The sequence below is a fragment of the Phyllobates terribilis genome, unplaced genomic scaffold, assembly GCF_046119375.1.
Source record: "Phyllobates terribilis strain yellow unplaced genomic scaffold, ASM4611937v1 Scaffold_12__6_contigs__length_324123572, whole genome shotgun sequence".
NCBI classification, from domain to species: Eukaryota; Metazoa; Chordata; class Amphibia; order Anura; family Dendrobatidae; genus Phyllobates; species Phyllobates terribilis.
In genome coordinates this window covers 81,114,480-81,402,837 of record NW_027362772.1, presented here as the reverse complement: position 1 = coordinate 81,402,837, position 288,358 = coordinate 81,114,480, and positions in this window count along the sequence as shown.

Below are 288,358 nucleotides of genomic sequence, written 5' to 3'. Positions count from 1 at the left end.
TTTTTTACATTTTCTTATATTTACAGGTTTTGGCAACATCGGGAGGTGAACCTACTGCTCTCAACATTGTCCCTTGCTAGCGCTGATCGCTGATTCCTTAAGCACCTGGGAACAGCATGAACTGTACCGCTAATTCCCAGGCGCCGGTATGTGTCACACCAACGACACACGCACGCCATCTGTGTGCTCGTGTGCGGGACGTTTTTCGGCCCGTGCAGTGTATAAAAAAAACTGACATGTCAGCGTGTTTTGCCCACGGACACACGGTCCGTGGAAACAGTATATACTTTATGTAGGAGGCCGAGTGCATTGTACATCATGTAGGTCCGCACTCTAGGCCTCATATAAAACGTATACCGCACTCTCAGCCTCCTATAGTCTATACTTTATATAGGAGGCCGAGTGCGTTGTACATCTTGTAGGTCCGCACTCTAGGCCTCATATAAAACGTATACCGTACTCTCAGCCTCCTATAGTCTATACTTTATATAGGAGGCCGAGTGCGTTGTACATCATGTAGGCCCGCACTCTAGGCCTCATATAAAACGTATACCGCACTCTCAGCCTCCTATAGTCTATACTTTATATAGGAGGCCGAGTGCATTGTACATCATGTAGGCCCGCACTCTAGGCCTCATATAAAATGCATACCGCACTCTCAGCCTCCTTTATGGCATATACACTGTCTGTATATGTCATATAGGAGGCCAAGAGTATGATCTACATGTCATATAGGAGGCCTAGAGTGCAATGCATAATGTATAAAATAAATTATATTATTGTTGGCCAGTGCTGGGAACACTCACTCATAAAAACCTTATTGAATATTTGGCACGGTACTTTTGACATGAAATTAAAGCAGTGAGAGCTGTAGGCCTGCAGCCTTGTTTCCAATTCCAGTGTGCAAATTGAAGTGGTCAGTGGGGCGCTAGAAACTGGATAAGGCGCTGGAAAAGGATAAAACAAACCTCTTTATTTAAGTATTAATGCCCACAACGCGTTTCTGCAGCGGTCTGCTGCCTTCATCAGGTGGAGTTATTGTTTCCAATTCCAGGCCAGGTTGGAGAGTTGAACTGTAGAGGACGGTCACTGTCCACATATCCAGCCCCGGAACCGGTATAAAAAAGCCCAGAATCAGAGCAGGAGAGAAGGGGGCGGTGCGCCGGTGCTGGTGCCACCACCCGGTCCGGAACAGGTATTACTACAGGGGAGTAGGCCAGAACAGGTAAGGAGTCGGGATGGGACCACATCAGAAGCCCGGGAGCAGGGAGAGCAGAGCGAGACGTCGGGTTCGTTGGCGCCAGCGTATCATAGGAGGACGGCCCCGGAGCTGAGAGAGAGCACTGCAGAGCGTGGCCAGAAGAGAGCGGCGTCAGCGTCAGTGTCACCTGACACCACACCACAGTCTGCCAGCCAGCGGGAAAGCAGAGCGCAGTGCGTGTCACCACCCAGAAAGAGTCCATCCTCAGGGACTACTCACGTGGTAAGTATGCTGCATGCACGTCACTGCAGGCCCGCTGTCACCAATGAATGTTCAGTGCGCGCGACGCTACATTTCCTTCAGCCGCGCTTTTAAAGGGCCCACATTTTTAAAGGGCCCCCGCCACCAATTTTCTCACTCTCATATTGGGGCCCACCGGGAAATTTCCCGATTTCCCGCCAGGCCAGACCGACCCTGGAATTAACTCCATTCTGGAGGTTTCAGTCATGAGCCGTCTAGATTGGATTTGATCCTATGAGGAAAACGCTCCAGCAACTCTATTCTAGTCAGGTCAGCAATGAACTGTACAGAATAGAGGCTACAGGGAGATCATCTAAAAATCCACTCCGATCTAGATGGCTCAATGGTGAATCAGCTAGAATGGAGTTGCTCAAATGAGGTCCTCAAAAAAGCCACTCCGATCCAGTGTGGTAAATTATGAGGACTCTGTCTCTGCGCTCTGTTACGTTTCTCCCCGTGAGGCTCCGCTCACTCTCCGAAAAACTCAATTCCAGTCTCTTCAGCACGAAACTGTACAGTCATGGCCAAAAGTATTGAGAATGACACCAAAATTATATTTTCACATGATCTGCTGGCCTCTGGTTTTTATTAGTGTTTGTCTGATGTTTATATCACATACAGAAATATAATTGCAATCATATTATGAGTACCAATAGGTTATATTGACAGTTAGAATGAGTTAATGCAGCAAGTCAATATTTGCAGTGTTGCCCCTTCTTCTTCAAGACCTCTGTAATTCTCCCTGGCATGCTCTCAATCAACTTTTGGACCAAATCCTGACTGATAGCAGTCCATTCTTGCATAATCAATGCTTGCATTTTGCCAGAATTTGTTGGTTTTTGTTTGTCCACCCGTCTCTTGATGATTGACCACAAGTTCTCAATGGGATTAAGATCTAGGGAGTTTCCAGGCCATGGACCCAAAATCTCTATGTTTTGTTCCATGAGCCATTTAGTTATCACCTTTGCTTTATGTCAAGGTGCTCCATCATGCTAGAAAAGGCATTGTTGGGCGCCAAACTGCTCTTGGACGGTTGGGAGAAGTTGCTCTTGGAGGACATTCTGGTACCATTCTTTATTCATGGCTGTGTTTTTAGGCAAGACAGTGAGTGAGCCAATTCCCTTGGCTGAGAAGCAACCCCACACATGAATGGTTTCAGGATGCTTTACAGTTGGCATGAGACAAGACTGGTGGTAGCGCTCACCTCTTCTTCTCCGAATAAGCTGTTTTCCAGATGTCCCAAACAGTCGAAAAGGGGATCATCAGAGAAAATGACTTTGCCCCAGTCCTCAGCAGTCCACTCCCTGTACCTTTTGCAGAATATCAGTCGGTCCCTAATGTTTTTTTCTAGAGAGAAGTGGCTTCTCTGCTGCCCTCCTTGAAACCAGCCCTTGCTCAAAGAGTCTCCGCCTCACAGTGCGTGCAGAAGCACTCACACCAGCCTGCTGCCATTCCTGAGCAAGCTCGGCACTGCTGGTAGTCCGATCCCGCAGCTGAAACAGTTTTAAGATACGGTCCTGGCGCTTGCTGGTCTTTCTTGGGTGCCCTGGAGCCTTTTTGACAACAATGGAAGCTCTCTCCTTGAAGTTCTTGATGATGCGATAGATTGTTGACTGAGGTGCAATCTTTGTAGCTGCGATACTCTTCCCTGTTAGGCCATTTTTGTGCAGTGCAATGATGGCTGCACGTGTTTCTTTAGGGATAACCATGGTTAACTGAAGAGAAACAATGATACCAAGAACCAGCCTCCTTTTAAAGTGTCCAGTGATGTCATTCTTACTTAATCATGATTGATTGATCGCCAGCCCTGTCCTCATCAACACCCACACCTGTGTTAATGGATCAATCACTAAAACGATGTTAGCTGCTCCTTTTAAGGCAGGACTGCAATGATGTAGAAATGTGTTTTGGGGGTTAAAGTTCATTTTCTGGGCAAATATTGACTTTGCAAGTACAGTAATTGCTGTTAAGCTGATCACTATTTGACATTCAGGAGTATATGCAAATTGCCATTACAAAAAATGAAGCAGTAAACTTTGGAAAAATTACTATTTGTCTCAATCTCAATACTTTTGGCCATGACGGTAGAGAATGGGGTTGCTAAAAGATGTCCACAAAAAATCCACTCCGATCTAGATGGCTCAATGGTGAATCAGCTAGAATAGAGTTACTAAAATGAGGTCCTCAAAAAATCCACTCCAATACAATGTTGTAAATTATGAGGACTCTGTTGCTGCGCTCTGTTATGTTTCTCCCTGCGAAGCTCCACTCACTCTTTGAAAAACTTGATTCCAGTCACCTCAGCACCAAACAGTACAGATTGGAGGCTACAAGGAACATCCTCAAAATACCCACTCCAATCTAGACGGCTCACTAGTGAATCAGCTAGAATGGAGTTGCTCAAATAAGGTCCTCAAAAAATCCACTCCAATACAATGTTGTAAATTATGAGGACTCTGTTGCTGCGCTCTGTTACGTTTTTCCCCACGTAAAACTGAATGATCAGCGCTGTGTGTGATTATTTATATTACAAAAAGCGATAATAAAATACAAGTTCGATTAATTATGAAAAAAATAAAATTTTGCCCTTTGGAAATACGTAATAAATATAACAGTTTGAGCAAGTACTTAAAAAATAAAAACATGAAATCATTAGAATTATAAGGCTGATATATATCTACAATGTGTGTACATTCCAATTCCACTACATTGCAGGCTATGAGGATCCGGGAATCTGCTCCATTCTGGACATTGGAGGTGATTTTTTGAGGAACTTCAGTGTAGAAACTGAACTGTCTAGAATGGAGAAGCTGCAGAGAGATCATCAAAAGATCAACTCCGATCCAGTCACCTGACCAGTGAATCAGCTAGAGTGGAGATGCTGGAATGAGATCCTCAAAATATCCCTCCGATCCAGTCACCTGACAAGTGAATCAGCTAGAGTGGAGCTGCTAAAATGAGGACCACAAAATATCCCCCCGATCCAGTCACTTCACCAGTGAATCAGCTAGAGTGGAGATGCTGGAATGAGGACCACAAAATATCCCCCCGATCCAGTCACTTCAGTAGTGATCCGTCTAGAGTGGAGCTGCTAAAATGAGGACCACAAAATATCCCTCCGATCCAGTCACCTGACCAGTGAATCAGCTAGAGTGGAGATGCTGGAATGAGATCCTCAAAATATCCCTCCGATCCAGTCACCTCACCAGTGAATCAGCTAGAGTGGAGATGCTGGAATGAGATCCTCAAAATATCCCTCCGATCCAGTCACCTGACCAGTGAATCAGCTAGAGTGGAGCTGCTAAAATGAGGACCACAAAATATCCCCCCGATCCAGTCACTTCACCAGTGAATCAGCTAGAGTGGAGATGCTGGAATGAGGACCACAAAATATCCCCCCGATCCAGTCACTTCACCAGTGAATCAGCTAGAGTGGAGATGCTGGAATGAGGACCACAAAATATCCGCTTCGATCCAGTCACTTCAGTAGTGATCCGTCTAGAGTGGAGCTGATAAAATGAGGACCACAAAAAAGCAACTCCAAACTAGACGGCTCAATGGTGAATCAGCTAGAATGGAGTTGATTGTTTGAGGACCACAAATAATCAACTCCAAACTAGATGCAACCCTACTCTGACTGCAATTGTGACACCCCAGGGGTCTGGTTGCCACAGTGATAGAGATATTATGTCTGAGAGCAGGTGGGAGGTCCTTTGGTCAGGGATCCTGTGCATGCCACACCTCCTGCCCAGTCTTGGGAGGGGAAGAACTTCCCCTGTATAAACCCGGGGCTGAGGCAGGGTGAGTCAGACAAGGAGAGTGGAGACAAGAAGCAGCATAGGAAACAGCAGAGTTCCAAGGAGTCAGGGGCTGGCAGCTGCAGCGCTCGCCCTGACTAAGAAGATTCTTTACCGGACCCGGAGTCCGAGGCTGTGGGGACTAACTTCTACCCAGCAGCAGAATCCGTCGGGCAGGGGATTTCAGGTCCTCTGGCCCAGAAGCCCGAAGGCACGGTCACACGCGTGGGACCAGCACCGCCATCGTGGAGCGGAAGCCATTAGAAGGCCCCGAGTCACCGGCCATACGGGTGAGCACCACACGGTACACTCAGGGACGTGGGCTACTTACATCAGCTTCTAGCAAGGTAGCCGGAAGAGTACAGTCAGTTTGTGAGGCCTACAACTACGCCTGGCCAGGGGAGATCCCATCTGCTCAAAGACTGACCAGGCCCCGTTTGCTAGCAAGTACTCCGGGAGGGTCTATCGTTGTTACCAGTAAAGACCCTGAACTACACCGTACCGTCTCTGAGTGGTTCCTGCTACCCCCATCATCCACGTCGGCTGCCCTGAGGCCATACCCCTCCCGTTGGGGGTTATACTATCACGCTGCACAATCCTACCACCGGCCTCAGCGGTCTGCCCTGCAGCAGCAGCTTCCTGGCTGCACTCAACGGGTGGCGTAGTCATCAACTATTTACTACTAATAGACTGCCGTCTAGTTTGACTCCCTGGGCACGGACCGGGTCACCGCCACGAGATTACAACCCTCCACGGATCCGGCTCCGGGTAAGCTCCCGCGTGCGCACCGCAGCGCGACACAGGCCCAGGGGCGCGTCAACTTTGGCGTAGTCGGCAGGATTTCGTGCCCGCAACCACCGGGTACTGCGTGCCTGAAAAGCAAAGACTGTTCAAACTTACCAGTGGTGAAGGTTTCCCGCCATCCGGCGCCATCTTCTACCTTCTTCCCGCCATCCGCGAAGTTTTCCCGCCATCCGGCGCCATCTTCGACCTTCTTCCCGCCATCCGTGGAGTTTTCCCGCCATTGGACGCCATCTTGAGGACGCCGCGCGGGAAGAAGAGGGGCGTGGACTCCGAAAGCGCGCGAGAACTGAAGCCCCGCCTCACGTCCGGACGTTGCGTAAGGTCCTGGAAGGAGCCCAGCAGACGCCGACGTCACAGGAGCGCGACGGAAGGTCCTCAACCCTGACGATCCACTGCGGAGCCGCGGCCTACGGAAGAGGATCATCGCAAGGTAGGCCACGGTCCACTAGGGGGGAGGAAGATGTCGGATACGGAGGAGAGCTTCACTGCCCCAACCCCCGCCAGCGCTACCGCTGCTGCAGTTATGCCCTTCACCATGCCCTATATCCCGGGAGCAGCTTGGCTACCCCAGTATTCAGGGGAGTCACATACCCTGCATGACTTTAGAGAAAAGCTGGATAGCCTCTTCCAGGTGTACCCCCTCACAGAAGAGCAAAAAGTGAGCATCCTGGTGGCCCAACTAACCGGGGCAGCCAAAAGGGAAGTAAAATCCTGGCCACCTGGGAGGAAGACTGTCGCAGGGATACTAACCCGGCTGAAGGACACCTTTGATACCCGCACCTCAGCCGAGATTAAGCTTAGATTCTACGGGTGCAAGCAGCGAGCGCATGAGAGTATAAGGGACTATGCACTAAACCTACAAGAGGCCCTGAGGGCCATAAAGCAGACCGACCCTGATGGGGTGGGAAACGAGGACAGGCTGTTGACTGAACAATTTATAGAGGGTTTATATTGCAATGCCCACCGAACCCAGTTGCGGGCAATGGCCTTACAGGATCCCCATCTGGACTTTGCACAGTTCAAGGACAGAGCCATCCGGGTGCTCCGAGAACCGGCACCAGGTGGCGTTGTGACCCACAGACGCCCCACTACCACTTACTACCAGGAGGCGGCGCCCTTGTCAGCAGGGCCTGTGGGAGCTGATGCGCAGGCTTTGGACAATGACCCGGCTCCAGACCTACACCATCAGGTCCAAGAGCTAGCTAAGAGCGTTGCTGCGCTAACCCGAACTGTGCAGTCTTTACAGGTTTCCACCCCAGGGAAGATCCAGCTGGCATCCGGACCGGAGGACATCCCGTGGCGTCGACCAAGGAGGACCCCACCGGCCAGAGGAAGACCCAGCGACCGATACAGTGAGGATGGACGACCCATCTGCCGCCGCTGCAATCAACCCGGACATATGGCAAGGTACTGTTCTTTAAACGGGCACAACCTGGGGTAGAGGGCCAACCCCCAGGAAAAAGATCACCAGGCCCATCGAACTGGCGCGACAGATATGTGGGAGGACGTCCAGTCTTGCCTGTGGTACTGGATGGCATTCCCATGAGTGCCCTACTGGACACCGGGTCACAGGTCACCACCATCCCGTACGTGCTCTTGAAGCAGTACTGGAATGACTCGGATATTACCCGCTACCCCGACGACGACTTGAGTATCATCGCCAGCAATGGTCAGCCCGTGCCACAGATCGGATTTAAAGAGGTGACCATCAAAATTGGTAGAGTCGAACTGGCCGCACAGGGACTGATCATTGTAGATATCGATAAACATGAGAGTCACCCAAAAATAACTCTAGGAACTAATGTAATTGAAAATTGTCTTGCAGAGGTGATTTTCCTTTTACAGCAGGTTGCCAAGAATGCCAGCTCCGGCGAGCAGCGGGTGCTCCAGAAAGAGATCCGGGCACTGATGCAACGGCAACAAGTGGAACTCTCCGGCGGTGAGATTGGTAGCGTAAGAATGTGTGACCCTTTTCCTATTGCCATGCCCCCAAAAAGTGAAATGATGATTTGGTGCCGGGCAGCTATTGGTCTGAGAGGTAGAGATTACCAGGCAATGGTAGAACCAGTTTACTCAGACAGTAGGCCCACCATTTTGACAGCACGGGGGGTGGTCAATGTACGCCATGGGAGGGTGCCCATTCGCATAATAAATATCGGGGAGAGGGAAGTGTACCTGCCCCGGTATGCCACGCTAGCCAAATTATATACCACTAATCAAAGTTCTATACAATCTGTGGAACCCTTGCCTCCATCTCACCCGGAGGAAGGTAACGGCTCTAAGAAAGACATGGAGGACTGGTGTCAGCAACTACATTTGGGTACTGACTCCACTCCCTCACATCAGAAACAAGGAGTCTATCGGGTGGTTCAAGAGTATGAGAGAGTGTTTAGTAAACACCCGTTAGACTTCGGGCGAGTCAAGGGGGTAGAACATCGCATCCCCACGGGAGATCATCCTCCCATAAAAGAGAGGTATCGACCCGTACCCCCTGCACATTACCAACACGCCAAGGGGATGCTTAGAGATATGAAGGAGGCTGGGGTAATCCGGGATAGTTGTAGCCCCTGGGCAGCCCCATTAGTTTTAGTCAAAAAGAAAGACAACACCATGAGGATGTGTGTAGATTACCGGAAAATCAACCGTATCACACACAAGGATGCGTACCCCTTACCAAGGATAGAGGAGTCATTGGCTGCTTTAAGATCTGCTAACTTCTTCTCTACCTTGGATCTCACTAGCGGGTACTGGCAGGTTCCTGTAGCAGAGGCGGACCGGGAGAAGACCGCATTCACCACCCCGATGGGACTTAGCGAGTTCACCTGCATGCCGTTCGGACTCTGCAACGCACCAGGAACCTTCCAACGCCTAATGGAGTGTTGTCTGGGCCACAGAAACTTCGAGACGGTCCTGTTGTACCTGGACGATGTCATCGTATATTCCAAGACGTATGAGGACCACCTGAAACACCTGGCGGAAGTGTTCGAGGCTCTGGCGAGTTACGGCCTAAAGGTGAAACCCTCCAAGTGTCACCTCCTGAAACCAAAGGTGCAGTACCTGGGACACGTGGTGAGCGCTGACGGAGTGGCTCCCGACCCCGATAAGATCACCGCAATTAAGGGATGGCCAAGCCCCTCCAGCGTAAAAGAAGTGCGGCAGTTCCTCGGGTTGGTAGGCTACTACCGAAGGTTTATTCCCGGTTTCACCAAAAAGGCAGCACCTATGCAGGACCTCCTGATAGGCCAGTCCCGGAAGGCCAAGAACCAGAAGCCGCCCTTCAAATGGGAAGAGCTGGAAGAAGAGTCCTTCCGCCAGCTGAAGATGGCCCTCACGGGGGACGAAATCCTGGCGTACCCGGATTATAGCCAGCCCTTTATCCTCTACACCGACGCCAGTAACATCGGGCTAGGAGCCGTACTGTCCCAGATCCAGCAGGGGAAGGAACGAGTAATCGCCTACGCCAGCCGAAAACTGCGACCCACCGAAAGGAACCCCGAGAATTACAGCTCATTTAAGTTAGAGTTCCTGGCCGTAGTATGGGCAATCACTGAGCGCTTTAAGCATTACCTCGCTTCTTCCCGGTTCACCGTGTACACGGATAACAACCCGCTGACACACCTGGACACGGCAAGACTCGGTGCCCTGGAGCAGAGGTGGATGGCCCGTCTGTCCAACTACGAGTTCACAATTAAATACCGGGCAGGACGCTCCAATACCAACGCGGACGCCCTGTCCAGGATGCCCAACCTGCCGGACGGAGGAGAAGATCCGGAGGGACTGGAAGAAGTTGAACTCCCTGCGTTCCACCGTCATGGGACTATTCAGTATTCCCACCGGGTAAGGAGTAAGCAGGCTGCTACGTTGAACCCCTTACCCCACTACAACTGGGCGGAAACGCAAGACAGCGACCCTGCCGTCCGACTGGTGAAGGAGATGCTGACTCGGCCGGAGGCTCGCCTTGAACCAGACGCTCCGGAGGAAGCCAAACAACTATGGGCAGAGAAGAGTCGACTGTTCCTTTACAAAGGGAAGTTGTGCCGCAGAATGGTTAACTCCCGGACGCATGAATTACTCTGGCAAGTAGTGGTGCCACGAAGAGACGCAGCCATGGTGATGGAGGCATACCACGACGGAGCTGGACACTTTGGGTGGAAAAAGCTGGAGTTCCTGCTGCGCGAGCGGTTCCACTGGGTAGGCATGAGGGGAACCATCGAGAAGTGGTGCAGAGATTGTGGCCCGTGCAACCTGAGAAGGAAGGACCGAGCCAGCCAGAAGACTCCCCTGCAGTCCATCGTCACCCGGCAACCGTTGGAACTGGTAGCCTTGGATCATGTAAAACTGACCCCAAGCAGAAGTGGCTACGTCTACGCGTTAACCATCGTGGATCATTACTCCCGGTTCTTGGTTGTCGTCCCCGTCAAGGACTTAACGGCTCAAACAGCAGCTAGAGCCTTCCAGCAGCACTTCTGCCGTCCACACGGGTACCCGGACCAAGTGCTGACGGACCAGGGACCTGCCTTTGAAGCGTAGGTCTTTCAGGAATTCTGCAATCTGTATGGCTGCCGGAAGATAAGGACGACACCCTACCATCCGCAGACTAATGGACTTTGTGAAAAAATGAACCAGGTGGTAATGGATCTTCTAAAAACGTTGCCCCTGGAAGAACGCAGTCTGTGGCCTGAAAAGTTGCCCGATCTGGTGGACCTATACAACCACATCCCGGTAGGTTCCACCAACTGTACCCCGGCTTACCTAATGAGGGCAAGACCTGGTAAGTTACCTGTTGACCTGGAAATGGGAGTCCTGACCCCCGAGGACACTTCACCAGAAACAGACTGGGACACAGAGAGGCAGCAGCAGTACCGGAGAGTACAGGAGAGCGTGGAGCGAAGTCTCTGTCAGGCTAGGGAAAGACAAGAGAAAACTTACAACCAGTATGCTCCCGCTGTTCCCCTGGTACCCGGAGAGCAGGTCTTGAAGAGGAAGAGACGGCTCCACAAGTTGGACGACCAGTGGGAGAAGGACCCGTACACCGTACTGCCCTCAAGCCACGAGAACCCGAAGGTCTGTACCATCAGTAAAGACGGAGGGGAAACCACAGCCATTGTATCCCGGGACCACCTGAAGAAGTGTCCCGAACAACTGAGGAACCCTGAAGAGGAACAAGAAGACCATCGACCCGTGGAAGAAAGGGAAGATATGGTTAGTACCGTGCTCGGGGACTTTCCTCAGTCTTGGACTCAAGTCAATGGTGCAGTTGTGGTACCCGTACTCACCTTCCTCCAACCATCATCCCAAGAACCTACGGAGCAACGGGTAGAGCTGGAAGAACAGCCGGTCCAGGAGGCAGAAGACTCTACACAAGCAGAACAGGAGAATCAACCCTCTGCTTATAGTGAGCCTGCCGTACCCCTAGTGAGACAAAGAGCCGGTAGACAGCTGCCCAGTTTACCCTTGACAGCTCCTACACCCTGTAGTTCAGGGCCAGACAGTCAGCTCCGTAGGTCCACTCGGGCCACTAGAGGCCAGTTACCCGCACGCTGGAGAATTTAAAGTGTATAAATTGTTTTATTTATGTTTTTCTGTGTCTTGTTGCTTGTGTATAATTTTGTGTTTCTAGTTATTTTTAGGAAACCTTGGTGGATTTACCGGGAATCCTTGTATATAGTTGGAGCGTAACCCAGGATGGACTAGAGACTGTTAAGGACTCGGGGTAGGACAGACCCCTACCTGGTTACGTCTCCCTGTGTTGGTGAAATGGACACCTTTGCTTTTCTTCAAAGACTGCATCCGGTTGCGGACACGCCGTAACCATCTTATGTGTTTTTCTTATAGTATTGTTATTGTTATACTTTGTTATGTTTTTCTAAATGTGTTTAGTCCCGGAGTACTAAATTTCACTAGGGGGGAATGTGACACCCCAGGGGTCTGGTTGCCACAGTGATAGAGATATTATGTCTGAGAGCAGGTGGGAGGTCCTTTGGTCAGGGATCCTGTGCATGCCACACCTCCTGCCCAGTCTTGGGAGGGGAAGAACTTCCCCTGTATAAACCCGGGGCTGAGGCAGGGTGAGTCAGACAAGGAGAGTGGAGACAAGAAGCAGCATAGGAAACAGCAGAGTTCCAAGGAGTCAGGGGCTGGCAGCTGCAGCGCTCGCCCTGACTAAGAAGATTCTTTACCGGACCCGGAGTCCGAGGCTGTGGGGACTAACTTCTACCCAGCAGCAGAATCCGTCGGGCAGGGGATTTCAGGTCCTCTGGCCCAGAAGCCCGAAGGCACGGTCACACGCGTGGGACCAGCACCGCCATCGTGGAGCGGAAGCCATTAGAAGGCCCCGAGTCACCGGCCATACGGGTGAGCACCACACGGTACACTCAGGGACGTGGGCTACTTACATCAGCTTCTAGCAAGGTAGCCGGAAGAGTACAGTCAGTTTGTGAGGCCTACAACTACGCCTGGCCAGGGGAGATCCCATCTGCTCAAAGACTGACCAGGCCCCGTTTGCTAGCAAGTACTCCGGGAGGGTCTATCGTTGTTACCAGTAAAGACCCTGAACTACACCGTACCGTCTCTGAGTGGTTCCTGCTACCCCCATCATCCACGTCGGCTGCCCTGAGGCCATACCCCTCCCGTTGGGGGTTATACTATCACGCTGCACAATCCTACCACCGGCCTCAGCGGTCTGCCCTGCAGCAGCAGCTTCCTGGCTGCACTCAACGGGTGGCGTAGTCATCAACTATTTACTACTAATAGACTGCCGTCTAGTTTGACTCCCTGGGCACGGACCGGGTCACCGCCACGAGATTACAACCCTCCACGGATCCGGCTCCGGGTAAGCTCCCGCGTGCGCACCGCAGCGCGACACAGGCCCAGGGGCGCGTCACAATCACCCAGCTACAGCGTCACCACGCCTCAGCAACAGGCTGTGTCCGCGCATGCGCACACTTCCGGGTCGGACACTCACTTCCGTTTGACCCTTTTCCTTCCCTCCCCTCACTATTTCTGACACACAGTACTTTACAGCACAACGCAGCAATTTACAGATATAAAAAAAATACACTAACACCTATAGGGACCAGACGCGGTGAATGGAGGATTACAATCCTGTTAGTGTGTAATAATATGACTTTCTTCCAGCGGAAGTGACGTGCGTACTCTGCAGCGCCGCGGTGTTAGAGCTCCCCCTTGTGGTTGGCTGGGCTGACGGGCTGTTACTCATTGCTGAATGTCATGGCCGCCTCTACGGGGACAGACTGACCGTCAGTGCGGGAGATCTTCACCTCCATGCAGTACGGCCCGGCTCCTGAGGCCGCCAGTGTCGTGCAGGTGAGGCGTCAGTGCGGGCTGCTCTGTGTTCTGGGGCTCCGGCATCACCTGTAAGAGCCGCAGGCTACAAATTGCAGGTGTGCACAAGACTGATGGGAAAAGTGTCGTGCGATGACGCTTTTTTTTCAGTGCAGTGATTGTGCTCTTCTAATATTGCGACATTTTTAAAAAAAATAAACTAAACTTGCCTGATTGTTTGTCTGCTGTAAGGGCCTGTTCACACAGTGCGTTTTTTTTGGTAAAAAATAAATAAATTTAGTGATAAAAGATTGCATTAAAATTTAGCTTTAAATCTGCATTAAATAAAGGGTAAAATGCAGCAATAATCAGAAAAAAATGTATTTTGGCATAAAAAAACTGCAGCATGTGAACACGGAAAGATTTCTGCAACTTTGCATTTTTTTTTGCAGCAAGGTCGCCTAAAATAAACGAACAACATCGCGGATATTGAACTCCACAACACAAGTTTTGGGAAAACCCGCTAATAAAAAAAAAAAAAAAAAATGCATCCGGATTTATATGCGTTTGCAATCTTCTGACTTTGTCAATTAAGTTTTATTAAAGGCGTATTCACATGTTGCAATTTTTCCATAGGAAAAAAAAAAAATCGCTGCATTTTATAGGACCAGCAAAGTGAATGAGTTTCCTGAAATCGCATTTTTCTTTCCATTTGCGCCTTTTTTAAAGTCTATTTTATATGTCCATTTTTTTTTATTTATTTACTTTATTTATTTATTAATTGATTTATTTATTTCCCATTGTCGGCACAGGTTGGAGGTCTCAGATGTTTTTGCTTAAATGTATCCATCTCCCACCCCAGAGGGATTTTTTTTTAATGTCCATCTGCATTTTTTCGCTGAAATGTTGCAACCTGTGGCTTTTTGCACTAAAAAATAGCGAAAAAAAAAATTAGAGCATTTTTTATTCTGGGCAAAAGTTCTGAACACGTGCTCAAAAGAAAATAGGTGACCATAAGACAAAAAAATAAATAAGTGACTTAAAAATATACAAATGATGAATCTGGGACTTTAGTTTTTTTTTATTTTTTTTGTGATTTTTTTTAAATTTATTTTTATAAATCATAATGTGACAAAAAAAGTATTTTTAATTTATTTGTTGTTCCGTTCTTTTCCCATATTTGGTCCATGCAGACCCTCGGTCCACGAAAAAAGAGAATAGCCCCATAAAATGTGCGTCAGTTGGGATAATGCACAACAAGGTGACAAACACCAATGTGTGAATGCGGCTTAATGGTGTGAGAGAGTCTCCGGCAAATCGTCACCTTCTGTCTATATACAAAGCCCGTTTCCATTACCTGGATATTACCACCAGGTAATATTACATTGCACTCTGTATCAGACCGTACAACCATCTTGCTGGGTTGCAATACCATACACCGCCAACAGACAAGAGTGGCGCTGTTTCTAGAAAGAAAAGAAAAAAACACTTTTTTTTTAAATTTTGATCAAACATTTAAGCATCAGAAGTTAATTAACTTTTAGAAACTTTTTTTTTTTAATGTTTGTGAAAGTTTTCATTAGTCAATAACAAAATAACTTCAGGATCCAAGGGATTTTTTTTCAACAGTAGATGAATCCTTCTCTATATATGTAACTCAAGGCTGTTGGGGAACTATAACACCCATCATGCCATGATGTGGCCATTTCTTGGAGTTGTAGACCTCCGATCCAGATGTTGATTGAGGTCAGATTGGAGGTTGTTGAGGACAGATTGCTGACTGTTTCCCTCATCAGATTCACGTGATGGCTTGGTAAGGTTTTGCTCTGTGTAATCCTCCAGTTCCTCTTCGTTGTTGCACATGACTTGTACACGACTTCCTGGAGGCGTCTTCTTTCCTTGAGAAAGATCAGAAAGGAGCCGTCGTGTTCTCCTGGAATCACCAAACCCAGACTCCTCCATCAGACGTAGATAGAGAAGTGTGATCCGTCACTGCACAGAACACGTCTCCTCCAGAGTCCAGTGGTGATGGCTTTACACCACTCCATCCGACACTCTGCATTGTGCTTGGTGATATACGGCTGCATGAAGCTTCCGGCAGGGGCGCAGTGTTTGTGCTCATATTAATACCAGAGGAGGTCTGGACTCTTATTACAGGACCGCTCTGGTATCAGTGAGCTCTTTTCCTTCCTTAATTCCAAAAACAAAAAATGGCCAATCAAGATCATTGCATTTTGGAAGTCAAAAAAAGAAGGGGAGGGAACTGAGCCCCTTTATTTTTCCAGGACAGGGGTCTTTTGTGGTGAAGGTGTGGACAACAGCAGCTGATGCACCGAGTCTTAAAGCGAGGCAATGCTCCCTGGGGATAAAAAAGGTATACACCAAAAGGCAAAAATACTGCCACTGGTTGGAGACGGGTGCACTGTGAGTGAATGTAGTATAAAGTACAGCTAAAGCCTCCTCAAAAAAGATTGAAGCACCATTTATAGGCGGCTGCTTCAGTATTGCTGGCATGTTTCTCTTCACAATCTAGTGGTGTCTGCAGTACCCCCTAAGATCCAATTTAAAGCCTTGCCCTGTACTGACGAGAATGCCAAAACAGCTGACGGGTTTCTCTTCATTTTGGAAGAGTTCTAGTTTTGTCTTATAGGTACTTTGTATCGCCACTCTTTTCTTAAAGGGTAATTTGTCAGTAGGTTTTGCTATGTAATCTGAGAGCACTATGAGGGTGGAGAGACCCTGATTCCACCGATGTGTCACTTACTAGGCTGTGTTTTGCCTTTTCATTAAAATCAGTGATTTATCAGCAGGAGATTATCACTACAGGACGAGGTGTCTCGTGCCTCCTGGTCCAACCATGCCTCCATCACTGATTGTCGGCGCTGCTGTTCTCTTTGATTGGCAGCAGCAGTTACATGGCACCACACTGTCAATCAGTGGCCATTGACTGGCTGCAGCCTTTGCTATTTTGTTCGATTTTACGGAATATTGATGCGCTGCAGCTGATCAGCAACGGCTCATTGGCTGCAGTGGTCACTTGACACTACTGGTAGCAGCAGCGCTGACAATGCTGAAGCGGTGCGGCTGCGGGAGGCGAGTGTATAATGATTTTACCTTCTATGGGGCCCTGAATTGATCAAGTTTTTCAAAATTTTGAAATCCGTCCACAAATAGTTAACGCTGTTGCTCCTGTATTGTATAGCAGTGCGTGACGGAGGCGACTTGAGAGCGTTCGCCCCCCAGGTCTGCAGGGATTGGCTGGGAGCCGCGGCCTCCCCTGTGTACATGGCTCCCTATACATCACAATGACCGGGAATGGACAAAGGTTCCTTTCTTGTTAGTCAGTGCAGGCTACATTTTAACAGGATCCTCGTGCCTCCAGGAGCCCAGCGTCATCTTGTAACCCTTTGTCTGAAGTTGATCTGCAGCTTCAAAGCTAAAAAAAAAAAAAAATCTTCAGTTCTTTAAGGCAAATATTTTATGAATATGCTTGTTCCAGTGCAGCCACAATGAAGATTTTTTTTGTTAGATTACCCTTAAAGGGAATCTGTCAGCAGGTTTTACTATGTAATCTGAGGACTGCATCATATAGGAGCAGAGACCCTGATTCCGGTGATGTCACTTACTGAGCTGTTTGGTGCAGTTATGATAGAATCCCTGTTTTCTCTGCTGTAGATCTCGGAATGCTGAGCCGTATATAACCCCGCCCACACCCCTGATTGGCTGCTTCCTGTGTACACTGTCAGCAAACTGCCAATCAGTGGTGGAGTTACAAATTAACTGGACTGCTGTGCAAGTGATAAAACAGATTGAATTGAAACTACAGCAAACAGCCTAATAAGTGACACATCGCTGGAACCAGACTCTCTGCCCCTACATCATGCTGCTCTGATTCCCTTTAAATAGTAATTTAAATACAATTTTTTTTTTCATTTATTTTGTCCAGCATGGTTTTTTTTTTTACAGGAATGAGGACAAATTCCCCGATAAAGTGATTTAAAAAGTTTTATAACTTTTCCTACTGAAAAAATAAACTTTTTCTAACTCTGCATATATGCTGACTTTTACAGTGGTCACAATCTTGCTCCCTGGTCCATGTTTTTTCTCCCCGGTATCATTGATAAGTCCCCATGATCTGTACACACTGTGTCTTCCTCCTTGGCCTTGTCCTCTCATTATATGGGGTCACTCCCCCGCAGTCCGGTGGGTCATCACCCCCAAGAACATCAGAATGAAGGAGTTGAAAATCTGTTTGCACTTCATGGTATTTCATCACTGACCTTCACAGTCTGGTGGATTTTCGGTGATTGCAGAGTGTAAGAGACCTAAAGATAAGACCGAGCCGCGCGTGTCCCCCATATCACTGGAGGCTGTAATCCACAATCTATCTGTCCCACATGATGGCTCCACGTATCTAGGAGCTGTAATACTGTCAAGTACATGGTGCGTCACTTGCTCAGCCTGTTCATTTTAAGAGCATTAAGCCTACTTACAGGCACAATTAGTATATACGGCACCTCCCTATAAACAACAACAACCTACAAATTTAATGGAAGCAAACAGCCAGTAGCATAGAAATAATAATCTTTATTACCAAAAAAAGCTAACATATTTTTAAAAAGGGAAAATAACTAGCAAAATTAAAAAAAAAAAAAAAAAAGATCATATCAAACTATACCACTGGAGGGAGCTGATGTTCACTAGTAGTTATAGTTTATAGTGAAAATCAAGAGTAAGCTCCATATGTTAGCAGCGTATGCATAGGCCAGTAGTTCTAAGTAATTCCAAATGGTATTAGCGTCTATACATATAAAGCTAGCAAGTCCACAATAGCATCATTCAAAATAAATGGGAGGATACCCATCCCCCTGGAAGAGGCATCGTGTGAAACGCGCGTTGGGGCCATTATTTTCAAACTCAGGTCATACCTGCTGCTCCCTATTTCACTATAAGCACTTTATATTCTTTGTGACTATATTGGATGTGTAATCCTGTGCACTATACCTTGTCTAATGTGATTGATTTATATGCATTTGCACATAGCACTTGCAATTCTTCACTTTGCTTGTGGTGGCGCTGCAGGAAAAGTGAGCACTTGCCATGGGGTTCACTTGTGGATTACTGATTTTTGAGACGACTTTTACAATAGAAGATTTTAAACCAAACAATCCCTCTCTGGTCATTTCTAAGCGTGGTTTCCATCAAAAGGCGGGCAATAAACGCTTTTTCTCATCATGATCAATGGCCAAAAAATGTCAAAGTCCTCTTGATAACGGGTAACTTTGCTAAATACCCTTGGATTTTTAATTCTATAGTTAATGGCTCATTGTCTAAGATACCGGATACCGCTGCAGTCTATCGTTGGTGACTGATCTCCAAGGCAAAGAGAGCAGCGCTTACAAGCTCTTTCCTCCAGTATGGGGAAGAGCACAGCTGGAATCAGTGGCGTGACAACACCACTGGCCGTAAGTGCCTCTCGAGCGGTGAGTGCGCGCCGCCTCTCGAATGGTGAGTGCGCGCCGCCTCTCGAGCGAGGCCTGATTTCTCATTATCAGTCTTTTTTTTTTTTCCCTGATTTTATGATTTTATTTTTATCTTTTTATACTTATGGTTTTATTTGTTTTTTTCCCTCTCTAGGCCTGGCTTGACAGTCACGAACGAAGCTTTGGTCATTTTATCGGTGGCAAATGGATAAAACCGAATGGAAGGCAGACGTACGCTACTAAGAATCCAGCAACGGGTGAGTGGTCACTTTCGGAATAATGTAATCAAATCTACACGTAACCTGATCGTCCTGAACTGCAAAGTGTAAATGAGGCTTAAGTATATGATAATGGCAATACCGCCTTTGACCACTAGATGCTGCCATTATACATCTATAATCTTCAGCACATGTAATCTTTCAGTGGACATTGGATTTATCAGGTCCTGGGAAAGCTGGGTGACAACTGATATGGTCACCTCAATGGCTTCTCTTCCAAATAGATTTAACCTAGAAACGGCCCATATTGTCATGGCACCTCCAAATAATTGCAAAAACCTATAAAGGAATGGAAACAAATGCCACCCAGAATCAACATACACAGTATTTTATTAATCAAAACCAAGATGTATAAAACATACTTAAAACAAGGGGAAACCAAGCAGGATTAATCACATCCACTGGCAGTACCAAACTGATCCACATGGAGGAGCCAAAGCACTATTTGTGTATAGTTATAGCAGCACAGATTAATTCATTTTCTATTAACAACTCCTATTAAAGTTTGCATGTATAAGCTGCCCTAAGACGTATTTCACGGAGAACAAGTCCAGTAAGAGTGGGGAAAAATTCCTGCAAAGAAATGGTATGCAACCAATGATTCAATAATGAGCATAAATTACAATAATTACATTTTTAGAACTACAAGTAGAAGGATAGAAAAGTGCTTAACATCGTGTGATAATTACACAGTGGAGTACCCAGACTGCACATATATTGAGGACATAGCAATGTACTTAAGCGGAAAACAATCCTGCTAGACACAAATAAGGTCTGAGCAATATATACTGTAAATTCATAAGAATAGGTCGCGAGACCAATAGCTTTAAGAAAAACGTGCTGAATATAGTACAGAAAGGTACTGGGCAGGGTAGAAATTAAAACAGATTAATACATAGCTGCATAGTGCAGAGAGTAAGAGATACTACCTGAAGATGTGGTACAGGCCCTGACGCGCGTTTTGCAATTTAGCTTATTCCAGGGGGTTAAATATAGTGGCAGGGGGAGATGTGGTCTTTTTATAGTTGTGCAAGTTCAGTCGTGGCAGCGGTTTGAATGCGGCGGCATTCCCGCCGGCAAACCAGAAGTAGCGTCACGGCCGGTCAGCGTCACACTCACACATAGGTAACACAGGATCCACCATTCACAGTAGAGGATGTCACAGCTCACCTCCTCCTGTACAATGACTGATAACACCTCTATATACAGTAGATAACACAGGATCCACCATTCACAATAGGTGATGTCACAGCTCACCTTCTCCTCCTCCTCCTGTACAATGATTGCCAGTGTGAAAATTTGCAAGACTTTAATATAGATAATAATACGTAAAAAAAACATAAAAACCTGGCACTTAATTAACAACAGGTCCCATTCCCATGAAGTCGTCTTTTCTCCATTGATTCTTGACCCTGGTAAGTCACGACGTCCATCCCGGGACCGTGTGTCCAGTAATCAGCGACATTGTGAGTGGGGAGGGATTAGGGACGCTGCGGGTTTATTCCAAGGTTAATCTGTGAGCAGCTGTACTGGAGAAGATGTAGGACACTGCATCGAGGAGGGGAAATCCTGGCCTGGCACAGCGCCCCCTATACAACATACTGGGAATTGTGCTCAGTGGGACATGTATTTCCGGTCCACGTACAGAACGTGATCATGTGATATTATTGGTGTATTGCATGGCCAATCTACAACACATGCAGAGTACATTGATGTTCTCCTTCAGCCCCATGTTAAAAGGTTGAGGAGTTACCTTCGTGACTCCAGCCACCTCATCAACCTTACTAAGGACATCCAATGGGAAGAATCATTTGTATTTTTAAGCCTTGATGTTACATCCCTTTACACCAATATTGATTGGGAAATTGGTTTATTATGTGTTGAACATATGATCTCCAAAGACACCGGCCTGTCGTCCTCCCACAAATCATTTATTCTATCTGGGTTATCTTTCATCCTTAATAACAATTATTTCACTTTCCTCCAACACACTTACCATCAGATCAAAGGGACCGCGATGGGGTCAAAGGTCGCAGCTACGTTCGCTAATATTTTCATGGGCATATTTGAACTGGTGTTCATCTATGGGGGTCCATTTTGGGAAGGCATTATATTTTACAAAAGATACATTGACGACTTAATTTTCATTCTTAATAAGGACATCGCAGAACCCTCAGCCCTTGCCAGTTTTCTAAATAACAACTGCTGGGGTATTTCCTTCAATTCCGATACAAATAACACCAGTATTCATTTTCTGGATCTGACCTTATTTATAGAGAACAATAGGATTTGCTCCAAGACTTATTTTAAACAAGTGGATGCGAATAGTTCCATCCACTACAGCAGTGGCCACTACCAGAAATGGCTGCGTAATATTCCTTTTAATCAATTTCAGAGGATCAGAAGGAATTGCACTTCTGAAAATGATTTTTCAGAGCAATCAGGTATGCTGAAACAGAAAGTTCTACAACAGGGCTATCCCAAAAATCTTGTTGGCGAATCATGTGAAAGGGTAAGGGACACCTGTAGCCAGAATTCACTTCTATTAAAATCTAATTCAGATAAAATGTCCTATGAGCGCTGTGTAAAATTCATCACTACATAGAATTTTCAGCATAAATCATTTAGAGATATTCTGCAGAAGAATTGGCATATTCTGTTAAATGATCCGATACTCAAGAAGATTATCCCAGAAAAACCCTCCATTGTGTATAGGAGAGCCCCCACTCTAAGGAACATTTGAGCCCCCCGTAGGATACACACCCTTTCTACTCTAGATTGTAGCAAGATCAATAATAAGAATAAAACCATCACCAGATGTGGCAAAAAGAACGGCATGTGCGGCATGAATATTACTCATGGAGCCGACACTTCTGCATCCACATCAAGCAATGAACGCTTCACAATAAATAGTAATATGTCCTGTGACACTGATTCTGTCATATATCTGATTGAATGCACATGTCCCAAGCAATATGGCGGTAGAACTATGCAACCCTTTCATAAAAGACTAAATTCTCATAGGCATAATGTCGCTACAGGTTTTTTAAAACATGGTTTATCACGACATATGGCAATCCATCACAATAAAGACTTTGGGTGTCTTAAAATCCTGCCCATAGAGCATATTCCATGCACCACTCCCAATAGAATTCAGGGTCTCAATAGGAAAGAGATATACTGGATAGATCAACTAAATACTTGGAAACCTTGGGGTCTCAATGAAATATCAGAGGTTTTTATTTGAAAGCACTGACAAATATAATTGACCTCTACATGGTCAGGAACATGTGTCTTGGCTTGTTCTTGATCCACTGTCCCGATCCAGGGTTTCACTGAGTTCAGTTTCCTTTCTTCTTATGATCATTGCGTTCTGTTCCCAGTAGTCTGCACCATTCCCTAGGACACTTTCAGTGCTCATCATACCACCTAGTGGACATTAATGCGCACGACTATTCTCTAGTACTACACCGATAATACGGACACACTCCTAAAGAAATTATTCATGTTGCCGATACGATCACATATTCTATTATAAGAAGAATTAAAATTATTTTGTTTAGTATGTAGGTATAAGTTAGATATATCGTCTAATATCCGTTTATTACCTCCTATCAGAACAAGATCAATCACAATATACATGAGCACCCGTGGCTTAGAGGGTTGTACCATGATTAAGATCTAAACATGATCCATTTGATTGCAATACACCAGGTTCAATTCCTGCTTCAGGAATTATCTATATATTTTAATTATTTATTATATTTTTTTTGCATTGAACTATATCGGTTTTTAATCAATTTTTAATCATGCTAGCAATATTTTATTCCCGATGCATATATACATTGATGGATACTCAAATTTCTGCCTTTTTATTGATTGTATTTTTCTGCCTTAACGGCCACATTGTTTTGGCGCCAGTTGTTTTCACATTTTTTGTATATATATGTCCACTCCTTGCTATACCGGACACAAGCTATGCACTGATGAAGTGGACAGGACGTCCAGGAAACGCCTCTTATTTTAGCTTCTAAATAAATGGATTCTTAACCAACCACTGGGTATTGCATCACTTCGTGTGACCCGGAGGAGTGGAATCATGGGCATTTTCTTGCATCCACAACTTCTGGTACATTCCCTTTTCGGCATATGATTTTCTATATGTTCTCAGCCTGATATCCCTCCTAACTGATGTCTACTGCTTCCACAGCACGAAGACTTGCTGAGCCTTAGAAAGAAATGATTGCGCTCTTGGACCCAACCCCTGCAGTACTTGTCCATGGGGGCGCCAAATAACATGGAGAAAAAAGTGACAGAAGCTGAGGAGCACACCAGGATTCTTCAAGGAGGAATAGACTGGATCTCTGGAGAGTAAGCAGCATTATTATCACACACATCCTCTCTTCCTTCACGTAGGTCATGAATTTAGGCTATATGGTACGAGTATAAACCAAAGCGGAACTGACTAAGTAAAAAGTAGAGTTGCTGAGAAGCGGCAATAAGTGTAACAATAAATTCTCTTTAAATGGAATCTGTCAACAGGTTTTTATGTAATCCGAGAGCAGCATGACGTAGGGGCAGAAATTCTGATTCCAGCGATATGTCACTTGTTGGTCTGCATGCTGTCATTTTGATACGATCACTGTTGATTGTATTAGAGCAGGTTGACTAGGAAGCACAAGACCCCTAGTCTTGTAGTGATAATCTCCTTCTGATAAAACACTTATTGTATCGAAACAGCTAAAAACAGACTAGTAAGTGACACATCGCTGGAATCAGGGTCTCAGCACCTACATCATATTGCTGACAGATTCCCTTTTAGAAAGCATGTCCATCCACAATATTTTTCCTTTTAGGAAGATATTGAGTTTGCTTGTGACTGGTGGTAATGCTGTAATAGGCACAACGTTTGGATAATTGTAGTGTTACTTTGTACCTTTACTCCAACCAAATTCTACACCCACATTCACCCATTGTTTATTGCAGATGCTGACTGATCTAGAACACGTTTACCCCCAGTGGTTTGGACCAATCGATGTAACGGCACCACAGGGCGATTCCTACATGTTCCCCGTCTACCACTTGCTTCACTGTTTCCGCAGAGATTCCCACAAGATTGACAGCTACTTGAAGATCCTGCGATGTCGCCTGATACACGCCAACTGCTAGGGACGGGAGCATTGTACATTATATGCCAGCATTTATCTCTGGTGCCTCAAAGTGGACATTTTAGATTGGTAAACAAATAAAAAAACAACTAATTGAGAGTTTGTGTTCCAACCTGTTTTTTTTAGAAAATGAGAGCAACATTATTAATATTTCTCACATATTGTCATTTCATATACAGTATAGAGGTAGCAGGTAAGGAATAGAGGATCACGGCAACTGCCAGGAGGACAACTCCGTATATAATATTATGGCATATTGCCAGGATATAATATTGTGATTGGCGATGGTCTGACCACCGATCCTTAGAATGAAGGAATGGGGAACCTATCAGCTTTTTTTTTTCCTGCACAGCTGTGCTTCCAACCACCCACCCATAGTGCAAAAAAAAAAAAACCCCTAAAAAACCACAATGGGTTCAACCGTACTCAAATTGTTAACTTGGAGCAACGATGAGTGTGAAGGATATAATATTTTGATTGGAGATGATCCACACTCTGGTTCCACCACTGATCCTGAGAATGAAGGCATGGGGAACCTATCAGCTTTTTTTTTTCTGCACAGCTGTGCTCCCAACCACCCACCCACAGTGCAAAAAAAAAAACCCTAAAAAAACAATAGGTATAACCGTAATCAAATTGATAATTGGGAGCAACGATTAGTGAGAAGGATATAATATTGTGATTGGCGATGTTCCATCCACTGATTCTGAGAATGAAGGAATGGGGAACCTATCAGCTTTTTTTTCCTGCACAGTTGTGCTCCCACCCATTGCACAAAAATACCCTAAAAAAATATGCACGTATTCAAATTGTTAATTGGGAGCAATGATGAGTGTGAAGGGATATAATATCTTGATTGGTGATGGTCCGACCTCTGGTTCCGCCACCGATCCCAAGAATGAACGAATTGAGAACCTATAAGCTTTTTTTTTTCCTGCACAGCTGTGCTCCCAACCACCCACCCATAGTGCAAAAAAACCCAATAGATCCAACTGTACTCAAATTGTTAAATTGGGAGCGTGAAAAAAAACACCAAGGTTACTTACCGGTAGCCGGTTTTTCCTGAACCCATGACAACACACCTTGAGAGAGGGATCCGCCCCACCAAGGACAGGAAACCGTCTGAAATAAAAGGGCGGTACCTCTCCCTCGCTTCAGTTGGATTACAGAGCATTGAGAGGACCTCCAGAAAAGGTTAGACACATAACCAACACCTACTATATATATATATCACCCAAAATGTAAAGTGCTTCACCAGGGCGTGAGAAAGACAGGGGGGGGGGGGTGACTACGGGTGCTGTCATGGGTTCAGGAAAGATTGGCTACCGGTAAGTAACCTTGGTGTTTTCCCCTCACCCATGCCAGTACACCTTGAGAGAATTTTGGAAAATATGAGCACCCTAGGGAGGGACCACCGCCTGAAGTACCCTTCTCCCAAAGGTAAGGTCAGAGGAGGATAGATCCAACTGATAGTGCTTATAGAAGGTGGATGGTGCAGACCAAGTAGCAGCTTTACATATCTGGTCAATCGAGACATCTGCTCTCTCTGCCCAGGAGGTTGCAACAGCTCCGGTGGAATGAGCTTTAATACCGTCCGGTGCCGGAACACCTGTAGATGTATAAGCTAGACAAATGGCCTCCCTAAGCCACCTAGCAATAGTTCCCTTTGATACCCCGTGACCTTTCCTACTCCCCTGAAAGGCCAGAAACAAGGACTTGTCCTTCCTCCACTGACTAGTCATGTCTATGTACTGTAGTAATGCCCTTCTAACATCTAGATTTTGGAACCTAACCTCCCCAGGGTTTTTAGGGTTACTGCAGAAAGAGGGAAGTACAATCTCCTGATTACAGTGGAATCTGGATACAACTTTTGGAAGGTACGATGGATCTGTACGCAGGACGACCCGGTCATCATGAATTTGGGTGTATGGGGGATCAACAGAAAGGGCCTGCAGGTCACTCACCCTACGGGCCGACGTTAGGGCCACAAAGAGGATGGTTTTGAGGGTGAGGATCTTTGGAGAGATAACCTGCAGGGGTTCAAATGGGTCGCCAGAGAGTGCATTTAAAACCAAATTCAGGTCCCAGGGAGGAAGAGCCCGAACTGGCTTAGCTCTGGAACAGGATTTAATGAATCTAGAGACCCATCTGTTCCCTGCCAGGTTACAATTATAGATCGCCCCTAGGGCGGACACCTGAACTTTAAGTGTTCCCGTAGCCAACCCTAGGTCACGTCCCTTTTGTAAAAACTCTAGGACTTCTCTAACTGGAGGTTTATCCGACAATGGGGAGTCTATAAAATCCAGGAATTTTCAACAGATTCTGGAATAAATTTTAGTTGTTATGGGCTTTCAACTACCCAACAGGGTAGAAACTAGGCCTGGTGAAAACCCCCTATTGCTCAGTAACAACCTCTCAAATTCCAAGCCGCCAGATGGAAACCTTTGGCTTGTGCATGGAATATTGGCCCCTGGATGAGAAGGTCCGGCCTGTCAGGCAGGACCCAGGGATCTGATTATCCTCGCCCCCTCCTCCCGAATTTTCCTCACAACTGCCGGGATCATCACTATCGGTGGAAAGGCGTAGGCCTTCCTGAACTTCCAGGGAATGTGGAGAGCGTCTACAGCATAGGGATTCTCTGTTGGATTTAGTGAACAGAATCTCTCCACCTTCCTGTTCGCCCTGGTGGCGAACAAATATATGTCCGGTGACCCCCATATCTGGATAATCTTTTGGAAGACTATCGGGTTTAGAGGCCACTCTCCTTGTCTTAAAGTGTGGCGACTGAGGAAATCTGCTCTTGAATTTTATACCCCCGGATGAAAAGAGCACTGAGGGATGGGAGATGTTGTTCTGCTAGATGCAGGATCCTGTTTGCCACTACCATAAGGGAGTGAAATCTTGTTCCTCCCTGGTGATTTATATTTGCCACTGTCGTCCGATTGTCGGACCTGATCTGGACATGGCGACCCTGTATGTGGGGAAGGAAGCTTATCAAGGATTTCTCCACGGCCAAAAGCTCTTTTAGGTTTGATGACGCTTCTTTTTCGTGACGTAGTAAGAGCCCCTGAACTGAGAACTCTGCCAGATGACACCCCCAGCAGGAGCCACTTGCATCTGTTGTAATTGTGTGGTCGACTGGTTTGGACCATTGTAAGCCTGCGGTCAGATTCTCCCTGTTTGTCCACCAGGAGAGGGAGTTTACTGTCTCCAAAGACGGAGAGTTTTTTTTCCTATATGTCCGTTGAAGGATTTCTGAGCCGACAGGACCTCCCACTGAAGAAGCCTCATATGACTCTGGGCCCATTTGACTGCCGGGAGACAGGAAGTCATGGAGCCTAGTAGGGACATTGCTTCTCTCAAGGAAATCACGGGAGACCTTATTGCCCTTGAGACCAGGCTGATTATTTTGCAAACCTTGTCTTTCGGGAGGAAACAGGATTGGCGTTGGGAATCTAGGGTCAAATCCAGAAAGATCTGAGTCCTTGAGGGGGATAGCTTTGATTTTTGAATATTTATTAACCACCCCAGGTCCGGACCTCTAAAAGTTGAGAGGAACAGTGGTCCTCCGATTTCCCTATTATCAGAAAGTTGTCCAGATAGGGAACAATCACCACGTTCTTGATTCGGAGAAAAGCTGTCACCTCCGCTATAACCTTTGTAAATACTCTCGGTGCTATCGAGAGTCCAAAAGGTAGGGCAGTGAATTGGAAATGTCTCAATTGACCTTGGATGAACAGGGCTACCCTTAGGTACTTCCGGTAGTCTGGATGGATTGGGACGTGATAGTAGGCATCTTTTAGGTAGATGACTGCCATGAAACAATTGTGGTGTAAGAGTTTCACTGCAGAGTTCACTGATTCCATATTGAAAGTCTGGTTGATTATCAGCTGATTTAGACTTTTGAGGTTGACAATGGTCCTTAAGGACCCATTTGTTTTTTTTTATCACAAACAGGGGGGAATAAAATCCCCTCCCCATTGTGAAACTGGAACTTCGTGAAGGACCTGCTTGTTGACTAAGTCTAATACCTCTGATTCTAGAGCCATCTGCTCCTCCCTGGACTTCCTCCTGGAGGTGATCATGAAGGTTCGGTGAGGGACCTGACAGAAGCGTATCTTTAGGCCGTTCTTTATGATATCCAACACCCAGGGATTTGAAGTGATGGCTTCCCAAGCTGGGATAAAATGGGAAAGCCTTCCCCCGACCTCTAGCCTCGCGTCATTGGGGAGATTTTTTGGAACTGGAGGATGGTCCTCCAAGCATGTAACCAGAGTCCTTTTTAGATCTGGGCTCCCATCTTTTCCTTTATCCCGGAGGGCGACCCTGGTTAAATCTCTTCTTCCGAAAATAGGACCTTTTTGTTTCCCCCGTGAACCCTGGGAAACCTCTCTTTCTGTCGCCAGCCTTCTCCAAAAACTCGTCCAGTTTTTGGCCAAACTAAAGTTTACCATCACAAGGAAGAAAACAAAGCTTATGCTTAGATTGTAGGTCTCCCGGGCAACCCTTGAGCCACAGGGCTCGTCTGGCAGCATTAGACAAATTTGCAGACCTGGCAGCGAGTTTAACTGAATCCACTGAGGAGTCGGCCAAAAAAGCAGATGCTGCTTGTAGCAAAGGCAGATTGGAGAGGATTTTATCTCTGGACATCTTTTTATCCTTTAGCTGGTCTCCTAATTGCTGAAGCCACACCATAAGTGACCTAGCGACACAAGTGCCTGCTACCGCTGGCTTCAGGCCCCCTGCTGCTGCTTCACAAGTGTGACGCAGGAAGGAATCTGCCTTCTTATCCAGAGCATCCTTTAGACTGCCCGAATCTTCCAGGGGTAGGGACGATCTTTAGGATAATCGGGCGACAGACCCGCCAACTTTAGGAATTTTGTCCCAGGACTCAGAGACATTATCCTCGAAGGGGTACCTCCTTTTAGAGGATGAGGACAATACTCCTGATTTCTCCGGCTTCCTCCATTCCAGGTCTATAAGGGTCTGAATTTGGGGATTCACTGGAAAGGAGCGTCTTTTTTTCCTCCAGGCCTGCGAACATATCTTCCAGGGACCTGGCTGCCTTCTCCTCCCTCAACCCCATGGTAGATCTGACCGCTCTGACCAACTTGTCAGTATCCTCAATAGGGAAACAGGGCCTACCACTGTCTGATGAAGAGGAGGATGCCGAGGCAAAGATCCTCTGACTGGGAGGATAAATCATAGTCAGAGGAGATATCTTTATGGGATCTCTTTTTCCACTTTAGTAAGCCTTACAGGGAATCCTGCACCTCTGAACGGATTACGGACCTCAAATTAGAAGCGAAATCCGGGGTGCTCTCCGCTATCGTTTGGTTAATACAGCTTGCACAAAGCTGTTTCTGCCAATCTATGGAAAGGGGGGCCTGGCATAAGGAACAAACCCAGTGGGTTCTTTTTGCCGCTACTCTTCTTCCTAAGGAATGAAGGACATAATAACTTTCCATTACTATTAAGTGACATTCACGAAGATCACTCACCCCTGAAGTCACAAAAGGGTACCGGATTTTGAGGCTGTGGCGGGACATAAGATGAATCCCTTCTGGATGGCCCTGAAGCGTCCGACACCTTACTCCTCCTGCTGCCGCTGCGGTTGCTGGAGCGGCCGTCCGTGTGCGAGGTGTCCGACTGCTTCTTCCGCTGGCGTTGATGCGGTGGAGGGGTCAGCTGCTGCTGCACCTAGCTGTCCTGGTCTGCCATAGCTGCTACACCCGAGCTTGAGTATAAGCAGCGCTTGTCAGGAGGCCCCCACCTTAAATAGGGCACATCCGGACCTCCTCCGGTCCATGTGTCCTCCCCCCTCCTGACACCCACCGGCCGATCTTTGAAAAAAAACGGCCGGCAAGCGTTTACAGGGCGCCGCCATCTTGGTTCCGGGTGCAGCCCCCGACGTCATCGGGCACGCCTCTCCAAGCGTGCACCGCGCCGTGACGTCAGGCGCGTCATACCCGGAAGACACTGCTCCCAGCGTGCGACCACCCAGGAGCCTGCGGCAGGGAGAGGACAGCGCAGCGGTCTGCGGGGAGCCGGAGCCCTCATAACCGCATGCGCCTGCTCGAACACGGCTCCAGGGAACCGCGGACGGCGCTTCTGGGACCCGGAACCCGGTGCACAGGCAGGTGCCCGCACTTCCACACCGGAACGGGCCCAGGTAAGAAGACACCCTTCTTCAGACAGGTTCCCATCAAGGACAGGAAACCAACTGAAGCAAGGGAGAGGTACCGCCCTTTTATTTCAGACGGTTTCCTGTCCTTGGTGGGGCGGATCCCTCTCTCAAGGTGTGTTGTAATGGGTGAGGGGAAAATAATGCATCCACTTCTTTCTAAATTAGGCTGTCAGACCCCCAAGAATGACATCCTAGTAATATGCCATGACTTATACCTCTTTAAATGTATGCAAAGAATAAACCTAGATATCCAGGTATACGTTCTATTGATTGATTTCTATAAGGGCCTATTTACACATGGAAATGTGTATCTGCTACGTACATGAATGATCGGCTGCAGCCCTTCCACTTGGCCAGTCAATGGATCCGCAAACCACAACAAGTAATTCAAGGAGATGGAAAAGTAAAAAAAAAAATTCTAGTAACATTGCATAGCGTACCGGCGATTGCGCTATTTAACTTGTCATCAGTGATTGACGGCATATAAATGGTTAAACAGCAGTGATTCACGCTCCGCTCTGGCCGCTGCTGTTACAGCAAGATGTCGGCTGTGTAGGATGGGGGCTCTGCTCCTGAGCCCACCCGAAACAGCAATCCAATGGACGGTTTCACACACCACATTATCCAGTGGTGTTTAATTTGCTTTTCTATTTAGGAAACAAAACCGTTTTAATAAAGTTTTCCTTCTCTGGTATCTAGGAGCCATTTCAGCTATTTGTAAAGGGAATCTGTCAGCAGGTTTTTCTTGGCTATTCTGAGAGCAGCATGATGGGGTGAGCGCCACACTAGGAGTAGGACCACCGAGCCCAGAGCTATTGCAAGACGTGCAGACAATATATACCAGGTATGAATGAATCCAATGCAACATTATTGTTACTTGGGAATTAACCTACTTGGATATAATACAACCCTTGATATATGTATATACCAAAAGGTCATTATCTTGGGAATGCCTATATTGGCTTTTATTATTTAGGATTATATCCTTTTACTATGTGACCTAGGATATACTATCAGTATGCATTAGCACAATTGGAGCTACTACTATCCAGCCCTGATGTCTCTGCAATTCAAATATTTACATTATACCTCCTCACTATTATATGGTATTACTATATATATGTGTGTGTGCTCTTTTCTTTTGCCGCCATGTACCCAAATTGTTATAATAAAGGTCTTTTTTAACACATTGACCCCTTGTCGGATGTACTATATATTGGTTGTTGTTGAGAGCAGCATGATGTAGAGACAAAGACCCTGATTCTAGGGACGTCTCAGTTCGTTTTAAACTTATCACGCTTACCCACAAAGCGCTCCATGCTTCAGTACCCCCCTACATCTCCTCCCTTGTCTCAGTCTACCACCCTACACGTGCCCTCCGTTCTGCAAATGACTTGAAACTAAAATCCTCCATAATCCGAACTTCCCACTCCCGTCTCCAAGATTTCTCGCGTGCTGCGCCAATTCTCTGGAATGCACTACCCAGGACAGTTCGATTAATTCCCAATACCCACAGTTTCAAGCGAACCCTAAAAACACATTTCTTTAGACTGGCGTATCACCTAAACACACTCTGTCCATCCCAGCTTTCCCCCATATTAAAATCTTCTTCAACTTCGGGTTCAAACCAACCATGCACATAAAAGCCTCTGTCAGGACTGCACACATACTGGCTGGCGACCAGTCCATGTATTATTATTTATCCTATTCAGTATATCAAGGCTGCATTATACAATATATGTACTTTTTACCTTTTGTGTCTCCCCCACTTCCTCATAGACTGTAAGCTCGCGAGCAGGGCCCTCACTCCGTTCGTTATGAGATATGCTTATTCTGTATTGTCTGTATAAGTCCCCCCTAAAATTTGTAAAGTGCTGCGGAATATGTTGGCGCTATAAAAATAAACTATTATTATTATATTTACAGGGCTGCTTGTTGTAGTTTTGATAAAAATCACACTTTTATCAGCAGAAGATTATCACTAGAGGACTAGTAAACCTGCTGCCACGTAGTCCAACCACGCCCCCCACCACTGATTGGCAGCTTTCTGTGTACACTGTATATAAACTGCCAATCAGTGGTGTGGGTGGGGTTATTATACAGAGCTCAGCATTCAGAGATCTGCATGAGAAAAAAAAACTGTAATTTTATCAAAATAACACCAAGCAGCCCAGTAAGTGATACATCGTTGGAATCAGGGCCTCGGATTATGCTGCTCTCAAATGGGGTAGCAAAAACCTGCTGACATATTCCATTTAAAGGGGCAGCTGCTACTAAATCCAGACATGGTGCAAAATTTAAATTCTGCTGCAGATTTACTGCTGTAGATTTTTAATTCCTAAAAATCCATGTAGATTCAGAGGATCTCAACCTTTTCAATGCAAATTATTTTCAAGACTTATTCACAGATATTATGAAATATTACAGTAGAAATAAAAAAAAAAAAGAAAAAAGCACAATACCTAAACCCCCTCCTTGGGAAAAATATACGGCAAGTATAAGAAAGACAAAAATTTATTCTGGAGTCATATTGAAGTCTAAATAGAATTGTAAGCATACAATGTAAACAGCAGCGAATGTAAGTAGGATCCACAGGATCTATATAAGAGGAACGTTTTCCAAAGCTGATCTTCTGAGCCCACCGCTATGCTGGCTGGACCGGCATTGTGATCGTCAGCACCTGGAATATACGTCACGTTTTACTGCAGCTCATAGAACCAATGAGGCTTGTGACTCGCTATACACAAAATATACGACATGTTTGATGAATGGCATAAAGGAAAGCCGATGCATTCAGATGTCTCTGGGCAACTATATGTTGTGATAGGATGCTGCCCCTCACCCTGACAGGAACTTATCTATCTGCTCACTCATCATGACAGGTTTACAGCATGTTGACTCATGGATGTGATCAGTCAGTCAATCGATGACATAGATGCAAATTCTTGATTCCCACAGGTAGGTCAGAGATGTCCGTCTCAAACAGTTTACCTTCACCCATCTAGGATGGATGGCTGCTGACATCGTTGGCCATTATGTCCATAAGCAATTATTATCCTGTAATTGCGATGTACAGTACAAATTTATATTGTGGTACCGTGCTAGCCAGAAAATTTGATGTAAATACATTTATGCCCAAAAATGGCAAAAGTATTCTCGGAGTGATACCTTTATTGGCTAACCAGAAAAAAATATATTACTCTGTCGCCTCATTGGGGGACACAGGACCTTGGGTGTTATGTTGCTGTCCACTAGGAGGCGACACTAGGCTTAATCTGAAAAAGATTAACGGTGGCTCCTCCTCGGCAGTAAACACCCCCTGACGGCGTCAGCCATGTTCAGTTTTTTGCTTAGTGTCGCAAGAAGGCACACCTAAAGATTTTTACTCCATTTTTTTCTGATTTTTTCTTTTTCCATGGAGTTACAAATGAAGATAAGTGGGTCTCTGGAGAGACCCCCGGCATGGCTCCTCCTCTGCCCCCTTCTAGGGGTGCACAGTTGAAGTCGAGACATCTCCTTACCATGTCGCTCCTTCCCCAGCCCCTCGGGTGTTGGTTCGAAGTTGAGACCCCCCCTCCTTCCCCAAATCCTTTTGGTCTTGGGTTGAGGTCGAGGGAGGATTGCAGCCTCCTGACTGTGAAGGCAGCACCCTCCCTGTCACGAAAAACACTTGGTCAGACCTTGCAGCCCTCTGGCGCCCCCTTATCCTGCTGGTCAACCACGGTATTGACCGAGGATAAGCACGGGCGCAGCTGCTCTAATTTATGTCGACTATTGTGGCACGTGATGTGACAGGACGTATATATACCACCAGTTCCTTCCAGGAACGTATATATACCTCCGTCCAGCCACCCTCAAACCACAATATCACAAATACCGGTATACTGCCACCACCGATCGCTTAACAGGTTGATCGGGTACCTGTTAGGTAACGTGAATTAGCGGGTGAGGAACGTGTTTGCTCGACATAGGACAAGAAGAACGAAGCTGGTAAATAATAATGAAATACTCCCGAAAGTGGGCAGTGTTTACAAAAGATATACAAGATATTATAAAAGAGACAATTTACATATATGCATAAAACAGTTATTAAAATACAAGGGGTAAATAATAGCAAAACCTGCGCCACGAGGTGATGGTCTCAGATTGTGTGGGGGGCACGGCTCCCCGGAAACTAGGTGTGATTCCTCCACGCAGCGAAGAGTGCTTGCGTCTGACGTCCCTGGTTAAGAATGAAGTAAAATGTCCGTTCTGGTTTTTAGTAAGGGGCCAAAACACTAGGAGACACCCATGTTGTTTACCTCACACGGTTTTGTGAACCCACCCAGCTGCCTAAGACATAAAAAGCCTTCAGATTTCATATCTTGGTATGGGGGGGTCTCACATCCAAGATGGATACATCATGTTTGCCGTCACCAATATTCATGAAGATGGATATCAAATATCAGAACCCATTTCCTGGGTTTCTGGTGGTTTCCCAGTTATGTAAGATATACCGGCATAATTGGAAAAAGGTGAACATCCCAAAAATGTGGTCCCTGTGTTTGTGACAGTCATGTGCATTATTAAACTCGACATTAAAAGTTTGTACAGTTAGACAATAGGATTTTGGAGGGAATTTCCAGTTTACACCAGTATGCTTGCTCTGGCTGAGGTTTTATGGCGGTAATAAAAATTCCTTGTTTGGGGAAAGCAAGAGTGAATTCTATGTAGGACCATTCTAAATGAGCAGGGGATGGAGATTTAAGACATCTCTCATTTTTAAAACTTGGACAAAAATACATTTTGCCTGACACTCCCCAATCCCCCTCATGGGGGCATTAGGTTTAGACACCGCAGGTAGGATTTGTGCAGACAGCAATATATAGCTCCCAGTAGCTGTCGCTCTGCACCAACGTTCAGGAATCGCAGCTCCACTGCAGACTCCTGATGGACCGGGGGACAGTACTGGCAGAAGGGCACACAGAGACACAGGCTGGCTTCAGCTCTGTCTCTCTGCCGGCACCAGCGCTACAGTGCCTCAGAGGAACCCTTTAAGGGCTCCCTTTTAATATAGTATCCCACCGCCTTTCCTGCCATTAAAAACCGGGGGGGGGGGGTCCGATTCAGATCCGGTACCCCCTCGGACTACCGCGCCGGCCTGCAGCCCTTTTGGGCATACATTCTAAATTTATACCGCCTAGCTGAAGCCGCCGCCCACTCTCCGCGCCCCGCCCCCCGGATGACCAATATGACACTACACAGTGTCATACAGGGGGCGGAGACGAACTGAAAGGGCGCGCTTTCTAGCAATACGGCCGCCTTTCCAGCGCTCCGCCCCCTTTCTTCTCCACACTCCGGCGGCCATTAACCAGCAGAGGGAGAACGGAAGGAAGTTAACGCTTCACATACCGGTCGCCAGCTGGTCTCTGGGGAGCACAGGATCTTGGATTTTACCGGCGCTGTACTACAGCACACTAAGGTGGGATAAAATTACAGCTACAGTCTCGACTCGGCTGTGAAGTCTATAACTTTCTCTGCATTGCTGGCCCCCTCTGCAAAGCCACTCTGCATCGCTGGCCCCATCTGCATCATCCCATACCACACGGTCATCCCCTTCCAGTGTGAGACACCGTACTCACAGCTCATCTAGACCGTCCCCTGACAGGGACAGACAACGCAGATCCCCACAGCCATCCCCGACCAGAGAAGGTCTCCGCTCCGGTTCTCCCAGCAGGAGTCGCCTTAGCGAGATACAGGATTCGGAAGACATCTGTGATTCCGACTCAGACAAGGAAACCGAAGGGTCCCTGATCCCTATTCGCCCGGGCAATACAGTGCTAGTTGATGATTTAATCTCATCTATCCATTGGGTGCTGGACATCTCCGATCCACCCCTGGAGACACCAGGACATAAAATTTCCTTTGAAGGAGTCCTGAAACCGCCTAAGGTGTTCTTTGACCACCCAGAGTTTAATGCGATCCTTAAAAAGCAGTTCTCACTGTTAGAACCTTGCTGTTAGGTTTTTTTTCCTTTGCTGGTCACATGACCTTGTTGGCCTATTTAATCCTGCTCCGCCCTTCTGGCTTTGCTGGACTTCATTGTATATCTACTTTCTAGCTAGCCTGTGCTCTGTATCTAACTCTGTTAGTTTGCTTGGTCTACGGACCTCTATGTTCTATCTATTTTGTTTGTTCGTCTGTCTGCTACTATTTCTGTTAGGAGGTGTCCCATATTCCTCCCAGTCCTTAGTACTTGTAGGGATTCCCTCCCCACATCTATAGGTCTTCGTACAGACTAGATTAGGACTTTAGCAGGTCTGATCGCAGGATCAGGTTCCCTGTTACATCGTAGGGACTCAGCTGAGTCTTATAGTAGGGACAGATCTCCTCTCTTTCCTTAGCTTTGGTAGCAGAACATAACAGTAAGTCCAGCCTGCAAATTCTCTAAGGAAAGATTTTTTTTTGTTCCATCATGGTGTCGGTTCAGGATTTGGCTAAACACCTGCAGGGACTCTCTCTGGAAGTGGCCGAGCTCCGTCAGCACGTGAGTAACTGTCCTGGAGCACATTTCTTGGAGCCTAAGGTATGTTTGCCGGATTTATTTTTTGGTGAACATCGAGAATTTTTTTCATTTAAAAATGCTTGCTTATTGTATTTTCGTTTGAGACCCAAGTCCTCTGGGGATGAATCCCAGCGCGTAGGGTTCATAATGTCACTTTTGCGCAAAGAGCCTCAGGAGTGGGCCTTTTCTTTGCAACCTAGTGATACATGCTTCAGATCAGTGGATAGTTTTTTTTCTGCTTTAGGACTATTATATGATGATCCTGACCGTGTGGCATCAGCTGAGACTGAGTTGAGACGTTTGAGGCAAGGATCTGGTAATGTTGAAAAATATTGTACACATTTTCGTCGTTGGTCCACTCAAACAGGGTGGAACGATTCTGCTCTGAAAAGTCTATTTCTTGCTGGGCTCAGTGAAAGGGTTAAAGACCTGCTAATTGCTTATCCTACACCTGAGGATTTGCAACAGGCTATGCAATTAGCTATACGGGTGGATAGAAGACTGCGTGCTAGGGTTAATGAGAGCAAATCCTCTGCTATGTCAGTTTCTGGTTATGATAATGTGTGTACTAACAGTGGTGAACCGATGGAGATTGGATCGGTGGCACCTCGCTCTCAAGAAAAAGACCGTCGTTTTTCGGAAGGCTTGTGTTACTATTGCGGAAAATCTGGTCATTTGATTAAAGGCTGTGAGCTTCGTATGAAGAAAGAAAAAAAAATGGTCAGTCACGCCCGTATTGCCTGTTTAAATTCCAAGGGTATATTTTTAGCTGCTTCCACGATTGCTCAGGAAAAATTAATGGAATTTCGGGTGTTTGTTGATTGCGGGTCTACACTGAATGTAATTGATGGGGGATTCGTGGAAAAACTCAATTTAAAACCTGAACCTTTATCATCCCCCATTGCTGTGGTTTCTGTGGATGGCTCCCCTTTGAAGAATATTACTCTCAAGGTCAGTGAATTTCCTCTCACTATTAATGGTGTTCACCATGAGAAATTGGATTTGGTAGTGTTGAATAACTTGCCTTCTCCAGTAATATTGGGTTTGCCCTGGTTAAAATTTCACAATCCTGTACTGGATTGGTCTACCAGTGAAATTAAATCCTGGAGCCATAAATGTTATGACAAGTGTTGTAACGGGCGTATTGCAGCTTTGGATAGGGGAGAATTGCCTGTTCCTATTCAGGATTTTTGGAGAGTTTTTTCTGAGAAGGAATCGCAGGTTTTGCCTCCCCATAGAGACTATGATTGTTCTATTGAATTTGTCCCTGGAGCGACTCTTCCTAAAAGTCGTTTGTTTAACCTTACTATTCCTGAGAGGAAGGCTTTGGAGGAATACATACAGACAAGTTTGGCCGCCGGTCACATTAGGCCCTCTAAGTCTCCTGTGGCGGTTGGATTTTTTTTTGTAAAAAAAAAGGACGGCGGTTTACGTCCTTGTCTGGATTTTCGTGAGATTAACAAAATTACGGTACGCAATCCTTACCCACTGCCATTGATTCCTGATCTGTTTAACCAGTTATTGGGGGCCAAGTGGTTCTCTAAAATTGACCTTAAGGGGGCATACAATCTGTTGCGCATGAAGGAGGGTGATGAATGGAAGACTGCTTTTAACACTCCTGTGGGTCATTTTGAGAATCTGGTGATGCCTTTTGGTCTTACTAATGCTCCTGCATTTTTTCAGAATCTGATTAATGACATCCTTAGACCTTTGATCGGTAAAAATGTGGTTGTGTATTTGGATGACATTTTGATTTATTCGCCAGATCTGGAGTCTCATTGGCGGAGCGTGCGTGAGGTATTACAGTTATTAATGGACAATTCGCTTTTTGCTAAGCTGGAGAAATGTGAGTTCGCTGTACAGAGAATTAGTTTTTTGGGCTACATTATCTCCAGCAAAGGTTTTGAGATGGATCCGGTTAAGGTTCAGGCTGTGCAGGAATGGCCTAGGCCTATTGGTTTGAAATCGATACAGAGGTTTTTGGGTTTCGCCAATTACTATAGAAAATTCATAAAAAATTTTTCTAGTATTGTCAAACCTCTGACTGATCTCACCAGGAAAGGTGCTGATGCGGTTCAGTGGTCTTCTGAGGTCATTGAAGCTTTTGTGTATCTCAAGGAGAGGTTCACCTCTGCTCCCATCCTTATGCAGCCTGATGTTACTAGGCCGTTTTTGGTTGAGGTTGATGCTTCCTCTGTGGGGGTTGGCGCAGTATTGTCTCAGGATAACGGGGATGGATTACATCCCTGTGCCTTTTTTTCAAAAAAATTTTCGGAGACTGAATTGAATTACGATATTGGTAATCGGGAATTATTGGCTATTAAACTCGCATTTGAACACTGGCGCCACTTCTTGGAAGGTGCGGAATTTCCCGTTCAGGTTCTTACGGATCATAAAAATCTGATATATCTTGACGCTGCCAAGCTCCTGAATGCCCGTCAGGCTAGGTGGGCACTGTTTTTCTCGCGGTTTAATTTCTCCGTTACTTACATCCCTGGTACTAAGAATGTTAAGGCGGATGCCTTGTCTCGCAGTTTTTCTCCCATAGTCGGTGCTGAGAAAGAGGAAAACATTTTACAAGAAGGTGTTGTGATAGCTGCTTTAGACTCCGTTTTGGAAGATGAGATTCTTAAAGCTCAGGAGAATGCCCCATCTAACACTCCTCATGGGAGGTTGTTTGTGCCTGGGACCTTTAGGAGAGATTTGTTTGTTGAGTGTCACGAATCTCGGTTGGCAGGTCATCCCGGAATCTCTGAGACCAAGAGACTGGTGGGTCGCAGTTTTTGGTGGCCTGGATGGCAGAAGGAAGTCATTAAGTGGGTGCGCCAATGTACTATATGTGCTAGATCTAAGTCCTCACATACTCCTGCTGCGGGGTTGCTTTGTCCTTTGGAGGTCCCCAGTGCTCCTTGGACACATTTGGCTATGGACTTTATAACTGACCTTCCCTCCTCTGAGGGTTTTACTGTCATCTGGGTGGCCGTGGACCGTTTTAGTAAGATGTGTCACTTGGTTCCCTTCGTCAAACTGCCCTGCGCTAAAACTCTCGCTAAGGCCTTTGTCAAGGAAATTGTCAGACTTCATGGCGTTCCTACTGACATTGTTTCTGATAGGGGTCCTCAGTTCGTGGCTCGTTTTTGGCGTGCCTTTTGTGACAGGTTGGGAATTCATTTGTCGTTTTCGTCCGGATATCATCCTGAATCTAATGGCCAGACAGAAAGGAAAAACCAGGATGTTGAGCAGTTCTTGCGTTGTTTTGTGGCAGACAATCAAGAGGGGTGGTCTGAGTTTCTGCCACTTGCCGAATTTGCTCTGAACAATCATACATCTTCTTCTGCTGGTTGTTCGCCTTTTTTTTGTTGTTCTGGGAGACATCCGTCGTTTGGGTCGTTCTCCAAGTTGGGATCTGCCGTGCCTGAGGAGGAGAATTTTTCCGGTGATTTGGAAAGAGTTTGGACGGATGTGCGTGGTAATCTTCAGGAGGCCAACAGAAAATCTAAAGACTACTTTGATAGGAAACGACAGGAGGTTTTGTTCGCTGTTGGTGACATGGTTTGGTTGTCCTCTAGGAATCTGCGGTTGAGGATTCCTTCTAAGAAATTGGGTCCCAAGTTTGTAGGGCCCTTTAAGGTGCTTCAGGTTGTCAACCAATCTGCTGTTAGGTTGGAGGTTCCTGCCTCCTGGAGAATTAATCCGGTCTTTCATGTCTCTCTGTTAAAAAAAGCTGTTGTGTCGGATGGTGACGCCTCTGCCTCTGTTCCTCCGGTGGTGGAGGACGGGGAATATGAAATTTCTCGCATCCTTGACTCTAGACGGTATAGAGGTAGTTTGCAGTATCTTGTGGCCTGGAAAGGTTTCGGACCCGAGGATAACTCTTGGGTGAGGTCAGATGATGTTTCCGCGTCCAGACTTATCAGAGCGTTTCACAGGAGATTTCCTGATAAGCCTGGTCCTAGGGGATCCGGAGGATCCTCTTAGAAGGGGGGGTACTGTTAGAACCTTGCTGTTAGGTTTTTTTTCCTTTGCTGGTCACATGACCTTGTTGGCCTATTTAATCCTGCTCCGCCCTTCTGGCTTTGCTGGACTTCATTGTATATCTACTTTCTAGCTAGCCTGTGCTCTGTATCTAACTCTGTTAGTTTGCTTGGTCTACGGACCTCTATGTTCTATCTATTTTGTTTGTTCGTCTGTCTGCTACTATTTCTGTTAGGAGGTGTCCCATATTCCTCCCAGTCCTTAGTACTTGTAGGGATTCCCTCCCCACATCTATAGGTCTTCGTACAGACTAGATTAGGACTTTAGCAGGTCTGATCGCAGGATCAGGTTCCCTGTTACATCGTAGGGATTCAGCTGAGTCTTATAGTAGGGACAGATCTCCTCTCTTTCCTTAGCTTTGGTAGCAGAACATAACACTCACAACCTGACAAAAAGTTTACTAATCGCAAATATCTGGAGGCGCGGTACCCCTTTCCACAGGAGGTCACCAAAAAGTGGACAGATCCACCTGAAGTGGATCCTCCAGTCTCCAGACTAGCAGCACTTTCTCTGCCAGATAGCTCAACCCTCAGGGACACAGCAGACCGGCAGGTGGAATGCATGGCCCGTTCAATTTTCGAGGCCGCAGGGGCCTCCCTGGCTCTCACGTTCGCCTCAGTTTTTTTGGGCTGCCAAGGCAATCCTGGCCTGGGCCCAAAATTTACAAACTGGCCTACAAAATACCTACCCCTGAACTGTCGGACCAAGCGGCCCAAATAGCAGTCGTGGTAGATTACAAGCTCCATGCAGCTCTGGATTCTGCAATGGGTGCAGCCGGGATAGCTTCATCACAATTCGGTGTATCCTGTGGCTGCAGGAATGGAAAGCAGATGCAGCTTCAAAGAAGTCCCTCACTCACCTCCCGTACCTCAGTGGTCAGCTTTTCGGTGAACAGTTGGACACAATGATATCCAACGCCACCGGGGGTAAAAGTATCTCTCTCCCCCAACTGAAGCCCAAACACACTTACAAAAAGCGCAATCAGGCACGTTACCGATCCTTTCGGAACACTTCCGGCTGATCCGTCTCGCGACCAGCAAAGAATAACAGCCGCGCTCCACGCTGGGACAACTCGAGGTCGACGCAAAAGTCGGACAAAACCTGGCAAACAAAGGCAGGCCAGTCAAAATTTAAGGGAGGAAAGTCTTGCACTTCCTCCTCATCATGACTCACGAACTCTGGAAGACACCCCACCTGTAGGCGGCCGTCTTTTGCTCTTTCACCAGCTCTGGCTGCCTATTACAGAAGACAGGTGGGTCAGGGAACTAGTGTCTTCAGGATACAAGATAGAGTTCACTTCCAACCCGCCAAACAGATTCTTCCTGTCTGTTCCCCCAAAACCGCCAGCCAAGGCTCGTGCCTTCCACCACGCGGTTTCATTACTTCTCCAAGCAGGTGTCTTAGTAACGGTCCCTACGGCCAAGCGCTTCCAAGGGTTCTGCTCAAATCTATTCGTAGTCCCCAAAAAAGGAGGCAGCGTACGGCCCATATTGGATCTAAAACAGCTCAACAAATAAGTACGGGTACGTCACTTTCGCATGGAGTCCCTTCGGTCCATCATTGCGTCCATGGAGACGGGAGAATTTCTCGCCTCCATAGACTTTCAAGACGCATGCCTCCACATACCAATTGCACCGGCTCAACTTAAAAAAGTCATCACCAACCCCGAGTCAATCTATGACCTTTTTGGGAATGTTATCCAACACCCTCAAGGGTCTAGTACTCCTCCCCAAGGACAAAGCACTGCCTCTCCGAATAGGGGTCCGCATCCTACTTCGCAAACCCCCTCAGTCTCTCCGGTTTGCCATGAGAGTCCTTGGTAGGATGGTGGCGGCAATAGAAGCGGTCCCATTTGCCCAGCTTCACCTCAGGCCTCTCCAACTAGCCATCCTCAAGTCATGGGACAGGAATCCTTTTTCCCTCGACAGGGAGTTTCAGTTGACGTCATCAACCAAGAGATCCCTGCACTGGTGGCTCAAACCAACCTCGCTAACAAAGGGGAAATCCTTTCTCACGAGTCAATGGAAGGTTCTGACCACCAATGCGAGCCTGATGGGTTGGGATGCGGTACACCTGCACCACAGAGCACAGGGCAAGTGGTCCCCAACAGAAGCGACCATGCCCATCAACATCTTGGATATTCGTGCCATTCTCCTGGCGTTGAGAGCCTTCCATCATTTACTGGCAGCCACTCACATCAGAGTACAGTCAGACAATGCCACGGCTGTGGCATACGTAAATCACCAAGGGGGGACCCGCAGTGCCCAGGCGATGCGAGAAGTGACACACATTCTCCACTGGGCGGTAGCCTTCTTATAGGCATAATTATGTTATTCATGTTACGTTCCTCCTACTGCTTTTGCACAAAACTGAACATGGCTGATGCCGTCAGGGGGTGTATACTGCAGAGGAGGAGCCACCGTTAATCTTTTTCAGATTAAGCCTAGTGTCGCCTCCTAGTGGACAGCAGCATAACACCCAAGGTCCTGTGTCCCCCAATTAGAGGCTAAGAGAAAGAGATTTGACGATGAGTACACAAAAATCTCCTTACAGAGCACACAGGCTCCTTCTTCAGGCAGGATTACAAATGTTATGAATTCATTTGTAATATTGCCTGAAGAAGGAGCCTCTGTGCTCTGAAAGCTTGCATATATATATTTTTTTTCTGGTTAGCCAGTAAAGGTATCACTCCGAGAATACTTTTGCCATTCTTGGGCATAAAAGTATTCACATAGAATTATCCCCTAATTAAAACAATTTATTTTTGCTAAATAAATGTATACATTTTTTAAAATTTTATTTTATACATTTTCTCAGAGAACCTCTTTAAGAAGGAGATTTCAGAATGGGCTATAAGACATGTCCAACTTTGCTTTATTGTCTCACCTTACTGTCCTTGTTGAACTGAGCTCCACTTTGTTCTTGGATGATATTGTAAGGAATGAAGACGTCTAGATGATACAAATCGAGACGTCCGACTAAGACTATTCTGTCTTCACCCAAGTCCAACACGAGATCTAGCAGAAGACTGTAAAGAGAAGACCAGCGTGGTAACAACGCTTATGTCGCTGAATGCTTCTGTACGGGAAAGAAAGTTGTAACCAACAAGTGCACAAAAATCTAAACTTTTATCTTGATATGTGGCCAACTAGAAGTTACTGTGTAGCTCCAGACGTCTCATACATTAAATCTGACACTTGGAGTAACTGCTCACAGAAAATGCTTCAAATATTTTTTATGATTCACACGGCATTAAAAGGGGTTGTCCACCACTTTAATACTAATGGAATATCCTTAGGATAGATCATCAATATTAAAGTGCCAGACAACCCCTTTAAGTGAGGCATAATGAATGGTACCAGAATTTCAGATAATGTAGCCTTCATTAGGCAGAAGGCCCAGTCGGTTATATGAAGAAATCTGGGGTCCCCAAAAGCAAACCCAGTAATCACCAGATTCCCGTGTGGTGACTACTTAATCTGCTTTTTGGGAAGACCAGAACTGACCCCTATATTTAACCAAGTGGGTCCCCTTAAGCTACATTATCCTGTCTGATGAAGGATACAGCTGAAACATTCTTAATCTTCATTATGCCTCATTTAACGCAATGTGAATCATGGACATGAGAAAAATCAAATTAAAAAATAAATACATTTAAAGCATTTTCTGTGCGATTCCTCCAAATGTCGCATTAATATAGAAAAAATAAAGAGCGGCGTGTTCTACACTATCGCAACAAGCCTCTTTCATCATTTATATCATCATTATAACATCATTTATATGCACCAGCACCATGGAATCAATGGCACTATATAATTAAATAATCTACTATATAATCGTCTTATCCCGTCTGTCTGTCTGTCTGTCCAGGAAATCCCGCGTCGCTCATTGGTCCGGCAGCGGCCAATCAGCGCCGCGGGATTTCTGAAAAAAGATGGCGGCCGCTAGCGGCTCATCTGCGGGACGGAGCGGAGCGGCGATCCAGCCGGGAGATGAGCGCCGCGAGGCGCTCATCTCCCGGCCGGCAACAGCAGAAAGAACCCTACCGCTGGACCCATCTGCGGGACGGAGATGCAGCCAGGAGATGAGCAGCACGAGGCGCTTATCTACCGGCCGGTAGCAGCGGAAGGACCGCCGGCGCCGCTGACCTCCATGCGGAAGGGAGGACCGGGGAGCGGCGCTGGGGGTCGGGATACTTCTGCTGCGAGCGCCCGCTATGTCCCGGGGTCTCGCAACGTAAGTAGCCGCACAGGCAGCGCAGCTCCCCGGTCCTCACCAAGACGATTCGATGATTGGTCGCGGTCTTCGGACCCGACCAATCACTGATCTTAGCGCAAAACTTAAGCACCGCTGTGCTGATTGGACGCGGGCGCTGACCGTGACCAATCACCGATTTGGGCGCCAAATTTAAATATCGGCCGCGATCAATCAGCACAGCGGTGTTTAAATCTGGAGCCAAGATCGGTGATTGGTCGGCGCCGATATTTAAATTTGGCGCCCAAATCGGTGATTGGTCGCGGGCAGCGTCCACGACCAATCAGCACAATAGTGTTTAACTTTGGCGCCAAGATCAGTGATTGGTCGCGGGCCAAGACAGCGACCAATCACCGATTTGTGCAGCAGATTTAAATAGCGGCCGCGACCAATTGGATGTCAGCGCCGCTCCACGGTCCTCCCTTCACACCCTAGCCGCATGGATGTCAGCGGCACTGCCCGGGACATGAGCGGGCGCTCGGAGCAGAAGTGTCCTGACCCGCAGCGCCGCTCCCCGGTCTCCCTTCACACCCTAGCCGCTGATGTCCCCACAGTATCCGCATGGTGTTACAAAGGTCCATTTGTGTTAAAAATCGCTGATTGGTCGCGGGCGCTGCCCGCGACCAATCACCAATTTGGGCGCCAATTTTAAATATCGGCCGCGACCAATCACCGATCTTGGTTCCACATTTAAACCCCGCTCTGCTAATTGTTCACACCTGGTGGACGCGCCAATCAGCAATTTTGGCGCCAAATGTAAACCCCGCTCTGCTGATTGGTAGCGGTCGACGGCCGCGACCAATCAGCAATATTGGCGCCAAATTTAAACACCGCTCTGCTGATTAGTCGCGGTCGCCGGCCGCGACCAATCAGCAGTATTGGCGCCAAATTTAAATCTCGCTCTGCTAATTAGTCGCAACCAGCGGCCGTGACCAATCAGCCATATTGGCGCCAAATTTAAACACCGTTTCGCTGATTGGTTGCAGTGGCCAGCCGCGACCAAGCAGAGAAATTGGCACCAAATTTAAACACCGCTCTGCTGATTGGTCGCGGTTACAGGTCGTGAATAATCAGCATTATTAGTGCCAAATTTAAACACAGCTCTGCTGATTGGTCACGGCAGCGACCAATCACCATTATTGGTGCCAAATTTAAATACCGCTCTGCTGATTGGTCACGTTCGCTGGCCGCGACCAATCAGCATTATTGGCGCCAAATTTAAACCCCGCTCTGCTGATTAGTCGTGACCGCCGGCCGTGACCAATCTGCGATTTAGGCGCCAAATTTTAACACCACTTTGCTGATTGGTCGAGGCCGGCAACAGTGACCAATCAGCGATTTTGGCGCAAAATTTAAACACAGCTCTCCGCATACCTATTCTAGAATACCCGATGCATTAGAATCGGGCCACCATCTAGTATAATATATACATCTTCCCACCAGCTTGTTTTCCCTCTATCTCCTCTCTGGATCTATGAAGCCAGAACTGTCAAAGAAGAGGTGATGGTGGAGATGGAGGGGAAACAAGCAGGGGGGAAGGTTTATATAAATGACTGGTCCCGCTGTGAAGCACCGGGCGTCTGTGCTTGGTTTGAACAGTCGTTCTCTGGTGACAGAGTCATTCTTTCCCATTCCAACAGCTTGCAAACAACCCACCATGGTATGAAAAAAAAATTATATCATCATCATCCAGCAAATGTGTCACAACTGCCAGCAATTGGCTACTGTGGACACATCAAAGCTGTGATGATAAAAGTTGGCAGAGGAGGACTGGTAGCACGAGGTTGGCACAGACTTTTAATAAGGGAAGACTATTGGAAATCACATGAAATGCAAAAAGATCACAATCCTAAACCACATCTGAGGGTCTCACCACTTTAGGTAAAGAGATTTCAGCCACCAGAAAACTTGGGTGTCCTACAGGAGGTTCCGCCACAATCATGTAATCTGGTTTCACGGGTGAACTGATAAAAAAAGGAAGGAAGCAGTATATTAAAGAGTACACTATCAATTTATGATCTGTTGGGGTCAATCTCTAATATAATAAAGTGGCACTGATGCTTGTAATGAGGAACAGCCCCTTTCACAGTCATTCCCTGCACATTGGCATCATGGCCTCCACTGTGCAGCGGAACGACAGCATAGATCCAGAAAAGTGAATGGGCTTAGCTGCAGTTCTCCTGCACATTGAATATCCGGGTAGCTGCCCCACTCCAGCATATTCTTTAAAAAGGGCAGCGGGGTTACTTCCAGGCTGCAGCCCCCTTATTCTTGGAGTCCAAGAAGTTGGATATCCTATATCTTTTGTAAGATGGGATTCTAAAAAAAGTAAATGCATGCATTAAACCTCAAAGTAACCCAAACCTTTCAACTTCTGAGATGAGGGACTTGCTTGGAGTTAGCTGGGAGGGTCTGTAGGAAAAAAATAAAGAACATAAAGGCAAAATAGTTAAAAAAAAAAACAAAAAAACAATGTCCACAATGTTCTTGCACCATAACAAGCCATTCTGTAACTTCCCCCATCTGTTGGGTATAACCCATCACCACGAGGAGTGGTGCTCCCCCATCTGTTGGGTATAACCTATCACCTCAAGGAGTGGCGCTCCCCCATCTGTTGGGTGTAACCCATCAGCACGAGGAGTGGCGCTCCCCCATCTGTTGGGTGTAACCCATCAGCACGAGGAGTGGCGCTCCCCCATCTGTTGGGTGTAACCCATCAGCACGAGGAGTGGCGCTCCCCCATCTGTTGGGTATAACCCATCACCACGAGGAGTGGCGCTCCCCCATCTGTTGGGTATAACCTATCAGCACAAGGAGTGGCGCTCCCCCATCTGTTGGGTGTAACCCATCACCACGAGGAGTGGCGCTGCCCCATCTGTTGGGTATAACCTATCACCAGGAGGAGTGGAGCTCTTCATACTTTGTGTCCCTAGGGGAAATGTGGTATTATAAGACATCCAATCAATTGAATGGCCGACCATGTACTGCATAGATGAGCGAGGAACATCAGAGAAGCCGCCGATGCTCAACAGCAGCCTACTCTGTCGTCTTTTACAGACTGTATGCCATAGACTTGTACCTTAGAGTTGGGACATTGTGTCCATTCCCTGAATCATCGGTTTTGATTTGGTTCTGATATTCTGTTCAAAAATGGATCCCAGGAACTTCTGATTTTTCAGCATTTTCCACTCTGAAGGGAAACTATAGATGATTAACAGGGTCGGACTGGAACTGAAACTCAGCCCTGGCATGTGAGAGCACGCAGGCCCGTCCGACGCGCGTTGAATGTGAAATATTTTCGTGAATGATTTGGGTATATGTCACAATAAAAATTGCTGCAAACTGCACTTTATCATCGATAGACAAAAACTGACATAATGTAAAATATAAACTTCCCTCCAGGAAAATGTTAATTTCTTTCAACTGGAGGGACGGACATATTTGTAATATAGAGCTCCAAGTTCCCAAAAATGCTATGTTTGATAGTACCAGGAAAAGCAGGAATAGTGAATCCTTGCAGATTTGAAGCAGTTTCATGTTTATTGTTTCAGTATTTTTGCAGCGTTTCTAAAGAACGGGAAAAAAAAATCTCAAAAAACGCAATATCAAGGGGATTTTCCTGCCGAGCGACACGTTTTTTGTGCAGAAATGTTCTTCCCTTGACAGTGTCCGATCGGACGATTCGACGACGATTGGTAAAAGCGGAGTTAAGAGCCAGAATACCAGGTAAAAGCCATTTTTGAATGCCTCACAGCGTCAGAAACGTCTGCAGTGGGCCAAAGAACATTGTAAATGGACCACTGAACAATGGAGAAATGTTATATGGAGCGATGAGACACGCCTACCCATGTTTGGCAGCGACGGTGTCTGCTACGTTCGACGACGACCTGGAGAGGACTGGTTGTCAGAGGGTACAGTACCCACCATGAAGCATCCTCTGAGTGTTATGGTAGGGGGCTGCGTGTCCAGAGATGCAGGTGGTAGGCTGCAGGTAATTGAAGGAACAGTTAATGCTGAAAAGGACATCAAGGAAGTCCTTCAGCCTAAACTCATTCTTTCGGCACATGATGTATTTAGTGAAGGGACACCGTTTATTTTTCAGCAAGATGGAGCCCCATGCCATACAGCTAAAAAATGTCTCTCTTGGTTCAAGGACAAAAATGTCCAGCTATTGAATTGGCCAGGAAACAGCCCAGATCTCAATCCTATTGAGAATCTCTGGGCTCGCCTCAAAAGAGAGGTGTCAAAACAGCGGGCTTCACACAAGCAGGAACTCATTGCAGCCATCATCAAATCATGGCTTCATATCATCACACCATCTGATTTACACAAACTGGTAGATAGCATGCCAAGTAGATGCCAGGCAGTCATCAAGGCCAAGGGCTGTCCAACTGAGTAATAACATTTAGTGTTAGATATGAAAATAGGACAAATAAATGGCTTTTCTCCCACAGTCATCTGAGTGACAATAGTGTCCAATTTGTTGACAAATGAACAAATTTCCTGCTAATATTGTGTTTCTATATGAGATTTTATTTCTACTTAAAAACTTTACTGTGAAATCAAAAACATTCATGAAATTTGTATTTGTATTGGCAAAATGCTAAAAATTCGTAAATCTTGGGGGTGTTGACTCAATTTTGGCCACTAGTGTATAGCGTTCCTCAGTATATTTATATGTTGTTCCCCATCACCTTTTTCATCTCTCCTTACAAGTATGCCTTGTATCTTAGCTAAAATATGGTAGTAAGTAGCATATTACCCTTTTATAATGGGTAGTGTAGAATCGCTGCATATTTCAGGGTTATGCGCTCCTGAGGACTCATTAGTGCTGCCCTCCTCAGGCGAAACCTGGTTGTGACCTCGTATAATATGGGGCTAGCCGGTCTCACCTACCAGTTTGGGTCACAAACCCTTTTTCGTTTGCTTTGATGTTTTACTCATTGTTTATTAAGTTTACACCCCAAATCTCTCCTAATCCTGGAGATCAAACCTATGAAAGCAATTTATGAATGATCATAACACCTCTATGAAGGGTAATTATCATCTCCTTCATAAATAGACATTTATATGTATAAATACATATGTGGTCAATGCATAGTACTGGCACATGACTTATCACTTTCCAGGACCTTACAAAGCACCAGGAACATTCATAACAAGCGGAGGTGAGGCGAATCTGGCAACTTAATAGGAAAGGATTCTTTACAGATAGAGCAGTCAGACTGTGGAATGCCAACCACAAGATATAGTAATGGCAGATAGTATAACAGCATTTATAGAAGGGCTGGATACTTTTTTAACAAAACATGACATTGTGGGTTATAAATAATCTAGTAATAGAAAATGTATAACTTTGGAGGTAGACCTAGGACATTAAAGTTCAAACTTTTTCAACCTATGCAACTATGCAAGTATGTAGAATGCACATTAGGAAAATGCTTGAAATGCAATTCCCTATAATATTATTTTACAAGTAATTTCCTCTTAATTTTTGGCTTTGTACAGTGCTAGTTATAAGCCCAATCTGTGGATCTAAAAAGTGCAAAACACTCCTGAAACACTTGTACGCATGTTCTATAATCTGTATTTCTTATGGTGCCTAAGGGAAGCCGTAATGATAAGACTTCTGCTTGGTAACAAGTGCAGTTAGTTGCCTCCATAATGAAAGTGAATTACCAATGATGAAAGGGTTAATACTTGGATCCTGCATCAGTAATAGCCTTTGTAGTAACCATGACAACTATTGTGAGGGCATAAACAAGTGTCATAAAGAAGATTCCATAAAAGAATGCCGCGCTGCCACGATCAGCGCCATTACTGATGATGCGCCTGAGGACCTTGAGCTTGACCACCCCACGTAATGTGCCAACGTTGGTGTAATTTGGAGGTTCTAGCAGGGAAAGGGGTTGTCTTCTTAGACACCCCGGGGGCATGGGAAGGTAACAGAGGGGGGGTCCCCAAAACAGGATCCCCTTCTGTTACTATGTACAAAGAGCTGCTCTTCTTTGGGAGTTCATGGATGGATCCTTGACTTTAATGGGTGATAAATTGGGAGGGGAAGGGGATACTCATCCTATTAGGGGTTATCCATAATGAGCAACCCCTTTAACCAAGTACCCAACTTCTTGAGAGACGGAGCTGGATCTGTAAGGGAGAAGTGGTAGATCCACCTGGGAAATCAGATCAACTAAATTCGTTCCAGCAATAAATGTGGTGACAGATATCGCAGCCAGATCTCTCCCACATCCAGTTTATCACAATTATAGTCTATATTTGTTATGTCGTTCTCTGTAAATATGTACAAATTCTAAAACTCCGTCATATATCGGCACTAACTCTCTAAGTGCAAGGGAAGCGCAGCCCTCCAGCCATGGTTCTCTAGAGGTTTCCTCCACAGGGGGTTTTCCTCTCCTGAGCGCTGGAGGGTGACTCTTCGTGAGTCGAGGGTTGTGCCATTTTCGGTGTCATGTAAATTTAAATAAAGTTGAGAACGTTTGACACCTAATTGCAATGCTTTGTGTATTTATTTTGTATGTGTCTGATTCATTTTGTTTGGGATTTGGGGTCCATCAAACATCACTGAGTCATACGTCTGGACATCTGCCGCCAGCAGTTTTGCCCCAGGGGTTGCCCCTGCTCTGGGGAGTTTGATGGAGCAGAGAAGACAAGAATTACAGCACTCATCCTCAGAATAAGGACTTCTATTACAGTATTACAAGCAGCTTCCTCGCCTCATTCACACAGTGAGTATTTTTGGCACTAATTTACATCAGTATTTGTAAGCTGAAAACCAGAGGGGAACAAACACAGTGAAAAATAGTAACTGAAACACTTTCACCTCTTCTGTTTTGGATCCATTCCTGGCGTCTGCTAACAAATGCTGATGCAAAATATCACAATGGAAGTGCCCTAAATTCTTACTGACTGATTCGACTGTTTGAGTTGCAGTCAAGAAACAGAGGTTGCAAGCGTTAAAAGAGTTTTCTGGTATCAAAAACCCCTGTCCCCCTTGCCATTTTTCTCTATCCTGAACCTGTGCTGCCTGCCCCGATCTCAGACTGTCTGACCTAGTCTTTATCTTAGCTCTCCTGTATTTGGTACCCTGGTACCTCCGGAATGCTGCTGCAGTCCCGGGGACTGCCCTGAAGTGGTACCTGGTGTCTACTGGCAGCCCAGTCTATCCTCACCACCAGAGGTTCTAGTGGAGACCCAGTAGACACCTAGTCACAACCCTCCTGTGGGGCAGTGGGTCTATATCCACCAGCGTTACACCCACATAGCAAATGTGGTACCAATATTCAAGAAGGGGATAACATGTGAGCCTGGAATTTATAGGCCGGTAAGTTTAACTTGTACTGTGGGCAACATCTTTGTGGGTTTTCTAAGAGATACTAACCTGGAGCACCTCAATAAGAATAACCTATACATATGATTATGAGGGATCTGTCCTGCAAACTAATCTGAAAAGATTCTATGGGAGGTAAGTTCTAGGTTGGACCAGGGAAACTTAGTTGGTGTTGTCTATCTGGACTTTTCAAAGGCATTTGATACGGTGCCATACAACAGGTTGGTACATAAACATTTTCAATATATTATATGGTAAACTTGCTCCATGAAGGAACAAGTCCTTGTGTGGTCGATGGAAAAATCAAGGAAAATATCAGTGATGTGGTCGTTACCTCTTGACAGCTCCATTTCGTACTTGTTCTCTTGTCCATCCATGGCCACGGTGATAAAAAATTCCCTGAAAAGCTCATTATTCTAATAAAAAAAAATACAAAGTGAGGAGCTGACACAAAGGAGAGCAGACAGCTCGTATGTCAGAATAAGCAATTGCAGTTACCTTAATTTTCTCAAAGAAGGTGCCATTAATCACTATGTCGTATGCCGTGCAGCCGCCTCCACCTGTAGGACAAAGTGCACCAGGACTTAGATACTTTGCGGTGCCGACTCACCCACTGACCTTAGTAGGGCTGCTATGAATAAGTGGTATAAGTTCTTAAAGGGGAATCCAAGTAGTGGACAATCCCTTTAAGTCCCAAATCTAAACCAAAAAAGTTCAAAAGTCAACAACAAGATGTCAAACTGAAGTGGACCTACCAGAACCTGTGGAGATGGCACCTTCGACCATTGAGGATTAGTAAGTTGTAATACTTGCTATTTTAACCCCTTTAAGGATATCTCTGGACTACCCCTTTAAAAAGAGACGCGCTGTATTAAATAAAAAAAAACAAAAAAACGTACTATTATCAACTTCAACGTGGGGCTCTCCAAGGCTCATGGGGACTCGATAGCCGGAGGGATCATCAGATTCCAGGATGCTGACTAACTCCTGCTCCATCAGGTCCGGGGGCGCTGGGATCTGGTTCGACTTGCAGATGTTAATAAAGATTTCGGTATTTTTGGATGTGCGAGTTTTAATGCAGAAACCTAACACAAAAATAAAAACAAAAAGTGAACAAAAACACAATAAAATCGGCAAAAGCCAAGCAGCATTTACATGTAATCAACTGCATAAGAAAAAACAATGTGACCCCCACATTGGTTGCATCATGTGACCGTTGTAGTCAATAAGACCCCACTGCCCCACTGTGGTATCTGTCACATAATATGCACAAAGTAATCTGGATAATAATCAGAGGACGCCCATCTCACCCGGCTGGGGTCTGATCTGTCTGCTTTCTGGTAAGTTCGGTATTCTGCTCTGTATCTCCTGTTTGGCCTGAAATGAGGCAACAAGTGAGAATCAGTGAGTAACATGAACAGGATGGTTCTGCAAACTGATTTTTCCTGCCCCAAAATAGTACAACTATGAGGGGTCTAAAGCCAACAATACACATTAGGTAAATGTTGGAGACTGCAGCGCCCCCGGCGGCTGACGGAGGAGACATTCACCTGGTGATTGCTGGCCTCTCCAATTCATCTTTCGTACCTTCATCAGCATCTGTTCATACAGCGCTTCCTCCATGCTTGTGTTCATTTCTGCAGACAGCAGCGACTTGTCAGACGCCATTTTTTCGGTCAAAGGCAGAAGCTCAGGGATCTTGTTTTATAAGAGAAAATCTGAAAAATTAAAATATGTATTAATCTTCTCTACAGACAACGACAAGGGGAGAGTGCGGGAGCCTGACAGCCCACGACACGAGGGGGTGCGGGAGCCAGACAGCCCATGGCACGAGGGGGTGCGGGAGCCCGACAGCCCACGACACGACGGGGTGCGGAAGCCTGACAGCCCACGACACGAGGGGGTGCGGGACCCTGACAGCCCATTGCACGAGGGGGTGCGGGAGCCCGACAGCCCACGACACGAGGGGGTGTGGGACCCTAACAGCCGACGACACGAGGGGGTGCGGGAGCCCGACAGCCCATGACACAAGGGGGTGCGGGAGCCTGACAGCCCACGACACGACGGGGTGCGGAAGCCTGACAGCCGACGACACGAGGGGGTGCGGGACCCTGACAGCCCATTGCACGAGGGGGTGCGGGAGCCCGACAGCCCACGACACGAGGGGGTGTGGGACCCTAACAGCCGACGACACGAGGGGGTGCGGGAGCCCGACAGCCCATGACACGAGGGGGTGCGGGAGCCTGACAGCCCATGACACGAGGGGGTGCGGGAGCCTGACAGCCCACGACACGAGGGGGTGCGGGACCCTGACAGCCGACGACACGAGGGGGTGCGGGAGCCTGACAGCCGACGACACGAGGGGGTGCGGGAGCCTGACAGCCGACGACACGAGGGGGTGCGGGAGCCTTGTGACACCCCAGGGGTCTGGTTGCCACAGTAACGTAATGTTATGTCTGAGAGCAGGTGGGAGGTCCTTTGGTCAGGGATCCTGTGCATGCCACACCTCCTGCCCAGTCTTGGGAGGGGAAGGACTTCCCCTATAAAAACCTGGGGCTGAGGCAGGGTGAGTGAGTAGAAGAAGAGAAGAAGTAGAGACAGCATAGGAAGAAACAGCAGTTACAAGGAGTCAGGGGCTGGCAGCTGCAGAGTTCGCCCTGACTAAGAAGACTTTTTACCGGACCCGGAGTCCGAGGCTGTGGGACTAATTCCTACCCAGCAGCAGAATCCGTCAGGCAGGGGATTTCAGGTCCTCTGGCCCAGAAGCCCGAAGGCACGGTCACACGCGTGGGACCAGCACCGCCATCGTGGAGCGGAAGCCATTAGAAGGCCCCGAGTCACCGGCCATACGGGTGAGCACCACACGGTACACTCAGGGACGTGGGCTACTTACATCAGCTCCTAGCAAGGTAGCCAGAAGAGTACAGTCAGTTTGGGAGGCCTACAACTACGCCTGGCCAGGGGAGATCCCATCTGCTCAAGGACTGACCAGGCCCCATCCGCTAGCAAGTACTCCGGGAGGGTCTTTTGTTGTTACCAGTAAAGACCCTGAACTACACCGTACCGTCTCTGAGTGGTTCCTGCTACCCCCATCATCCACGTCGGCTGCCCTGAGGCCATACCCCTCCCGTTGGGGGTTATACTATCACGCTGCACAAACCCACCATCGGCCTCAGCGGTCTGCCCTGCAGCAGCAGCTCCCTGGCTGCACTCAACGGGTGGCGTAGTCATCAACCATTTACCGCTAACAGACTGCCGTCCAGTTTGACTCCCTGGGCACGGACCGGGTCACCGCCACGAGACTACAACCCTCAACAGATCCGGCTCCGGGTAAGCTCACGCAGCGCGACACAGGCCCAGGGGCGCGTCAACTTTGGCGTAGTCGGCAGGATTTCGTGCCCGCAACCACCGGGTACTGCGTGCCTGAAAAAGAGACTTTTCAAACTTACCAGTGGAGAAGATTCCCGCCATCCGGCGCCATCTTCAGCCTTCTTCCCGCCATCGGTGAAGTTTCCCGCCATCCGGCGCCATCTTCGGCCTTCTTCCCGCCTTCCGTGGAGTTTTCCCGCCGTTGGACGCCATCTTGAGGACGCCGCGTGGGAAGAAGAGGGGCGTGGACTCCGAAAGCGCGCGAGAACTGAAGCCCCGCCTCACGTCCGGACGTTGCGTAAGGTCCTGGAAGGAGCCCAGCAGACGCCGACGTCACAGGAGCGCGACGGAAGGTCCTCAACCCTGACGATCCACTGCGGAGCCGTGGCCTACGGAAGAGGATCATCGCAAGGTAGGCCACGGTCCACTAGGGGGGAGGAAGATGTCGGATACGGAGGAGAGCTTCACTACCTCGACCCCCGCCAGCGCTACCGCTGCTGCAGTTATGCCCTTCACCATGCCATATATCCCGGGAGCAGCTTGGCTACCCCAGTACTCAGGGGAGTCACATACCCTGCATGACTTTAGAGAAAAGCTGGATAGCCTCTTCCAGGTGTACCCCCTCACAGAAGAGCAAAAAGCGAGCATCCTGGTGGCCCAACTAACCGGGGCAGCCAAAAGAGAAGTAAAATCTTGGCCACCTGGGAGGAGGACTGTCGCAGAGATACTAACCCGGCTGAAGGACACCTTCGATACCCGCACCTCAGCCGAGATCAAGCTTAGATTCTACGGGTGCAAGCAGCGAGCGCATGAGAGTATAAGGGACTATGCACTAAACCTACAAGAGGCCCTGAGGGCCATAAAGCAGACCGACCCTGATGGGGTGGGAAACGAGGACAGGCTGTTGACTGAACAATTTATAGAGGGTTTATATTGCAATGCCCACCGAACCCAGTTGCGGGCAATGGCCTTACAGGATCCCCATCTGGACTTTGCACAGTTCAAGGATAGAGCTATCCGGGTGCTCCGAGAACCAGCACCGGGTGGCGTTGTGACCCACAGGCGCCCAGCTATCACTTACCACCAGGAGGCGGCGCCCTTGTCGGCAGGGCCTGTGGGAGCTGATGCGCAGGCTTTGGACAATGACCCGGCTCCAGACCTACACCATCAGGTCCAAGAGCTAGTTAAGAGCGTTGCTGCGCTAACCCGAACTGTGCAGTCTTTACAGGTTTCCACCCCAGGGAAGATCCAGCTGGCATGCGGACCGGAGGACATCCCGTGGCGTCGACCAAGGAGGACCCCACCGGCCAGAGGAAGACCCAGTGACCGATACAGCGAGGACGGACGACCCATCTGCCGCCGCTGCAATCAACCCGGACATATGGAAAGGTACTGTTCTTTAAACGGGCACAACCTGGGGTAGAGGGCCAACCCCCAGGAAAAAGATCACCAGGCCCATCGAACTGGCGCGACAGATATGTGGGAGGACGTCCAGTCTTGCCTGTGGTACTGGATGGCATTCCCATGAGTGCCCTACTGGATACCGGGTCACAGGTCACCACCATCCCGTACGTGCTCTTCAAGCAGTACTGGAATGACTCGGATATTACCCGCTACCCTGACGACGACTTGAGTATCATCGCCAGCAATGGCCAGCCCGTGCCACAGATCGGATTTAAAGAGGTGACCCTCAAAATCGGTAGAGTCGAACTGGCCGCACAGGGACTGATCATTGTAGATATTGATAAACATGAGAGTCACCCAAAAATAACTCTAGGAACTAACGTAATTGAAAATTGTCTTGCAGAGGTGATTTTCCTTTTACAGCAGGTTGCCAAGAACGCCAGCTCCGGCGAGCAGCGGGTGCTCCAGAAAGAGATCCGGGCACTGATGCAACGGCAACAAGTGGAACTCTCCGGCGGTGAGATTGGTAGCGTAAGAATGTGTGACCCTTTTCCTATTGCCATGCCCCCAAAAAGTGAAATGATGATTTGGTGCCGGGCAGCTATTGGTCTGAGAGGTAGAGATTACCAGGCAATGGTAGAACCAGTTTACTCAGACAGTAGGCCCACCATTTTGACAGCACGGGGGGTGGTCAATGTACGCCATGGGAGGGTGCCCGTTCGCATAATAAATATCGGGGAGAGGGAAGTGTACCTGCCCCGGTATGCCACGCTAGCCAAATTATATACCACTAATCAAAATTCTATACAATCTGTGGAACCCTTGCCTCCATCTCACCCGGAGGAAGGTAACGGCTCTAAGAAAGACATGGAGGACTGGTGTCAGCAACTACATCTGGGTACTGACTCCACTCCCTCACATCAGAAACAAGGAGTCTATCGGGTGGTTCAAGAGTATGAGAGAGTGTTTAGTAAACACCCGTTAGACTTCGGGCGAGTCAAGGGGGTAGAACACCGCATCCCCACGGGAGATCATCCTCCCATAAAAGAGAGGTATCGACCCGTACCCCCTGCACATTACCAACACTCCAAGGGGATGCTTAGAGACATGAAGGAGGCTGGGGTAATCCGGGATAGCTGTAGCCCCTGGGCAGCCCCACTAGTTTTAGTCAAAAAGAAAGACAACACCATGAGGATGTGTGTAGATTACCGGAAAATCAACCGTATCACACATAAGGATGCGTACCCCTTACCAAGGATAGAGGAGTCATTGGCTGCTTTAAGATCTGCTAACTTCTTCTCTACCTTGGATCTCACTAGCGGGTACTGGCAGGTTCCTGTAGCAGAGGCGGACCGGGAGAGGACCGCATTCACCACCCCGATGGGACTTAGCGAGTTCACCTGCATGCCGTTCGGACTCTGCAACGCCCCAGGAACCTTCCAACGATTAATGGAGTGCTGTCTGGGCCACAGAAACTTCGAGACGGTCCTGTTGTACCTGGACGATGTCATCGTATACTCCAAAACCTATGAGGACCACCTGAAACACCTGGCGGAGGTGTTCGAAGCTCTGGCGAGTTACGGCCTAAAGGTGAAACCCTCCAAGTGTCACCTCCTGAAACCAAAGGTGCAATACCTGGGACACGTGGTGAGCGCTGACGGAGTGGCTCCCGACCCTGATAAGATCACCGCAATTAAGGGATGGCCAAGCCCCTCCAGCGTAAAAGAAGTGCGGCAGTTCCTAGGGTTGGTAGGCTACTACCGAAGGTTTATTCCCGGTTTCACCAAAAAGGCAGCGCCTATGCAGGACCTCCTGATAGGCCAGTCCCGGAAGGCCAAGAACCAGAAGCCGCCCTTCAAATGGGAAGAGCTAGAAGAAGAGTCCTTCCGCCAGCTGAAGATGGCCCTCACGGGGGATGAAATCTTGGCGTACCCGGACTATAGCCAGCCCTTCATCCTCTACACCGACGCCAGTAACATCGGGCTAGGAGCCGTACTGTCCCAGATTCAGCAGGGGAGAGAACGAGTAATCTCCTACGCCAGCCGAAAACTGCGACCCACCGAAAGGAACCCCGAGAATTACAGCTCATTTAAGCTAGAGTTCCTGGCCGTGGTATGGGCAGTCACCGAGCGCTTTAGGCATTACCTCGCTTCTTCCCGGTTCACCGTATACACGGATAACAACCCGTTGACACACCTGGACACGGCAAGACTCGGTGCCCTGGAGCAGAGGTGGATGGCCCGTCTGTCCAACTACGAGTTCACAATCAAATACCGGGCAGGACGCTCCAATACTAACGCGGACGCCCTGTCCAGGATGCCCAACCTGCCGGACGAAGGAGAAGATCCGGAGGGACTGGAAGAAGTTGAACTCCCTGCGTTCCACCGTCATGGGACTATCCAGTATTCCCACCGGGTAAGGGGTAAGCAGGCTGCTACGTTGAACCCCTTACCCCACTACAACTGGGCGGAAACGCAAGACAGCGACCCTGCCGTCCGACTGGTAAAGGAGATGCTGACTCGGCCGGAGGCTCGCCTTGAACCAGACGCTCCGGAGGAAGCCAAACAACTATGGGCGGAGAAGAGTCGACTATTCCTTTACAAGGGGAAGTTGTGCCGCAGAATGGTCAACTCCCGGACGCATGAACTACTCTGGCAAATAGTGGTGCCCCGAAGAGACGCAGCCATGGTGATGGAGGCATACCACGACGGAGCTGGACACTTCGGGTGGAAAAAGCTGGAGTTTCTGCTGCGCGAGCGGTTCCACTGGGTAGGCATGAGGGGAACCATCGAGAAGTGGTGCAGAGACTGTGGCCCGTGCAATCTGAGAAGGAAGGACCGGGCCAGCCAGAAGACTCCCCTGCAGTCCATCGTCACCCGGCAACCGTTGGAACTGGTAGCCTTGGATCATGTAAAACTGACCCCAAGCAGAAGTGGCTACGTCTACGCGTTAACCATCGTGGATCATTACTCCCGGTTCTTGGTTGTCGTCCCCGTCAAGGACTTAACGGCTCAAACAGCAGCTAGAGCCTTCCAGCAGCACTTCTGCCGTCCACACGGGTACCCGGACCAAGTGCTGACGGACCAGGGACCTGCCTTTGAAGCGGAGGTCTTCCAGGAATTCTGCAATCTGTATGGCTGCCGGAAGATAAGGACGACACCCTACCATCCGCAAACTAATGGACTTTGTGAAAAAATGAACCAGGTGGTAATGGATCTTCTAAAAACATTGCCCCTGGAAGAACGCAGTCTGTGGCCTGAGAAGTTGCCCGATCTGGTGGACCTATACAACCACATCCCGGTAGGTTCCACCAACTGTACCCCGGCTTACCTAATGAGGGCAAGACCTGGTAAGTTACCTGTTGACCTGGAAATGGGAGTCCTGACACCCGAGGACACTTCACCAGAAACAGACTGGGACACAGAGAGGCAGCAGCAGTACCGGAGAGTACAGGAGAGCGTGGAGCGAAGTCTCTGTCAGGCTAGGGAAAGACAAGAGAAGACATACAACCAGTATGCTCCCGCTGTTCCCCTGGTACCCGGAGAGCAGGTCTTGAAGAGGAAGAGACGGCTCCACAAGTTGGACGACCAGTGGGAGAAGGACCCGTACACCGTACTGCCCTCAAGCCACGAAAACCCGAAGGTCTGTACCATCAGTAAAGACGGAGGGGAAACCACAGCCATTGTATCCCGGGACCACCTGAAGAAGTGTCCCGAACAACTGAGGAACCCTGAAGAGGAACAAGAAGACCATCGACCCGTAGAGGAAAGGGAAGATATGGTTAGTACCATGCTCGGGGATTTCCCTCGGTCTTGGACTCAAGTCAATGGTGCAGTTGTGGTACCCGTACTCACCTTCCTCCAACCATCATCCCAAGAACCTACAGAGCAACGGGTAGAGCTGGAAGAACAGCCGGTCCAGGAGGCAGAAGACTCCACACAAGCAGAACAGGAGAATCAACCCTCTGCTTATAGTGAGCCTGCCGTACCCCTAGTGAGACAAAGAGCCGGTAGACAGCTGCCCAGTTTACCCTTGACAGCTCCTACACCCTGTAGTTCAGGGCCAGACAGTCAGCTCCGTAGGGCCACTAGAGGCCAGTTACCCGCACGTTGGAGGATCTAAATGTTTAAGCTATTTTGCATGTTTACCTGTCTATAGTTGCTTGTGTGTAATTTTGTGTTTCTAGTTGTTTTTAGGAAACCTTGGTGGATTTACCGGGAATCCTTGTATATAGTTGGAGCGTAACCCAGGATGGACTAAAGACTGTCAAGGACTCGGGGTAGAACAGACCCCTACCTGGTTACGTCTCCCTGTTTCGGTGAAATGGACACCTTTGCTTTTCTTCAAAGACTGCACCCGGTTGCGGATACGCCGTGACCATCTTATTGTGTTTCCTTATTGTATTTTAGTGTTGTTGTTTTCACCTTGTTATGTTTTTCTATAATGTGTTTAGTCCCGGAGTACTAAATTTTACTAGGGGGGAATGTGACACCCCAGGGGTCTGGTTGCCACAGTAACGTAATGTTATGTCTGAGAGCAGGTGGGAGGTCCTTTGGTCAGGGATCCTGTGCATGCCACACCTCCTGCCCAGTCTTGGGAGGGGAAGTGCTTCCCCTATAAAAACCTGGGGCTGAGGCAGGGTGAGTGAGTAGAAGAAGAGAAGAAGTAGAGACAGCATAGGAAGAAACAGCAGTTACAAGGAGTCAGGGGCTGGCAGCTGCAGAGTTCGCCCTGACTAAGAAGACTTTTTACCGGACCCGGAGTCCGAGGCTGTGGGACTAATTCCTACCCAGCAGCAGAATCCGTCAGGCAGGGGATTTCAGGTCCTCTGGCCCAGAAGCCCGAAGGCACGGTCACACGCGTGGGACCAGCACCGCCATCGTGGAGCGGAAGCCATTAGAAGGCCCCGAGTCACCGGCCATACGGGTGAGCACCACACGGTACACTCAGGGACGTGGGCTACTTACATCAGCTCCTAGCAAGGTAGCCAGAAGAGTACAGTCAGTTTGGGAGGCCTACAACTACGCCTGGCCAGGGGAGATCCCATCTGCTCAAGGACTGACCAGGCCCCATCCGCTAGCAAGTACTCCGGGAGGGTCTTTTGTTGTTACCAGTAAAGACCCTGAACTACACCGTACCGTCTCTGAGTGGTTCCTGCTACCCCCATCATCCACGTCGGCTGCCCTGAGGCCATACCCCTCCCGTTGGGGGTTATACTATCACGCTGCACAAACCCACAATCGGCCTCAGCGGTCTGCCCTGCAGCAGCAGCTCCCTGGCTGCACTCAACGGGTGGCGTAGTCATCAACCATTTACCGCTAACAGACTGCCGTCCAGTTTGACTCCCTGGGCACGGACTGGGTCACCGCCACGAGACTACAACCCTCAACAGATCCGGCTCCGGGTAAGCTCACGCAGCGCGACACAGGCCCAGGGGCGCGTCAGCCTGACAGCCGATGACACGAGGGGGTGCGGGAGCCTGACAGCCGGCAACACGAGGGGGTGAGAGACCCTGACAATATTGGGAGTGGGATTCTGCACACCTACATCTAGCTACTTATTGTCCTGAATGTAGTAATCACCTTGGTACAGTCCCATCTTCTTACCTGTAGTACAGACGCCAAACACCACTACTCTGACTGCAATCACCCAGCTACAGCGTCACCACGCCTCAGCAACAGGGGAGCGTCTAGATTGGAGTAGATTTCTTGAGGGGGAGGAGTGATTTCATGGAATCATGATGTCACCGGAGGGGGCGGGGCCTTCTCAGTCCAGTGGATATTAGCCATGCAGCCGCAGCAGTGTGTACGTTGTGCTGGACGGGAGGACTGATGATGAGGAGCTCCTGTAGTTGCTCCTGTAGTTACTCCTGAGTTGTACTGTGGAGAGGACTCCAGGACTCGGCTGAGGTTCCTGTACTGAGCTATGTGCGGAGAGAGCTCCTGGGAAGGGAGGTTTGTTTTTCCATCTGGGACTTTTTGTCTGCCCCCTTCCCAGGAAAGAAGGCTCAGAGTGGGACTGGCCTCCGGGGCTGGGCCCCCGGCTCCCACCTCCCGGTCTAAGCCGGCGGGGGGTGGGAGGAACACCAATCAGGCTATTGCTGCAACATCAGGCCGAGGCAGCAGGGGTTCCAGCATGAAGACCCGGAGGACCCCCGAGGCTACGACCGCGGCAGCTCCTCCCTCTGGAGGTAGGTCGAGTGCCAGCAGAGGTGCTGCAGCGGTGCCCCCTGATTGGGGTACCAAGGTGGCGAGGGAGGCAACCGTCACCTATGCCTCCCGTGTCCATGCGCACCTCTGTGAGTATGAGGACACCGCAAAAAAGCTAAGTTCCCTCTGGGGGGAGTTGAGGGTAGCTCAGGAGAGGTCCGAGAGGGCCTCTGGCACCAAGAAGCCTGAGCTATCCGCCGCGGTCCGGAAAATCAAGCAAGCCATCCAAGAGCTGCAGGACCGCAGGAGCACCATATTGGCAGGCAGTGGACCCTTCATGGAGAAGCTGCGGAATGATGACCAGTTCAGAGCCGTGACCGGTGTGGCTCTGGAGGGGTCGCAGGGCCCCGGCCAGGCAGTGGAGGAGGAGGAAGAGGTATGCGTGGAGGAGGTCGCACCCTACCCACCGCCTGGTGGCCTGGTAAGTGATCTCCAGGCATCGCATAGCGGGATAGCCCCTGAGCAGATGGCTCTCCCGTCTGATTCTAGCCCTTCAGAGGGCAGCGGGAGCGAGGGGGAGGATGAGGAGGATGGGAGTAGCAGCAGTGAGGGGGGCTGCCTTATCATGCAGCAGATCCAGCAGATCGAGTCCCCGGTACGTTTTGGTCAGCTTACGTTCGGGGATGAGATCTGCGAGGATGAGGCACCCGGGAGGGGGACGAAGAGAAATGCAAAAAAAAAAAAGAAAACATCTATTGCACATAAATTTGTGTATGTCCCCCTCTCTGGGGCCCCCCTGTCCCGTTGTGCGGCACCCGCCACCCACCCCGGCTTGGACTCTGTTGTGGGTCCACAGCGAGGGAGCGGGGAGAACATAGGCCATGGCACGCAGAGCGCTGCCTCTGTTTGTGGTAATGGAGGCAGTGGGTCCGAGGTGTTTGATATGGAGCATGGCGCGGAGGGCGGCCCGACGGTGGGTGTCATTGGTGGTGGTGCTCGTGCTGGAGCCCCTGTAAAAAGGGGGTCTGGCCTGGCACCTGGTGCTCCTGCTGGCGTGCAGGAGGCGGCGTGTACATCTGCCGCTGCCTCCTGCGCTGTCGGCGGCGCACCGACAGCCGGGGCCGCGTCTCCGGCGACGTGTGCTGGGGTGTCTGGGTCCCTCACACACGGATCCACTAAAAAATCTGGATCACTTTTAGGGACCCAGAAACCTGGTAAGGTAAAGGGCGCGGGGCCTGCGGCTCCGGCAGAGCCGGCTCATAAGAGTAAGGTGGGGCTTGCTCCTCTGGCAAAATCCGTGGTGAGGTCAGGGCCCCCTGCGCAGGGGCCCGGTAATGGGTCAGCGCGGGGGGCTCCACCGCCGCTGGGTGCCGAGGGGGAGTGGCCTAGCCTGGTGCCGGCCGCCGGAGCTGGGGTGGCCAGGCATTTTGTGGCAAAGGGTGTGACGGTAGGGGGTGCTATGCCCCTGAGAGCTGGTGCCGCTGGTCCAGGGGCCCCTGTGAGTAGACCCGGTTCTCGGTCGGCTTCGGGGGTCCCGGCGCGGCCGGCTTTGGGGGGCGTGGCCTCCCTGTCATCCACGGCACCGGTGGGAGTGGCCTCTGGGGCCCCCACTGTGCTGCCTGGTGCGGGGGGCGTGGCCTCCCTGTCACCCACGGCACCGGTGGGAGTGGCCTCTGGGGCCCCCACCGTGCTGCCTGGTGCGGGGGGCGTGGCCTCGCAGACAAAACCCGCCCAAGCGGGCGTGGCTCCGCCCGGAAAGGGGCGGGGCTTAGCGTTGGCAGCTGATGGGAGCAGTGGTGCCACAGCTGTAACAGACAGCAGAGGTGGTGCCTGCCTGTCGGTGTCCCCTGTGCTCGTGGGCTTATCTGGGGCAGGGGCACCGGCAAAAGTCTCAGCACCTGGCTCCCAAATCCCCCCGGCAGGGAAGGTGCTGCCAGCAGGTGGCAGCAGTGGAAAAACTGCTGGCAAAAAATGCTTGCAAAAAATGAAAAACTGTGACCCCAGTGTGCATGTGAGTGAGAGTGGCCCAAGTGGGGTGACTGTTGACATGGATGGGGATGGCGTGGGTATGAATGTGGCTGTGGTTGAGGATACGAATGTTGGCGTGTCTGTGGCCGGGGCCTCGGGGTCTTCTCGGGGGGCTTCCTCACCTCTGGACCTCAGGGATGGTGACTTGTGATGCCGTTTCCTGGAGGCCCTCAAGAAGGGAGAACGGACGATCCAGGTAGAGGGAAGAGAGGTGGACCTGGCCTTTTCGCTGGATAGACACGGCCTGGCCGCCTTCCAAGATAAAAGGGAGGGGGAGACAGTGTGGTCCCTCCCGACAGCCGGGCAGGGGGTGGCCAGGAGGATTGTAGTCCGTCTTCGGTGGAGGGGCAGTGAAGCGTGCCCGCCAAGAGCGAGGGTCGTGGAGCTCCTCCTGAAGATGGACTTCAGGGCGACTGACATCTTTGCCCTGATCCATCCGTTTGGTACCCCCGTCTTCGACATCAGTTTTGTTCGACCGGAGGGCCTAGAGCTTTTCTGGTCGAATTTTGAACTGGTGAAGGGGGAGCCCGGCTGGCGAGACTTTGCCGTGCAGGCGGTGTCCCGCCAAAATGGCGTAAAGAGGGTGACCGTTCTAACCAATAACGAGTCACTCTCTGGGGTCGATATCTTGACGTAGCTTTCTCGCTATGGGGAGGTCATGGACGTCCCAAAAAAGAACAGGGACGAGTTTGGCATTTGGTCAGGGGGCTGGACCTTCATGATGAGGTTGAAGGTCTCAGGCGGTACTGTCACCCACATCCCTTCCTCAGCATTTCTGGGGAGAGACAGGATCCTGATCTTCTACCAGGGGCAACCGAAGGCCTGCCACAGGTGCGGTGATCCCCGTCACTTCAGCGCGGGCTGCAAGGTGCAGAAATGTGCCTTGTGTGGTGGGGTAGGTCATCTTGCCGCGGCCTGTGGTGACATTAGGTGTCATCTGTGTGGTGACCTAGGTCACCCGTATAGCCGCTGCCCCCGCTCCGTTTCTAACACCATCTCTGGTCAGGCGGGGGAGAGCCGTGGGGGGGTCCCCAGCGGTGCATCCTCTGCTGGAGCTGGAGGTGGGGGCGGGAGAGGAGCTGAGGGGCCAGTGAGGGAAGGCGAGGCCAGTTCATCTGCCCACCAGTGGCAACAGGTGAGGCGCCGTGGGGGTAGGGGGCAGGATAAGCCTCAGACGACTGGGGTGATGTTTGTCCCCACCCCAGAAGCGGCAGCCGGAGCCCCTGAGGCCCTGGGGGAGGAGGCGGTGAACGAGGAGATCAGGAGGATGGAGAGGGAGGAGGTGGCTGCTTCTGAAGATTCCTCCCAGTATGAAAGTCTGGACGAGGAGGTGGTGGAGCAGCCTAAAAAATCAGGTGACGGTAAGACCATTAAGAGTCGGAGGAGGAGGAACAAAAAAGGGGCAAAAACATCTAAAGCCCCCCCCCTGGCCGCTAAGGTGCCTACGGAAGGGCTCACCGGCTCCCCTCTGATCCCCCTCTCCAACCGGTTCCATGCCCTCAATGACTCTGCTGTGTCGGAGGTCGGGGGCGGGGGACCGGCGGTAACATCTGAGGTGCCTTCAGGGAGCGGCGGGGTCCATCCTCCGGGGGCTCACTTTCCTCTGGGGGGGGGACTGCCCTGGGGTCCAGGGGTGAGGAACCCAGTACTGGGAAGGAGGTGGCGGGTACCATGGACACCTCGGTGTCACTGAAGAGGAGGGGAGAGTCTGGCTCCTCCTCTGAAGGTGAGCGGAAAAAATCGGGGGGTACGGTCAAAAAGAAGGCCGTCTAACTCAATCACCCATGATGGCGGAACCTACCCCGTTGACTCTGGCGTCGATTAATGTCGCCAGTATAAAGTCAGATACGGCCAGATTTATGGCCTTTGATTTTTTCAACCGAGTTGAGGCTGACATTTTATTTTTGCAGGAGACCAGACTAACGGACATGGGGGCCATTTACAAAGCAAGGAGGGAGTGGAGATGCGGGCCCTCATACTGATCTCTTGCGGCCGAGCCGTATAGCGGGGTAGCGGTCCTTTTTAAGGCCGCTTCGGTGGAATGCAGACGGGTGATCGAGGTAGAAATGGGGAGGTGCTTGGTCCTTGACGTCTTCATGGGGGGACAGGAGCTCCGGCTCATTAACATCTATGGTCCACAGTCAAGGTGGGACCGTAAATGTCTCTTCCTGAAGATCAAGCCCTATCTTTTTACCAGCCGGCAGGTGGTCTTCGGTGGGGACTTTAATACTATAACTAGATCCCGTGATAGGGGAGGCCCCGGAGACCGAAGGCTGGATTTTGATAGTAATACTCTTAATAGTATAGCAAGCGAAGCTCGCCTGCTGGATGTCCACATCCGGCACACCCCAGGTCACGGAAGTTTCACCTTTCATAGGGGTAGTTGTAGGTCTAGGATAGATAGGTTTCTTTTAAAGGAGGAAGCCGTCTCTTCTGCAGTGTCCGCTGTTGAGGTGGAATTCTCCGATCACTGTTTTATTTTATTTTCCTTGAATGTTACAGAGACTCCCCGGATAGGGAGAGGCCTATGGAAGCTGAATTCGTCCCTGTTGGAAGAAGCGGATGTAAGACAATCCTTTGAGGAATTTCTTCAGAGCCAGTTACCTCTCTTGGGTCTCTGTAGCAGTAAGTCTGAGTGGTGGGAGATCTTCAAAAGAAGGGTTGCGGGGTTCTTCCGTCAGCTCTCGAGCCTCAGAGGCCTGAACAGGTACCGCCTGTATCGGGAGCTGGGGAGGAAACTCGAGCAGCTCGTCTCGACTAGAGGGGACCGTGAGGAAATCTCCAGGGTGAAGGCCTTGCTGAAGGGGTGCCAGTATGATAGGCACACATCCTTAGTTTTTGAGAGGGATTTCGGGAGGTACCGCTCGCCCGACCCCTACAGGAACTGCAGGATGTCAGTGAGTTGCAAGATGGTAACAGGACTGATTGACAGTACGGGTTCCCTGAACAGATCCAAATCAGGGATCCTGGAGGTGGTCAGATCCTTCTACTCGCACCTCTTGGGAAGGAGGAATCCAGATCGGGATGAGATGTCGGCTTTCCTGGCTGAAACCATCCCTGAGCCAGGGGATGACCCCTCTCTTCATGTTTTGGCAGAAGCAATCAGGGAAGAGGAAGTGAGACGGGCCATTGATGGGCTCCGGCCCAAAAAATCGCCCGGTCCGGATGGCTTAACATCCGAGTTTTACAGGACTTTTAGGGACTCTTTGGTCCCCCTCATGACTGAGGTTTTTAATGAATGTCTCTCCTCGGACTTTCTGCCCGGTTCAATGAGGAAGTCCGCCCTGATTATTCTGTCAAAGGGTAAAGACTCGTCCCGTATTGAGAATTGGCGTCCCATAGCACTTCTCAATACGGACCGAAAGGTTCTGGCAAAGGTGCTTTTCAATCGGTTGGTGAAGTTTGCACCCCGGCTCCTTTCAGGGGCCCAGCACTGCTCTGTTCGAGGCCGCAGTACTTTTAGTGCTGTGCTCGGTGTCCGGGAAGCAGTGGAGCAGAGCAGGGCAGGTCACTGGAAGGGGTACTTGCTGTCCTTAGACCAGGCGAAGGCCTTTGACCGGGTTAACCATGAGTACCTCTGGTCCGTCCTTTTGAGGTACGGTCTGCCTGGGAGGTTTGTTGATTGGTTGAGAGTATTATACAATGGGGCAGAGACTTTTCCGCTTGTGAACGGTTCGTTCGGACCCCCTTTTGAGGTGAAGTCTGGTGTCCTCCAGGGCTGTCCTCTGAGCCCACTGTTATACGTGTTCGCGATCGACCCCTTTTTAAGGAGAGTGGAACGCGGACCGTTGGTGGGAGTCGGGATGGACCGGGCGGAGCCAGAGACCACCTTGAGGGTAGTGGCGTACGCCGACGACGTTTCCCTTTTTGTATCCTCGAGAGAGGAGGCAGACTGGGTCATGTCTGAGGTTGAGCGCTACTCTGTGGCATCTGGGTCCTTGATCAACCGGGATAAGTGTGAGAGTCTCTGGCTGGGAGGGGGAGATCCTAGTTTTGATCTCCCGGACACCCTTCCAGGGCCTCAGGCCACAGCAAAAATTTTAGGCATCAGTTTCGGTCCGGGGGACTATCCCCAGCAAAACTGGGAGGGCAGACTTAAGATTGCCGCCCAGAAGGTGGATCAGTGGAAGGGTTGGTCTTTGACCCTGAGGGAAAGGGTTAACCTGGCCAAGGGGTATTTGCTCCCTTTATTAATATACCTGGGCAGCGTCTGCATCTTGCCAGAACCTCTTTGGACACGGGTCTACAGCCTGTTCTTCCAACTATTATGGGGGAATAGGCTAAACCTAATAAAGAGGGAGGTCACGTACCGCACGAGGAGACTAGGAGGGTTGGGTATGGTCAACCCAGTGGTGTTTCTAGTAAACACCTTTCTTAAGGCAAACATCGCCAACCTCTGGTTAGAGAGGGCTCCTCCGTGGGTATTCTCCTGTAGGGGGTGGTTTCGGCCTTTCTTCCAGCAATGGGAGACAGGAGGGCGGGTGAAGGACCTTCGCACGCCTCATGGGCATCTTCCGGCTTATGCTACCCTGGTTGTGAAGGTGATCCGCCGGTGGGGTCTGGGAGTGTGGGAGATCAGGACCTTGTCAAAGAGGTTACTTGACAATAGGGTTCTGTTGACCCACTTCCAGAAGCCCCTGGCCCTCAAGGATTGCCCAAGCCGGGATCTGGAGGTGGGGCTCGGGTTATTAAACTCTAAGCGGATCCCCTTGAAGTTTTGGGACTTGGCTTGGCGCTGCTTCCATGGGAGACTGTATGTGAGGGACAACCTGAAGTACAGGAACTCTGATGACCGGGATTGTCCCCGCGAGGAGTGTGGCGGCATGCTTGAAAGCATGGAGCACTTCCTGCTTCGGTGTCCTTTTAATACAGAGGTCTACAAGAGGGTGGGTGCTTCCATTGGCTGGCCCAGGCTGGCAGGCCTTTCCTATGCGGAGTGGGCCTATGGGGCATTCAGATCCCTTGGTGGCCGAGATCGGGGCACTGTTTTCTTAGTTAGCTTAGTGACTAGGTTTTACACGTGGAACGCACGGTGTTTAGTGTCCACCCAGCAGAAAGTCCTCCCATGGGAAGAGGTGATTAGGAACATCCTGGGTGACCTGGCAAAAGTGCGCTCGCTGGAGTATGAGAGGCTGGGTGCAGGGAGGGCTTCCCTTCTATGGAGGGGGTTCTCATTTAATGTGCCCTAGGGAGAGTTAGGGAATGTGTGTCTGTGATAGGGTTAGTTTAGTCCCTTTCTATATTTTATATTTATTTGTAGGGTCAGATAGATGTGTAGGGTCAGGGAGGGACACGTAGGGACAGTCTTTAGGGACAGGTAGTTAGTATTAGGTTGGTAGTGAGGGACAGGTAGGGACAGGTAGGGAAAGATTGGTAGGGTGGTAGGGACAGATTTTTCTTTTTCTTTATTAGAGAGGGATAGGATTCTGTGTGATAGATTAGGGTGAGAGCCTCTGTAGTCTCCAGTTCCCGGTGGTGGGCTGTTACCCTCACGTGTAGTTTTTTGTTTTATGGTATTGGAACCCGTATATAGGGCTTGCAAGCACCGAACTTGGGTCTGATTTTGGTTCATGGATGTTGTATATGGTAATGTGATTAAGTTTTTTAGGTTTATTGTAGTGTTATAAAGTTGCGTATATTATTTTTTATATGTCTGTGTATTATGATGTGTGTTTGGGGGGGGTTTAGTGTAGGTTGGGTGGGGGGTTTCAGGGGGGAGGGGGGGAGGGGTTTTGGTGGATGGGTTGGTGGTTTGGACATCCTAAAATGGATGGGAAAAAAGGCAAAAGGACCTGGTATCTTTGTGGGCCACAAACTTTAGTGGGACCCTGGTGTGATGAGGCCACAGACTATCGTGGGACCTTGGGTGTTGGGAGTGGGAACAAAAAAAAAAAACTGGGCCAGTTTGTTGTTTTGTTTTGGAGGTTTAGGTATGAATGTGGAGTGAATGTTGGAAGGGGATATTTTTGGAAAAAAAAGGGTTAAGGTCTTCCCTTGCTGGGGGGGACTTTTGGAAATGACGTTTTATGTTCCATGAACATTGCAGGACATTTTTGCCTTTTAATTCATACTGGACATTATAATTTGGACTTGTTTGTGTTTTGCAATTTGTTCTTTGTGCAGTGTGTTTTATGGTTTGTTTTATACTTTTCTAATAAAAAGAGTTCCAGGACTCGGCTGAGGTTCCTGTACTGAGCTGTGTAACAACCTGTGCCCTGGCTATGGCTCTGCTGAGGAGCTCGTGTTCAGCGTTCTGCTGTGAGGACTGATGCTGATCCGGAGTGGACTGAGGTGGGGAGAGCTGACCATGTGAATAAATGTTGTAGAGGCCTCCAGGGGGCAGCGTGGCTGGTGTGAGGGGGGCATGGGCTAGGTAGAGGGGCATCCAGGGGTGCTGCGTGGCTGGTGTGAGGGGGGCATGGGCTGGGTAGAGGGGCATCCAGGGGGGCTGCGTGGCCGGTGTGAGGGTGGCCATGGCAACGAGTCCTGGTTCCCTGTCATGCGTGGTTCACCTTGATGGCCGTGCGTGACGTATCTGGCTCGGGCGGTTCAGCGTGCATGCGCTGATGGTCCAGGAGATGATTAGGGCCTGCGGTCACGTGACTGGAACGGACCAAAAGTATATTTAAAAAGACATGGAATGTCCTATTAAACAATCCCCCCCGAGGAATCCATAGGATATACCACGCGAAACACGCATTGAGGTCCTTGTTTATTCTGGGTGCTGATCTAATGTGGGTAAGAGTGCAATATATTTCTTTAGCTTTCTTTCATAGGGCACTATAGGCCATATGGCACGTGGTACATATCCATAGTGATGAAATGTGCCATAATTTTGTACCAGTGCATAAATGACTTGAATACTAGCACTTCTTGTACTTTATCCCAATAGATATTTAACATCTATTATTATGTTGTATATGTGTCACCCAGTTTGGTTGTCTGTGTGTCGTCCTTTTTAATCATGTATGTCTTTTCTGTATATTGTTTACAATAAAGTTTTTTGATTCTTTGCCATATACTCTGTATTTGGTTCCTTTTTGCTATATAACAGCAGAAACAAGTCCAGGGGCGCCTCCGGCCAGGGAAAATATAGAAATAGTCCTTGGATAAGTTCAATGGATCCAGCAGATGAGGGACACAACACAGTCCCACGTGGCGGCTTCTATCAATCCACACACGCCAGGAGGATCTGGCCGCAGCCTGAGACCCTCCAGCATCGGGAGGCCCCACGCAACTGACTGGGCCAAACATGAGTCTATTGTTTTGTCTACTGGGATCAGCCCCTGGATGGGGGAAGGGTTCACACCCTCTAGATGCAGCAAGAGATGTTGACCTAGGCCTGATAACATTACAGTCCATGAACACAGGGGAGGGACACGCTGTTAGGCTGTGTGCCCACGATGCATTTAAGCACCGGCAAAAACGCTGCAGAAACGCTTAAATGCATGGTAGAAGGCCTGCCATGTTCCCCAATGATAATCCGTGCTGTGCACATGCTGCGTATTTTTCCGGAATGATAATCCGCAGCATGTCCATTAATTTTGCGGACACGCAGCGTAATTGCCGCCATTGACTTGCATTGAAACGCATATCATCTGTGTCCGCACATTTGCACACATGGATAATATGCGTTTCTATGTGCGGATGGCACCCGGGTGTGGAGGACAGGAGACTCTCTTCCGGACCTGGGTACCATAGAACCTGTGAAAAAAAGAATAAAATAAAAAATAAATATTATTCTTGCCTTCTGATGGCTCGCGGTGCCCCTTTCTTCACTTGCCGGCAGCGTGCTGTGGACTGAAGGACCTGCGCTGACGTCAGTCATATGACGGCAGGTCCTTCAGTGTACCGCGCGCTGCCGGCAGCCAGGACGGAGCGAAGCAAGACAGCGGGGGCCATCAGAAGGTAAGTATAGATTTATTTTTTACCATTCTTTCGGTCACACTATAAAAATCCATGCCGGTTGCATGGATTTATATAGTGTGACCAAGTTGTCAAGCACTTTCCAAGTTATGTTAAAATCGCTTGGAAAGCGCTTGTCAACCCGCATGCGGAAATGCAAGTGAAGAACGCTTCACATCCGCATGTGCAATCCGCATGTGCAATCCGCATGCGTTTTTTCTGACAGGGAGATGCGGAAACTGAGCATTTCTGCATCGTGGGCACATAGCCTTACACCCCTTACACTAAAGCAGGTTACATTACATAGAGTACGTGAACACAGGCTGGGGAGGGACACACTGTTACTGTCATATTGGATAAAATATAAGTTGCTGAGGTTAGGACCACCAGGGACCCCAATGTTACTTAGGAAAGACTATGTCCATGTTTGATAAAATAATTTTCACGTATGCTTAGCACAGGTCGGTCCGTCCATTTATGGATTCTGTATAGGACTAATAAAAATAGGCTATCCCAGCACTCGGCTATGTCATTTATGTACATAAATGCATACAAAATATGAACTACTCGAGCTAAATTGCTGCATTGTCACCTTAAAGAACTATGCACCTGATTAATGTCTTGATGAGAGGGCGGAGGTGAAGGACGCAGCTCCTGATTCATTAAGAGACATATTCATCAGAAGCGTCTGATGGCTGGACAGCGCCTCCATGCGCTATGCCACTTACTGGAGGAAGATTTGTAGCGACCACCGCTGCTCATGATGAAGTTGCCAAACAGCAGTCATCACAACCCTGCCTACTTACCGATAAAAATGCCATTAGAAAGGAAAAAGTTGCAACATTTTTACATAGTCTTCAGTTGCATCCAAATTATACGATTGAGCATTTTATAACAGAATTCTGGAGTAAAAACTATGATGAATAGGGTCCTATGGGTTTTGTTCTGTTTAAGCTGAGTTGATGCAGGTCTGTGCTATGACGTCAATTCAAGTTAAACCCTTTTATCTACAGGTGCATCTCACTAAATTAGAATATCATCAAAAAGTTAATTTATTTCAGTTCTTCAATACAAAAAGTGAAAGTCATATTATATAGAGTCATTACACACCTGAACAAGGGATGTATAAGCGGGGCCCAATTGCAAGACTAGACAACCAACAGACGATTAGACCCCTAAAATATAACTTTTATTCGAATATGCTAAAAAGGACTCAGTAGTCACCATAACAACAAACACAAAAACAAGACAAAATGCCAGGGAACAGGGATAAGTCACACATCAGTCAGGAAGGATTACGGGCTCTATCTGTCCCTATTTTGTCCCTAAATTCTCTCCCTTGGGTCTCCTTAAATGCATATCTATGATGAATTGTCGGCTTCTTAATCTGTACGTTCACTTTTCTCTATCTTTTATTCACGATTGTGGTTTTTTAAATATAAAGATAGATATTTACCAGGGATATTAGGGACACCAACGTTGAGCGGGGGCGCCACGGAGCAAAAATTAGGGTGCCAACCTCCGCTGTCAGGAAGAGAGAGAATTTAGGGACAAAATAGGGACAGATAGAGCCCGTAATCCTTCCTGACTGATGTGTGACTTATCCCTGTTCCCTGGCATTTTGTCTTGTTTTTGTGTTTGTTGTTATGGTGACTACTGAGTCCTTTTTAGCATATTCGAATAAAAGTTATATTTTAGGGGTCTAATCTTCTGTTGGTTGTCTAATAGAGTCATTACACACAGAGTGATCTATTTCAAGTGTTTATTTCTGTTAATGTTGATGATTATGGCTTACAGCCAATGAAAACACAAAAGTCATTATCTCAGTAAATTAGAATACTTTATAACAGCTTGAAAAATTATTTTAAAATCTGAAATGTTATCCTACTGAAATGTATGGTCAGTAAATGCCCTCAATAGTTGGTCTGGGATCCTTTTGCATCAATTACTGCATCAATGCGGCAATGTGGCATGGAGGCGATCAGCCTGTGGCACTGCTGAGGTGTTATGGAAGCCCAGATGGCTTTGATAGCAGCCTTCAGCTCGTCTGCATTGTTGGGTCTGGTGTCTCTAGTCTTCCTCTCGACAATACCCCATAGATTCTCTATAATAGATTCTCTATGGGGTTATGGTCAGGTGAGTTTTCTGCCAATCAAGCACAGTGATACTGTTGTGTGTAAACCAGGTACTGGTACTTTTGGCCGTGTGGACAGGGGCCAAGTCCTGCTTGAGAATGACATTTCCATCTCCAAAAAGCTTGTCGGCAGAGGGAAGCATGAAGTGCTGTAAAATGTCCTGGTAGACGGCTGCGCTGACTTTGGTCTTGATAAAACAGAGTGGACCTACACCAGAAGATGTCATGGCTCCTCAAACCATCACTGATTGTGGAAACTTCACACTAGACCTCCAGCAGCTTGGATTGTGGCCTCTCCACTCTTCCTCCAGACTCTGATACCTTGTGGAGTGTGTCAGTGACTGCCTTCTGGACATCTGTCAAGCCAGCAGTTTTTCCCATGATTGTGGAGCCTACTGAAACAGACTAAGGGACCTTGTTAAATGCTTAGGAAGCCTTTGCAGGTGTTTTTTGTTAATTATTCTAATTTACTGAGATAATGACTTTTGTGTTTTCATTGGCTGTAAGCCATAATCATCAACATTAACAGAAATAAACACTTGAAATAGATGACTCTGTCTGTAATGACTCTATATGAGTTTCACTTTTTGTATTGAAGAACTGAAATAAATTAACTTTTTGATGATATTCTAATTTAGTGAGATGCACCTGTATTTTTAGAATTATCACACCAGTACACCTGTTTTCTTATTTGCAAGACTTAAGTAAACCTTGTATGATATCTTTTTCATTTGTGAATGTCCTTATACTTTCAAGCAGAACCTAGCCACCACACAATGCAATAACCCATCGATCACTACAAGCCCTCCATTTTCCATGGATATCCATATTATGGACTGTGTATACGTTTCTTTTGCCTGAACTGCGCACCCCTCGGTGAAGACAGTGAGTTTTTTGGGGGCAGCTTATGGTCGGCTCAGGATATGAACACCCCCTGATCTGCTTGAAAATATAACTGAAATAAAATGTTGAGAAAAAATTTCAAATATCACGTTGACCCTTCAAGTCACTGTCTTGTAAATCTGTATCACTTCTACACAGAATAGGTGATTGGTCTGAAATCACTCGGGGTGTAAAGAGAATCTGTCATCACAGAATAACTAATCAAGCCAATCGCAGCCCCTCAGTATATCATGGCACCCTGTATCTTGATTGGCAGCTGTAGCTTTATAGACTCGAGTGGGGGTCTCAAACATTTGGCCACAGAGGCTGCTTCATGCAGGCCGCAGGCACCATACACCTTGAGGATTGTGGCACGTCAGCACTTTTTCAGTGGAACATATTGCAGGCGCCGTGCACAGACAAGCTCTTTGCTCAGCTATACCAATGCCAACTGTGGGTCAATCACAGGCCAGCAGCTAATGTCTGCAGGGGACCAGGATGGGAACAGTACTAGAAGATGAGGATCAGGATCTTGACATTACTGCAAAGAGACATTACTACAAAAAGGGGACCAGGAAGGGACACGTTACTGTGAGATAGGGAGCCGAATGGTGAGATTGCTACAAAAAGGGGACCAGGTAGGAGGATATTTCTACAAGATGGCCATGATGGGAGACAATAAAACAAGATGAGTACCATGATGGGGGACATAAGCACAAGATAGGAACCATGATGTGGACATTACTACAAGATGTTGGCCAAAACTACTATATGGCGCTAATAGTAAGATTGTATTACAAAAAGGGGCTAAAATGTAAAAGAAAACAAAAAAAATATAGATTGGAGTTGCTGCAGGGTGTTTTATTATTTCTTGGCAGACATTATACAAGATTACAACCACAATTCATGAAGAAACAAATTTTGCATGCCAGTATTTAATAAAATGTGAGAGGTAGAAAGCTTTTTTTTTGTTAAATTAAAAAATTTGTTTGTTTTTTATATTATCACTTTTCATAGTTTAAAAACTTACACAAAGCTCTGATTGTTCATGTTTGATAAAATTTTACTTTTCTTGTTTGTCCACCAGTCCTGGTCAGCACCAGCATTATGAAGAGCGGCTGGACATTATCATAATTTATATCACAAATGTGGCAGAAATGATCACATAAATGTTGTCTAGCTCCGCCCACTCTTCAGAAATGTCGCTGCTGTGGCTGGGACTGGTGGAAATACAGTAAAAGTCAAATTTGAGCAAAACTGAACAATCAGTGCTGTGTGTAATTATGTATGTCACAAAAAGTGACAATGCATACATACATTTATAATTCCTATGCCATGAGATTGGAATCTATGAGGAGCTCCTGGAATTAACTCCATTCTGGAGGTTTCAGTCATGAGGCGTCTAGATTGGATTTGATCTTATGAGGACATCGCTCCAGCAACTCCATTCTACTCAGGTCACCAATGAACTGTACAGAATAGAGGCTACAGGGAGATCATCTAAAAATCCACACCGATCTAGACGGCTCACTAGTGAATCAGATAGAATGGAGTTGCTCAAATGAGGTCCTCAAAAATCCACTCCAATCTATACGGCTCACTAGTGAATCAGCTACAATGGAGTTGCTCAAATGAGGTCCTCAAAAAATCCACTCCGATCTATACGGCTCACTAGTGAATCAGCTAGAATGGAGTTGCTCAAATGAGGTCCTCAACAAATCCACTCCAATACAATGTTGTAAATTATGAGGACTCTGTTGCTGCGCTCTGTTATGTTTCTCCCTGCGAAGCTCCGCTCACTCTTTGAAAAACTCGATTCCAGTCACCTCAGCACCAAACAGTACAGTTTGGAGGCTACAGGGAGATCCTCAAGAAATCCACTCCGATCTATACGGTTCTGTAGCACCCTGAGGACTCGACTGCTACAGGGGTATTGCACCTCAACCCAGAGGTGTGGTATTCCACTCCCGGGTAAGGATGGAGTGTGGGACTGAGCTCAGCTAGCTGCATACACTACATACATCCCATTTCCGAGGGACAGAACTACTGTACTCCCACCAGATACATGTGCAGGTACGACAGCGTCTGTCCCTGGCTGGAGTGGGAGGGGGGTGGAACATCCCAGTAGTGTAGGGGCAGATAGGGGGAGCAGTCTGGGTAAAGATAGGAGCTCATTGGGTGCTGGTCACCTGAGCTCACACATAGAGGGAGTATATAAGGTGGGAACCATCTTAGAACAGGGTCAGACAGTCAGTCTTTGTAGAGGAGTAGAGCAGAGAGGCTCAGCCAGCTCCAAGGCCAAGAGAGAGAGAGGAGAAAAGAAAGACCCAGAGGGGAAAAGAAGAAGGAACCCCAAGAACCTAAAATCAGACCAGAAGGGTGAAGGGTTGGCACAAGGGTACCGGATCCCAAGCTGGCAGAGGCAAAGCACACCTTAGCCAGGACCGGAGGTCGTGGGCAGGATATGCCACGACCCTCACTAAATCCACTGAGAAGGCACACCGAGTATAGGGTCAGGGAACCCAGAGAAAAGGGTTTAACCAACAAGAGACCCGAGGAAGCCGGACATAAGTGGATCCCTGGTGGGAACGGCCGTAGAAAGGAAAGTCAGAAAGGGAGCTCAGGATCACGCTCCAGAATTGCTTGGGGGTTGGCCGAGTCCAGGACCTGGTGGACGCAGCACGGCTCGGGTGGTCACTCAAGGCCAGAGTGACCAAAAGAACAGCAGTAAGTAAAAACCCTGAACTGCACAGCCCGACTCTGAGTCTTCACCTCCACAACCACCATCCTCTACATCTGACCCCCTGAGGCCATACCCCTCCCGTTGGGGGTTATACTACCACAGCTGCACACACACCACCAGCCTCAGCGGACCCTTCTGCAGCGGCGGCCTTTTAACCGCAAATCAACGGGTGGCGTAGTCGACACAAAGAACATCCAACAACATCTGTAAGGACTGCCACACACTGAGTTTGACACCCTGGGCACGGACCGGGTCACCGCCACTCGGAGACTACAACCCCCATCTGATCCGGCTCCGGGTATCCCCAAACAGCACTGGCCCAGGGGGCGCGTCAACTTTGGCGTAGTCGGCAGGATAACGTGCCCGCAACAACCGGGTACTGCGTGCCTGAAGAAAAGTTCACCTTTACCTCAAAAAGAAGTCTCCCGCCGGTTCCGGAGGGTCCCCGCCATCGGACGCCATCACGGATCGTTTCCCGCCGGTTGCCCGCCATCTGCAGCTTTTTCCCGCCATCCACGGAGTTTCCCGCCACTGGGAGACGATTCCCGCCATTTCAGAAGATTTCCCGCCTTGGAAGAGCGGACGCCATTATGGGCGTGCCAGAGGGTGGCAGGAGGCCACCTCCCATCGTGGGCCAGGTCGAAGAATGGCGCCAAAAGCGGAAACCGCCCCCACCAACAGACACTGTGATGCTAGAGATGTCCATCAGCGTGAGGGAACTGCCCCTGGAACTGACAATCACCAAGTTGCCCCGGGACCACCCTCAATGTGGGCGGAGACAGAACAAAAGAGCGAAGATGGGTGCAGCCTGGAGGAGTCTGGAGAGAGCGCACCCGGAGACAAGAAGTCTGGAGAGGAGTATGGAGAAAGCACACCCGGAGATGGAGGGAGAGTCAGGCAGCACCGACCCAGTGGTCAGGAGCCTGCTGCAAGCAACCACCCCACTAGGTCTGGTGGAGATCCTGGCACAGCTCCCCCGAGACCGGGAGTGTGCACAAACCGCGCTGGAGGGCCTCGCACGGAGGATGGCCCAGGTGCAGCGAGACACGCTGGCGGAGTGGAGCCGAGAGATGGCCCAGCAGACCGGAACCCGTCAGCGGAGCACGCCACCCGAGACGAGGAGACAGACCGCCTCTGAGGATGGTGCAGGAGGAGTGAAGGCCGGAGACGGCGCCGAGGAGGGAGCTGAACAGACGGAGGCAGGTAAAGGGGACGTCACTACCCCGACCCGAGAAACCGTGAGCCTGCCCCAGCTCCCCGTCGCAGAGCCCGAAATTCCCCCTGCCGTGCCCGTCGCTGCACCGTCACCGCTCCAGACTAGGCCTCAAGCAGAAGCCGCGGCAGCGACCCCTGTGACGTCACGCGCCTCAACCCTGAGCGCGGCAAAGCAGGAAACACCACCGGCCTGGTCGCAAGGTCTAGTACCCCCGGGCGCCGCAATTCCAACAGCGCCCCCTACCTCCGCGGAGCCACCGGCCTGGTCGCAGGGCCGAGTAACCCCGGGCGCCGCCGTCCTTACGGTGCCCTTTACCTTTAGGGTGCCCCAAGCCTGGTCGCAAGGCCTGGTCAACCCGGGCGCTGCTACCATCACCGCGCCCTCAACATCTCGAGTGCCGCACCTGGGTGAAGATCTATTTGCCCAGCACACGTGCCCGGATGGGCAGCCTTTTATATGGCCACAGGAGTACTATCAACTGGAACTCCAAAAAGCAAGGCCCCTGTGCGAGCCCCTGATTCCGGCTCCGAAGCCCGTCAGGAGAACCCCGCTCCCGCTGGAAGAAGCACAGTTCGAGTGGGACCCCACCGGAGAAGACCTCATGGGGTTCACTCAAGAAACACGGGCAGCCGCAGCGGAGCGTGTGGAGTGCTGCCGCCAGCAGTTGGCAGTCTTCGAACGAGAACGAAGAGAGAGGCGGGTCCGTGAGAAACAGATGCAGGTGCGGAGCGCGGAGCAGAAGAGCCGGACCAGGAGAGACCCCCGTGCAGTTCATGGTCCCCGTACCACCGGGACTGCGATTAAATTTCATATGCAGCACGGTTGGGGTTTCATAAGAGACCATCATACCCCCGGCAACGTCTTTGTCACCCGCAGAGACGTAGAAAGCCATCTGCCGGAGGGACACAGAGGTCGTGACCTATATGTAGGGGATGAGGTCACCTTTACCCGGCACAAGTGTGCCAAAGGACCCTACGCCCTCCATGTACACCGGCTGACGGAGGAGGAGCTGCGGTGTGGGGAGGAGCAAGAGGACCCGGACGGGTCTGAAGAATACAAAGAAGGAGCAGGAGGACGCCGTCATTAAAGTACGGTAAAGAGAGACTGTATATAGTTACCCGTCGGGGTACAGTGAACTGTTGCTGATTTAAAGATGTTCCCCGTTGGGACAAGTGTGAACTGCAACCCGTGTGTCCCTATTCCCACTGACCGAGGACTGAGAGCGGCCATTTCCCCTTGTATATAGTTGCGCTTTATAAGGCGCCCCCTACTGGTTTTATAGGAAAACTGTTTTTCAAGAATAGACTGTTGCACTTTACCCGGTCACAAGTCGCACCGTGGCCGGAGGAACAAGAAAAAAAAAAAAAAAAGTTTATTGCTGCTAATATATATGATGTTTTATATGTTTATGTTTTATGAAAAAATTGTATGTTTGTGGATGTTTTTATTCTCTTACAGCCCGAGGACGTGCTGTGATTTACCAGGGGGGAATGTAGCACCCTGAGGACTCGGCTGCTACAGGGGTATTGCACCTCAACCCAGAGGTGTGGTATTCCACTCCCGGGTAAGGATGGAGTGTGGGACTGAGCTCAGCTAGCTGCATACACTACATACATCCCATTACCGAGGGACAGAACTACTGTACTCCCACCAGATACATGTGCAGGTACGACAGCGTCTGTCCCTGGCTGGAGTGGGAGGGGGGTGGAACATCCCAGTAGTGTAGGGGCAGATAGAGGGAGCAGTCTGGGTAAACATAGGAGCTCATTGGGTGCTGGTCACCTGAGCTCACACATAGAGGGAGTATATAAGGTGGGAACCATCTTAGAACAGGGTCAGACAGTCAGTCTTTGTAGAGGAGTAGAGCAGAGAGGCTCAGCCAGCTCCAAGGCCAAGAGAGAGAGAGGAGAAAAGAAAGACCCAGAGGGGAAAAGAAGAAGGAACCCCAAGAACCTAAAATCAGACCAGAAGGGTGAAGGGTTGGCACAAGGGTACCGGATCCCAAGCTGGCAGAGGCAAAGCACACCTTAGCCAGGAACCGGAGGTCGTGGGCAGGATATGCCACGACCCTCACTAAATCCACTGAGAAGGCACACCGAGTATAGGGTCAGGGAACCCAGAGAAAAGGGTTTAACCAACAAGAGACCCGAGGAAGCCGGACATAAGTGGATCCCTGGTGGGAACGGCCGTAGAAAGGAAAGTCAGAAAGGGAGCTCAGGATCACGCTCCAGAATTGCTTGGGGGTTGGACGAGTCCAGGACCTGGTGGACGCAGCACGGCTCGGGTGGTCACTCAAGGCCAGAGTGACCAAAAGAACAGCAGTAAGTAAAAACCCTGAACTGCACAGCCCGACTCTGAGTCTTCTTACCATCCACACTGCACCTCCACAACCACCATCCTCTACATCTGACCCGCTGAGGCCATACCCCTCCCGTTGGGGGTTATACTACCACAGCTGCACACACACCACCAGCCTCAGCGGACCCTTCTGCAGCGGCGGCCTTTTAACCGCAAATCAACGGGTGGCGTAGTCGACACAAAGAACATCCAACAACATCTGTAAGGACTGCCACACACTGAGTTTGACACCCTGGGCACGGACCGGGTCACCGCCACTCGGAGACTACAACCCCCATCTGATCCGGCTCCGGGTATCCCCAAACAGCACTGGCCCAGGGGGCGCGTCAGCTCACTAGTGAATCAGCTAGAATGGAGTTGCTAAAATGAGGTCCTCAAAAAATCCACTCCAATACAATGTTCTAAATTATGAGGAATCTGTTGCTGCGCTCTGTTATGTTTCTCCCTGCGAAGCTCCGCTCACTCTTTGAAAAACTCGATTCCAGTCACCTCAGCACCAAACAGTACAGTTTGGAGGCTACAGGGAGATCCTCAAAATACCCACTCCGATCTAGATGGTTCACTAGTGAATCAGCTAGAATGGAGTTACTAAAATGAGGTCCTCAAAAAATCCACTCCGATCTAGAAGGCTCACTAGTGAATCAGCTAGAATGGAGTTACTAAAATGAGGTCCACAAAAAATCCACTCCGATCTACACGGCTCACTAGTGAAACAGCTAGAATGGAGTTGCTCAAATGAGGTCCTCAAAAAATCCACTCCGATACAATGTTGTAAATTATGAGGACTGTGTTGCTGCGCTTTGTTATGTTTCTCCCTGCGAAGCTCCGCTCACTCTTTGAAAAACTCAATTCCAGTTGTGTCACCCTGGCCTGGATGCCACAAGTGTAATTAAAGCTGTGTCTGAGAGCAAGGGGGAGGTTCTCTGGTCAGGGGAACATTAGCATGCAATGCCTCCTGTCTCAGGCCAGTAGGGGGAGCAGGCTGCCCCTATAAAAGCGGGTACTGGGGGCAGGGTTTGAGAGAACTTGATGGCCTGTCTCAGCACTGAGACTTGTCCCAGAGCAGAGCAGGGACAGACAGTTGCACTGCACCTAAGAGGAAGTGTGGCAGGAGGAGAGCCACAAGCCAGAGACAAGAGGCGAAGAGAGCCTGTCTTGGCAGATAAAAGACTTACTTTACCAGACTTTGGTGTCTGAGGCTGGGAGGATTCCACATTCTCCAGCAGATAACCAGTTCGCAAGGGACTGTATATTCCTTGGCCTAAGAAGCCTGGAGGCCCTGCCACAACCGAAGGGACCAGTAAAGCCGTACAAGGCTGGGAGCAGAAAGGAACCCACGTCGCAGGCCATACAGGCGAGAATACACGGTAAGCTCGGAAACATGGGCTGTTACCCTATAACGAGGAGATAGCCAGAAGGAGCGCAGAAAGCACAGTAGGCCTACACCCTCACCCTGACCAGGGCCAATTTCCCCGTTGCTCTCAGACATCCAGGTCCCCTCCTAGCCGGGACTGTTTATGGGTCAGTTTACCTGTTTTAGTAAAGACCCTGGACTGCAACTTGTTGTCTGTGTGCTCCTTGCTCCTCCAGCACTATCGGCACCGGGACTCTCACTACCATCACTCCCACCATCCACCACACTGCCCTGGGACCGCACTCTTCCCGTGGGGAGTCACACCATCCCAGCTGCATATATCATCAGCCCCAGCGGTCTGCCCTGCAGCGGCGGTTCCTAATGACCGCAAATCCACGGGTGGCGTAGTCGGACATAATCAATAGCACATAACGGACTACCACTGGCCTGACCACCCTGAGCCACGGAACCGGGTTGCCACTACTACCCCCATCGCTCCCTATTGCCCGGATCCGAGTGCCGCACGGCCCAGGGGGCGAGTCAGCTTTGGCGTAGTCGGCAGGATTTCGTGCCCGCAACCACCGGGTACTGTGTGCCTGAAAAAGACTTTTGTAACTTACCTGTGGCGAAGTTTCCCGCCATCCGGAGCCGATTCCCGCCATCAGACGCCATCTTGGACCGTTTCTCGCCGTTTTCTGCCGTCTTCCCGCCATCCGCAGCTGCTTCCCGCCATCAGACGCCATCTTCAGGACGCCGCGCGGGAAGAAGAGTGGCGTGGACGTCAAAACCGCGCGAGATCCGAAGCTCCGCCCCACGCACCGACGCTGCGCAAGGTCCTGGAAGGGAGAGAGAGCGACGCTGACGTCATCGGAGCGCGACGCCAGGTCCTCGTCCATAGCAGCAGCAGTGGAGCCGCGGCCTACAGAAGAGGATCGTCGGAAGGTAGGCCACGCTTAACTAGGGGGGAGAAAGATGTCGTATACAGAGGTGCCCACTACCACCAACGCAGCTGCAGCAGCGGTGATGCCCTTTTCCCTGCCCTACATCCCTGGAGCGGCCTGGCTGCCCAAATACTCAGGGGAGCCCCATGCCCTAACTGACTTCAAGGAAAGGCTATACAGTTTGTTCCAAGTTTACCCCCTGACAGAGGAACAGAAGGTCAGCATATTAACAGGGCAGTTAACTGGCGCAGCCCAGAGGGAGGTAAAATCATGGCCCACTGAGGAGAAAAGAACTGTGAAGGGTATTCTGGCCCGGCTGCGGGGTACCTTTGACACACGTACCTCCGCTGAAATTAAAATGAGGTTCTATGGGTGTAAGCAGCGGGCACAGGACAGCATCAGAGACTATGCCCTAAATCTGCAGGAAGCCCTGAGGGCTATTCAACAAACTGACCCTGGCAGTGTGCAGGAAACGGATAAGCTGCTAACAGAACAATTCATAGAAGGTCAGCTGTCTAGCGCCCACAGGGCCCAACTGCGCCTCATGTTCTTTCAGAACCCCGACCTGACCTTTGCCCAATTTAAGGACAGGGCCATAAGGGTGCTCCGTGAATCTGCAACCAGTGGCGCTATAAACCCCCGGCGCCCTGCTCTCACCAACCACCAGGAGGCGGCGCCCTCCTCTATGGATCCCGTGGGGGCTGATGCACAGGCCCTGAACCAAGCCCCGTCGAAAGACCTGCACCACCAAGTCCAGGAGCTGACCAGGAGCGTCGCGGCGTTGACCAGGACCGTCCAGGCGTTGCAAGTGGACCCGTCAAGACCCATCGAGCTGGCTTCAAGTCTGGAGGATGTCCCGTGGCGTCGACAGAGGAGGATCCCGTCGTTCCGAGGGAGGCCCACAGACCGCTACGCAGAGGGTGGACAGCCCATTTGCCGTCGATGCAACCAGCCCGGACACATTTCCAGGTACTGTAATTTAAACGGGTCCAACCTGGGGCAGAGGGCCAACCCCCAGGCATAAGATCACCAGGCCCTTACAATTGGCGTAATAAGTACGTTGGGGGGCGCCCGGTTTTACCCGTGGTGCTGGACGGTATCCCCATGAGCGCCTTGCTGGATACTGGGTCACAAGTAACCACTATCCCTTATGTACTTTTTAAGCAGTATTGGACTGATGCTGATATCACACGGTATCCAGACAGTAACTTGAGCATCATCGCCAGTAACGGCTTACCCGTGCCGCAGATGGGGTTCAAGGAGATGACCATTAAAATTGGTAAAGTTGAACTACCGACACAGGGAGTGATTATTGTGGACATTGACTGTCGTGAAAGTCACCCTAAAATAACTGTGGGTACTAACGTGATTGAAAATTGTCTTTCAGAGGTAATTGTAATCTTACAACTGGTGGCGGTGAATGCTAGTTCCAGCCAACAGAGAGTCCTCAACAAGGAGATAAAAGCCCTGATGAGACGGCAGCAGGTAGAACTGTCTGGTGGTGAGATCGGTAGCGTAAGACTGAGTAACCCATTCCCCATTTCCATGCCTCCCAAAAGTGAAATGATGATCTGGTGTCGGACTGCAATCGGGTTGAGAGGTAGAGACTACCAAGCCATGGTAGAACCCGTGTACTCAGACAGCAGGCCCACCATTTTGACAGCCCGGGGGGTGGTTGATGTCCGTCATGGGAGGGTGCCCATCCTCATTCTCAACATTGGGGAGAGGGAGGTACACTTACCCAGGTACGCTACACTCGCCAAGCTGTTTGTGGTCGAACACAAAGCTATCAGGGCCGTGGAACCCTTGCCTCCATCTCCTCAGGCGGAGAGTAATGGCTCCCAGAAACAAAAGGAGGACTGGTGCCAGAAACTCCACGTGGGTGCTGACTCCACTCCCCTGCACCAAGAACAAGGAGTCTACCGGGTGGTACAGGAGTACGAGAGAGTCTTTAGTAAGCACCCGCTAGACTTCGGCAGAGTAAAAGGGATAGAACACCACATCCCCACAGGGAGCCACCCACCAATAAAAGAGAGACACAGACCTGTACCCCCTGCACATTATCAGAACGCAAAGAGCATGCTAAGAGAAATGAAAGAAGCTGGGGTCATTCGAGATAGCTGTAGCCCCTGGGCAGCCCCCTTGGTTCTGGTGAAAAAGAAAGACGGCACCATGAGAATGTGCGTGGACTATAGACAAATCAACCGTATCACCCACAAAGACGCATATCCGCTGCCTAGAATAGAGGAGTCTTTAGCCGCACTAAAATCAGCTAACTTCTTTTCTACTTTGGACCTTACTAGCGGGTACTGGCAGGTTCCTGTGGCAGAGGCTGACAAGGAGAAGACCGCCTTCACCACCCCGATGGGACTGATCGAATTCAACTGCATGCCTTTCGGGCTCTGCAATGCACCAGGGACCTTCCAGCGGCTGATGGAATGCTGTCTAGGGCACCGAAACTTCGAGACGGTTCTCCTTTACCTGGACGACGTGATCGTCTATTCGAAGACCTACGAGGACCACCTAAAGCACCTGGCCGAGGTGTTCGAAGCCCTGGCAGGCTATGGCCTGAAGGTGAAACCATCGAAGTGTCACCTGCTGAAACCGAAGGTCCAGTACCTCGGGCACGTGGTAAGCGCGGAAGGAGTGGCCCCCGACCCTGACAAGGTCACGGCAATCAAGAGCTGGCCAAGCCCCTCGAACATCAAAGACGTGAGACAGTTTCTCGGGTTGGTAGGCTACTACCGAAGGTTCATCCCTGGGTTCACTAAGATGGCAGCTCCTATGCACGACCTCCTGATCGGACAGTCTAAGTCCAGAAGTCAAAAGCCACCCTTCAAGAGGGATAAACCGGAAGAGGAGTCCTTCCGCCAGCTAAAGATGGCCCTCACGGGGGATGAGATCCTGGCCTACCCTGATTACGGCCAGCCTTTCATTCTCCACACAGATGCCAGTAATGTGGGACTGGGAGCCGTACTGTCCCAAAACCAACAGGGCAGAGAAAGGGTGAACGCGTACGCCAGCCGGAAGCTGAGGCCCACCGAGAGGAACCCGGAGAATTACAGCTCCTTCAAGATAGAATTCTTGGTGGTGGTGTGGGCCGTGACGGAACGCTTCAAGCATTACCTGGCCTCCGCAAAGTTCACCGTGTACACGGACAACACCCCGTTGACACACCTGGACAATGCAAGACTGGGTGCCCTGGAACAGCGGTGGATGGCCCGTCTCTCCAACTATGACTTCGTGATCAAGTACCGGGCAGGCAAAACCAATGCCAACGCGGACGCCCTATCAAGGATGCCTCACTTACCTGAAGGTGACGAAGACCCAGAAGAGCTGGAGGAGGTAGAACTCCCCGCGTTTCACCGGTATGGAGCCGCTCAATACTCTCACCGCGTGAAGGAGGAGATCTAACAACCGTGATGATCAATCCCCTACCTCACCACAGCTGGGCCGAGACCCAAGATAGTGACCCTGCAATCCGCCTGGTGAAAGATCTGCTGACCCGGAAAGACGCCCGCTTAGATCCAGATGCCCCAGAGGAAGCCAAGCAGCTATGGAAAGAGAAGAGCAAGCTGTTCCTCTACGAAGGCAAGTTGTGCAGAAGGATTGTCAACCACCGGACGCACGAGCTGACCTGGCAAGTCGTGGTCCCAAGGCGAGATGCAGCTATGGTCCTGGGGGCTTACCATGACAGAGCGGGGCTCTTCGGTTGGAAGAAACTGGAGTTCCTGCTAAGAGGAAGATTCTTTTGGGTCGGCATGAGAGGTGCTGTAGAAAAATGGTGCAGAGACTGTGGCCCTTGTCACCTAAGGAGGAAGGACCGCACCAGCCAGAAGACACCCTTGAGGCCCATCGTCACCACGCAGCCTCTTGAGCTGGTAGCTCTAGACCATGTCAAGTTGGCTCCAAGCCGGTCAGGGTACATCTACGCCCTGACAATCGTGGACCACTATTCCCGTTTTCTCGTGGTGGTCCCGGTAAAAGACTTGACAGCCCAAACAGCGGCCAGAGCCTTCCAGCAATATTTCTGCCATCCACACGGGTATCCGGAACAGGTCCTGACAGACCAGGGTCCTGCGTTCGAGGCTGAAATCTTCCAGGAGTTCTGCAACCTCTATGGCTGTAAGAAGATTCGTACAACGCCTTACCACCCCCAAACCAACGGGATGTGTGAGAAGATGAACAATATAGTCATTGATCTCCTGAAGACGTTGCCCCTGGAGGAACGCAGCCTGTGGCCAGAAAAACTGCCGGACCTGATAGACCTATACAACAATATCCCGGTGAATGCTACAAACTGCACCCCGGCTTACCTGATGCGAGCTAGACCAGGTAAGCTGCCCGTAGACGTGGAGATGGGAGTCCTAATAACTGAGGACACCTCCCCGGATGCGGACTGGGATACGGAAAGGCAACTGCAGTACAAGAAGGTACAGGAGAGTGTGGAGAAGAGCCTGGCCCAGGTGAGAGAGAGGCAAGAAAAACTCTTCAACCAACACGCCCCTGCTGGTCCCCTAGAACCTGGTGAGCAAGTCCTGAAGCGGAAGAGAAGGCTACATAAGTTGGACGACCAGTGGGAAAGGGAACCCTACACCGTACTGCAGTCTGACCACGACAACCCAAAGGTGTGCATAATCACCAAGGACGGAGGAGAAACCACTAGTGTCGTCTCCAGAGACCACCTCAAAAGGTGCCCCGAGCAACTCCGTAGTGCAGAAGAGGATCAGAGTGACCTTGAACCCGCAGAGGTCAAGGAAGAAATGATCAGCACCGTTCTCGGAGAGTTCCCTCAGTCCTGGACTCGCATAAATGATGCCATAGTGGTACCTGTCCTGCATTTCCTGCAACCAGCACAGAAACAACCAACACCAGAGCCGGAAGGTGAAGAGGAGCAAGCGGTTCCAGAGGCAGAAGAGCCTGTACCAGCAGCCCAGGAGAGTCAACCCTCTGCTGACAGTGAGCCTGCCATGCCTGCGGTAAGCCAAAGGACCCGCAGACAGCTGCCTGCCCTACCTGTACACCCAGCTGGTAGCTGTACCCCTAACGCTAGTGGGGAAAGCCAGGTTGGTCCACCACCAGACAGTGGGTTAAGGAGGTCAACCAGGAGCACAAAGGGGCAGATACCCGCTCGCTGGAAAATATAGAGCGCGCTAAGATTGTAAATAACCCTGTTGCCAAATGTTGAATTGTTTGCCAAGTTACATGCATGTCTGGTAATTCTGTGTTTCAGTTTCTTGCAGCTACCGTAAGGACTCACAGGTTATGGACTTTTTATAACCAGGACCTTGTATGGACTGCGTTCGGAGCCTAACCCAGGAATGAACTAAGACTGTAAAGGACTTGGGGTAGGACAGACCCCCACCTGGTTAAGGCTCCCCGTTGTATTGGTGATATGGACACCCGGTCAAAGACCACACTGTGACCTTAAGAACTCAATCTGTGCGTCACTTTCCTGATAATGTTTTATAGTTATGCATATTGTCTTTGTTTACTGTTTAGTCCCGGAGTACTAAATTTTACTAGGGGGGAATGTGTCAGCCTGGCCTGGATGCCACAAGTGTAATTAAAGTTGTGTCTGAAAGCAAGCGGGAGGTTCTCTGGTCAGGGGAACATTAGCATGCAATGCCTCCTGTCTCAGGCCAGTAGGGGGAGCAGGCTGCCCCTATAAAAGCTGGTACTGGGGGCAGGGTTAGAGAGAACTTGATGGCCTGTCTCAGCACTGAGACTTGTCCCAGAGCAGAGCAGGGACAGACAGTTGCACTGCACCTAAGAGGAAGTGTGGCAGGAGGAGAGCCACAAGCCAGAGACAAGAGGCGAAGAGAGCCTGTCTTGGCAGATAAAATACTTACTTTACCAGACTTTGGTGTCTGAGGCTGGGAGGATTCCACATTCTCCAGCAGATAACAAGTTCGCAAGGGACTGTATATTCCTTGGCCTAAGAAGCCTGGAGGCCCTGCCACAACCGAAGGGACCAGTAAAGCCGTACAAGGCTGGGAGCAGAAAGGAACCCACGTCGCAGGCTATACAGGCGAGAATACACGGAAAGCTCGGAAACGTGGGCTGTTACCCAATAACGAGGAGATAGCCAGAAGGAGCGCAGAAAGCACGGTAGGCCTACACCCTCACCCTGACCAGGGCCAATTTCCCCGTTGCTCTCAGACATCCAGGTCCCCTCCTAGCCGGGACTGTTTATGGGTCAGTTTACCTGTTTTAGTAAAGACCCTGGACTGCAACTTGTTGTCTGTGTGCTCCTTGCTCCTCCAGCACTATCGGCACCGGGACTCTCACTACCATCACTCCCACCATCCACCACACTGCCCTGGGGCCACACTCTTCCCGTGGGGAGTCACACCATCCCAGCTGCATATATCATCAGCCCCAGCGGTCTGCCCTGCAGCGGCGGTTCCTAATGACCGCAAATCCACGGGTGGCGTAGTCGGACATAATCAATAGCACATAACGGACTACCACTGGCCTGACCACCCTGAGCCACGGAACCGGGTTGCCACTACTACCCCCATCGTTCCCTATTGCCCGGATCCGAGTGCCCCACGGCCCAGGGGGCGAGTCACAGTCACTTCAGCACCTGTACAGTTTGGAGGCTACAGGGAGATCCTCAACATACCCACTCCGATCTAGACGGCTCACTAGTGAATCAGCTAGAATGGAGTTGCTCAAATGAGGTCCTCAAAAAATCCACTCCAATACAATGTTGTAAATTATGAGGACTGTCGGCTGCACTCTGCTATGTTTTTCCCCGCGAGGCTACACCTTCTCTTTGAAAAACTCAATTCCAGTCACCTCAGCACCTGTACAGTTTGGAGGCTACGGGGAGATCCTCAACATACCCACTCCGATCTAGACGGCTCACTAGTGAATCAGCTAGAATGGAGTTGCTCAAATGAGGTCCTCAAAAAATCCACACCAATACAATGTTGTAAATTATGAGGACTGTGTTGCTGCGCTTTGTTACGTTACTCCCCACGAGGCTCCGCTCACTCTTTGAGAAAATTCGATTCCAGTCACCTCAGCACCTGTACAGTTTGGAGGCTACAGGGAGATCCTCAACATACCCACTCCGATCTAGACGGCTCACTAGTGAATCAGCTAGAATGGAGTTGCTCAAATGAGGTCCTCAAAAAATCCACACCAATACAATGTTGTAAATTATGAGGACTGTGTTGCTGCGCTTTGTTACGTTACTCCCCACGAGGCTCCGCTCACTCTTTGAGAAAACTCGATTCCAGTCACCTCAGCACCAAACTGTACAGAGTGAAGGCTATAGGAAGGTCCTCAAAAAATCTACTCCGATCTAGACGGCTCAGTAGTGAATCAGCTAGAATGGAGTTCCTAAAATGAGGTCCTCAAAAAATCCACTCCGATCTAGACGGCTCACTAGTGAATCAGCTAGAATGGAGTTACTAAAATGAGGTCCTCAAAAAATCTACTCCTATCTAGACGGCTCACTGGTGAATCAGCTAGAATGGAGTTACTAAAATGAGGTCCTCAAAAAATCCACTCCAATACAATGTTGTAAATTATGAGGACTCTGTCGCTGCGCTTTGTTACGTTTTTCCCCACGTAAAACTGAACGATCAGCGCTGTGTGTGATTATTTATATTACAAAAAGCGATAATAAAATGCAAGTTTGATTAATCATGAAAAAAATAAAATTTTGCCCTTTGGAAATACGTAATAAATATAACAGTTTGAGCAAGTACTTAAAAAATAAAAACATGAAATCATTAGAATTATAAGGCTGATCTATATCTACAATGTGTGTACATTCCAATTCCACTACATTGCAGGCTATGAGGATCCGGGAATCTGCTCCATTCTGGACATTGGAGGTGATTTTTTGAGGAACTTCAGTGTAGAAACTGAACTGTCTAGAATGGAGAAGCTGCAGAGAGATCATCAAAAGATCAACTCCGATCCAGTCACCTCACCAGTGAATCAGCTAGAGTGGAGATGCTGGAATGAGGACCACAAAATATCCCCCCGATCCAGTCACCTCACCAGTGAATCAGCTAGAGTGGAGATGCTGGAATGAGATCCTCAAAATATCCACTCCGATCCAGTCACTTCACCAGTGAATCAGCTAGAGTGGAGATGCTGGAATGAGATCCTCAAAATATCCACTCCGATCCAGTCACCTCACCAGTGAATCAGCTAGAGTGGAGATGCTGGAATGAGATCCACAAAATATCCCCCCGATCCAGTCACTTCAGTAGTGATCCGTCTAGAGTGGAGCTGATAAAATGAGCCCTCAAAAAATCAACTCCAAACTAGACGGCTCAATGGTGAATCAGCTAGAATGGAGTTGATTGTTTGAGGACCACAAATAATCAACTCCAAACTAGATGCAACCGTCTCTTTTGCACGCCCCATGTGCTCCAAGCACAACCGGATATCCGTGGTCACCGGAAACACGTGACAGGAAGCACGTGACCGGAGAGTCAGTATGCGTTCCACACGCCGGAACCACCTGGCCGCCATTCTCCCAGTCAGAGCATGTGACCAGCACCGGGATCATGTGATCATGGACACAGTGAAGCCGCCTCGCCGCTGTCACCTAGATTTCAATGCACAGTCAATCCTGGAACTTTACAGCTGAGTGCGTTCCATGACATATCATACAATCTATATGCCTATTGCAAACATTGTCATTCTGATAAGGGCATACTATACTCATAAGGCTTCTCAAATAAATAGTACAAGCGACACTCAAATATATTGGGCATGGGAGTTCACAATAGGCTATAATTGCATAGAGAAGACCCTTAGTGGGCCAATTTCATGTACTAATGCTATACCATGCAGATTTACATACTTGACCTGCAAATGATTCCTCTAGTTGTCAGTAGAGGGCAGCCTAAACATAAAACAATCTAGTGAGCGACAGATGTGGCATCTTCTTTGGTGCATGGGTCGGCGTCAACTAATCAATGAGCATTAACATTTTTTTTACACTGCCACAATGATATTAAGTGAAATTAACACCGAAATTTGAACCTTACTTGCTCGCATATAAATTTTTCACTGCACCCCTTAAATATTTAAGCACGTATATTAAAGGGGGCGGCCATTTACACTTATTAGTGCAGCTTTCCTCACACACTGAGCAGCATTCTGTCCATACAATGGCCGCTGGTGGAGGAGCAGTGACCAGACCTGTCCTCAGCCTCCAATACTAAAACTCCTCACATAGGAGAGCTGCTTGTCTGTTGGAGGAGGCTGATACGATAGGCTGATCTGGTCACATGATCCTCCCCCAGCGGCCATTTTATGGACATAAGTGCTGCTCAGTGTGTGAGGAGAGCACGTGGAGTAATCTAGTCTCCTCTATCAGTAACAGAGAGCAGACAATGTTTTCACCTAGTTTGACAAATTAAAAAAAATAGATTTGCAGCAACTCAGATCTCCTCAAATTGCAAATACTTGAAGAAAATCTAAATTTATTGCTATCAATAATGGTGTCCTCTTTTTCCTTATAATAATACTTATATTCACTGGGCTACGTTATAATAATAATGCCCCCTATACTGACTAATAATAATAATAATGTCTCATGACAGTGGTGCCCTGTGTATCCTTATAATGCCCCCCGGGCCTTCTTATGTAATAATTGTGTCCTGGGAAACCAGAAACATATGCTAATACTTATCACCCCCTCTCTCCCACGCTGAGGGGTGATATTCTCCTCCTCACTACAGTCTAGGTGCAGCAGATGTTGAAGTGAGGTCATTGCATCGCCTGATGTCCCTCATGTGGTGCTGACCTCTTTGAGTTCATAAGACATAAGCAGTCTACGGCTTTTCTGAGCAAGTGGCAGAGCAGGGAGTCCATGGCTCTCTGCTCCACCTTAGTTGTTAATGGTTAATGATATCCACATCCTCAGAAAGTGGATACTGTCAACAAGTGTCCACACCGGCCCATCTGGTATTTGTTGGAACTTCCAGATGGACAGTCAGGCCCTGCGGGGACCCTTGCAGTTTAGCTCAGTTGGTATAATAGAGTCATATCTAGAATATTATTTAAGCTTAACTTTGAAGGGCCCATGTTAGTGACCCTCATACATAGCGTTTTTCTGTGTTTTTTACTGCAACAATAAAAACTTGTCTTGGCAGTAAAAACACTGTGTTCAAAACCCCTGGTTTTCCTCATGTTCCCTGCATTTTTGTCACTTTTTTGTAGCCTTTTTTTGGGTGTGGATTACATATGAGCTTTGTCTACAGTACATTTTTAATAAAGTTAGTTTCATTCACCACAACCGCTGTCAAAACGCTGTAAAAAACTTGCATTTTTTACAGCATTTTTTCCCCCTTTCATTTCTTTGTAAAAAAAAAGCTACAAAAACACTGAGAGAATTGACACGCTGTGGATTTTAAAAACGCTGCATTTGTCAAATTCAGTCAGGAAAAAAAATCAAGCATATGAGTGAAATTTCTAAAATCTCATATCTTTTGCTGATACTGTAAAACGCAGCTTGATCTGAGGTAAAAATGTCAGACGTGTCAGGTGCTCAGGTACTAGAAGTACAGGAGTCTGTACAGAACAATAGGCAGGGCCGGCGTCAGCACCCGGGCAAGTGCCAGGGCCCTGAGCAGGCGAGAGGGCCCACTTGCGGTCGGGCACCACGCCGGGCTATGGGCGAAGGAGAGCGGTGCCAGCGCCCGCCCTTCTCCCCCACTTGCTCAGGGCCCCGGCAGCCGGATACTTACCTCTCCCCATGCCTCCGCAGCTCCGCTGTCTTCCCGCTTTGCGCTCCCTGTGATGTCTCAGGTTAGAGGGCGCGGTGATGTCTTTCCACCGCACCCTCACAGGCAGCGCAGAGCGGGAAGATGCCAGCAATGGAGTCCGGACCTGAGCAGCGGCAGCAGGTGAGGAGGAGTGAGGTGAGGGTGAGTATTTGATTTTTTTTTTTAATGTATGGAGGTGTCGTCACTGAATTTTGGGTCTTCTATCCTTTGGATTACGAGCTCGGAGAGAATGAAGACACAGGACAGGATGTTTGTGTCTAAACATACTCTAAAAACTTTATTACAAAACACAGGGCTAATATACACCCTAAAGGCAGGAAACGGATTTGCCATATATGGTTCGATTATACAGTTTAGCTGAACAAGCGAAAAAAGCTAGTTTCTGTATGCTTTAAAATATTTAATTAGACTTATCTAGTTAGCAAGGTCATTTCATCTTTCTGCAAGAACACATTATTGCTACACTAGAAGAAACATCTGGCCAGGGGAAATCACTTTATCTTCTCAAAAGGACACGCTATTGATACAAGAAGGAACATTCATAGCTGTTGTTTTCACCTAAAATAACTGTCAGACTTATATAGCATAGATGGGGCCTTTAAACTTGAGGGACTCCATCTTCTGCTATAACATTCCATCCTTTTGTTCCTTCATTTATCAATACGAATTTCTATGTTTTCTTTTAGTGCAACGCTGAATACACATTAAAAAAAACTTAAAAACCAAATAAACCGCAAGACACATTAGCAAAACCTGTAAAATAGCTTGTACTATACCAGCCAACCACCCACCAATACCTTTAAACCAATTTGCGGGATTTAGAAAGGAAAATCTGTGTGGAATTATTGGCCAAAGTATCTGAACAGTTCACTCAAAAGTTTATCTCTTCCCATGAGACCGGGACAGCGAGAAAGGGTATGCTAGTGGACGTCACAGGGGCATGTGTACATATCCAACAATTAGCAATGGTCTGGTTTTGCTCCTTTAGTCCATCGATTAGAGCAAGATGGTGTCTAATGAATCTATTGTCGTCTCCATCCATGGTGCCTAACCTAGTCCATGCACCTGTGGTCGCAAGTATGCAGGTAAGTATAAACAATGTCATCATTCTTTGTCCGCTGGTTCTCCTAGTATCTTTTTGCAATGGGACGCGTGGATCCAGGTCTCTTTTCCCTCTAGCTTAACGGCTGTACTTGTGGTCAGCAGAACTTGAAAGGGTCCGTCAAACCGTGGATCTAGGCTTTTCCTCACGTGTCTTTTTATAACCACCCAGTCTCCAGGTTGCAGCGTATGGCTGCTAGAGTCTTGATCTGGATCTGGAAGAGAACTGAAGACATTATCATGTACTTGCTTAATCTTTTTGTGTAAAGCCCTCACATAGGAACTTAGCACATGGTTGTTCATTTCTAATGCTTGCGGATAGAAACACCCTAGGCCGGGTACGTTGCCAAACAATATCTCATATGGAGAGAGTCCAGTCTTTCTATTAGGCGTGTATCTTGCTGAAAACAGAGCAAGTGGTAAACAGTCCGGCCATGGTTTTCCTGTCTCAGCCATGGCTTTCTGAATTTTTAATTTCAATGTCCCATTCAGTCTTTCCACTGTACCACTACTTTGTGGGTGATATGGGGTATGGAATGCTTGTTGAATTCCTAGAGCTGACATGACTTCATTCATTATTTCACCTGTGAAGTGTGTACCTCTGTCACTCTCAATTACCTCTGGTACCCCATACCTGCAGACCACCTCCGCAAGCAGTTTCTTTGCGGTTGCCGTAGCCGTGGCTTTGGCAATCGGGAAAGCCTCTGGCCATCCTGAGAACAAATCAATACAGACCAACACATATTCCCATGATCCTGACTTTGGCAGCTGAATATAATCAATTTGCAGTCTCTGGAATGGATAAAGGGGCCGGGGGGTGTGTTTGGGTGGTGTTTTAACTACTCTACCCTGATTATGTGTAGCACATATCATGCACCCTTGTACCAGGTTTTCAATACAGGTGGAGAATCCTGGTGCCACCCAATGTTTCTGCATCACACTCATCACACCCGTTTTAGATTGGTGTGTCGGCCCATGTAGTATCTGGGCAGCTGCTGGGTACAGTGCCCTTGGAAGGCATCGTCGTGTCCCTTTCCCCCATACCCCATTTGCTTCATTCAGGCATGCACCTTCCTTTAACCACTTATCAACCTCCTCCTTTTGAGCCTGCGCCTGCATTTGGGATAAGATGTCCTCCGACACAAAGGGGTTTTTAGGGGCACTTAACTGACGTACTGTTGACCCTTGTTGCGGCTTACAGGCTGCTGTTTTTGCCGCTGCATCTGCCATCGCGTTTCCTCTGCTTACCTAGTCGGTGCGTCTGGTATGTGCTCTTACCTTTATGACAGCTACTTGTTTAGGTAGTTGTAGCGCATCAATTAATTAACTGCTGGACCGCATCAGCATTCTTAATGGGGTGTCCTGCTGCCGTCAGGAAACCTCTTGACTTCCATATTGGACCAAAATCATGCGATATACCGAATGCGTACCTAGAATCTGTGTAAATGTTAACAATACTACCTTCCGCTAGTTTACAGGCCTCGGTTAGGGCCCTAAGTTCAGCTTCTTGAGCCGACTGGTGTGGGAGCATTGGTTCTGCCTTGATTACTGCATTGAGGGAGACAACTGCATATCCAGTATGGAAGGTACCTGAATCGTCCTGATGACGGGATCCATCTACAAAAAATTCAAAATCTGCATTTTGTAATTCATGTTCAAATACAGTAGGTAAACCTGCCGTTTCTTGTGCCATCATTTGTACACAGTCATGAGGAACTTCCTCTCTTGGATCTTCCTTAAAAAGCACAGTACCTGACTCCTCCTTTAGATCCGAGAGAGGTAACAAAGTTGCTGGATTCAGGGTAGTACACCTCTGTAAAGAAACATTGGGAGGCATTAACAGTGCACATTGTAACCTGAGATGACGTGCTGCTGAGAGGTGAGCGGGTTGCACTTGATTCAATATAGTGTAGACATCATGAGGTGTTAGAACGGTGAGCGGGTGGTCAAGAACAATGTCTGCGGATTTATGGAGTAATAGTCCAACAGCATGCAGAGCACGTACGCAGGATGGTGCACCTCTGGCTACCGCATCCAATCTGACACTAAAATAGGCAACAGGTCTCTGATTATCACCGTGTGTTTGAGTTAAAACTCCTGCTGCATGTCCAGCTTGTTCATGAAGGTACAGAGTAAATGGGAGCTCATAATTAGGTGTACCCAAAGCTGGAGCAGCCAAAATACGGTTCTTGAGAGAATAAAAACAGTCTATTGCCTCTGATGTTAGTACAAAAGGTGTTGGGGTAAGACAGTCATAGAGGGGCTGCATTAAAACAGAGGCGGCATGAATCCACTGTCTGCAATAGGAAACAAGTCCAAGAAAAGTTCTGAGGGCTGCAACATTAATGGGGACGGTGAATGCCTGTACTGCTAGTTTACGTGCATTTGTTAAATGACGAGCTCCTGGTGTAATGCAATGTCCCAAAAAGGTGACTGAAGATTTACAAAACTGAAGCTTATCTTTCGATGCCTTGCAGCCAGCGTGATAGAGAAACAACATAAGCGATATAGTTGCACTATGACATTGTTTCCTGGAGGGGGCACAAATGAGCAGGTCATCGACATATTGCAAAACAACGATATGTGGTTCAGACCATCCCTCCAGTATTTCCTGCAGACTTGCAGTGTACATTGTGGGTGAATTCTGGGCACCCTGTGGCAACACTGTCCATGTATATTGACTGCCCTGGAATGTGAAAGCAAACAGGTACTGGCAGTCAGGATGTAATGGTACACTGAAAAATGCATTTGCCAAATCGACCACTGAAAAACAAAGAGAGTTAGAAGGTATCTGTGACAGAAGAGTATGCGGGTTGGGCACAACTGGTGTTAGAAGTTCTGTGGCTTTGTTAACCAACCGGAGGTCATGGACCATTCTATATGCGGCTGGTTGTCCTGGCACACTCTTTTTCTTTACTGGGAACAGGGGAGTGTTGCAAGGGGACTGGGTTTTGACTAGGACTCCTCTCTGTAGTAATTTTTGGACCTGCTGGGCTATGGCATTCTCCTGAGCCGAGCTAAGGGGATACTGCCTCTGTTGAGGCAAGATGGCTCCTGGTTTTAATTTCACCATTACTGGTTGAACTCTTAACCTACCAACATCTGTTTTGTCTGAGGCCCAAAAATCATGTGGTACAGCCTGCTCCAATATCGGGGGAAACTCATTTGTCTCTTCTATGCTGGCAATATCTAGTGACATAATTTTGCAAAGGGTACTTGGTTTTAAACCTGGGGTCATGGTGACAGTGCCATCGGGATGATACTCAATATGTGCTTGTAATTGGGAAAACACATCATTTCCCAAAAGGTTACATTGGCCTCGGGGCGATACCATGAGCTTGCTATGTACAGTGGCTCCTTGAATTTGCAGGGGAATTCTTTTAGTGACAGGAAGCAGGACAGACGGGGAATTGAAGGGGGTGGCAATGACATGATGTGAAAAATCAGTGTCAATGTATGTGACGCGCCCCCTGGGCCTGTGTTGTGCAGGGAATACCCGGAGCCGGATCGCTGGGGGTTGTAGTCTCCGTGGCGGTGACCCGGTCCGTGCCCAGGGTGGTCAATTCAGTGGCAGTCTTAGTGTAATAACAAGTGTCCGACTACGCCACCCGTGGATTGCGGTCAATGGAGACCGCCGCTGCAAGGCAGACCGCTGAGGCCGGTGTTATGTGTGCAGCTAAGAATGGGATGACTCCCCACGGGAGGAGTACAGCCTCAGGGCAGTTAGCGTGGATGATGGGAGTGATGGTGGAGATAGTCCCAGTACCAATAGTGCCGGAGGAGCAAGAAGTCACAGACAACGTGTTGCAATCCAATGTCCTTTACTCACAGTTTGTTTTCTCCAGGTCACTCTCGCGAAGCAGTGACCACCCAAGCCGTGCTGCGTCCACCAGGCAAGGGACTCGGTCAACTCCCAGGTCTTTCTGGAGTATGTCTCAAAGCTCCCTTCCGTCCTTTCTCTGGCTCGTGCCCCACCAGTGACCAAGCTTATGTCCAGCTCCCGCGGGCCTTCTCTTGGGAGGGCTACGTGCCCACGTCCCTGACCCTATATGGTATGCCTTCCTAGCAAGGTGTAACGAGGGGTCGCACCAAGGGCTGGTCACGACCTCCGGTTCTTGGCTGAAGATGATTCGCTTCCACCAATTTGGGATCCGGTACCCTGTTCTGCCAACCCGTCACCCGCAATATCCTGGGTCCTTAGGGTTCTCTCTTCCTTCTCGTTCCTGAGCCTTTCTGTTTCACTTGTTACTTCTGTTCTGGTCTTGTTCCCTTTTCTTTTCCACTGTTCCTTCTCCTCTCTCTCTCTCTGGCCCCGGCCTCTGTGCTAGGCCTGCCCAGGGAGCAGAGCCCATGCAGCAGCCCTGCTCCCTGCCTTCTCCACTTCTCCTCACAGACTGAACTTCTTCTTCTTTCTCTTTCAGTGCTGGCTGGGCCTCACAGGCTAGGCCCGCCTCCGGAGCAGAGCTCCACAGAGGCCCTGCTCTGTCACTTCCTCTCTCAGACTGAACACTGTTCTAAGATAGTGCCCACCTTATATACCTCCCTCTGACCATGAGCCCAGGTGACTAGCAACCAATGGGCTCCTTCCTATGCTCCGGACCCAACCCCTATCTGCCCCTATAGCACTGGGTATTCCACCCCCCTCCCCACTCCAGCCAGGGACAGATGCTGTCGTGCCTGCACTTCTGTCTAGTGGGAGCACCGTTGAGCTGTCCCTCGGAAATGGGGTGTGTGTGCTGTATGCAGCCTACTGAGCCTTGATCCATACTCCATCCTTACCCGGGAGTGGGATATCACACCTCTGGATGAGGTGCAATACCTCTGTAGTGACCAAGTCCTTGGGGCGCTACATATGGCCAATCACCTTGCGTAATTACTGAATTGTCGGCCCCCGTATCTATTTGGAAATCGATTTCATGTCCCCCTGGTAGGTTCACCTGCACTATACAACTGGGAGTTGGGGGTAAGGAGATGAGGGGGTTCATGTGCAAGCTACCCTCATCCTATGGGGGCGTTGTTTGGTCGGCTGGAGGACCCGTACTCTGAGCATTTGGATACGGGTTGGTCCTACAGTTCTTTCTAAAATGTCCTGGCTTTTTACATCCGTAACACAGTTTCTGTCCTCCTCCTTCAGTCCGTCCTCTGCCTCTGTTGTTTCTGGGGGTCGTCTCTACTATATGTATTCTGGCAGCTCTTTTTGCCTGCGCTATGTCATGCTGTGCCCCCTGAGCTATTCTAGCTAAATCTTCTGCCTTCACTGATCTCCAGTCCGGTCTACTTGCTTTTACCTTCTCTGCAATCTCTTTCTTTAGTCCATTCATGAAAGCACTTGCTAATACCCTCTCACTAGTCTTATTCCCGGGGTTGAACCCCATTTCTGACCAGGTTTTCTTTAGTGCATAGAAATAATCCTTAGGATCTTCCTCCTTTCCCTGCACTCTATCTTCTAGTGTAACTTGCTTTTCTGCTTGCCTGTCTTGACATGCTTTTACCAACGCTGCTGCGAATAGGACTCCAGCTGCTGCATCATTAGATTCTGCATCTACGGGTCCGGTCCTATTGGCATACTGTTTTTTTTGTCTCATCTATCAACCTATCATAGCGGGCTTCATCTGCCAATTTTCCCTTAAGTACCCCCTGCAGATCTATTCTAGTGGCATGATACGTATCCTGTATGGTGGTGATCATTCTAGCAAAACCCATAGGGGACTGGGACGGATCTGGCAGCTGGGAGATCAGTGCCAACTGCTCTGAAGGGCTCCATGGTCTATACATTAACATTGTACGAGCTTCCTGACCTGGAACCACTGCATCCCCCCCTGCTGCTGCTGCTGCTGCTGGTGCTCCTGGCACAACTACCGTCCTCATTGGGAATAGACTAGCTGGGTGGGGTCTCGGTCCTCCACATGCCACACAGATGTCTACTGTCAAGGGATTCTGCTGTCCACATCTGGGGCAAACCCAACATTTAGGTTCCTGGGAATTCTGGTACTGGGGTGGGGGTGACGTCGGGAGCGGACAGGGAGGAAAATCTGTCATTCCAGTTTTTGTCAGTCTGTAACGTCCGTCTCCTAATTCTTCAATCTCTCCTTCAAAATAAGCGCATGCATTCATCCATACATCTACTGTCCCTAACAGACCCTTATCTTTCAGCCATCCATGATAGGAGTTAAAGAAGGATTTCCATTTCTCTCCATTCATCTCTCCATTCTCATTCATTCCCGCTTTACACAATATTTTGTCAATTCCAATCAGTGCCTGTTTCCCTTCTCTGCGTACCACTAAGTCTTTGGCTATAATGCCTTCCTTGGCATTTTGGTTCCCCATTTTTTCGGTTCTCCTCACCTAGAAGAGACTCCTCAGTCACTTAGACAATGGTCACTTAGACAATGGGCCACAAAGGTTTCTGAACCATTCCACTACTAGCCTCTCTAGGACTTATACGCCAACCAGAAAAACAGACCAAAAACATCAATCCCGGGACACATCCACAACACAATCATCGGATCCATACTTTCATTCTTAAATTCTCCAAAGGATAGAAGGCAGGACTGTCAATTTATCTGAGGGATTCTACTGGTTCAAAGGGACCTGAGCCAGACAACAATCTGTTGAATTACCTGGGGAGCCGACCGCTCGGGGGTGAGGGAGTCTCTTCTATGCAGTGATATAATTAGGTAGAATATAACAGTTATTCTTACCTCAGCACTGTATATATCACCAACAGAGAGCTTCACTCGTCCCACGTCTCGGACCGGTCGAGCACCCTTGGGTAGATTAACTCAAGGTCCCTGTTCGAGGCGCCAGCTGTCGTCACTGAATTTTGGGTCTTCTATCCTTTGGATTACGAGCTCGGAGAGAATGAAGAAACAGGACAGGATGTTTGTGTCTAAACATACTCTAAAAACTTTATTACAAAACACAGGGCTAATATACACCCTAAAGGCAGGAAACGGATTTGCCACATATGGTTCGATTATACAGTTTAGCTGAACAAGCGAAAAAAGCTAGTTTCTGTATGCTTTAAAATATTTAATTAGACTTATCTAGTTAGCAAGGTCATTTCATCTTTCTGCAAGAACACATTATTGCTACACTAGAAGAAACATCTGGCCAGGGAGAATCACTTTATCTTCTCCCAAGGACACGCTATTGATACAAGAAGGAACATTCATAGCTGTTGTTTTCACCTAAAATAACTGTCAGACTTATATAGCATAGATGGGGCCTTTAAACTTGAGGGACTCCAGCTTCTGCTATAACAGAAGCATGGGGCATTATATGGGGGGGGGTGACATCCTGCATGGGGCATTATATGGGGGGGTGACATCCTGCATGGGGCATTATATGGGGGGGTGACATCCTGCATGGGGCATTATATGGGGGTGACATCCTGCATGGGGCATTATAAAGAGGGGGGGTGACATCCTGCATGTGGCATTATATAGGGGGGAGACTTCCTGCATGGGGCATTATAAAGAGGGGGGGGGACATCCTGCATGGGGCATTATATAAGGGGGGAGACATCCTGCATGGGGTATTATAAAGAGGGGGGGAGACATCCTGCATGGGGCATTATATAGGGGGGGGAGACATCCTGCATGGGGCATTATAAAGAGGGGGGATAACATCCTGCATGGGGCATTATATGGTGGGGAAGAGGGATATCCTGCATGGGGCATTATATGGGGGGAAAGGGACATCCTGCATGGAGCATTATATGGGTGGGAAAGGGACATCCTGCATGGGGCATTATATGGGGGCCAGTATCCTGTATAGAGCGTTATAAGGGGGCCAGTATCCTGTATAGAGCGTTATAAGGGGACCAGTATCCTGTACGGACCGTTATATGGGGGCCAATATCCTGTATGGAGCGTTATATGGGGGCTAGTATTCTGTATGGATCGTTATGTGAGGGCCAGTATTCCGTATGGAGCGTTATATGGGGGCCAGTATTCCGTATGCAGCTTTATATGGGGGCCAGTATTCTGTATGGAGCATTTTATGGGGGCCAGTATCCTGTGTGGAGCAATTCGCCGTTTTTTGAGCTTTTGTAGAATTTACAATAGATATATCTCATGTACTGTAAGAAGTGAAATCTTTGCATTGTATTATATATATATATATATATATATATATATATATATATATATATATATGAATCGTGGTATGTGTTAAGGGGGCCCACTGAGACTCTTTTGCCCAGGGCCCAGAAAAACCTGGAGCTGGCCATGACAATAGGGATAGGTTTTCTGAGATCCCAGATCATAGAAACGTAATAAAATATTTTAGTTTTTCTGTAGAGCATAGACCCGGACGTCAGCTGGCCAATACAGGTGCCCTGTCCAGGGTCCTAGTTTTGGTTTAATGATTTAAGAGCTAAGAATATTCCGGTGCTGAGGTAGAAATGACGCGCCCCTGGGCCTGTGTCGCGCAGCGTTGCGCACGCGGGAGCTTACCCGGAGCCGGATCTGTTGAGGGTTGTAGTCTCGTGGCGGTGATCCGGTCCGTGCCCAGGGAGTCAGACTAAGTGGCGCTGTATTAGCGGTAGATGTTGAACGACTACGCCACCCGTTGAGTACAGCTAAGGAGCTGCTGCTGCAGGGCAGACCGCTGAGGCCGGTGGTAGGATTGTGCAGCGTGATAGTATAACCCCCAACGGGAGGGGTATGGCCTCAGGGCAGCCGACGTGGATGATGGGGGTAGCAGGAACCACTCGGAGACGGTACGGTGTAGTTCAGGGTCTTTACTGGTGACAAAGATAGACCCTCCCGGAGTACTGGCTAGCGATTGGGGCCTGGTCAGTCCTTGAGCAGATGGGATCTCCCCTGGCCAGGCGGAGTTGTAGGCCTCCCAAACTAACGATACTCTTCTGGCTACCTTGCTAGAGGCGGGTATAAGTAGCCCACGTCCCTGAGTGTACCGTGTGGTGCTCACCCGTATGGCCAGTGACTCGGGGCCTTCTAGTAGCTTCCGCTCCACGACGGCGGTGCTGGTCCCACACGTGTGACCGTGCCTTCGGGTTTCTGGGCCAGAGGACCTGCAATCCCCTGCCGGTCGGTTTCTGCTGCTGGATAGGAGTTAGTCCCCACAGCCTCGGACTCCGGGTCCGGTGATAACTTCTCAGTCAGGGCGAGCTCTGCAGCTGCCAGCCCCTGACTCCTTGTAGCACTGCTCCCACAGAGCTCCTGATGTTCTTTTCCTATATCTGCTTCTCTGTCTCTACTTCTTCTCTACTCACTAACCCTGCCTCAGCCCCAGGTTTATATAGGGGAAGTTGTTCCCCTCCCAGGACTGGGCAGGAGGTGCGGCATGCATAGGATTCCTGACCAAGAGACCTCCCACCTGCTCTCAGACATAACATTGCTGTTACTGTGGAAACCAGACCCCTGGGGTGCCACATTCCCCCCTAGTGAAATTTAGTACTCCGGGACTAAACATATTTTAGAAAAACATAACCAATACAAACAGAAACGGTACAATAAAAAAAAACATATTAGAATGGTCACGGCGTGTCCGCAACCGGGTGCAGTTTTTGAAGAAAAGCAAGGTGTCCATTTCACCAAAACAGGGAGACGTAACCAGGTAGGGGTCTGTCCTGCCCCGAGTCCTTAACAGTCTTTAGTCCATCCCTAGGTTACGCTCCAACCATGTATAAAGGATTCCCGGTAAATCCACCAAGGACTCCTATAAATAACTAGAAACACATAATTATACACAAGTAACAGACAGGTGACCACAAATAAAACAATTTAAACACTTCAAATCCTCCAACGTGCGGGTAACTGGCCTCTAGTGGCCCTAGTGGACCTACGGAGCTGACTGTCTAGCCCTGAACTACAGGGTGTAGGAGCTGTCAAGGGTAAACTGGGCAGCTGTCCACGGGCCCTTTGGCTCACTAGAGGTATGGCAGGTTCACTATAAGCAGAGGGTTGATCCTCCTGGTCTGCCTGTGTGGGGTCTTCTGCCTCCTGGACCGGCTGTTCTTCCAGCTCTACCTGTTGCTCCGTAGGTGCTTGGGATGCTGGTTGGAGGAAGGTGAGAACAGGTACCACAACTGCGCCATTGACTTGAGTCCAAGACCGAGGGAAGTCTCCGAACACAGTACTAACCATGTCTTCCCTTTCCTCTACGGGTCGAGGGTCTTCTTGTTCCTCTTCAGGGTTCCGTAGCTGTTCGGGACACTTCTTCAGGTGATCCCGGGATACAATGGTTATGGTTTCCCCTCCGTCTTTACTGATGGTACAGACCTTTGGGTTGTCGTGGCTTGAGGGCAGTACGATGTACGGGTCCTTCTCCCACTGGTCGTCCAACTTGTGGAGCCACCTTTTCCTCTTCAAGACCTGCTCTCCGGGTACCAGGGGAACAGCGGGAGCATACTGGTTGTAAGTTTTCTCTTGTCTTTTCCTAGCTTGACAGAGACTTCGCTCCACGCTCTCCTGTACTTTCCGGTACTGCTGCTGCCTCTCTGTGTCCCAGTCAGCTTCTGGTGAAGTGTCCTCGGGTGTCAGGACTCCCATCTCCAGGTCAACAGGTAGCTTACCAGGTCTTGCCCTCATCAGGTAAGCCGGGGTACAGTTGGTGGAACCTACCGGGATGTGGTTGTATAGGTCCACTAGGTCGGGCAGCCTCTCGGGCCACAGACTGCGTTCTTCCAGGGGCAATGTTTTCAGAAGATCTATCACCACCTGGTTCATTTTCTCACAAAGTCCATTAGTTTGCGGATGATAGGGTGTCGTCCTTATCTTCCGGCAGCCATACAGAGTGCAGAATTCTTGGAAGACCTCCGCTTCAAAGGCAGGTCCCTGGTCTGTCAAAACTTGGTCCGGGTACCCGTGTGGACGGCAGAAATGCTGCTGGAAGGCTCTAGCTGCTGTTCGAGCTGTTAAGTCCTTGACGGGGATGACAACCAAGAACCGGGAGTAGTGATCCACGATGGTTAGTGCGTAGACATAGCCACTTCTGCTTGGGGTCAGTTTTACATGATCCAAGGCTACCAGTTCCAACGGCTGCCGGGTGACGATGGACTGCAGGGGAGTCTTCTGGCTGGCACGGTCCTTCCTTCTTAGGTTGCACGGGCCACAGTCTCTGCACCACCTCTCGATGGTTCCCCTCATGCCTACCCAGTGGAACTGCCCGCGCAGCAGCAGGAACTCCAGCTTCTTCCATCCGAAGTGTCCAGCCCCGTCATGGTATGCCTCCATCACCATGGCTGCGTCTCTTCGTGGCACCACTACTTGCCAAATTAGTTCATGCGTCCGGGAGTTAACCATTCGGCGGCACAACTTCCCCTTATAAAGGAACAGTCGACTCTTCTCAGCCCACAGTTGCTTGGCTTCCTCCGGAGCGTCTGGTTCAAGGCGAGCCTCTGGCCGAGTCAGCATCTCCTTCACCAGTCGGACGGCAGGGTCACTGTCTTGCGTTTCCGCCCAGTTGTAGTGAGGCAAGGGATTAAACGTAGCAGCTTGCTTACTCCTTACCCGGTGGGAATACTGGATAGTCCCATGACGGTGGAACGCGGGGAGTTCGACTTCTTCCAGTCCCTCTGGATCTTCTCCTACGTCCGGTAGGTTTGGCATCCTGGACAGGGCGTCCGCGTTGGTATTGGAGCGTCCTGCCCGGTATTTGATTGTGAACTCGTAGTTGGACAGACGGGCCATCCATCTCTGCTCTAGGGCACCGAGTCTTGCTGTGTCCAGGTGTGTCAACGGGTTGTTATCCGTGTACACGGTGAACCGGGGGGAAGCGAGGTAGTGCTTAAAGCGTTCGGTGACTGCCCACACCACTGCCAGGAACTCTAGCTTAAATGAGCTGTAATTCTCAGGGTTTCTCTCGGTGGGTCGCAGTTTTCGGCTGGCGTAAGCGATTACTCGTTCTTTCCCCTGCTGGATCTGGGACAGCACGGCTCCTAGCCCGATGTTACTTGCGTCGGTGTAGAGGATAAAGGGCTGGCTGTAATCAGGGTACGCCAGGATTTCATCCCCCGTGAGGGCCATCTTCAGCTGGCGGAAGGACTCTTCTTCTAACTTCTCCCATCTGAAGGGTGGCTTCTGGTTCTTGGCCTTCCGGGACTGGCCTATCAGGAGGTCCTGCATAGGAGCTGCCTTTTTGGTGAAACCGGGGATGAATCTGCGGTAATAGCCTACCAACCCGAGGAACTGCCGCACTTCCTTTACACTGGAGGGACTTGGCCATTCCTTAATTGCGGTGATCTTATCAGGGTCGGGAGCCACTCCATCAGCGCTCACCACGTGTCCCAGGTACTGCACCTTTGGTTTCAGGAGGTGACACTTGGAGGGTTTCACCTTTAGGCCGTAGCTTGCCAGAGCTTCGAACACTTCCGCCAGGTGTTTCAGGTGGTCCTCATACGTCTTGGAATATACGATGACATCGTCCAGGTACAACAGGACCGTCTCGAAGTTTCTGTGGCCCAGACAGCACTCCATTAATCGTTGGAAGGTTCCTGGTGCGTTGCAGAGTCCGAACGGCATGCAGGTAAACTCGCTAAGTCCCATCGGGGTGGTGAATGCGGTCTTCTCCCGGTCCGCCTCTGCTACAGGAACCTGCCAGTACCCACTAGTGAGATCCAAGGTAGAGAAGAAGTTAGCAGATCTTAAAGCAGCCAAAGACTCCTCTATCCTTGGTAAGGGGTACGCATCCTTGTGTGTGATACGGTTGATTTTCCGGTAATCTACACACATCCTCATGGTGTTGTCTTTCTTTTTGACTAAGACTAGTGGAGCTGCCCAGGGGCTACAGCTATCCCTGATCACCCCAGCCTCCTTCATGTCTCTAAGCATCCCCTTGGCGTGTTGGTAGTGTGCAGGGGGTACGGGTCGATACCTCTCTTTTATGGGAGGATGGTCTCCCGTGGGGATGTGGTGTTCTACCCCCTTGACTCGCCCGAAGTCTAACGGGTGTTTACTAAACACTCTCTCGTACTCTTGAACCACCCGATAGACTCCCTGTTTCTGGTGTGAGGGAGTGGAGTCAGTACCCAAATGTAGTTGCTGACACCAGTCCTCCATTGTTTTCTTAGTGCCGTTACCTTCCTCCGGGGAAGATGGAGGCAAGGGTTCTACGGACTGTATGGAATCTTGATTGATGGTATACAATTTGGCTAGCGTGGCATACCGGGGCAGGTACACTTCCCTCTTCCCGATATTTATTAAGCGAACGGGCACCCTCCCATGGCGTACATTGACCACCCCCCGTGCTGTCAAAATGGTGGGCCTACTGTCTGAGTAAACTGGTTCTACCATTGCCTGGTAATCTCTACCTCTCAGACCAATAGCTGCCCGGCACCAAATCATCATTTCACTTTTCGGGGGCATGGCAATAGGGAAAGGGTCACACATTCGCACGCTACCAATCTCACCACCGGAGAGTTCTAGCTGTTGCCGTCGCATCAGTGCCCGGATCTCTTTCTGGAGCACTCGCTGCTGGCCGGAGCTGGCGTTCTTGGCAACCTGCTGTAAAAGGAAAATCACCTCTGCAAGACAATTTTCAATTACATTAGTTCCTAGAGTTATCTTTGGGTGACTCTCGTGTTTGTCAATGTCTACAATGATCAGTCCCTGTGCTGCCAGTTCGACTCTACCGATTTTAATGGTCACCTCTTTAAATCCAATCTGTGGCACGGGCTGACCATTGCTGGCGATGATACTCAAGTCGTCGTCAAGGTAGCGGGTGATATCCGAGTCATTCCAGTACTGCTTGAAGAGCACGTACGGGATGGTGGTGACCTGTGACCCGGTGTCCAGTAGGGCACTCATAGGAATGCCATCCAGTACCACGGGTAAGACTGGACGTCCTCCCACATATTTGTCGCGCCAGTTCGATGGGCCTGGTGATCTTTTTCCTGGGGGTTGGCCCTCTACCCCAGGTTGTGCCAGTTTAAAGGACAGTACCTTGCCATATGTCCGGGTTGATTGCAGCGGCGGCAGATGGGTCGTCCGTCCTCGTTGTATCGGTCGCTGGGTCTTCCTCTGGCCGGTGGGGTCCTCCTTGGTCGACGCCACGGGATGTCCTCCGGTCCGGATGCCAGCTGGATCTTCCCTGGAGTGGAAACCTGTAAAGACTGCACAGTTCGGGTTAGCGCAGCAACGCTTTTAGCTAGCTCTTGGACCTGATGGTGCAGGTCTGGAGCCGGGTCATTGTTCAAAGCCTGCGCATCAGCTCCCACAGGCCCTGCCGACAAGGGCGCCGCCTCCTGGTGGTAAGTGGTAGTGGGGCGTCTGGGGGTCACAACGCCACCTGGTGCCGGTTCTCGAAGCACCCGGATGGCTCTGTCCTTGAACTGTGCAAATCCCAGATGAGGGTCCTGTAAGGCCATTGCCCGCAACTGGGTTCGGTGGGCATTGCAATATAAACCCTCTATAAATTGTTCAGTCAACAGCCTGTCCTCGTCTCCCACGCCGTCAGGGTCGGTCTGCTTAATGGCTCTCAGGGCCTCTTGTAGGTTCAGGGCATAGTCCCTTATACTCTCATGTGTCCGCTGTTTGCACCCGTAGAATCTAAGCTTGATCTCGGCTGAGGTGCGGGTATCAAAGGTGTCCCTCAGCCGGGTTAGTATCCCTGCGACAGTCCTCCCCCCAGGTGGCCAGGACTTTACCTCCCTTTGGGCTGCCCCGGTTAATTGGGCCACCAGGATGCTCACTTTTTGCTCCTCTGTGAGGGGGTACACCTGGAAGAGGCTATCCAGCTTTTCTCTAAAGTCATGCAGGGTATGTGACTCCCCTGAGTACCGGGGTAGCCAGGCTGCCCCCGGGATATAGGGCATGGTGAAAGGCATGACCGCAACAGCGGTGGCGCTGGCGGGGGTTGAAGCGGTGAAGCTCTCCTCCGTATCCGACATCCTTCTCCCCCCTAGTGGACCGTGGCCTACCTTGCGATGATCCTCTTCCGTAGGCCGCGGCTCCGCAGTGGATCGTCAGGGTTGAGGACCTTCCGTCGCGCTCCTGTGACGTCGGCGTCTGCTGGGCTCCTTCCAGGACCTTACGCAACGTCCGGACGTGAGGCGGGGCCTCAGTTCTCGCGCGCTTTCGGAGTCCACGCCCCTCTTCTTCCCGCGCGGCGTCCTCAAGATGGCGTCCAATGGCGGGAAAACTCCATGTATGGCGGGAAGAAGGCTGAAGATGGCGCCGGATGGCGGGAAAACTCCACCGATGGCGGGAAGGAAGCGGAAGATGGCGCCGGATGGCGGGAATCTTCACCACAGGTAAGTTTGAACAGTCTTTTTCAGGCACGCAGTACCCGGTGGTTGCGGGCACGAAATCCTGCCGACTACGCCAAAAGTTGACGCGCCCCTGGGCCTGTGTCGCGCAGCGTTGCGCACGCGGGAGCTTACCCGGAGCCGGATCTGTTGAGGGTTGTAGTCTCGTGGCGGTGATCCGGTCCGTGCCCAGGGAGTCAGACTAAGTGGCGCTGTATTAGCGGTAGATGTTGGACGACTACGCCACCCGTTGAGTACAGCTAAGGAGCTGCTGCTGCAGGGCAGACCGCTGAGGCCGGTGGTAGGATTGTGCAGCGTGATAGTATAACCCCCAACGGGAGGGGTATGGCCTCAGGGCAGCCGACGTGGATGATGGGGGTAGCAGGAACCACTCGGAGACGGTACGGTGTAGTTCAGGGTCTTTACTGGTGACAAAGATAGACCCTCCCGGAGTACTGGCTAGCGATTGGGGCCTGGTCAGTCCTTGAGCAGATGGGATCTCCCCTGGCCAGGCGGAGTTGTAGGCCTCCCAAACTAACGATACTCTTCTGGCTACCTTGCTAGAGGCGGGTATAAGTAGCCCACGTCCCTGAGTGTACCGTGTGGTGCTCACCCGTATGGCCGGTGACTCGGGGCCTTCTAGTAGCTTCCGCTCCACGACGGTGGTGCTGGTCCCACGCGTGTGACCGTGCCTTCGGGTTTCTGGGCCAGAGGACCTGCAATCCCCTGCCGGTCGGTTTCTGCTGCTGGATAGGAGTTAGTCCCCACAGCCTCGGACTCCGGGTCCGGTGATAACTTCTCAGTCAGGGCGAGCTCTGCAGCTGCCAGCCCCTGACTCCTTGTAGCACTGCTCCCACAGAGCTCCTGATGTTCTTTTCCTATATCTGCTTCTCTGTCTCTACTTCTTCTCTACTCACTAACCCTGCCTCAGCCCCAGGTTTATATAGGGGAAGTTGTTCCCCTCCCAGGACTGGGCAGGAGGTGCGGCATGCATAGGATTCCTGACCAAGAGACCTCCCACCTGCTCTCAGACATAACATTGCTGTTACTGTGGAAACCAGACCCCTGGGGTGCCACAGAAACAGATGGGAGGATATGTAACATGAGCGGAGGAAACGTGTGGTGTGTGCATGTCACCTTCGATCCGCTCATGAGAACAGTGTATTTTCTGGCTAATCACCTGCAATGTTCAGGTCTGGTATAATAGGGCTGAGAGTCCACAAGAAGAGGCTCTCTCTGCTCCTGGGAAAACTGCTGTGAGTAAAGCAATTGTTTGGGTTAAGAGCTGTGAACGAGGCCGAGCTCTGGTGAGTCAGGACTTTGTAAAATTGGTTGTAACCAGTAGTACCAAACCTGCCTCGTATGAATTGTGCCTTGGAATACCTGAAGCACATGTCTGGTCCAGGGGACGGTGATCGCTTGAACTTATTCTCTAATCCTGTCACAATATATAAATAGTTACATATATATAGATTTTTATATTTACTTATATAAATAAAATATGCAAGTGTGTATGTGTGTGTATATAATATACATATATATATATATATATATATATATATATATATATATATATATATATATATAGTGCAGACCAAAAGTTTGGACACACCTTCTCATTTAAAGATTTTTAAATCTAGACAACCTCTTGAAGCTCATCAAGAGAATGCCAAGAGTGTGCAAAGCTGTCATCAAAGCAAAAGGTGGCTACTTTGAAGAACCTAGAATATAAGACATATTTTCAGTTGTTTGACACTTTTTTGTTAAGTATATAATTCCACATGTGTTATTTCATAGTTTTGATGCCTTCAGTGTGAATGTACAGTTTTCAAAGTCATGAAAATACAGAAAAATCTTTAAATGAGAAGGTGCGTCCAAACTTTTGGTCTGTACTGTATATATATATATATATATAAGACAGCACTATTTAATCATTACTCACTAGCAGGTGCCAGGCCTCCAAGCAGTCTGTCCAAACTGTTGCATATCAATGGAAAGTATATCAAAAGGCAGCACTCCAAAAATTCGTTAGAAAAAATGGACTTTAATGAGCCCAAGAAGCAACGTTTCGGTTCATAGAACCTTTTTCAAGCAGAGTTCAAATGCATATGGTGCAATATATATAGTTACAAACAGTGATTCCATAATTACAATTAATTTATACAAAACCATGATTTCACAAAGAAAGTGCAAAAGTGCATATCTCAAAATAATATTAAAATTACATACATAGTGATACATTTTAAACAGATACATTATTATCATCAATATCATGATCCATAACTCTCATAAAGTGACAAGTGCTTTGATTGATAATTATTAGTGCCAGGTGTACATTGTAAATAATACATATGAGGGTGCGACTCACCCCGCAGCAATCATGCATAACCACACATCCTACTTCCTCCACGCTGTTCTCGGCGTCTCAGAATCCAATCTGCGCATGTCTCCCATGGGACCCACATTGTTTTGTCACATGACCGGGGCAAACCTAGTCCGCCCATATCGTGACATCACCGGGCAAGCGCTTTACACTTCTAACACTACGGTCGCTATCTTTTTATTTGGCAAACTCCACCAGAAGATTATTTTCAAATATGAACAAAATGTGCACTCAAATAATTAATCCTATCCTCTATTAACTGCAAGAATGCGCCCACTTTTCATTATCAGGGACACCATCCTATTCATAATTTCTCAATTTATTTATATTATAATAACAGTATCCATACGGTAATTCCTATGTCCATAAATGAACGGAGAGATAATATATTAATACATAACCCAAACACCCTTCCATGGAATTCCCTATCCCTAGGTTCATCCATGGAGTGAAATTAAGAGGTCAGAGGAGGAACCTTCCTCAGGTCCCCACCCCTTTCCCAATCTCAGGCGATAATTGGGAATACATTATAGTTCAATTCTCTCCATAAACAGGAATACCATTTCATAATGTAGAAATATATTTTTATAACTTCATTAGGTGGAAACTTGAATATTTTCAACTACTATATATATAAAGAAAACATTTTTTTAAGAAAAAATCCATTCCCAGAGGAAGTCTCCCTTTCTTTATACGCATGTTGCAGCAGGTCGCGTCGACTCCACAAAATATCATAGTGAGAGTGATTGATCTGCAAGAAACCAAAAATATCCATATATAAATATATTAAAATATAAAAATCCAATTATATTTAAAATACCCCAAATTTCATACACTGCTGATGTCTGAACATACTCCTCAGGTGATACCTGCTGTAATAAATTCAGCATTCAGTCCATTTGGCTTCAACGTATTCAAGTTATGGATCCACTCAAGTTCCTTTCTTTTTAATAATCGTATTCTATCTCCACCCCGTCTTTGTAAAGGGACCGCATCTATAATTCTAAATCTTAATTGTATCACAGTATGTCCCGCCTCCACAAAATGCTTTGATACAGGTAAGTCCATCCTCTTTTTTCTAATGGAATGTCTATGATTATTCATGCGAGTTTTAAAATCGCACATAGTTTCTCCTATATACCAAAGTGAGCAGGGGCACTCTAACAGATATATTATATAGTCAGAATCACATGTAAAAAAAATTTTATGTTGTATACTTTTTGAGTTTTTGGATGAAGAAACCGATCACCTTTTAACATAAACGGGCAGTTGACACATGAAAGACATGGATAACAACCCTTTCTACCTCTACCCTTAATGAATGTCTGAGTCACAGTTTTAGAGGGGCCAATATCTGAATGTACTAGTACATCTTTAATATTTTTATTTCTTCTATAAGAAAAAAGAGGGGGATTTTTAAATTCTGGCACATCCGGGAAACATCTATTTAACATTTTCCAATGACTCCTGTCTATATTTGCCACCTGTTCACTCTCTTCACCATATGTCGATACCATAGGTATTCTATCATCCTTATTATTTTTGGTCATTTTATTCAGAATAATATCCCTATTTAATCCACTGACTTTTTTTTCCTGTTTATTTAACAGTCTCTGAGGGTAACCTCTTGACCTAAGTTTTTTCGTAAGATTCTGTGCACTCTTATACAGGCCCTCCTCACTACTCTTTATTCTTTTAATTCTTAAATATTGGCTAAAAGGTAATGATTCTATCATGCGTTTTGGGTGGTGACTGTTATACCTCAGGAAATCATTTCGATCCGTCGGTTTAATGAAGAGGGAGGTCAATAATTTTCCATTTTCCTGTGTGATAAAAACATCCAAAAACTGAATAGATTTACATGAACTCACCAATGTAAATTTGACAGTCCTATCGACCTGATTCAAATATCCATAAAAATCCTCCAGTTCCCCTTGTGTACCTGTCCAGAGGAGGAAGACGTCATCTATGTATCGCCACCACGCCATGACATGTCTAAAGTGGTGGGACACATAGACAAAGTTCTCCTCCAATGTAGCCATAACAATATTTGCAGAAGCAGGGGCCATATTGGCCCCCATCGCGGTTCCACATTTCTGGAGGAAATATTCATCACCAAATAGGAAATAATTATGATATAATATGGACTCTAATAATTCAATAATAAATTTCCTATTATTTTCACTAAGATCCGTATAAAACAGTCTCCGTTCAATCGCCTCCACCCCCCTACCATTATCAATGGAGGTGTATAGAGATACCACATCAAATGAGGCCAAAATGACCTCACTTTTTAATTCAACTTCCTGTATTTTTAATAAAAAATCCATGGTATCTCTCACAAAGGATTTAGTATTTTTCGCCAATGGATTTAATATTCTATCAAGATAAATTCCAATTTTACTCGTTAATGAATTTACCCCGGAGACTATGGGTCGTCCCGGGGGATGATTAAGATTTTTATGTATTTTAGGAAGTACATATATCACAGGGGTGGTAGGATTCTCCACATACTGTATAAATAATCATAAAGATCTTTATCAATTATATTATTTTCCAAATCCCCATCCAAAATAACTTTCAAATAATTTAAAAATAGAAATTTTGGATCCTTTTCCAACTTGACATAAACTTCACTGTCACTCAACTGTCTTCTAATTTCTTCAATATACATGACCCTGTCCATGACGACGACAGCCCCACCTTTATCGGCAGGTTTTATAATGATGTCGCTGTCATGGACATGGTCCTGCAAAGCCCGTATCTCCTCTGTACTCAAATTTGGAGATTTCAGTCTTTTATTTGAGTTCCCTCTCAATGCTTTCACATCCCTCTGTACCGCTTCCATAAATGCATTAATTACCGGAGGATTCACAGGTGGCGTAAAGGTACCCCTTTTGGCCACCTGAACCTGTTGTAGACTAAGTTCACTAGTTATACATTTAGGGACAATCACACTACCAGAAAACCAATTTCTCAATTTGACATTTCTAAAAAAATCTCTGGAGATCTAGCTCCAGCTGAAACCAGTCCACATGTTTGCTCATACTAAATGACAAACCCTTATTCAAGACAGTCATCTGTGATATGGTCAAATTTTTTTTAGAGATATTTACCACGAGTTCATTTCTTTTTTCCGTGTCATCACTTGTCTCTGCTGCCGTGGTTTGATTTTGTCCTGTTTTTTTCTGTTGTCTTCGGTGCCGTTTGCCCCCTCTTCTTTTCCGTTGGATCCTCTCTGTTGCTCCTGATCTAGGTCTAAAGGAGAAATTATCACACAATTGTAAATGTCCTTTTATATCATGCTTGTTAGGCCTTTTATCAGTCCTTAAATAACCTCTTTTACTCCATGATGAATTAGATCCACCCTTCTGCCAGTTATAAATGTGACCAGTTTGATAATCCTCCATATCTCGATTCCATTTACGACGTTTTACATCCTCAAATTCCATGCGCAAACCCTGCACCTTAGTCATTATTAAATCCTTGAAGGAATCCCATTCCTCAATTTTGAGCAATGATTTCAATTTTTCCTCAGTATTCACAATGTAAGTTGTCATTTTCAATATTTCCTGTTGTAAAAAGTCAATATTCAACAAAATTATATCCAAGGCATATCTATTGGAGATTTGACAAAAACGGGAGCAAAAAGTCACATTATTTCCAAAAAGATTTGGTCTTATATTTGAACGTAAACCCCGTGGTATTTTCCGAGCTTTATAATACTGTCCCAAAGTAACCAAATGCAGTTGTAGAATAATCATCCTTTTAGAATCACTTTCATATTTACGTTTAAGATCCACTAGGGAAGGTGTACTTAAAAAAGTCCCATCATCCTTCAGCGCACCTAGGATCCGTTCTTCTTCCTCAGCAGTATATGAAAAAACATCAGGCTCTATACCGTCCATTACTTTAGATCAAAAGAATACATTTTTAAAGGAAAAAGAAAAAATTAAGAGAAAATGTGCATGTCTTCCTGGACATATACAGTACAGACCAAAAGTTTGGACACACCTTCTCATTTAAAGATTTTTCTGTATTTTCATGACTTTGAAAATTGTACATTCACACTGAAGGCATCAAAACGATGAATTAACACATGTGGAATTATATACTTAACAAAAAAGTGTGAAACAACTGAAAATATGTCTTATATTCTAGGTTCTTCAAAGTAGCCACCTTTTGCTTTGATGACTGCTTTGCACACTCTTGGCATGTAAGAGGATACTGGCCTTCAGGGCAAAGTGGCAAAGAAAAAGCCATATCTGAGACTGACTAATAAAAGGAAAAGATTAATATGGGCAAAAGAACACAGACATTGGACAGAGGAAGATTGGAAAAAAGTTTTATGGACAGACGCATCAAAGTTTGAGGTGTTTGGATCACACAAAAGAACATTTGTGAGATGCAGAACAACTGAAAAGATTCTGGAAGATTGCCTGATGCCATCTGTCAAGCCTAGTGGAGGTAATGTGTTTGTCTGGGGCTGCTTTGGTGCTGGTAAAGTGGGAGATTTGTACAAGGTAAATGGGATTTTGAATAAGGAAGGCTATCACTCCATTTTGCAAAGCCATGACATACCCTGTGGACAGCGCTTGATTGGAGCCAATTTCTTCCTATAACAGCACACCTCCAAATTATGCATGACCTATTTAGGGAAGAAGCAGGCAGCTGGTCTTCTATCTGTAATGGAGTGGCCAGCGCAGTCACCAGATCTCAACCCCATTGAGGTGTTGTGAGAGCAGCTTAACCGTATGGTGCGCAAAAAGTGCCCATCAAGCCAATCCAACTTGTGGGAGGGGCTTCAGGAAGCATGGGGGGAAATTTCTCAAGATTACCTCAGCAAATTAACAGCTAGAATGCCAGGTCTGCAATGCTGTAATTGCTGCAAAGGGAGCATTCTTTGACAAAAGCAAAGTTTGAAGGAGAAAATTATTCTTTCAAATAAAAATTATTATTTCTAACCTTGTCAATGTCTGGACAATATTTTCTATTCATTTTGCAACTCATTTGATAAATAAACGTATGAGTTATTATAGAAAACACAAAATTTTGGGGGTGACCCCCAAACTTTTGAGCGGTAGTGTAATATATATATATATATATGACGCACCCCCTGGGCCTGTGTTGTGCAGGGGAACCCGGAACCGGGCCTGTTGTAGAATGCTGGGGGTTGTAGTCTCCGTGTGGCGGTGACCCGGTCCGTGCCCAGGGTGGTCAAACCAGTGGCAGTCTATTTGCATTGTAATAAGTGTCCGACTACGCCACCCGTGGATTGCGGTCAGTGGGGACCGCCGCTGCGCTGCAGACCGCTGAGGCTGATGTTGTTTGCGCAGCCGAGTATGGGATGACTCCCCACGGGAGAAGTATTGCCTCAGGGCAGCTAATGTGGAAGATGATGGGAGTGATGGTCTGAGGGTCCCAGTGCTAATGGTGCAGGAGCGGCAAGGAATCACAGAGACGGGAGGTGCAGTTTAGGGTCTTTACTGATGGTACAAGGCAGACCCTCCCGGGAGTACTGGCTAGTATAAGGGGCCTGGTCAGTCTGCGAGCAAGCAGGAGTTCCCCTGGCCAGGTGGAGTTGTAGGCCTCCCCGTTTATCTGCACTCTTCCTGGCTACCTTGCTGTCAGCGGTTACAAGTAGCCCACGTCCCTGAGTATACCGTGTGGTGCTCACCCGTATGGCTGGTGACTTGGGGCCTTCTGTTAGCCTCCGCTCCTGGATGGCGGCGCTGGTCCCTTCTTTGTGACTGAGCCTCCGGGCTTCTATGGCCAGAGGACCTGGAATCCCCTGCCGGCTGGTTTCTGCTGCTGGGTGTATATCAGTCCCCACAGCCTCGGACTCCTGTGTCCGGTTTTAGTGTCTTCGTCCAGGGCGAGCTCTGCTCAGCTCCAGCCCCTGGACTTCAGCTACTGCTCCTCCAGAGCTCCTGATCTCACTTTCCCTCTCCAGACTCTGACTCTGTCTGCAGCTTCACTCTGACTACTCTAATCCCGCCCCAGACCCAGTTTAAAAGGGCAGATTCCTCCCCTCCCAGGTCTAGGCGGACCGTGTTGCATGTTTAGGGATCCTGACCAGAGAAACCTCCCACTTGCTCTCAGACATAATATCTCTATTACTGTGGCAACCAGACCCCTGGGGTGTCACATTCCCCCCTAGTAAATTTTAGTACTCCGGGACTAAACACATTTTTAAAGAAACATAAATACAAGGTATAACAATAATAAGACAACATATTTACAAGAAGCTTTAGTCTGTAGAGGTCACGGCGTTTCCGTGACCGGGTGTCCATATCACCAAAGGTGAAATTTATGAAACAAAGGGGCTGTCCATTTCACCCAACAAGGCGAAGTCTTGGCACAGAATAGGGGACCTGTCCAAAGCAAACCCCTTGCGTTGTCCTTGGGCGTGGCTGCAAGGGTATACTAACTACTTTGGGCCGCAAGGAGGCCACGCCAGACAGGTTTTCTCTTCTGCGACCGTTTTCGCAAGAGGCACCAACGTGCAACTATCTACAAAACTGTTCCGGTTATCCAGTGTCCATAACCTGTTAGTCCAAATAAATCTGCAGGGTAACTGAGAAACATAATTAGTAACAGGCAACAAACATAAACCATAAACATTTTTCAATAAACAGTCAACTTTACAGTGCATTGGTTTAGATTCTCCAGCGAGCGGGCATCTGACCTCTAGTGACTCTAGTGGACCTACGGAGCTCACTAACTGGTTCTGCACTACAGGGTGTAGGAGGTGTTATGGGCAAGCTGGGCAGCTTTCTGCGCACTCTTTGGCTCACTAGGGACACAGCAGGCTCACTACTAGCAGAGGGTTGATCCTCCTGTACTGCTGGTGTGGACTCTTCTGCCCCTTGGGCCGGCTGCTCTTCCAGCTCCACCGGTTCCTCTGTAGGCACTTGCGGGGCTGGCTGGAGAAAGGTGAGGACGGGTACTACGACAGCGCCGTTTACTTGTGTCCAAGACCGGGGGAAGTCTCCGAGTACTGTACTGATCATTTCTTCCCTTTCCTCTGCGGGTTGAGGGTTTTCTTGATCTTCTTCAGGGCTTTGCAGCTGCTCGGGACACTTCTTCAGGTGGTCTCTGGAGACAATGGCTGTGGTTTCTCCTCCATCCTTACTGATTACGCAGATTTTTGGGTTCTCATGGCTTGATGGCAGTACGGTGTACGGGTCCTTCTCCCACTGGTCGTCCAACTTGTGGAGCCGCCTCTTCCTCTTCAAGACCTGCTCTCCAGGTACCAGGGGAACAGCGGGAGCATACTGGTTATAAGCCTTCTCTTGCCTTTCTCTAGCTTGAGACAGACTTCGCTCGACGCTCTCCTGTACTTTCCGATACTGCTGCTGCCGTTCTGTATCCCAGTCTGCCTCTGGCGAGGTGTCCTCAGGCGTCAGGACTCCCATATCCAGGTCGATAGGCAGCTTACCAGGTCTTGCTCTCATTAAGTAAGCCGGGGTACAGTTGGTGGAACCTACAGGGATGTGGTTATACAGGTCCACCAGATCGGGCAGTTTCTCAGGCCACAGACTGCGTTCTTCCAGGGGCAATGTTTTTAGCAGATCTATCACCACCTGGTTCATCTTCTCGCAGAGTCCATTGGTTTGAGGGTGATAGGGCGTTGTTCTTATCTTCTTGCAGCCATACAGGTTGCAGAACTCCTGGAAGACCTCCGCTTCGAAGGCTGGTCCTTGGTCTGTCAACACTTGGTCCGGGTACCCGTGTGGACGGCAGAAGTGCTGCTGGAAGGCTCTAGCTGCTGTTTGAGCCGTTAAGTCCTTGACCGGGACTACCATCAGGAACCGGGAGTAATGATCTACGATTGTGAGGGCGTAGACATACCCAGATCTGCTTGGAGCCAGTTTCACATGGTCCAGGGCTACCAGTTCCAGTGGCTGTCTGGTGATGATGGGCTGCAAGGGAGTCTTCTGGCTAGCACGGTCCTTTCTTCTCAGGTGGCACGGGCCACAGTCTCTGCACCACCTCTCGATGGCTCCTCTCATGCCTACCCAGTCGAACCGTTCACGCAACAAGAACTCCAGCTTCTTCCATCCGAAATGCCCTGCTCCGTTGTGGTATGCCTCCAGAACCATAGCCGCGTCTCGTCTTGGGACCACTACCTGCCAGGTCAACTCATGCGTTCGAGAGTTAACCATTCTCCGGCACAGCTTCTCCCTGTAGAGGAACAGCTTACTTTTCTCCTTCCACAGTTGCTTGGTCTCCTCCGGAGCATCTGGGTCAAGACGGGCATCGGCCTGGGTCAGCATTTCCTTCACCAAATGGACTGCGGGATCACTGTCTTGCGTCTCCGCCCAGTTGTAGTGGGGCAAGGGATTGAACGTCACGGAGCGCCTGTCCTTCACACGGTGGGAATACATTGTAATCCCATGACGGTGGAACGCAGGGAGCTCAACTTCTTCCAGATCTTCTGGATCTTCCCCTACGTCCGGTAAGTTCGGCATTCTAGACAGGGCATCCGCGTTGGCATTTGATCGTCCTGCCCGGTATTTGATGGTGAATTCAAAGTTGGACAGGCGGGCCATCCATCTCTGTTCCAGGGCACCGAGCCTTGCAGTGTCCAGGTGTGTCAACGGGTTGTTATCCGTGTACACGGTGAATTTGGAGGAGGCAAGGTAATGCTTGAAGCGTTCGGTCACTGCCCACACTACTGCCAGGAACTCCAGCTTGAATGAGCTATAATTCTCAGGGTTCCGCTCCGTGGGCCGAAGCTTTCGGCTGGCATAAGCGATTACCCGTTCTTTCCCTTGCTGGATCTGGGACAGTACGGCTCCTAGCCCGATGTTGCTTGCGTCCGTGTGGAGGATAAAGGGCTGGCTGTAGTCTGGATATGCCAGGATTTCATCCCCCGTGAGGGCCATCTTCAGCTGGCAAAAGGACTCCTCTTCCAGCTTTTCCCACCTGAAGGGCGGCTTCTGGTTTTTGGCTTTCCGAGATTGACCTATCAGGAGGTCCTGCATAGGGGCTGCCATTTTGGTGAAACCGGGAATGAATCTTCGGTAGTAGCCTACCAACCCGAGGAACTGCCGCACTTCCTTTATGCTGGAGGGTCTTGGCCAGTCCTTAATTACGGTGATCTTATCAGGGTCGGGAGCCACTCCGTCAGCACTCACCACGTGCCCCAGGTACTGCACCTTTGGTTTCAGGAGGTGACACTTGGAGGGTTTCACCTTTAGGCCGTAGTTTGCCAGAGCTTCAAACACTTCTGCCAGGTGTTTCAGGTGGTCCTCGTAGGTCTTGGAATAGACGATGACATCGTCCAGGTATAACAGGACCGTCTCGAAGTTCCGGTGTCCTAGACAGCATTCCATCAACCGTTGGAAGGTTCCTGGTGCGTTGCAGAGCCCGAACGGCATACAGTTAAATTCACTGAGACCCATCGGGGTGGTGAATGCGGTCTTCTCCCGGTCCGCCTCTGCTACAGGAACCTGCCAGTACCCGCTAGTGAGATCCAAAGTAGAGAAGAAGTTAGCAGATTTTAATGCAGCTAAGGACTCTTCTATCCTTGGTAACGGGTACGCATCTTTGTGTGTGATACGGTTGACCTTCCTGTACTCTACACACATTCTCAAGGTGTTGTCTTTCTTTTTCACTAAGACTAGTGGAGCTGCCCAGGGGCTACAGCTGTCCCTGATTACCCCAGCCTCCTTCATGTCTCTAAGCATCCCCTTGGCGTGTTGGTAGTGTGCCGGGGGTACGGGTTGGTATCTCTCCTTTATGGGAGGATGGTCTCCCGTGGGGATGTGGTGTTCTACCCCCTTTACTCGCCCGAAGTCTAGCGGGTGTTTACTAAACACTCTCTCGTACTCTCGAACCACCCAATAGACTCCCTGTTTCTGGTGTGAGGGAGTGGAGTCAGTACCCAAATGCAGTTGCTGACACCAGTCCTCCATTGGTTTCTTAGAGCCGTTACCTTCCTCTGGTTGAGATGGAGGCAAGGGTTCCACGGCCTGTACAGAATTCTGGTTTATGGTGAACAATTTGGCTAGCGTGGCATACCGGGGCAGGTGTACTTCTCTCTCCCCGATATTTATGATGCGAACGGGCACCCTCCCATGGCGTACATCGACCACCCCCCGTGCTGTCAAAATGGTGGGCCTACTGTCTGAGTAGACGGGTTCTACCATTGCTTGGTAGTCTCTACCTCTTAGACCAATAGCTGCCCGGCACCAAATCATCATCTCACTTTTTGGGGGCATGGCAATAGGGAACGGGTCACACATTCTCACGCTACCTATCTCACCACCAGATAGTTCCACCTGTTGCCGCTTCATCAGTGCCCGGATCTCTTTTTGGAGCACACGCTGCTGGCCGGAACTGGCGTTCTTGGCAACCTGCTGTAAAATGAGAATCACCTCTGCAAGACAATTTTCAATCACATTAGTTCCCAAGGTTATTCTAGGGTGACTCTCATGACGGTCTATGTCCACTATAATCAGTCCTTGTGCCGCCAGTTCGACTTTACCGATCTTAATGGTCACCTCTTTGAATCCCACCTGCGGCACGGGCTGACCATTGCTGGCGATGATACTCAGGTCGTCATCTGGGTAGCGGGTTATGTCCGAGTCATTCCAGTACTGTTTAAAGAGCACGTACGGGATGGTGGTCACCTGTGACCCAGTGTCTAGTAGGGCACTCATAGGAATGCCATCCAGTACAACAGGCAAGATTGGACGTCCCCCTACGTATTTATCACGCCAGTTTGATGGGCCTGATGGTCTTATGCCTGGGGGTTGGCCCTCTACCCCAGGTTGTGCCCGTTTAAATGACAGTACCTTGCCACATGTCCGGGTTGATTGCAGCGGCGGCAGATGGGTCGTCCTTCCTCGTTGTATCTGTCGCTGGGTCTTCCTCTGGCCGGTGGGGTCCTCCTCAGTCGGCGCCACGTTACGTCCTCCGGTCCGGATGCCAGCTGGATCTTTCCTGGAGAAGAGACCTGTAAAGACTGCACAGTTCTGGTTAGCGCGGCAACGCTTTTAGTCAGCTCTTGGACCTGATGGTGCAGGTCAGTAGCCGGGTCACTGTTTAAAGCCTGCGCATCAGCTCCCACAGGCCCTGCAGACAAGGGCGCCGTCTCCTGGTGGTAAGTGATAGCAGGGCGCCTGTGGGTCACAGCGCCACCTGGTGCCGGTTCTCGGAGCACCCGGATGGCTCTGTCCTTGAACTGTGCAAAGTCCAGGTCAGGGTCCTGTAAGGCCATTGCCCGCAACTGGGTTCGGTGGGCATTGCACAGTAGACCCTCAATAAATTGTTCAGTCAACAGCTTATCTTCATTTCCCACGCTGTCAGGGTCTGCCTGCTTAATGGCTCTCAGGGCCTCTTGTAGGTTTAGAGCATAGTCTCTTATACTCTCATGTGCCCGTTGTTTGCACCCATAAAATCTTAGTTTTATTTCGGCTGAGGTGCGGGTGTCAAATGTGTCTTTCAGCCGGGCTAGTATTTCTCTGACAGTCCTCTTCCTCCCAGGTGGCCAGGACTTTACCTCCCTTTGGGCTGCCCCGATTAATTGGGCCACCAGGATGCTCACTTTTTGCTCTTCTGTGAGGGGGTACACCTGGAAGAGGCTATCCAGTCTTTCTCTAAAGTCATTTAGAGTATGTGACTCCCCTGAGTACTGGGGTAGCCAGGTTGCCCCCGGGATATAGGGCATGGTGAATGGCATGACTGCTGCAGCGGTTGCGCTGGCGGTGGCTGTGGCAGTGGAGCTCCCCTCGGTGTCCGGCATCCTCCTCCCCCCTAGTGGACCGTGGCCTACCTTGCAATGCTCTTCTTCCGTAGGCCGCGGCTCCGCAGTCGATCGTCGGGGTTGAGGACCTGGCGTCGCGCTCCGATGACGTCAGCGTCGCTCTTCCTCCCTTCCAGGACCTTGCGCAGCGTCAGAGCGTGGGGCGGAGCTTCGGATCTCGCGCGCTTTCGGCGTCCACGCCCCTCTTCTTCCCGTGCGGCGTCCCGAAGATGGCGTCCGAAGGCGGGAAGCAGCTGCGGATGGCGGGAAGAAGGCAGAAGACGGCGGGAAACAGTCCAAGATGGCGTCCGATGGCGGGAATCGGCTCCGGATGGCGGGAAACGACTCCGGACGGCGGGAAACTTCACCACAGGTAAGTATAAAAGTCTCTTTTTCAGGCACGCAGTACCCGGTGGTTGCGGGCACGAAATCCTGCCGACTACGCCAAAGTTGACGCACCCCCTGGGCCTGTGTTGTGCAGGGGAACCCGGAACCGGGCCTGTTGTAGAATGCTGGGGGTTGTAGTCTCCGTGTGGCGGTGACCCGGTCCGTGCCCAGGGTGGTCAAACCAGTGGCAGTCTTTTTGTATTGTAATAAGTGTCCGACTACGCCACCCGTGGATTGCGGTCATTGGGGACCGCCGCTGCGCTGCAGACCGCTGAGGCTGATGTTGTTTGCGCAGCCGAGTATGGGATGACTCCCCACGGGAGAAGTATTGCCTCAGGGCAGCTAATGTGGAAGATGATGGGAGTGATGGTCTGAGGGTCCCAGTGCTAATGGTGCAGGAGCGGCAAGGAATCACAGAGACGGGAGGTGCAGTTTAGGGTCTTTACTGATGGTACAAGGCAGACCCTCCCGGGAGTACTGGCTAGTATAAGGGGCCTGGTCAGTCTGCGAGCAAGCAGGAGTTCCCCTGGCCAGGTGGAGTTGTAGGCCTCCCCGTTTATCTGCACTCTTCCTGGCTACCTTGCTGTCAGCGGTTACAAGTAGCCCACGTCCCTGAGTATACCGTGTGGTGCTCACCCGTATGGCTGGTGACTTGGGGCCTTCTGTTAGCCTCCGCTCCTGGATGGCGGCGCTGGTCCCTTCTTTGTGACTGAGCCTCCGGGCTTCTATGGCCAGAGGACCTGGAATCCCCTGCCGGCTGGTTTCTGCTGCTGGGTGTATATCAGTCCCCACAGCCTCGGACTCCTGTGTCCGGTTTTAGTGTCTTCGTCCAGGGCGAGCTCTGCTCAGCTCCAGCCCCTGGACTTCAGCTACTGCTCCTCCAGAGCTCCTGATCTCACTTTCCCTCTCCAGACTCTGACTCTGTCTGCAGCTTCACTCTGACTACTCTAATCCCGCCCCAGACCCAGTTTAAAAGGGCAGATTCCTCCCCTCCCAGGTCTGGGCGGACCGTGTTGCATGTTTAGGGATCCTGACCAGAGAAACCTCCCACTTGCTCTCAGACATAATATCTCTATTACTGTGGCAACCAGACCCCTGGGGTGTCACATATATATATAAATATATATATATATATATATATATATATACACACATGTATGTATATGTGTGTGTATATATATTGTAAGGCAGCACTACTTATTATCCTGGGGGATACTCGCTTTGCTGCGTCAATCACTGCACACCAGCAACTACTTTGCCGTGTTTCACAATCCACAGTTTATTACACTTCATAAACCGTATTTCACATACATAATGTCCACGAGCCCAAGTGGCACACCGGCCCACTTGGCTCTAATTACAGCCTTCCGCAAGGTAATAAAACAATGTCCATGAAAATGTCCATAACATAAAGAGTATTACCTTTATCGGCTTTCAGCTGCTTTTAGTCCATTTCACCACTGTGACTCTAAGGCTTGACCACACGTGGTCTCCAGACCTCCACCCGTCCAAGACCACTGGCATCTCTCACACACAGATCCAGGCTCTGTCCTCCAGGACGCTTGTGTGGCACTCCGAGGCTTACTGGCATCCCACACACACACACAGGGATCCAGGCTTCACCTCCACAGGAGTCCACCAGGCCTCACCAGGCCTCACACGAGCGGTGCTTGTGTGGCACTCCGAGGCTTACTGGCATCCCACACACACACACAGGGATCCAGGCTTCACCTCCACCGGAGTCCACCAGGCCTCACCAGGCCTCACACGAGCGGTGTTCCCCACACACAGGGAACAGCCTCGTGCCGCTCACACGGTGCCCACACAGGAGCTCCCAACACCCAGGAACTCCTACACACCGGAACACACCTGTCACAAATCACACAGGGTTTATATATACTGCAGCACACACACAGATAGGACCTTAACTGATGTCAGAGTCATGTGTCCACACCCTCTGTGTGCATAAGGACCTGTGTGATGTCACAGTCATGTGACCAGTCCGTTAAAGAGGAAGGTACATGGTCATTCAAAAACACACCAAACCATTAAAGGGATGTCTGCTACATCACTATATATATATGTATGTGTGTGTATATATATGTGTATGTATGTATATGTATGTGTGTATATATATGTGTGTGTGTATATATATGTGTGTGTATATATATATATATGTATGTATGTGTGTATGTGTATATATATATATATATATATATATATATATACATATGTGTGTGTGTGTGTGTTTGTACATACATACATACGTGGTCAAAATTGTTGGTACTCCTCGTTTAATGAAAGGAAAAACCCACAATGGTCACAGAAATAATTTGAATCTGACAAAAGTAATAATAAATTAAAAATCTATGAAAATGAACAAATGGAAGTCAGACATTGCTTTTCAACCCTGCTTCCACAGAAGTTTTTAAAAAATGTAACTCATGATATAGGCCTGGACAAAAATGATGGTACCCCTGAAAATAATGTGACAACAGATACATGTTAAATCAAGTTGTGTCCACTAATTAGCATCACAAGTGTCTACAATCTTGTAATCAGTCAGTGGGCCTGTATATAGGGCTACAGATACTCACTGTGCTGTTTGGTGACATGGTGTGTACCACACTCAACATGGACCAGAGGAAGCAAAGGAAAGAGTTGTCTCAGGAGATTAGAAAGAAAATTATAGACAAGCAAGTTAAGGGTAAAGGTTATAAGACCATCTCCAAGTAGCTTGATGTTCCTGTGACTACAGTTGCACATATTATTTAGAAATTTAAGATCCATGGGACTGTAGCCAACCTCCCTGGACGTGGCAGCAGGAGGAAAATTGATGACAAATCAAAGAGACGGATAATTCGAATGGTAACAAAAGAGCCCAGGATAACTTCTAAAGAGATTAAAGGTGAGCTTCATGCTCAAGGAACATCAGTGTCAGATCGCACCATCCGTTGTTGTTTGATCCAAAGTGGACTTCATGGGAGACGACCAAGGAGAACACCATTGTTGAAAAAAATTTCATAAAAAAGCCAAACTGGAATTTGCCAAACTACATGTTGACAAGCCACAAAGCTTCTGGGAGAATGTCCTATGGACAGATGAGACAAACATTGAAGTTTTTGGCAAGGCACATCAGCACTATGTTCACAGATGGAAAAGTGAAGCATATCAAGAAAAGAACACTGTCCCTACTGTGAAACATGGAGGAGCTCTGTTATGTTCTCGGGCTGCTTTGCTGCATCTGGCACAGGGTGTCTTGAATCTGTGCAGGGTAAAATGTAATCTCAAGACTATCAAGGGATTCTAGAGAGAAATGTGCTACCCATTGTCAGAAAGCTTGGTCTCAGTCATGGGTCTTGCAACAGGATAATGACCCAAAACACACAGCTTATAACACCCAAGAACGGCTAAGAGGAAAACTTTCAACTATTCTGAAGTGGCCTTCTATGAGCCCTGACCTAAATCCTATTGAGCATCTTTGGAAAGAGCTGAAACCTGCCATCAGGAAAAGGCAACCTTCAAACACGATACAACATAAATAAAACTGTTACACTCGTGCCTGGACTGACTGGCGTGAGCGTGATTAGTGATCCCACTGTACCATGAACCGAGGAGTGCCTGGAGGGGCATAACTAAGTATCTACCCGATCCGACCAAGGTCGCACGGAGGCTAACGACTTCGTGAACCAAGGAGGAACCGAGCAGAGGGACCAGGTGCTACTCCAGGTTAGACCCCGGTCACAGCTGTTGACCCACACCGGGGAATGCAGGAATGGGCAGGTTAGGCTGGCACACAGACAGGTGGGTATTGGCAGGCATGGCTGGAGTGCAGACAAGAGGATACTGGCAAGCACGGCTGGTATGCAGACAGGAGGGCACTGGCAAGGCACGGCTGGTATGCAGACAGGGGGGTACTGGCAAACACGGCTGGAGTGCAGACAGGGAGGCACTAGCAGGTTGGAGCGCAGGCTGGATAGGGTCCAGTACAAACTGGGATTCAGGAACAGAACCGCAGATGCGGTAGACAAGCAGAGCAGAGAGGAACCGCTGGAGCGGTAGGCAAGGCAGAGCAGAGAGATACCGCCGGAGCGGTGAGCAAGGCAGAGCAGGGCGAAACGGCCGGAGCGGTGGGCAAGGCAGAGCAGGAGGAACCGCCAGAGCGGTGAGCAAGGCAGAGCAGGGCGAAACCGCCGGAGCGGTGGACAAGGCAGAGCAGAGAGGAACCGCCGGAGCGGTGAGCAAGGCAGAGCAGAGAGGAATAATGAATGCACTTGGGCACACAAATCATCAAGATCTGCTGACGGCAACTCCTTTTGCAATGCTCGACCAATGAAGTGCTTGATGGGAGTCAAATCCGGAGATGCTTCTGGCCATGGTATCATGTTTAAGTCAAGCATGCTGCTCACAGTAGCACCTGCAACATGTAGCTTAACATTTCCATGTTGAAAAATAGTTACTGAGGCACGTTTAAGAAATGTCCATATCACTGGTTCCACGACCAAATCAATGTAACACTGAGCAGTTAGTATACCTGGAATGAAGACTAGAGGGGTCCTGCTACCATATATTATTACACAGCACACCATAATCCCGGGAGTACAATCGGTGTGACATTCTTTCTCGAATGCCAGTATTCTAATCTAGTCCAATTCCTCATATATGCCTACACACAGTATGATACCACTTTCATGGCCCCACAGTGGCTATCACACTCAATATGATGCCCCCACGGTCCTATTACACACAGCATGATGTACAGTATGATTCCCCCTGACAATACATTTCCCCACACAGTACATTGAAAGAAGACATCCATTGTGTTCTACCTATAACCTAACATGTTGATACAAAGGAAGGCAAAAGACCCATGAGGCAGATGCTAATTGCCCCCTATTAACGAAAAAATCCTTCCCAACTCCACTAATGGCAATTAGACTAGTTCCCTGGATGAACGTCCTATCACAGAATCTAGTTCCCATAACCTGTAATATATTTTTCAACAAAAGCATCCGGGCCATACTTGAACTTGTCTAGTAAATCAACAATTACAATATGATGTTCTCGAAAGTCTGAATATTAAAAATGGTGAACATTGGACATAATTTCAAAAAACATCACAGTAAAAGATAATGCCTTACCAACACCAGGTCAGATTAGCAATGCACTGCAGGATGCAGCAAGCCTCCATGATAAAGGCGGGGGCAGCACATGTGCAAAATACTGATGCAGACAGCCACTCACTAACCTACCAATTCATGGAGGGGGTGGCTGTGTAGTATTATACATGCACACCGATGGAGTCTGCATAGGGCGCCAGTCACACAGATATGTGTGATACACAGTGTCTGGCTTGCAGCCTATTGATGTCTTGCTTGCAGCGTATTGATGACGCCCATAGTATTAGATCAGGCGGGTTGCCCAGAACTATATACATGCACCCCCACAGGACAGATGCCCCAATTCACCCAGCCAACACTAAAGAGGCCTGGCTGCATCCTGCAAAAAGATGTGCAAAAAAGATGAAAAATAGTATATAAGATAAGTACACCACATGAGGTATTGGACGATATTTTGGCCAAAATACGCAAGCTCACAACTCCATCGGTGTGCATGTATAATACTACACAGCCACCCCCTCCAAGAATTGGTAGGTTAGTGAGTGGCTGTCGGCATTAGTATTTTGCACATGTGCTGCCCCCGCCTTTATCATGGAGGCTTGCTGCATCCTGCGGTGCACTGGTAATCTGACCTGGTGTTGGTAAGGCATTATCTTTTACTGTGATGTTTATGTTCCCGAAAGTCCCGTAATTTCACTATTCTTAGAGTAAAGAATCGCCATCTATGATGACTGAGAAACCATCTTTCTTCTAGTAGGAGAGGGTGCCTCCTTGTCATCGTTGAAGGTCTATATGTAAAAAGTTCCTTAATAAGATCTCTATACTGTTTCTTCTTATATTTGTACATTGTAATAAGATCGCCCTTAAACCTTCATTATTCCAAACTGAATAACCCTAACTTTGATAACCTGTCTTGGAATTGCAGTGCACCAATTCCCTTAATAACCTTGGTTGCATTTGTCTGCATACGTCCTAGTTCAACTATATCCGTCTTATACACCAAAGACCAAAATTATACACAGTATTCTAAATGTGGCTGAATTAGTGACTTGTATACAGACAAAACTATGTTCTTATCATAAGCATCTATGCCTCTTTTAATGCTTCCATGGTTCTATTTGCCTTGGCAGCAGCGGCCTAGCACTGGTTATTAAAGTTGAGTTTGCTGTCCACCCATACACCCAAGTCTTTTCCAGTGATGGTTTTCCCAGTGTTTAGTACATAATTGTACATTGTAATTTGTCCCAAGCAAGAACATTTATCTACATTAAACTTCAATTGCCATTTTTCAGCCCAAACCTCAAGCTTACATAAATCCCTCTGTAATATTACATTATCCTCCTATGTACTGATAACCTTGCAGAGTTTACGATCATCTGAAAATATTGAAATTTTACTCTGTATACCCCCCAAAAGGTCATTAATAATTGTATTAAATAGAAGTCCCAATACTGACTCCTGGGGTACACCACTTTTAAATGTGACCCAGTTAGTGTGTTTCATTAATAACCATCATCTGTTTCTTATCACTGAGCTTTTTTTTGCTTCTTTCGAAATCATCTATACGGTTCCAGACATATGGACCTTTTTAAGTGCTAATGTTTATGGTATTTACCAAAGAAGCAGTCACCCAATGACACTCTTCCTTCAGAGAATCTTCTGGGCCATGGAAACTGGCATGACTTTGGGGTTACTTGTAGTTTTGAATGATTCATTTTACTATTCAATGTACTAAAAATGGGGAAAAAAATCCATTTGTGGTGAAATTGGACCAAATACTGATAGTGGGACGGTAGCCTAAATCTCGGTCTCCTTTGAAGCTCAGCATATAGATGAGCTCCAGAGGAGCACCAAGACAGCGGGCACAGGGCCCTCACTGTCCTAGTGACCCATCAGCCCCCGAGATCATGTCACAGGGCACAGATGGGAGCTGGTAAATGGAAGCAGTGGCACTGGTTACATTTACGTGCTGCTGTCAGAGATTGACAGCAGCATTTAAATGATTAACTTGTCGTAATTAATTGCTGTACTTTTATGTTAGAGGAGCAGGAAAGAAGGAAAAGCCGAGCTGTGGAGTTAGTATCAGAAGAACGTACCAACTCCAACTGCAGGTAGAAAAAAATGTAAATACTTATATAGTGTTAATATTGTATATTATAAATTATTTTCATGCATAAATTGCTGAATATTTACTATTATTTGTTGCAGTATATTTGGTATTAGTAATTATTATAGTTGGAAATTTGACTTACTGACACCACAGCCCTAGTTAAAAGGGTTTTCCACAAGTGAATATATTTATATATATACTAGATGGTGTCCCAATTCTAACGCATCGGGTATTCTAGAATATGTATGCGGCCGACTGGGCGCAATCAGCAGAGTGGTGTTTAAATTTGGCGCCAATCTCGCTGATTGGTCGCGGTCGGCTGGCGGCCGCGACCAATCAGCAGAGCGTTGTTTAAATTTGGCGCCAGAGCATTGTTTAAATTTGGCGCCAATCTCGCTGATTGGTCGTGGCTGGTGTCCGCGACCAATTAGCAGAGCGTTGTATAAATTTGACGCCAATCTCGCTGATTGGTCGTGGCTGGCATCCGCGACCAGTCAGCAGAGCATTGTTTAAATTTGGCGCCAAAATCGCTGATTGGTCGCGGGCAGCGTCCGCGACCAATCAGCACAGCAGTGTTTAAATTTGGCGCCAAAATCGCTGATTGGTCGCGGGCAGCGTCTGTGACCAATCAGCACAGCAGTGTTTAAATGTTGCGCCAAGATCGGTGATTGGTCGTGGCCGCTATTTAAATGTGGCGTCCAAATCGGTGATTGGTCGCGGGCAGCGGCCGCGACCAATCAGCACAGCGGTGTTTAACTTTTGCGCCAAGATCACTGATTGGTCGCGGCCAGAGACCGCGACCAATCAGCGAATCGTATAGGTGAGGACCGGGGAGCAGAATCGTATTGGTGAGGACCGGGGAGCGCCGCTGCCTGTGTGGCTACTTCCGCTGCGAGAAGCCGGGAGATGAGCGGCTTCTCGCAGCAGAAGTATCCCGACCCGCAGCGCCGCTCCCCGGTCCTCCCTTGACACCCTAGCCGCATGGAGGTCAACGCCACTGCCTGTGCGGCTACTTCCGCTGCGAGAAGCCGGGAGATGAGCGGCTGCTCGCCGGTCGGGGTTCTTCTGCTGCTAGCGGCCGGGAGATGAGAGCCTCGCGCCAGTCATCTCCCGGCTGCATCGCCGCTGAGCTCCGTCCCGCAGATGAGCCTCTAACGGCCGCCATCTTTTTTCTGAAATCCCGTGTCGCTGATTGGCCGCTGCTGGACCAATCAGTGACGCGGGATTTCCCCGACAGACAGACAGACAGACAGACGGGATAAGACGATTATATATATAGATATACGCGGTGTGCAGAATTATTAGGCAAATTGTATTTTAGAGGATTATTTTTATTGTTGATCAACAACTATGTTCTCAATCAACCCACAAGACTCATAAATATCCAAGCTTAATATTTTTGGAAGTTGGAGTGGTATTTTTAAGATTTGGCTATCTTAGGAGGATATTTGTTTGTGCAGGTAACTATTACTGTGCAGAATTATTAGACAATTTCATAAAAACCAAATATAATCCCATCTCACTTGTTTATTTTCACCAGGTAAACCAATATCAGTGCACAAAATATAGAAATAAACATTTCTGACATGCAAAGACAAAAACCCAAAAAATTAGTGATCAGTATAGCCACCTTTCTTTATGATGACACTCAACAGCCTTCCATCCATAGTTTCTGTCAGTTGCTTGATCTGTTTTCGATCAACATTGCGTGCAGCAGCCACCACAGCCTCCCAGACCCTGTTCCGAGAGGTGTACTGTTTTCCCTCCCTGTAGATCTCACATTTTATGATGGACCACAGGTTCTCTATGGGGTTCAGATCAGGTGATCAAGGGGCCCATGTCATTATTTTTTCTTCTTTTAGACCTTTACTGGCCAGCCACGCTGTGGAGTAGTTGGATGCATGTGATGGAGAGTTGTCCTGCATGAAAATCATGTTTTTCTTGAACGATACCAACTTCTTCCTGTACCACTTCTTGAAGAAGTTGTCTTCCAGAAACTGGCAGTAGGTCTGGGAGTTGAGCTTCACTTCATCCTCAACCCGAAAAGGTCCCACAAGTTCATCTTTGATGATACCAGCCCATACCAGTACCCCACTTCCACCTTGCTGGCATCTGAGTCGGAGTGGAGCTCTCTGCCGTTTACTGATCCAGCCTCTGGCCCATCCATCTGGCCCATCAAGAGTCACTCTCATTTCATCAGTCCATAAAACCTTTGAAAAATCAGTCTTAAGATATTTCTTGGCCCATTCTTGACGTTTTATCTTATGCTTCTTGTTCAAAGGTGGTCGTTTTTCAGCCTTCCTTACCTTGGCCATGTCCCTGAGTATCGCACACCTTGTGCTTTTTGATACTCCAGTAGCATTGCAGCTCTGAAATATGGCAAAACTGGTGGTGAATGGCATCTTGGCAGCTTCACGCTTGATTTTCCTCAATTCATGGGCAGTTATTTTGCGCCTTTTTTGGCCAACACGCTTCTTGCGACCCTGTTGACTATTTGCCATGAAACGCTTGATTGTTCGGTGATCACGCTTCAAAAGTTTGGAAATTTCAAGACTGCTGCATCCCTCTGCAAGACATCTCACAATTTTGGACTTTTCAGAGCCCGTCAAATCTCTCTTCTGACCCATTTTGCCAAAGGAAAGGAAGTTGCCTAATAATTAAGCACACCTTATATAGGGTGTTGATGTCATTAGCCAACACCCCTCCTCATTACAGAGATGCACATCACCAGATTTACTTAATTGGTAGTTGGCTCTCAAGCCTATGCAGCTTGGAGTAGGACAACATGTATAAAAAGTATCATGTGATCAAAATACTCATTTGCCTAATAATTCTGCACACAGTGTGTATATATATATCACACTATAATACAGTATGTCTTTTTTAGTTGAACAATTGGGATGTGGCTGCTGGGACCCCCAGGATGCCCAGTACTGAATCCAACTGGTTCTTATACATAAACCTTAAGTAGAGCCACATGAAGGTAAAAGGATCAGAGTGCCTGAAAAATGTATGGATCAGAAGGTGTTTTTCCCTGGATTGACTGTCATTCGTAGATGTAACAGAATCACTGGTCTTCTCTTCCACTTTTGGCTGAGGATTAGAGGATTAACATGAAACATGGAAACGATATTCTCTCATCAGACATATATGATGTTTAGTACTGATATGCCATAAATGTCAGTAGTATTACATTAAATGCAAAGGGACATTAATCAATTTGAAATTATTCTTTTTAGTTTTTTTTTTATTAAGAATTACATGGAAGAATGAAGAGATGTTCTTGGAGGGCCTTCTTCTGCAGATGTTACTTGCTGGTCAGAAGGCCACAGGTAGATGGTACAAGTCCTTCCACACAGGTGCATCTTTAATGGTGGACATGCTGTACTAGGCACTAGACATGAAGGGTTTTTCACATTGAGATGTTTGTGTTGCTCCGATGACAGGGAGCAAATATGCAGCTTTGTCTGATGGAGCGAGCAACCCTGGATAATCCACGCCGGCAAGATGATATCAGCCGGCGGAAGGTGGAACCTGTGAGAGGAGACAAAGAGACATAACTAATGTAAGTAATGGGACTACATATTAGAGCAGGGATGTCACACTCAAATACACAGAGGGCCAAAATGAAAAACTTGGACCCCACATAATCCTACATACAGAATAATGGCCCCACATAGTCCTCCGTACAGTATAATGGGCCCCACATTGTCCTCCATACAGAATAATGGCCCCAAATAGTGGTGGTGGTTCTGTTGTCGTGGGTCAAATATAACCACCCTGCGGGCCAGGTTTGGTCCACGGGCCAGAGTTTGACATGTATGTATTAGAGGATACTACTGTAGTGTCACTGTGACAGGATGATAGAGGAGTCGTATCCATACAGATGTACGGGGTCATTGTCAGTAATCCTACAGATAATATCTGCTCCACATGACTCCTTCTCACTGACTGACATCATGCAACATGGAGCTTATTGTTACACTTACCTCTTCTACTTCTTCTCTCTTCTACCTTCTCTGTTTTTTGTCGATCTTTCGATGCAGATTTTCTTTTCCCCTGAACTGGTGATTCTGATAAAAAAAACAAGAAAAAGATGTATATTATAAACTCCTAAAAGATTAGCTTTGTATCTTTATATAGAATTCTGTTATTCTTGTACCCTGTAGTCCCGGTAATTGATTATTGCACCATAATAGAGAGAATATGTCATATATACATAAAACCACCTGAGGGTCTGAGAATTAGATTGCCTTGTGAACTGATTAATATGAAACCTGTAGGTTTTCCGATATGTGGTGTCTAGCCAGGGAACTATGTCCCCTTATTAACATGATAACACTGCGGCATCCTGCAAGTAATATCTTAAAATAAGTTAGCTAAAACCTCAGTGCATTCTTAAGGTGATAAGGATCAGTATAGGCCTAGATGGAGCCATGGGTGCAGTATTCAGAATCAGTTTGGCAGAAGACTGAATGGCTTCTTATGCATTAAAAATTATAACCTATGAGGCTATGTGCCCACGTAGCAGATTTGATGCAGAGCGTTTTTGCCTCTCTCTGGCAGAAAAAAACGTATGCAGATTTACATGCAGATTTACATGCGTTTTTTCTGCCAGAGAGAAGCGTTTTTTCAGCATTTTTACATGCGCTTTCGCATGCGTTTTTTCAAGAAGTTTTCCAAACGATTTTGAGCATCACTTGGAAAAGTGCTTGACAAGTTGGTCACACTATTTAAATCCATGCAACCGGCATGGATTTATATAGTGTGACCGAGTAATAGTTAAAAAAAAGAATAAGAATGGTAAAAAATGAAAAAAAAAAGATTATACTCACCTTCCGGTGTCTTCCCGGTGTCATCTCTGCTGCGTCCGGTCTCTTGCAATGCTCGCGGTGCTGTGAAGGACCTGCGGTGACGTCATTGAGTCATGTGATGGGTCACATGACTCAGTGACGTCATGACAGGTCCTTCACAACAGCGCGAGCATTGCAAGAGACCGGACGGCGTGGACAAAACACTGGGAGGACATCGGAAGGTGATTATAAGCTTTATTTTTTATTTTAAATTCTTTTCTTTACAGATTCTATGGTACCCAGGTCTGGATGAGAGTCTCCTCTCCTCCAGACTTGGGTACCATCCGCACATTAGAAAGCGCCAATTACGCAAGTACAGATGCAGTCTTGCGGAATTAGCGCGTTCTAATGCAAGTCAATGGCGGCGATTACGCTGCGCGTCCGCAAAATTAATGGACATGCTGCGTATTTTTGAGCGCAGCATAAACGCTGCGGAAAAATACGCAGCATGGGCATTGAAAGTGCGGAATTGCATTGGAGACCATGGGGGAAGGTTTACCAAGCGTTTCCCAAGTGTTTACGCTGTAGAAATTCCGCAGCGTAAACGCTTGAAAAACGCATCGTGGGCACACAGCCTAAGAGTGAGGATTTTTATAAAATGAAATGTTGGGCTGTTTTCACATTACACTTTTTGACACAGGCTGCAATAGAATGACCTATAGAGCTATACATACCTGACAATATGGATGACTGTCTGCCTTCAGCAGTGAAACACTGCTTGTCATCATCAGACTTAGAGGGGGAAGAATCTTTCTGCGTCTGGTTGTCATCAGATTTAGAGGGGGAAGAATCTTTCTGCCTCTGCTTATCATCATCAGATTTAGAGGGGGGAGAATCTTTCTGCATCTGGTTGTCATCAGATTTAGAGGGGGGAGAATCTTTCTGCGTCTGGTTGTCATCAGATTTAGAGGGGGGAGAATCTTTCTGCGTCTGGTTGTCATCAGATTTAGAGGGGGGAGAATCTTTCTGCGTCTGGTTGTCATCAGACTTAGAGGGGGGAGAATCTTTCTGCGTCTGGTTGTCATCAGATTTAGAGGGGGGAGAATCTTTCTGCGTCTGGTTGTCATCAGACTTAGAGGGGGGAGAATCTCTCTGTGTCTGGTTGTCATCCTCAGATTTAGAAGGGGGAGAATCTTTCTGCGTCTGGTTGTCATCAGACTTAGAGGGGGGAGAATCTCTCTGTGTCTGGTTGTCATCAGATTTAGAAGGGGGAGAATCTTTCTGCGTCTGGTTGTCTTCAGACTTAGAGGGGGGAGAATCTTTCTGCGTCTGGTTGTCATCAGACTTAGAGGGGGGAGAATCTTTCTGCGTCTGGTTGTCATCAGATTTAGAGGGGGGAGAATCTTTCTGCGTCTGGTTGTCATCAGACTTAGAGGGGGGAGAATCTCTCTGTGTCTGGTTGTCATCCTCAGATTTAGAAGGGGGAGAATCTTTCTGCGTCTGGTTGTCATCAGACTTAGAGGGGGGAGAATCTCTCTGCGTCTGGTTGTCATCAGATTTAGAGGGGGGAGAATCTTTCTGCGTCTGGTTGTCATCAGATTTAGAGGGGGGAGAATCTTTCTGCGTCTGGTTGTCATCAGACTTAGAGGGGGGAGAATCTTTCTGCGTCTGGTTGTCATCAGATTTAGAGGGGGGAGAATCTTTCTGCGTCTGGTTGTCATCAGACTTAGAGGGGGGAGAATCTCTCTGTGTCTGGTTGTCATCCTCAGATTTAGAAGGGGGAGAATCTTTCTGCGTCTGGTTGTCATCAGACTTAGAGGGGGGAGAATCTCTCTGTGTCTGGTTGTCATCAGATTTAGAAGGGGGAGAATCTTTCTGCGTCTGGTTGTCTTCAGACTTAGAGGGGGGAGAATCTTTCTGTCTGTTTGGTAGAAGAAAAACATATAAATTACAAGTGAAAACAATAGATACGGATACAACACCTGTCTGCAAAGCCCATTAGGACATCTGAATAACATGAAGGGGATGCTGTGCTCAAGACCCTCTTCTACCAGCAAGAATGGAGAATCACTAGCAATATTTATTTTCCTGTAATGAACTGGAAATTAAAGCTGGTCATAGTTATCAACTTTCATCACCAGCGTTATCACAAGTCAGAAACATGGTGATCAGCAATCATGTGGTCATCGATACTGGATTTAGTATCGACTTACACTCGTCTTGAATTTGGTGTTGTGAACACATATCAGAATGGACCCCATAAAAATAATTTGCTCACATGTCTGACTGTTTTGCACTTTCTGGTGAATACCCTGGAGGTGACTTGGGTTCTTCATTGTTCATCATCTTGGTATGGATGGAACAGAGCTAATACAAAGAGGAAAAAAAAATATTTTAATATTTTACAATTTTATTTTAATTACAGGTTGTATGGATCTTATTGGTCACATACTTACTTTAGAAAGCCTATGCGAAGATGATAGAAAGTTTTGGCTTTCCGGCCAGTCATTATCTTCACTTGTGTCCCCCTCATCTGAATCAATATGTTGATGTCTGCTACATCGAGCTGAAAAGTACAAGAGTTAATCGAGATTATTAGCATAATACTTTGTCCTGAACAGTCACCATTTGATCATGAATCAAGGTGGGGACTGATTCTCACTTAAAATGAAATACAAGACACACAGCAGCTTTCTGCAGATGATGTCTCATTCTACTTACTGTCAAAGTAGATGGTATCCTCTTCTGACTCAAGATCAGGAATGAACAGCGACTTCTGACTTAGAAGGTTGTCAAAATCTAAGTTACGCAGGAATGGATGAAATTTGATCTCATTTGCTCCTCCTTGAAAAGGAAAACAATGAATAGTGATATAGTTATTGTCAAAGAGACAAGTTTCTTAGGCCTCCTACACATATCCGTGTTTGCACTACATGTGGCATCCATTTTTCTTTCACGTATGCCACCCGTACCCATTATCATCTATGCTGCTGTTTTTTTGTGGCAGCACAGATGACAAGTGCCAATACAAGTCTATGGGACCCTGAAAAACACGTACATCACACAGATGGCATCCGTGTGCCATTTGTGTGCCTTCCTTACGCTGTATCTGTTTAACATTACAAAGTATAAGAGATACTTTATCATTTCTTTTTCTTTGCCGTACCGGAAAAACACTGATGGCACACTGATGGCACACTGATTCAAAACACTGATGACACTAGTACTGTTTTTTTCCGGTACTGGTTTCAGTACTGATTTTATACGGACGTGTGAAGGGGGCGTTAATCTGAACGGTTGACGTAACAGAGCCGAAGTGAAGTAGATGTACTGAAAGTCTTAGCATGAAGAATGGGGAATGGCCAAGCTGGTAGAGAACAAAACCTCAGTGCTGATCCTCATTATTCATTTTCTGTTCACAGAGGTGTAATAAGTCATTAATAATAGTATTATATACATTACCTGTCCCAAGTCTTTGTGCTGGATCTTTTCTGAGCAGCTCAATGATGATATCCCGAGCTGTGGCTGGAAAAGCCGAATTAGTAAGTTTCCAATATATGTCATCTGTTATGTAAAAAGCAAATATTACAGAAAATGAAACATCTTAATTTATTTTATCAAAACAAAAATCTTTTATATTAACAAAAGTAACTAAATCACACAACTAATCTATTCAAATAACAATGACATTACACAGCAATCAGATTATTTTACTTACCCCTGACAATATGGCTGTAAATGTCATATTTGGAAGGCCCATAAAATGGTACACGTCCTACAAGAAATGTATATAGGATGATCCCAATTGACCACCAGTCAGCTGGCCTTCCATAGCCTTCCTTTAAGATAACTTCTGGGGCTATGTAATGAGGGGAGCCAGCAATCTGGAAAAAACAGAGGAATGAGATAATGATCAGAGAACATAATTGTGACAAATAACATCAGTGGAAACGTTTTCTAGATGAGAAAGTATAAGAGAAGGAGAAATGGAGGAGATGAGTAAAGAACAAGTTCCTGCCTACCTCCTTATCATGGAACTCTCTGGTGATGTCCTCAATTGGAGCCTTGTAGATCTCTGATGTTGGTCTCATGAGGCAGAGTTTGGAAAGCCCAAAATCTGTAACTTGAATATGACCAGTTGACGTTATCAGGAGGCTGTGAAAAAAAGAGGATGTCAGCCCCAAGTTGCAAATAGATTGTATAATAAACGATATCTTTTTACCCCTTTCTTATACTACAAGTGTCACTTACTTTTCAGGCTTCAGGTCTCTGTGCATTACACCATAGCTGTGCAGATATTCCACAGCTAGAACCGTTTCTGCAATGTACAGACGAGCCAAGGGGACAGGTAAACACCCATAGTTCTTCATAAAACTGCCACAGTCTCCTCCTACAGCAGAAAGCAAATATGACAGGAGAGGGTTTGTTACAATGTAAATGACACATGAGGAGTGTGAAGGAGAAATGAGCGGAGACATTGGGGCAGGACGTCATACACAGAGATATACTGTATAATAATGCAAAAAACCCTCCATTGGAGCATACCCGAATAGTAACTAGGACTGCACTAAATGTCTATGAAGCAAAACCACAAAGGTGCAAGAGCTGCACAAATAAGTGCAATGAAGCAACATCCCATATAAAAGCATGAATCTTTATTAGTCACGTGGAATAAATATTTAAAAATAACAAGGTAACTCATACAAAAAAGAGACACTATTCTGGCCAAAAAAGTATGAGCTATATATACTATGTATCTTGCAATAAATAAATATATAATTAGTTAAAGGTGTTAGCAGTCTCATTTGTGGTTTTGCTTTATATACTGTATAAGGCCGGTTTCACACGTCCGGATATTTCTGGTACCGGAAAAACCTGTGTCGGAGATGTCCGTGTGCCGCATCAGGAGCACACGTACCGGCGTTTGGGAATCAGTGTACAGTTAGCGTTATTCCCAAAAGCCGGGTACTGAACGCTGCGCTCATCATTTTCCCCTGCCGGCACTGCGATCAGCACCAGCAGGAGTTAATAATGAGAGTTGTAGTCTGCTCCCGGTGTCTCCACCTGTAAAAATAAGAATAAAATAAAAAAAAACCCTTATACTCACCTACCTGTCCTAAGTATCTCCTGCTGTAATCCATGCGACTACTCAGCAGAGGAGCTGGGGAGAATGACTCCTGCAGCGAGCGACGCCAGACCTCAGCTGAGCTCAGTGAGTGACAGGACACCGCTCGCTGAGCTCAGCGCAGATTCGGGGCCGCTCGCTGCAGGAGTCATTCTCCCCGGCTCCTCTGCTGAGCGGTCTCATGGATTACAGTGGGGGACATTTAGGACAGGTGAGGGTATAGATTTTTTTTTTATTCTTATTTTTACAGGTAGAAATACACTGGGAGAAGACAACCCTCATCATTAACCCCTGCTGGTTCTGATCGCAGCGCCGGCAGGGGACAATGATGAGGGCAGCGTTTAGCACCCGGCGCTAACTTTATCGCTAATTCCCAGGCGCCGACACATGTCACACGGATGGCATCCGTGTGCGGTATGTGTTTACACTGAACCATTGACTTGAATGGGTCTGTGTGATCCGTCCTGCTGGCCAAAAACAGACATGTCTACGTGTGGATCACATGGACACACGGTCCGTGGAAACACTGACATGTGCGCACATGTGTCAGTGTCTCCAGTACGTGTGGTAAACTGTCACCTCACGTACCAGAAATACTGAAGCGTGAAAGAGGCCTAATGTAGAGCGTATAAAGCAGAGTGACCAAATATAAAAAGACAGAGCCGTGCCTCATCTGCAAGCCTCTTATTCATTACTCTGTGAAATGCTCATCTATACAAACTGTTAGAATTGAGTCAAATCCTCCTTTTATCCTCAGTGGATATTTTTGCCATTCTCAGTGAGGACATTCACCAGAGACTTTCACAGAGATAATGATTTTCCTGGCATCTTGGTGACAGATAACTTATAGTAAATGCAGTATGGACATGTAACCGTCCATGTGGTCACATTCAGATTATGGAGAAGATGCTAGAGATAAGCAGATTGAGGCTGGATATAGGCACAATGGATATGACTTACCTGCTGCATACTCCATGACCATACACAGATGATGAGGAGTTGGAAAGGAGCACAACATGGAGGCCACAAATGGACAATCAGCAAATGTTAGGATGTCCCTCTCTAGAAAGGCACGTTCAAGTCTTCTTGGAATATTCACGTTCTCCTTGTCCAGCTTCTTCATAGCGAATAGCTGGCTTGTGTATTTGTGTCGCACTAAGTGGACGGCTCTGGAGAGAAGGAAAATCCATGATTTATAATGAATTCTTACTAACATTTTGTCTATAAACCTCATCACATGATTGTCTGGTTACTACTAGATGTCACTAGAAATCCATGTAGAAATCCATCAAGTTACACAACATAAATGATGACCTATGCGAGGTCCTCATCTATGTCACGTCCTAACTGACCTAAATAATGACATATAGATGTGGCCAGTAGACATGAGCTAACACATTTGAGTGGAATTAAATTCTACTCAGATTTTGCAAAATTCTGCATTCACCAAAATGGCGTTTTGTTTTTTTGTTTGTTTTGTTTTTTGTAATTTGCTTACTCATGGATTTAGCAAAATGTCAAGCGTTGGCCACCATTTTCAAAATCTTGAAAGGCCATAAAAAAGTTTAAAAATAAACAAATTTTATACTCACTTCTACGGCCCCTCCGCCTCAACCGTCCGTTCCTTGCCGCATCCTCAAATCTCTGCTGCTAATGCTGAAATCCAAATGCCTCTCATACTGGGACGGGACTTCCAACATTGATGAGATCTGGGAGGATTATGCACAAGCGCAAGAACAGTCACGGTGTCACAATGTTGTGACTTTTTATGCTCTTGCATAGAACTCTCTCAGACCTTCTCAAAGCCTGAAGTCCTTGCATAGCGTGAGCGGTGGCAAACTGAAGAGGCAGTGAGGACCGGACGGGTGACGGTGAGAAGTGGAGGGGCTAGAGAATTGAGCAGTAAGGGGAGTATAAGTATGTTTCTTATGCTTATTATGTTCTGGGGCCTGGTGAGGCCCCAGAGCATAATAAGGGACATTAATTTCTCCTTGAATCGTATTTTCACAAGTCCACGTGAACAAGCAAATTAGAATTTTGCCTGATTCGCTCATCTCTTGTGGACAGTATGGACTCAGAGCATTTCTCTGTTGTACGGGCTGGGCACAGAGACAGAAGCATTGTCATAAGGAACACTAGGAAATGTATATTATGCAAACATAAAGCTCACCCATAAGCTCCACTGCTGATCAGTTTGATTGGTTTAAAGTCGGTCTTACTAGGACTTGTCTCCAAGTTCAATGATCCGGTCAAGGCCTAGAAATAATAAGAAATGACATTAAGACATAGAATCTGCAGGAAAATAAAAGCTCCAGATGCAGGAACTTCTCCTCTATATTATGTCCACGCTGATTACATTGCAGCAGATGTAGAGGACATGATGCAAGCCGGACCCTCCACAGACAGTATTATATTTTAAGGGGATATTCCCCATGCATAGATATCACTGTACTGCAGGGTATGATAAGGGGCATCATACAGAAGAGGCAGAATAACAATGCCATCATTACTCACAATAGATCTGATCTACATAAAAGCAAAGATATCCCATTGTCATCTGGGGTATAATATTATATGTGTAATTCATACCCCGTTATCTGATGATAAACAGACGTCTCCTCTGATACTTACACTGGCAGATTCGTGGATCTCTGGTGTCTCACATATTCCACCATCAGTACTGGCCGTCGACACAGTTATTTCTAAAATAATGATAAAATAATGAAAAGATGTCATTTATCAGTCTATATCAGTACTTAATATATAACACATCCATATAATGAAGGACATGACAAGATCTCTGTAAATGATATAAAAACTAGATATCTGGTATTCTGCACATACTAAATATACAGTATTTATGGCACATCCAGAGATAGATACACTGGGCGATTGTTCAGGATCTGATTACCGTATTTTTCAAGTTATAAGACACACTTTTTTCTGTAAAATGGGGGTGCGTCTTATCCCAACGTAGCTTACTGAGGGGGGGGGGGGGTTGCGGTGAAGCGAGGCCCCAGGACGCAGGGTCACTGCTGCAGGAAGCTGGCGGCGGCAGGAGTGGGGCGATGCTGTGGGCCCCAGGCTGGGAGGAGGGGGTGTTCGGCGGTGCAAGGATGCAGCGGCCCCTGGGCTTTCAGAAAATGTCGCCGGAGACTCCGCACTTCCATGATTTTCAGTGTGGTGGACTTCGGAAAAATGGATTCTGGAGATGGCGCATGCAGATTGAGATCTTGTCTCCCGAGATCTCAATCTGTGCATGCGCCACCTCCGGTGGAGATTTTCCCAAGGTCCACCAGATTGAAAACCATGGAAGTGCAGGGACTTCAGTGCAGCATCGCCCCACTCCTGCTGCTGCCATCTTTCCGCCGCCTTTCCCCTAGAAAAGTTACCACAAAATTGGATTATAAGTTGCTCCACCATTTTATTAAAAAAATGTTTTTCCTATTTTCCGCTCCAAAATTTCACCTGCTTCTTATGGTCCGGTGCATCTTATAGTCTTCAAAATATGGTATTTTTGAACAATTACATGATTGGGGATCTATGACCCTCATTTTGGAGCCGAGAAGACCACACAGGCGTGAAGTAGAATTACATGATCCCTCTCCATTACAGGGAATGAAGAGTAAATCTACATATTCTCTGCCATTCTCTATAATATCTGGATATTTGAATGTAAAATATTAGATGATCGGCTTACCTTCAATCAGATCAGTTTTTAGCTCTAACTGACTAATATTAGGGTCAGGCATGTTCACGGTTTGCCCCTCTTCGGAGTCACCTTCGGATGTTTCCTGATGGTTATAATATGTACAATTAGTATAACATTTCACAAATACTAAATTATCATATACAATAGATAGGAAGGACTAAACATTGGATTTACTGGTAATTTCAGTATTGGACGGACTATACACAGCCACTCCCTCCAGTAAATCAACAATAATATATAAGGTACTTGTATATACAACTGATCTCTGTTATCAGAATTGCAGCATTTACAAGAAGGAAGATTGTGATGATCGAGCAAAACAGAGGCAGAAATACAAACTCCCACCGCTGAGTACAGACTGCCATCACAGATGATGGAGCCGCAGGGACAGGCGGTCATGAAATATCCTGTGCCTGCCTGGAGGGGACAAGGACATGTGATATAGAAGATGATGGCTCCTTACCAGGTGCTCCAGTGAGCGGGCCGGACTCTCCAGTATATTCAGGACATTTTGGGCCAGTTGTTTAAAAAAGGCCAATTTTCCACTTTGGGCTTTTTCTTCAGCCTATAAAGATGGAAATAAATACAAAAGGAAAATCATGAGAGAAAGTGCAGAATGGAGGAGGCCATTTATGTCACCATTTTACTCCTGTCTATCTGCAGCTACAATTACTACACATTTGGTACATTTTATATATTATATTGGTGTCGATCTAAAGAACAATTTTCTGTAAATAAACTTGTATTCCATTATTATTATTTGATTTGTATTATTATTATTATTATTTTTTATACAGCATAAAAACACTTGTATAATTAGTGGTGGTGAATTATGATGTCATAATAGCAGTGATGTCGTGATGGAATCTTGTGATGGAATCTTAACGGGGCATCTCACCGTGAAAGGAAATTTCCTAGCAATAGTTAAGGTGGCAAAACCATAGTTTGTGCATCAGTACCAGATGCTTGAATGTAAGAAAGAACTGTGGGTACTTTACATTTCTAATCAGTGAGGCTAGTTCTATGGTCTGAGATAAATTATTAATATTTGTTATACACAATAAAAATCATAATTACATATTTATAAGAAATCCGGATTAAGGTGCTAAATGAAGTGTCTTTACTAAGGGACAAGGACTGGACTAGGAATGAAATCTAGCCCTGACATTTGAATCATACAGGCTCATGCTGCACTTTTACACCCTCTTCCCAAAATGGGGATCTCTATTACAAATATGACCCTGCCTGACACTGAAGAAAGTCTAAATTTTATTACTACCAATAATACCACTATACAGTAAGGGAGACCAACTAGACATAATAATAATAATTTGTGCAGATTGTCTGCTATTTACCTGTTGTACTAATGTCCTGATGTTCTGCTGTAAATGCTGAAGATATTCTGAGGTAATACGACCTTGGTAGTATTTGGTCAAGCAGTCCCGTACAAGCTCCATAACCAGCCGGTAAGTGAAGCTGAGGACGCCATCGGGTAGTGGTAGCACACAGTTAGGGGTATAGGTGGTAAGAATCCCATGGAGTAGTGCCAACTCCTGAAGTCTGTCTGGAGAAATTCCAGACATTTCAATGAAATGCGCAATCAGTATATCACTAGATAAGTAGCTAAACACTGACAACAATGACACCGGGGTATCAAAGTGACACTGAAGTGTAAACGCTTGTATAAGTAGTGGTTGTGAATTATGATGTCATAATAGCAGTGATGTCATGATGGAATCTTGTGATGGAATCTTACAGGTGCATCTCACCTTATAAGGAAGTTGCCTAGCAACAGCTAAGATGCCATCTACATAGACTGAGCATCAGCATCAGATGCTTGAATGTAAGAAAGAGCTATGGGTACTTCACTTTTACTTTGATAGGCAGGTGAGTATAAGGATTTTTTAATTTTATTCTTATTTTTACACTAGGACACAGCGGGAGCAGACTACTACTCTCATCATTGTCCCTTGGTTGTGCTGATCACAGCGCCAGCAGGTTACAATGATGAGGGCAGCATTCAGCACCCGGTGATTGGGAACAGCGGTAACTGTACTGCTGATTCCCAGGTGGCGGAATGTGCGCTCCTGATGCGGCACACGGTTGCCACACAGGTGCACATGGACACGTATATCTCCCGTACCGGTTTTTCCGATACTGGAAATATCAGGACATGTGAAACCGGCCTAACTCTGGACTCTGTAAACAGAAAAAACTGATGGCACTTCTAATACGAGAAATAGGTGTGAACAGGTGCTTACTAGGAGAAGCTACCTCCATATACAATTAACAAATAAAGTAGCAAACTGCAATGCTAAGTATGTAAGCATGAAATATGGAATATAAATAGCATTACTGCTATAGAAAATAGAAATAAATGAGAAATCTTAGCGCATAAATTGGCCAATTCATGTGTACCTGTCCCTTAGAGAGGTATTCACATTGGTAGGGTCCTGGCACTGAGAAACGCCTTACCGCGGCTGCCAGATACACATGAATTGGCCAATTTATGTGCTAAGATTTCTCATTTATTTCTATTTTCTACAGCAGTAATGCTATTCATATTCCATATTTCATGTTTACATACTTAGCCTTGCAGTGTGCTACTTTATTTGTTAATTACTCTGGACTCTGTGTGGCCTCTGTTCAGCGGTGATCTTTTTATCAGAGGCTCGCAAAACTGTGGCCGACGGCACTTTTATTCACGCCTAATAAAAAGACGGACACCGTGGGATCACAGGCCAGACGGTGCCTCCATCTGCCTCATTACAGGGAATCTTCCGCCGGAGGCTCCGTCTGGATCACGTATTTCAGAGATTTACATGGAAACCCCGGTGTAAGCGCTGAGCGTAGAGCACAGGATAAATGTGGGCAGAGACATATTGCGAACTCTGGGAGGCTGAATGAACAAACCAACAGCAGGTGAAGAATTGGTTTTATTTATTTATTTACACCGTTCCTCGTGCGGTTTAAGTGATTAGATGACTTTATTCTTCGGGTCGGTGCGATTACAGTGATACCAGATTCATATCGGGTTTTTACATTTGGCAGCTGTCACACACTAAACTTTTTTTTTTGTAAAGACTAGTTTTTGCATCGCCATATTTTGAGAGCTATAACTTTTCCATATTTCGGTCGACAGAGTTATGTGATAGCTTGTATTTTGCGGGACAAGTTGATGTTTTTATTGGTACCATTTTCGGGCATGTGACATTTTTTGATCGCTTTCTATTCTGATTTTTGGGAGGCAGAATAAACAAAAACCAACAATTCAGTAATTGTTTTTTTAGTTTTTTTTATGCAGCTCTGCGTGTGGTAAAATTAATAAGGCAGCTTTATTCCTCGGGTCAGTCCATTTACAGCCATACTGCATTTATATCTTTTTTTATGTTTTGGCGCTTTTACACAATAAAAACTATTTCATAGAAAAAATCGCTTTATTCTAAGAGCTATAACTTTTTTATTTTTTGGCTGATGGAGCTGTATGGTGGCTTGCTTTTTGCGGGACAAGATGATGTTTTCAGTGGTATAATTTTTATTTATATTCGTCTCTTTGATCGCGTTTTATTCCACTTTTTGTTCGTTGGTATGATGATAAAGCACCGTTTTTTGATTCTTTTTTTTTTACTGTGTTCACTAAAGGGGTTAACTAGTGGGACAGTTTTATAGATCAGGTCGTTCCGGATGCGGCGATACTAAATATGTGTACTCTTATTGTTTTTCTTCATAATAATATTTTATTTTTTTATTATTTTTTTATTTTTAAAAAAATATTTTTACAACTTTTTTTTCACTTTTTTTACTTTGTCCCACTATGGGACTTTCACTTTCAGCAGGCTGATCGCAGTTTTAAGGTATAGCAGTGCAGGATCACTGCTATACCTTGTAAACTGTCAGTGCTGCAGACACAAGCTAGTTTGATCATGCACTGCGCATGGTCAAACTAACTTGCTGGTGCCTGGTGACACAGGTGTCGTCATGATGACATCGTGTCACCATGGCAACGATCGGGACCCCGTGAGGACAGCGCAGGGTCTCCGATCCAAGAGCAGAGGTGCTTCTGTCCCTCCACTCACTTGCTAAATGCTGCGATCGCAGCATTTAGGGGGTTAAAGTGCCGGGTGTCAGCTGTCAAAATCAGCTGACAACCGGTGGCGATTGATCCCGCACAGCCTGTGTCGTAATAATACGTACCTGGTCCATAAGGCCCAGGGCACAGGGACGTATTATTATGCACAATGTCAGAAAGGGGTTAAAGCTTCTGACGCGCCCCTGGGCCTGCTGTGTCGTGCGGCATCGCGCGCACGGGGGCTTACCCGGGCTTACCCGGAGCCGGATCAGATGGGGGTAGTAGTCTCGTGGCGGTGACCCGGTCCGTGCCCAGGGAGTCAAACTGAGCGGCAGTATTTAGCAGTAGATGTTATATTGCTCGACTACGCCACCCGTTGAATGCAGTCATGAGACCGCCGCTGCAGGGCAGACCGCTGAGGCCGGTGGTACGGTTGTGCAGCGGGGATGGTATAACCCCCAACGGGAGGGGTATGGCCTCAGGGCAGCGGATGTGGATGATGAAACACTCAGAGACGGTGCGGTGTAGTTCAGGGTCTTTACTGGTGGCAAAGGTAGACCCTCCCGGAGTACTGGCTAGCGATCGGGGCCTGGTCAGTCCGTGAGCAGATGGAATCTTCCCTGGCCAGGCGGAGTTGTAGGCCTCCCCAACTAATCGTACTCTTCTGGCTACCTTGCTAGAGGCTGGTAAAAGTAGTCCACGTCCCTGAGTGTACCGTGTGGTGCTCACCCGTATGGCCGGTGACTCATAGAATCATAGAATCATAGAATGGTAGAGTTGGAAGGGACCTCCTGGGTCATCTGGTCCAACTCCCTGCTCAAAGCAGGATTCACTAAATCATCTCAGACAGATGTCTGTCCAGCCTCTGTTTGAAGACGTCCATTGAAGGGGAACTCACCACCCACTCATTAATCACCCTAACTGTCAAAAAGTTTTTTCTAATATCTAATCTGTGTCTCCTCCCATTTAGTTTCATCCCATTGCTTCTAGTCTTTCCTTGTGCAAATGAGAATAAAGATGATCCTTCTACAATGTGACAGCCCTTGACATATTTGTAGACAGCTATTAAGTCTCCTCTCAGTCTTCTTTTTTGCAAGCTAAACATTCCCAAATCCTGCAACCGTTCCTCATAGGACATGGTTTGCAGACCAGTCACCATTCTGGTCGCTCTTCTCTGAACTTGCTCCAGTTTGTCTATGTCTTTTTTAAAATGTGGTGCCCAAAACTGTACACAGTATTCCAGATGAGGTCTGACCAAAGAGGAGTAAAGACCGATAATGACTTCACGTGATCTAGACTGTATGCATCTGTTAATACATCCCAGAATTGTATTTGCCTTTTTTGCTGCTGCATCACACTGTTGACTCATGTTCAGTCTATGATCTATTAGTATACCTAAGTCTTTTTCACATGTACTGTTGCTTAGCTCTATTCCTCCCATTCTGTATATGCTTTTTTCATTTTTATTGCCCAGATGTAGTACTTTGCATTTTTCCCTGTTAAAAACCATTCTATTGGTTGCTGCCCACTGCTCCAGTTTATTTAGGTCTTTTTGAATCCTCTCTCTCTCTTCTCTAGTATTAGCTATCCCTCCTAGCTTTGTGTCATCAGCAAATTTAATCAGTTTACCCTCAATTCCTTCATCTAAATCATTGATAAAGATGTTGAACAATACAGGTCCCAGGACGGAGCCCTGTGGTACCCCACTTGAGACATTCATCCAGCTGGATGTGAAGCCATTTACAACCACCCTTTGAGTCCGATCACTAAGCCAGTTATGAATCCACCTAACAGTTGCCTGGTCCATTGCATACTTGGTCATTTTTTCAATAAGGATGGTGTGAGATACTTTGTCAAATGCTTTGCTGAAGTCAAGATATACTATATCTACAGCATTTCCCTGATCCACCCGGGGCCTTCTGGTAGCTTCTGCTCCACGACGGCGGTGCTGGTCCCTTGCGTGTGACCATGCCTTCGGGTTTCTTGGCCAGAGGACCTGAAATCCCCTGCCGGGCGGTTTCTGCTGCTGGGTAAGGATTAGTCCCCACAGCCTCGGACTCCGGGTCCGGTAAGAACTCTTCAATCAGGGCGAGCTCTACAGCTTCCAGCCCCTGATCTCTTTTAGCACAGCTCCCACAGAGCTCCTGATCTTTCTTGCTCCTAAAGCTGCTCCACTACAGACCAGACTGTGTCTCTGTCTGTGTTCTCTCACTCTCTTCTAACCCTGCCTCAGCCCCAGCTTTATATAGGGGAAGTTCTTCCCCTCCCAGGACTGGGCAGGAGGTGTGGCATGCATAGGATGTCTGACCAGGAAACCTCCCACCTGCTCACACACGTAATATTGCTATTACTGTGGAAACCAGACCCCTGGGGTGCCACATTCCCCCCTAGTAAAATTTAGTACTCCGGGACTAAACATATTTTTGTAAAACATAACAAGTAAAAACAGAAACAGTACAATAAAGAAGAACACATTAGGATGGTCACGGCATGTCCGCAACCGGGTGCAGTCTTTGAAGAAAACAAAGGTGTCCATTTCACCAAGAGACCGGGAGCCGTAACCAGGTAGGGGTCTGTCCTGCCCCGAGTCCTTAACAGTCTTTGTCCTTTCCTGGGTTACGCTCCAAACATATGTACAAAGGATTCCGGATAATCCCTAAATGACACCTATAAAATAACTAAAAATACACAATTATTTACAGGTAACAGAAAACAGGTAAATACAAATAAACAGTCTAAACACTTAGATCCTCCAACGTACGGGCAACTGGCCTCTAGTGGCTCTAGTGGACCTACGGAGCTGACTGACTGGTCCTGAGCTACGGGGTGTAGGAGCTGTCAAAGGTAAACTGGGCAGCTGTCTACCGGCTCTTTGGCTCACTAGGGGCACGGCAGGCTCACTATAAGCAGAGGGTTGATCCTCCTGGTCTGCTTGTGTGGGGTCTTCTGCCTCCTGGACCGGCTGCTCTTCCAGCTCTACCTGTTTCTCTGTAGGTACTTGAGATGCTGGTTGGAGGAAGGTGAGGACGGGTACCACAACAGCGCCATTGACTTGAATCCAAGACCGAGGGAAGTCTCCGAGCACAGTACTGACCATATCTTCCCTTTCCTCTGCGGGTCGAGGGTCTTCTTGTTCTTCTTCAGGGCTTCGTAGCTGTTCGGGACACTTCTTCAGGTGATCTCGGGAGACAATGGCTGTGGTTTCTCCTCCGTCCTTACTGATTATGCAGACTTTCGGGTTCTCATGGCTTGAGGGCAGTACGGTGTACGGGTCCTTCTCCCACTGGTCGTCCAACTTGTGGAGGCGTCTCTTTCTCTTCAAGACCTGCTCTCCAGGTACCAGGGGAACAGCGGGAGCATACTGGTTGTAAGTCTTCTCCTGTCTTTCTCTAGCTTGACAGAGACTTCGCTCCACGCTCTCCTGTACTTTCCGGTACTGCTGCTGCCTTTCTGTGTCCCAGTCTGCTTCTGGTGAAGTGTCCTCGGGTGTCAGGACTCCCATCTCCAGATCAACAGGAAGCTTACCAGGTCTTGCTCTCATTAGGTAAGCCGGGGTACAGTTGGTAGAACCTACCAGGATGTGGTTGTATAGGTCCACCAGATGAGGCAGTTTCTCAGGCCACAGACTGCGTTCTTCCAGGGGCAATGTTTTCAGAAGATCTATCATCACCTGGTTCATTTTCTCGCAGAGCCCATTGGTTTGCGGATGATAGGGTGTTGTTCTTATCTTCCGGCAGCCATACAGAGTACAGAACTCCTGGAAGACTTCCGCTTCAAAGGCTGGTCCTTGGTCCGTCAGCACCTGCTCTGGGTATCCGTGTGGACGGCAGAAGTGCTGCTGGAAAGCTCTAGCTGCTGTTTGAGCCGTTAAGTCCTTGACCGGGACCACCACCAGGAACCGGGAGTAATGATCTACGATTGTGAGGGCGTAGACATACCCAGATCTGCTTGGAGCCAGTTTCACATGGTCCAGGGCTACCAGTTCCAGTGGCTGTCGGGTGATGATGGGCTGCAAGGGAGTCTTCTGGCTGGCACGGTCCTTCCTTCTTAGGTGGCACGGGCCACAGTCTCTGCACCACCTCTCGATGATTCCTCTCATGCCTACCCAGTGGAACCGCGCACGCAGCAGGAACTCCAGCTTCTTCCATCCGAAGTGCCCAGCTCCGTTGTGGTATGCCTCCAGCACCATAGCCGCGTCTCTTCTTGGCACCACTACTTGCCAGATCAGTTCATGCGTCCGGGAGTTAACCATTCTGCGGCACAACTTCCCCTTGTAAAGGAACAGTCGACTCTTCTCAATCCACAGTTGCTTGGCCTCCTCCGGAGCGTCTGGGTCAAGGCGGGCATCTGGCTGAGTCAGCATCTCCTTCACCAGTCGGACGGCGGGGTCACTGTCTTGCGTTTCCGCCCAGTTGTAATGAGGTAAGGGGTTGAACGTAGCGGATTGCTTACTCCTTACACGGTGGGAATACTGGATAGTCCCATGCCGGTGGAACGCGGGAAGTTCAACTTCTTCCAGTTCCTCTGGATCTTCCCCCACGTCCGGTAGGTTTGGCATTCTGGACAAGGCATCCGCGTTGGTATTGGAGCATCCTGCCCGGTATTTGATTGTGAACTCAAAGTTGGACAGGCGGGCCATCCATCTCTGCTCCAGGGCACCGAGTCTTGCCGTATCCAGGTGTGTCAACGGGTTGTTATCCGTGTACACGGTGAACCGGGAAGAGGCGAGGTAGTGCTTAAAGCGTTCGGTGACTGCCCACACCACTGCCAGGAATTCTAGCTTGAATGAGCTGTAATTCTCAGGGTTTCTTTCGGTGGGTCGCAGTTTTCGGCTGGCGTAAGCAATTACCCGTTCTTTCCCCTGCTGGATGTGGGACAGTACGGCTCCTAGCCCGATGTTACTTGCGTCGTTGTAGAGGATAAAGGGCTGGCTGTAATCAGGGTACGCCAGGATTTCATCCCCCTTGAGGGCCATCTTCAGCTGGCGGAAGGACTCTTCTTCCAACTTCTCCCATCTGAAGGGCGGCTTCTGGTTCTTGGCCTTCCTGGACTGGCCTATCAGGAGGTCCTGCATAGGAGCTGCATTTTTGGTGAAACCCGGAATGAACCTTCGGTAGTAGCCTACCAACCCGAGGAACTGCCGCACTTCCTTTACGCTGGAGGGGCTTGGCCATTCCTTAATTGTGGTGATCTTATCAGGGTCGGGAGCCACTCCGTCAGCACTCGCCACGTGTCCCAGGTACTGCACCTTTGGTTTCAGGAGGTGACACTTGGAGGGTTTCACCTTCAGGCCGTAGTTTGCCAGGGCTTCGAACACTTCTGCCAGGTGTTTCAGGTGGTCCTCGTAGGTCTTGGAGTAGACGATGACATCGTCCAGGTATAACAGGACCGTCTCAAAGTTTCGGTGTCCCAGACAGCATTCCATCAACCGTTGGAAGGTTCCTGGTGCGTTGCAGAGTCCAAACTGCATGCAGGTAAACTCGCTAAGTCCCATCGGGGTGGTGAATGCGGTCTTCTGCCGGTCCGCCTCTGCTACAGGAACCTGACAGGACCCGCTAGTGAGATCCAAAGTAGAGAAGAAGTTAGCAGATCTTAAAGCAGCCAAAGACTCCTCTATCCTTGGTAAGGGGTACGCATCTTTGTGTGTGATACGGTTGATTTTCCGGTAATCTACACACATTCTCATGGTGTTGTCTTTCTTTTTAACCAAAACCAGTGGAGCTGCCCAGGGGCTACAGCTATCCCTAATTACCCCAGCCTCCTTCATGTCTCTAAGCATCCCCTTGGCGTATTGGTAGTGTGCAGGGGGTACGGGTCGGTATCTCTCCTTTATGGGAGGATGGTCTCCCGTGGGGATATGGTGTTCTACCCCCTTTACTCGCCCGAAGTCTAACGGGTGTTTACTAAACACTCTCTCGTACTCTTGAACCACCCGATAGACTCCCTGTTTCTGGTGTGAGGGAGTGGAGTCAGTACCCAAATGTAGTTGCTGACACCAGTCCTCTATTGTTTTCTTAGAGCCGTTACCTTCCTCTGGTTGAGATGGAGGCAAGGGTTCCACGGTCTGTACAGAATTCTGGTTTATGGTGAACAATTTAGCTAGCGTGGCATACCGGGGCAGGTGTACTTCTCTCTTCCCGATGTTTATTATGCGAACGGGCACCCTCCCATGGCGTACATCAACCACCCCCCGTGCTGTCAAAATGGTGGGCCTACTGTCTGAGTAGACGGGTTCTACCATTGCTTGGTAGTCTCTACCTCTTAGACCAATAGCTGCCCGGCACCAAATCATCATTTCACTTTTTGGGGGCATGGCAATAGGGAAAGGGTCACACATTCTCACGCTTCCAATCTCACCACCGGAGAGTTCCACCTGTTGCCGCCGCATCAGTGCCCGGATCTCTTTTTGGAGCACTCGCTGCTGGCCGGAGCTGGCGTTCTTGGCAACCTGCTGTAAAATGAAAATCACCTCTGCAAGACAATTTTCAATCACATTAGTTCCTAGCGTTATCTTTGGGTGACTCTCGCGCTTGTCAATGTCTACAATGATCAGTCCCTGTGCTGCCAGTTCGACTCTACCGATTTTAATGGTCATCTCTTTGAATCCGATCTGTGGCACGGGTTGACCATTGCTGGCGATGATACTCAAGTCGTCGTCAGGGTAGCGGGTTATATCCGAGTCATTCCAGTACTGCTTGAAGAGCACGTACGGGATGGTGGTGACCTGTGACCCGGTGTCAAGTAGGGCACTCATAGGAATGCCATCCAGTACCACAGGCAAGACTGGACGTCCTCCCACATATTTGTCACGCCAGTTCGATGGGCCTGGTGATCTTATTCCTAGGGGTTGGCCCTCTACCCGAGGTTGTGCCAGTTTAAAGGACAGTACCTTGCCATATGTCCGGGTTGATTGCAGCGGCGGCAGATGGGCTGTCCGTCCTCGTTGTATCGGTCGCTGGGTCTTCCTCTGGCCGGTGGGGTCCTCCTTGGTCGACGCCACGGGATGTCCTCCGGTCCGGATGCCAGCTGGATCTTCCCTGGAGCAGCAACCTGTAAAGACTGCACAGTTCGGGTTAGCGCAGCTACGCTTTTAGCTAGCTCTTGGACCTGATGGTGCAGGTCTGGAGCCGGGTCATTGTTCAAAGCCTGCGCATCAGCCCCCACAGGCCCTGCCGACAAGGGCGCCGCCTCCTGGTGGTAAGCGGTAGTAGGGCGCCTGTGGGTCACAACACCACCCGGTGCCGGTTCTCGGAGCACCCGAATGGCTCTGTCCTTGAACTGTGCAAAGTCCAGATGAGGATCCTGTAAGGCCATTGCCCGCAACTGGGTTCGGTGGGCATTGCAATATAGTCCCTCTATAAATTGTTCGGTCAACAGCCTGTCCTCGTTTCCCACGCCGTCAGGGTCGGTCTGCTTAATGGCTCTCAGGGCCTCTTGTAGGTTTAGTGCATAGTCCCTTATATTCTCATGTGCTCGCTGTTTGCACCCGTAGAATCTAAGCTTAATCTCAGCTGAGGTGCGGGTATCAAAGGTGTCCTTCAGCCGGGTTAATATCCCTGCGACAGTCCTCCTCCCAGGCGGCCAGGACTTTACCTCCCTTTGGGCTGCCCCGGTTAGTTGGGCCACCAGGATGCTCACTTTTTGCTCTTCTGTGAGGGGGTACACCTGGAAGAGGCTATCCAGCTTTTCTCTAAAGTCATTCAGGGTATGTGACTCCCCTGAGTACTGGGGTAGCCAGGCTGCCCCCGGGATATAGGGCATAGTGAAAGGCATGACCGCAGCAGCGGTGGCGCTGGCGGTGGCTGCGGCAGTGAAGCTCTCCTCCGTATCCGACATCTTCCTCCCCCCTAGTGGACCGTGGCCTACCTTGCGATGATCCTCTTCCGTAGGCCGCGGCTCCGCAGTGGATCGTCAGGGTCGAGGACCTTCCGTCGCACTCCTATGACGTCGGCGTCTGCTGGGCTCCTTCCAGGACCTTACGCAACGTCCGGACGTGAGGCGGGGCTTCAGTTCTCGCGGGCTTTTCGGAGTCCATGCCCCTCTTCTTCCTGCGCGGCGTCTTCAAGATGGCGTCCAACGGCGGGAAAACTCCACGGATGGCGGGAAGAAGGCAGAAGATGGCGTAAAACGGCGGGAAAACTCCACGGATGGCGGGAAGGAGGTGGAAGATGGCGTCGGATGGCGGGAATCTTCACCACAGGTAAGTTTAAAAGTCTCTTTTTCAGGCGCGCAGTACCCGGTGGTTGCGGGCACGGAATCCTGCCGACTACGCCAAAAGTTGACGCGCCCCTGGGCCTGCTGTGTCGTGCGGCATCGCGCGCACGGGGGCTTACCCGGAGCCGGATCAGATGGGGGTAGTAGTCTCGTGGCGGTGACCCGGTCCGTGCCCAGGGAGTCAAACTGAGCGGCAGTATTTAGCAGTAGATGTTATATTGCTCGACTACGCCACCCGTTGAATGCGGTCATGAGACCGCCGCTGCAGGGCAGACCGCTGAGGCCGGTGGTACGGTTGTGCAGCGGGGATGGTATAACCCCCAACGGGAGGGGTATGGCCTCAGGGCAGCGGACGTGGATGATGAAACACTCAGAGACGGTGCGGTGTAGTTCAGGGTCTTTACTGGTGGCAAAGGTAGACCCTCCCGGAGTACTGGCTAGCGATCGGGGCCTGGTCAGTCCGTGAGCAGATGGAATCTTCCCTGGCCAGGCGGAGTTGTAGGCCTCCCCAACTAATCGTACTCTTCTGGCTACCTTGCTAGAGGCGGGTAAAAGTAGCCCACGTCCCTGAGTGTACCGTGTGGTGCTCACCCGTATGGCCGGTGACTCGGGGCCTTCTGGTAGCTTCCGCTCCACGACGGCGGTGCTGGTCCCTTGCGTGTGACCGTGCCTTCGGGTTTCTTGGCCAGAGGACCTGAAATCCCCTGCCGGGCGGTTTCTGCTGCTGGGTAAGGATTAGTCCCCACAGCCTCGGACTCCGGGTCCGGTAAGAACTCTTCAATCAGGGCGAGCTCTACAGCTTCCAGCCCCTGATCTCTTTTAGCACAGCTCCCACACAGCTCCTGATCTTTCTTTCTCCTAAAGCTGCTCCACTACAGACCAGACTGTGTCTCTGTCTGTGTTCTCTCACTCTCTTCTAACCCTGCCTCAGCCCCAGCTTTATATAGGGGAAGTTCTTCCCCTCCCAGGACTGGGCAGGAGGTGTGGCATGCATAGGATGTCTGACCAGGAAACCTCCCACCTGCTCACAGACGTAATATTGCTATTACTGTGGAAACCAGACCCCTGGGGTGCCACACTTCCGGCGCAACTTCAGACACCGCTCAATATACAGTGATCGGCAGCTGTAACAACGCCCCGGCACTGACTGACAGCTCAGCAGTACATCAGTACAGATCCGGCTGTCAGTCTTTACAGGGAGCGGTTACAGGGGCCGCTTAGCCGGCTGTCAGTCAGTGCCAGGGTGCGGTTATAGCCGCCGCTCACTATGTACTGAACAATGACTGAAGCCACGCCGGCCGCGCCTCTATGACTGAAAGCTGGAGGCTGCCGTGGGGAATAAAGTGCATTTCCTCCCGGTAGCCGGCCTTTCAGTAAGACGCCCGGCAGCTTTATAAACCTGCAGATTAACCCCATATCTGCAGGTTAATAGCGTTTAGGGACATGACAGGTTCCCTTTAAAGTACAGAGTGAAAACCACCGGTGGCAGAGCTTCACCAAGGACAACTCACCGGCGTCTAAATGATGTGCACATACCCTTAGGCTACGTTCTCACAATGAGTTTTGGGTGAGTTTTTTATGCTGTATATTTTCGAAAAAAATTCAAGTAACCTATTTTACTTAATGGGGCAGAAAATCTGCTATATCTAAAACTCACTAGAAGCTCATTGTGGGGACGTAGTCTTATACCTCGAAAATCAGAGGGTCCGAGTCATCATTTTGCTTGTTTTTTTAACAATTGATAGCATGTGAACCCCTCTTAGTAATCCTGCAAAACCTTTACTAAAATCTGTGCTGTGCCGTCATAGGGCCCAATACAACATTGTATTTTTTCAAGTCCCTTTTCTCTTTTGTATCATTTGATTTTTTTGTGCCAAATTCCTGAAAGTGGCGCACCTGGTTCATGGATTTTGCCCAAAATCAAAACTGTATTTTTTTTGTCTTTAAACCTTTTTGTGTCTTTGTATCGCAAAAAAGTGGCATGCTAAAATGTTGCAAAGTTTGTGCAAAAAAACCTCCCGGACTACAGAACACAAAATCACTTGAAATATATTTGAGTAAAAATGTGACAACTTTTTAAAAAGTCACAATTAGATAATTAGCCGGAAACCCCATAATGATCAATGAAAAAAAAGGGAACGCTGCAGACTTCAAAAAGGCGCAAATTAAAAGAAGAACAAGGCGCAAATGAAAAACACTAAAAACTAGAAAAAAAAGGTGCAAATACACTAATGAATTGTCCCATAGCTTTATAACAGTGCCATAATATGCAGCTTGTGTTGGAACACCCCCCATTATAAAGGGGAACGTGACATCTAGTAGTCAGGTGGTATTACATTTCCAGGAACAGCACAATATGGAGGTCACAGAAGATACATGAACTGTTCCTTCATGGAGGATATTTTATAAAATGAACACGCGGTATCTATACGCTATGGGGGAGTCACTTACATGAGGGTCCGCATGGTCCATAGCAATCTTGTGGAGGTCCAGCAGAGCCTTATTTACGCCCTTTTCAATTTTCAAGGCATTCTCCATAGCATTGGTGCCATTCCCCCATTCATCGGCCTCAGATTTGTGGAGCAAAAATGGACAAAACATTTCATTAATGGCGGATAAATAACGACTTCTATCTACGGATATCTACGCACAACCTGAAGTGACATTCCCTCCAGGTTTCATAATTTCACCTGATTTGTACCTTACAGTCCAAGTGTTTTCATCATCTAGGTAGATCCAGGTATGGGAGTAAGTTAGTAGCAGCGAGGGCTTCATGCTTCTTGGAGGACCAATACCGGCTTGGGATATTTTTATGGACGTTATTCCATAATGTCTACAAGTCTCAAAAACTCTATTTCTTCAGAGCAGATGTCCGTCCTGACAGACTATTGACCAACATCTGCTAATTGGCTGCAGAGGACATAACAAGTCATAGCAATGTCCGGAAAAAGCGGTGCTGAAGTCCTAAATGTAATAAGCTGGGGATGTGCAGTAGTGGACAACCCCTTTAATGAACTTGATTACTTAAAGGGGATGTCCACTAATCAGACAACCCCTTCTAAATCCCTATGTTTCTCCCCAGTAAAATAACACTTATATTCACCTTCGGTGTTGGTGTTGTACCAGCTGTCTCGGCACTGGCTCTCCCGGGGCTCATGTCACATAACAATGGCACTGGCATACCGCTAATAACGGCAGACCCCGCAGCTGCTTTGCAACTGTGAGACAGGTGGCGATGTCAGCACAGGCATCGGGCCCCCCGCATCCAGCATCACACTTTCAACTGTATCCACATTCTGGATGCAGATACAATTGAAAGGAATGATGGAGGAGGGAACCGTCTGCTCCCTCCTCCATCATTCTCCTCTGTGCTTCTGATGTCTCAGCTCAGTGGACGTGATAACGTCCCAAAATCGCGTCCACTGTGCCGAGCTGAGCATAGTTTCAAACCACATGCTGCAAAGACCAGAACAGCAGGGGAATGGGGAGAGGTGAGTATTTTTTTTTTAATTAATAAGTAGTTTGTGAGGGCCATCATATTATTTGGAGGGCAAACTGGAAGGCCATGATACTATTTGTAGGGCTACTTGGAGGCCATCATATTATTTGAAGGGTTATTTGGGGGGCATCATCATATTTGGGGTGCTAAAATACTAATTTTAGGGCTGTCTTGGGGACCATCATACTATTTGGAGAACTATGTGGGGGCCATCATTCTACTATTTGGAGGATTATGTGGGGAGCATCATACTATTTGTAGTGCTCTGTGGGGGCCATTATACTACTATTTGAATGGCTATGTGTCAGGCTATCATACTATTTGGAGGGCTATGTGGGGACCGTTCTATTATTTGAAGAGCTGTATGGGGACTATTATACTATTTGGAGGCCTATGTGGGGTCCATTATATTATTTGGAGGGCTGGGTGGGGACTATTATATTGTTTAGAGGCTTATGTGAGGACTATTATTTTATTTGGAGCGTTGTGTTTGGGCCATTATACTATTTGGAGGGCTGTGTGGTGAGGGGCATTATACTGTATAAGTGGCTGATGGGGGTCATTATACTGCTTGGGTGGATAGTGGGGGCCATTACACTGTATGAGGACCATTATACAGTGTGGAGGGCTGTGCGGGGTCCATTATACTGTGTGGGGGGTTATGCGGGGGCCATCATACTGTGTAGAGGTCACTGGGGTTTATCATACTTTGCGGGGGTACTGTAGAGTCATCATACTGTATGTGTGGAGGGTACAGTGGAGAAATTCACTGTGGGGGTATCTTACTGTGTTTGGGGGCACATTTTTGGCCATTAAAGGAGTATCTTAGTACGTGGGAACACTAGGGGGCTTCAATTGGGGCAAAATTACTATGGAAGGGTTGCAAACTTGTGAGGTATGCTCTTCTGTGACCCCGCTGAATATTAATGTTTTTTTGTGGGGGCTTAATTATTACTTCTGCTATGGGACCCCATGATTTCCATGTATGCTCAGGGAAGGTGATAAATCATAAATTAGCTGAATGGAGCTCAAAAGAATAAAAACAAGAGTAGTTACTTCTCCAGTCAGATCAAACTCACTGATGATATCCCAGTTAACTCATTCTGCAGCCAGCAATAGAAATCTTGCTTTAATCTGTTCATATAATCTTATATTTGTGATTCTGCTATTACTATGATGTGGCGTTCTCATCGCAGGCGTTGATACCATGTAAAGGCCTCATACAGGGTCGGACTGGGGTGCTTAGGGCCCACCAAGAGAATTGACTCTAGGGGTCCACACTACAGCATCCATAAACGGTTGTATTACTCGTTCATTTTTCGGCCTCTCCCACTAAAACGTGTGCCTTTTAGCAAACTATACAGTGTGTAAAAGAGAACTGTATTGTGTAGTGCACTATATCAAAGTGTTTCTTGTTAACCAACTTATTTATTGTAGTTAACAGAATCTGTAATTTACAATCAGTAGCGGTTTTTCTTACACATGGCCATTCCTTGTCCTAGGTAAACCACCCAGTCCCTCAGCCAACTTAAACAATTTTCAAAGTGAAGAAAAAGTCATAATCACACAGCCTCACTGCGCATGCGCTTTAACGCGCTATGTTCCCAGAGCATGCACAGTGAATCTGGTAATCACAGAGCCTCACTGCGCAGGCGGCCGGACATCTACAAGTGCGCCTGCGTCCCACAATATCAGCGCTGGTCAGGAACAGGATTCAAATACATGGACGGCGCCAGCAGTGAGTGAATGCTGCGCTCGCCCTTGACTGAATATGACAAGCACGCACCTATGATTGAAAAGGCAGGTAGGATATAAGTAGGGCTGGCGTCAGCACCCGGCGCACCCGGGCAAGTGCCGGGGCCCTGAGCAGGCAGGGGGGCCCACTGGCGGTCGCGCACCCCGTTGGGCTATGGGCGGAGGAGAGCGGTGTCAGCGCCCGCCCTTCTCCCCCGCTTGCTCAGGGCCCCGGCAGCCGGATACTTACCTCTCCCCGTGCCTCTGCAGATCCGCCGTCTTCCTGCTCTGCACTCTCTGTGACGTCTCAGGTCAGAGGGTGCGGTGAAGTCTTTCCACCGCGCCCTCCCCCTGAGCTGTCACAGGGAGCACAGAGCGGAAAGACGCCGCCAACGCTGGAGTCCCGACCCGAGCAGCTGCAGCAGGTGAGGAGGGAGGTGAGTATTTGATTTTTTTTTTAATGTATGGAGGCATGGGGCATAATATGGGGGGGGGGGTGACATCCTGCATGGGGCATAACATGGGGGGGTGACATCCTGCATGGGGCATTATAAAGAGAGGGGGGTTGACATCCTGCATGGGGCATTATAAAGAGAGGGGGGGTGACATCCTGCATGGGGCATTATAAAGAGAGGGGGGGTGACATCCTGCATGGGGCATTATAGAGAGAGGGGGTGACAGCCTGCATGGGGCATTATAGAGAGAGGGGGTGACATCCTGCATGGGGCATTATAAAGAGAGGGGGGTGACATCTTGCATGGGGCATTATAAAGAGAGGGGGTGACATCCTGCATGGGGCATTATAAAGAGAGGGGGGCTGACATCCTGCATGGGGCATTATAAAGAGAGGGGGGTGACATCCTGCATAGGACATTGTAAAGAGAGGGGGTGACATCCTGCATGGGGCATTATAAAGAGAGGGGGTGACATCCTGCATGGGGCATTATAAAGAGAGGGGGTGACATCCTGCATGGGGCATTATAAAGAGAGGGGGTGACATCCTGCATGGGGCATTATAAACAGAGGGGAGTGACATCCTGCATGGGGCATTATGAAGAGAGGGGGTGACATCCTGAATGGGGCATTATAAAGAGGGGGGGTGACATCCTGATTGGGGATTATAAAGAGGGGGGGTGACATCCTGTTTGGGGCATTATAGAGAGAGGGGGTGACATCTTGCATGGGGCATTATAAAGAGGAGGGGTGACAGCCTGCATGGGGCAATATAAGGGGGGAACAGCCTGCATGGGGCATTATAAGGGGGGGGGACAGCCTGCTTAGTGCATTATGTGGGGGGAACAGCCTGCATGGAGCATTATACGGTGGGGGGACAGCCTCTATGGGGCATTATGTGGGGGGTAACAGCTTGCATGGAGCATTATAAGGGGGGAGACAGCCTGTATGGGGCATTATGTGGGGGGTAACAGCCTGCATGGAGCATTATATGGAGGCCAGTATCCTGTATGGAGCGTTATAAGGGGACCAGTATCCTGTATGGAGCGTTATATGGGGGCCAGTATCCTGTATGGAGCTTTATAAGAGGACCAGTATCCTGTATGGAGCGTTATATGGGGGCCAGTATTCTGTATGGAGCCTTATATGGGGGGCAGTATTCCGTATGGAGCCTAATATGGGGGCCAGTATTCCGTATGGAGCGTTATATGGGGGCCAGTATTCCGTATGGAGCCTTATATGGGGGCCAGTATTCCGTATGGGGCCTTACATGGGGGCCAGTATTCCGTATGGGGCCTTATATGGGGGCCAGTATTCCGTATGGGGCCTTATATGGGGGCCAGTATTCCTTCATGGGGTCTTATATGGGGGCCAGTATTCCTTTATGGGGCCTTATATGGGGGCAAGTATTCCGTATGGGGCCTTATATGGGGGCCAGTATTTCGTATGGGGGCCAGTATTCCGTATGGGGCCTTATATGGGGGCCAGTATTCCATATGGGGCCTTATATGGGGGCCAGTATTCCGTATGGGGCCTTATATGGGGGCCAGTATTCCTTTATGGAGCCTTATATGGGGGCCAGTATTCCGTATGCGGCCTTATATGGGGGCCAGTATTCTGTATGGAGATATGTGGTGCCCATTATACTGTACGAGGACTATGTGGGGTCATTATTCTGTATGGAGCAATATATAATGGGGCCCATAAAACTGTATGGAGAACTTAGTGGTGCCCATAATACTGTATGGAGGACTATATTGTCCGGTCTGCACTGTGTGCTGCGAGGATTCTCCGGCTTCTGAGCTATTGTAGAATTTACAGTAGATATCACTCATGTAATGTAAGAAGTGAAATCTTTGCATTGTACTATATATATAGATTTCTCTGCGGTATCTGTGCATCATGAATCGTGGTATGTGTTAGAGGGGCCCACTGAGACTCGCCCGGGGCCCAGAAAAACCTGGAGCCGGCCCTAGATATAAGTATATTAAACGTTATAAATTCATTATAGCTGCAGCGATTTTCATGAAAACAGCTTGCTAGTGATGCACATTGCGTCACTACCAACGCTATGGGGGCAGTGTAGAGGGCAGCTAGGACGTGACAGGTTCTCTTTAACCCCTTAAGCCCCGCGGGTGGTTTGCACGTTAATGACCGGGCCAATTTTTACAATTCTGACCGCTGTCACTTTATGAGGTAATTACTCTGGAACGCTTCAACGGATCCCCCTGATTCTGAGACTGTTTTTTCGTGACATATTGTACTTCATGACTGTGGAAAAATTTCTTCGATATCACTTGCGTTTATTTGTGAAAAAAATGGAAATTTGGCGAAAATTTTGAAAATTTTGCGATTTTCAAAATTTGAATTTTTAAGCCCTGAAATCAGAGCGATATGTCACACAAAAGAGTTAATAAATAACATTTCCCACATGTCTACTTTACATCAGCACAATTTTGGAACCAAAATTTTTTTTTGTTAGGGAGCTATAAGGGTTAAAAGTTGACCAGCGATTTCTCATTTTTCCAACAAAATGTATAAAACCATTTTTTTAGGGACCACATCACATTTGAAGTCACTTTGAGAGGTCTTTATGACAGAAAATACCCAAAAGTGACACCATTCTAAAAACTGCACCCCTCAAGGTGCTCAAAACCACATTCAAGAACTTTATTAACCCTTCAGATGCTTCACAGGAATTTTTTGAATGTGAAAGAAAAAAATGAACATTTAACTTTTTTCACAAAAATGTTACTTTAGACCCAATTTTTTTTATTTTCACAGGGCTAACAAGAAAAAATGGACCCCAAAATTTGTGTGCTTGTGTGGCACTCCGAGGCTTACTGGCATCCCCCACACTCTCACAGGGATCCAGGCTTCACCTCCACCGGAGTCCACCAGGCCTCACCAGGCTTCCCACGAGCGGTGTTCCCCACACACAGGGAACAGCCTCGTGCCGCTCACACGGTGCCCACACAGGAGCTCCCAACACCCAGGAACTCCTACACACCGGAACACACCTGTCACAAATCACACAGGGTTTATATATACTGCAGCACACACACAGATAGGACCTTAACTGATGTCAGAGTCATGTGTCCACACCCTCTGTGTGCATAAGGACCTGTGTGATGTCACAGTCATGTGACCAGTCCGTTAAAGAGGAAGGTACATGGTCATTCAAAAACACACCAAACCATTAAAGGGATGTCTGCTACATCACTATATATATATGTATGTGTGTGTATATATATGTGTATGTATGTATATGTATGTGTGTATATATATGTGTGTGTGTATATATATGTGTGTGTATATATATATATATGTATGTATGTGTGTATGTATATATATATATATATATATATATATATATATATATATATATACATATGTGTGTGTGTGTGTGTTTGTACATACATACATACGTGGTCAAAATTGTTGGTACTCCTCGTTTAATGAAAGGAAAAACCCACAATGGTCACAGAAATAATTTGAATCTGACAAAAGTAATAATAAATTAAAAATCTATGAAAATGAACAAATGGAAGTCAGACATTGCTTTTCAACCCTGCTTCCACAGAAGTTTTTAAAAAATGTAACTCATGATATAGGCCTGGACAAAAATGATGGTACCCCTGAAAATAATGTGACAACAGATACATGTTAAATCAAGTTGTGTCCACTAATTAGCATCACAAGTGTCTACAATCTTGTAATCAGTCAGTGGGCCTGTATATAGGGCTACAGATACTCACTGTGCTGTTTGGTGACATGGTGTGTACCACACTCAACATGGACCAGAGGAAGCAAAGGAAAGAGTTGTCTCAGGAGATTAGAAAGAAAATTATAGACAAGCAAGTTAAGGGTAAAGGTTATAAGACCATCTCCAAGTAGCTTGATGTTCCTGTGACTACAGTTGCACATATTATTTAGAAATTTAAGATCCATGGGACTGTAGCCAACCTCCCTGGACGTGGCAGCAGGAGGAAAATTGATGACAAATCAAAGAGACGGATAATTCGAATGGTAACAAAAGAGCCCAGGATAACTTCTAAAGAGATTAAAGGTGAGCTTCATGCTCAAGGAACATCAGTGTCAGATCGCACCATCCGTTGTTGTTTGATCCAATGTGGACTTCATGGGAGACGACCAAGGAGAACACCATTGTTGAAAAAAATTTCATAAAAAAGCCAAACTGGAATTTGCCAAACTACATGTTGACAAGCCACAAAGCTTCTGGGAGAATGTCCTATGGACAGATGAGACAAACATTGAAGTTTTTGGCAAGGCACATCAGCACTATGTTCACAGATGGAAAAGTGAAGCATATCAAGAAAAGAACACTGTCCCTACTGTGAAACATGGAGGAGCTCTGTTATGTTCTCGGGCTGCTTTGCTGCATCTGGCACAGGGTGTCTTGAATCTGTGCAGGGTAAAATGTAATCTCAAGACTATCAAGGGATTCTAGAGAGAAATGTGCTACCCATTGTCAGAAAGCTTGGTCTCAGTCATGGGTCTTGCAACAGGATAATGACCCAAAACACACAGCTTATAACACCCAAGAACGGCTAAGAGGAAAACTTTCAACTATTCTGAAGTGGCCTTCTATGAGCCCTGACCTAAATCCTATTGAGCATCTTTGGAAAGAGCTGAAACCTGCCATCAGGAAAAGGCAACCTTCAAACACGATACAACATAAATAAAACTGTTACACTCGTGCCTGGACTGACTGGCGTGAGCGTGATTAGTGATCCCACTGTACCATGAACCGAGGAGTGCCTGGAGGGGCATAACTAAGTATCTACCCGATCCGACCAAGGTCGCACGGAGGCTAACGACTCCGTGAACCAAGGAGGAACCGAGCAGAGGGACCAGGTGCTACTCCAGGTTAGACCCCGGTCACAGCTGTTGACCCACACCGGGGAATGCAGGAACGGGCAGGTTAGGCTGGCACACAGACAGTTGGGTATTGGCAGACACGGCTGGAGTGCAGACAAGAGGATACTGGCAAGCACGGCTGGTATGCAGACAGGAGGGCACTGGCAAGGCACGGCTGGTATGCAGACAGGGGGGTACTGGCAAACACGGCTGGAGTGCAGACAGGGAGGCACTAGCAGGTTGGAGCGCAGGCTGGATAGGGTCCAGTACAAACTGGGATTCAGGAACAGAACCGCAGATGCGGTAGACAAGCAGAGCAGAGAGGAACCGCTGGAACGGTAGGCAAGGCAGAGCAGAGAGATACCGCCAGAGCGGTGAGCAAGGCAGAGCAGGGCGAAACCGCCGGAGCGGTGGGCAAGGCAGAGCAGGAGGAACCGCCAGAGCGGTGAGCAAGGCAGAGCAGGGCGAAACCGCCGGAGCGGTGGACAAGGCAGAGCAGAGAGGAACCGCCGGAGCGGTGAGCAAGGCAGAGCAGAGAGGAATAATGAATGCACTTGGGCACACAAATCATCAAGATCTGCTGACGGCAACTCCTTTTGCAATGCTCGACCAATGAATTGCTTGATGGGAGTCAAATCCGGAGATGCTTCTGGCCATGGTATCATGTTTAAGTCAAGCATGCTGCTCACAGTAGCACCTGCAACATGTAGCTTAACATTTCCATGTTGAAAAATAGTTACTGAGGCACGTTTAAGAAATGTCCATATCACTGGTTCCACGACCAAATCAATGTAACACTGAGCAGTTAGTATACCTGGAATGAAGACTAGAGGGGTCCTGCTACCATATATTATTACACAGCACACCATAATCCCGGGAGTACAATCGGTGTGACATTCTTTCTCGAATGCCAGTATTCTAATCTAGTCCAATTCCTCATATATGCCTACACACAGTATGATACCACTTTCATGGCCCCACAGTGGCTATCACACTCAATATGATGCCCCCACGGTCCTATTACACACAGCATGATGTACAGTATGATTCCCCCTGACAATACATTTCCCCACACAGTACATTGAAAGAAGACATCCATTGTGTTCTACCTATAACCTAACATGTTGATACAAAGGAAGGCAAAAGACCCATGAGGCAGATGCTAATTGCCCCCTATTAACGAAAAAATCCTTCCCAACTCCACTAATGGCAATTAGACTAGTTCCCTGGATGAACGTCCTATCACAGAATCTAGTTCCCATAACCTGTAATATATTTTTCAACAAAAGCATCCGGGCCATACTTGAACTTGTTTAGTAAATCAACAATTACAATATGATGTTCCCGAAAGTCTGAATATTAAAAATGGTGAACATTGGACATAATTTCAAAAAACATCACAGTAAAAGATAATGCCTTACCAACACCAGGTCAGATTACCAATGCACTGCAGGATGCAGCAAGCCTCCATGATAAAGGCGGGGGCAGCACATGTGCAAAATACTGATGCAGACAGCCACTCACTAACCTACCAATTCATGGAGGGGGTGGCTGTGTAGTATTATACATGCACACCGATGGAGTCTGCATAAGGCGCCAGTCACACAGATATGTGTGATACACAGTGTCTGGCTTGCAGCCTATTGATGTCTTGCTTGCAGCGTATTGATGACGCCCATAGTATTAGATCAGGCGGGTTGCCCAGAACTATATACATGCACCCCCACAGGACAGACGCCTGTAAAAAGTTCCTTAATAAGATCTCTATACTGTTTCTTCTTATATTTGTACATTGTAATAAGATCGCCCTTAAACCTTCATTATTCCAAACTGAATAACCCTAACTTTGATAACCTGTCTTGGAATTGCAGTGCACCAATTCCCTTAATAACCTTGGTTGCATTTGTCTGCATACGTCCTAGTTCAACTATATCCGTCTTATACACCAAAGACCAAAATTATACACAGTATTCTAAATGTGGCTGAATTAGTGACTTGTATACAGACAAAACTATGTTCTTATCATAAGCATCTATGCCTCTTTTAATGCTTCCATGGTTCTATTTGCCTTGGCAGCAGCGGCCTAGCACTGGTTATTAAAGTTGAGTTTGCTGTCCACCCATACACCCAAGTCTTTTCCAGTGATGGTTTTCCCAGTGTTTAGTACATAATTGTACATTGTAATTTGTCCCAAGCAAGAACATTTATCTACATTAAACTTCAATTGCCATTTTTCAGCCCAAACCTCAAGCTTACATAAATCCCTCTGTAATATTACATTATCCTCCTATGTACTGATAACCTTGCAGAGTTTACGATCATCTGAAAATATTGAAATTTTACTCTGTATACCCCCCAAAAGGTCATTAATAATTGTATTAAATAGAAGTCCCAATACTGACTCCTGGGGTACACCACTTTTAAATGTGACCCAGTTAGTGTGTTTCATTAATAACCATCATCTGTTTCTTATCACTGAGCTTTTTTTTGCTTCTTTCGAAATCATCTATACGGTTCCAGACATATGGACCTTTTTAAGTGCTAATGTTTATGGTATTTACCAAAGAAGCAGTCACCCAATGACACTCTTCCTTCAGAGAATCTTCTGGGCCATGGAAACTGGCATGACTTTGGGGTTACTTGTAGTTTTGAATGATTCATTTTACTATTCAATGTACTAAAAATGGGGAAAAAAATCCATTTGTGGTGAAATTGGACCAAATACTGATAGTGGGACGGTAGCCTAAATCTCGGTCTCCTTTGAAGCTCAGCATATAGATGAGCTCCAGAGGAGCACCAAGACAGCGGGCACAGGGCCCTCACTGTCCTAGTGACCCATCAGCCCCCGAGATCATGTCACAGGGCACAGATGGGAGCTGGTAAATGGAAGCAGTGGCACTGGTTACATTTACGTGCTGCTGTCAGAGATTGACAGCAGCATTTAAATGATTAACTTGTCGTAATTAATTGCTGTACTTTTATGTTAGAGGAGCAGGAAAGAAGGAAAAGCCGAGCTGTGGAGTTAGTATCAGAAGAACGTACCAACTCCAACTGCAGGTAGAAAAAAATGTAAATACTTATATAGTGCTAATATTGTATATTATAAATTATTTTCATGCATAAATTGCTGAATATTTACTATTATTTTTTGCAGTATATTTGGTATTAGTAATTATTATAGTTGGAAATTTGACTTACTGACACCACAGCCCTAGTTAAAAGGGTTTTCCACAAGTGAATATATTTATATATATACTAGATGGTGTCCCAATTCTAACACATCGGGTATTCTAGAATATGTATGCGGCCGACTGGGCGCAATCAGCAGAGTGGTGTTTAAATTTGGCGCCAATCTCGCTGATTGGTCGCGGTCGGCTGGCGGCCGCGACCAATCAGCAGAGCGTTGTTTAAATTTGGCGCCAGAGCATTGTTTAAATTTGGCGCCAATCTCGCTGATTGGTCGTGGCTGGTGTCCGCGACCAATTAGCAGAGCGTTGTATAAATTTGGCGCCAATCTCGCTGATTGGTCGTGGCTGGCATCCGCGACCAGTCAGCAGAGCATTGTTTAAATTTGGCGCCAAAATCGCTGATTGGTCGCGGGCAGCGTCCGCGACCAATCAGCACAGCAGTGTTTAAATTTGGCGCCAAAATCGCTGATTGGTCGCGGGCAGCGTCTGTGACCAATCAGCACAGCAGTGTTTAAATGTTGTGCCAAGATCGGTGATTGGTCGTGGCCGCTATTTAAATGTGGCGTCCAAATCGGTGATTGGTCGCGGGCAGCGGCCACGACCAATCAGCACAGCGGTGTTTAACTTTTGCGCCAAGATCACTGATTGGTCGCGGCCAGAGACCGCGACCAATCAGCGAATCGTATAGGTGAGGACCGGGGAGCAGAATCGTATTGGTGAGGACCGGGGAGCGCCGCTGCCTGTGTGGCTACTTCCGCTGCGAGAAGCCGGGAGATGAGCGGCTTCTCGCAGCAGAAGTATCCCGACCCGCAGCGCCGCTCCCCGGTCCTCCCTTGACACCCTAGCCGCATGGAGGTCAACGCCACTGCCTGTGCGGCTACTTCCGCTGCGAGAAGCCGGGAGATGAGCGGCTGCTCGCCGGTCGGGGTTCTTCTGCTGCTAGCGGCCGGGAGATGAGAGCCTCGCGCCAGTCATCTCCCGGCTGCATCGCCGCTGAGCTCCGTCCCGCAGATGAGCCTCTAACGGCCGCCATCTTTTTTCTGAAATCCCGCGTCGCTGATTGGCCGCTGCTGGACCAATCAGTGACGCGGGATTTCCCCGACAGACAGACAGACAGACAGACGGGATAAGACGATTATATATATAGATATACGCGGTGTGCAGAATTATTAGGCAAATTGTATTTTAGAGGATTATTTTTATTGTTGATCAACAACTATGTTTTCAATCAACCCACAAGACTCATAAATATCCAAGCTTAATATTTTTGGAAGTTGGAGTGTTTTTTTTAAGATTTGGCTATCTTAGGAGGATATTTGTTTGTGCAGGTAACTATTACTGTGCAGAATTATTAGACAATTTAATAAAAACCAAATATAATCCCATCTCACTTGTTTATTTTCACCAGGTAAACCAATATCAGTGCACAAAATATAGAAATAAACATTTCTGACATGCAAAGACAAAAACCCAAAAAATTAGTGATCAGTATAGCCACCTTTCTTTATGATGACACTCAACAGCCTTCCATCCATAGATTCTGTCAGTTGCTTGATCTGTTTTCGATCAACATTGCGTGCAGCAGCCACCACAGCCTCCCAGACCCTGTTCCGAGAGGTGTACTGTTTTCCCTCCCTGTAGATCTCACATTTTATGATGGACCACAGGTTCTCTATGGGGTTCAGATCAGGTGATCAAGGGGCCCATGTCATTATTTTTTCTTCTTTTAGACCTTTACTGGCCAGCCACGCTGTGGAGTAGTTGGATGCATGTGATGGAGAGTTGTCCTGCATGAAAATCATGTTTTTCTTGAACGATACCAACTTCTTCCTGTACCACTTCTTGAAGAAGTTGTCTTCCAGAAACTGGCAGTAGGTCTGGGAGTTGAGCTTCACTTCATCCTCAACCCGAAAAGGTCCCACAAGTTCATCTTTGATGATACCAGCCCATACCAGTACCCCACTTCCACCTTGCTGGCATCTGAGTCGGAGTGGAGCTCTCTGCCGTTTACTGATCCAGCCTCTGGCCCATCCATCTGGCCCATCAAGAGTCACTCTCATTTCATCAGTCCATAAAACCTTTGAAAAATCAGTCTTAAGATATTTCTTGGCCCATTCTTGACGTTTTATCTTATGCCTCTTGTTCAAAGGTGGTCGTTTTTCAGCCTTCCTTACCTTGGCCATGTCCCTGAGTATCGCACACCTTGTGCTTTTTGATACTCCAGTAGCATTGCAGCTCTGAAATATGGCAAAACTGGTGGCGAATGGCATCTTGGCAGCTTCACGCTTGATTTTCCTCAATTCATGGGCAGTTATTTTGCGCCTTTTTTGGCCAACACGCTTCTTGCGACCCTGTTGACTATTTGCCATGAAACGCTTGATTGTTCGGTGATCACGCTTCAAAAGTTTGGAAATTTCAAGACTGCTGCATCCCTCTGCAAGACATCTCACAATTTTGGACTTTTCAGAGCCCGTCAAATCTCTCTTCTGACCCATTTTGCCAAAGGAAAGGAAGTTGCCTAATAATTAAGCACACCTTATATAGGGTGTTGATGTCATTAGCCAACACCCCTCCTCATTACAGAGATGCACATCACCAGATTTACTTAATTGGTAGTTGGCTCTCAAGCCTATGCAGCTTGGAGTAGGACAACATGTATAAAAAGTATCATGTGATCAAAATACTCATTTGCCTAATAATTCTGCACACAGTGTGTATATATATATCACACTATAATACAGTATGTCTTTTTTAGTTGAACAATTGGGATGTGGCTGCTGGGACCCCCAGGATGCCCAGTACTGAATCCAACTGGTTCTTATACATAAACCTTAAGTAGAGCCACATGAAGGTAAAAGGATCAGAGTGCCTGAAAAATGTATGGATCAGAAGGTGTTTTTCCCTGGATTGACTGTCATTCGTAGATGTAACAGAATCACTGGTCTTCTCTTCCACTTTTGGCTGAGGATTAACATGAAACATGGAAACGATATTCTCTCATCAGACATATATGATGTTTAGTACTGATATGCCATAAATGTCAGTAGTATTACATTAAATGCAAAGGGACATTAATCAATTTGAAATGATTCTTTTTGGTTTTTTTTTTATTAAGAATTACATGGAAGAATGAAGAGATGTTCTTGGAGGGCCTTCTTCTGCAGATGTTACTTGCTGGTCAGAAGGCCACAGGTAGATGGTACAAGTCCTTCCACACAGGTGCATCTTTAATGGTGGACATGCTGTACTAGGCACTAGACATGAAGGGTTTTTCACATTGAGATGTTTGTGTTGCTCCGATGACAGGGAGCAAATATGCAGCTTTGTCTGATGGAGCGAGCAACCCTGGATAATCCACGCCGGCAAGATGATATCAGCCGGCGGAAGGTGGAACCTGTGAGAGGAGACAAAGAGACATAACTAATGTAAGTAATGGGACTACATATTAGAGCAGGGATGTCACACTCAAACACACAGAGGGCCAAAATGAAAAACTTGGACCCCACATAATCCTACATACAGAATAATGGCCCCACATAGTCCTCCGTACAGTATAATGGGCCCCACATTGTCCTCCATACAGAATAATGGCCCCAAATAGTGGTGGTGGTTCTGTTGTCGTGGGTCAAATATAACCACCCTGCGGGCCAGGTTTGGTCCACGGGCCAGAGTTTGACATGTATGTATTAGAGGATACTACTGTAGTGTCACTGTGACAGGATGATAGAGGAGTCGTATCCATACAGATGTACGGGGTCATTGTCAGTAATCCTACAGATAATATCTGCTCCACATGACTCCTTCTCACTGACTGACATCATGCAACATGGAGCTTATTGTTACACTTACCTCTTCTACTTCTTCTCTCTTCTACCTTCTCTGTTTTTTGTCGATCTTTCGATGCAGATTTTCTTTTCCCCTGAACTGGTGATTCTGATAAAAAAAACAAGAAAAAGATGTATATTATAAACTCCTAAAAGATTAGCTTTGTATCTTTATATAGAATTCTGTTATTCTTGTACCCTGTAGTCCCGGTAATTGATTATTGCACCATAATAGAGAGAATATGTCATATATACATAAAACCACCTGAGGGTCTGAGAATTAGATTGCCTTGTGAACTGATTAATATGAAACCTGTAGGTTTTCCGATATGTGGTGTCTAGCCAGGGAACTATGTCCCCTTATTAACATGATAACACTGCGGCATCCTGCAAGTAATATCTTAAAATAAGTTAGCTAAAACCTCAGTGCATTCTTAAGGTGATAAGGATCAGTATAGGCCTAGATGGAGCCATGGGTGCAGTATTCAGAATCAGTTTGGCAGAAGACTGAATGGCTTCTTATGCATTAAAAATTATAACCTATGAGGCTATGTGCCCACGTAGCAGATTTGATGCAGAGCGTTTTTGCCTCTCTCTGGCAGAAAAAAACGTATGCAGATTTACATGCAGATTTACATGCGTTTTTTCTGCCAGAGAGAAGCGTTTTTTCAGCATTTTTACATGCGCTTTCGCATGCGTTTTTTCAAGAAGTTTTCCAAACGATTTTGAGCATCACTTGGAAAAGTGCTTGACAAGTTGGTCACACTATTTAAATCCATGCAACCGGCATGGATTTATATAGTGTGACCGAGTAATAGTTAAAAAAAAGAATAAGAATGGTAAAAAATGAAAAAAAAAAGATTATACTCACCTTCCGGTGTCTTCCCGGTGTCATCTCTGCTGCGTCCGGTCTCTTGCAATGCTCGCGGTGCTGTGAAGGACCTGCGGTGACGTCATTGAGTCATGTGATGGGTCACATGACTCAGTGACGTCATGACAGGTCCTTCACAACAGCGCGAGCATTGCAAGAGACCGGACGGCGTGGACAAAACACTGGGAGGACATCGGAAGGTGATTATAAGCTTTATTTTTTATTTTAAATTCTTTTCTTTACAGATTCTATGGTACCCAGGTCTGGATGAGAGTCTCCTCTCCTCCAGACTTGGGTACCATCCGCACATTAGAAAGCGCCAATTACGCAAGTACAGATGCAGTCTTGCGGAATTAGCGCGTTCTAATGCAAGTCAATGGCGGCGATTACGCTGCGCGTCCGCAAAATTAATGGACATGCTGCGTATTTTTGAGCGCAGCATAAACGCTGCGGAAAAATACGCAGCATGGGCATTGAAAGTGCGGAATTGCATTGGAGACCATGGGGGAAGGTTTACCAAGCGTTTCCCAAGTGTTTACGCTGTAGAAATTCCGCAGCGTAAACGCTTGAAAAACGCATCGTGGGCACACAGCCTAAGAGTGAGGATTTTTATAAAATGAAATGTTGGGCTGTTTTCACATTACACTTTTTGACACAGGCTGCAATAGAATGACCTATAGAGCTATACATACCTGACAATATGGATGACTGTCTGCCTTCAGCAGTGAAACACTGCTTGTCATCATCAGACTTAGAGGGGGAAGAATCTTTCTGCGTCTGGTTGTCATCAGATTTAGAGGGGGAAGAATCTTTCTGCCTCTGCTTATCATCATCAGATTTAGAGGGGGGAGAATCTTTCTGCATCTGGTTGTCATCAGATTTAGAGGGGGGAGAATCTTTCTGCGTCTGGTTGTCATCAGATTTAGAGGGGGGAGAATCTTTCTGCGTCTGGTTGTCATCAGATTTAGAGGGGGGAGAATCTTTCTGCGTCTGGTTGTCATCAGACTTAGAGGGGGGAGAATCTTTCTGCGTCTGGTTGTCATCAGATTTAGAGGGGGGAGAATCTTTCTGCGTCTGGTTGTCATCAGACTTAGAGGGGGGAGAATCTCTCTGTGTCTGGTTGTCATCCTCAGATTTAGAAGGGGGAGAATCTTTCTGCGTCTGGTTGTCATCAGACTTAGAGGGGGGAGAATCTCTCTGTGTCTGGTTGTCATCAGATTTAGAAGGGGGAGAATCTTTCTGCGTCTGGTTGTCTTCAGACTTAGAGGGGGGAGAATCTTTCTGTCTGTTTGGTAGAAGAAAAACATATAAATTACAAGTGAAAACAATAGATACGGATACAACACCTGTCTGCAAAGCCCATTAGGACATCTGAATAACATGAAGGGGATGCTGTGCTCAAGACCCTCTTCTACCAGCAAGAATGGAGAATCACTAGCAATATTTATTTTCCTGTAATGAACTGGAAATTAAAGCTGGTCATAGTTATCAACTTTCATCACCAGCGTTATCACAAGTCAGAAACATGGTGATCAGCAATCATGTGGTCATCGATACTGGATTTAGTATCGACTTACACTCGTCTTGAATTTGGTGTTGTGAACACATATCAGAATGGACCCCATAAAAATAATTTGCTCACATGTCTGACTGTTTTGCACTTTCTGGTGAATACCCTGGAGGTGACTTGGGTTCTTCATTGTTCATCATCTTGGTATGGATGGAACAGAGCTAATACAAAGAGGAAAAAAAAATATTTTAATATTTTACAATTTTATTTTAATTACAGGTTGTATGGATCTTATTGGTCACATACTTACTTTAGAAAGCCTATGCGAAGATGATAGAAAGTTTTGGCTTTCCGGCCAGTCATTATCTTCACTTGTGTCCCCCTCATCTGAATCAATATGTTGATGTCTGCTACATCGAGCTGAAAAGTACAAGAGTTAATCGAGATTATTAGCATAATACTTTGTCCTGAACAGTCACCATTTGATCATGAATCAAGGTGGGGACTGATTCTCACTTAAAATGAAATACAAGACACACAGCAGCTTTCTGCAGATGATGTCTCATTCTACTTACTGTCAAAGTAGATGGTATCCTCTTCTGACTCAAGATCAGGAATGAACAGCGACTTCTGACTTAGAAGGTTGTCAAAATCTAAGTTACGCAGGAATGGATGAAATTTGATCTCATTTGCTCCTCCTTGAAAAGGAAAACAATGAATAGTGATATAGTTATTGTCAAAGAGACAAGTTTCTTAGGCCTCCTACACATATCCGTGTTTGCACTACATGTGGCATCCATTTTTCTTTCACGTATGCCACCCGTACCCATTATCATCTATGCTGCTGTTTTTTTGTGGCAGCACAGATGACAAGTGCCAATACAAGTCTATGGGACCCTGAAAAACACGTACATCACACAGATGGCATCCGTGTGCCATTTGTGTGCCTTCCTTACGCTGTATCTGTTTAACATTACAAAGTATAAGAGATACTTTATCATTTCTTTTTCTTTGCCGTACCGGAAAAACACTGATGGCACACTGATGGCACACTGATTCAAAACACTGATGACACTAGTACTGTTTTTTTCCGGTACTGGTTTCAGTACTGATTTTATACGGACGTGTGAAGGGGGCGTTAATCTGAACGGTTGACGTAACAGAGCCGAAGTGAAGTAGATGTACTGAAAGTCTTAGCATGAAGAATGGGGAATGGCCAAGCTGGTAGAGAACAAAACCTCAGTGCTGATCCTCATTATTCATTTTCTGTTCACAGAGGTGTAATAAGTCATTAATAATAGTATTATATACATTACCTGTCCCAAGTCTTTGTGCTGGATCTTTTCTGAGCAGCTCAATGATGATATCCCGAGCTGTGGCTGGAAAAGCCGAATTAGTAAGTTTCCAATATATGTCATCTGTTATGTAAAAAGCAAATATTACAGAAAATGAAACATCTTAATTTATTTTATCAAAACAAAAATCTTTTATATTAACAAAAGTAACTAAATCACACAACTAATCTATTCAAATAACAATGACATTACACAGCAATCAGATTATTTTACTTACCCCTGACAATATGGCTGTAAATGTCATATTTGGAAGGCCCATAAAATGGTACACGTCCTACAAGAAATGTATATAGGATGATCCCAATTGACCACCAGTCAGCTGGCCTTCCATAGCCTTCCTTTAAGATAACTTCTGGGGCTATGTAATGAGGGGAGCCAGCAATCTGGAAAAAACAGAGGAATGAGATAATGATCAGAGAACATAATTGTGACAAATAACATCAGTGGAAACGTTTTCTAGATGAGAAAGTATAAGAGAAGGAGAAATGGAGGAGATGAGTAAAGAACAAGTTCCTGCCTACCTCCTTATCATGGAACTCTCTGGTGATGTCCTCAATTGGAGCCTTGTAGATCTCTGATGTTGGTCTCATGAGGCAGAGTTTGGAAAGCCCAAAATCTGTAACTTGAATATGACCAGTTGACGTTATCAGGAGGCTGTGAAAAAAAGAGGATGTCAGCCCCAAGTTGCAAATAGTTTGTATAATAAACGATATCTTTTTTCCCCTTTCTTATACTACAAGTGTCACTTACTTTTCAGGCTTCAGGTCTCTGTGCATTACACCATAGCTGTGCAGATATTCCACAGCTAGAACCGTTTCTGCAATGTACAGACGAGCCAAGGGGACAGGTAAACACCCATAGTTCTTCATAAAACTGCCACAGTCTCCTCCTACAGCAGAAAGCAAATATGACAGGAGAGGGTTTGTTACAATGTAAATGACACATGAGGAGTGTGAATGAGAAATGAGCGGAGACATTGGGGCAGGATGTCATACACAGAGATATACTGTATAATAATGCAAAAAACCCTCCATTGGAGCATACCCGAATAGTAACTAGGACTGCACTAAATGTCTATGAAGCAAAACCACAAAGGTGCAAGAGCTGCACAAATAAGTGCAATGAAGCAACATCCCATATAAAAGCATGAATCTTTATTAGTCACGTGGAATAAATATTTAAAAATAACAAGGTAACTCATACAAAAAAGAGACACTATTCTGGCCAAAAAAGTATGAGCTATATATACTATGTATCTTGCAATAAATAAATATATAATTAGTTAAAGGTGTTAGCAGTCTCATTTGTGGTTTTGCTTTATATACTGTATAAGGCCGGTTTCACACGTCCGGATATTTCTGGTACCGGAAAAACCTGTGTCGGAGATGTCCGTGTGCCGCATCAGGAGCACACGTACCGGCGTTTGGGAATCAGTGTACAGTTAGCGTTATTCCCAAAAGCCGGGTACTGAACGCTGCGCTCATCATTTTCCCCTGCCGGCACTGCGATCAGCACCAGCAGGAGTTAATAATGAGAGTTGTAGTCTGCTCCCGGTGTCTCCACCTGTAAAAATAAGAATAAAATAAAAAAAACCCCTTATACTCACCTACCTGTCCTAAGTATCTCCTGCTGTAATCCATGCGACTACTCAGCAGAGGAGCTGGGGAGAATGACTCCTGCAGCGAGCGACGCCAGACCTCAGCTGAGCTCAGTGAGTGACAGGACACCGCTCGCTGAGCTCAGCGCAGATTCGGGGCCGCTCGCTGCAGGAGTCATTCTCCCCGGCTCCTCTGCTGAGCGGTCTCATGGATTACAGTGGGGGACATTTAGGACAGGTGAGGGTATAGATTTTTTTTTTATTCTTATTTTTACAGGTAGAAATACACTGGGAGAAGACAACCCTCATCATTAACCCCTGCTGGTTCTGATCGCAGCGCCGGCAGGGGACAATGATGAGGGCAGCGTTTAGCACCCGGCGCTAACTTTATCGCTAATTCCCAGGCGCCGACACATGTCACACGGATGGCATCCGTGTGCGGTATGTGTTTACACTGAACCATTGACTTGAATGGGTCTGTGTGATCCGTCCTGCTGGCCAAAAACAGACATGTCTACGTGTGGATCACATGGACACACGGTCCGTGGAAACACTGACATGTGCGCACATGTGTCAGTGTCTCCAGTACGTGTGGTAAACTGTCACCTCACGTACCAGAAATACTGAAGCGTGAAAGAGGCCTAATGTAGAGCGTATAAAGCAGAGTGACCCAATATAAAAAGACAGAGCCGTGCCTCATCTGCAAGCCTCTTATTCATTACTCTGTGAAATGCTCATCTATACAAACTGTTAGAATTGAGTCAAATCCTCCTTTTATCCTCAGTGGATATTTTTGCCATTCTCAGTGAGGACATTCACCAGAGACTTTCACAGAGATAATGATTTTCCTGGCATCTTGGTGACAGATAACTTATAGTAAATGCAGTATGGACATGTAACCGTCCATGTGGTCACATTCAGATTATGGAGAAGATGCTAGAGATAAGCAGATTGAGGCTGGATATAGGCACAATGGATATGACTTACCTGCTGCATACTCCATGACCATACACAGATGATGAGGAGTTGGAAAGGAGCACAACATGGAGGCCACAAATGGACAATCAGCAAATGTTAGGATGTCCCTCTCTAGAAAGGCACGTTCAAGTCTTCTTGGAATATTCACGTTCTCCTTGTCCAGCTTCTTCATAGCGAATAGCTGGCTTGTGTATTTGTGTCGCACTAAGTGGACGGCTCTGGAGAGAAGGAAAATCCATGATTTATAATGAATTCTTACTAACATTTTGTCTATAAACCTCATCACATGATTGTCTGGTTACTACTAGATGTCACTAGAAATCCATGTAGAAATCCATCAAGTTACACAACATAAATGATGACCTATGCGAGGTCCTCATCTATGTCACGTCCTAACTGACCTAAATAATGACATATAGATGTGGCCAGTAGACATGAGCTAACACATTTGAGTGGAATTAAATTCTACTCAGATTTTGCAAAATTCTGCATTCACCAAAATGGCGTTTTGTTTTTTTGTTTGTTTTGTTTTTTGTAATTTGCTTACTCATGGATTTAGCAAAATGTCAAGCGTTGGCCACCATTTTCAAAATCTTGAAAGGCCATAAAAAAGTTTAAAAATAAACAAATTTTTATACTCACTTCTACGGCCCCTCCGCCTCAACCGTCCGTTCCTTGCCGCATCCTCAAATCTCTGCTGCTAATGCTGAAATCCAAATGCCTCTCATACTGGGACGGGACTTCCAACATTGATGAGATCTGGGAGGATTATGCACAAGCGCAAGAACAGTCACGGTGTCACAATGTTGTGACTTTTTATGCTCTTGCATAGAACTCTCTCAGACCTTCTCAAAGCCTGAAGTCCTTGCATAGCGTGAGCGGTGGCAAACTGAAGAGGCAGTGAGGACCGGACGGGTGACGGTGAGAAGTGGAGGGGCTAGAGAATTGAGCAGTAAGGGGAGTATAAGTATGTTTCTTATGCTTATTATGTTCTGGGGCCTGGTGAGGCCCCAGAGCATAATAAGGGACATTAATTTCTCCTTGAATCGTATTTTCACAAGTCCACGTGAACAAGCAAATTAGAATTTTGCCTGATTCGCTCATCTCTTGTGGACAGTATGGACTCAGAGCATTTCTCTGTTGTACGGGCTGGGCACAGAGACAGAAGCATTGTCATAAGGAACACTAGGAAATGTATATTATGCAAACATAAAGCTCACCCATAAGCTCCACTGCTGATCAGTTTGATTGGTTTAAAGTCGGTCTTACTAGGACTTGTCTCCAAGTTCAATGATCCGGTCAAGGCCTAGAAATAATAAGAAATGACATTAAGACATAGAATCTGCAGGAAAATAAAAGCTCCAGATGCAGGAACTTCTCCTCTATATTATGTCCACGCTGATTACATTGCAGCAGATGTAGAGGACATGATGCAAGCCGGACCCTCCACAGACAGTATTATATTTTAAGGGGATATTCCCCATGCATAGATATCACTGTACTGCAGGGTATGATAAGGGGCATCACACAGAAGAGGCAGAATAACAATGCCATCATTACTCACAATAGATCTGATCTACATAAAAGCAAAGATATCCCATTGTCATCTGGGGTATAATATTATATGTGTAATTCATACCCCGTTATCTGATGATAAACAGACGTCTCCTCTGATACTTACACTGGCAGATTCGTGGATCTCTGGTGTCTCACATATTCCACCATCAGTACTGGCCGTCGACACAGTTATTTCTAAAATAATGATAAAATAATGAAAAGATGTCATGTATCAGTCTATATCAGTACTTAATATATAACACATCCATATAATGAAGGACATGACAAGATCTCTGTAAATGATATAAAAACTAGATATCTGGTATTCTGCACATACTAAATATACAGTATTTATGGCACATCCAGAGATAGATACACTGGGCGATTGTTCAGGATCTGATTACCGTATTTTTCAAGTTATAAGACACACTTTTTTCTGTAAAATGGGGGTGCGTCTTATCCCAACGTAGCTTACTGAGGGGGGGGGGGGGGTTGCGGTGAAGCGAGGCCCCAGGACGCAGGGTCACTGCTGCAGGAAGCTGGCGGCGGCAGGAGTGGGGCGATGCTGTGGGCCCCAGGCTGGGAGGAGGGGGTGTTCGGCGGTGCAAGGATGCAGCGGCCCCTGGGCTTTCAGAAAATGTCGCCGGAGACTCCGCACTTCCATGATTTTCAGTGTGGTGGACTTCGGAAAAATGGATTCTGGAGATGGCGCATGCAGATTGAGATCTTGTCTCCCGAGATCTCAATCTGTGCATGCGCCACCTCCGGTGGAGATTTTCCCAAGGTCCACCAGATTGAAAACCATGGAAGTGCAGGGACTTCAGTGCAGCATCGCCCCACTCCTGCTGCTGCCATCTTTCCGCCGCCTTTCCCCTAGAAAAGTTACCACAAAATTGGATTATAAGTTGCTCCACCATTTTATTAAAAAAATGTTTTTCCTATTTTCCGCTCCAAAATTTCACCTGCTTCTTATGGTCCGGTGCATCTTATAGTCTTCAAAATATGGTATTTTTGAACAATTACATGATTGGGGATCTATGACCCTCATTTTGGAGCCGAGAAGACCACACAGGCGTGAAGTAGAATTACATGATCCCTCTCCATTACAGGGAATGAAGAGTAAATCTACATATTCTCTGCCATTCTCTATAATATCTGGATATTTGAATGTAAAATATTAGATGATCGGCTTACCTTCAATCAGATCAGTTTTTAGCTCTAACTGACTAATATTAGGGTCAGGCATGTTCACGGTTTGCCCCTCTTCGGAGTCACCTTCGGATGTTTCCTGATGGTTATAATATGTACAATTAGTATAACATTTCACAAATACTAAATTATCATATACAATAGATAGGAAGGACTAAACATTGGATTTACTGGTAATTTCAGTATTGGACGGACTATACACAGCTACTCCCTCCAGTAAATCAACAATAATATATAAGGTACTTGTATATACAACTGATCTCTGTTATCAGAATTGCAGCATTTACAAGAAGGAAGATTGTGATGATCGAGCAAAACAGAGGCAGAAATACAAACTCCCACCGCTGAGTACAGACTGCCATCACAGATGATGGAGCCGCAGGGACAGGCGGTCATGAAATATCCTGTGCCTGCCTGGAGGGGACAAGGACATGTGATATAGAAGATGATGGCTCCTTACCAGGTGCTCCAGTGAGCGGGCCGGACTCTCCAGTATATTCAGGACATTTTGGGCCAGTTGTTTAAAAAAGGCCAATTTTCCACTTTGGGCTTTTTCTTCAGCCTATAAAGATGGAAATAAATACAAAAGGAAAATCATGAGAGAAAGTGCAGAATGGAGGAGGCCATTTATGTCACCATTTTACTCCTGTCTATCTGCAGCTACAATTACTACACATTTGGTACATTTTATATATTATATTGGTGTCGATCTAAAGAACAATTTTCTGTAAATAAACTTGTATTCCATTATTATTATTTGATTTGTATTATTATTATTATTATTTTTTATACAGCATAAAAACACTTGTATAATTAGTGGTGGTGAATTATGATGTCATAATAGCAGTGATGTCGTGATGGAATCTTGTGATGGAATCTTAACGGGGCATCTCACCGTGAAAGGAAGTTTCCTAGCAATAGTTAAGGTGGCAAAACCATAGTTTGTGCATCAGTACCAGATGCTTGAATGTAAGAAAGAACTGTGGGTACTTTACATTTCTAATCAGTGAGGCTAGTTCTATGGTCTGAGATAAATTATTAATATTTGTTATACACAATAAAAATCATAATTACATATTTATAAGAAATCCGGATTAAGGTGCTAAATGAAGTGTCTTTACTAAGGGACAAGGACTGGACTAGGAATGAAATCTAGCCCTGACATTTGAATCATACAGGCTCATGCTGCACTTTTACACCCTCTTCCCAAAATGGGGATCTCTATTACAAATATGACCCTGCCTGACACTGAAGAAAGTCTAAATTTTATTACTACCAATAATACCACTATACAGTAAGGGAGACCAACTAGACATAATAATAATAATTTGTGCAGATTGTCTGCTATTTACCTGTTGTACTAATGTCCTGATGTTCTGCTGTAAATGCTGAAGATATTCTGAGGTAATACGACCTTGGTAGTATTTGGTCAAGCAGTCCCATACAAGCTCCATAACCAGCCGGTAAGTGAAGCTGAGGACGCCATCGGGTAGTGGTAGCACACAGTTAGGGGTATAGGTGGTAAGAATCCCCTGGAGTAGTGCCAACTCCTGAAGTCTGTCTGGAGAAATTCCAGACATTTCAATGAAATGCGCAATCAGTATATCACTAGATAAGTAGCTAAACACTGACAACAATGACACCGGGGTATCAAAGTGACACTGAAGTGTAAACGCTTGTATAAGTAGTGGTTGTGAATTATGATGTCATAGTAGCAGTGATGTCATGATGGAATCTTGTGATGGAATCTTACAGGTGCATCTCACCTTATAAGGAAGTTGCCTAGCAACAGCTAAGATGCCATCTACATAGACTGAGCATCAGCATCAGATGCTTGAATGTAAGAAAGAGCTATGGGTACTTCACTTTTACTTTGATAGGCAGGTGAGTATAAGGATTTTTTAATTTTATTCTTATTTTTACACTAGGACACAGCGGGAGCAGACTACTACTCTCATCATTGTCCCTTGGTTGTGCTGATCACAGCGCCAGCAGGTTACAATGATGAGGGCAGCATTCAGCACCCGGTGATTGGGAACAGCGGTAACTGTACTGCTGATTCCCAGGTGGCGGAATGTGCGCTCCTGATGCGGCACACGGTTGCCACACAGGTGCACATGGACACGTATATCTCCCGTACCGGTTTTTCCGATACTGGAAATATCAGGACATGTGAAACCGGCCTAACTCTGGACTCTGTAAACAGAAAAAACTGATGGCACTTCTAATACGAGAAATAGGTGTGAACAGGTGCTTACTAGGAGAAGCTACCTCCATATACAATTAACAAATAAAGTAGCAAACTGCAATGCTAAGTATGTAAGCATGAAATATGGAATATAAATAGCATTACTGCTATAGAAAATAGAAATAAATGAGAAATCTTAGCGCATAAATTGGCCAATTCATGTGTACCTGTCCCTTAGAGAGGTATTCACATTGGTAGGGTCCTGGCACTGAGAAACGCCTTACCGCGGCTGCCAGATACACATGAATTGGCCAATTTATGTGCTAAGATTTCTCATTTATTTCTATTTTCTACAGCAGTAATGCTATTCATATTCCATATTTCATGTTTACATACTTAGCCTTGCAGTGTGCTACTTTATTTGTTAATTACTCTGGACTCTGTGTGGCCTCTGTTCAGCGGTGTTCTTTTTATCAGAGGCTCGCAAAACTGTGGCCGACGGCACTTTTATTCACGCCTAATAAAAAAACGGACACCGTGGGATCACAGGCCAGACGGTGCCTCCATCTGCCTCATTACAGGGAATCTTCCGCCGGAGGCTCCGTCTGGATCACGTATTTCAGAGATTTACATGGAAACCCCGGTGTAAGCGCTGAGCGTAGAGCACAGGATAAATGTGGGCAGAGCCATATTGCGAACTCTGGGAGGCTGAATGAACAAACCAACAGCAGGTGAAGAATTGGTTTTATTTATTTATTTACACCGTTCCTCGTGCGGTTTAAGTGATTAGATTACTTTATTCTTCGGGTCGGTGCGATTACAGTGATACCAGATTCATGTCGGGTTTTTACATTTGGCAGCTGTCACACACTAAACTTTTTTTTTTGCAAAGACTAGATTTTTCATCGCCATATTTTGAGAGCTATAATTTTTCCATATTTCGGTCGACAGAGTTATGTGATAGCTTGTATTTTGCGGGACAAGTTGATGTTTTTATTGGTACCATTTTCGGGCATGTGACATTTTTTGATCGCTTTCTATTCTGATTTTTGGGAGGCAGAATAAACAAAAACCAACAATTCAGTAATTGTTTTTTTAGTTTTTTTTATGCAGCTCTGCGTGTGGTAAAATTAATAAGGCAGCTTTATTCCTCGGGTCAGTACATTTACAGCCATACTGCATTTATATCTTTTTTTATGTTTTGGCGCTTTTACACAATAAAAACTATTTCATAGAAAAAATCGCTTTATTCTAAGAGCTATAACTTTTTTATTTTTTGGCTGATGGAGCTGTATGGTGGCTTGCTTTTTGTGGGACAAGATGATGTTTTCAGTGGTATAATTTTTATTTATATTCGTCTCTTTGATCGCGTTTTATTCCACTTTTTGTTCGTTGGTATGATGATAAAGCACCGTTTTTTGATTCTTTTTTTTTTACTGTGTTCACTAAAGGGGTTAACTAGTGGGACAGTTTTATAGATCAGGTCGTTCCGGATGCGGCGATACTAAATATGTGTACTCTTATTGTTTTTCTTCATAATAATATTTTATTTTTTTATTATTTTTTTATTTTTAAAAAAATATTTTTACAACTTTTTTTTCACTTTTTTTACTTGGTCCCACTATGGGACTTTCACTTTCAGCAGGCTGATCGCAGTTCTAAGGTATAGCAGTGCAGGATCACTGCTATACCTTGTAAACTGTCAGTGCTGCAGACACAAGCTAGTTTGATCATGCACTGCGCATGGTCAAACTAACTTGCTGGTGCCTGGTGACACAGGTGTCGTCATGATGACATCGTGTCACCATGGCAACGATCGGGACCCCGTGAGGACAGCGCAGGGTCTCCGATCCAAGAGCAGAGGTCCTTCTGTCCCTCCACTCACTTGCTAAATGCTGCGATCGCAGCATTTAGGGGGTTAAAGTGCCGGGTGTCAGCTGTCAAAATCAGCTGACAACCGGTGGCGATTGATCCCGCACAGCCTGTGTCGTAATAATACGTACCTGGTCCATAAGGCCCAGGGCACAGGGACGTATTATTATGCACAATGTCAGAAAGGGGTTAAAGCTTCTGACGCGCCCCTGGGCCTGCTGTGTCGTGCGGCATCGCGCGCACGGGGGCTTACCCGGAGCCGGATCAGATGGGGGTAGTAGTCTCGTGGCGGTGACCCGGTCCGTGCCCAGGGAGTCAAACTGAGCGGCAGTATTTAGCAGTAGATGTTATATTGCTCGACTACGCCACCCGTTGAATGCAGTCATGAGACCGCCGCTGCAGGGCAGACCGCTGAGGCCGGTGGTACGGTTGTGCAGCGGGGATGGTATAACCCCCAACGGGAGGGGTATGGCCTCAGGGCAGCGGATGTGGATGATGAAACACTCAGAGACGATGCGGTGTAGTTCAGGGTCTTTACTGGTGGCAAAGGTAGACCCTCCCGGAGTACTGGCTAGCGATCGGGGCCTGGTCAGTCCGTGAGCAGATGGAATTTTCCCTGGCCAGGCGGAGTTGTAGGCCTCCCCAACTAATCGTACTCTTCTGGCTACCTTGCTAGAGGCTGGTAAAAGTAGCCCACGTCCCTGAGTGTACCGTGTGGTGCTCACTCGTATGGCCGGTGACTCATAGAATCATAGAATCATAGAATGGTAGAGTTGGAAGGGACCTCCTGGGTCATCTGGTCCAACCCCCTGCTCAAAGCAGGATTCACTAAATCATCTCAGACAGATGTCTGTCCAGCCTCTGTTTGAAGACGTCCATTGAAGGGGAACTCACCACCTCTCGTGGCAGCCTGTTCCACTCATTAATCACCCTAACTGTCAAAAAGTTTTTTCTAATATCTAATCTGTGTCTCCTCCCATTTAGTTTCATCCCATTGCTTCTAGTCTTTCCTTGTGCAAATGAGAATAAAGATGATCCTTCTACAATGTGACAGCCCTTGACATATTTGTAGACAGCTATTAAGTCTCCTCTCAGTCTTCTTTTTTGCAAGCTAAACATTCCCAAATCCTGCAACCGTTCCTCATAGGACATGGTTTGCAGACCAGTCACCATTCTGGTCGCTCTTCTCTGAACTTGCTCCAGTTTGTCTATGTCTTTTTTAAAATGTGGTGCCCAAAACTGTACACAGTATTCCAGATGAGGTCTGACCAAAGAGGAGTAAAGACCGATAATGACTTCACGTGATCTAGACTGTATGCATCTGTTAATACATCCCAGAATTGTATTTGCCTTTTTTGCTGCTGCATCACACTGTTGACTCATGTTCAGTCTATGATCTATTAGTATACCTAAGTCTTTTTCACATGTACTGTTGCTTAGCTCTATTCCTCCCATTCTGTATATGCTTTTTTCATTTTTATTGCCCAGATGTAGTACTTTGCATTTTTCCCTGTTAAAAACCATTCTATTGGTTGCTGCCCACTGCTCCAGTTTATTTAGGTCTTTTTGAATCCTCTCTCTCTCTTCTCTAGTATTAGCTATCCCTCCTAGCTTTGTGTCATCAGCAAATTTAATCAGTTTACCCTCAATTCCTTCATCTAAATCATTGATAAAGATGTTGAACAATACAGGTCCCAGGACGGAGCCCTGTGGTACCCCACTTGAGACATTCATCCAGCTGGATGTGAAGCCATTTACAACCACCCTTTGAGTCCGATCACTAAGCCAGTTATGAATCCACCTAACAGTTGCCTGGTCCATTGCATACTTGGTCATTTTTTCAATAAGGATGGTGTGAGATACTTTGTCAAATGCTTTGCTGAAGTCAAGATATACTATATCTACAGCATTTCCCTGATCCACCCGGGGCCTTCTGGTAGCTTCTGCTCCACGACGGCGGTGCTGGTCCCTTGCGTGTGACCGTGCCTTCGGGTTTCTTGGCCAGAGGACCTGAAATCCCCTGCCGGGCGGTTTCTGCTGCTGGGTAAGGATTAGTCCCCACAGCCTCGGACTCCGGGTCCGGTAAGAACTCTTCAATCAGGGCGAGCTCTACAGCTTCCAGCCCCTGATCTCTTTTAGCACAGCTCCCACAGAGCTCCTGATCTTTCTTGCTCCTAAAGCTGCTCCACTACAGACCAGACTGTGTCTCTGTCTGTGTTCTCTCACTCTCTTCTAACCCTGCCTCAGCCCCAGCTTTATATAGGGGAAGTTCTTCCTCTCCCAGGACTGGGCAGGAGGTGTGGCATGCATAGGATGTCTGACCAGGAAACCTCCCACCTGCTCACAGACGTAATATTGCTATTACTGTGGAAACCAGACCCCTGGGGTGCCACATTCCCCCCTAGTAAAATTTAGTACTCCGGGACTAAACATATTTTTGTAAAACATAACAAGTAAAAACAGAAACAGTACAATAAAGAAGAACACATTAGGATGGTCACGGCATGTCCGCAACCGGGTGCAGTCTTTGAAGAAAACAAAGTTGTCCATTTCACCAAGAGACCGGGAGCCGTAACCAGGTAGGGGTCTGTCCTGCCCCGAGTCCTTAACAGTCTTTGTCCTTTCCTGGGTTACGCTCCAAACATATGTACAAAGGATTCCGGATAATCCCTAAATGACACCTATAAAATAACTAAAAATACACAATTATTTACAGGTAACAGAAAACAGGTAAATACAAATAAACAGTCTAAACACTTAGATCCTCCAGCGTACGGGCAACTGGCCTCTAGTGGCTCTAGTGGACCTACGGAGCTGACTGACTGGTCCTGAGCTACGGGGTGTAGGAGCTGTCAAAGGTAAACTGGGCAGCTGTCTACGGGCTCTTTGGCTCACTAGGGGCACGGCAGGCTCACTATAAGCAGAGGGTTGATCCTCCTGGTCTGCTTGTGTGGGGTCTTCTGCCTCCTGGACCGGCTGCTCTTCCAGCTCTACCTGTTTCTCTGTAGGTACTTGAGATGCTGGTTGGAGGAAGGTGAGGACGGGTACCACAACAGCGCCATTGACTTGAGTCCAAGACCGAGGGAAGTCTCCGAGCACAGTACTGACCATATCTTCCCTTTCCTCTGCGGGTCGAGGGTCTTCTTGTTCTTCTTCAGGGCTTCGTAGCTGTTCGGGACACTTCTTCAGGTGATCTCGGGAGACAATGGCTGTGGTTTCTCCTCCGTCCTTACTGATTATGCAGACTTTCGGGTTCTCATGGCTTGAGGGCAGTACGGTGTACTGGTCCTTCTCCCACTGGTCGTCCAACTTGTGGAGGCGTCTCTTCCTCTTCAAGACCTGCTCTCCAGGTAAGAGGGGAACAGCGGGAGCATACTGGTTGTAAGTCTTCTCCTGTCTTTCTCTAGCTTGACAGAGACTTCGCTCCACGCTCTCCTGTACTTTCTGGTACTGCTGTTGCCTTTCTGTGTCCCAGTCTGCTTCTGGTGAAGTGTCCTCGGGTGTCAGGACTCCCATCTCCAGATCAACAGGAAGCTTACCAGGTCTTGCTCTCATTAGGTAAGCCGGGGTACAGTTGGTAGAACCTACCAGGATGTGGTTGTATAGGTCCACCAGATCAGGCAGTTTCTCAGGCCACAGACTGCGTTCTTCCAGGGGCAATGTTTTCAGAAGATCTATCACCACCTGGTTCATTTTCTCGCAGAGCCCATTGGTTTGCGGATGATAGGGTGTTGTTCTTATCTTCCGGCAGCCATACAGAGTACAGAACTCCTGGAAGACTTCCGCTTCAAAGGCTGGTCCTTGGTCCGTCAGCACCTGCTCTGGGTATCCGTGTGGATGGCAGAAGTGCTGCTGGAAAGCTCTAGCTGCTGTTTGAGCCGTTAAGTCCTTGACCGGGACCACCACCAGGAACCGGGAGTAATGATCTACGATTGTGAGGGCGTAGACATACCCAGATCTGCTTGGAGCCAGTTTCACATGGTCCAGGGCTACCAGTTCCAGTGGCTGTCGGGTGATGATGGGCTGCAAGGGAGTCTTCTGGCTGGCACGGTCCTTCCTTCTTAGGTGGCACGGGCCACAGTCTCTGCACCACCTCTCGATGATTCCTCTCATGCCTACCCAGTGGAACCGCGCACGCAGCAGGAACTCCAGCTTCTTCCATCCGAAGTGCCCAGCTCCGTTGTGGTATGCCTCCAGCACCATAGCCGCGTCTCTTCTTGGCACCACTACTTGCCAGATCAGTTCATGCGTCCGGGAGTTAACCATTCTGCGGCACAACTTCCCCTTGTAAAGGAACAGTCGACTCTTCTCAATCCACAGTTGCTTGGCCTCCTCCGGAGCGTCTGGGTCAAGGCGGGCATCTGGCTGAGTCAGCATCTCCTTCACCAGTCGGACGGCGGGGTCACTGTCTTGCGTTTCCGCCCAGTTGTAATGAGGTAAGGGGTTGAACGTAGCGGATTGCTTACTCCTTACACGGTGGGAATACTGGATAGTCCCATGCCGGTGGAACACGGGAAGTTCAACTTCTTCCAGTTCCTCTGGATCTTCCCCCACGTCCGGTAGGTTTGGCATTCTGGACAAGGCATCCGCGTTGGTATTGGAGCGTCCTGCCCGGTATTTGATTGTGAACTCAAAGTTGGACAGGCGGGCCATCCATCTCTGCTCCAGGGCACCGAGTCTTGCCGTATCCAGGTGTGTCAACGGGTTGTTATCCGTGTACACGGTGAACCGGGAAGAGGCGAGGTAGTGCTTAAAGCGTTCGGTGACTGCCCACACCACTGCCAGGAATTCTAGCTTGAATGAGCTGTAATTCTCAGGGTTTCTTTCGGTGGGTCGCAGTTTTCGGCTGGCGTAAGCAATTACCCGTTCTTTCCCCTGCTGGATCTGGGACAGTACGGCTCCTAGCCCGATGTTACTTGCGTCGGTGTAGAGGATAAAGGGCTGGCTGTAATCAGGGTACGCCAGGATTTCATCCCCCTTGAGGGCCATCTTCAGCTGGCGGAAGGACTCTTCTTCCAACTTCTCCCATCTGAAGGGCGGCTTCTGGTTCTTGGCCTTCCTGGACTGGCCTATCAGGAGGTCCTGCATAGGAGCTGCCTTTTTGGTGAAACCCGGAATGAACCTTCGGTAGTAGCCTACCAACCCGAGGAACTGCCGCACTTCCTTTACGCTGGAGGGGCTTGGCCATTCCTTAATTGTGGTGATCTTATCAGGGTCGGGAGCCACTCCGTCAGCACTCACCACGTGTCCCAGGTACTGCACCTTTGGTTTCAGGAGGTGACACTTGGAGGGTTTCACCTTCAGGCCGTAGTTTGCCAGGGCTTCGAACACTTCTGCCAGGTGTTTCAGGTGGTCCTCGTAGGTCTTGGAGTAGACGATGACATCGTCCAGGTATAACAGGACCGTCTCAAAGTTTCGGTGTCCCAGACAGCATTCCATCAACCGTTGGAAGGTTCCTGGTGCGTTGCAGAGTCCAAACTGCATGCAGGTAAACTCGCTAAGTCCCATCGGGGTGGTGAATGCGGTCTTCTGCCGGTCCGCCTCTGCTACAGGAACCTGACAGGACCCGCGAGTGAGATCCAAAGTAGAGAAGAAGTTAGCAGATCTTAAAGCAGCCAAAGACTCCTCTATCCTTGGTAAGGGGTACGCATCTTTGTGTGTGATACGGTTGATTTTCCGGTAATCTACACACATTCTCATGGTGTTGTCTTTCTTTTTAACCAAAACCAGTGGAGCTGCCCAGGGGCTACAGCTATCCCTAATTACCCCAGCCTCCTTCATGTCTCTAAGCATCCCCTTGGCGTATTGGTAGTGTGCAGGGGGTACGGGTCGGTATCTCTCCTTTATGGGAGGATGGTCTCCCGTGGGGATATGGTGTTCTACCCCCTTTACTCGCCCGAAGTCTAACGGGTGTTTACTAAACACTCTCTCGTACTCTTGAACCACCCGATAGACTCCCTGTTTCTGGTGTGAGGGAGTAGAGTCAGTACCCAAATGTAGTTGCTGACACCAGTCCTCTATTGTTTTCTTAGAGCCGTTACCTTCCTCTGGTTGAGATGGAGGCAAGGGTTCCACGGCCTGTACAGAATTCTGGTTTATGGTGAACAATTTAGCTAGCGTGGCATACCGGGGCAGGTGTACTTCTCTCTTCCCGATGTTTATTATGCGAACGGGCACCCTCCCATGGCGTACATCAACCACCCCCCGTGCTGTCAAAATGGTGGGCCTACTGTCTGAGTAGACGGGTTCTACCATTGCTTGGTAGTCTCTACCTCTTAGACCAATAGCTGCCCGGCACCAAATCATCATTTCACTTTTTGGGGGCATGGCAATAGGGAAAGGGTCACACATTCTCACGCTTCCAATCTCACCACCGGAGAGTTCCACCTGTTGCCGCCGCATCAGTGCCCGGATCTCTTTTTGGAGCACTCGCTGCTGGCCGGAGCTGGCGTTCTTGGCAACCTGCTGTAAAATGAAAATCACCTCTGCAAGACAATTTTCAATCACATTAGTTCCTAGCGTTATCTTTGGGTGACTCTCGCGCTTGTCAATGTCTACAATGATCAGTCCCTGTGCTGCCAGTTCGACTCTACCGATTTTAATGGTCATCTCTTTGAATCCGATCTGTGGCACGGGTTGACCATTGCTGGCGATGATACTCAAGTCGTCGTCAGGGTAGCGGGTTATATCCGAGTCATTCCAGTACTGCTTGAAGAGCACGTACGGGATGGTGGTGACCTGTGACCCGGTGTCAAGTAGGGCACTCATAGGAATGCCATCCAGTACCACAGGCAAGACTGGACGTCCTCCCACATATTTGTCACGCCAGTTCGATGGGCCTGGTGATCTTATTCCTAGGGGTTGGCCCTCTACCCGAGGTTGTGCCAGTTTAAAGGACAGTACCTTGCCATATGTCCGGGTTGATTGCAGCGGCGGCAGATGGGCTGTCCGTCCTCGTTGTATCGGTTGCTGGGTCTTCCTCTGGCCGGTGGGGTCCTCCTTGGTCGACGCCACGGGATGTCCTCCGGTCCGGATGCCAGCTGGATCTTCCCTGGAGCAGCAACCTGTAAAGACTGCACAGTTCGGGTTAGCGCAGCTACGCTTTTAGCTAGCTCTTGGACCTGATGGTGCAGGTCTGGAGCCGGGTCATTGTTCAAAGCCTGCGCATCAGCCCCCACAGGCCCTGCCGACAAGGGCGCCGCCTCCTGGTGGTAAGCGGTAGTAGGGCGCCTGTGGGTCACAACGCCACCCGGTGCCGGTTCTCGGAGCACCCGAATGGCTCTGTCCTTGAACTGTGCAAAGTCCAGATGAGGATCCTGTAAGGCCATTGCCCGCAACTTGGTTCGGTGGGCATTGCAATATAGTCCCTCTATAAATTGTTCGGTCAACAGCCTGTCCTCGTTTCCCACGCCGTCAGGGTCGGTCTGCTTAATGGCTCTCAGGGCCTCTTGTAGGTTTAGTGCATAGTCCCTTATATTCTCATGTGCTCGCTGTTTGCACCCGTAGAATCTAAGCTTAATCTCAGCTGAGGTGTGGGTATCAAAGGTGTCCTTCAGCCGGGTTAATATCCCTGCGACAGTCCTCCTCCCAGGCGGCCAGGACTTTACCTCCCTTTGGGCTGCCCCGGTTAGTTGGGCCACCAGGATGCTCACTTTTTGCTCTTCTGTGAGGGGGTACACCTGGAAGAGGCTATCCAGCTTTTCTCTAAAGTCATTCAGGGTATGTGACTCCCCTGAGTACTGGGGTAGCCAGGCTGCCCCCGGGATATAGGGCATAGTGAAAGGCATGACCGCAGCAGCGGTGGCGCTGGCGGTGGCTGCGGCAGTGAAGCTCTCCTCCGTATCCGACATCTTCCTCCCCCCTAGTGGACCGTGGCCTACCTTGCGATGATCCTCTTCCGTAGGCCGCGGCTCCGCAGTGGATCGTCAGGGTCGAGGACCTTCCGTCGCACTCCTATGACGTCGGCGTCTGCTGGGCTCCTTCCAGGACCTTACGCAACGTCCGGACGTGAGGCGGGGCTTCAGTTCTCGCGGGCTTTTCGGAGTCCACGCCCCTCTTCTTCCTGCGCGGCGTCTTCAAGATGGCGTCCAACGGCGGGAAAACTCCACGGATGGCGGGAAGAAGGCAGAAGATGGCGTCCAACGGCGGGAAAACTCCACGGATGGCGGGAAGGAGGTGGAAGATGGCGTCGGATGGCGGGAATCTTCACCACAGGTAAGTTTAAAAGTCTCTTTTTCAGGCGCGCAGTACCCGGTGGTTGCGGGCACGGAATCCTGCCGACTACGCCAAAAGTTGACGCGCCCCTGGGCCTGCTGTGTCGTGCGGCATCGCGCGCACGGGGGCTTACCCGGAGCCGGATCAGATGGGGGTAGTAGTCTCGTGGCGGTGACCCGGTCCGTGCCCAGGGAGTCAAACTGAGCGGCAGTATTTAGCAGTAGATGTTATATTGCTCGACTACGCCACCCGTTGAATGCGGTCATGAGACCGCCGCTGCAGGGCAGACCGCTGAGGCCGGTGGTACGGTTGTGCAGCGGGGATGGTATAACCCCCAACGGGAGGGGTATGGCCTCAGGGAAGCGGACGTGGATGATGAAACACTCAGAGACGGTGCGGTGTAGTTCAGGGTCTTTACTGGTGGCAAAGGTAGACCCTCCCGGAGTACTGGCTAGCGATCGGGGCCTGGTCAGTCCGTGAGCAGATGGAATCTTCCCTGGCCAGGCGGAGTTGTAGGCCTCCCCAACTAATCGTACTCTTCTGGCTACCTTGCTAGAGGCGGGTAAAAGTAGCCCACGTCCCTGAGTGTACCGTGTGGTGCTCACCCGTATGGCCGGTGACTCGGGGCCTTCTGGTAGCTTCCGCTCCACGACGGCGGTGCTGGTCCCTTGCGTGTGACCGTGCCTTCGGGTTTCTTGGCCAGAGGACCTGAAATCCCCTGCCGGGCGGTTTCTGCTGCTGGGTAAGGATTAGTCCCCACAGCCTCGGACTCCGGGTCCGGTAAGAACTCTTCAATCAGGGCGAGCTCTACAGCTTCCAGCCCCTGATCTCTTTTAGCACAGCTCCCACACAGCTCCTGATCTTTCTTGCTCCTAAAGCTGCTCCACTACAGACCAGACTGTGTCTCTGTCTGTGTTCTCTCACTCTCTTCTAACCCTGCCTCAGCCCCAGCTTTATATAGGGGAAGTTCTTCCCCTCCCAGGACTGGGCAGGAGGTGTGGCATGCATAGGATGTCTGACCAGGAAACCTCCCACCTGCTCACAGACGTAATATTGCTATTACTGTGGAAACCAGACCCCTGGGGTGCCACACTTCCGGCGCAACTTCAGACACCGCTCAATATACAGTGATCGGCAGCTGTAACAACGCCCCGGCACTGACTGACAGCTCAGCAGTACATCAGTACAGATCCGGCTGTCAGTCTTTACAGGGAGCGGTTACAGGGGCCGCTTAGCCGGCTGTCAGTCAGTGCCAGGGTGCGGTTATAGCCGCCGCTCACTATGTACTGAACAATGACTGAAGCCACGCCGGCCGCGCCTCTATGACTGAAAGCTGGAGGCTGCCGTGGGGAATAAAGTGCATTTCCTCCCGGTAGCCGGCCTTTCAGTAAGACGCCCGGCAGCTTTATAAACCTGCAGATTAACCCCATATCTGCAGGTTAATAGCGTTTAGGGACATGACAGGTTCCCTTTAAAGTATAGAGTGAAAACCACCGGTGGCAGAGCTTCACCAAGGACAACTCACCGGCGTCTAAATGATGTGCACATACCCTTAGGCTACGTTCTCACAATGAGTTTTGGGTGAGTTTTTTATGCTGTATATTTTCGAAAAAAATTCAAGTAACCTATTTTACTTAATGGGGCAGAAAATCTGCTATATCTAAAACTCACTAGAAGCTCATTGTGGGGACGTAGCCTTATACCTCGAAAATCAGAGGGTCCGAGTCATCATTTTGCTTGTTTTTTTAACAATTGATAGCATGTGAACCCCTCTTAGTAATCCTGCAAAACCTTTACTAAAATCTGTGCTGTGCCGTCATAGGGCCCAATACAACATTGTATTTTTTCAAGTCCCTTTTCTCTTTTGTATCATTTGATTTTTTTGTGCCAAATTCCTGAAAGTGGCGCACCTGGTTCATGGATTTTGCCCAAAATCAAAACTGTATTTTTTTTGTCTTTAAACCTTTTTGTGTCTTTGTATCGCAAAAAAGTGGCATGCTAAAATGTTGCAAAGTTTGTGCAAAAAAACCTCCCGGACTACAGAACACAAAATCACTTGAAATATATTTGAGTAAAAATGTGACAACTTTTTAAAAAGTCACAATTAGATAATTAGCCGGAAACCCCATAATGATCAATGAAAAAAAAGGGAACGCTGCAGACTTCAAAAAGGCGCAAATTAAAAGAAGAACAAGGCGCAAATGAAAAACACTAAAAACTAGAAAAAAAAGGTGCAAATACACTAATGAATTGTCCCATAGCTTTATAACAGTGCCATAATATGCAGCTTGTGTTGGAACACCCCCCATTATAAAGGGGAACGTGACATCTAGTAGTCAGGTGGTATTACATTTCCAGGAACAGCACAATATGGAGGTCACAGAAGATACATGAACTGTTCCTTCATGGAGGATATTTTATAAAATGAACACGCGGTATCTATACGCTATGGGGGAGTCACTTACATGAGGGTCCGCATGGTCCATAGCAATCTTGTGGAGGTCCAGCAGAGCCTTATTTACGCCCTTTTCAATTTTCAAGGCATTCTCCATAGCATTGGTGCCATTCCCCCATTCATCGGCCTCAGATTTGTGGAGCAAAAATGGACAAAACATTTCATTAATGGCGGATAAATAACGACTTCTATCTACGGATATCTACGCACAACCTGAAGTGACATTCCCTCCAGGTTTCATAATTTCACCTGATTTGTACCTTACAGTCCAAGTGTTTTCATCATCTAGGTAGATCCAGGTATGGGAGTAAGTTAGTAGCAGCGAGGGCTTCATGCTTCTTGGAGGACCAATACCGGCTTGGGATATTTTTATGGACGTTATTCCATAATGTCTACAAGTCTCAAAAACTCTATTTCTTCAGAGCAGATGTCCGTCCTGACAGACTATTGACCAACATCTGCTAATTGGCTGCAGAGGACATAACAAGTCATAGCAATGTCCGGAAAAAGCGGTGCTGAAGTCCTAAATGTAATAAGCTGGGGATGTGCAGTAGTGGACAACCCCTTTAATGAACTTGATTACTTAAAGGGGATGTCCACTAATCAGACAACCCCTTCTAAATCCCTATGTTTCTCCCCAGTAAAATAACACTTATATTCACCTTCGGTGTTGGTGTTGTACCAGCTGTCTCGGCACTGGCTCTCCCGGGGCTCATGTCACATAACAATGGCACTGGCATACCGCTAATAACGGCAGACCCCGCAGCTGCTTTGCAACTGTGAGACAGGTGGCGATGTCAGCACAGGCATCGGGCCCCCCGCATCCAGCATCACACTTTCAACTGTATCCACATTCTGGATGCAGATACAATTGAAAGGAATGATGGAGGAGGGAGCCGTCTGCTCCCTCCTCCATCATTCTCCTCTGTGCTTCTGATGTCTCAGCTCAGTGGACGTGATAACGTCCCAAAATCGCGTCCACTGTGCCGAGCTGAGCATAGTTTCAAACCACATGCTGCAAAGACCAGAACAGCAGGGGAATGGGGAGAGGTGAGTATTTTTTTTTTAATTAATAAGTAGTTTGTGAGGGCCATCATATTATTTGGAGGGCAAACTGGAAGGCCATGATACTATTTGTAGGGCTACTTGGAGGCCATCATATTATTTGAAGGGTTATTTGGGGGGCATCATCATATTTGGGGTGCTAAAATACTAATTTTAGGGCTGTCTTGGGGACCATCATACTATTTGGAGAACTATGTGGGGGCCATCATTCTACTATTTGGAGGATTATGTGGGGAGCATCATACTATTTGTAGTGCTCTGTGGGGGCCATTATACTACTATTTGAATGGCTATGTGTCAGGCTATCATACTATTTGGAGGGCTATGTGGGGACCGTTCTATTATTTGAAGAGCTGTATGGGGACTATTATACTATTTGGAGGCCTATGTGGGGTCCATTATATTATTTGGAGGGCTGGGTGGGGACTATTATATTGTTTAGAGGCTTATGTGAGGACTATTATTTTATTTGGAGCGTTGTGTTTGGGCCATTATACTATTTGGAGGGCTGTGTGGTGAGGGGCATTATACTGTATAAGTGGCTGATGGGGGTCATTATACTGCTTGGGTGGATAGTGGGGGCCATTACACTGTATGAGGACCATTATACAGTGTGGAGGGCTGTGCGGGGTCCATTATACTGTGTGGAGGGTTATGCGGGGGCCATCATACTGTGTAGAGGTCACTGGGGTTTATCATACTTTGCGGGGGTACTGTAGAGTCATCATACTGTATGTGTGGAGGGTACAGTGGAGAAATTCACTGTGGGGGTATCTTACTGTGTTTGGGGGCACATTTTTGGCCATTAAAGGAGTATCTTAGTACGTGGGAACACTAGGGGGCTTCAATTGGGGCAAAATTACTATGGAAGGGTTGCAAACTTGTGAGGTATGCTCTTCTGTGACCCCGCTGAATATTAATGTTTTTTTGTGGGGGCTTAATTATTACTTCTGCTATGGGACCCCATGATTTCCATGTATGCTCAGGGAAGGTGATAAATCATAAATTAGCTGAATGGAGCTCAAAAGAATAAAAACAAGAGTAGTTACTTCTCCAGTCAGATCAAACTCACTGATGATATCCCAGTTAACTCATTCTGCAGCCAGCAATAGAAATCTTGCTTTAATCTGTTCATATAATCTTATATTTGTGATTCTGCTATTACTATGATGTGGCGTTCTCATCGCAGGCGTTGATACCATGTAAAGGCCTCATACAGGGTCAGACTGGGGTGCCTAGGGCCCACCAGGAGAATTGACTCTAGGGGTCCACACTACAGCATCCATAAACGGTTGTATTACTCGTTCATTTTTCGGCCTTTCCCACTAAAACGTGTACCTTTTAGCAAACTATACAGTGTGTAAAAGAGAACTGTATTGTGTAGTGCACTATATCAAAGTGTTTCTTGTTAACCAACTTATTTATTGTAGTTAACAGAATCTGTAATTTACAATCAGTAGCGGTTTTTCTTACACATGGCCATTCCTTGTCCTAGGTAAACCACCCAGTCCCTCAGCCAACTTAAACAATTTTCAAAGTGAAGAAAAAGTCATAATCACACAGCCTCACTGCGCATGCGCTTTAACGCGCTATGTTCCCAGAGCATGCGCAGTGAATCTGGTAATCACAGAGCCTCACTGCGCAGGCGGCCGGACATCTACAAGTGCGCCTGCGTCCCACAATATCAGCGCTGGTCAGGAACAGGATTCAAATACATGGACGGCGCCAGCAGTGAGTGAATGCTGCGCTCGCCCTTGACTGAATATGACAAGCACGCCCCTATGATTGAAAAGGCAGGTAGGATATAAGTAGGGCCGGCGTCAGCACCCGGCGCACCCGGGCAAGTGCTGGGGCCCTGAGCAGGCAGGGGGGCCCACTGGCGGTCGCGCACCCCGTTGGGCTATGGGCGGAGGAGAGCGGTGTCAGCGCCCGCCCTTCTCCCCCGCTTGCTCAGGGCCCCGGCAGCCGGATACTTACCTCTCCCCGTGCCTCTGCAGATCCGCCGTCTTCCTGCTCTGCACTCTCTGTGACGTCTCAGGTCAGAGGGTGCGGTGAAGTCTTTCCACCGCGCCCTCCCCCTGAGCTGTCACAGGGAGCACAGAGCGGAAAGACGCCGCCAACGCTGGAGTCCCGACCCGAGCAGCTGCAGCAGGTGAGGAGGGAGGTGAGTATTTGATTTTTTTTTTAATGTATGGAGGCATGGGGCATAATATGGGGGGGGGGGTGACATCCTGCATGGGGCATAATATGGGGGGGTGACATCCTGCATGGGGCATTATAAAGAGAGGGGGGGTGACATCCTGCATGGGGCATTATAAAGAGAGGGGGGGTGACATCCTGCATGGGGCATTATAAAGAGAGGGGGGGTGACATCCTGCATGGGGCATTATAGAGAGAGGGGGTGACAGCCTGCATGGGGCATTATAGAGAGAGGGGGTGACATCCTGCATGGGGCATTATAAAGAGAGGGGGGTGACATCTTGCATGGGGCATTATAAAGAGAGGGGGTGACATCCTGCATGGGGCATTATAAAGAGAGGGGGGCTGACATCCTGCATGGGGCATTATAAAGAGAGGGGTTGACATCCTGCATAGGACATTGTAAAGAGAGGGGGTGACATCCTGCATGGGGCATTATAAAGAGAGGGGGTGACATCCTGCATGGGGCATTATAAAGAGAGGGGGTGACATCCTGCATGGGGCATTATAAAGAGAGGGGGTGACATCCTGCATGGGGCATTATAAACAGAGGGGAGTGACATCCTGCATGGGGCATTATGAAGAGAGGGGGTGACATCCTGAATGGGGCATTATAAAGAGGGGGGGTGACATCCTGATTGGGCATTATAAAGAGGGGGGGTGACATCCTGTTTGGGGCATTATAGAGAGAGGGGGTGACATCTTGCATGGGGCATTATAAAGAGGAGGGGTGACAGCCTGCATGGGGCAATATAAGGGGGGAACAGCCTGCATGGGGCATTATAAGGGGGGGGGACAGCCTGCTTAGTGCATTATGTGGGGGGAACAGCCTGCATGGAGCATTATACGGTGGGGGGACAGCCTGTATGGGGCATTATGTGGGGGGTAACAGCTTGCATGGAGCATTATAAGGGGGGAGACAGCCTGTATGGGGCATTATGTGGGGGGTAACAGCCTGCATGGAGCATTATATGGAGGCCAGTATCCTGTATGGAGCGTTATAAGGGGACCAGTATCCTGTATGGAGCGTTATATGGGGGCCAGTATCCTGTATGGAGCTTTATAAGAGGACCAGTATCCTGTATAGAGCGTTATATGGGGGCCAGTATTCTGTATGGAGCCTTATATGGGGGGCATTATTCCGTATGGAGCCTTATATGGGGGCCAGTATTCCGTATGGAGCGTTATATGGGGGCCAGTATTCCGTATGGAGCCTTATATGGGGGCCAGTATTCCGTATGGGGCCTTACATGGGGGCCAGTATTTCGTATGGGGCCTTATATGGGGGCCAGTATTCCGTATGGGGCCTTATATGGGGGCCAGTATTCCTTCATGGGGTCTTATATGGGGGCCAGTATTCCTTTATGGGGCCTTATATGGGGGCAAGTATTCCGTATGGGGCCTTATATGGGGGCCAGTATTTCGTATGGGGGCCAGTATTCCGTATGGGGCCTTATATGGGGGCCAGTATTCCATATGGGGCCTTATATGGGGGCCAGTATTCCGTATGGGGCCTTATATGGGGGCCAGTATTCCTTTATGGAGCCTTATATGGGGGCCAGTATTCCGTATGCGGCCTTATATGGGGGCCAGTATTCTGTATGGAGATATGTGGTGCCCATTATACTGTACGAGGACTATGTGGGGTCATTATTCTGTATGGAGCAATATATAATGGGGCCCATAAAACTGTATGGAGGACTTAGTGGTGCCCATAATACTGTATGGAGGACTATATTGTCCGGTCTGCACTGTGTGCTGCGAGGATTCTCCGGCTTCTGAGCTATTGTAGAATTTACAGTAGATATCACTCATGTAATGTAAGAAGTGAAATCTTTGCATTGTACTATATATATAGATTTCTCTGCGGTATCTGTGCATCATGAATCGTGGTATGTGTTAGAGGGGCCCACTGAGACTCGCCCGGGGCCCAGAAAAACCTGGAGCCGGCCCTAGATATAAGTATATTAAACGTTATAAATTCATTATAGCTGCAGTGATTTTCATGAAAACAGCTTGCTAGTGATGCACATTGCATCACTACCAACGCTATGGGGGCAGTGTAGAGGGCAGCTAGGACGTGACAGGTTCTCTTTAACCCCTTAAGCCCCGCGGGTGGTTTGCACGTTAATGACCGGGCCAATTTTTACAATTCTGACCGCTGTCACTTTATGAGGTAATTACTCTGGAACGCTTCAACGGATCCCCCTGATTCTGAGACTGTTTTTTCGTGACATATTGTACTTCATGATTGTGGAAAAATTTCTTTGATATCACTTGCGTTTATTTGTGAAAAAAATGGAAATTTGGCGAAAATTTTGAAAATTTTGCGATTTTCAAAATTTGAATTTTTAAGCCCTGAAATCACAGCGATATGTCACACAAAAGAGTTAATAAATAACATTTCCCACATGTCTACTTTACATCAGCACAATTTTGGAACCAAAATTTTTTTTTGTTAGGGAGCTATAAGGGTTAAAAGTTGACCAGCGATTTCTTATTTTTCCAACAAAATGTATAAAACCATTTTTTTAGGGACCACATCACATTTGAAGTCACTTTGAGAGGTCTTTATGACAGAAAATACCCAAAAGTGACACCATTCTAAAAACTGCACCCCTCAAGGTGCTCAAAACCACATTCAAGAACTTTATTAACCCTTCAGATGCTTCACAGGAATTTTTTGAATGTGGAAGAAAAAAATGAACATTTAACTTTTTTCACAAAAATGTTACTTTAGACCCAATTTTTTTTATTTTCACAGGGCTAACAAGAAAAAATGGACCCCAAAATTTGTGTGCTTGTGTGGCACTCCGAGGCTTACTGGCATCCCCCACACTCTCACAGGGATCCAGGCTTCACCTCCACCGGAGTCCACCAGGCCTCACCAGGCTTCCCACGAGCGGTGTTCCCCACACACAGGGAACAGCCTCGTGCCGCTCACACGGTGCCCACACAGGAGCTCCCAACACCCAGGAACTCCTACACACCGGAACACACCTGTCACAAATCACACAGGGTTTATATATACTGCAGCACACACACAGATAGGACCTTAACTGATGTCAGAGTCATGTGTCCACACCCTCTGTGTGCATAAGGACCTGTGTGATGTCACAGTCATGTGACCAGTCCGTTAAAGAGGAAGGTACATGGTCATTCAAAAACACACCAAACCATTAAAGGGATGTCTGCTACATCACTATATATATATGTATGTGTGTGTATATATATGTGTATGTATGTATATGTATGTGTGTATATATATGTGTGTGTGTATATATATGTGTGTGTATATATATATATGTATGTATGTGTGTATGTATATATATATATATATATATATATACATATGTGTGTGTGTGTGTGTGTGTTTGTACATACATACATACGTGGTCAAAATTGTTGGTACTCCTCGTTTAATGAAAGGAAAAACCCACAATGGTCACAGAAATAATTTAAATTTGACAAAAGTAATAATAAATTAAAAATCTATGAAAATGAACAAATGGAAGTCAGACATTGCTTTTCAACCCTGCTTCCACAGAAGTTTTTAAAAAATGTAACTCATGATATAGGCCTGGACAAAAATGATGGTACCCCTGAAAATAATGTGACAACAGATACATGTTAAATCAAGTTGTGTCCACTAATTAGCATCACAAGTGTCTACAATCTTGTAATCAGTCAGTGGGCCTGTATATAGGGCTACAGATACTCACTGTGCTGTTTGGTGACATGGTGTGTACCACACTCAACATGGACCAGAGGAAGCAAAGGAAAGAGTTGTCTCAGGAGATTAGAAAGAAAATTATAGACAAGCAAGTTAAGGGTAAAGGTTATAAGACCATCTCCAAGTAGCTTGATGTTCCTGTGACTACAGTTGCACATATTATTTAGAAATTTAAGATCCATGGGACTGTAGCCAACCTCCCTGGACGTGGCAGCAGGAGGAAAATTGATGACAAATCAAAGAGACGGATAATTCGAATGGTAACAAAAGAGCCCAGGATAACTTCTAAAGAGATTAAAGGTGAGCTTCATGCTCAAGGAACATCAGTGTCAGATCGCACCATCCGTTGTTGTTTGATCCAAAGTGGACTTCATGGGAGACGACCAAGGAGAACACCATTGTTGAAAAAAATTTCATAAAAAAGCCAAACTGGAATTTGCCAAACTACATGTTGACAAGCCACAAAGCTTCTGGGAGAATGTCCTATGGACAGATGAGACAAACATTGAAGTTTTTGGCAAGGCACATCAGCACTATGTTCACAGACGGAAAAGTGAAGCATATCAAGAAAAGAACACTGTCCCTACTGTGAAACATGGAGGAGCTCTGTTATGTTCTCGGGCTGCTTTGCTGCATCTGGCACAGGGTGTCTTGAATCTGTGCAGGGTAAAATGTAATCTCAAGACTATCAAGGGATTCTAGAGAGAAATGTGCTACCCATTGTCAGAAAGCTTGGTCTCAGTCATGGGTCTTGCAACAGGATAATGACCCAAAACACACAGCTTATAACACCCAAGAACGGCTAAGAGGAAAACTTTCAACTATTCTGAAGTGGCCTTCTATGAGCCCTGACCTAAATCCTATTGAGCATCTTTGGAAAGAGCTGAAACCTGCCATCAGGAAAAGGCAACCTTCAAACACGATACAACATAAATAAAACTGTTACACTCGTGCCTGGACTGACTGGCGTGAGCGTGATTAGTGATCCCACTGTACCATGAACCGAGGAGTGCCTGGAGGGGCATAACTAAGTATCTACCCGATCCGACCAAGGTCGCACGGAGGCTAACGACTCCGTGAACCAAGGAGGAACCGAGCAGGGGGACCAGGTGCTACTCCAGGTTAGACCCCTGTCACAGCTGTTGACCCACACCGGGGAATGCAGGAACGGGCAGGTTAGGCTGGCACACAGACAGTTGGGTATTGGCAGGCACGGCTGGAGTGCAGACAAGAGGATACTGGCAAGCACGGCTGGTATGCAGACAGGAGGGCACTGGCAAGGCACGGCTGGTATGCAGACAGGGGGGTACTGGCAAACACGGCTGGAGTGCAGACAGGGAGGCACTAGCAGGTTGGAGCGCAGGCTGGATAGGGTCCAGTACAAACTGGGATTCAGGAACAGAACCGCAGATGCGGTAGACAAGCAGAGCAGAGAGGAACCGCTGGAACGGTAGGCAAGGCAGAGCAGAGAGATACCGCCAGAGCGGTGAGCAAGGCAGAGCAGGGCGAAACCGCCGGAGCGGTGGGCAAGGCAGAGCAGGAGGAACCGCCAGAGCGGTGAGCAAGGCAGAGCAGGGCGAAACCGCCGGAGCGGTGGACAAGGCAGAGCAGAGAGGAACCGCCGGAGCGGTGAGCAAGGCAGAGCAGAGAGGAATAATGAATGCACTTGGGCACACAAATCATCAAGATCTGCTGACGGCAACTCCTTTTGCAATGCTCGACCAATGAAGTGCTTGATGGGAGTCAAATCCGGAGATGCTTCTGGCCATGGTATCATGTTTAAGTCAAGCATGCTGCTCACAGTAGCACCTGCAACATGTAGCTTAACATTTCCATGTTGAAAAATAGTTACTGAGGCACGTTTAAGAAATGTCCATATCACTGGTTCCACGACCAAATCAATGTAACACTGAGCAGTTAGTATACCTGGAATGAAGACTAGAGGGGTCCTGCTACCATATATTATTACACAGCACACCATAATCCCGGGAGTACAATCGGTGTGACATTCTTTCTCGAATGCCAGTATTCTAATCTAGTCCAATTCCTCATATATGCCTACACACAGTATGATACCACTTTCATGGCCCCACAGTGGCTATCACACTCAATATGATGCCCCCACGGTCCTATTACACACAGCATGATGTACAGTATGATTCCCCCTGACAATACATTTCCCCACACAGTACATTGAAAGAAGACATCCATTGTGTTCTACCTATAACCTAACATGTTGATACAAAGGAAGGCAAAAGACCCATGAGGCAGATGCTAATTGCCCCCTATTAACGAAAAAATCCTTCCCAACTCCACTAATGGCAATTAGACTAGTTCCCTGGATGAACGTCCTATCACAGAATCTAGTTCCCATAACCTGTAATATATTTTTCAACAAAAGCATCCGGGCCATACTTGAACTTGTTTAGTAAATCAACAATTACAATATGATGTTCCCGAAAGTCTGAATATTAAAAATGGTGAACATTGGACATAATTTCAAAAAACATCACAGTAAAAGATAATGCCTTACCAACACCAGGTCAGATTACCAATGCACTGCAGGATGCAGCAAGCCTCCATGATAAAGGCGGGGGCAGCACATGTGCAAAATACTGATGCAGACAGCCACTCACTAACCTACCAATTCATGGAGGGGGTGGCTGTGTAGTATTATACATGCACACCGATGGAGTCTGCATAGGGCGCCAGTCACACAGATATGTGTGATACACAGTGTCTGGCTTGCAGCCTATTGATGTCTTGCTTGCAGCGTATTGATGACGCCCATAGTATTAGATCAGGCGGGTTGCCCAGAACTATATACATGCACCCCCACAGGACAGACGCCCCAATTCACCCAGCCAACACTAAAGAGGCCTGGCTGCATCCTGCAAAAAGATGTGCAAAAAAGATGAAAAATAGTATATAAGATAAGTACACCACATGAGGTATTGGACGATATTTTGGCCAAAATACGCAAGCTCACAACTCCATCGGTGTGCATGCATAATACTACACAGCCACCCCCTCCAAGAATTGGTAGGTTAGTGAGTGGCTGTCGGCATTAGTATTTTGCACATGTGCTGCCCCCGCCTTTATCATGGAGGCTTGCTGCATCCTGCGGTGCACTGGTAATCTGACCTGGTGTTGGTAAGGCATTATCTTTTACTGTGATGTTTATGTTCCCGAAAGTCCCGTAATTTCACTATTCTTAGAGTAAAGAATCGCCATCTATGATGACTGAGAAACCATCTTTCTTCTAGTAGGAGAGGGTGCCTCCTTGTCATCGTTGAAGGTCTATATGTAAAAAGTTCCTTAATAAGATCTCTATACTGTTTCTTCTTATATTTGTACATTGTAATAAGATCGCCCTTAAACCTTCATTATTCCAAACTGAATAACCCTAACTTTGATAACCTGTCTTGGAATTGCAGTGCACCAATTCCCTTAATAACCTTGGTTGCATTTGTCTGCATACGTCCTAGTTCAACTATGTCCGTCTTATACACCAAAGACCAAAATTATACACAGTATTCTAAATGTGGCTGAATTAGTGACTTGTATACAGACAAAACTATGTTCTTATCATAAGCATCTATGCCTCTTTTAATGCTTCCATGGTTCTATTTGCCTTGGCAGCAGCGGCCTAGCACTGGTTATTAAAGTTGAGTTTGCTGTCCACCCATACACCCAAGTCTTTTCCAGTGATGGTTTTCCCAGTGTTTAGTACATAATTGTACATTGTAATTTGTCCCAAGCAAGAACATTTATCTACATTAAACTTCAATTGCCATTTTTCAGCCCAAACCTCAAGCTTACATAAATCCCTCTGTAATATTACATTATCCTCCTATGTACTGATAACCTTGCAGAGTTTACGATCATCTGAAAATATTGAAATTTTACTCTGTATACCCCCCAAAAGGTCATTAATAATTGTATTAAATAGAAGTCCCAATACTGACTCCTGGGGTACACCACTTTTAAATGTGACCCAGTTAGTGTGTTCCATTAATAACCATCATCTGTTTCTTATCACTGAGCTTTTTTTTGTTTCTTTCGAAATCATCTATACGGTTCCAGACATATGGACCTTTTTAAGTGCTAATGTTTATGGTATTTACCAAAGAAGCAGTCACCCAATGACACTCTTCCTTCAGAGAATCTTCTGGGCCATGGAAACTGGCATGACTTTGGGGTTACTTGTAGTTTTGAATGATTCATTTTACTATTCAATGTACTAAAAATGGGGAAAAAAATCCATTTGTGGTGAAATTGGACCAAATACTGATAGTGGGACGGAAGCCTAAATCTCGGTCTCCTTTGAAGCTCAGCATATAGATGAGCTCCAGAGGAGCACCAAGACAGCGGGCACAGGGCCCTCACTGTCCTAGTGACCCATCAGCCCCCGAGATCATGTCACAGGGCACAGATGGGAGCTGGTAAATGGAAGCAGTGGCACTGGTTACATTTACGTGCTGCTGTCAGAGATTGACAGCAGCATTTAAATGATTAACTTGTCGTAATTAATTGCTGTACTTTTATGTTAGAGGAGCAGGAAAGAAGGAAAAGCCGAGCTGTGGAGTTAGTATCAGAAGAACGTACCAACTCCAACTGCAGGTAGAAAAAAATGTAAATACTTATATAGTGTTAATATTGTATATTATAAATTATTTTCATGCATAAATTGCTGAATATTTACTATTATTTGTTGCAGTATATTTGGTATTAGTAATTATTATAGTTGGAAATTTGACTTACTGACACCACAGCCCTAGTTAAAAGGGTTTTCCACAAGTGAATATATTTATATATATACTAGATGGTGTCCCAATTCTAACGCATCGGGTATTCTAGAATATGTATGCGGCCGACTGGGCGCAATCAGCAGAGTGGTGTTTAAATTTGGCGCCAATCTCGCTGATTGGTCGCGGTCGGCTGGCGGCCGCGACCAATCAGCAGAGCGTTGTTTAAATTTGGCGCCAATCTCGCTGATTGGTCGTGGCTGGTGTCCGCGACCAATTAGCAGAGCGTTGTATAAATTTGGCGCCAATCTCACTGATTGGTCGTGGCTGGCATCCGCGACCAGTCAGCAGAGCATTGTTTAAATTTGGCGCCAAAATCGCTGATTGGTCGCGGGCAGCGTCCGCGACCAATCAGCACAGCAGTGTTTAAATTTGGCGCCAAAATCGCTGATTGGTCGCGGGCAGCGTCTGTGACCAATCAGCACAGCAGTGTTTAAATGTTGCGCCAAGATCGGTGATTGGTCGTGGCCGCTATTTAAATGTGGCATCCAAATCGGTGATTGGTCGCGGGCAGCGGCCGCGACCAATCAGCACAGCGGTGTTTAACTTTTGCGCCAAGATCACTGATTGGTCGCGGCCAGAGACCGCGACCAATCAGCGAATCGTATAGGTGAGGACCGGGGAGCAGAATCGTATTGGTGAGGACCGGGGAGCGCCGCTGCCTGTGTGGCTACTTCCGCTGCGAGAAGCCGGGAGATGAGCGGCTTCTCGCAGCAGAAGTATCCCGACCCGCAGCGCCGCTCCCCGGTCCTCCCTTGACACCCTAGCCGCATGGAGGTCAACGCCACTGCCTGTGCGGCTACTTCCGCTGCGAGAAGCCGGGAGATGAGCGGCTGCTCGCCGGTCGGGGTTCTTCTGCTGCTAGCGGCCGTGAGATGAGAGCCTCGCGCCAGTCATCTCCCGGCTGCATCGCCGCTGAGCTCCGTCCCGCAGATGAGCCTCTAACGGCCGCCATCTTTTTTCTGAAATCCCGCGTCGCTGATTGGCCGCTGCTGGACCAATCAGTGACGCGGGATTTCCCCGACAGACAGACAGACAGACAGACGGGATAAGACGATTATATATATAGATATACGCGGTGTGCAGAATTATTAGGCAAATTGTATTTTAGAGGATTATTTTTATTGTTGATCAACAACTATGTTCTCAATCAACCCACAAGACTCATAAATATCCAAGCTTAATATTTTTGGAAGTTGGAGTGGTTTTTTTAAGATTTGGCTATCTTAGGAGGATATTTGTTTGTGCAGGTAACTATTACTGTGCAGAATTATTAGACAATTTAATAAAAACCAAATATAATCCCATCTCACTTGTTTATTTTCACCAGGTAAACCAATATCAGTGCACAAAATATAGAAATAAACATTTCTGACATGCAAAGACAAAAACCCAAAAAATTAGTGATCAGTATAGCCACCTTTCTTTATGATGACACTCAACAGCCTTCCATCCATAGATTCTGTCAGTTGCTTGATCTGTTTTCGATCAACATTGCGTGCAGCAGCCACCACAGCCTCCCAGACCCTGTTCCGAGAGGTGTACTGTTTTCCCTCCCTGTAGATCTCACATTTTATGATGGACCACAGGTTCTCTATGGGGTTCAGATCAGGTGATCAAGGGGCCCATGTCATTATTTTTTCTTCTTTTAGACCTTTACTGGCCAGCCACGCTGTGGAGTAGTTGGATGCATGTGATGGAGAGTTGTCCTGCATGAAAATCATGTTTTTCTTGAACGATACCAACTTCTTCCTGTACCACTTCTTGAAGAAGTTGTCTTCCAGAAACTGGCAGTAGGTCTGGGAGTTGAGCTTCACTTCATCCTCAACCCGAAAAGGTCCCACAAGTTCATCTTTGATGATACCAGCCCATACCAGTACCCCACTTCCACCTTGCTGGCATCTGAGTCGGAGTGGAGCTCTCTGCCGTTTACTGATCCAGCCTCTGGCCCATCCATCTGGCCCATCAAGAGTCACTCTCATTTCATCAGTCCATAAAACCTTTGAAAAATCAGTCTTAAGATATTTCTTGGCCCATTCTTGACGTTTTATCTTATGCTTCTTGTTCAAAGGTGGTCGTTTTTCAGCCTTCCTTACCTTGGCCATGTCCCTGAGTATCGCACACCTTGTGCTTTTTGATACTCCAGTAGCATTGCAGCTCTGAAATATGGCAAAACTGGTGGTGAATGGCATCTTGGCAGCTTCACGCTTGATTTTCCTCAATTCATGGGCAGTTATTTTGCGCCTTTTTTGGCCAACACGCTTCTTGCGACCCTGTTGACTATTTGCCATGAAACGCTTGATTGTTCGGTGATCACGCTTCAAAAGTTTGGAAATTTCAAGACTGCTGCATCCCTCTGCAAGACATCTCACAATTTTGGACTTTTCAGAGCCCGTCAAATCTCTCTTCTGACCCATTTTGCCAAAGGAAAGGAAGTTGCCTAATAATTAAGCACACCTTATATAGGGTGTTGATGTCATTAGCCAACACCCCTCCTCATTACAGAGATGCACATCACCAGATTTACTTAATTGGTAGTTGGCTCTCAAGCCTATGCAGCTTGGAGTAGGACAACATGTATAAAAAGTATCATGTGATCAAAATACTCATTTGCCTAATAATTCTGCACACAGTGTGTATATATATATATATATATATATATCACACTATAATACAGTATGTCTTTTTTAGTTGAACAATTGGGATGTGGCTGCTGGGACCCCCAGGATGCCCAGTACTGAATCCAACTGGTTCTTATACATAAACCTTAAGTAGAGCCACATGAAGGTAAAAGGATCAGAGTGCCTGAAAAATGTATGGATCAGAAGGTGTTTTTCCCTGGATTGACTGTCATTCGTAGATGTAACAGAATCACTGGTCTTCTCTTCCACTTTTGGCTGAGGATTAGAGGATTAACATGAAACATGGAAACGATATTCTCTCATCAGACATATATGATGTTTAGTACTGATATGCCATAAATGTCAGTAGTATTACATTAAATGCAAAGGGACATTAATCAATTTGAAATGATTCTTTTTAGTTTTTTTTTTTATTAAGAATTACATGGAAGAATGAAGAGATGTTCTTGGAGGGCCTTCTTCTGCAGATGTTACTTGCTGGTCAGAAGGCCACAGGTAGATGGTACAAGTCCTTCCACACAGGTGCATCTTTAATGGTGGACATGCTGTACTAGGCACTAGACATGAAGGGTTTTTCACATTGAGATGTTTGTGTTGCTCCGATGACAGGGAGCAAATATGCAGCTTTGTCTGATGGAGCGAGCAACCCTGGATAATCCACGCCGGCAAGATGATATCAGCCGGCGGAAGGTGGAACCTGTGAGAGGAGACAAAGAGACATAACTAATGTAAGTAATGGGACTACATATTAGAGCAGGGATGTCACACTCAAACACACAGAGGGCCAAAATGAAAAACTTGGACCCCACATAATCCTACATACAGAATAATGGCCCCACATAGTCCTCCGTACAGTATAATGGGCCCCACATTGTCCTCCATACAGAATAATGGCCCCAAATAGTGGTGGTGGTTCTGTTGTCGTGGGTCAAATATAACCACCCTGCGGGCCAGGTTTGGTCCACGGGCCAGAGTTTGACATGTATGTATTAGAGGATACTACTGTAGTGTCACTGTGACAGGATGATAGAGGAGTCGTATCCATACAGATGTACGGGGTCATTGTCAGTAATCCTACAGATAATATCTGCTCCACATGACTCCTTCTCACTGACTGACATCATGCAACATGGAGCTTATTGTTACACTTACCTCTTCTACTTCTTCTCTCTTCTACCTTCTCTGTTTTTTGTCGATCTTTCGATGCAGATTTTCTTTTCCCCTGAACTGGTGATTCTGATAAAAAAAACAAGAAAAAGATGTATATTATAAACTCCTAAAAGATTAGCTTTGTATCTTTATATAGAATTCTGTTATTCTTGTACCCTGTAGTCCCGGTAATTGATTATTGCACCATAATAGAGAGAATATGTCATATATACATAAAACCACCTGAGGGTCTGAGAATTAGATTGCCTTGTGAACTGATTAATATGAAACCTGTAGGTTTTCCGATATGTGGTGTCTAGCCAGGGAACTATGTCCCCTTATTAACATGATAACACTGCGGCATCCTGCAAGTAATATCTTAAAATAAGTTAGCTAAAACCTCAGTGCATTCTTAAGGTGATAAGGATCAGTATAGGCCTAGATGGAGCCATGGGTGCAGTATTCAGAATCAGTTTGGCAGAAGACTGAATGGCTTCTTATGCATTAAAAATTATAACCTATGAGGCTATGTGCCCACGTAGCAGATTTGATGCAGAGCGTTTTTGCCTCTCTCTGGCAGAAAAAAACGTATGCAGATTTACATGCAGATTTACATGCGTTTTTTCTGCCAGAGAGAAGCGTTTTTTCAGCATTTTTACATGCGCTTTCGCATGCGTTTTTTCAAGAAGTTTTCCAAACGATTTTGAGCATCACTTGGAAAAGTGCTTGACAAGTTGGTCACACTATTTAAATCCATGCAACCGGCATGGATTTATATAGTGTGACCGAGTAATAGTTAAAAAAAAGAATAAGAATGGTAAAAAATGAAAAATAAAAGATTATACTCACCTTCCGGTGTCTTCCCGGTGTCATCTCTGCTGCGTCCGGTCTCTTGCAATGCTCGCGGTGCTGTGAAGGACCTGCGGTGACGTCATTGAGTCATGTGATGGGTCACATGACTCAGTGACGTCATGACAGGTCCTTCACAACAGCGCGAGCATTGCAAGAGACCGGACGGCGTGGACAAAACACTGGGAGGACATCGGAAGGTGATTATAAGCTTTATTTTTTATTTTAAATTCTTTTCTTTACAGATTCTATGGTACCCAGGTCTGGATGAGAGTCTCCTCTCCTCCAGACTTGGGTACCATCCGCACATTAGAAAGCGCCAATTACGCAAGTACAGATGCAGTCTTGCGGAATTAGCGCGTTCTAATGCAAGTCAATGGCGGCGATTACGCTGCGCGTCCGCAAAATTAATGGACATGCTGCGTATTTTTGAGCGCAGCATAAACGCTGCGGAAAAATACGCAGCATGGGCATTGAAAGTGCAGAATTGCATTGGAGACCATGGGGGAAGGTTTACCAAGCGTTTCCCAAGTGTTTACGCTGTAGAAATTCCGCAGCGTAAACGCTTGAAAAACGCATCGTGGGCACACAGCCTAAGAGTGAGGATTTTTATAAAATGAAATGTTGGGCTGTTTTCACATTACACTTTTTGACACAGGCTGCAATAGAATGACCTATAGAGCTATACATACCTGACAATATGGATGACTGTCTGCCTTCAGCAGTGAAACACTGCTTGTCATCATCAGACTTAGAGGGGGAAGAATCTTTCTGCGTCTGGTTGTCATCAGATTTAGAGGGGGAAGAATCTTTCTGCCTCTGCTTATCATCATCAGATTTAGAGGGGGGAGAATCTTTCTGCATCTGGTTGTCATCACATTTAGAGGGGGGAGAATCTTTCTGCCTCTGCTTATCATCATCAGATTTAGAGGGGGGAGAATCTTTCTGCGTCTGGTTGTCATCAGATTTAGAGGGGGGAGAATCTTTCTGCGTCTGGTTGTCATCAGATTTAGAGGGGGGAGAATCTTTCTGCGTCTGGTTGTCATCAGACTTAGAGGGGGGAGAATCTTTCTGCGTCTGGTTGTCATCAGATTTAGAGGGGGGAGAATCTTTCTGCGTCTGGTTGTCATCAGACTTAGAGGGGGGAGAATCTCTCTGTGTCTGGTTGTCATCCTCAGATTTAGAAGGGGGAGAATCTTTCTGCGTCTGGTTGTCATCAGACTTAGAGGGGGGAGAATCTCTCTGTGTCTGGTTGTCATCAGATTTAGAAGGGGGAGAATCTTTCTGCGTCTGGTTGTCATCAGACTTAGAGGGGGGAGAATCTCTCTGTGTCTGGTTGTCATCAGATTTAGAAGGGGGAGAATCTTTCTGCGTCTGGTTGTCTTCAGACTTAGAGGGGGGAGAATCTTTCTGTCTGTTTGGTAGAAGAAAAACATATAAATTACAAGTGAAAACAATAGATACGGATACAACACCTGTCTGCAAAGCCCATTAGGACATCTGAATAACATGAAGGGGATGCTGTGCTCAAGACCCTCTTCTACCAGCAAGAATGGAGAATCACTAGCAATATTTATTTTCCTGTAATGAACTGGAAATTAAAGCTGGTCATAGTTATCAACTTTCATCACCAGCGTTATCACAAGTCAGAAACATGGTGATCAGCAATCATGTGGTCATCGATACTGGATTTAGTATCGACTTACACTCGTCTTGAATTTGGTGTTGTGAACACATATCAGAATGGACCCCATAAAAATAATTTGCTCACATGTCTGACTGTTTTGCACTTTCTGGTGAATACCCTGGAGGTGACTTGGGTTCTTCATTGTTCATCATCTTGGTATGGATGGAACAGAGCTAATACAAAGAGGAAAAAAAAATATTTTAATATTTTACAATTTTATTTTAATTACAGGTTGTATGGATCTTATTGGTCACATACTTACTTTAGAAAGCCTATGCGAAGATGATAGAAAGTTTTGGCTTTCCGGCCAGTCATTATCTTCACTTGTGTCCCCCTCATCTGAATCAATATGTTGATGTCTGCTACATCGAGCTGAAAAGTACAAGAGTTAATCGAGATTATTAGCATAATACTTTGTCCTGAACAGTCACCATTTGATCATGAATCAAGGTGGGGACTGATTCTCACTTAAAATGAAATACAAGACACACAGCAGCTTTCTGCAGATGATGTCTCATTCTACTTACTGTCAAAGTAGATGGTATCCTCTTCTGACTCAAGATCAGGAATGAACAGCGACTTCTGACTTAGAAGGTTGTCAAAATCTAAGTTACGCAGGAATGGATGAAATTTGATCTCATTTGCTCCTCCTTGAAAAGGAAAACAATGAATAGTGATATAGTTATTGTCAAAGAGACAAGTTTCTTAGGCCTCCTACACATATCCGTGTTTGCACTACATGTGGCATCCATTTTTCTTTCACGTATGCCACCCGTACCCATTATCATCTATGCTGCTGTTTTTTTGTGGCAGCACAGATGACAAGTGCCAATACAAGTCTATGGGACCCTGAAAAACACGTACATCACACAGATGGCATCCGTGTGCCATTTGTGTGCCTTCCTTACGCTGTATCTGTTTAACATTACAAAGTATAAGAGATACTTTATCATTTCTTTTTCTTTGCCGTACCGGAAAAACACTGATGGCACACTGATGGCACACTGATTCAAAACACTGATGACACTAGTACTGTTTTTTTCCGGTACTGGTTTCAGTACTGATTTTATACGGACGTGTGAAGGGGGCGTTAATCTGAACGGTTGACGTAACAGAGCCGAAGTGAAGTAGATGTACTGAAAGTCTTAGCATGAAGAATGGGGAATGGCCAAGCTGGTAGAGAACAAAACCTCAGTGCTGATCCTCATTATTCATTTTCTGTTCACAGAGGTGTAATAAGTCATTAATAATAGTATTATATACATTACCTGTCCCAAGTCTTTGTGCTGGATCTTTTCTGAGCAGCTCAATGATGATATCCCGAGCTGTGGCTGGAAAAGCCGAATTAGTAAGTTTCCAATATATGTCATCTGTTATGTAAAAAGCAAATATTACAGAAAATGAAACATCTTAATTTATTTTATCAAAACAAAAATCTTTTATATTAACAAAAGTAACTAAATCACACAACTAATCTATTCAAATAACAATGACATTACACAGCAATCAGATTATTTTACTTACCCCTGACAATATGGCTGTAAATGTCATATTTGGAAGGCCCATAAAATGGTACACGTCCTACAAGAAATGTATATAGGATGATCCCAATTGACCACCAGTCAGCTGGCCTTCCATAGCCTTCCTTTAAGATAACTTCTGGGGCTATGTAATGAGGGGAGCCAGCAATCTGGAAAAAACAGAGGAATGAGATAATGATCAGAGAACATAATTGTGACAAATAACATCAGTGGAAACGTTTTCTAGATGAGAAAGTATAAGAGAAGGAGAAATGGAGGAGATGAGTAAAGAACAAGTTCCTGCCTACCTCCTTATCATGGAACTCTCTGGTGATGTCCTCAATTGGAGCCTTGTAGATCTCTGATGTTGGTCTCATGAGGCAGAGTTTGGAAAGCCCAAAATCTGTAACTTGAATATGACCAGTTGACGTTATCAGGAGGCTGTGAAAAAAAGAGGATGTCAGCCCCAAGTTGCAAATAGATTGTATAATAAACGATATCTTTTTTCCCCTTTCTTATACTACAAGTGTCACTTACTTTTCAGGCTTCAGGTCTCTGTGCATTACACCATAGCTGTGCAGATATTCCACAGCTAGAACCGTTTCTGCAATGTACAGACGAGCCAAGGGGACAGGTAAACACCCATAGTTCTTCATAAAACTGCCACAGTCTCCTCCTACAGCAGAAAGCAAATATGACAGGAGAGGGTTTGTTACAATGTAAATGACACATGAGGAGTGTGAATGAGAAATGAGCGGAGACATTGGGGCAGGACGTCATACACAGAGATATACTGTATAATAATGCAAAAAACCCTCCATTGGAGCATACCCGAATAGTAACTAGGACTGCACTAAATGTCTATGAAGCAAAACCACAAAGGTGCAAGAGCTGCACAAATAAGTGCAATGAAGCAACATCCCATATAAAAGCATGAATCTTTATTAGTCACGTGGAATAAATATTTAAAAATAACAAGGTAACTCATACAAAAAAGAGACACTATTCTGGCCAAAAAAGTATGAGCTATATATACTATGTATCTTGCAATAAATAAATATATAATTAGTTAAAGGTGTTAGCAGTCTCATTTGTGGTTTTGCTTTATATACTGTATAAGGCCGGTTTCACACGTCCGGATATTTCTGGTACCGGAAAAACCTGTGTCGGAGATGTCCGTGTGCCGCATCAGGAGCACACGTACCGGCGTTTGGGAATCAGTGTACAGTTAGCGTTATTCCCAAAAGCCGGGTACTGAACGCTGCGCTCATCATTTTCCCCTGCCGGCACTGCGATCAGCACCAGCAGGAGTTAATAATGAGAGTTGTAGTCTGCTCCCGGTGTCTCCACCTGTAAAAATAAGAATAAAATAAAAAAAAACCCTTATACTCACCTACCTGTCCTAAGTATCTCCTGCTGTAATCCATGCGACTACTCAGCAGAGGAGCTGGGGAGAATGACTCCTGCAGCGAGCGACGCCAGACCTCAGCTGAGCTCAGTGAGTGACAGGACACCGCTCGCTGAGCTCAGCGCAGATTCGGGGCCGCTCGCTGCAGGAGTCATTCTCCCCGGCTCCTCTGCTGAGCGGTCTCATGGATTACAGTGGGGGACATTTAGGACAGGTGAGGGTATAGATTTTTTTTTTATTCTTATTTTTACAGGTAGAAATACACTGGGAGAAGACAACCCTCATCATTAACCCCTGCTGGTTCTGATCGCAGCGCCGGCAGGGGACAATGATGAGGGCAGCGTTTAGCACCCGGCGCTAACTTTATCGCTAATTCCCAGGCGCCGACACATGTCACACGGATGTGCGGTATGTGTTTACACTGAACCATTGACTTGAATGGGTCTGTGTGATCCGTCCTGCTGGCCAAAAACAGACATGTCTACGTGTGGATCACATGGACACACGGTCCGTGGAAACACTGACATGTGCGCACATGTGTCAGTGTCTCCAGTACGTGTGGTAAACTGTCACCTCACGTACCAGAAATACTGAAGCGTGAAAGAGGCCTAATGTAGAGCGTATAAAGCAGAGTGACCCAATATAAAAAGACAGAGCCGTGCCTCATCTGCAAGCCTCTTATTCATTACTCTGTGAAATGCTCATCTATACAAACTGTTAGAATTGAGTCAAATCCTCCTTTTATCCTCAGTGGATATTTTTGCCATTCTCAGTGAGGACATTCACCAGAGACTTTCACAGAGATAATGATTTTCCTGGCATCTTGGTGACAGATAACTTATAGTAAATGCAGTATGGACATGTAACCGTCCATGTGGTCACATTCAGATTATGGAGAAGATGCTAGAGATAAGCAGATTGAGGCTGGATATAGGCACAATGGATATGACTTACCTGCTGCATACTCCATGACCATACACAGATGATGAGGAGTTGGAAAGGAGCACAACATGGAGGCCACAAATGGACAATCAGCAAATGTTAGGATGTCCCTCTCTAGAAAGGCACGTTCAAGTCTTCTTGGAATATTCACGTTCTCCTTGTCCAGCTTCTTCATAGCGAATAGCTGGCTTGTGTATTTGTGTCGCACTAAGTGGACGGCTCTGGAGAGAAGGAAAATCCATGATTTATAATGAATTCTTACTAACATTTTGTCTATAAACCTCATCACATGATTGTCTGGTTACTACTAGATGTCACTAGAAATCCATGTAGAAATCCATCAAGTTACACAACATAAATGATGACCTATGCGAGGTCCTCATCTATGTCACGTCCTAACTGACCTAAATAATGACATATAGATGTGGCCAGTAGACATGAGCTAACACATTTGAGTGGAATTAAATTCTACTCAGATTTTGCAAAATTCTGCATTCACCAAAATGGCGTTTTGTTTTTTTGTTTGTTTTGTTTTTTGTAATTTGATTACTCATGGATTTAGCAAAATGTCAAGCGTTGGCCACCATTTTCAAAATCTTGAAAGGCCATAAAAAAGTTTAAAAATAAACAAATTTTTATACTCACTTCTACGGCCCCTCCGCCTCAACCGTCCGTTCCTTGCCGCATCCTCAAATCTCTGCTGCTAATGCTGAAATCCAAATGCCTCTCATACTGGGACGGGACTTCCAACATTGATGAGATCTGGGAGGATTATGCACAAGCGCAAGAACAGTCACGGTGTCACAATGTTGTGACTTTTTATGCTCTTGCATAGAACTCTCTCAGACCTTCTCAAAGCCTGAAGTCCTTGCATAGCGTGAGCGGTGGCAAACTGAAGAGGCAGTGAGGACCGGACGGGTGACGGTGAGAAGTGGAGGGGCTAGAGAATTGAGCAGTAAGGGGAGTATAAGTATGTTTCTTATGCTTATTATGTTCTGGGGCCTGGTGAGGCCCCAGAGCATAATAAGGGACATTAATTTCTCCTTGAATCGTATTTTCACAAGTCCACGTGAACAAGCAAATTAGAATTTTGCCTGATTCGCTCATCTCTTGTGGACAGTATGGACTCAGAGCATTTCTCTGTTGTACGGGCTGGGCACAGAGACAGAAGCATTGTCATAAGGAACACTAGGAAATGTATATTATGCAAACATAAAGCTCACCCATAAGCTCCACTGCTGATCAGTTTGATTGGTTTAAAGTCGGTCTTACTAGGACTTGTCTCCAAGTTCAATGATCCGGTCAAGGCCTAGAAATAATAAGAAATGACATTAAGACATAGAATCTGCAGGAAAATAAAAGCTCCAGATGCAGGAACTTCTCCTCTATATTATGTCCACGCTGATTACATTGCAGCAGATGTAGAGGACATGATGCAAGCCGGACCCTCCACAGACAGTATTATATTTTAAGGGGATATTCCCCATGCATAGATATCACTGTACTGCAGGGTATGATAAGGGGCATCACACAGAAGAGGCAGAATAACAATGCCATCATTACTCACAATAGATCTGATCTACATAAAAGCAAAGATATCCCATTGTCATCTGGGGTATAATATTATATGTGTAATTCATACCCCGTTATCTGATGATAAACAGACGTCTCCTCTGATACTTACACTGGCAGATTCGTGGATCTCTGGTGTCTCACATATTCCACCATCAGTACTGGCCGTCGACACAGTTATTTCTAAAATAATGATAAAATAATGAAAAGATGTCATGTATCAGTCTATATCAGTACTTAATATATAACACATCCATATAATGAAGGACATGACAAGATCTCTGTAAATGATATAAAAACTAGATATCTGGTATTCTGCACATACTAAATATACAGTATTTATGGCACATCCAGAGATAGATACACTGGGCGATTGTTCAGGATCTGATTACCGTATTTTTCAAGTTATAAGACACACTTTTTTCTGTAAAATGGGGGTGCGTCTTATCCCAACGTAGCTTACTGAGGGGGGGGGGGGTTGCGGTGAAGCGAGGCCCCAGGACGCAGGGTCACTGCTGCAGGAAGCTGGCGGCGGCAGGAGTGGGGCGATGCTGTGGGCCCCAGGCTGGGAGGAGGGGGTGTTCGGCGGTGCAAGGATGCAGCGGCCCCTGGGCTTTCAGAAAATGTCGCCGGAGACTCCGCACTTCCATGATTTTCAGTGTGGTGGACTTCGGAAAAATGGATTCTGGAGATGGCGCATGCAGATTGAGATCTTGTCTCCCGAGATCTCAATCTGTGCATGCGCCACCTCCGGTGGAGATTTTCCCAAGGTCCACCAGATTGAAAACCATGGAAGTGCAGGGACTTCAGTGCAGCATCGCCCCACTCCTGCTGCTGCCATCTTTCCGCCGCCTTTCCCCTAGAAAAGTTACCACAAAATTGGATTATAAGTTGCTCCACCATTTTATTAAAAAAATGTTTTTCCTATTTTCCGCTCCAAAATTTCACCTGCTTCTTATGGTCCGGTGCATCTTATAGTCTTCAAAATATGGTATTTTTGAACAATTACATGATTGGGGATCTATGACCCTCATTTTGGAGCCGAGAAGACCACACAGGCGTGAAGTAGAATTACATGATCCCTCTCCATTACAGGGAATGAAGAGTAAATCTACATATTCTCTGCCATTCTCTATAATATCTGGATATTTGAATGTAAAATATTAGATGATCGGCTTACCTTCAATCAGATCAGTTTTTAGCTCTAACTGACTAATATTAGGGTCAGGCATGTTCACGGTTTGCCCCTCTTCGGAGTCACCTTCGGATGTTTCCTGATGGTTATAATATGTACAATTAGTATAACATTTCACAAATACTAAATTATCATATACAATAGATAGGAAGGACTAAACATTGGATTTACTGGTAATTTCAGTATTGGACGGACTATACACAGCCACTCCCTCCAGTAAATCAACGATAATATATAAGGTACTTGTATATACAACTGATCTCTGTTATCAGAATTGCAGCATTTACAAGAAGGAAGATTGTGATGATCGAGCAAAACAGAGGCAGAAATACAAACTCCCACCGCTGAGTACAGACTGCCATCACAGATGATGGAGCCGCAGGGACAGGCGGTCATGAAATATCCTGTGCCTGCCTGGAGGGGACAAGGACATGTGATATAGAAGATGATGGCTCCTTACCAGGTGCTCCAGTGAGCGGGCCGGACTCTCCAGTATATTCAGGACATTTTGGGCCAGTTGTTTAAAAAAGGCCAATTTTCCACTTTGGGCTTTTTCTTCAGCCTATAAAGATGGAAATAAATACAAAAGGAAAATCATGAGAGAAAGTGCAGAATGGAGGAGGCCATTTATGTCACCATTTTACTCCTGTCTATCTGCAGCTACAATTACTACACATTTGGTACATTTTATATATTATATTGGTGTCGATCTAAAGAACAATTTTCTGTAAATAAACTTGTATTCCATTATTATTATTTGATTTGTATTATTATTATTATTATTTTTTATACAGCATAAAAACACTTGTATAATTAGTGGTGGTGAATTATGATGTCATAATAGCAGTGATGTCGTGATGGAATCTTGTGATGGAATCTTAACGGGGCATCTCACCGTGAAAGGAAGTTTCCTAGCAATAGTTAAGGTGGCAAAACCATAGTTTGTGCATCAGTACCAGATGCTTGAATGTAAGAAAGAACTGTGGGTACTTTACATTTCTAATCAGTGAGGCTAGTTCTATGGTCTGAGATAAATTATTAATATTTGTTATACACAATAAAAATCATAATTACATATTTATAAGAAATCCGGATTAAGGTGCTAAATGAAGTGTCTTTACTAAGGGACAAGGACTGGACTAGGAATGAAATCTAGCCCTGACATTTGAATCATACAGGCTCATGCTGCACTTTTACACCCTCTTCCCAAAATGGGGATCTCTATTACAAATATGACCCTGCCTGACACTGAAGAAAGTCTAAATTTTATTACTACCAATAATACCACTATACAGTAAGGGAGACCAACTAGACATAATAATAATAATTTGTGCAGATTGTCTGCTATTTACCTGTTGTACTAATGTCCTGATGTTCTGCTGTAAATGCTGAAGATATTCTGAGGTAATACGACCTTGGTAGTATTTGGTCAAGCAGTCCCGTACAAGCTCCATAACCAGCCGGTAAGTGAAGCTGAGGACGCCATCGGGTAGTGGTAGCACACAGTTAGGGGTATAGGTGGTAAGAATCCCCTGGAGTAGTGCCAACTCCTGAAGTCTGTCTGGAGAAATTCCAGACATTTCAATGAAATGCGCAATCAGTATATCACTAGATAAGTAGCTAAACACTGACAACAATGACACCGGGGTATCAAAGTGACACTGAAGTGTAAACGCTTGTATAAGTAGTGGTTGTGAATTATGATGTCATAGTAGCAGTGATGTCATGATGGAATCTTGTGATGGAATCTTACAGGTGCATCTCACCTTATAAGGAAGTTGCCTAGCAACAGCTAAGATGTCATCTACATAGACTGAGCATCAGCATCAGATGCTTGAATGTAAGAAAGAGCTATGGGTACTTCACTTTTACTTTGATAGGCAGGTGAGTATAAGGATTTTTTAATTTTATTCTTATTTTTACACTAGGACACAGCGGGAGCAGACTACTACTCTCATCATTGTCCCTTGGTTGTGCTGATCACAGCGCCAGCAGGTTACAATGATGAGGGCAGCATTCAGCACCCGGTGATTGGGAACAGTGGTAACTGTACTGCTGATTCCCAGGTGGCGGAATGTGCGCTCCTGATGCGGCACACGGTTGCCACACAGGTGCACATGGACACGTATATCTCCCGTACCGGTTTTTCCGATACTGGAAATATCAGGACATGTGAAACCGGCCTAACTCTGGACTCTGTAAACAGAAAAAACTGATGGCACTTCTAATACGAGAAATAGGTGTGAACAGGTGCTTACTAGGAGAAGCTACCTCCATATACAATTAACAAATAAAGTAGCAAACTGCAATGCTAAGTATGTAAGCATGAAATATGGAATATAAATAGCATTACTGCTATAGAAAATAGAAATAAATGAGAAATCTTAGCGCATAAATTGGCCAATTCATGTGTACCTGTCCCTTAGAGAGGTATTCACATTGGTAGGGTCCTGGCACTGAGAAACGCCTTACCGCGGCTGCCAGATACACATGAATTGGCCAATTTATGTGCTAAGATTTCTCATTTATTTCTATTTTCTACAGCAGTAATGCTATTCATATTCCATATTTCATGTTTACATACTTAGCCTTGCAGTGTGCTACTTTATTTGTTAATTACTCTGGACTCTGTGTGGCCTCTGTTCAGCGGTGTTCTTTTTATCAGAGGCTCGCAAAACTGTGGCCGACGGCACTTTTATTCACGCCTAATAAAAAGACGGACACCGTGGGATCACAGGCCAGACGGTGCCTCCATCTGCCTCATTACAGGGAATCTTCCGCCGGAGGCTCCGTCTGGATCACGTATTTCAGAGATTTACATGGAAACCCCGGTGTAAGCGCTGAGCGTAGAGCACAGGATAAATGTGGGCAGAGCCATAATGCGAACTCTGGGAGGCTGAATGAACAAACCAACAGCAGGTGAAGAATTGGTTTTATTTATTTATTTACACCGTTCCTCGTGCGGTTTAAGTGATTAGATGACTTTATTCTTCGGGTCGGTGCGATTACAGTGATACCAGATTCATATTGGGTTTTTACATTTGGCAGCTGTCACACACTAAACTTTTTTTTTTGCAAAGACTAGTTTTTGCATCGCCATATTTTCAGAGCTATAATTTTTCCATATTTCGGTCGACAGAGTTATGTGATAGCTTGTATTTTGCGGGACAAGTTGATGTTTTTATTGGTACCATTTTCGGGCATGTGACATTTTTTGATCGCTTTCTATTCTGATTTTTGGGAGGCAGAATAAACAAAAACCAACAATTCAGTAATTGTTTTTTTAGTTTTTTTTATGCAGCTCTGCGTGTGGTAAAATTAATAAGGCAGCTTTATTCCTCGGGTCAGTACATTTACAGCCATACTGCATTTATATCTTTTTTTATGTTTTGGCGCTTTTACACAATAAAAACTATTTCATAGAAAAAATCGCTTTATTCTAAGAGCTATAACTTTTTTATTTTTTGGCTGATGGAGCTGTATGGTGGCTTGCTTTTTGCGGGACAAGATGATGTTTTCAGTGGTATAATTTTTATTTATATTCGTCTCTTTGATCGCGTTTTATTCCACTTTTTGTTCGTTGGTATGATGATAAAGCACCGTTTTTTGATTCTTTTTTTTTTACTGTGTTCACTAAAGGGGTTAACTAGTGGGACAGTTTTATAGATCAGGTCGTTCCGGATGCGGCGATACTAAATATGTGTACTCTTATTGTTTTTCTTCATAATAATATTTTATTTTTTTATTATTTTTTTATTTTTAAAAAAATATTTTTACAACTTTTTTTTCACTTTTTTTACTTTGTCCCACTATGGGACTTTCACTTTCAGCAGGCTGATCGCAGTTCTAAGGTATAGCAGTGCAGGATCACTGCTATACCTTGTAAACTGTCAGTGCTGCAGACACAAGCTAGTTTGATCATGCACTGCGCATGGTCAAACTAACTTGCTGGTGCCTGGTGACACAGGTGTCGTCATGATGACATCGTGTCACCATGGCAACGATCGGGACCCCGTGAGGACAGCGCAGGGTCTCCGATCCAAGAGCAGAGGTGCTTCTGTCCCTCCACTCACTTGCTAAATGCTGCGATCGCAGCATTTAGGGGGTTAAAGTGCCAGGTGTCAGCTGTTAAAATCAGCTGACAACCGGTGGCGATTGATCCCGCACAGCCTGTGTCGTAATAATACGTACCTGGTCCATAAGGCCCAGGGCACAGGGACGTATTATTATGCACAATGTCAGAAAGGGGTTAAAGCTTCTGACGCGCCCCTGGGCCTGCTGTGTCGTGCGGCATCGCGCGCACGGGGGCTTACCCGGAGCCGGATCAGATGGGGGTAGTAGTCTCGTGGCGGTGACCCGGTCCGTGCCCAGGGAGTCAAACTGAGCGGCAGTATTTAGCAGTAGATGTTATATTGCTCGACTACGCCACCCGTTGAATGCAGTCATGAGACCGCCGCTGCAGGGCAGACCGCTGAGGCCGGTGGTACGGTTGTGCAGCGGGGATGGTATAACCCCCAACGGGAGGGGTATGGCCTCAGGGCAGCGGATGTGGATGATGAAACACTCAGAGACGGTGCGGTGTAGTTCAGGGTCTTTACTGGTGGCAAAGGTAGACCCTCCCGGAGTACTGGCTAGCGATCGGGGCCTGGTCAGTCCGTGAGCAGATGGAATCTTCCCTGGCCAGGCGGAGTTGTAGGCCTCCCCAACTAATCGTACTCTTCTGGCTACCTTGCTAGAGGCTGGTAAAAGTAGCCCACGTCCCTGAGTGTACCGTGTGGTGCTCACCCGTATGGCCGGTGACTCATAGAATCATAGAATGGTAGAGTTGGAAGGGACCTCCTGGGTCATCTGGTCCAACCCCCTGCTCAAAGCAGGATTCACTAAATCATCTCAGACAGATGTCTGTCCAGCCTCTGTTTGAAGACGTCCATTGAAGGGGAACTCACCACCTCTCGTGGCAGCCTGTTCCACTCATTAATCACCCTAACTGTCAAAAAGTTTTTTCTAATATCTAATCTGTGTCTCCTCCCATTTAGTTTCATCCCATTGCTTCTAGTCTTTCCTTGTGCAAATGAGAATAAAGATGATCCTTCTACAATGTGACAGCCCTTGACATATTTGTAGACAGCTATTAAGTCTCCTCTCAGTCTTCTTTTTTGCAAGCTAAACATTCCCAAATCCTGCAACCGTTCCTCATAGGACATGGTTTGCAGACCAGTCACCATTCTGGTCGCTCTTCTCTGAACTTGCTCCAGTTTGTCTATGTCTTTTTTAAAATGTGGTGCCCAAAACTGTACACAGTATTCCAGATGAGGTCTGACCAAAGAGGAGTAAAGACCGATAATGACTTCACGTGATCTAGACTGTATGCATCTGTTAATACATCCCAGAATTGTATTTGCCTTTTTTGCTGCTGCATCACACTGTTGACTCATGTTCAGTCTATGATCTATTAGTATACCTAAGTCTTTTTCACATGTACTGTTGCTTAGCTCTATTCCTCCCATTCTGTATATGCTTTTTTCATTTTTATTGCCCAGATGTAGTACTTTGCATTTTTCCCTGTTAAAAACCATTCTATTGGTTGCTGCCCACTGCTCCAGTTTATTTAGGTCTTTTTGAATCCTCTCTCTCTCTTCTCTAGTATTAGCTATCCCTCCTAGCTTTGTGTCATCAGCAAATTTAATCAGTTTACCCTCAATTCCTTCATCTAAATCATTGATAAAGATGTTGAACAATACAGGTCCCAGGACGGAGCCCTGTGGTACCCCACTTGAGACATTCATCCAGCTGGATGTGAAGCCATTTACAACCACCCTTTGAGTCCGATCACTAAGCCAGTTATGAATCCACCTAACAGTTGCCTGGTCCATTGCATACTTGGTCATTTTTTCAATAAGGATGGTGTGAGATACTTTGTCAAATGCTTTGCTGAAGTCAAGATATACTATATCTACAGCATTTCCCTGATCCACCCGGGGCCTTCTGGTAGCTTCTGCTCCACGACGGCGGTGCTGGTCCCTTGCGTGTGACCGTGCCTTCGGGTTTCTTGGCCAGAGGACCTGAAATCCCCTGCCGGGCGGTTTCTGCTGCTGGGTAAGGATTAGTCCCCACAGCCTCGGACTCCGGGTCCGGTAAGAACTCTTCAATCAGGGCGAGCTCTACAGCTTCCAGCCCCTGATCTCTTTTAGCACAGCTCCCACAGAGCTCCTGATCTTTCTTGCTCCTAAAGCTGCTCCACTACAGACCAGACTGTGTCTCTGTCTGTGTTCTCTCACTCTCTTCTAACCCTGCCTCAGCCCCAGCTTTATATAGGGGAAGTTCTTCCCCTCCCAGGACTGGGCAGGAGGTGAGGCATGCATAGGATGTCTGACCAGGAAACCTCCCACCTGCTCACAGACGTAATATTGCTATTACTGTGGAAACCAGACCCCTGGGGTGCCACATTCCCCCCTAGTAAAATTTAGTACTCCGGGACTAAACATATTTTTGTAAAACATAACAAGTAAAAACAGAAACAGTACAATAAAGAAGAACACATTAGGATGGTCACGGCATGTCCGCAACCGGGTGCAGTCTTTGAAGAAAACAAAGGTGTCCATTTCTGCCCCGAGTCCTTAACAGTCTTTGTCCTTTCCTGGGTTACGCTCCAAACATATGTACAAAGGATTCCGGATAATCCCTAAATGACACCTATAAAATAACTAAAAATACACAATTATTTACAGGTAACAGAAAACAGGTAAATACAAATAAACAGTCTAAACACTTAGATCCTCCAACGTACGGGCAACTGGCCTCTAGTGGCTCTAGTGGACCTACGGAGCTGACTGACTGGTCCTGAGCTACGGGGTGTAGGAGCTGTCAAAGGTAAACTGGGCAGCTGTCTACGGGCTCTTTGGCTCACTAGGGGCACGGCAGGCTCACTATAAGCAGAGGGTTGATCCTCCTGGTCTGCTTGTGTGGGGTCTTCTGCCTCCTGGACCGGCTGCTCTTCCAGCTCTACCTGTTTCTCTGTAGGTACTTGAGATGCTGGTTGGAGGAAGGTGAGGACGGGTACCACAACAGCGCCATTGACTTGAGTCCAAGACCGAGGGAAGTCTCCGAGCACAGTACTGACCATATCTTCCCTTTCCTCTGCGGGTCGAGGGTCTTCTTGTTCTTCTTCAGGGCTTCGTAGCTGTTCGGGACACTTCTTCAGGTGATCTCGGGAGACAATGGCTGTGGTTTCTCCTCCGTCCTTACTGATTATGCAGACTTTCGGGTTCTCATGGCTTGAGGGCAGTACGGTGTACGGGTCCTTCTCCCACTGGTCGTCCAACTTGTGGAGGCGTCTCTTCCTCTTCAAGACCTGCTCTCCAGGTACCAGGGGAACAGCGGGAGCATACTGGTTGTAAGTCTTCTCCTGTCTTTCTCTAGCTTGACAGAGACTTCGCTCCACGCTCTCCTGTACTTTCCGGTACTGCTGCTGCCTTTCTGTGTCCCAGTCTGCTTCTGGTGAAGTGTCCTCGGGTGTCAGGACTCCCATCTCCAGATCAACAGGAAGCTTACCAGGTCTTGCTCTCATTAGGTAAGCCGGGGTACAGTTGGTAGAACCTACCAGGATGTGGTTGTATAGGTCCACCAGATCAGGCAGTTTCTCAGGCCACAGACTGCGTTCTTCCAGGGGCAATGCTTTCAGAAGATCTATCACCACCTGGTTCATTTTCTCGCAGAGCCCATTGGTTTGCGGATGATAGGGTGTTGTTCTTATCTTCCGGCAGCCATACAGAGTACAGAACTCCTGGAAGACTTCCGCTTCAAAGGCTGGTCCTTGGTCCGTCAGCACCTGCTCTGGGTATCCGTGTGGACGGCAGAAGTGCTGCTGGAAAGCTCTAGCTGCTGTTTGAGCCGTTAAGTCCTTGACCGGGACCACCACCAGGAACCGGGAGGAATGATCTACGATTGTGAGGGCGTAGACATACCCAGATCTGCTTGGAGCCAGTTTCACATGGTCCAGGGCTACCAGTTCCAGTGGCTGTCGGGTGATGATGGGCTGCAAGGGAGTCTTCTGGCTGGCACGGTCCTTCCTTCTTAGGTGGCACGGGCCACAGTCTCTGCACCACCTCTCGATGATTCCTCTCATGCCTACCCAGTGGAACCGCGCACGCAGCAGGAACTCCAGCTTCTTCCATCCGAAGTGCCCAGCTCCGTTGTGGTATGCCTCCAGCACCATAGCCACGTCTCTTCTTGGCACCACTACTTGCCAGATCAGTTCATGCGTCCGGGAGTTAACCATTCTGCGGCACAACTTCCCCTTGTAAAGGAACAGTCGACTCTTCTCAATCCACAGTTGCTTGGCCTCCTCCGGAGCGTCTGGGTCAAGGCGGGCATCTGGCTGAGTCAGCATCTCCTTCACCAGTCGGACGGCGGGGTCACTGTCTTGCGTTTCCGCCCAGTTGTAATGAGGTAAGGGGTTGAACGTAGCGGATTGCTTACTCCTTACACGGTGGGAATACTGGATAGTCCCATGCCGGCGGAACGCGGGAAGTTCAACTTCTTCCAGTTCCTCTGGATCTTCCCCCACGTCCGGTAGGTTTGGCATTCTGGACAAGGCATCCGCGTTGGTATTGGAGCGTCCTGCCCGGTATTTGATTGTGAACTCAAAGTTGGACAGGCGGGCCATCCATCTCTGCTCCAGGGCACCGAGTCTTGCCGTATCCAGGTGTGTCAACGGGTTGTTATCCGTGTACACGGTGAACCGGGAAGAGGCGAGGTAGTGCTTAAAGCGTTCGGTGACTGCCCACACCACTGCCAGGAATTCTAGCTTGAATGAGCTGTAATTCTCAGGGTTTCTTTCGGTGGGTCGCAGTTTTCGGCTGGCGTAAGCAATTACCCGTTCTTTCCCCTGCTGGATCTGGGACAGTACGGCTCCTAGCCCGATGTTACTTGCGTCGGTGTAGAGGATAAAGGGCTGGCTGTAATCAGGGTACGCCAGGATTTCATCCCCCTTGAGGGCCATCTTCAGCTGGCGGAAGGACTCTTCTTCCAACTTCTCCCATCTGAAGGGCGGCTTCTGGTTCTTGGCCTTCCTGGACTGGCCTATCAGGAGGTCCTGCATAGGAGCTGCCTTTTTGGTGAAACCCGGAATGAACCTTCGGTAGTAGCCTACCAACCCGAGGAACTGCCGCACTTCCTTTACGCTGGAGGGGCTTGGCCATTCCTTAATTGTGGTGATCTTATCAGGGTCGGGAGCCACTCCGTCAGCACTCACCACGTGTCCCAGGTACTGCACCTTTGGTTTCAGGAGGTGACACTTGGAGGGTTTCACCTTCAGGCCGTAGTTTGCCAGGGCTTCGAACACTTCTGCCAGGTGTTTCAGGTGGTCCTCGTAGGTCTTGGAGTAGACGATGACATCGTCCAGGTATAACAGGACCGTCTCAAAGTTTCGGTGTCCCAGACAGCATTCCATCAACCGTTGGAAGGTTCCTGGTGCGTTGCAGAGTCCAAACTGCATGCAGGTAAACTCGCTAAGTCCCATCGGGGTGGTGAATGCGGTCTTCTGCCGGTCCGCCTCTGCTACAGGAACCTGACAGGACCCGCTAGTGAGATCCAAAGTAGAGAAGAAGTTAGCAGATCTTAAAGCAGCCAAAGACTCCTCTATCCTTGGTAAGGGGTACGCATCTTTGTGTGTGATACGGTTGATTTTCCGGTAATCTACACACATTCTCATGGTGTTGTCTTTCTTTTTAACCAAAACCAGTGGAGCTGCCCAGGGGCTACAGCTATCCCTAATTACCCCAGCCTCCTTCATGTCTCTAAGCATCCCCTTGGCGTGTTGGTAGTGTGCAGGGGGTACGGGTCGGTATCTCTCCTTTATGGGAGGATGGTCTCCCGTGGGGATATGGTGTTCTACCCCCTTTACTCGCCCGAAGTCTAACGGGTGTTTACTAAACACTCTCTCGTACTCTTGAACCACCCGATAGACTCCCTGTTTCTGGTGTGAGGGAGTGGAGTCAGTACCCAAATGTAGTTGCTGACACCAGTCCTCTATTGTTTTCTTAGAGTCGTTACCTTCCTCTGGTTGAGATGGAGGCAAGGGTTCCACGGCCTGTACAGAATTCTGGTTTATGGTGAACAATTTAGCTAGCGTGGCATACCGGGGCAGGTGTACTTCTCTCTTCCCGATGTTTATTATGCGAACGGGCACCCTCCCATGGCGTACATCAACCACCCCCCGTGCTGTCAAAATGGTGGGCCTACTGTCTGAGTAGACGGGTTCTACCATTGCTTGGTAGTCTCTACCTCTTAGACCAATAGCTGCCCGGCACCAAATCATCATTTCACTTTTTGGGGGCATGGCAATAGGGAAAGGGTCACACATTCTCACACTTCCAATCTCACCACCGGAGAGTTCCACCTGTTGCCGCCGCATCAGTGCCCGGATCTCTTTTTGGAGCACTCGCTGCTGGCCGGAGCTGGCGTTCTTGGCAACCTGCTGTAAAATGAAAATCACCTCTGCAAGACAATTTTCAATCACATTAGTTCCTAGCGTTATCTTTGGGTGACTCTCGCGCTTGTCAATGTCTACAATGATCAGTCCCTGTGCTGCCAGTTCGACTCTACCGATTTTAATGGTCATCTCTTTGAATCCGATCTGTGGCACGGGTTGACCATTGCTGGCGATGATACTCAAGTCGTCGTCAGGGTAGCGGGTTATATCCGAGTCATTCCAGTACTGCTTGAAGAGCACGTACGGGATGGTGGTGACCTGTGACCCGGTGTCAAGTAGGGCACTCATAGGAATGCCATCCAGTACCACAGGCAAGACTGGACGTCCTCCCACATATTTGTCACGCCAGTTCGATGGGCCTGGTGATCTTATTCCTAGGGGTTGGCCCTCTACCCGAGGTTGTGCCAGTTTAAAGGACAGTACCTTGCCATATGTCCGGGTTGATTGCAGCGGCGGCAGATGGGCTGTCCGTCCTCGTTGTATCGGTCGCTGGGTCTTCCTCTGGCCGGTGGGGTCCTCCTTGGTCGACGCCACGGGATGTCCTCCGGTCCGGATGCCAGCTGGATCTTCCCTGGAGCAGCAACCTGTAAAGACTGCACAGTTCGGGTTAGCGCAGCTACGCTTTTAGCTAGCTCTTGGACCTGATGGTGCAGGTCTGGAGCCGGGTCATTGTTCAAAGCCTGCGCATCAGCCCCCACAGGCCCTGCCGACAAGGGCGCCGCCTCCTGGTGGTAAGCGGTAGTAGGGCGCCTGTGGGTCACAACGCCACCCGGTGCCGGTTCTCGGAGCACCCGAATGGCTCTGTCCTTGAACTGTGCAAAGTCCAGATGAGGATCCTGTAAGGCCATTGCCCGCAACTGGGTTCGGTGGGCATTGCAATATAGTCCCTCTATAAATTGTTCGGTCAACAGCCTGTCCTCGTTTCCCACGCCGTCAGGGTCGGTCTGCTTAATGGCTCTCAGGGCCTCTTGTAGGTTTAGTGCATAGTCCCTTATATTCTCATGTGCTCGCTGTTTGCACCCGTAGAATCTAAGCTTAATCTCAGCTGAGGTGCGGGTATCAAAGGTGTCCTTCAGCCGGGTTAATATCCCTGCGACAGTCCTCCTCCCAGGCGGCCAGGACTTTACCTCCCTTTGGGCTGCCCCGGTTAGTTGGGCCACCAGGATGCTCACTTTTTGCTCTTCTGTGAGGGGGTACACCTGGAAGAGGCTATCCAGCTTTTCTCTAAAGTCATTCAGGGTATGTGACTCCCCTGAGTACTGGGGTAGCCAGGCTGCCCCCGGGATATAGGGCATAGTGAAAGGCATGACCGCAGCAGCGGTGGCGCTGGCGGTGGCTGCGGCAGTGAAGCTCTCCTCCGTATCCGACATCTTCCTCCCCCCTAGTGGACCGTGGCCTACCTTGCGATGATCCTCTTCCGTAGGCCGCGGCTCCGCAGTGGATCGTCAGGGTCGAGGACCTTCCGTCGCACTCCTATGACGTCGGCGTCTGCTGGGCTCCTTCCAGGACCTTACGCAACGTCCGGACGTGAGGCGGGGCTTCAGTTCTCGCGGGCTTTTCGGAGTCCACGCCCCTCTTCTTCCTGCGCGGCGTCTTCAAGATGGCGTCCAACGGCGGGAAAACTCCACGGATGGCGGGAAGAAGGCAGAAGATGGCGTCCAACGGCGGGAAAACTCCACGGATGGCGGGAAGGAGGTGGAAGATGGCGTCGGATGGCGGGAATCTTCACCACAGGTAAGTTTAAAAGTCTCTTTTTCAGGCGCGCAGTACCCGGTGGTTGCGGGCACGGAATCCTGCCGACTACGCCAAAAGTTGACGCGCCCCTGGGCCTGCTGTGTCGTGCGGCATCGCGCGCACGGGGGCTTACCCGGAGCCGGATCAGATGGGGGTAGTAGTCTCGTGGCGGTGACCCGGTCCGTGCCCAGGGAGTCAAACTGAGCGGCAGTATTTAGCAGTAGATGTTATATTGCTCGACTACGCCACCCGTTGAATGCGGTCATGAGACCGCCGCTGCAGGGCAGACCTCTGAGGCCGGTGGTACGGTTGTGCAGCGGGGATGGTATAACCCCCAACGGGAGGGGTATGGCCTCAGGGCAGCGGACGTGGATGATGAAACACTCAGAGACGGTGCGGTGTAGTTCAGGGTCTTTACTGGTGGCAAAGGTAGACCCTCCCGGAGTACTGGCTAGCGATCGGGGCCTGGTCAGTCCGTGAGCAGATGGAATCTTCCCTGGCCAGGCGGAGTTGTAGGCCTCCCCAACTAATCGTACTCTTCTGGCTACCTTGCTAGAGGCGGGTAAAAGTAGCCCACGTCCCTGAGTGTACCGTGTGGTGCTCACCCGTATGGCCGGTGACTCGGGGCCTTCTGGTAGCTTCCGCTCCACGACGGCGGTGCTGGTCCCTTGCGTGTGACCGTGCCTTCGGGTTTCTTGGCCAGAGGACCTGAAATCCCCTGCCGGGCGGTTTCTGCTGCTGGGTAAGGATTAGTCCCCACAGCCTCAGACTCCGGGTCCGGTAAGAACTCTTCAATCAGGGCGAGCTCTACAGCTTCCAGCCCCTGATCTCTTTTAGCACAGCTCCCACACAGCTCCTGATCTTTCTTGCTCCTAAAGCTGCTCCACTACAGACCAGACTGTGTCTCTGTCTGTGTTCTCTCACTCTCTTCTAACCCTGCCTCAGCCCCAGCTTTATATAGGGGAAGTTCTTCCCCTCCCAGGACTGGGCAGGAGGTGTGGCATGCATAGGATGTCTGACCAGGAAACCTCCCACCTGCTCACAGACGTAATATTGCTATTACTGTGGAAACCAGACCCCTGGGGTGCCACACTTCCGGCGCAACTTCAGATACCGCTCAATATACAGTGATCGGCAGCTGTAACAACGCCCCGGCACTGACTGACAGCTGAGCAGTACATCAGTACAGATCCGGCTGTCAGTCTTTACAGGGAGCGGTTACAGGGGCCGCTTAGCCAGCTGTCAGTCAGTGCCAGGGTGCGGTTATAGCCGCCGCTCACTATGTACTGAACAATGACTGAAGCCACGCCGGCCGCGCCTCTATGACTGAAAGCTGGAGGCTGCCGTGGGGAATAAAGTGCATTTCCTCCCGGTAGCCGGCCTTTCAGTAAGACGCCCGGCAGCTTTATAAACCTGCAGATTAACCCCATATCTGCAGGTTAATAGCGTTTAGGGACATGACAGGTTCCCTTTAAAGTATAGAGTGAAAACCACCGGTGGCAGAGCTTCACCAAGGACAACTCACCGGCGTCTAAATGATGTGCACATACCCTTAGGCTACGTTCTCACAATGAGTTTTGGGTGAGTTTTTTATGCTGTATATTTTCGAAAAAAATTCAAGTAACCTATTTTACTTAATGGGGCAGAAAATCTGCTATATCTAAAACTCACTAGAAGCTCATTGTGGGGACGTAGTCTTATACCTCGAAAATCAGAGGGTCCGAGTCATCATTTTGCTTGTTTTTTACCTTTTACCTTTACTAAAATCTGTGCTGTGCCGTCATAGGGCCCAATACAACATTGTATTTTTTCAAGTCCCTTTTCTCTTTTGTATCATTTGATTTTTTTGTGCCAAATTCCTGAAAGTGGCGCACCTGGTTCATGGATTTTGCCCAAAATCAAAACTGTATTTTTTTTGTCTTTAAACCTTTTTGTGTCTTTGTATCACAAAAAAGTGGCATGCTAAAATGTTGCAAAGTTTGTGCAAAAAAACCTCCCGGACTACAGAACACAAAATCACTTGAAATATATTTGAGTAAAAATGTGACAACTTTTTAAAAAGTCACAATTAGATAATTAGCCGGAAACCCCATAATGATCAATGAAAAAAAAGGGAACGCTGCAGACTTCAAAAAGGCGCAAATTAAAAGAAGAACAAGGCGCAAATGAAAAACACTAAAAACTAGAAAAAAAAGGTGCAAATACACTAATGAATTGTCCCATAGCTTTATAACAGTGCCATAATATGCAGCTTGTGTTGGAACACCCCCCATTATAAAGGGGAACGTGACATCTAGTAGTCAGGTGGTATTACATTTCCAGGAACAGCACAATATGGAGGTCACAGAAGATACATGAACTGTTCCTTCATGGAGGATATTTTATAAAATGAACACGCGGTATCTATACGCTATGGGGGAGTCACTTACATGAGGGTCCGCATGGTCCATAGCAATCTTGTGGAGGTCCAGCAGAGCCTTATTTACGCCCTTTTCAATTTTCAAGGCATTCTCCATAGCATTGGTGCCATTCCCCCATTCATCGGCCTCAGATTTGTGGAGCAAAAATGGACAAAACATTTCATTAATGGCGGATAAATAACGACTTCTATCTACGGATATCTACGCACAACCTGAAGTGACATTCCCTCCAGGTTTCATAATTTCACCTGATTTGTACCTTACAGTCCAAGTGTTTTCATCATCTAGGTAGATCCAGGTATGGGAGTAAGTTAGTAGCAGCGAGGGCTTCATGCTTCTTGGAGGACCATTACCGGCTTGGGATATTTTTATGGACGTTATTCCATAATGTCTACAAGTCTCAAAAACTCTATTTCTTCAGAGCAGATGTCCGTCCTGACAGACTATTGACCAACATCTGCTAATTGGCTGCAGAGGACATAACAAGTCATAGCAATGTCCGGAAAAAGCGGTGCTGAAGTCCTAAATGTAATAAGCTGGGGATGTGCAGTAGTGGACAACCCCTTTAATGAACTTGATTACTTAAAGGGGATGTCCACTAATCAGACAACCCCTTCTAAATCCCTATGTTTCTCCCCAGTAAAATAACACTTATATTCACCTTCGGTGTTGGTGTTGTACCAGCTGTCTCGGCACTGGCTCTCCCGGGGCTCATGTCACATAACAATGGCACTGGCATACCGCTAATAATGGCAGACCCCGCAGCTGCTTTGCAACTGTGAGACAGGTGGCGATGTCAGCACAGGCATCGGGCCCCCCGCATCCAGCATCACACTTTCAACTGTATCCACATTCTGGATGCAGATACAATTGAAAGGAATGATGGAGGAGGGAACCGTCTGCTCCCTCCTCCATCATTCTCCTCTGTGCTTCTGATGTCTCAGCTCAGTGGACGTGATAACGTCCCAAAATCGCGTCCACTGTGCCGAGCTGAGCATAGTTTCAAACCACATGCTGCAAAGACCAGAACAGCAGGGGAATGGGGAGAGGTGAGTATTTTTTTTTTAATTAATAAGTAGTTTGTGAGGGCCATCATATTATTTGGAGGGCAAACTGGAAGGCCATGATACTATTTGTAGGGCTACTTGGAGGCCATCATATTATTTGAACGGTTATTTGGGGGGCATCATCATATTTGGGGTGCTAAAATACTAATTTTAGGGCTGTCTTGGGGACCATCATACTATTTGGAGAACTATGTGGGGGCCATCATTCTACTATTTGGAGGATTATGTGGGGAGCATCATACTATTTGTAGTGCTCTGTGGGGGCCATTATACTACTATTTGAATGGCTATGTGTCAGGCTATCATACTATTTGGAGGGCTATGTGGGGACCGTTCTATTATTTGAAGAGCTGTATGGGGACTATTATACTATTTGGAGGCCTATGTGGGGTCCATTATATTATTTGGAGGGCTGGGTGGGGACTATTATATTGTTTAGAGGCTTATGTGAGGACTATTATTTTATTTGGAGCGTTGTGTTTGGGCCATTATACTATTTGGAGGGCTGTGTGGTGAGGGGCATTATACTGTATAAGTGGCTGATGGGGGTCATTATACTGCTTGGGTGGATAGTGGGGGCCATTACACTGTATGAGGACCATTATACAGTGTGGAGGGCTGTGCGGGGTCCATTATACTGTGTGGAGGGTTATGCGGGGGCCATCATACTGTGTAGAGGTCACTGGGGTTTATCATACTTTGCGGGGGTACTGTAGAGTCATCATACTGTATGTGTGGAGGGTACAGTGGAGAAATTCACTGTGGGGGTATCTTACTGTGTTTGGGGGCACATTTTTGGCCATTAAAGGAGTATCTTAGTACGTGGGAACACTAGGGGGCTTCAATTGGGGCAAAATTACTATGGAAGGGTTGCAAACTTGTGAGGTATGCTCTTCTGTGACCCCGCTGAATATTAATGTTTTTTTGTGGGGGCTTAATTATTACTTCTGCTATGGGACCCCATGATTTCCATGTATGCTCAGGGAAGGTGATAAATCATAAATTAGCTGAATGGAGCTCAAAAGAATAAAAACAAGAGTAGTTACTTCTCCAGTCAGATCAAACTCACTGATGATATCCCAGTTAACTCATTCTGCAGCCAGCAATAGAAATCTTGCTTTAATCTGTTCATATAATCTTATATTTGTGATTCTGCTATTACTATGATGTAGCGTTCTCATCGCAGGCGTTGATACCATGTAAAGGCCTCATACAGGGTCGGACTGGGGTGCCTAGGGCCCACCAGGAGAATTGACTCTAGGGGTCCACACTACAGCATCCATAAACGGTTGTATTACTCGTTCATTTTTCGGCCTCTCCCACTAAAACGTGTGCCTTTTAGCAAACTATACAGTGTGTAAAAGAGAACTGTATTGTGTAGTGCACTATATCAAAGTGTTTCTTGTTAACCAACTTATTTATTGTAGTTAACAGAATCTGTAATTTACAATCAGTAGCGTTTTTTCTTACACATGGCCATTCCTTGTCCTAGGTAAACCACCCAGTCCCTCAGCCAACTTAAACAATTTTCAAAGTGAAGAAAAAGTCATAATCACACAGCCTCACTGCGCATGCGCTTTAACGCGCTATGTTCCCAGAGCATGCGCAGTGAATCTGGTAATCACAGAGCCTCACTGCGCAGGCGGCCGGACATCTACAAGTGCGCCTGCGTCCCACAATATCAGCGCTGGTCAGGAACAGGATTCAAATACATGGACGGCGCCAGCAGTGAGTGAATGCTGCGCTCGCCCTTGACTGAATATGACAAGCACGCCCCTATGATTGAAAAGGCAGGTAGGATATAAGTAGGGCCGGCGTCAGCACCCGGCGCACCCGGGCAAGTGCCGGGGCCCTGAGCAGGCAGGGGGGCCCACTGGCGGTCGCGCACCCCGTTGGGCTATGGGCGGAGGAGAGCGGTGTCAGCGCCCGCCCTTCTCCCCCGCTTGCTCAGGGCCCCGGCAGCCGGATACTTACCTCTCCCCGTGCCTCTGCAGATCCGCCGTCTTCCTGCTCTGCACTCTCTGTGACGTCTCAGGTCAGAGGGTGCGGTGAAGTCTTTCTGACGCGCCCCCTGGGCCATATTCTTTAGGGGAATACCCGGAGCCGGATCAGATGGGGGTTGTAGTCTCCGAGTGGCTGTGACCCGGTCCGTGCCCAGGGTGTCAAGCTCAGTTGTATGTGGCAGTCCTACAGATGTTATTAAGTTCGTTGTGTCGACTACGCCACCCGTTGTGTTGCGGTCACTGTGGCCGCCGCTGCAGCAGGGTCCGCTGAGGCCGATGGTGTTGGTGCAGCTTGATAGGATAACCCCCAACGGGAGGGGTATAGCCTCAGTGGGACAGGTGCAGAGGATGGGGGTTGTGGTGGTGCAGTGCAGACGGCAATTAAAGACAGAGTCGGGTTGTGCAGTTTAGGGTATTTACTTACTGCTGATTTTCCTGGTCACTCCAGCTCCAAGTGACCACCCGAGCCGTGCTGCGTCCACCAGGTCCTGGATCCAGCCAACCCCCAAACAAGTCCGGAGCGTGGCCCTGAGCTCTCCTTCTGTCCTTTCCTCTGGCCGTCCCCACCAGTGATCCACCTAGGTCCAGCTCCCTCGGGCCTTCTGTTGGGACACCCTTGGCCTTGGGTTCCCTGACCCTCCACGTGGTATGCCTTCGGGGTGGATGTGGTGGGTGGCCGTGGCAGATGCTGCCCACGGCCTCCGGTCTCTGGCTAGGGTGTGTTTTCTGCCCCCACCAGTTTGGGTTCCGGTACCCTGTGCCGACTCCTCACCCTGCGCTTTAATTTGGGTTCTTGGGTCCTCTCTGTTTTCCCCTCTGGGTACTCCTTCTCTGCTCCTCTCTCACTCTGCAGGCTCAGGTCTGCTCTGCTCTTCCTCTCTGCTTGCTGATTTGCTCTGCAACAGACTTGTTCTCTACAACTCACTGTCCCTGATCTTAGTTGGTGCCCTCCTTATATATCCCTCTATGTGTGAGCTCAGGTGACCAGCACCCAATGAGCTCCTATCTTTACCCAGGCTGCTCCCCCTATCTGCCCCTACACTACATGGGATGTACCACCCCCTCTCCCACTCCAGCCAAGGACAGACTCGGTCGTACCTGCACATTTCTAAGTGGGAGTACCGTTGGTCTGCCCTCCGGAAATAGGATGTGTGTAGTGCATGCAGCCTACCGAGCTCAGTTCCACTCTCCATCCTTGCCCGGGAGTGGAATATCACACCTCTGGGTTGAGGTGCAATACTCCTGTAGCAGCCGAATCCTCAGGGTGCTACATTTCCACCGCGCCCTCCCCCTGAGCTGTCACAGGGAGCACAGAGCGGAAAGACGCCGCCAACGCTGGAGTCCCGACCCGAGCAGCTGCAGCAGGTGAGGAGGGAGGTGAGTATTTGATTTTTTTTTTAATGTATGGAGGCATGGGGCATAATATGGGGGGGGGGTGACATCCTGCATGGGGCATAATATGGGGGGGTGACATCCTGCATGGGGCATTATAAAGAGAGGGGGGGTGACATCCTGCATGGGGCATTATAAAGAGAGGGGGGGTGACATCCTGCATGGGGCATTATAAAGAGAGGGGGGGTGACATCCTGCATGGGGCATTATAGAGAGAGGGGGTGACAGCCTGTGACGCGCCCCTGGGCCTGTGTCGCGCTGCGCTGCGCACGCGGGAGCTTACCCGGAGCCGGATCTGTGGAGGGTTGTAGTCTCGTGGCGGTGACCCGGTCCGTGCCCAGGGAGTCAAACTAGACGGCAGTCTATTAGTAGTAAATGGTTGATGACTACGCCACCCGTTGAGTGCAGCCAGGGGGCTGCTGCTGCAGGGCAGACCGCTGAGGCCGATGGTGGGATTGTGCAGCGTGATAGTATAACCCCCAACGGGAGGGGTATGGCCTCAGGGCAGCCGACGTGGATGATGGGGGTAGCAGGAACCACTCAGAGACGGTACGGTGTAGTTCAGGGTCTTTACTGGTAACAACAAAAGACCCTCCCGGAGTACTTGCTAGCGAACGGGGCCTGGTCAGTCCTTGAGCAGATGGGATCTCCCCTGGCCAGGCGTAGTTGTAGGCCTCCCAAACTGACTGTACTCTTCTGGCTACCTTGCTAGGAGCTGATGTAAGTAGCCCACGTCCCTGAGTGTACCGTGTGGTGCTCACCCGTATGGCCGGTGACTCGGGGCCTTCTAATGGCTTCCGCTCCACGATGGCGGTGCTGGTCCCACGCGTGTGACCGTGCCTTCGGGCTTCTGGGCCAGAGGACCTGAAATCCCCTGCCTGACGGATTCTGCTGCTGGGTAGGAATTAGTCCCCACAGCCTCGGACTCCGGGTCCGGTAAAAAGTCTTCTTAGTCAGGGCGAACTCTGCAGCTGCCAGCCCCTGACTCCTTGTAACTGCTGTTTCTTCCTATGCTGTCTCTACTTCTTCTCTTCTTCTACTCACTCACCCTGCCTCAGCCCCAGGTTTTTATAGGGGAAGTTCTTCCCCTCCCAAGACTGGGCAGGAGGTGTGGCATGCACAGGATCCCTGACCAAAGGACCTCCCACCTGCTCTCAGACATAACATTACGTTACTGTGGCAACCAGACCCCCTGGGGTGTCACATTCCCCCCTAGTAAAATTTAGTACTCCGGGACTAAACACATTATAGAAAAACATAACAAGGTAAAAACAATAACAATAAAATACAATAAGAAAACACAATAAGATGGTCACGGCATGTCCGCAACCGGGTGCAGTCCTTGAAGAAAAGCAAAAGTGTCCATTTCACCGAAACAGGGAGACGTAACCAGGTAGGGGTCTGTTCTACCCCGAGTCCTTGACAGTCTTTAGTCCATCCTGGGTTACGCTCCAACTATGTACAAGGATTCCCGGTAAATCCACCAAGGATTCCTAAAAACAACTAGAAACACAAAATTACACACAAGCAACTATAGACAGGTAAACATATAAAATAGCTTAAACATTTAGATCCTCCAACGTGCGGGTAACTGGCCTCTAGTGGCCCTAGTGGACCTACGGAGCTGACTGTCTGGCCCTGAACTACAGGGTGTAGGAGCTGTCAAGGGTAAACTGGGCAGCTGTCTACCGGCTCTTTGTCTCACTAGGGGTACGGCAGGCTCACTATAAGCAGAGGGTTGATTCTCCTGTTCTGCTTGTGTGGAGTCTTCTGCCTCCTGGACCGGCTGTTCTTCCAGCTCTACCCGTTGCTCCGTAGGTTCTTGGGATGATGGTTGGAGGAAGGTGAGTACGGGTACCACAACTGCACCATTGACTTGCGTCCAAGACCGAGGGAAGTCCCCGAGCACGGTACTAACCATATCTTCCCTTTCTTCCACGGGTCGAAGGTCTTCTTGTTCCTCTTCAGGGTTCCTCAGTTGTTCGGGACACTTCTTCAGGTGGTCCCGGGATACAATGGCTGTGGTTTCCCCTCCGTCTTTACTGATGGTACAGACCTTCGGGTTCTCGTGGCTTGAGGGCAGTACGGTGTACGAGTCCTTCTCCCACTGGTCGTCCAACTTGTGGAGCCGTCTCTTCCTCTTCAAGACCTGCTCTCCGGGTACCAGGGGAACAGCGGGAGCATACTGGTTGTATGTCTTCTCTTGTCTTTCCCTAGCCTGACAGAGACTTCGCTCCACGCTCTCCTGTACTCTCCGGTACTGCTGCTGCCTCTCTGTGTCCCAGTCTGTTTCTGGTGAAGTGTCCTCGGGTGTCAGGACTCCCATTTCCAGGTCAACAGGTAACTTACCAGGTCTTGCCCTCATTAGGTAAGCCGGGGTACAGTTGGTGGAACCTACCGGGATGTGGTTGTATAGGTCCACCAGATCGGGCAACTTCTCAGGCCACAGACTGCGTTCTTCCAGGGGCAATGTTTTTAGAAGATCCATTACCACCTGGTTCATTTTTTCACAAAGTCCATTAGTTTGCGGATGGTAGGGTGTCGTCCTTATCTTCCGGCAGCCATACAGATTGCAGAATTCCTGGAAGACCTCCGCTTCAAAGGCAGGTCCCTGGTCCGTCAACACTTGGTCCGGGTACCCGTGTGGACGGCAGAAGTGCTGCTGGAAGGCTCTAGCTGCTGTTTGAGCCGTTAAGTCTTTGACGGGGACGACAACCAAGAACCGAGAGTAATGATCCACGATGGTTAACGCGTAGACGTAGCCACTTCTGCTTGGGGTCAGTTTTACATGATCCAAGGCTACCAGTTCCAACGGTTGCCGGGTGACGATGGACTGCAGGGGAGTCTTCTGGCTGGCCCGGTCCTTCCTTCTCAGATTGCACGGGCCACAGTCTCTGCACCACTTCTCGATGGTTCCCCTCATGCCTACCCAGTGGAACCGCTCGCGCAGCAGGAACTCCAGCTTTTTCCACCCGAAGTGTCCAGCTCCGTCGTGGTATGCCTCCATCACCATGGCTGCGTCTCTTCGTGGCACCACTACTTGCCAGAGTAGTTCATGCATCCGGGAGTTGACCATTCTGCGGCACAACTTCCCCTTGTAAAGGAATAGTCGACTCTTCTCCGCCCATAGTTGTTTGGCTTCCTCCGGAGCGTCTGGTTCAAGGCGAGCCTCCGGCCGAGTCAGCATCTCCTTCACCAGTCGGACGGCAGGGTCGCTGTCTTGCGTTTCCGCCCAGTTGTAGTGGGGTAAGGGGTTCAACGTAGCAGCCTGCTTACTCCTTACCCGGTGGGAATATTGGATAGTCCCATGACGGTGGAACGCAGGGAGTTCAACTTCTTCCAGTCCCTCCGGATCTTCTCCTTCGTCCGGCAGGTTGGGCATCCTGGACAGGGCGTCCGCGTTAGTATTGGAGCGTCCTGCCCGGTATTTGATTGTGAACTCGTAGTTGGACAGACGGGCCATCCACCTCTGCTCCAGGGCACCGAGTCTTGCCGTGTCCAGGTGTGTCAACGGGTTGTTATCCGTGTATACGGTGAACCGGGAAGAAGCAAGGTAATGCTTAAAGCGCTCGGTGACTGCCCATACCACGGCCAGGAACTCTAGCTTAAATGAGCTGTAATTCTCGGGGTTCCTTTCGGTGGGTCGCAGTTTTCGGCTGGCATAGGCGATTACTCGTTCTTTCCCCTGCTGAATCTGGGACAGTACGGCTCCTAGCCCGATGTTACTGGCGTCGGTGTAGAGGATGAAGGGCTGGCTATAGTCCGGGTACGCCAAGATTTCATCCCCCGTGAGGGCCATCTTCAGCTGGCGGAAGGACTCTTCTTCTAGCTCTTCCCATTTGAAGGGCGGCTTCTGGTTCTTGGCCTTCCGGGACTGGCCTATCAGGAGGTCCTGCATAGGCGCTGCCTTTTTGGTGAAACCGGGAATAAACCTTCGGTATTAGCCTACCAACCCTAGGAACTGCCGCACTTCTTTTACGCTGGAGGGGCTTGGCCATCCCTTAATTGCGGTGATCTTATCGGGGTCGGGAGCCACTCCGTCAGCGCTCACCACGTGTCCCAGGTATTGCACCTTTGGTTTCAGGAGGTGACACTTGGAGGGTTTCACCTTTAGGCCGTAACTCGCCAGAGCTTCGAACACCTCCGCCAGGTGTTTCAGGTGGTCCTCATAAGTTTTGGAGTATACGATGACATCGTCAAGGTACAACAGGACCGTCTCGAAGTTTCTGTGGCCCAGACAGCACTCCATTAATCGTTGGAAGGTTCCTGGGGCGTTGCAGAGTCCGAACGGCATGCAGGTGAACTCGCTAAGTCCCATCGGGGTGGTGAATGCGGTCTTCTCCCGGTCCGCCTCTGCTACAGGAACCTGCCAGTACCCGCTAGTGAGATCCAAGGTAGAGAAGAAGTTAGCAGATCTTAAAGCAGCCAATGACTCCTCTATCCTTGGCAAGGGGTACGCATCCTTGTGTGTGATACGGTTGATTTTCCGGTAATCTACACACATCCTCATGGTGTTGTCTTTCTTTTTGACTAAAACTAGTGGGGCTGCCCAGGGGCTACAGCTATCCCGGATTACCCCAGCCTCCTTCATGTCTCTAAGCATCCCCTTGGCGTGTTGGTAATGTGCAGGGGGTACGGGTCGATACCTCTCTTTTATGGGAGGATGATCTCCCGTGGGGATGCGGTGTTCTACCCCCTTGACTCGCCCGAAGTCTAACGGGTGTTTACTAAACACTCTCTCATACTCTTGAACCACCCGATAGACTCCTTGTTTCTGGTGTGAGGGAGTGGAGTCAGTACCCAGATGTAGTTGCTGACACCAGTCCTCCATGTCTTTCTTAGAGCCGTTACCTTCCTCCGGGTGAGATGGAGGCAAGGGTTCCACAGATTGTATAGAATTTTGATTAGTGGTATATAATTTGGCTAGCGTGGCATACCGGGGCAGGTACACTTCCCTCTCCCCGATATTTATTATGCGAACGGGCACCCTCCCATGGCGTACATTGACCACCCCCCGTGCTGTCAAAATGGTGGGCCTACTGTCTGAGTAAACTGGTTCTACCATTGCCTGGTAATCTCTACCTCTCAGACCAATAGCTGCCCGGCACCAAATCATCATTTCACTTTTTGGGGGCATGGCAATAGGAAAAGGGTCACACATTCTTACGCTACCAATCTCACCGCCGGAGAGTTCCACTTGTTGCCGCTGCATCAGTGCCCGGATCTCTTTCTGGAGCACCCGCTGCTCGCCGGAGCTGGCATTCTTGGCAACCTGCTGTAAAAGGAAAATCACCTCTGCAAGACAATTTTCAATTACATTAGTTCCTAGAGTTATTTTTGGGTGACTCTCATGTTTATCAATATCTACAATGATCAGTCCCTGTGCGGCCAGTTCGACTCTACCAATTTTGATGGTCACCTCTTTAAATCCGATCTGTGGCACGGGCTGACCATTGCTGGCGATGATACTCAGGTCGTCGTCAGGGTAGCGGGTAATATCCGAGTCATTCCAGTACTGCTTGAAGAGCACGTACGGGATGGTGGTGACCTGTGACCCGGTATCCAGTAGGGCACTCATGGGAATGCCATCCAGTACCACAGGCAAGACTGGACGTCCTCCCACATATCTGTCGCGCCAGTTCGATGGCTAGTGGAGGTCCTAGCACAGCTCCCCCGAGACCGGGAGTGTGCGCAGACCGCGCTGGAGGGCCTCGCAAGGAGGATGGCCCGGGTGCAGCGAGAGACGTTGGCGGAGTGGAGCCGAGAGATGGCCCAGCAGACCGAGACCCGTCAGCGGAGCACGCCACCCAAGATGAGGAGACAGACCGCCTCTGAGGATGGCGCGGGAGGACTGAAGGCCGGAGACGGCGCCGAAAAGGGAGCCGAACGGACGGAGGCAGGTAAAGGGGACGTCTCTACCCCAAACCGGGACACCGCTTACCTGCCCCAGCTCCCCGTCGCAGAGCCCGAAGTACCCCCTGCCGTGCCCGTAACCGCAACGTCACCGCCGCAGACTAGGCCCCAACCGGAAGCCGCGACCCCTGTGACGTCACACGCCTCGACCCCGAGCGTGGCCAAGCAGGAAGTACCACCAGCCTGGTCGCAAGGCCTAGTACCCCCGGGCGCGGCATTACCAACAGCGCCCTCTACCTCCGCGGAGCCACCGGCCTGGTCGCAGGGCCAAGTAGCCCAGGGCGCCGCCGTCCTTACGGTGCCCTTCACTTTTCAGGTGCCCCAGGCCTGGCCGCAAGGCCTGGGCAACCCGGGCGCCACCACCACCACGCCCGTAAGACCAAGAGTGCCGCATCTGGGAGAAGACCTGTTCGCCCAACACACGTGCCCGGATGGGCAGCCCTTCATCTGGCCCCGGGAGTACTATGAATTAGAGCTCCAAAAGAGGGCAGGGCCCATGTGTGAGCCCCTGATCCCGGCTCCGAAACCCGTGAAAAGGACCTCGCCCCCGCTGGAGGAGGCACAGTTTGAGTGGGACCCCACCGGAGAAGATCTCATGGGGTTCACTCAGGAGACCCGGGCAGCTGCAGCGGAGCGTGCAGAGTGCTGCCGGCAGCAGCTCGAAGTCTTCGAGAGGGAGCGGAGAGAGAGGCGGGTCCGGGAACAACAAGCCCAAATAAGGAGCGCGGAGCAGAAGAGCCGGACCAGGAGAGACCCCCGTGCAGCGCATAGTCCCCGCACCACCGGGACTGTGATCAAGTTCAATCTGCAGCATGGGTGGGGTTTCATCAGGGATCACCGCACCCCAGGCGACGTCTTCGTGACAAGAAGAGACGTTGAGTCCCACCTACCGGAGGGACACAGAGGCCGTGACCTTTATCTAGGGGACGAGGTCACCTTCACCCGGCACAAGTGTGCCAAAGGACCCTACGCCCTCCATGTGCATCGCCTGACGGAGGAGGAGCTGCGGTGTGAGGAGGAAGAGCAAGAGGACCCGGACGGGTCTGAAGCTAAAGCCAACTACAAAGAAAGAGCAGGAGGACGCCGTCGTTGAGTACGGTAGTGAAGAAGCTGTATATAGTTACCCGTCGGGGTACCAAAAACTGTTGCTGCTATTATAGTCCCCGTTCGGACCAGCGAATTGAACTGTTAACCCGTGTGTCCCCTATCCATTACCAGGCTGAGGACTGTGAACAGCCATCCCTAATCCCTAACATCTGGCCGAGGACTGGGAGCGGCCACTATCCCTTTGTATATAGTTGCGCTTCCTAGAGCGCCCCCTACTGGTTTTACCGGAAAACCACTTTCAAGAAAGGACTGTCGCACTTTGCCCGGTCATCAGTTGCACAGTGACCGGAGGAGCTAGAAGACGACGAGAATGTTATCTATCTGAAGAAGTTTTATTGATATATATATATTGTTATATGATAATGTTTTATATGTTTTTATTATGTTTATGCAAAGAAAAAAATTGTATGTTTGTGGTGTTTTGTCTTACAGCCCGAGGACGTGCTGTGGTTTACCAGGGGGGAATGTAGCACCCTGAGGATTCGGCTGCTACAGGAGTATTGCACCTCAGCCAGAGGTGTGATATTCCACTCCCGAGTAAGGATGGAGTGTGGAACTGAGCTCGGAGCGCTGCATGCACTACACACATCCCATTTCCGAGGGGCAGGCCGACGGTACTCCCACTTAGAAATGTGCAGGTACGACCGTGTCTGTCCCTGGCTGGAGTGGGAGGGGGGTGGAACATCCCTGTAGTGTAGGGGCAGATAGGGGGAGCAGTCTGGGTAGAGATAGGAGCTCATTGGGTGCTGGTCACCTGAGCTCACACATAGAGGGTTATATAAGGTGGGAACCATCTTAGATCAGGGTCAGTCTGTCAGAGTCAGAGAGTCAGAAGGAGAGGTCCAGATGAGCCTGCAGAGAGAGAGAGGAGAAAAGAAAGAAAGACCCAGAGGGGGAAAAAGAAAGGACTCTGAGATCCCAAATCCAAACATCGGGTGAAGAGTTGGCAACAGGGTACCGGATCCCAAACTGGTGGGGGCTACAGCACACCTCAGCCAGAGACCGGAGGCCGTGGGCAGCATCTGCCACGGCCACCCACCACATCCACCCCGAAGGCAGACCACGAGTAGGGTCAGGGAACCCAGGGCCAAGGGTCTCCCAACAGAAGGCCCGAGGGAGCTGGACCTAGGTGGATCCCTGGTGGGGACGGCCAGAGGACAGGACAGAAAGGAGGGCTCAGGGCCACGCTCCGGACTTGCTTGGGGGTTGGCCGAATCCAGGACCTGGTGGACGCAGCACGGCTCGGGTGGTCACTTGAGGCCGGAGTGACCGGAACATCTGCAGTAAGTAAACACCCTGAACTGCACAACCCGACTCTGTCTCTGATTATCATCTACACTGCACCACCACAACCCCCATCCTCTGCACCTGACCCCCTGAGGCTATTCCCCTCCCGTTGGGGGTTATACTATCAAAGCTGCACCAACACCATCAGCCTCAGCGGACCCTGCTGCAGCGGCGGCCGTAGTGACCGCAATACAACGGGTGGCGTAGTCGACATAAAGAACTTTATAACATCTGTAGGACTGCCACACACACTGAGCTTGACGCCCTGGGCACGGACCGGGTCACATCCCTCCCATCTGATCCGGCTCCGGGTATTCTCCCTAAGAATATGGCCCAGGGGGCGCGTCAGTTCACACCCTCTAGATGCAACAAGAGATGTTGACCTAGGCCTGATAACATTACAGTCCATGAACACAGGGGAGGGACACGCTGTTAGGCTGTGTGCCCACGATGCGTTTAAGCACCGGCAAAAACGCTGCAGAAACGCTTAAATGCATGGTAGAAGGCCTGCCATTTTCCCCAATGATAATCCGTGCTGTGCACATGCTGCGTGTTTTTCCGGAATGATAATCCGCAGCATGTCCATTAATTTTGCGGACACGCAGCGTAATTGCCGCCATTGACTTGCATTGAAACGCATATCATCTGTGTCCGCACATTTGCACACATGGATAATATGCGTTTCTATGTGCGGATGGCACCCGGGTGTGGAGGACAGGAGACTCTCTTCCGGACCTGGGTACCATAGAACCTGTGAAAAAAAGAATAAAATAAAAAATAAATATTATTCTTGCCTTCTGATGGCTCGCGGTGTCCCTTTCTTCACTTGCCGGCAGCGTGCTGTGGACTGAAGGACCTGCGCTGACGTCAGTCATATGACGGCAGGTCCTTCAGTGTACCGCGCGCTGTCGGCAGCCAGGACGGAGCGAAGCAAGACAGCGGGGGCCATCAGAAGGTAAGTATAGATTTATTTTTTACCATTCTTTCGGTCACACTATAAAAATCCATGCCGGTTGCATGGATTTATATAGTGTGACCAAGTTGTCAAGCACTTTCCAAGTGATGTTAAAATCGCTTGGAAAGCGCTTGTCAACCCGCATGCGGAAATGCAAGTGAAGAACGCTTCACATCCGCATGTGCAATCCGCATGTGCAATCCGCATGCGTTTTTTCTGCCAGGGAGATGCGGAAACTGAGCATTTCTGCATCGTGGGCACATAGCCTTACACCCCTTACACTAAAGCAGGTTACATTACATAGAGTACATGAACACAGGCTGGGGAGGGACACACTGTTACTGTCATATTGGATAAAATATAAGTTGCTGAGGTTAGGACCACCAGGGACCCCAATGTTACTTAGGAAAGACTATGTCCATGTTTGATAAAATAATTTTCACGTATGCTTAGCACAGGTCGGTCCGTCCATTTATGGATTCTGTATAGGACTAATAAAAATAGGCCATCCCAGCACTCGGCTATGTCATTTATGTACATAAATGCATACAAAATATTAACTACTCGAGCTAAATTGCTGCATTGTCACCTTAAAGAACTATGCACCTGATTAATGTCTTGATGAGAGGGCGGAGGTGAAGGACGCAGCTCCTGATTCATTAAGAGACATATTCATCAGAAGCGTCTGATGGCTGGACAGCGCCTCCATGCGCTATGCCACTTACTGGAGGAGGATTTGTAGCGACCACCGCTGCTCATGATGAAGTTGCCAAACAGCAGTCATCACAACCCTGCCCACTTACCGATAAAAATGCCATTAGAAAGGAAAAAGTTGCAACATTTTTACATAGTCTTCAGTTGCATCCAAATTATACGATTGAGCATTTTATAACAGAATTCTGGAGTAAAAACTATGATGAATAGGGTCCTATGGGTTTTGTTCTGTTTAAGCTGAGTTGATGCAGGTCTGTGCTATGACGTCAATTCAAGTTAAACCCTTTTATCTACAGGTGCATCTCACTAAATTAGAATATCATCAAAAAGTTAATTTATTTCAGTTCTTCAATACAAAAAGTGAAAGTCATATTATATAGAGTCATTACACACCTGAACAAGGGATGTATAAGCGGGGCCCAATTGCAAGACTAGACAAGCAACAGAAGATTAGACCCCTAAAATATAACTTTTATTCGAATATGCTAAAAAGGACTCAGTAGTCACCATAACAACAAACACAAAAACAAGACAAAATGCCAGGGAACAGGGATAAGTCACACATCAGTCAGGAAGGATTACGGGCTCTATCTGTCCCTATTTTGTCCCTAAATTCTCTCCCTTGGGTCTCCTTAAATGCATATCTATGATGAATTGTCGGCTTCTTAATCTGTACGTTCACTTTTCTCTATCTTTTATTCACGATTGTGGTTTTTTAAATATAAAGATAGATATTTACCAGGGATATTAGGGACACCAACGTTGAGCGGGGGCGCCACGGAGCAAAAATTAGGGTGCCAACCTCCGCTGTCAGGAAGGGAGAGAATTTAGGGACAAAATAGGGACAGATAGAGCCCGTAATCCTTCCTGACTGATGTGTGACTTATCCCTGTTCCCTGGCATTTTGTCTTGTTTTTGTGTTTGTTGTTATGGTGACTACTGAGTCCTTTTTAGCATATTCGAATAAAAGTTATATTTTAGGGGTCTAATCTTCTGTTGGTTGTCTAATAGAGTCATTACACACAGAGTGATCTATTTCAAGTGTTTATTTCTGTTAATGTTGATGATTATGGCTTACAGCCAATGAAAACACAAAAGTCATTATCTCAGTAAATTAGAATACTTTATAACAGCTTGAAAAATTATTTTAAAATCTGAAATGTTATCCTACTGAAATGTATGGTCAGTAAATGCCCTCAATAATTGGTCTGGGATCCTTTTGCATCAATTACTGCATCAATGCGGCAATGTGGCATGGAGGCGATCAGCCTGTGGCACTGCTGAGGTGTTATGGAAGCCCAGATGGCTTTGATAGCAGCCTTCAGCTCGTCTGCATTGTTGGGTCTGGTGTCTCTCGTCTTCCTCTCGACAATACCCCATAGATTCTCTATAATAGATTCTCTATGGGGTTATGGTCAGGTGAGTTTTCTGCCAATCAAGCACAGTGATACTGTTGTGTGTAAACCAGGTACTGGTACTTTTGGCCGTGTGGACAGGGGCCAAGTCCTGCTTGAGAATGACATTTCCATCTCCAAAAAGCTTGTCGGCAGAGGGAAGCATGAAGTGCTGTAAAATGTCCTGGTAGACGGCTGCGCTGACTTTGGTCTTGATAAAACAGAGTGGACCTACACCAGCAGATGTCATGGCTCCTCAAACCATCACTGATTGTGGAAACTTCACACTAGACCTCCAGCAGCTTGGATTGTGGCCTCTCCACTCTTCCTCCAGACTCTGATACCTTGTGGAGTGTGTCACTGACTGCCTTCTGGACATCTGTCAAGCCAGCAGTTTTCCCCATGATTGTGGAGCCTACTGAAACAGACTAAGGGACCTTGTTAAATGCTTAGGAAGCCTTTGCAGGTGTTTTTTGTTAATTATTCTAATTTACTGAGATAATGACTTTTGTGTTTTCATTGGCTGTAAGCCATAATCATCAACATTAACAGAAATAAACACTTGAAATAGATGACTCTGTCTGTAATGACTCTATATGAGTTTCACTTTTTGTATTGAAGAACTGAAATAAATTAACTTTTTGATGATATTCTAATTTAGTGAGATGCACCTGTATTTTTAGAATTATCACACCAGTACACCTGTTTTCTCTTTTGCAAGACTTAAGTAAACCTTGTATGATATCTTTTTCATTTGTGAATGTCCTTATACTTTCAAGCAGAACCTAGCCACCCCACAATGCAATAACCCATCGATCAGTACAAGCCCTCCATTTTCCATGGATATCCATATTATGGACTGTGTATACGTTTCTTTTGCCTGAACTGCGCACCCCTCGGTGAAGACAGTGAGTTTTTTGGGGGCAGCTTATGGTCGGCTCAGGATATGAACACCCCCTGATCTGCTTGAAAATATAACTGAAATAAAATGTTGAGAAAAAATTTCAAATATCACGTTGACCCTTCAAGTCACTGTCTTGTAAATCTGTATCACTTCTACACAGAATAGGTGATTGGTCTGAAATCACTCGGGGTGTAAAGAGAATCTGTCATCACAGAATAACTAATCAAACCAATCGCAGCCCCTCAGTATATCATGGCACCCTGTATCTTGATTGGCAGCTGTAGCTTTATAGACTCGAGTGGGGGTCTCAAACATTTGGCCACAGAGGCTGCTTCATGCAGGCCGCAGGCACCATACACCTTGAGGATTGTGGCACGTCAGCACTTTTTCAGTGGAACATATTGCAGGCGCCGTGCACAGACAAGCTCTTTGCTCAGCTATACCAATGCCAACTGTGGGTCAATCACAGGCCAGCAGCTAATGTCTGCAGGGGACCAGGATGGGAACAGTACTAGAAGATGAGGATCAGGATCTTGACATTACTGCAAAGAGACATTACTACAAAAAGGGGACCAGGAAGGGACACGTTACTGTGAGATAGGGAGCCGAATGGTGAGATTGCTACAAAAAGGGGACCAGGTAAGAGGATATTTCTACAAGATGGCCATGATGGGAGACAATAAAACAAGATGAGTACCATGACGGGGGACATAAGCACAAGATAGGAACCATGATGGGGACAACCCCACTAGGCCTGGTGGAGATCCTGGCACAGCTCCCCCGAGACCGGGAGTGTGCACAGACCGCGCTGGAGGGCCTCGCACGGAGGATGGCCCAGGTGCAGCGAGACACGCTGGCGGAGTGGAGCAAAGAGATGGCCCAGCAGACCGGAACCCGTCAGCGGAGCACGCCACCCGAGACGAGGAGACAGACCGCCTCTGAGGATGGAGCAGGAGGAGTGAAGGCCGGAGACGGCGCCGAGGAGGGAGCTGAACAGACGGAGGCAGGTAAAGGGGACGTCACTACCCCAAGCGGAGAAACCGTGAGCCTGCCCCAGCTCCCCGTCGCAGAGCCCGAAATTCCCCCTGCCGTGCCCGTCGCTGCACCGTCACCGCTCCAGACTAGGCCCCAAGCAGAAGCCGCGGCCGCGACCCCTGTGACTTCACGCGCCTCAACTCTGAGCGCGGCCAAGCAGGAAACACCACCGGCCTGGTCGCAGGGCCGAGCGCCCCCGGGCGCTGCAGTGCCAACAGCGCCCTCTACCTCCACCGTGCCACCGGCCTGGTCGCAGGGCCAAGTAACCCCGGGCGCCGCCGTCCTAACGGTGCCCTTTACCTTTAGGGTGCCCCAAGCCTGGTCGCAAGGCCTGGTCAACCCGGGCGCCGCTACCATCACCGCGCCCTCAACATCTCGAGTGCCGCACCTGGGTGAAGATCTATTTGCCCAGCACACGTGCCCGGATGGGCAGCCTTTTATATGGCCACAGGAGTACTACCAACTGGAACTCCAAAAAGCAAGGCCCCTGTGCGAGCCCCTGATTCCGGCTCCGAAGCCCGTCAGGAGAACCCCGCTCCCGCTGGAAGAAGTGTAGCACCCTGAGGATTCGGCTGCTACAGGAGTATTGCACCTCAGCCAGAGGTGTGATATTCCACTCCCGGGTAAGGATGGAGTGTGGAACTGAGCTCAGATAGCTGCATGCACTACATACATCCCATTTCCGAGGGACAGACCTATGGTACTCCCACTAGGAAAATGTGCAGGTACAACCGTGTCTGTCCCTGGCTGGAGTGGGAGGGGGGTGGAACATCCCAGTAGTGTAGGGGCAGATAGTGGGAGCAGTCTGGGTAGTGCTAGGAGCTCATTGGGTGCTGGTCACCTGAGCTCACACATAGAGGGAGTATATAAGGTGGGAACCATCTTAGAACAGGGTCAGACGTCAGTCAGTCAGTCAGCCAAGAATACATCCAGCTGGAGCTGCAAAAAGCAAGGGCCATGTGCGAACCCCTGATCCCGGCTCCAAAGCCCGTAAAGAGGATCTCGCCCCCGCTGGAAGAGACCCAGTTTGAGTGGGACCCCACCGGAGAAGATCTCATGGGGTTCACTCAGGAGACTCGGGCAGCCGCAGCGGAGCGTGCAGAGTGCTGCCGCCAGCAGCTCGAGGTCTTCGAGAGGGAGCGGAGAGAGAGGCGGGTCCGGGAACAGCAAGCCCAAATAAGGAGCGCGGAGCAGAAGAGCCGGACCAGGAGAGACCCCCGTGCAGCGCATGGTCCCCGTACCATCGGGACTGTGATAAAGTTCAACCTGCAGCATGGGTGGGGTTTCATCAGGGATCACCACACCCCCGGCGACGTCTTCGTGACCAGAAGAGACGTTGAGTCCCACCTACCGGAGGGACACAGAGGTCGTGACCTGTATATAGGGGACGAGGTCACCTTCACCCGGCACAAGTGTGCCAAAGGACCCTACGCCCTCCATGTGCATCTCCTGACGGAGGAGGAGCTGCGGTGTGAGGAGGAGCAAGAGGACCCGGACGGGTCTGAACCTGAAACGAATCAACCAACAAGAAAGAGCAGGAGGAAGCCGTAATTGAAGTACGGTATTGTGAGACTGTAAAATAGTTACCCGTCGGGGTACCAAAAACTGTTGCTGCTATTATAGTCCCCGTTGGGACCAGCGAATTGAACTGTTACCCGTGTGTCCCCTATCCATTACCTGGCCGAGGACTGAGAGCGGCCACTTTCCCTTGTATATAGTTGCGCTTCCTAAAGCGCCCCCTACTGGTTTTATAGGAAAGCCGTATTTATTCTTCAAGAGACAATTGCACTTTTCCCGGTCACAAGTTGCACCGTGACCGGAGGAACCAGAAGCAAGAAGAGTTTGCCAGAATGTTGTTTATGAAAAGTTTAATATGAAAAGTTTTAATGCTGCTAATATATGACGTTTTATATGTTTTATTATGTTGATGTTTATGAAAAAAAAAAAATTGTATGTTTTGGTGTTTTGTTTCCTTACAGCCCGAGGACGTGCTGTGGTTTACCAGGGGGGAATGTAGCACCCTGAGGATTCGGCTGCTACAGGAGTATTGCACCTCAGCCAGAGGTGTGATATTCCACTCCCGGGTAAGGATGGAGTGTGGAACTGAGCTCAGATAGCTGCATGCACTACATACATCCCATTTCCGAGGGACAGACCTATGGTACTCCCACTAGGAAAATGTGCAGGTACAACCGTGTCTGTCCCTGGCTGGAGTGGGAGGGGGGTGGAACATCCCAGTAGTGTAGGGGCAGATAGGGGGAGCAGTCTGGGTAGTGCTAGGAGCTCATTGGGTGCTGGTCACCTGAGCTCACACATAGAGGGAGTATATAAGGTGGGAACCATCTTAGAACAGGGTCAGACGTCAGTCAGTCAGTCAGCCAGTCAGTCTGTTTTAGTGAAGACTTTGCAGAGCAGTGGAGGAAAGCAGAGGAGCAGAGCAGCCCCAGGCCCAGAGAGAGAGAGGAGAAAGAAAGACCCAGAGGGGAAGAAAGAAGGAACTCTAAGAGCCCAAATTAAATCAAAGGGTGAAGAGTTGGCACAAGGGTACCGGATCCCAAACTGGTGGAGGGCACTTATCCTCAGCCAGAGACCGGAGGCCGTGGGCAGAATCTGCCACGGCCACCCACTATATCCACCCGGAAGGCAGACCACGCATAGGGTCAGGGAACCCAGAGACAAGGGTTTACCAACAAGAGGCCCGAGGGAGCCGGACTTAGGTGGATCCCTGGTGGGGAAGGCCAGAGACGAGGACAGGACAGAAAGGGAGCTCAGAACCACGCTCCAGAACTACTTGGGGGTTGGCCGAGTCCAGGACCTGGTGGACGCAGCACGGCTCAGGTGGTCACTCAAGGCCGGAGTGACCAGTACAAGAACAGCAGTAAGTAAAAACCCTGAACTGCAGAACCCGACTCTGACTCTCATTACCATCCTCACTGCACCTCCACAACCACCATCCTCTGCACCTGACCCCCTGAGGCCATACCCCTCCCGTTGGGGGTTATACTACCGAAGCTGCACAAACACCATCAGCCTCAGCGGACCCTGCTGCAGCGGCGGCCGTAGTGACCGCAATTCAACGGGTGGCGTAGTCGACATAAAGAACATCCAGTAACATCATAGGACTGCCACACACTGAGCTTGACACCCTGGGCACGGACCGGGTCACAGCCGCTCGGAGACTACAACCCCCATCTGATCCGGCTCCGGGTATTCCCCTAAAGAATATGGCTCAGGGGGCGCGTCAGAAGCACAGTTCGAGTGGGACCCCACCGGAGAAGACCTCATGGGGTTCACCCAAGAAACACGGGCAGCCGCAGCGGAGCGTGTGGAGTGCTGCCGCCAGCAGTTGGCAGTCTTCGAGCGAGAACGGAGAGAGAGGCGGGTCCGTGAGCAGCAGATGCAGATACGGAGCGCGGAGCAGAAGAGCCGGAACAGGAGAGACCCCCGTGCAGCTCATGGTCCCCGTACCACCGGGACTGTGATTAAATTTCAATTGCAGCACGGTTGGGGCTTCATAAGAGACCATCATACCCCCGGCGACGTCTTTGTCACCCGCAGAGACGTAGAAAGCCATCTGCCGGAGGGACACAGAGGTCGTGACCTATATGTAGGGGATGAGGTCACCTTTACCCGGCACAAGTGTGCCAAAGGACCCTACGCTCTCCATGTACACCGGCTGACGGAGGAGGAGCTGCGCTGTGAGGAGGAGCAAGAGGACCCGGACGGGTCTGAAGCTTACCAGCAAGAAGGAGCAGGAGGAAGCCGTCATTAAAGTACGGTAAAGAGAGACTGTATATAGTTACCCGTCGGGGTACCAGAACTGTTGCTGCTTTAAATATGTTCCCCGTTGGGACAAGTGTGAACTTTAACCCGTGTGTCCCTATTCCCACTGACCGAGGACTGAGAGCGGCCACACCTCCATTGTATATAGTTGCGCTTTCTAAGGCGCCCCCTACTGGTTTTATAGGAAAGCTGAGTTTTTCAAGAAGAGACTGTGCACTTTACTCGGTCACAAGTCGCACCGTGGCCGGAGGAACAAGAAAAAAGTTTTATGATATATGATGTTTTATATGTTGATGTGTTATGAAAAAAAAAAAAAAAATTGTATGTTTTTGGATGTTTTATTCTCTTACAGCCCGAGGACGTGCTGTGATTTACCAGGGGGGAATGTAGCACCCTGAGGACTCGGCTGCTACAGGGGTATTACACCTCAAGCCAGAGGTGTGGTATTCCACTCCCGGGTAAGGATGGAGTGTGGAACTGAGCTCAGTAGGCTGCATGCACTACATACATCCCATTTCCGGGGGACAGATCGATGGTACTCCCACTAGATATATGTGCAGGTACGACAGTGTCTGTCCCTGGCTGGAGTGGGAGGGGGGTGGAACATCCCAGTAGTGTAGGGGCAGATAGGGGGAGCAGTCTGGGTAAAGATAGGAGCTCATTGGGTGCTGGTCACCTGAGCTCACACATAGAGGGAGTATATAAGGAGGGAACCATCTTAGAACAGGGTCAGACAGTGAGACAGTCAGTCTTGTGTAGAGCAGAGGAGAAGAGCAGAGAAGCTCAGCCAGCTCCAAGGCCAAGAGAGAGAGAGAGGAGAAAAGAAGGACCCAGAGGGGAAAGAAGAAGGAACCCCAAGAACCTAAAATCAGACCAGAAGGGTGAAGGGTTGGCAACTCGGGTACCGGATCCCAAGCTGGCAGAGGCAAAGCACACCTTAGCCAGGAACCGGAGGTCGTGGGCAGGATCTGCCACGACCCTCACTAAATCCACTGAGAAGGCACACCGAGTATAGGGTCAGGGAACCCAGAGAAAAGGTTTAACCAACAAGAGACCCGAGGGAGCCGGACATAAGTGGATCCCTGGTGGGAACGGCCGTAGAAAGGAAAGTCAGAAAGGGAGCTCAGGATCACGCTCCAGAATTGCTTGGGAGTTGGCCGAGTCCAGGACCTGGTGGACGCAGCACGGCTCGGGTGGTCACTCATGGCCAGAGTGACCAAAAGAACAGCAGTAAGTAAAAACCCTGAACTGCACAGCCCGACTCTGAGTCTTCTTACCATCCACACTGCACCTCCACAACTACCATCCTCTACATCTGACCCCCTGAGGCTATACCCCTCCCGTTGGGGGTTATACTACCACAGCTGCACACATACCACCAGCCTCAGCAGACCCTTCTGCAGCGGCGGCCGTAGTGACCGCAAATCAACGGGTGACGTAGTCGACACAAAGAACATCCAACAACATCTGCAAGGACTGCCACACACTGAGTTTGACACCCTGGGCACGGACCGGGTCACCGCCACTCGGAGACTACAACCCCCATCTGATCCGGCTCCGGGTATCCACAAACAGCACTGGCCCAGGGGGCGCGTCAATTATACAAGATTACAACCACAATTCATGAAGAAACAAATTTTGCATGCCAGTATTTAATAAAATGTGAGAGGTAGAAAGCTTTTTTTTTGTTAAATTAAAAAATTTGTTTGTTTTTTATATTATCACTTTTCATAGTTTAAAAACTTACACAAAGCTCTGATTGTTCATGTTTGATAAAATTTTACTTTTCTTGTTTGTCCACCAGTCCTGGTCAGCACCAGCATTATGAAGAGCGGCTGGACATTATCATAATTTATATCACAAATGTGGCAGAAATGATCACATAAATGTTGTCTAGCTCCGCCCACTCTTCAGAAATGTCGCTGCTGTGGCTGGGACTGGTGGAAATACAGTAAAAGTCAAATTTGGGCAAAACTGAACAATCAGTGCTGTTTGTAATTATGTATGTCACAAAAAGTGACAATACATACATACATTTATAATTCCTATGCCATGAGATTGGAATCTATGAGGAGCTCCTGGAATTAACTCCATTCTGGAGGTTTCAGTCATAAGCCGTCTAGATTGGATTTGATCCTATGAGGACATCGCTCCAGCAACTCCATTCTACTCAGGTCACCAATGAACTGTACAGAATAGAGGCTACAGGGAGATCATCTAAAAATCCACACCGATCTAGACGGCTCACTAGTGAATCAGATAGAATGGAGTTGCTCAAATGAGGTCCTCAAAAAATCCACTCCAATCTATACGGCTCACTAGTGAATCAGCTACAATGGAGTTGCTCAAATGAGGTCCTCAAAAAATCCACTCCGATCTATACGGCTCACTAGTGAATCAGCTAGAATGGAGTTGCTCAAATGAGGTCCTCAACAAATCCACTCCAATACAATGTTGTAAATTATGAGGACTCTGTTGCTGCGCTCTGTTATGTTTCTCCCTGCGAAGCTCCGCTCACTCTTTGAAAAACTCGATTCCAGTCACCTCAGCACCAAACAGTACAGTTTGGAGGCTACAGTGAGATCCTCAAGAAATCCACTCCGATCTATACGGCTCACTAGTGAATCAGCTAGAATGGAGTTGCTAAAATGAGGTCCTCAAAAAATCCACTCCAATACAATGTTCTAAATTATGAGGACTCTGTTGCTGCGCTCTGTTATGTTTCTCCCTGCGAAGCTCCGCTCACTCTTTGAAAAACTCGATTCCAGTCACCTCAGCACCAAACAGTACAGTTTGGAGGCTACAGGGAGATCCTCAAAATACCCACTCCGATCTAGATGGTTCACTAGTGAATCAGCTAGAATGGAGTTACTAAAATGAGGTCCTCAAAAAATCCACTCCGATCTAGACGGCTCACTAGTGAATCAGCTAGAATGGAGTTACTAAAATGAGGTCCACAAAAAATCCACTCCGATCTACACGGCTCACTAGTGAAACAGCTAGAATGGAGTTGCTCAAATGAGGTCCTCAAAAAATCCACTCCAATACAATGTTGTAAATTATGAGGACTGTGTTGCTGCGCTCTGTTATGTTTCTCCCTGCGAAGCTCCGCTCACTCTTTGAAAAACTCAATTCCAGTTGTGTCACCCTGGCCTGGATGCCACAAGTGTAATTAAAGCTGTGTCTGAGAGCAAGGGGGAGGTTCTCTGGTCAGGGGAACATTAGCATGCAATGCCTCCTGTCTCAGGCCAGTAGGGGGAGCAGGCTGCCCCTATAAAAGCTGGTACTGGGGGCAGGGTTTGAGAGAACTTGATGGCCTGTCTCAGCACTGAGACTTGTCCCAGAGCAGAGCAGGGACAGACAGTTGCACTGCACCTAAGAGGAAGTGTGGCAGGAGGAGAGCCACAAGCCAGAGACAAGAGGCGAAGAGAGCCTGTCTTGGCAGATAAAAGACTTACTTTACCAGACTTTGGTGTCTGAGGCTGGGAGGATTCCACATTCTCCAGCAGATAACCAGTTCGCAAGGGACTGTATATTCCTTGGCCTAAGAAGCCTGGAGGCCCTGCCACAACCGAAGGGACCAGTAAAGCCGTACAAGGCTGGGAGCAGAAAGGAACCCACGTCGCAGGCCATACAGGCGAGAATACACGGAAAGCTCGGAAACGTGGGCTGTTACCCTATAACGAGGAGATAGCCAGAAGGAGCGCAGAAGCACGGTAGGCCTACACCCTCACCCTGACCAGGGCTAATTTCCCCGTTGCTCTCAGACATCCAGGTCCCCTCCTAGCCGGGACTGTTTATGGGTCAGTTTACCTGTTTTAGTAAAGACCCTGGACTGCAACTTGTTGTCTGTGTGCTCCTTGCTCCTCCAGCACTATCGGCACCGGGACTCTCACTACCATCACTCCCACCATCCACCACACTGCCCTGGGGCCGCACTCTTCCCGTGGGGAGTCACACCATCCCAGCTGCATATATCATCAGCCCCAGCGGTCTGCCCTGCAGCGGCAGTTCCTAATGACCGCAAATCCACGGGTGGCGTAGTCGGACATAATCAATAGCACATAACGGACTACCACTGGCCTGACCACCCTGAGCCACGGAACCGGGTTGCCACTACTACCCCCATCGTTCCCTATTGCCCGGATCTGAGTGCCCCACGGCCCAGGGGGCGAGTCACAGTCACTTCAGCACCTGTACAGTTTGGAGGCTACAGGGAGATCCTCAACATACCCACTCCGATCTAGACGGCTCACTAGTGAATCAGCTAGAATGGAGTTGCTCAAATGAGGTCCTCAAAAAATCCACTCCAATACAATGTTGTAAATTATGAGGACTGTCGGCTGCACTCTGCTATGTTTTTCCCCGCGAGGCTACAGGGGGCGAGTCAGCTTTGGCGTAGTCGGCAGGATTTCGTGCCCGCAACCACCGGGTACTGTGTGCCTGAAAAAGACTTTTGTAACTTACCTGTGGCGAAGTTTCCCGCCATCCGGAGCCGATTCCCGCCATCAGACGCCATCTTGGACCGTTTCTCGCCGTTTTCTGCCGTCTTCCCGCCATCCGCAGCTGCTTCCCGCCATCAGACGCCATCTTCAGGACGCCGCGCGGGAAGAAGAGGGGCGTGGACGTCAAAACCGCGTGAGATCCGAAGCTCCGCCCCACGCACCGACGCTGCGCAAGGTCCTGGAAGGGAGAGAGAGCGACGCTGACGTCATCGGAGCGCGACGCCAGGTACTCGTCCATAGCAGCAGCAGAAGAGGTTCGTCGGAAGGTAGGCCACGCTTAACTAGGGGGGGAGAAAGATGTCGTATACAGAGGCGCCCACTACCACCAACGCAGCTGCAGCAGCGGTGATGCCCTTTTCCCTGCCCTACATCCCTGGAGCGGCCTGGCTGCCCAAATACTCAGGGGAGCCCCATGCCCTAACTGACTTCAAGGAAAGGCTATACAGTTTGTTCCTAGTTTACCCCCTGACAGAGGAACAGAAGGTCAGCATATTAACAGGGCAGTTAACTGGCGAAGCCCAGAGGGAGGTAAAATCATGGCCCACTAAGGAGAAAAGAACTGTGAAGGGTATTCTGGCCCGGCTGCGGGGTACCTTTGACACACGTACCTCCGCTGAAATTAAAATGAGGTTCTATGGGTGTAAGCAGCGGGCACAGGACAGCATCAGAGACTATGCCCTAAATCTGCAGGAAGCCCTGAGGGCTATTCAACAAACTGACCCTGGCAGTGTGCAGGAAACGGATAAGCTGCTAACAGAACAATTCATAGAAGGTCTGCTGTCTAGCGCCCACAGGGCCCAACTGCGCCTCATGTTCTTTCAGAACCCCGACCTGACCTTTGCCCAATTTAAGGACAGGGCCATAAGGGTGCTCCGTGAATCTGCAACCAGTGGCGCTATAAACCCCCGGCGCCCTGCTCTCACCAACCACCAGGAGGCGGCGCCCTCCTCTATGGATCCCGTGGGGGCTGATGCACAGGCCCTGAACCAAGCCCCGTCGAAAGACCTGCACCACCAAGTCCAGGAGCTGACCAGGAGCGTCGCGGCGTTGACCAGGACCGTCCAGGCGTTGCAAGTGGACCCGTCAAGACCCATCGAGCTGGCTTCAAGTCCGGAGGATGTCCCGTGGCGTCGACAGAGGAGGATCCCGTCGTTCCGAGGGAGGCCCACAGACCGCTACGCAGAGGGTGGACAGCCCATTTGCCGTCGATGCAACCAGCCCGGACACATTTCCAGGTACTGTAATTTAAACGGGTCCAACCTGGGGCAGAGGGCCAACCCCCAGGCATAAGATCACCAGGCCCTTACAATTGGCGTAATAAGGACGTTGGGGGGCGCCCGGTTTTACCCGTGGTGCTGGACGGTATCCCCATGAGCGCCTTGCTGGATACTGGGTCACAAGTAACCACTATCCCTTATGTACTTTTTAAACAGCATTGGACTGATGCTGATATCACACGGTATCCAGACAGTAACTTGAGCATCATCGCCAGTAATGGCTTACCCGTGCCGCAGATGGGGTTCAAGGAGATGACCATTAAAATTGGTAAAGTTGAACTACCGACACAGGGAGTGATTATTGTGGACATTGACCGTCGTGAAAGTCACCCTAAAATAACTGTGGGTACTAACGTGATTGAAAATTGTCTTTCAGAGGTAATTGTAATCTTACAACTGGTGGCGGTGAATGCTAGTTCCAGCCAACAGAGAGTCCTCAACAAGGAGATAAAAGCCCTGATGAGACGGCAGCAGGTAGAACTGTCTGGTGGTGAGATCGGTAGCGTAAGACTGAGTGACCCATTCCCCATTTCCATGCCTCCCAAAAGTGAAATGATGATCTGGTGTCGGACTGCAATCGGGTTGAGAGGTAGAGACTACCAAGCCATGGTAGAACCCGTGTACTCAGACAGCAGGCCCACCATTTTGACAGCCCGGGGGGTGGTTGATGTCTGTCATGGGAGGGTGCCCATCCGCATTCTCAACATTGGGGAGAGGGAGGTACACTTACCCAGGTACGCTACACTCGCCAAGCTGTTTGTGGTCGAACACAAAGCTATCAGGGCCGTGGAACCCTTGCCTCCATCTCCTCAGGCGGAGGGTAATGGCTCCCAGAAACAAAAGGAGGACTGGTGCCAGAAACTCCACGTGGGTGCTAACTCCACTCCCCTGCACCAAGAACAAGGAGTCTACCGGGTGGTACAGGAGTACGAGAGAGTCTTTAGTAAGCACCCGCTAGACTTCGGCAGAGTAAAAGGGATAGAACACCACATCCCCACAGGGAGCCACCCACCAATAAAAGAGAGACACAGACCTATACCCCCTGCACATTATCAGAACGCAAAGGGCATGCTAAGAGAAATGAAAGAAGCTGGGGTCATTCGAGATAGCTGTAGCCCCTGGGCAGCCCCCTTGGTTCTGGTGAAAAAGAAAGACGGCACCATGAGAATGTGCGTGGACTATAGACAAATCAACCGTATCACCCACAAAGACGCATATCCGCTGCCTAGAATAGAGGAGTCTTTAGCCGCACTAAAATCAGCTAACTTCTTTTCTACTTTGGACCTTACTAGCGGGTACTGGCAGGTTCCTGTGGCAGAGGCTGACAAAGAGAAGACCGCCTTCACCACCCCGATGGGACTGAGCGAATTCAACTGCATGCCTTTCGGGCTCTGCAATGCACCAGGGACCTTCCAGCGGCTGATGGAATGCTGTCTAGGGCACCGAAACTTCGAGACGGTTCTCCTTTACCTGGACGACGTGATCGTCTATTCGAAGACCTACGAGGACCACCTAAAACACCTGGCCGAGGTGTTCGAAGCCCTGGCAGGCTATGGCCTGAAGGTGAAACCATCGAAGTGTCACCTGCTGAAACCGAAGGTCCAGTATCTAGGGCACGTGGTAAGCGCGGAAGGAGTGGCCCCCGACCCTGACAAGGTCACGGCAATCAAGAGCTGGCCAAGCCCCTCGAACATCAAAGAGGTGAGACAGTTTCTCGGGTTGGTAGGCTACTACCGAAGGTTCATCCCCGGGTTCACTAAGATGGCAGCTCCTATGCAGGACCTCCTGATCGGACAGTCTAAGTCCAGAAGTCAAAAGCCACCCTTCAAGCGGGATAAACCAGAAGAGGAGTCCTTCCGCCAGCTAAAGATGGCCCTCACGGGGGATGAGATCCTGGCCTACCCTGATTACGGCCAGCCTTTCATTCTCCACACAGATGCCAGTAATGTGGGACTGGGAGCCGTACTGTCCCAAAACCAACAGGGCAGAGAAAGGGTGAACGCGTACGCCAGCCGGAAGCTGAGGCCCACCGAGAGGAACCCGGAGAATTACAGCTCCTTCAAGATAGAATTCTTGGTGGTGGTGTGGGCCGTGACGGAACGCTTCAAGCATTACCTGGCCTCCGCAAAGTTCACCGTGTACACGGACAACAACCCGTTGACACACCTGGACAATGCAAGACTGGGTGCCCTAGAACAGCGGTGGATGGCCCGTCTCTCCAACTATGACTTCGTGATCAAGTACCGGGCAGGCAAAATCAATGCCAACGCGGACGCCCTATCAAGGATGCCTCACTTACCTGAAGGTGACGAAGACCCAGAAGAGCTGGAGGAGGTAGAACTCCCCGCGTTTCACCGGTATGGAGCCGCTCAATACTCTCACCGCGTGAAGGAGGAGGATCTAACAACCGTGATGATCAATCCCCTACCTCACCACAGCTGGGCCGAGACCCAAGATAGTGACCCTGCAATCCGCCTGGTGAAAGATCTGCTGACCCGGAAAGACGCCCGCTTAGATCCAGATGCCCCAGAGGAAGCCAAGCAGCTATGGAAAGAGAAGAGCAAGCTGTTCCTCTACGAAGGCAAGTTGTGCAGAAGGATTGTCAACCACCGGACGCACGAGCTGACCTGGCAAGTCGTGGTCCCAAGGCGAGATGCAGCTATGGTCCTGGGGGCTTACCATGACAGAGCGGGGCTCTTCGGTTGGAAGAAACTGGAGTTCCTGCTAAGAGGAAGATTCTTTTGGGTCGGCATGAGAGGTGCTGTAGAAAAATGGTGCAGAGACTGTGGCCCTTGTCACCTAAGGAGGAAGGACCGCATCAGCCAGAAGACACCCTTGAGGCCCATCGTCACCACGCAGCCTCTTGAGCTGGTAGCTCTAGACCATGTCAAGTTGGCTCCAAGCCGGTCAGGGTACATCTACGCCCTGACAATCGTGGACCACTATTCCCATTTTCTCGTGGTGGTCCCGGTAAAAGACTTGACAGCCCAAACAGCGGCCAGAGCCTTCCAGCAATATTTCTGCCGTCCACACGGGTATCCGGAACAGGTCCTGACAGACCAGGGTCCTGCGTTCGAGGCTGAAATCTTCCAGGAGTTCTGCAACCTCTATGGCTGTAAGAAGATTCGTACAACGCCTTACCACCTCCAAACCAACGGGATGTGTGAGAAGATGAACAATATAGTCATTGATCTCCTGAAGACCTTGCCCCTGGAGGAACGCAGCCTGTGGCCAGAAAAACTGCCGGACCTGATAGACCTATACAACAATATCCCGGTGAATGCTACAAACTGCACCCCGGCTTACCTGATGCGAGCTAGACCAGGTAAGCTGCCCGTAGACCTGGAGATGGGAGTCCTAATACCCGTAGACACCTCCCCGGATGCGGACTGAGATACGGAAAGGCAACTGCAGTACAAGAAGGTACAGGAGAGTGTGGAGAAGAGCCTGGCCCAGGTGAGAGAGAGGCAAGAAAAACTCTTCAACCAACACGCCCCTGCTGGTCCCCTAGAACCTGGTGAGCAAGTCCTGAAGCGGAAGAGAAGGCTACATAAGTTGGACGACCAGTGGGAAAGGGAACCCTACACCGTACTGCAGTCTGACCACGACAACCCAAAGGTGTGCGTAATCACCAAGGACGGAGGAGAAACCACTAGTGTCGTCTCCAGAGACCACCTCAAAAGGTGCCCCGAGCAACTCCGTAGTGTAGAAGAGGATCAGAGTGACCTTGAACCCGCAGAGGTCAAGGAAGAAATGATCAGCACCGTTCTCGGAGAGTTCCCTCAGTCCTGGACTCGCATAAATGATGCCATAGTGGTACCTGTCCTGCATTTCCTGCAACCGGCACAGCAACAACCAACACCAGAGCCGGAAGGTGAAGAGGAGCAGGCGGTTCCAGAGGCAGAAGAGCCTGTACCAGCAGCCCAGGAGAGTCAACCCTCTGCTGACAGTGAGCCTGCCATGCCTGCGGTAAGCCAAAGGACCCGCAGACAGCTGCCTGCCCTACCTGTACACCCAGCTGGTAGCTGTACCCCTAACGCTAGTGGGGAAAGCCAGGTTGGTCCACCACCAGACAGTGGGCTAAGGAGGTCAACCAGGAGCACAAAGGGGCAGATACCGCTCGCTGGAAAATATAGAGCGCGCTAAGATTGTAAATAACCCTGTTGCCAAATGTTGAATTGTTTGCCAAGTTACATGCATGTCTGGTAATTCTGTGTTTCAGTTTCTTGCAGCTACCGTAAGGACTCACAGGTTATGGACTTTTTATAACCAGGACCTTGTATGGACTGCGTTCGGAGCCTAACCCAGGAATGAACTAAGACTGTAAAGGACTTGGGGTAGGACAGACCCCCACCTGGTTAAGGCTCCCCGTTGTATTGGTGATATGGACACCCGGTCAAAGACCACACTGTGACCTTAAGAACTCAATCTGTGCGTCACTTTCCTGATAATGTTTTATAGTTATGCATATTGTCTTTGTTTACTGTTTAGTCCCGGAGTACTAAATTTTACTAGGGGGGAATGTGTCACCCTGGCCTGGATGCCACAATTGTAATTAAAGCTGTGTCTGAAAGCAAGGGGGAGGTTCTCTGGTCAGGGGAACATTAGCATGCAATGCCTCCTGTCTCAGGCCAGTAGGGGGAGCAGGCTGCCCCTATAAAAGCTGGTACTGGGGGCAGGGTTAGAGAGAACTTGATGTTCTGTCTCAGCACTGAGACTTGTCCCAGAGCAGAGCAGGGACAGACAGTTGCACTGCACCTAAGAGGAAGTGTGGCAGGAGGAGAGCCACAAGCCAGAGACAAGAGGCGAAGAGAGCCTGTCTTGGCAGATAAAAGACTTACTTTACCAGACTTTGGTGTCTGAGGCTGGGAGGATTCCACATTCTCCAGCAGATAACCAGTTCGCAAGGGACTGTATATTCCTTGGCCGGAAAGCTCGGAAACGTGGGCTGTTACCCTATAACGAGGAGATAGCCAGAAGGAGCGCAGAAAGCACGGTAGGCCTACACCCTCACCCTGACCAGGGCCAATTTCCCCGTTGCTCTCAGACATCCAGGTCCCCTCCTAGCCGGAACTGTTTATGGGTCAGTTTACCTGTTTTAGTAAAGACCCTGGACTGCAACTTGTTGTCTGTGTGCTCCTTGCTCCTCCAGCACTATCGGCATCGGGACTCTCACTACCATCACTCCCACCATCCACCACACTGCCCTGGGGCCGCACTCTTCCAGTGGGGAGTCACACCATCCCAGCTGCATATATCATCAGCCCCAGCGGTCTGCCCTGCAGCGGCGGTTCCTAATGACCGCAAATCCACGGGTGGCGTAGTCGGACATAATCAATAGCACATAACGGACTACCACTGGCCTGACCACCCTGAGCCACGGAACCGGATTGCCACTACTACCCCCATCGTTCCCTATTGCCCGGATCCGAGTGCCCCACGGCCCAGGGGGCGAGTCACAGTCACTTCAGCACCTGTACAGTTTGGAGGCTACAGGGAGATCCTCAACATACCCACTCCGATCTAGACGGCTCACTAGTGAATCAGCTAGAATGGAGTTGCTCAAATGAGGTCCTCAAAAAATCCACTCCAATACAATGTTGTAAATTATGAGGACTGTCGGCTGCACTCTGCTATGTTTTTCCCCGCGAGGCTACACCTTCTCTTTGAAAAACTCAATTCCAGTCACCTCAGCACCTGTACAGTTTGGAGGCTACGGGGAGATCCTCAACATACCCACTCCGATCTAGACGGCTCACTAGTGAATCAGCTAGAATGGAGTTGCTCAAATGAGGTCCTCAAAAAATCCACACCAATACAATGTTGTAAATTATGAGGACTGTGTTGCTGCGCTTTGTTACGTTACTCCCCACGAGGCTCCGCTCACTCTTTGAGAAAATTCGATTCCAGTCACCTCAGCACCTGTACAGTTTGGAGGCTGCAGGGAGATCCTCAACATACCCACTCCGATCTAGACGGCTCACTAGTGAATCAGCTAGAATGGAGTTGCTCAAATGAGGTCCTCAAAAAATCCACACCAATGCAATGTTGTAAATTATGAGGACTGTGTTGCTGCGCTTTGTTACGTTACTCCCCACGAGGCTCCGCTCACTCTTTGAGAAAACTCAATTCCAGTCACCTCAGCACCTGTACAGTTTGGAGGCTACAGGGAGATCCTCAACATACCCACTCCGATCTAGACGGCTCACTAGTGAATCAGCTAGAATGGAGTTGCTCAAATGAGGTCCTCAAAAAATCCACACCAATACAATGCTGTAAATTATGAGGACTGTGTTGCTGCGCTTTGTTACGTTACTCCCCACGAGGCTCCGCTCACTCTTTGAGAAAACTCGATTCCAGTCACCTCAGCACCAAACTGTACAGAGTGAAGGCTATAGGAAGGTCCTCAAAAAATCTACTCCGATCTAGACGGCTCAGTAGTGAATCAGCTAGAATGGAGTTCCTAAAATGAGGTCCTCAAAAAATCCACTCCGATCTAGACGGCTCACTAGTGAATCAGCTAGAATGGAGTTACTAAAATGAGGTCCTCAAAAAATCTACTCCTATCTAGACGGCTCACTGGTGAATCAGCTAGAATGGAGTTACTAAAATGAGGTCCTCAAAAAATCCACTCCAATACAATGTTGTAAATTATGAGGACTCTGTCGCTGCGCTTTGTTACGTTTTTCCCCACGTAAAACTGAACGATCAGCGCTGTGTGTGATTATTTATATTACAAAAAGCGATAATAAAATGCAAGTTTGATTAATCATGAAAAAAATAAAATTTTGCCCTTTGGAAATACGTAATAAATATAACAGTTTGAGCAAGTACTTAAAAAATAAAAACATGAAATCATTAGAATTATAAGGCTGATATATATCTACAATGTGTGTACATTGCAATTCCACTACATTGCAGGCTATGAGTATCCGGGAATCTGCTCCATTCTGGACATTGGAGGTGATTTTTTGAGGAACTTCAGTGTAGAAACTGAACTGTCTAGAATGGAGAAGCTGCAGAGAGATCATCAAAAGATCAACTCCGATCCAGTCACCTCACCAGTGAATCAGCTAGAGTGGAGATGTTGGAATGAGGACCACAAAATATCCCCCCGATCCAGTCACCTCACCAGTGAATCAGCTAGAGTGGAGATGCTGGAATGAGATCCACAAAATATCCCCCCGATCCAGTCACTTCACCAGTGAATCAGCTAGAGTGGAGATGCTGGAATGAGATCCTCAAAATATCCACTCCGATCCAGTCACCTCACCAGTGAATCAGCTAGAGTGGAGATGCTGGAATGAGATCCACAAAATATCCCCCCGATCCAGTCACTTCAGTAGTGAGCCGTCTAGAGTGGAGCTGATAAAATGAGCCCTCAAAAAATCAACTCCAAACTAGACGGCTCAATGGTGAATCAGCTAGAATGGAGTTGATTGTTTGAGGACCACAAATAATCAATTCCAAACTAGATGCAACCGTCTCTTTTGCACGCCCCATGCGCTCCAAGCACAACCGGATATCCGTGGTCACCGGAAACACGTGACAGGAAGCACGTGACCGGAGAGTCAGTATGCGTTCCACACGCCGGAACCACCTGGCCGCCATTCTCCCAGTCAGAGCATGTGACCAGCACCGGGATCATGTGATCATGGACACAGTGAAGCCGCCTCGCCGCTGTCACCTAGATTTCAATGCACAGTCAATCCTGGAACTTTACAGCTGAGTGCGTTCCATGACATATCATACAATCTATATGCCTATTGCAAACATTGTCATTCTGATAAGGGCATACTATACTCATAAGGCTTCTCAAATAAATAGTACAAGCGACACTCAAATATATTGGGCATGGGAGTTCACAATAGGCTATAATTGCATAGAGAAGACCCTTAGTGGGCCAATTTCATGTACTAATGCTATACCATGCAGATTTACATACTTGACCTGCAAATGATTCCTCTAGTTGTCAGTAGAGGGCAGCCTAAACATAAAACAATCTAGTGAGCGACAGATGTGGCATCTTCTTTGGTGCATGGGTCGGCGTCAACTAATCAATGAGCATTAACATTTTTTTTACACTGCCACAATGATATTAAGTGAAATTAACACTGAAATTTGAACCTTACTTGCTCGCATATAAATTTTTCACTGCACCCCTTAAATATTTAAGCACGTATATTAAAGGGGGCGGCCATTTACACTTATTAGTGCAGCTTTCCTCACACACTGAGCAGCATTCTGTCCATACAATGGCCGCTGGTGGAGGAGCAGTGACCAGACCTGTCCTCAGCCTCCAATACTAAAACTCCTCACATAGGAGAGCTGCTTGTCTGTTGGAGGAGGCTGATACGATAGGCTGATCTGGTCACATGCTCCTCCCCCAGCGGCCATTTTATGGACATAAGTGCTGCTCAGTGTGTGAGGAGAGCACGTGGAGTAATCTAGTCTCCTCTATCAGTAACAGAGAGCAGACAATGTTTTCACCTAGTTTGACAAATTAAAAAAAATAGATTTGCAGCAACTCAGATCTCCTCAAATTGCAAATACTTGAAGAAAATCTAAATTTATTGCTATCAATAATGGTGTCCTCTTTTTCCTTATAATAATACTTATATTCACTGGGCTACGTTATAATAATAATGCCCCCTATACTGACTAATAATAATAATAATGTCTCATGACAGTGGTGCCCTGTGTATCCTTATAATGCCCCCCGGGCCTTCTTATGTAATAATTGTGTCCTAGGAAACCAGAAACATATGCTAATACTTATCACCCCCTCTCTCCCACGCTGAGGGGTGATATTCTCCTCCTCACTACAGTCTAGGTGCAGCAGATGTTGAAGTGAGGTCATTGCATCGCCTGATGTCCCTCATGTGGTGCTGATCTCTTTGAGTTCATAAGACATAAGCAGTCTACGGCTTTTCTGAGCAAGTGGCAGAGCAGGGAGTCCATGGCTCTCTGCTCCACCTCAGTTGTTAATGGTTAATGATATCCACATCCTCAGAAAGTGGATACTGTCAACAAGTGTCCACACCGGCCCATCTGGTATTTGTTGGAACTTCCAGATGGACAGTCAGGCCCTGCGGGGACCCTTGCAGTTTAGCTCAGTTGGTATAATAGAGTCATATCTAGAATATTATTTAAGCTTAACTTTGAAGGGCCCATGTTAGTGACCCTCATACATAGCGTTTTTCTGTGTTTTTTACTGCAACAATAAAAACTTGTCTTGGCAGTAAAAACACTGTGTTCAAAACCCCTGGTTTTCCTCATGTTCCCTGCATTTTTGTCACTTTTTTGTAGCCTTTTTTTGGGTGTGGATTACATATGAGCTTTGTCTACAGTACATTTTTAATAAAGTTAGTTTCATTCACCACAACCGCTGTCAAAACGCTGTAAAAAACTTGCATTTTTTACAGCATTTTTTCCCCCTTTCATTTCTTTGTAAAAAAAAAGCTACAAAAACACTGAGAGAATTGACACGCTGTGGATTTTAAAAACGCTGCATTTGTCAAATTCAGTCAGGAAAAAAAATCAAGCATATGAGTGAAATTTCTAAAATCTCATATCTTTTGCTGATACTGTAAAACGCAGCTTGATCTGAGGTAAAAATGTCAGACATGTCAGGTGCTCAGGTACTAGAAGTACAGGAGTCTGTACAGAACAATAGGCAGGGCCGGCGTCAGCACCCGGGCAAGTGCCAGGGCCCTGAGCAGGCGAGAGGGCCCACTTGCGGTCGGGCACCACGCCGGGCTATGGGCGAAGGAGAGCGGTGCCAGCGCCCGCCCTTCTCCCCCACTTGCTCAGGGCCCCGGCAGCCGGATACTTACCTCTCCCCATGCCTCCGCAGCTCCGCTGTCTTCCCGCTTTGCGCTCCCTGTGATGTCTCAGGTTAGAGGGCGCGGTGACGTCTTTCCACCGCACCCTCCCAGGAGCCATCACAGGCAGCGCAGAGCGGGAAGATGCCAGCAATGGAGTCCGGACCTGAGCAGCGGCAGCAGGTGAGGAGGAGTGAGGTGAGGGTGAGTATTTGATTTTTTTTTTTTAATGTATGGAGGTGTCGTCACTGAATTTTGGGTCTTCTATCCTTTGGATTACGAGCTCGGAGAGAATGAAGACACAGGACAGGATGTTTGTGTCTAAACATACTCTAAAAACTTTATTACAAAACACAGGGCTAATATACACCCTAAAGGCAGGAAACGGATTTGCCATATATGGTTCGATTATACAGTTTAGCTGAACAAGCGAAAAAAGCTAGTTTCTGTATGCTTTAAAATATTTAATTAGACTTATCTAGTTAGCAAGGTCATTTCATCTTTCTGCAAGAACACATTATTGCTACACTAGAAGAAACATCTGGCCAGGGAAAATCACTTTATCTTCTCAAAAGGACACGCTATTGATACAAGAAGGAACATTCATAGCTGTTGTTTTCACCTAAAATAACTGTCAGACTTATATTTCATAGATGGGGCCTTTAAACTTGAGGGACTCCATCTTCTGCTATAACATTCCATCCTTTTGTTCCTTCATTTATCAATACGAATTTCTATGTTTTCTTTTAGTACAACGCTGAATACACATTAAAAAAAACTTAAAAACCAAATAAACCGCAAGACACATTAGCAAAACCTGTAAAATAGCTTGTACTATACCAGCCAACCACCCACCAATACCTTTAAACCAATTTGCGGGATTTAGAAATGAAAATCTCTGTGTGGAATTATTGGCCAAAGTATCTGAACAGTTCACTCAAAAGTTTATCTCTTCCCATGAGACCGGGACAGCGAGAAAGGGTATGCTAGTGGACGTCACAGGGGCATGTGTACATATCCAACAATTAGCAATGGTCTGGTTTTGCTCCTTTAGTCCATCGATTAGAGCAAGATGGTGTCTAATGAATCTATTGTCGTCTCCATCCATGGTGCCTAACCTAGTCCATGCACCTGTGGTCGCAAGTATGCAGGTAAGTATAAACAATGTCATCATTCTTTGTCCGCTGGTTCTCCTAGTATCTTTTTGCAATGGGACGCGTGGATCCAGGTCTCTTTTCCCTCTAGCTTAACGGCTGTACTTGTGGTCAGCAGAACTTGAAAGGGTCCGTCAAACCGTGGATCTAGGCTTTTCCTCACGTGTCTTTTTATAACCACCCAGTCTCCAGGTTGCAGCGTATGGCTGCTAGAGTCTTGATCTGGATCTGGAAGAGAACTGAAGACATTATCATGTACTTGCTTAATCTTTTTGTGTAAAGCCCTCACATAGGAACTTAGCACATGGTTGTTCATTTCTAATGCTTGCGGATAGAAACACCCTAGGCCGGGTACGTTGCCAAACAATATCTCATATGGAGAGAGTCCAGTCTTTCTATTAGGCGTGTATCTTACTGAAAACAGAGCAAGTGGTAAACAGTCCGGCCATGGTTTTCCTGTCTCAGCCATGGCTTTCTGAATTTTTAATTTCAATGTCCCATTCAGTCTTTCCACTGTACCACTACTTTGTGGGTGATATGGGGTATGGAATGCTTGTTGAATTCCTAGAGCTGACATGACTTCATTCATTATTTCACCTGTGAAGTGTGTACCTCTGTCACTCTCAATTACCTCTGGTACCCCATACCTGCAGACCACCTCCGCAAGCAGTTTCTTTGCGGTTGCCGTAGCCGTGGCTTTGGCAATCGGGAAAGCCTCTGGCCATCCTGAGAACAAATCAATACAGACCAACACATATTCCCATGATCCTGACTTTGGCAGCTGAATATAATCAATTTGCAGTCTCTGGAATGGATAGAGGGGCCGGGGGGTGTGTTTGGGTGGTGTTTTAACTACTCTACCCTGATTATGTGTAGCACATATCATGCACCCTTGTACCAGGTTTTCAATACAGGTGGAGAATCCTGGTGCCACCCAATGTTTCTGCATCACACTCATCACACCCGTTTTAGATTGGTGTGTCGGCCCATGTAGTACCTGGGCAGCTGCTGGGTACAGTGCCCTTGGAAGGCATCGTCGTGTCCCTTTCCCCCATACCCCATTTGCTTCATTCAGGCATGCACCTTCCTTTAACCACTTATCAACCTCCTCCTTTTGAGCCTGCGCCTGCATTTGGGATAAGATGTCCTCCGACACAAAGGGGTTTTTAGGGGCACTTAACTGACGTACTGTTGACCCTTGTTGCGGCTTACAGGCTGCTGTTTTTGCTGCTGCATCTGCCATCGCGTTTCCTCTGCTTACCTGGTCGGTGCGTCTGGTATGTGCTCTTACCTTTATGACAGCTACTTGTTTAGGTAGTTGTAGCGCATCAATTAATTAACTGCTGGACCGCATCAGCATTCTTAATGGGGTGTCCTGCTGCCGTCAGGAAACCTCTTGACTTCCATATTGGACCAAAATCATGCGATATACCGAATGCGTACCTAGAATCTGTGTAAATGTTAACAATACTACCTTCCGCTAGTTTACAGGCCTCGGTTAGGGCCCTAAGTTCAGCTTCTTGAGCCGACTGGTGTGGGAGCATTGGTTCTGCCTTAATTACTGCATTGAGGGAGACAACTGCATATCCAGTATGGAAGGTACCTGAATCGTCCTGATGACGGGATCCATCTACAAAAAATTCAAAATCTGCATTTTGTAATTCATGTTCAAATACAGTAGGTAAACCTGCCGTTTCTTGTGCCATCATTTGTACACAGTCATGAGGAACTTCCTCTCTTGGATCTTCCTTAAAAAGCACAGTACCTGACTCCTCCTTTAGATCCGAGAGAGGTAACAAAGTTGCTGGATTCAGGGTAGTACACCTCTGTAAAGAAACATTGGGAGGCATTAACAGTGCACATTGTAACCTGAGATGACGTGCTGCTGAGAGGTGAGCGGGTTGCACTTGATTCAATATAGTGTAGACATCATGAGGTGTTAGAACGGTGAGCGGGTGGTCAAGAACAATGTCTGCGGATTTATGGAGTAATAGTCCAACAGCATGCAGAGCACGTACGCAGGATGGTGCACCTCTGGCTACCGCATCCAATCTGACACTAAAATAGGCAACAGGTCTCTGATTATCACCGTGTGTTTGAGTTAAAACTCCTGCTGCATGTCCAGCTTGTTCATGAAGGTACAGAGTAAATGGGAGCTCATAATTAGGTGTACCCAAAGCTGAAGCGGCCAAAATACGGTTCTTGAGAGAATAAAAACAGTCTATTGCCTCTGATGTTAGTACAAAAGGTGTTGGGGTAAGACAGTCATAGAGGGGCTGCATTAAAACAGAGGCGGCATGAATCCACTGTCTGCAATAGGAAACAAGTCCAAGAAAAGTTCTGAGGGCTGCAACATTAATGGGGACGGTGAATGCCTGTACTGCTAGTTTACGTGCATTTGTTAAATGACGAGCTCCTGGTGTAATGCAATGTCCCAAAAAGGTGACTGAAGATTTACAAAACTGAAGCTTATCTTTCGATGCCTTGCAGCCAGCGTGATAGAGAAACAACATAAGCGATATAGTTGCACTATGACATTGTTTCCTGGAGGGGGCACAAATGAGCAGGTCATCGACATATTGCAAAACAACGATATGTGGTTCAGACCATCCCTCCAGTATTTCCTGCAGACTTGCAGTGTACATTGTGGGTGAATTCTGGGCACCCTGTGGCAACACTGTCCATGTATATTGACTGCCCTGGAATGTGAAAGCAAACAGGTACTGGCAGTCAGGATGTAATGGTACACTGAAAAATGCATTTGCCAAATCGACCACTGAAAAACAAAGAGAGTTAGAAGGTATCTGTGACAGAAGAGTATGCGGGTTGGGCACAACTGGTGTTAGAAGTTCTGTGGCTTTGTTAACCAACCGGAGGTCATGGACCATTCTATATGCGGCTGGTTGTCCTGGCACACTCTTTTTCTTTACTGGGAACAGGGGAGTGTTGCAAGGGGACTGGGTTTTGACTAGGACTCCTCTCTGTAGTAATTTTTGGACCTGCTGGGCTATGGCATTCTCCTGAGCCGAGCTAAGGGGATACTGCCTCTGTTGAGGCAAGATGGCTCCTGGTTTTAATTTCACCATTACTGGTTGAACTCTTAACCTACCAACATCTGTTTTGTCTGAGGCCCAAAAATCATGTGGTACAGCCTGCTCCAATATCGGGGGAAACTCATTTGTCTCTTCTATGCTGGCAATATCTAGTGACATAATTTTGCAAAGGGTACTTGGTTTTAAACCTGGGGTCATGGTGACAGTGCCATCGGGATGATACTCAATATGTGCTTGTAATTGGGACAACACATCATTTCCCAAAAGGTTACATTGGCCTCGGGGCGATACCATGAGCTTGCTATGTACAGTGGCTCCTTGAATTTGCAGGGGAATTCTTTTAGTGACAGGAAGCAGGACAGACGGGGAATTGAAGGGGGTGGCAATGACATGATGTGAAAAATCAGTGTCAATGTATGTGACGCGCCCCCTGGGCCTGTGTTGTGCAGGGAATACCCGGAGCCGGATCGCTGGGGGTTGTAGTCTCCGTGGAGGTGACCCGGTCCGTGCCCAGGGTGGTCAATTCAGTGGCAGTCTTAGTGTAATAACAAGTGTCCGACTACGCCACCCGTGGATTGCGGTCAATGGAGACCACCGCTGCAAGGCAGACCGCTGAGACCGGTGTTATGTGTGCAGCTAAGAATGGGATGACTCCCCACGGGAGGAGTACAGCCTCAGGGCAGTTAGCGTGGATGATGGGAGTGATGGTGGAGATAGTCCCAGTACCAATAGTGCCGGAGGAGCAAGAAGTCACAGACAACGTGTTGCAATCCAATGTCCTTTACTCACAGTTTGTATTCTCCAGGTCACTCTCGCGAAGCAGTGACCACCCAAGCCGTGCTGCGTCCACTAGGCAAGGGACTCGGTCAACTCCCAGGTCTTTCTAGAGTATGTCTCAAAGCTCCCTTCCGTCCTTTCTCTGGCTCGTGCCCCACCAGTGACCAAGCTTATGTCCAGCTCCCGCGGGCCTTCTCTTGGGAGGGCTACGTGCCCATGTCCCTGACCCTATATGGTATGCCTTCCTAGCAAGGTGTAACGAGGGGTCGCACCAAGGGCTGGTCACGACCTCCGGTTCTTGGCTGAAGATGATTCGCTTCCACCAATTTGGGATCCGGTACCCTGTTCTGCCAACCCGTCACCCGCAATATCCTGGGTCCTTAGGGTTCTCTCTTCCTTCTCGTTCCTGAGCCTTTCTGTTTCACTTGTTACTTCTGTTCTGGTCTTGTTCCCTTTTCTTTTCCACTGTTCCTTCTCCTCTCTCTCTCTCTGGCCCCGGCCTCTGTGCTAGGCCTGCCCAGGGAGCAGAGCCCATGCAGCAGCCCTGCTCCCTGCCTTCTCCACTTCTCCTCACAGACTGAACTTCTTCTTCTTTCTCTTTCAGTGCTGGCTGGGCCTCACAGGCTAGGCCCGCCTCCGGAGCAGAGCTCCACAGAGGCCCTGCTCTGTCACTTCCTCTCTCAGACTGAACACTGTTCTAAGATGGTGCCCACCTTATATACCTCCCTCTGACCATGAGCCCAGGTGACTAGCAACCAATGGGCTCCTTCCTATGCTCCGGACCCAACCCCTATCTGCCCCTATAGCACTGGGTATTCCATCCCCCTCCCCACTCCAGCCAGGGACAGATGCTGTCGTGCCTGCACTTCTGTCTAGTGGGAGCACCGTTGAGCTGTCCCTCGGAAATGGGGTGTGTGTGCTGTATGCAGCCTACTGAGCCTTGATCCATACTCCATCCTTACCCGGGAGTGGGATATCACACCTCTGGATGAGGTGCAATACCTCTGTAGTGACCAAGTCCTCGGGGCGCTACATTCCCCCCTGGTAAAGCACAGCACGTCCTCGGGCTGGAACAGAGCAAAAACAATTCACAGGGTATGCAAAAACTTTTTCATTAACTGCTTACATCAGGAAACAGACACACTTGTACAATTCCCTTCATGGGAAACACTCTGATGAAACACTTTTGGTTATTACTTCCGGAACTCTTTTACCATAAAACACACTATAAAACTTTTGCAAGTAAAACATTCTTCAAAAACGCATTCTTGACTTCTGGCCGCTGGACAACCTGCGACCAGGTGTTCACTTTCTCTCTCAAAGGTGCAACAGTCCATTTAATTCGTCCTGAGGTAGACGTTGCAGTTCTTTTAAAAAACCAGTAGGGGGCGCTTTAAGAAGCGCAACTATTTACCAGGGGTTGGCCGTTCCCAGTCCTCGGCCGGTTGGAAAGGGGATGGCTGCTCTCAGTCCTCAGCCAGGTAAGAAAGGGGGTATCTTGGAAACGGGTAACAGTCTTTTAGCTGTCCCAACGGGGACCACACTTATTAACAGTTCAAAAGAAAAACAGTCCTTGTACCCTGACGGGTAACTTTGTACAGTTCCTTACTCACGCTACTTTCTTTTAATAGTTATGTCCTCCTTGAGCTCCCTCCTGAGGGCAGTCTTCAGACCCGTCCGGGTCCTCTTGGCTTTCCTCGTACTGGTGGTACTGCAGCTTCTCCTCCGTGAGCCGGTGAACGTGGAGGGCGTACTGTCCCTTGGCACCCTTGTGCAGTAGGCCTTGCGGCGGGGTCTGGAGAAGGCCGCTGTTGATGACGCCCGGGGTCAGAGGGTGCGACTTTGGGCCTGGGCGCGGGCTGGTGGTGGCGGTGCCCAGGGCTGGAGGGCTCGGCTGCAGGGCTTGTTGCGGGGTCTGGAGCAGGTCGGTGTCTGCAGCGTCCGGGATCGGCGGCTCCACCAGGGGGCCCGGGAGCAGGCTGACGCTGGCAGCGTCCGGGACAGGGAGACTCCTCTTACCTGCTCCCGCGACCGCTCCTGCGTCACCCGTCTTCTCCTGGTGCTGGTCGGGGCCTGTGACGACTGGGGCACTGCCGATGCTGGGCAGCCTAGTCTGCTGCCGGTCCGCCATTTTGCTCTCCGTTCCCAATGTCTTCCCCCCCCCCCGGCGGACCGTGGCCTACCTTGCGATGATCTTCCTCCGTAGGCCGCGGCTCCGCAGTCGATCGTCGGGGTTGAGGACCTTGCGTCGCGCTCCTGTGACGTCAGCGTCGCTCCCTCTCCCTTCCAGGACCTTACGCAGCGTCAGTGCGTGGGGCGGAGCTTCGGATCTCACGCGCTTTCGGCGTCCACGCCCCTCTTCTTCCCGAGCGGCGTCCCGAAAATGGCGTCTGATGGCGGGAAGCTTCTCTCCGGTAAGTGCAAAAGCCTTTTTCAGGCATGCAATACCCGTTGGTGGCGGGTTGGTTTGAATCCTGCCGACTACGCCAAAGTTGACGCGCCCCCTGGGCCTGTGTTGTGCAGGGAATACCCGGAGCCGGATCGCTGGGGGTTGTAGTCTCCGTGGCGGTGACCCGGTCCGTGCCCAGGGTGGTCAATTCAGTGGCAGTCTTAGTGTAATAACAAGTGTCCGACTACGCCACCCGTGGATTGCGGTCAATGGAGACCGCCGCTGCAAGGCAGAACGCTGAGGCCGGTGTTATGTGTGCAGCTAAGAATGGGATGACTCCCCACAGGAGGAGTACAGCCTCAAGGCAGTTAGCGTGGATGATGGGAGTGATGGTGGAGATAGTCCCAGTACCAATAGTGCCGGAGGAGCAAGAAGTCACAGACAACGTGTTGCAATCCAATGTCCTTTACTCACAGTTTGTATTCTCCAGGTCACTCTCGCGAAGCAGTGACCACCCAAGCCGTGCTGCGTCCACCAGGCAAGGGACTCGGTCAACTCCCAGGTCTTTCTGGAGTATGTCTCAAAGCTCCCTTCCGTCCTTTCTCTGGCTCGTGCCCCACCAGTGACCAAGCTTATGTCCAGCTCCCGCGGGCCTTCTCTTGGGAGGGCTACGTGCCCATGTCCCTGACCCTATATGGTATGCCTTCCTAGCAAGGTGTAACGAGGGGTCGCACCAAGGGCTGGTCACGACCTCCGGTTCTTGGCTGAAGATGATTCGCTTCCACCAATTTGGGATCCGGTACCCTGTTCTGCCAACCCGTCACCCGCAATATCCTGGGTCCTTAGGGTTCTCTCTTCCTTCTCGTTCCTGAGCCTTTCTGTTTCACTTGTTACTTCTGTTCTGGTCTTGTTTCCTTTTCCTTTCCACTGTTCCTTCTCCTCTCTCTCTCTCTGGCCCCGGCCTCTGTGCTAGGCTTGCCCAGGGAGCAGAGCCCATGCAGCAGCCCTGCTCCCTGCCTTCTCCACTTCTCCTCACAGACTGAACTTCTTCTTCTTTCTCTTTCAGTGCTGGCTGGGCCTCACAGGCTAGGCCCGCCTCCGGAGCAGAGCTCCACAGAGGCCCTGCTCTGTCACTTCCTCTCTCAGACTGAACACTGTTCTAAGATGGTGCCCACCTTATATACCTCCCTCTGACCATGAGCCCAGGTGACTAGCAACCAATGGGCTCCTTCCTATGCTCCGGACCCAACCCCTATCTGCCCCTATAGCACTGGGTATTCCACCCCCCTCCCCACTCCAGCCAGGGACAGATGCTGTCATGCCTGCACTTCTGTCTAGTGGGAGCACCGTTGAGCTGTCCCTCGGAAATGGGGTGTGTGTGCTGTATGCAGCCTACTGAGCCTTGATCCATACTCCATCCTTACCCGGGAGTGGGATATCACACCTCTGGATGAGGTGCAATACCTCTGTAGTGACCATTCCTTGGGGCGCTACATATGGCCAATCACCTTGCGTAATTACTGAATTGTCGGCCCCCGTATCTACTTGGAAATCGATTTCATGTCCCCCTGGTAGGTTCACCTGCACTATACAACTGGGAGTTGGGGGTAAGGAGATGAGGGGGTTCATGTGCAAGCTACCCTCATCCTATGGGGGCGTTGTTTGGTCGGCTTGAGGACCCGTACTCTGAGCATTTGGATACGGGTTGGTCCTACAGTTCTTTCTAAAATGTCCTGGCTTTTTACATCCGTAACACAGTTTCTGTCCTCCTCCTTCAGTCCGTCCTCTGCCTCTGTTGTTTCTGGGGGTCGTCTCTACTATATGTATTCTGGCAGCTCTTTTTGCCTGCGCTATGTCATGCTGTGCCCCCTGAGCTATTCTAGCTAAATCTTCTGCCTTCACTGATCTCCAGTCCGGTCTACTTGCTTTTACCTTCTCTGCAATCTCTTTCTTTAGTCCATTCATGAAAGCACTTGCTAATACCCTCTCACTAGTCTTATTCCCGGGGTTGAACCCCATTTCTGACCAGGTTTTCTTTAGTGCATAGAAATAATCCTTAGGATCTTCCTCCTTTCCCTGCACTCTATCTTCTAGTGTAACTTGCTTTTCTGCTTGCCTGTCTTGACATGCTTTTACCAACGCTGCTGCGAATAGGACTCCAGCTGCTGCATCATTAGATTCTGCATCTACGGGTCCGGTCCTATTGGCATACTGTTTTTTTTGTCTCATCTATCAACCTATCATAGCGGGCTTCATCTGCCAATTTTCCCTTAATTACCCCCTGCAGATCTATTCTAGTGGCATGATACGTATCCTGTATGGTGGTGATCATTCTAGCAAAACCCATAGGGGACTGGGACGGATCTGGCAGCTGGGAGATCAGTGCCAACTGCTCTGAAGGGCTCCATGGTCTATACATTAACATTGTACGAGCTTCCTGACCTGGAACCACTGCATCCCCCCCTGCTGCTGCAGCTGCTGCTGCTGGTGCTCCTGGCACAACTACCGTCCTCATTGGGAATAGACTAGCTGGGTGGGGTCTCGGTCCTCCACATGCCACACAGATGTCTACTGTCAAGGGATTCTGCTGTCCACATCTGGGGCAAACCCAACATTTAGGTTCCTGGGAATTCTGGTACTGGGGTGGGGGTGACGTCGGGAGCGGACAGGGAGGAAAATCTGTCATTCCAGTTTTTGTCAGTCTGTAACGTCCGTCTCCTAATTCTTCAATCTTTCCTTCAAAATAAGCGCATGCATTCATCCATACATCTACTGTCCCTAACAGACCCTTATCTTTCAGCCATCCATGATAGGAGTTAAAGAAGGATTTCCATTTCTCTCCATTCATCTCTCCATTCTCATTCATTCCCGCTTTACACAATATTTTGTCAATTCCAATCAGTGCCTGTTTCCCTTCTCTGCGTACCACTAAGTCTTTGGCTATAATGCCTTCCTTGGCATTTTGGTTCCCCATTTTTTCGGTTCTCCTCACCTAGAAGAGACTCCTCAGTCACTTAGACAATGGTCACTTAGACAATGGGCCACAAAGGTTTCTGAACCATTCCACTACTAGCCTCTCTAGGACTTATACGCCAACCAGAAAAACAGAC